This window comes from Heterocephalus glaber, unplaced genomic scaffold, assembly GCF_053883595.1.
Source record: "Heterocephalus glaber isolate CG9 unplaced genomic scaffold, H.glaber_assembly_v1.0 deba00001058, whole genome shotgun sequence".
In the NCBI taxonomy this organism is placed as follows: domain Eukaryota; kingdom Metazoa; phylum Chordata; class Mammalia; order Rodentia; family Bathyergidae; genus Heterocephalus; species Heterocephalus glaber.
The window spans coordinates 431,043-719,400 of NW_028258184.1; the positions used below are offsets into that span (position 1 = coordinate 431,043).

General features: G+C 36.0%; 2 protein-coding genes and 1 pseudogene across 2 annotated transcripts; 1 reads left to right on the forward strand and 2 right to left on the reverse strand.

Moving 5' to 3' along the window:
• Window positions 1-44,105: 44,105 nt before the first annotated feature.
• Window positions 44,106-45,098, reverse strand: LOC101714882 (KRR1 small subunit processome component homolog pseudogene; annotated as a pseudogene).
• A 25,186-nt stretch (window positions 45,099-70,284) lies between these two features.
• On the forward strand, window positions 70,285-209,624 carry Col5a2 (collagen type V alpha 2 chain). Its single transcript, XM_004872303.4, has 54 exons — window positions 70,285-70,390; window positions 134,284-134,508; window positions 138,318-138,331; window positions 141,846-141,878; window positions 142,869-142,901; window positions 144,426-144,479; window positions 149,119-149,229; window positions 151,044-151,121; window positions 152,743-152,787; window positions 153,638-153,691; window positions 154,082-154,135; window positions 155,199-155,252; window positions 158,211-158,264; window positions 160,167-160,220; window positions 160,871-160,915; window positions 161,317-161,370; window positions 162,715-162,759; window positions 168,792-168,845; window positions 171,647-171,745; window positions 172,074-172,118; window positions 172,230-172,328; window positions 173,528-173,581; window positions 173,806-173,913; window positions 174,901-174,954; window positions 175,491-175,589; window positions 176,105-176,158; window positions 176,769-176,867; window positions 176,978-177,031; window positions 177,119-177,172; window positions 178,262-178,315; window positions 179,051-179,104; window positions 181,552-181,596; window positions 181,904-182,002; window positions 182,364-182,471; window positions 182,740-182,793; window positions 184,882-184,935; window positions 185,131-185,184; window positions 185,777-185,830; window positions 186,331-186,438; window positions 186,541-186,594; window positions 187,158-187,211; window positions 187,867-188,028; window positions 189,042-189,149; window positions 190,258-190,365; window positions 191,397-191,450; window positions 193,446-193,553; window positions 194,087-194,140; window positions 201,367-201,474; window positions 201,875-201,928; window positions 202,941-203,048; window positions 204,151-204,442; window positions 205,741-205,928; window positions 207,378-207,617; window positions 208,248-209,624. Exons 1-54 carry the CDS (start codon window positions 70,294-70,296, stop codon window positions 208,392-208,394), a joined length of 4,500 nt encoding a protein of 1,499 aa, XP_004872360.1. The 5' UTR covers window positions 70,285-70,293; the 3' UTR covers window positions 208,395-209,624.
• A 15,970-nt stretch (window positions 209,625-225,594) lies between these two features.
• On the reverse strand, window positions 225,595-264,723 carry Col3a1 (collagen type III alpha 1 chain). The gene is made up of 51 exons (XM_004872304.3): window positions 264,515-264,723; window positions 253,290-253,492; window positions 252,998-253,045; window positions 252,453-252,566; window positions 251,087-251,161; window positions 249,342-249,395; window positions 248,843-248,896; window positions 248,048-248,101; window positions 247,264-247,317; window positions 247,044-247,097; window positions 246,329-246,382; window positions 246,122-246,166; window positions 245,947-246,000; window positions 245,480-245,524; window positions 245,077-245,130; window positions 244,554-244,652; window positions 243,960-244,004; window positions 243,733-243,831; window positions 243,497-243,550; window positions 243,265-243,372; window positions 243,001-243,054; window positions 242,354-242,452; window positions 241,968-242,021; window positions 241,719-241,817; window positions 241,299-241,352; window positions 241,128-241,181; window positions 240,780-240,833; window positions 240,195-240,248; window positions 239,856-239,900; window positions 239,116-239,214; window positions 238,832-238,939; window positions 238,562-238,615; window positions 236,794-236,847; window positions 236,635-236,688; window positions 235,919-235,972; window positions 235,236-235,343; window positions 234,869-234,922; window positions 234,549-234,602; window positions 234,220-234,381; window positions 233,996-234,103; window positions 232,927-233,034; window positions 232,076-232,129; window positions 231,888-231,995; window positions 231,392-231,445; window positions 230,907-231,014; window positions 230,573-230,626; window positions 230,363-230,470; window positions 229,199-229,496; window positions 228,041-228,228; window positions 227,424-227,666; window positions 225,595-226,699 (listed from the first exon to the last, which is right to left on the reverse strand). The coding sequence occupies exons 1-51, from the start codon at window positions 264,597-264,599 to the stop codon at window positions 226,553-226,555; spliced, it is 4,398 nt and encodes a 1,465-aa protein (XP_004872361.1). The 5' UTR covers window positions 264,600-264,723; the 3' UTR covers window positions 225,595-226,552.
• Window positions 264,724-288,358: the final 23,635 nt, after the last annotated feature.

Sequence of the window (288,358 nt, forward strand, 5' to 3'; positions counted from 1 at the left end):
AATAAAGGTCTTCCTTCTACTTTCACATCATTCGTTTTAGATTCCACATATCGAGGAAAATATGGAACACTTGTCTTTCTGAGTCCAGCTTAAGTCACTTAATGTGCTTCGGAAATCTGAAGCCCGAGTTGAGAGAACATATACCAATGGATTAAAAAGGCAAAATGTTACCTATAAGGTTTTATCCTTGATGGAAATATCTCAGCATATTTGCATGTTTTCGATTTTCCTGCAACAAATTTTGTTGACTGCACTTGAGAGCTACCATGCAGCTTCTTCTAGAACTTGGAAATAAAGTAATATTGTCTTCTTAGCATCATACTATAAAAAGAACACAAAACAGTTCAGAGCAGAGATCTGATATCTACAAAGCTACCTTAAAGACACTGGATGACTTGTGGGGCAACAGAACTGACATAAAAATATTAAGTCAGTCACAAGAGGAATTGATTGGCTAGTGAAAATTAAAAGTAAGAAAGAAGAGCAACCAACAATAATGTGTGTCTGTGGACATTACAGGCAAAGTCTGATCTTAAGTCATTCTGTACTTTAAACATTATTACCTGCTATGATTGAATGTTTATAGGACTCCTAAAATTAATATGTTGAAGTCGTAATCTCCAATGTTGTGTATTTGGAAGTAGAGTCTTTGGGAAATAATTAGGATTGGATTAGGTCACTAATGAGACCCTCATGAATGAACTAACACCCCAATAAAGTTCTCCCCCCCCAGATATAGTGAGAAAGTAGCTTTCTATGCCCAGCAAGAGGACCTTAACCTAGAACTAAATCTGCCAGAAACTTGATCTTGAAATTCCCAGCCACCAGAACTGTGAAAAATAAACATTTTCTATTTAAATTAATCAGATATTTGTTATAGCAGCCCAAACCAAGGCATTATCTTTTTGGCAAGTCTTCTTATAGTATCTTCTTCCGCTGTACTAAGTTCATCTCCTAAAGGCTAAACTTCAACTCACAGATACGATTAACTTGACTTGTTTATTATTTTTCTTTCTATTTGTTCTTAATATTGCATTAATTTTTTAATATTGCTCTAACGAATTTACATGAATCTAGTGTCTTAAAATAGTATAGATTTATTACCTGATACTTCTAGTGGAAGAAGTTTGAAATGGATCTTGTTCGGCTAACCTCAAGGTGTAGGGAATCTGGATTCTTTTTGGAGGCTGTAGGGAAAGATCTGTTTAGTTTTCTTTTCCAGTTTCTGTAGGCCACTGACATTCCTTGTCTTGTGCATAGCTCTTTCATCTTCACATCTAGAAATGCTGCATCTTCAGATCTCTGACTCTGACCCCATTTTTTGGGGGGGGGTTGGTTTTTTTTGGTACCAGGGATTCAACTCAGGACCTTGCGCTTGTGAGGCAGGAGGTGGAACCACTGAGCTAAATCCCTGGGCCTCTGACCCCATTTTTACCATCATATTGCCTCCCCTGCCAAGATCTCTCTGTCTTACTCTTTCCTTTATCAGAACTTTTGTGATTACATTGGATACACATGGATAATCTTAGCTAAGCTCTCATTCTCAAATCTTTAACCACATTTTCAAAGTCTCTTTTGCTAAGGTCACTTATTAATGGGTTCTGATGACTATGATGAGGGCATTTTGTGAGACCATTATTTTATTATAATTTTCAACACATAAATCTAAAGATAAACATTACAAATTTGAAGTTTGAGAGTTGCTTTGAAAATCAGAAGATCTGTCAACATGGGGTCCATGCTCTCTTAGGTCAATGATGAACTAAAATTGAGTATCTGGTAGTTCACTTAGTGGCTTGTGGCCTTTCAGTTGATCAAAGTTCATGCCGGCCTACTTTGTTAATCAATATTACCTGCCTGGATGCTGAAGCATATGAATTTTTATTCTCTGTTGTAAAAAGGATATAAAATGCTATTTTCAGCCAAGTCTGGTAAATATTTTTTAAGTAATTAGCCTTTTAAAAAAGTGGTCTCTGATTATGATTTGATATCTCTTGTATATTTTCTTATTGAGAAAAGAAAATATTTTGGTTCTGTTTAGAATCTTATTTCCCACTGCATGTGTATCCTTCTAAACTTTGAATTCATACCTTAGGTTCATGATCCATTTTCAATACACAGAAAACACAAGATCTCTGAAGGGGGCAATTGGAGGCCAATTTCCTGGTCAGTTATTAAATCTCAACATGGCGATATTCCCTGATACTTTTTTGGAGAGATCTCAGTGTTTATCTCATGTGCAGCTTGAAACATCAATAGAAAAAATCTCAAATGTAATCACATTTATGACAAAAAAGCTGAGGGGATGTGATTATAGTGGGGCAATGAAAAATTCTTAAGCAGAAGAGGAGAAATAGGAAGCTTCTGGGCCACCATACCACTGCCATCAGAGCTGAGGAGGTGAACCACATGGACACCAGCAGCACACACTGCCTCCCCTTGAAATGAGAAGACACGTAAACAAGTCTCAAAACCAGACCTCCAGATCACCTAAAGCAACCCCAAAGGGAAGTGAGAGGGAAAAATCTGATACTCAACCACTTGGACTGCCTGAACTGGCAACAAAAGAGGATCTGGAAAAAATGAAATCAGAAATAATTTCTCAGATAACAGCAGAGATTGTGCCCACAGTACAAGACATGATTAATAAATCTAGAAAGGACAGAGATAAAAAAATAGAGGAGCTGAGGAACATGATGGAATCCCAACATAGGAAACAAATGGAATCCATAAAACAAATGCAAACAGATTTCCAGGAGATTAAAAACCCCATTGAAAGTTTTTGCAGAAGAATGAACCAATGTGAGGACATAATTTCAGATAGAGAAGATAAGATTGCAATTAGTGACCAGGAAAAGAAAAATTGCTTTAAAATTGTAAGGGAACACAAGAAATATATCCAGCAGCTGCCAGACAATGAAAAGAAGAATAACATAAGACTGATCAGAGTCAATGAAGAAACAGGAGAGAGTGCAGACGACACACAAAAAACTGTTCACAAAAGTGAACTTCCCAAGCAGGGGAAAAGAGCTTGACATACAGATAAGTGAGGCATATAGGACTCCAACTAGCCTTGATCAAAAAAAAATCTACACATAGGAATATAATAGTTAAGAATCCAGAAACCCAACAGAAGAAAAAATTGTACAATTAGTTAGAGAAAAGAAACAAATCACATGCAAAGAAAAGCCTATCAGAATCACAGCAGACTGCTCAACACAAACCTTCAAGGCAAGAAGAGCTTGGAGTGACATATTTACAGCCCTAAAGGAAAACAGCCTCCAACCCAGATTGATGTACCCTGCAAAACTGTCTTTCAAAATTGATGGAGAAATAAGATACTTTGATGACAAAGAGCACCTTAGGAACTTGGTGAATACCAAACCAGCACTCCAAAAAATTTTAGACAATATCCTAGGAAAAGACAATGAGGATCACAACTCCAGGAAGCCCAGCAAAATGAATCCATCAGGAACAAGAAATTAAAGCAAAGAGCGAGACTCCAACAAAAAGAAAAAGTCATGAAAATGATGTCACTACATATCAGTTATAACCATCAATGTTAATGGTCTCAATTAACCAATAAAAAGAAATAGACTGGCAGAATGGGTCAAGAAACAAGATCCAACAATATGCTGCATACAAGAAAAACACTTAATTCAAAAAGAAACTCATAGACTGAAAGTTAAAGGGTGGAAAATAATATTCCATGCAATAGGAACCAAAAAAAAAAAAAAAAAGCTGAAGTAGCTATCCTTTTGGCAGATCAAGTAGATTTCAAACCAACACTGATTAAGAGAGACAAAGAAGGACACTACATCCTTGTAAAGGGAACAATCCAAGAGGAAGAGATGACAACCATAAATATATATGCACCAAATGCTAGTGTGCCCAACTATATAAAACAAAAACTAATGGACATGAAAAATCTAATAAGCACTAATATAGTAGTAGTGGGGAACATCAATATCCCACTGTCACAAATAGATAGATCAAGTAGACAAAAAATAAGCAGTGAAATACTAGAACTCAATCAAACTCTTGAACAAATGAACTTAACAGATGTTTACAGAGTCTTCCACCCCACAAAATCAGAGTACACATTCTTTTCAGCTGCACACAGGTCGTTCTCTAAAATAGACCACATACTCGCTCATAGAATATTTTGAAGTAAGTGTAAAGGAATTGAAGTTATCCCCTGTATATTATCAGACCATAGTGTGATGAAATTGGAGATCCACAGCAAAAGAAACCACAAGAATTTCATAAACAGTTGGAAATTGAACAACACACTTCTGAATAACCAGTGGGTCACAGAGGAAATTAAAGAAATCAGGCAGTTCCTACAATTAAATGACAATGACAATACAACATATCAATCTATGAGACACAATGAAAACAGTTTTATGAGGGAAATTCATAGCAGTGAACACTCATATTAGGAAAACAGAGTGAACCCAATTAAACAACCTGATGCTGAACCTCAAGCTTCTAGAAAAAGAAGAGCAGGACAAACCCAAAACTCATACAAGGGAAGAAATTTTAAATATCAGGGCAGAAATCAATGCAAAGGAGACTAAAAGAATGATATAAAAAATCAATGAAGCCAAGAGTTGGTTCTTTGAAAGAATAAATAAAATTGACAAACCCTTAGCCAAACTTATCAGAAAAGGGAAAGAAAAGGCCCAAATCCATGCAATTAGGAATGAAAAGGATGAAATTACAATGGACCCAGCAGAAATCCTGGGATCATCAATATCTACTTTGAGAACCTATATGCCAATAAGAGGGAAAATACAGAAGAAATGGACAGATTCCTAGATATGTATGAATTACCAAGGTTGAACAAAGAAGACCTAAAAATTCTAAACAACCCAGTATCAATCAATGAAATTGAAAACGTAATTAAAAATTTACCAACTAAGAAAAGCCCAGATCCTGATGGCTTCGCTGGCAAATTCTACAAGATATTTAGAGAGGATCTACTGTCACTACTGTTTAAACTCTTCAATGAAATTGAAAGGGAAGCAATACTCCAGAATTCATTCCTGGAAGCAAGCATCGCCTTAATCCCCAAAGCAGAGAAAGACCCAACTGAAAAAGAGAACTATAGGCCAATCTCATTGATAAACATAGATGCAAAAATCCTTAATAAGATACTGGCAAATAGAATGCAGAAAATCATTAAGAAGATCATACACCCTGACCAGGTGGGATTCATCCAGGGATGCAGGGATGGTTCAACATCCACAAATCAATCAATGTAATACATTCTATCAATAGAGCCAAGGACAAACCCATATGATCATTTCAAGAGATGCAGAAAAAGCATTTGACAAAATCCAACATGCAGTTATGATAAAAACTCTACAAAAAATTGGAATAGTCAGTCTCTTCCTCAAGCTGATAAAAGCCACCTATGAAAAACCAACAGCTGATATCATACCAAATGGTCAAAAACTGAAATCCTTCACACTAAAATCAGGAATAAGACAAGGATGTCCACTATCACCACTCTTGTTCAATATAGTTTTGGAAACATTAGTCATAGCAATTAGACAAGAGAAAGAAATAAAAGGAATAAAGATAGGAAGGAAAGAAGTTAAATTGTTATTATTTGCAGATTTCATGATACTTTATGTAGAAGACCCCAAGAATTCCACCAAAAGTCCTCTAGACTTAATAACCAAATTCAGTAGAGTAGCTGGATACAAGGTCAACACACAAAAATCAATAGCTTTCCTCTACACGAACAACAGACTCACTGAAAAAGGAACTGGAGAAACAATTCTCTTAACAATAGCATTCAAAAAACTGAAATACCTAGTAATCTACCTAATGAAAGAAATCAAAGACCTCTACTCTGAAAACTATAGCACTTTGGAAAAAAAGAACAAAGAGGATATCAGAAAATGGCAAGATATCCTCAGCTCCTGGATAGGAATAATCAAGATACTGAAAATGGCCATACTTCCAATACTTCTATATAGTTTCAATGCAATCCCAATTGAAATTCCAGCAGCATACTTCATGGACCTTGAGAAAACAATCCTAAAATTCATTTGGAACAAGAAGTGACCCAGAATAGCAAAAGCAATTCTAGGCAACAGAGCCATGGCAGGGGGTATCAGAACCCCAAACTTGAAACTATATTACAAAGCTACTGTGATAAAAACAGCATGGTACTGGCAAAGAAACAGACCTGAGGACCAGTGGAACAGATTAGAAGATGCAGAAACAATGTCAGACACACTCAGCCATATCATTTTTGATAAAGGAGCCAAACACCCTCACTGGAGGAAAGATACCCTCTTTAATTGATGGTACTGGAAAAATTTGGGTTTCAACTTGCCAAAGATTAAAACTAGACCTATTTCTCTCACCATGCACTAAATGAAAATCAAAATATTTTAAAGATCTAAATATTAAAACAGAAAAGCTGAAATGGCTGGAACAGAGGCTAGCTAGACCTTTGAAGACATTAGTGTAGGAAAAGATTTTATGAACAAAACCTCAGTTGCCCATGAACTAGCACAAACAATCAACAAGTGGGATCTCTTCTTATTAAAATCTTCTGCACAGCAAGAGAAACCACCAACAGTGTGAAGAGATAACCTACAATGTGGGAAAAAGTTTTGACCTATTGTTCCTCAGACAAAGGTGTACTATCTAGAATCTATACAGAATTTAAAAAGTCAGATTTCCCAAATTTAAAGATCCAATCAAAAAATGGGCATCTGAAATGAACAGACATTTCTCACACAAAGAAGTAGAAATAGCAAATAAACATGAAAAAATGTTTAACATCACTGGTCATTCAAGAGATGCAAATGAAAACAACACTGAGATTCCACCTCACCCCAGAAAGAATGGCTGCTGTCATGAAATCAACCAATAACAAATGCTGGCAGGGCTGTGGGGAAAGAGGAACATTGCTCCACTGCTGGTGGGAGTGTAGACTGCTGCAACCACTGTGGAAATCAGTATGGAGATACGTCAAAGAACTAGGACTGCAAGCCCCATTTGACTCAGCTATTCCCCTGCTGGGTATCTTCCCCAGAGAATTAAAAGAATCATATCGCAGTGATATATGTGCACCCATGTCTATAGCAGCACAATTTGTAATAGCTAAAACTAGGAAGTAGCCCAATTTCCCATCAACTGGATATTGGATAAAGAATATGTGGGGTTTTTTTAATATAATGGAGTACTACTCAGCCATAAAAAACCAAGAATTTAGAGACATTTACTGCTAAATGGATGAAAATTGAGGCAGCGATACGCTTAAGTGAAATAAATAGGACACATATGTGTAAATACCAAATAGTTTCTCTAGTGTGAGAAACTGAAATTGTAAATAAGGACTAAAAGGTATAATAGGTAATGTGAAATAGGAAAAAAAGGGCCAAAGGGGAAGGGAAAGTGGGAGGGCTAGGGGAAAGGAAAGAAGGGAATGGAATTAATATGAGAAAATGAAAAAATGGAAACAGTCTTTGTAAATCGGGAGGGATGGAGGGGTTGAAGGGAGAGCAGGGGAATGGGGAAACAATAAGAATCAAGAGAGATTATGTAAAGGTGCAGATTTCCAATGATGAATGTCATTATATTGTATATCTAAAATGTACCAATAAAATTAATTTTAAAAAAGAAGAGGAGGAAATATAACAGGCAATATCTTGGGAAATTAGAATGAATTTTTATATGCACATTATGTTTTGACTCTAAAGAGAATAATATGAACTCACAAACAAAGCACATGTCATTCTTGAGTTTCACAGATACTTTCAGTTATGATGAAGATAATTTGGTATGTAAAAGGCTTGAACACATGAGTTCTTTGTTTTTCATTTAGTCCAATAAAGGTTTAGATGATTCTCACATATAGCCTTGAGTAACATGATGAGTTTGAAATTTGTTGGATTCAAAGGTAAGTTCAATTTCAAGGAAATCTGAAGTCTGTCAACTGTAAAGTTATAACTACTTTTAACATTTAATTATTACTTTTTTTTACTTTCATAAATTTCTAGGAATAAATAAGTTTTCCATTTGGAAAACTTGTGCCAAATAAGAAAGTATATTTGATTTCATTATTTAAAGTGTATATTCATAGTCATTGCAAACTTGTTTAGTCCATGGAGATTAGATATATTTTCAAGATAAATAAAATCACAATTGTGCATAGTTCAGTTTTTATGACAATAATGGCCTCATCATATCATCAAACTCATCAACTTCTCCGTGTTGAATTTCTTTATAATTTTAGATCAGAATGATTCCTCACTCTTCAGTTCTTATGCAGCTTAGTATGTGTATCATATATATAAATATATACTTATATATTAGTATGTAATTACATGTAACTATGATGTATAATATACTGTATAATATAATGAAGGTATAATGTAATAAACATAAATTATATACAATTCAACAAATCTTTCTGAACAGCAATACCAACTCCTGCATTCATTTTCTTGAGCTAAGCTTTGTTTGCTATTATCATCTTGCCAGTTATTTCTGCAAGCTATTTTCATCCTTTTTGTGAACTCTATGAAATAAGAATTGAAGCTGAGAGAATGATAAAAGTATGATAAAAAATAATAACAGATAAAAGAAAAGTACGTAGGAAGAAAAATGTAGTTTATAAAGGTAGAGCATATAGGTAGCAACAGTCTGTCAAATTATTTGACTTCAAGAAATAGATAATGTGAAATAGGAAGAAAAGGTGCAGAGGGGAAGGAGAAGGAGGAGGGGGAAAGGAAAGAGGGGAATGGAATTACTATGAGAAAATGAAAAAATGGAAGCAAAATCTTTGTAAATTGGGAAAGGTGGAAGGGTTGAAGGGAGGGCAGGGGAAGAGGGAAAATAAGAATTGAGATATAATATGTAAATGTACAAATTTCCAATGATGAATGTCATTATATTGTATACCTAAAGTGTACCAATAAAATTAGTAAAAAAAAAGAAAAAGGAAAGACCACACACATGCAGAGAACAATTTCTGGTGGATTGTAGCTCTAAATGTAAATGATAAGGAGTAAAGCATTTAGAAGCCCAGGAGAAAAACCCTATGATTTAGTGAGTAGTAAATATTGCTTAATATGCACAAATTGTTAATTATAAATCCAAAAATTGATAATTTAAACCATGTTGTGGTGGTTAGGGTGGAGTGTTGACTTGATTTGCTTTGATATCTTCCTGGGGGATTGGTGGAGCACACTTCTGTGCGTGTCTGCGTGGGTCATGGAGGTGTAGCTTTGGATTCTCTTCCTGGCCCTTCACTCCTTCCTCTCTGGTATTGTTCTGCTCCGTTTCCTGGCTGTCATGAACTAAGAACCTTTTCTCCACCATGCCCTTGGTCATGATTTTACTTCCTTGGAGCAGCTGACCATGAACTGAACCTGCTTAAAACATGAGACAAATTAAACCTCTCTGTTAGGTTGTGGGTGTCAGATGTGTCTAGCAATAGAAAAACTAATATACACAAAATTAAGAACTCTGTTTATCACAGATCCATTAAGAGAATTTGTGGGAGAATACATTTGTCATTTGTCATCTGCACCTGACCTGTGTATAATGTGAGTCTTTTATTGAGAAAACATACAAAAATGCCTATAAATCAGGAAGTAAAATCAGACCACCTAGTAGAAACTTTGAAAATTGTTTAAATAGACACTTCACATTAGAGGATATTCAAATAGCCCATTGACCTATGTAAAGAATCTCAACTTTATCATCAGAGAAATTGTAAATTAAAATCAAAATAAGATGTCACTCTATACCCACAAGATTGGCTAAAATGACAATGCCAACTGTTGGAGAGGGTATGGAGAAACTAGCACTTTCATCAGTTATGGATAGGAGTTATAAATTGGTATAACCACTTTGGAAAATTATTTGCCAGTATTTATTAGAGCTGAACATAGAATAGTTTATAACTCAACAACTTCATTACTCAGTGTATGTACCATATGTTTTCCAACAGGTGTGTACAAGAATATTCATAGCAGCCCCGTGCTAGGGTTTGCCAAGACCACCCCCAGGTTTGATGATTCATAGGAGGTCTCAGAACTCGGCATGACTACAGTCATGTTCATGGGTATGATTTGTTATCAAGGAAATGTACCAAGCAAACTTAGAGGAAGGAAAAGTCTCATGGGGCAATGTCCAGGGGAAGCTGATGCAAGTTCCCAGAGTCCTCTCTGTGGAATCACACAGGCATGTATAATTCTCCCAGCATCCTGTTATGACAACCCATGAATGTGAAGTGCTGTCTACCAGTAAAACTTGGGAGAGATTCTGTTCTCAGAGTTTTTATTGGGTGATGGTCAAGTACACAGCCTGGCACCGCTATACTAAAATTCCAGACTCCAAGAAGGAAAGCAGTTACTCAGCATAAATCATTTCATTTTTACAAATGATTTGGGCCCAGTGACCCTCTTGTAATAGTTACTCACTATGAAGTCCAAGTCCCCACATGCCAGCTGAGGGCCAGCAGTGTATGCAGGCCTGCTGTGGCTAGCAGTCTGGCCTGCTACATTAGTAAGGATTTTCTGCACAAACTCCTAACTGGAATTGCAATCATGTGCCACATAATGGCATTTTAGTCAATAAAGAACACTTTATAGTGGAATGATGGTGGTTTCTTATGATGATTATGGAGCTAGTGCCCAGTGACGTTGTAGGTGTCTCAGTGTCACTGAGCAATGTATTACTCATGTTTTGGGTTATACTGCTGTTAGCAAACCTACTGCCCTGCCAGCCATGTAAATGTAAGCACATAACCTTATGTGCAGTACATAAAGCTTGATAATGATGAGCAACAGTGTCACTGGTTTATGTATTTGCTATATTATATTTTATCATCATTTTAGAATGTATACCTTCTACTTATAAAAAGAAAGGTTACTGTAAAATATAATGCTACCAAGAACCCCGTGGCAGGTTTCAATCTCCTGCTCAGTGCTACAGCACAAGGTGAGAAGAAAAACTCAAAGACAGAATAAAATAGAGAAATGGGGAACCAGGATAGTCAGTGCTGAACAAACAGCAAAAGACCCAGGCCAGCCAAAGGCACTGATATTTATTGATGACATCATAGTTAAGTTGAAGTAAGGGGCTATGTGAAGTTGCTATGGATACATTACTGATGCAGGCAAAGCTTGTAAAGGAAGAGCAAAGCATTCTTGAATTAGGAACAGAACAGACAAAATATAAGTTTTGGTTAACAATTAATCTTGTCTTTTTAGTAAAGAAGGTTTTAATTTTGAGAATGGAATTTGGGTAAGAGTCACTTTGACCTTGGCTGTGTGTTATCTCATGTGCTTTGGTCAGACTCACTTCTTAAAATAAGCCAGTTGTGGGGTTAACTCTTTACAGCCTGCACTGCTTACAGCCTGCTTTGGGCATGATCAATGGGGCAGTCCTCCACAGAATGCCATATTACAACACCAAGGTTCAGGTTTACTGAATCTTTGATTGCACCAAGAGGCTGCTTTGTGTGATGGACCTCTATCATCTAGATTTATGTCAGTGCATTCTATGATGTTTACACAATGACATAGTGACCTAATGTATTTCTCAAAAAGTATCTCCATTGTTAAGCAATGTGTGACTGTTATTCAAGTCTATCCTCAGTAGTATGGAAGAATGGGTAAATAATGTGCGATTTATTGATACAAGAGGTTACTCTACAAAAGTAACATACAATTCAAAACTCATATGCAACAATATTAATGAAAATTAATGCTGACCTAAAGAAGCAAGGTATAAGAAAACACATTGTATATTCTTGTATAAAGTTTAAAAATAGGTAAAGTTAAATATCATAATGTTTAAAGTTGCCTGGAGAAGTTATTGGATTTGAACACTAGTCATATGTTCACTTTATAAATATCCTTTGGATCAGACACTTATGATTTGTGCTTTTTAATTTTATGCTCTGTTGAGTGAAAAATTTGCTTACAGATTTTTCTAAGCTAAAAAAATACAATACTCTTGTTTATAGTTAGGTGGAAGAACAGATTATTTAGTAAGAAAATAAAAGATGTTTTTTTCTGAAAATTCTGTATTATTAATAAACAAAATATGGACAGTTAGTGAATGTTTATGTCAGAAACTCTACTGAGTGCTATTAGGTAGCTGTGCAGTATCCTGTCTAGTAGCCACTGCACAAATGTGGCTATTGAATATTTGAAATCTTGCAACTCCAACTATACTAATTTTATTTCTTCACTTTAAAAAATATGACTGCTAGCAAATAGGGAGGGGTGGAGGGGTTGAAAGCAGGGCAGGGGAATGGGGGAAAAAAGCAAAAGAACCAACATATATCATGTAAAGTTACAAATTCCCAATGATGGATGTCATCATATTGTATAGCTAAAATGTACCAATAAAATTAATGAATAATAAAAAAATACAGCTTAAATCATGAGACTGTCACTTACAAAAAATGTGATGGCTAAAAACATTAAGGCTTTATGTATGTGTTTTACATTTATTTCCATTACCACTAGTACATGTGTGGATCCCGTGCTTAGTTCCTTACATTGAACTAGAGAGGTATTAATTCCATTTTACAGATGAGGACATTGAGATTTAGAAAACCAAGAAAAGGCTTGTATTACATAATTTGCAAAGGTCTTCTAGCAAGTAATTAGCACAGCTAAAATTAAAAATATGTATTATTTTAGATCCTGTGCTCTTCACCTGCTGCTCATTCTCAGGAGACCACAGAATTTCATCTACTGGATTTTCAAGAGGAGGATGCATTTGATCCAGGAATTTTATCTAACCAAACTCTCAACCTTATTCAAATTCAACAGAAAAACTTATGCATCCAAGGTCAGGAAAAATATTACTTGTATATCTATCCTACCCACATTTCCATTTAAATATGCAATTATGCTACTTTGTGGAAAAACAAAGTATCCATGAGTGGGGACTCCACAGTGTGAAAGAGCTGGCAATGAGATTCAAGTCCACACAACATAGAATTGACTCATAGCTAGAATTATAAAAAGAGAAATACAGTATTATTCCTTAAAACCCTGGAATGAAAATAACACAACAAACAACAGCAATGCTTTCAAAATTTTAGAGCATGCAGACAAAAAGTAGAGTGTTTGAAGAGGGTGGGATGAGGTTGAGGAAGTATTTAGTTTGTGAATTTTTTCAAAGCAAGTTCATAAGCATTTCATTTTGAACTTGATAAGTTGACAATTATATGCTTAATGCCATTCAAAGACATAGATGTAAACACTAGTGGAACTGAAAACACAACATACAATTTTCAATGTGCACAGAGTGCATATCTTTCAAATAAAGAGAGATAACAAAGAAAATAGCTGGGAAGCAGAAATAGAAAACAGAAGCTTTAAAATACAAAGACTGAAAGGAAGTCAGATAAAATTCATTTAACAATAAAAGAAAATACAATAAAATCAAAAGAAAATATTGAGTTGAAAGAAAAATATTAAGAGCAGAAATATGAATAGACACATTTTCCATTTAACTGTTCTCCAAATACCTAAATAAAGCTGTACTAGCAAAGCTTGGATGAGCCCAACATATATAATTCTATACACTCTTCTCACGATGCCTTTTTAGAGTTCTGGTGACTATTTAAAATGTTTCTATCCATTGAGAAATAGCTATATGAAATAAAAATGTTAAGGCTTTGTTTGTAATTATCTCTGTTTATCTTAACTTGTGGCTGCATGTAGCTTTGCTTTGGAAAACAATAATAACTTTATTCTTTAATGGAAGTATTTAAAGCAGTGTTTACATTTCTGGATCTTAGCCTCCAATTATCTAGAAACAAAATGTAGGCAGACATGAGAAAGGTACGGATGCCAACAAGAAAACAATGATTTGGACCCACACTATATTAATGTGTGGATTCCTGGTGCTGAGCCTATTATTACTATACACTTGCTTGGGACTGAAATTTTCTTGCTGTTATTTTGAGACTACTTTGAAAAAAACACACAAACAACTGAGTGAACTAATAATCTGTTTATTCTCTTAAATTTTATTAATTTATCAGTGTTCCCAGGTCTCAGTTTAGTCACAAAGAGAAAGCACTTTTCTCTGGTGCAGTCCTGCCCCCTCTGCAAGATGCTGGTCCTCCTGCACTGTACACCCTTCTCTCAGCAGGCCTGGGTCCACTATCAACTGCCAGGCACTGGCTACTCTTTTCTCTCCTGCTTTATCTCGCTGTGGTGCTTGTGTTTCCCATCTTCCCGAGAGAAGTTTGCCGCTCATTTTCACTCAAGATACAGCCACATAGGGCAGTTCACAGGTTTCTGGAACTGAGCGCGACACCATGGACTATGCTGCTTGTTTTGTTGCCGTCTGTGTCAGCTGCTGCTGATGTCTGATGCTGAGGACGCTGATACCCTTGCGATATCACCCAGGTCTTCTCTAACAACTGCTAAAGCAGGCGGCTTCTGTCTCTCTCCTATCACATTTAAATTGCTGCCACCAATGCTGTCAATGCCTTGTGTTTCCAATGCCCTGGGTGATTCACAGAACACAGAGTTTGTGTAGTGTTCACTCGCCTTTTGTTGCAACTCTCTCTCCTTAAAATGCAGGTTAAGATAACACTGTGTCCCAACTGGCAGTAGGATACTCACAACCAGCTCTTCCTCCAGTTCACAGCCATAGCCTCAAACCAAGCTTTGTCCCCTTAAACTACTCTTCCGCCATAATCAGCTGTTTCTTAACAGCCTCTCCTGATGGGCGATCCAGGGAAGTTAAACTGTTTCAGTCCATTCAGGACTAAACATACCATAGACTGAGTAGCTTATAAACAATAGAAATTTATTTCTCATTTCGAGGCTGGCATTTAGTGTTTGGTGAAGGCTTGTGTCCTTGTTTATGTTTAAGTCTTTAATTAAATTTAATTGGTTTTGTGCATGGTGTAAGATTAGGCCACATTTCATTCTTTGTTGCACAGGCCCCAGTTTTTCCTGCACTGTGTTGAAGGTAATATGCTTCTTCTTGGGGCTATTCACTCATAGTTTTATTTTTTTCAGGTGGTGTTGTCTGATTCTGGCATCAGATTATGCTGGCCTCAAAAAGAGTTTGAAAGTGTTCCCTTCTCTTTAGTTTTTGGAGGAGAAGGACTGGCAATGATTCTTTAAATATTTTGTCGATTTCATCATTTTAGCTAGTTGGTCCCAGGCTTTTTTGGGGGGAAGTTTTTTATTAGCGTTTTAATCATCATAATTGTTATAGGACTGTTCAGATTTTCTGTTTCTTCATAATTCTGTCTTGGAGTGGTGTGTTTCTAGGAGTTTATTCATTTCTTCTAGGTTATCCAATTTGTTGGCTTATAATTATTTGTAATCGTGTCTTATTCTCTTTGTGGTATCAGTTGTAATATCTTCTCTTTTTTTTTGTAATATCTTCTCTTCTAGTTTTATTTTTGAATCTCTATTCTAAAAGATTTGTTAATTTCATTAATTTTTTTAAAAATTGCTTTGATTTTTCTATTGTTTCACTCTGTATTTCACTTACTTCTGTTCAAATCTTTATTATTTATTTCATTCCTTCTGCTAATTTTGAGGTTATCTTTTTTCCTTTCCTAATTTTTGAAATATATAATTAAGTTGCTGTTTTATTTTTTTCCCTAAATTTTTTTATTGGTTGATTTTAGGTATACAATACATTTACATTTATAATTGTGTACTTGTACCTGTACATGATGTATCTTGGTTCTTATTTTTTCCCCATTCCCTGTGCACCTTTCACCCCCTCCACCCTTCCCTATTTACAAAGACTTTGTTTCCATTTTTTCTTTTTCTTATAATTTTTCCTTTCCCTTCTTTCCTTTCCCCTTCCCCTCCCACTTTCCCTACCTGTTTGGACCTTTTCTTCCTATTTCAAATTATCAATTATTGGTTTTAATCATTTTAATTCTCATTTACACTTTCAGTTTCTCACACCAGAGAAACTATTCGGTATTTACACATATGTGTCCTATTTATTTCACTTAAGAGTATTGCCTCAATATGCATCCATTTAGCTATAAACGTCTCTAGTTTCTTGTTCTTTATAGCTAAGTACTACTCCATTTTATAAGAAAACCGCATGTTCTTTGTCCAGTTTCCAGTTGATGGGCACTTGGGCTGTTTCCAAACTTTAGCTATTACAAACTGTGCCGCTATGAACATAGGTGCACATATACTGCTGTGGTATGATTCTTTTAATTCTTCTGGGAAGATACCCAGCAGGGGACTAGCTGGGGCAAATGGGACCTCTAGTCCTAGTTCTTTGAGGTATCTCCATACTGATTTCCACAGTGGTTACACCAATCTGCACTCCCACCAACAATGGAGAAGGGTTCCTTTCTCCCCACACCCAGCCAACATTTGTTATTGGTTGATTTCTTGATAGCAGCCATTCTTTCTGGAGTGAGGTGGAATCTCAGTGTTGTTTTCATTTGCATCTCTCAAATGACCAGTGATGCTGAATATTTTTTCATATGTTTATTTGGTGGTTTTACTTCTTTGTCTGAGAAATGTCTGTTCATTTCAGATGCCCATTATTCAATTGGGTCTTTATATTTGGGGGGGTGTCTGATTTTTTTAAGTTCTTTCTATAGTCTAGATAGTAGACCTTTGTCTGAGGAACAGCTGGTAAAATTTTTTTCCCACATTGCAGGTTGTCTCTTAGCTCTGTTGGTGGTTTCTCTTGCAGTGCAGAAGCTTTTTAATAAGATGAGATCCCAGTTGTTGGTTCTTTATGCTAGTTCCCATGCTACTACTGAGGTTTTGTTCATAAAGTCTTTTCCTATGCCAATGTCTTCAAGAGTTCTGCCTAACTTATCTTCCAGCAAGTTTAGTGTTTCTGTTTTAATATTTACATCTTTAATCCACTTAAATGTTAGTTTAGTACATGGTGATAGATATGAGTCTACTTTTAATTTTTGGCAGGTTGAAATCCAGTTTTTCCAACACCATTTATTAAAGAGGCTATCTTTCCTCCAATGAGGGTGGTTTGCTCCTTTGTCAAAGAAGAGGTGGCTGAGTATGTCTGGAGTTGTTTCTGCATCTTCTAATCTATTCCACTGATCCTCAGGTCTGTTTCTTTGCCAATACCATGCTGTTTTTATCACAGTGGCTTTGTAGTATAGTTTCAAGTTGGGGATTGTGACACCCCCTGTCCTGTCTCTGTTGCCTAGAATTGTTTTTGCTATTCTAGGTCTCTTCTGGTTCCAAATGAATTTTTGTATTGTTTTCCCTAGTCCTGCAAAATATATTGTTGGAATTTCAATCAGCATTGGATTATATCTATATAGCAGTTTTGGAAGTATGGCCATTTTCACTATATTGGTTCTTTCTACCCAGGAACAAGGGATGTCTTTCCACTTTCTTATATTCTGTTTGATCTCATTTTTCAGAGTGCTATAGTTTTCAGTGTAGACATCTTTTGCTTCCTTTGTTAGATTCATTCCTAGATATTTCATTTGGGGGGATGCTATTGTAAAAGGAATTGTTTCCCTAATTTCTCTCTCAGTGAGTCTGTTATTTGTATACAAGAAGGCTATTATTTTTTTCTTGTGTCGACCTTGTATCCAGCTACTCTATTGAATCTGTCAGTTAGGTCTAGAAGTCTTTTGGCCAAATTTTTTTGGTCTTCTATGTGAAGTATTATATCATCAGCAAATAATGACAGTTTAACTTCTTTCTTTCCTATCTTTATTCTTTTTATTTCTTTCTCTTTGTAATGACTGTGGCTAATGTTTCCAAAACTATATTGAAGAGGAATGGTAATAGTGGGAATCCTTGTCTTGTTCCTGATTTTAGTGTGAAAGTTTTCACTTTTTGACCATTTAGTATGATGTTGGCTGTTGGTTTTTCATAGATAGCCTTAATCAGGTTGAGATAAAGACATTCTATTCCAATTTTCTGTAGGTTTATTTTTTTATCATGAATGGGTGTTGGATTTTGTCAAATGCTTTTTCTGCATCTATTGAGATGATCTTATGGTTTTTGTCCTTGACTCTGTTAATATAGTGTATTGCATTTACTGAGTTGCATATGTTGAACCATCCCTGCATCCCTGGGATGAATCCCACTTGGTCAGGGTGTTTGATCTTCTTGTTGGGCCTCTGTATTCTGCTTGCCAATGTCTTGTTGAGGATCTTTGCATCTATGTTCATTAGGGAGATTGGCCTGTAGTTCTCTTTTTTGATTGGGTCTTTTCCTGGCTTTGGAATCAAAGTAACACTTGCTTCCAGGAATGGATTTGGAAGTATTGCTTCCCTTTCAATTTCATTGATGAGCTTAAAGAGTAATGGTAATAGTTCTTCTCTAAATGTCTTGTATAATTCAGCAGTGAAGCCATCAGGATCTGGGCTTTTCTTTGTTGGTAAATTTTTAATTATGTTTTCAATTTCACTCATTGTAATTGAGGTGTTTAGAATTTTTATATATTCTTCATTGAACTTTGGCAATTCCTATGTATCTAGGAATCTGTCCGTTTCTTCTGTGTTTTCCATTTTATTAGAGTACAGGTTCTCAAAGTAGGTATTGATGATCTTCTGGATTTCTGCTGAATCTGTTGTAACTTCACCTTTTTCATTCTTAATTGCATGGAGTTGAGCCTTTTCTTTCCTTTTTTTTTTGATAAGGTTGGCTAAAGGTTTATTGATTTTATTTGTTCTTTTGAAAAACCAACTCTTTGATTCACTGATTTTTTTATATTGCTCTTAGTCTCCATTGCATTGATTTCTGCTCTGATGTTTATAATTTCCTGTCTTGTATGAGCTTTTGGTTTGTCATGCTCTTCTTTTTCTAGAGCTTGAGGTTCAGCATTAGATTGTTTATTTGAGCTCTCTCTGGTTTCCTAATATGGGCATTCACTGCTGTGAATTTCCCTCATAAAATTGCTTTCATTGTGTCCCATAGATTGCTGTATGTTGCACTGGCAATATCATTTACTTATAGATACTTTCTAATTTCTTCTTTAATTTCCTCTGTGACCCATTGGTTGTTGAGGAGGGTGTTATTCAATTTCCATGGATTAATTTCTCATGGTTCTTTACTATTTTTAAGAAATCTCTGTTTTCATGGTCATTAACCACAATCCTGTCTTCTACATCTGATTATTCTCTCTTCACATTCCGTTAATCTGCTGTGAATACTTTCAGTGGAGTTTTTAATCTCCTGGATATCTGCTTGAATCTGTTTCATGGATTCCATTTCTTTCTTATGCTGGGCATTCATGGCTTCCAGCATGTTTCTGAGCTCATCTATTTTTTTTACCTATTTCTGTTCTAGAGCCCCTAATCATGTCTTTCACTCTGCTTACCATCTCTGTATTTATCTGGGAAATTATTTCTGTTTTTAATTTTTCTAAAGCCTCATTCATCTGTTCTGTTACATCCTGTCCTATCAGTTCAGGGTGTCCAGGTGGTTGATTATCAGACTTTTCCACCTCATTTCCCCCAGAATTTGCCTTTTGTGGGGTGGAAGTCTGAGTTTGTCCCTTGCTTAAATGTCTTCACATTTTTGTTTTTGGTACTGTCCTTTGTTTAATTCCTGGGTTGATACTTTGAAATTGCTTACTGTAAGTATCTTTGTTGCTTGTATTTAGAACCCTTATGAAATGATTGCTTCTCAGAGGTGTCTTCCAGATATAGCTAGTCTTTAGGTTTTGAGTCTCTAATGACTCTGGGGCTATCTCATTTTCATTATACCAGGAAGGACAACTGATTAGCTCAATCACAACACCTTAGCCCAAGTGATACAATCAGCAACACCACAGCATCAAGCACAGCTTAGAGAATGACAATTTGTGGTAGTTATTAATCTATCACCTTTAACTGTGTGAATTAAATCAAAATTGATGACCAGCCCAACATATGTTTATAGTGAATAGACTCTCCAATGTAGCAACTTTATCTTTCAGGGTGGGGAGTTAGAAGGAGTTGGGCAGGGAGGGATTGATAGGTAGAAGGATAGGGAAAGGTTAGCAGTGAGGCCAGAGGCACAGGAAGATCACACAAACTCTAAGAAACTGTTAAAGACAAGAGGAAGAGACAGAATGAAAGAACAAAGATGAGAACAGAACAACCTAACAGCAATAGGGAGTCTAGAAACTGTATTTACTTTCCTTTGAAGCTAATGACAATTGAGAGAAAGAAGAAGAGAAGAAAAGAAAAATAAAAAGAAATCCAAATTAATGCCAGAACAGGAACAAAAAAGGAGATGAAGAACAGTGTGGGCCAGTGAGACAATGGGGGAGAGAGAGAGAGAGAGAGAGAGAGAGAGAGAGAGAGAGAGAGAGAGAGAGAGAATAGAAGAAAAAAGAAAAATTTCAAAACAGTAGAATAAAAATGGCAAGTAAAAATTAAAAATAAGAGCAAAAAACAATTTTGAAAATAACAAATAAAAAATAAAAATGAAGGGCCTCCTACAGGGTATGTCTCTGCTGTCACAACAGACAACGTGGGCAGCAATGTGCAGATATAAGTCAATGAGTCTCAGCAAGCTTGTAGCAGACCCATGAGATTCAGGCAGATTTCTGGCTGCAAATCCCAAGTTGAGCTCCCTGTCCTCCTGTAGGGTTGAACTGTGCAAGGTTCTACTGCAGCTTCCAGCTGCCCTTCCCCTGAAGATAGTCCAGGTTCCGATGGGAGGTGATGATCCCTTCAACTTACCAAGCACAGTGGTCTGGTGTGCCTGTTTTGCAGAGATTCTCCTCACTTTTCCAGTGGGCTTCAATTTTTATCAAGAAGCCTGAGAGAGGCCCTTTTTCTGTTGTTCACTTCTGCTCTGTCTTCTGGAGCTCAGGACAATGGCCTTTATGATCCCCTGTGCCTCTGTAGTATGGAACTAGGTAGCGACACAGCCAGGAAGCCAGAGGCGGGGGTGGGGGGTTGGGGGGTTGGGAGAGTGGTGGGGTGGTGGGGTGGTGTGCTGCAGGTGCGGCTAAGCTGGTTGCTGGGGGACAGGGCTTGGGCAGGAGGGAGTCCCACTCCATGCCACCCGAGGTCCTCACTGTCCACTCGCGGGTCGCTGGTGCTAAGCTGCTTATTTTACAGGCTTCTTTTTAATGCAGGTATTTACTGCTTGAAATTTACCTCTAAGAACTACATTTTTTCTTCTTTTTTTAGAACTACTTTTTCTATGTCACATAACTCTTGATATGTTTCCTTTCATTTTAATTTGTTTAAAAACATTTTCTGTTTTCATTTTTGATTTACTATTTGACTCACTGTTGTTCAAGAGTGTTTTTTCCATTGCCTCTCTGTTCCCTCCCTCCCTGCTCTTTCCAACTCTTGGTTGCCTTCCTGTTTGCAAAAACTCTATTTTCATCACTTTCCCCCTTCAATTCATCTTTTTTTGGTATCGGGGATTGAACTTGCTCCTTGAGCTTCCGCAGCAGGTGGTGAAACCACTGAGCTAAATCCCCAGCCCGTCAATTCATTTTTTAAAATCCCCTTTTCTCTTCCTTCGTCCCCCACTCCATCTTTTGCCTCAACATCCATTTGAAAAAGAGCTCCCTACTTCCTATTTATCTATCTACTATTTTTCTCTTTATATTCATATCATCTATATCCTAGCTCCTTCTCTATCTCTATCTATCTATTGAGTTTCTCATATGAGAGAAACCACGCAATATTAAAGCTTGTGTGTTTGACTAATTTCACTTAATATTATGGCCTCCACTTGCATCAATTTACCAACAAATGCCTCAAGTTTACCTTTCTTAATGGCAGATGTAGTATGTATATGTACCACTCTCCAAGATAAATGTAATCATTATGTACTGCAGACATGAACTAATAAAAGAAATAAAAAAGAGTGCATTGTTTAGTTAATTTTCCAGGTGTTTTTTTTTTTTGCTATTGATTTTTAGTTTCATTCATTCATGACCAGAAAAGCACTTTGTGTGATTTCCGTATTATTATATTTGTTAAGACTTGTTTCTGACCTAATATGTGAGCTTCTCTGAAGAATATTCTGTGTGTTTGAGACGACTATGTGTACTGGTAGTGTATTCTGCTGTATTGGTCTCTGTCTGCTAATTCCTGTAGAGCATGTAGGCCAGCTCTTTTGTTTTCAGTAGTTCCTAGGAATTCATGTCTTACACTTGTATTTTAGATTCATTTGGTTTATGGTGTTGTTCAAGTCCTCTCTTTCCTCATTGAGCTTTTGTCTTGATGTTCCACTCAGTTATGAAAGTGAGTTATTAACATCTACTTTCTTATGTTCCTGTTTTGCCCTTCAGATTTGTCAATGTTTGGTTTATATATTTAGGTGCTCTGATGTTATGTGGACATATATTTATATTTGGTTTTTTCCAGTGATTTGAAACTTTCAATATTATAAAATGTTACTTTTGTCTCGTTACAGATTTTGACTTAAATTTATATTGCCTGGTATAAGTATGGTCATCCTTCTTCTTTTGTGGTTACCATTTATATGGATTATCTTTTTTCTATCCTTTCATTTCAATTTATGTGTCTTTCCATCTAAAGTGAGTCTTTTATAGACCATGTAAAATTGGATCCTTTTTATATTTTAACCCATTAAACCGTTTGTGTCTTTTGATTGGGGAATTTCATCCATTTATATTTAAAGTAATTAGTGATAGAAAAGGACTTACTTTTGCCATTTTGTTACTTTCTTCTTCTTTTTGTTTTGGTACTGGGGATTCAACTCAGGACCTTGCACTTGCGAGGCAAGCCATGGAACCACTGAGCTAAATCCCCGGCCCATTTTGTTACTTTCTTAGGCATCAATTTCCTGAGCTCATTGAACACCTTCATAAAGGTTATTGTGAATTATTTGTCAGGCGATTCATATGCCTCCATTTCTTTATCACTGGTTTCTAGAGATTTATGTTGTTGTTTTGATTGGACCATTTCCCCGCTTCCTCATGTCACTCATAACTTTATGTTGGCATCTACACATTTGATAAATGACCACCTCTCCCAGTCTTTATGATCTAGCTCTGCAAGAAAAGACTGTCACCAGTCAGTCCAGGCAGAGGTTCTGGGAGCTTCTCAAAGTTTTTCTGTGGCTGTGTTTTCTTTGGGCTTATGCACATAGTTTTTGAATTAGAGGGATTTGCTCTTTTCCTTTTTCTTTTTAAGAGTTTCTAGCGTTGACTTCGTTGATATCTATTTGTATAAAGCAAGTCTTCAAAACCCTGCCATTCGAATCTTTTCTATTTCCACTGGCCTCTAGGCACCTAGAATATGTTAGATTTGATCTACATTAAGAAAAATTTAATACATAAACCAGTCCCACGGGCATCCCTCCAAAAAGCTGGACTATGGGATATATGTTCCATTTTTCCTTTTCCTTAACTAGGGAGAGGCCAGTAGTGTGTGTTGGTCTCTGTCTGCTATATAGTCCAGCTCTTCTGTGTTCTCAGTAGACGCCAGTAATTCACATTAGTTTAGATTCTATCACTGTCCAAGACAGATAAGACAAAAGCCTTTCTGAAAAGTCACAGCAGTGGCTGTACGGTCCAGTCTCATCTTTCTCTTCCCATGGAAAAGCCAGAAACTGGCAGTTTCCTCCCAATTACACAGTGCCAAGCCCATAAGGGACTATGGTGAGAGCATGCTACAATTTTTCTTTTTGGTACCAGGGATCAAACTCAGGTCCTTGCACTTGCGCAGCATAACATTTGTATACAATGGACATGATAACTTTTCTCAATCTGAAGAGACCTGTATAAGTAGAGCCTAAGAAACAGGATCTCATTAGCAAGCCAGAAAACTCCCCGTGTGCTTACTTCCAATTGGAATCATCTCTTCCACTCCCTCTTGTTAATCATTATTCTGATAATACAAAAGATTAATTTTCTAGAAATTATTATTTCTGTAAATTATTATATAAATACCAAAAATTTCCCACTTTATAAACTAGAAACATAGCATGGAACAATAATATAATAATGGTTTCTTTAGTTTAACATTATATTCGAAAGATTTTTGTATAGTTGAGTGTAGTTATTGATCACTTTTGTCATTGCTGTGTGATCACAACTGCACATTTATTTATTATGTTGTTGATAGACATTTGATTTGTTGCTAGTTTTTGGCTATTAGGAATAGTTCTACTCTGAATATTTTTATGCATGTCATCTCAAGAACATACAAACACACACACACAAATTCCTTGCAATATGCCAAGATATTTTTTAGACCTTTTGGCTCATTTTTGAGCATCCAATTGCCTAATTTATTCTGGAATTCACAACTCAAAATGAATGAAGATAATGATGCATTTGGAAAAATAGTAAGACTTTATGAATTAGGCGAATGTAGGTCAGATTGTTTATTTGCATAAAATACTGCTCAATATATAGTTTTCTTGAACTAAGTCTTGTAAGACAATTTGGAAGGGGAAACAACTTGATATTTGCATGAGAAAGATGTCTTTTCCAATATAGCTTCACTCAATAATTAATTCTGTTAGAGGTTGCTTGTATGCTAAATCATTTCAAGAAATTTACTGTGCAATGAATGAATACAAGATAAGATAATTTTGTATAAAATTAATATATATAGGAGTGTATTTTTACCTGGGTAGACTTAGACAAAACCTAGATATTTGGCTTTTAAATTGAAATTTAGAATTTATTTATACTCCTTGGATGTTACCCATGAATTATTCTGACATATATCCTGGGAATACATTCAGTGGTCAATGCCAATTTCTCAGCCTATGAGACTAGACTAACCTCAGGTGAAGTAGCCCACAAGACCATGGCTGACTTACTTTGGTTCTGGGAGGTACTGTTCATCCCTAGGTGATGATCTGCATTTGGTCTGCAGCAAAATTGTGCTGCTGGGATTCTGGGAGCTTTTCAACTGGGCATAAGTGATTTCGTTTCCTAAACTTTCTGAGGTGGAAAGCAGGCAGGTTTGCCTTGGCTGAGGTCCAATGGGCCAGAGTCAAGCCCTTAAGTGCTTTTTCAAGCACCCAGACTAGTCTCTTTGAGGATCAGTCCTTGGTAGCCTGAGAAGGAAATTACCCAGTCATTTCTGTTCTGGCATGTACTAGTACACAGCTGTTGCTTTTGGTTCTGTGTGAGAATAAACTTTAATCGGCACCTTTCCTGTATAGGAGGATACAACTAGTAGGAGATAGAAAATATTTTTTTCAATGACTTATGAGTGTTGGAAATTACATTATAAAAAATCACACTATATAATATCTTATTCATTAAATGTTTCTCATCTGTACTACACAATAGTGTTTTTATAATAGTGTTTCTAACATGAAGAAGTGGTTGAAATCCCAGATACGTGCTCTAGTATTTCTTAATATGTGACTCAAAATCCCAGGAAGGTGACCTAAAAATTTTCACTGCTAGCAGTTATCTCAGATGATTCTGATGTACACTAACATTAATGGACAGCTGGCTTATGTTCTAAAGTATACTTTATTGAGTTAGCATGCATTTGAGAATAAAAGGAAATTCAGCAAGAAAATGAAAATGACTTACCTGGATCAACAGACATAAAGTTAAGCATTATTTTACGTACTTAATTCTAGCAGTGTCCTATTTTTTATTTTTTATTTTTTTTTTGTACAGGGGATTGAACTCGGGTCCTTCAGCTTGTAGGACAGGTGGTAGAACCACTGAGCTAAATCCCCGGCCCTAGAAATTTTTTTAAAAGCCTGAAGGCCTTTGAATCACAGAATGGACTTAGGAGGTGGTGGAGCTGTCTCATGAACACATTCATATTTCAGAAGATAAATGTTCTTAACTTGAGTCTTTAATAGATCTATGTTACAGGAAACCACTCTGCAGAAATATATGTACAGTGGGGTTCCAGCACTATTACTTTGTCAAAGTTTAGTCCAATCTTTTAAACATTTCCATGAACTCTGGTTGGCAGCAAGGGGCAGATCAAGGGAGAAGAGTATGAAAAAAGGAAATAAATTTTTCTTAGGTACACAACTGATTACAGTGGGATATCTCTGTTACCAGAGTTAGTATCTGCTCCTAAGTTCCATGTGCCTTCTTTTTTTCTTTAACTAAATGTAAACATATCTAGATTACATTTCTTGAATAAATACATTTTGGGAAAGAAGTTGTAATGTTTGGAACGCATGACTATGAGAAGATATAATCATCATCACAAATAGAAGCTGAACTACAGACTTATTTTTGCTGTAATTATTTTTCATAATTTGGAGTGCTTAAAAGTATTAGTATTGCCTTCTTAACTCTTTTTTGATGTCTGTTGAGGCAGTTTAACAGCTCTTGGATTTTGAGAATCAGGCAAAAGTGAAATATATTTTCAATCACAATTCTAGGATGGATTTTGCAAATTTCTTTGAGTTTACTCATTCATTCATTGAGTATCCAATGTTTGAGTACTAATTAAGGCACAGCCTCTCTTCACTGCACTGGAGGTATTATAGCGGTGAACAAAAGCAACAAGTACCCGTGATGTCAGAGACTTTATTTTGTAAAAGGGAGGAGACAGAATGAAAACATAAATGACAAGAATAAGTTGGAAAGAAGTGCTATGGAAAAAATGACCAAGGCAAGTTGGGGAGGGTGGGCTGGTGGTTCTTGTGTGTTAAACCTTGCTTACAAACCACAGAGCCTCTGAAAGGACTCTAAGATGCTAAATACTGTTTTCTTTGGGTCTTTCTCTCTATGTGTTGCAGCTGCCAGTGGTTTATTTCCTAATTTAGGACTCAGATTAGTGATATGGTTCTGGATTCCTAAATTCAAAGTCTTCCTCAAATGTGTGTGATAGTCAATCTTGATTCTCAAGTGGATTGCTTGAGAGCTGCCCAGGGGATTAGCAAAGCACCCTGGGTGTGCTGAGTGGCTTGTGGGGATTATATGTGGTCCCTGGCCCCTTCCTGTTTGGCGCCCTTCCTCTGCTCTCTGCTTCCTAAATGCCATGAGTTGAACAGCTTTCTTTCAACGTGGTGTTTCTGCTGTGGAGCCTGCTCCCTGTGGACTAAGACCTCTGGAACCGTGAGCTAAAATAAACCACTTTCTCCTTTAAATTGTGTATGTCAGGCATTATGTCTCAGCAATAGGAAAGCTGACTAATGCAATGTTCTTATCTGACATAGTCTATTTGGGATGTCTATCTAAGTGATATTTGCTTGGAAAAATCAAAGACTAAAAGTTTTCTCTTTATACTAGGTAATGTGTGAATGGTTAAGTGATTAGCATATTAAAACCTAAGTAGAAAATGAGTGCTTGCTTTATGAAAAATGCATTCAATTTGCTAGAGCTGTAAATTTAACATATAATTAAAATAGTTATATTATAGTTACTACAATTAATTTGCTTTGCTTTCTCTACTGACTAAAAATAGGGAGCAAGAAGTATTTGGCACACCTTTAAAACTACTATTTTAAATTTTATGATTTCTATTTTATGGGAGGAATGAGATCCTCTCAAAGACCAATAACATATTTAATTTATTGTAACCCAAGTAGGCTATCAGAGTAATTGTGTCCCACAAAAACTGAGGAAAGATGTAAGGAAGAGGAAGACTATAGGCCTATAAGTGTTGTTGCTATGCCAGCTGCTTTGAAGTAGCTTTTTGACTTCAGGAAATCTCCTGAATTGGAGAGAGTAGTAATTCCCTGGGGAATCTGTGTAGCTCTGTATCTATTTTATTCCTTTGGTAGCTTGAAATACTCAATTGAGATTAACTCAGAAGTCCTGGGTACAGATTCCAGATTTACTGTTTACTAGCTTTGTGGCAATAAGAAATTCCCTTAGATTTTCTGAGTCTAATCTTATATCACAATGATAAAGTACAGATAATGGTATTTAATATGATAGGAAGTCTGAGGATTCTAATACAATTGCAGAAGAAAACATACCCAGATCTAGTCCTTGCAAAGCCTCATAATAATAGATGTTAGTTGAACACAGATTTCAAGCATAAAATATATCAAAGGAAGCTCTTTATCTTATTGTTTTTTTATTAAATTCTTTTATTGATACATTGTAGGTATACAACACATTTACATTTCTCATTGGGAATTGTACCTTTACATGATGCATCTTGGTTCTTATTTTTTTCCCATTCCTAGCCCTCTCTTCACCCCCTCCACCCTTCCCTATTTACAAAGACTTTGCTTCCATTTTTTCCATTTCTCATCACTTTTCCTTACCCTTCTTTACTTTCCCCTGCCCCTCCCACTTCCCCTACCCCTTTGGACCTTTTCTTCCTATTTTGCATTATCGATTATTCATTCTAATCATTGGTACATTTTAGGTATACAATATAATGGCATTCATCATTGGAAATTTGCACCTTTACATAATCCATCTTGGTTCTTATTTTTCCCCCTTTCCCTCCCCTACCTTCAACTCCTCCATCCCTCCCTATTTACAAAGATTTTGTTCCTATTTTTCCATTTTCTCATATTAATTACATTCTTTTCTTTCCTTTCCCCTACCCCTCCCACTTCCATCTTCCCCTTTGCCCCTTTTCTTCCTATTTCACATTACCTATTATATGTTTTAGTCCTTATTTACACTTTCAGTTTCTCACACCAGAGAAACTATTACGTATTTATACATGTGTGTCCTATTTATTTCACATAAGAATATCGCCTCAATGTGCATCCATTTAGCTATAAATGTCTCTAATTTCTCATTTTTTATGGCTGAGTAGTACTCCATTTTATAAAAAAACCACATTTTCTTTATCCAGTCTCCAGTTGATGGGCATTTGGGCTGTTTCCAAGTTTTAGCTATCTCAAACTGTGCTGCTATGAACATGGGTGCACATATATCACTGTGGTATGATTCTTTTAATTCTTTGGGGAAGATCCTCAGCAGTGGAATAGCGGGGTCAAATGGGACTTCCAGTTCTAGTTCTTTGAGGTATCTCCATACTGATTTCCACAGTGGTTGTACCAGTCTACACTCCCACCAGCAGTGAAGCAGGGTTCCTCTTTCCCCATAGCCCCGCCAGCATTTGTTATTGGTTGATTTCATGATAGCAGCCATTCTTTCTGGAGTGAAGTGGAATTTCAGCATTGTTTTCATTTGCATCTCTCAAATGTTGAATATTTTTTCATGTATTTATTTGCTATTTCTACTTCTTTGTGTGAGAAATGTCTATTCATTTCAGATGCCCATTTTTGGATTGGGTCTTTAAATTTGGAAGGTCTGATTTTTTAGGTTCTTTATAGATTCGAGATAGAAGACCTTTGTCTGAGGAAAAGCAGGTGAAAATTTTTTCCCACATTGTGGGTTTTCTCTTCACAATGCTGGTGGTTTCTCTTGCTGTGCAGAAGCTTTTTAATAAGAAGAGATCCCACTTGTTGATTGTTTGTGCTAGTTCACAGGCAACTGAGGTTTTGTTCATAAAATCTTTTCCTATACCAGTGTATTCAAGAGTTGTAGCTAACCTCTGTTCCAACTGGTTCAGAGTTTCTATTTTAATATTTAGATCTTTAATCCATTTTGATTTTCATTTAGTGCATGGTGAGAGATACAGGTCTAGTTTTAATCTTGGGCAAGTTGAAACCCAGTTTTTCCAGCACCATTTGTTAAAGAGGCTATCTTTCCTCTAGTGAGGGTGCTTGTCTCATTTGTTGAAGATGAGGTGGCTGAGTGTGTCTGGCATTGTTTCTGCATCTTCTAATCTGTTCCACTGGTCCTCAAGTCTGTTTCTTTGCCAGTACCATGCTGTTTTTATCACAGTAGCTTTGTAGTAGAGTTGCAAGTTGGGGATTGTGATATCCCCTGCCATGTCTCTGTTACCTCGAATTGCTTTTGCTATTCTGGGTCTCTTCCTGTTCCAAATGAATTTCTGGGTTGTTTTCTCAAGGTCTGTGAAGTATGCTGCTGGGATCTCAATTGGAATTGCATTGAATATATATATAGCAGTTTTGGAAGTATGGCCATTTTCACTATGTTAATCCTTCCTACCCAGGAGCAAGGGATGTCTGTCTATTTTCTAATATCTTCAATCTCTCTTTTCAGAGTGCCATAGTTTTCAGAGAAGAGGTCTTTGATTTCTTTCGTTAGGTTGATTCCTAGGTATTTCAGTTTTTTGGATGCTATTGTGAAAGGAATTATTTGCCCTATTTCTCTCTCAGTGAGTCTGTCATTGGTGCAGAGGAAAGCTATTGATTTTTGTGTGTTGACCTTGTAACCAGCTACTTGACTGAATTTGGTTATTAAGTCTAGAAGACTTTTGGTGGAGTTCTTGGGGTCTTCTCTGTAGAGTATCATGTCATCTGCAAATAATGACAATTTCACTCCTTCATTTCCTATCTTTATTCCTTTTATTTCTGTCCCTTTTCTAATTGCCATGGCTAATGTTTCCAGAACTGTATTGAACAAGAGTGGTGATAGTGGACATCCTTGTCTTGTTCCTGATTTTAGTGTGAAGGATTTCAGTTTTTGACCATTTAGTATGATATTGGCTGTTGGTTTTTCATAGATGGCTTTTATCAATTGGAGGTAGAGACCATCTATTCCAATTTTGTGTAGGGTTTTTATCATAAATGCATGTTGGATTTTGTCAAATGCTTTTTCTGCATCTATGGAGATAATCATATGGTTTTTGTCCTTGGCTCTATTGATACAGTGTATTACATTGATTGATTTTCATATATTGAACCATCCCTGCATCCCTGGGATGAATCCCACTTGATCAAGGTGTATGATCTTCTTGATGATCTTCTGCATTCTATTTGCCAGTATATTATTAAGGAGTTTTGCATCTATGTTCATTAGTGAGGTTGGCCTACAGTTCTCCTTTTCGGTTGGGTCTTTCTCTGCTTTGGGGATCAAGGTGATGCTTGCTTCCAGGAATGAATTTGGGAGTATTGCTTCCCTTTCAATTTCATTGAAGAGTTTAAACAGTAGTGGCAGTAGTTCCTCTCTAAAGGTCTTGTAGAATTCAGCAGTGAAGCCATCAGGGCCCAGGCTTTTCTTAGTTGATAAGTTTTTAATTGGTTGATATAGGGTGGTTTAGAATTTTTAGGTCTTCTTCATTCATCTTTGGTAATTCATATGTATCTAGGAATCTGTCCATTTCTTCTGTATTTTCCATCTTATTGGCATATAGGTTCTGGAAGTAGGTATTGATGATCCTCTGGATTTCTGCTGGATCTGCTGTAATTTCACCCTTTTTATTCCTAATTGCATGGATTTGGGCCTTTTCTTTCCTTTTTCTGATCAGGTTGGCTAAGGGTTTGTCAATTTTGTTGATTCTTTTAAAGAACCAACTCTTGGCTTCATTGATTTTTTTGTATCATTCTCTTAGTCTCCATTGTATTGATTTCTCCTCTGATCTTTATAATTTCCTCCCTTGTATGAGCTTTGGGTTTGCCCTGCTCTTCTTTTTCTAGAAGCCTGAGGTTCAGCATCAGGTTGTTTAATTGGGCTCATTCTGTTTTCCTAATATGCATATTCACTGCTATGAATTTCCCTTGTAAGACCACTTTCATTGTGTCCCATGGTTTTCGGTATGTTGTATTGTCATTGTCATTTAATTGAAGGAACTGTCTGATTTCTTCATTAATTTCCTCTGTGACCCATTGGTTATTCAGAAGTGTGCTCTTCAATTTCCATGTGTTTATGAAATTTTTCGAGTGTCTTTTGCTATGGATCTCCAATTTCATGCACTATGGTCTGATAATATGCAGGGGGTAACTTCAGTTCCTTTGCACTTACTTAAACATGTTCTATGTGTGAGTATGTGGCTTATTTTGGAGAATTACCCATGTGCAGCTGAGAAGAATGTGTATTCTGATTTTGTGGGGTGGAAGACTCTGTAAACATCTGTTAAGTTCATTTGTTCAAGAGTTTGATTGAGTTCTAGTATTTCATTACTTTTTTTTTTGTCTAGTTTATCTATCTATTTGTGACAGTGGGGTGTTGAGTTCCCCCACTACAATTGTATTAGTGCATATATGACTTTTCATGTCCGTTCGTATTTGTTTTATATAGTTGGGTGCACTAGTGTTTGGTGCATAGATATTTATGATTGTCATCTCTTCCTCTTGGATTCTTCCCTTTACAAGGTTGTAGTGTCCTTCTTTGTCTCTCTTAATCAGTGTTGGTTTGAAATCTACTTGATCTGCAAAGAGGATAGCTACTCCTGCTTTTTTTCAGGTTCCCATTGCATGGAGTATTGTTTTCCACCCTTTCACTTTCAGTCTATGAGTTTCCTTTTGAATGAAGTGTGTTTCTTGTATGCAGCATATTGTTGGATTTTGCTTCTTGACTCATTCTGCCAGTCTATTTCTTTTGATTGGTGAATTGAGACCATTAACATTGATGGTTATAAATGAAACGTATTGACTTGTCATTGCCATGACTTTTTTTTTTTGCTGGGTTCTCCCCTTTCACATTTAATTTCTTGTCATGCCAGATGGGTTCATTCTGCTTTGCTTCCTGGGGTTGTGATCCTCAATGTCTGTTCCTAGGCTATTGTGTAAAATTCTTTGGAATTGCTGGTTTGGTATTCACAAAGCTCCTAAGGTGCTCTATGTCATGAAAGTATCTTATTTCTCCATGAATTTTGAAAGACAGTTTTGCAGGGTACATCAATCTGGGTTGGAGGCTGTTTTCTTTTAGGGCTTGGAATATGTCACTCCAAGTTCTTGCCTTGATGGTTTGTGTTGAGAAGTCTGCTGTGATTCTAATGGGCTTTCCTTTGTATGTGATTTGTTTCTTTTCTCTAACTGCTTATAGAACTTTATTCTTCTGTTGAGTTTCTGGAATCTTAACAATTATATGCCTATGTGTAGATTTTTTTTTTGATCAAGGCTATTTGGAGTCCTATATGCCTCACTTATCTGTATGTCAAGTACTTTTCCCCTGCCTGGGAAGTTTTCTGCCATTACTTCTGTGAAGAGATTTTTTACGTCATCTCCACTCTCTCCTGTTTCTCCATTGACTCCAATCAGTCTTGTGTTATTCTTCTTTGCATCGTCTAGCAGCTGCTGGATTGATTTCTCCTGTTCCCTTACAATTTTGAAGCAATTTTTCTTTTCCTGGTCATTAATTGGAATCTTATCTTCTATATCTGAAATTCTTTCCTCACATTGGCTCATTCTGCTGTGTAGACTTTCAATGGAGTTTTTCATCTCCTGGAAATCTATTTGCATCTGTTTTATGCATTCCATTTGTTTCCTATGTTGGGATTCCATCATGTTCTGGAGCTCCTCTCTAGATTTAATAATCATGTCTTGTACTAGGAGCACAATCTCTCCTGTTATCTGAGAAATTATTTCTGATTTCATTTTTTCCAGATCCCCTTTTGTTGCCAGTTCAGTGGGTCCAGGTGGTTGAGTATCAGAGTGTTCCATCTCATTTCCCTCTGGGGTTGCTGTAGGTGATCTGGAAATCTGTTTTTGAGACTTATTTACATGTCTTCTCATTTCGACTGGGGGGTGGGAGGGTGCTGTTGGCACCCATGTGGCTCACCTCCTCTGAGGTAGGAGAGGTGGGACAGGGGCCGGGAGTGGTGGGAGGGATGGTGGCCTGGAAGCCCCTTCCTCTGGGCCAGGAGCAGCGGGATGGACAGTGACCGGGAAGCCCCTTTCTCTGGGCTGGGAGTGATGGGCTGGATCACAGCTATTTATCTTATGCATGGACTATAAAAAGTACTTTCACAAAATCCAACTATGGTAGGAATCTGCATGTACACTTTTGAGATTAGTGACATTAGACAAACAGGCTTTGGGATTGCCGTAGGTTTACCTGGCAATCCCTGGTCTGCCTTACCTCACCACTTCCCTCTATTGATCAAAAAGGGAATAATAGTGTTCAAATGGCTTTTGCTAATTACACAGGAAATCATGTTTATTTTATAAATATTAGAAAATGGAGATGGACACATTTGAATACATCACTCCATAATGCCTCCCCTCAAAAATAATTTTATGAAGATTTTTCATCATCTCTTTCTTCATAGAATTCCCTCCCCAGCTCCATACATGGACATACATTGTATTTTTTGTTTTGTTTTGTTTTGTTTTTTTGGTACCAGGGATTGAACTCAGGTCCTTGTGCTTGTGAGGCAGGTGGTGGAACCACTGAGCTAAATCCCTGGCCCCCATATGTTGTATTTTGTTTTATATACTGTGTTTTAACACAGCATGAGTATTTTTAATTCCATCAATCAGGTGTCTCAATTAATATGGAATATGAATTTATTATACACGTTTAATTTATTAAATGAAGTCACTACTGTGGAACATTTAAGTATTTTTACTTTTTCGAACAGAAAATATAAATTTGTAAAGATACATTTTTGAAAATAAGTATCCTTTTTAAAGGATCAATTCCTTGAAGTGCAATTGATGATTTAATGAATATATATTTATGTATATTTTTAAGTCTTTTAATTTGTTTAATGTCCTGTTTTACGTATTTTTTGAGTTTGTTGCTCAAGTTATTATAAAACTGTAGCATAAGTAAGCCTCTTTTTTATATCTCTATTTAGCCCAGGTACTATTATCAGAAACATTTTATTGCAAAATATAACCCTGATTGAGAAAAGCACACACATCCAAATATATTTGTACATATATATGAATACATGAGGCATTACAAAGCCAATAAATTTATTATTACCACACAGGCTATGGAATGAAGCATGGTCATCTACTCAGGAAATTCTCTGTGTGCTCCATCTCAGTGCTAGCCCTCTGTCTACATCCCTCTGAAAGGATGGAAAGATGCTTCTGACTTTATAGCCATTGCTTTCTTGCATCTCTCTCTAGTTTCATCATCGACTATGTGTCACCAGGAACTAATGTTTAGCCTCATTTATTATTTTAACATGGTATGCCTTTTTAAGGCTTTTAATCTATACATTGCCTCTCCTGGCCTCTTCCTTTCCTGATTTGAGGAACCTGGTTGTGGCCTGCATGGTTTCCCATCATCTGGACTTCACTGTTTGCATAGTCATAATATCATCTGTCTTTCCTCTGAATTTCCTGCATGTTGACAGGGTCTAGAGCCTTGGTCAGGCTTAAATACAATATTTTGGTGAAATAATAGGTGATAAGGTAATGAGATATTATATTTTTTACAGGCACATATATGCCTGTCTGTCCTTTTGTAATATTAGAAGTACGGAGGCTCAATGTCTAGACATGTTGGCTTCTACTGGATTGCCAAATTATGATAGTATTTATTTTCAATTTCATTTATTAACAAAAATAATTTTTAAAATGTTTTCTCTTATCTTCTATTCAGTTATCAGAACATATAGTTCATTTAGCAAAGATAGGGTGAAAACATAATTCTTTTATTTGTCTAGTTAAGATGACCAATTTAATCTAATATCATTATAAAACAATACCTTTAATAGTGTGTTAATGATAACCTTTAATTAGTGTGTTTGGAATTTTTATTTCTACTGAGATTTAAATTGTCCTGTCTTTGGGCTGCAGAAGATTTTATGTTACTTTATTGGTTTTTGGAAGTTTATCTGTTCATGGTATGTTCACATGTTCCAATCTCATCTTTTACATTTTCTCCTCGAGGCCTGAAACCAACCAGCTCTCCCAAGAATCTCTAGTTACATTTAGTGGGAAATGATAGTTCAATTCTGCAATGTGGATTTTGGGAATGCTCATAGTTACTGAGTTTATTGTTTTTCGTGTCTTATATCATGTGAATATAACTCAGTGTTTTAGAAACAGTATATCACATTCTTGATTCATTTTTTTTGAACAAATTATGATATATTTTATGTAGCTCATATCTGTATTTTGTTCTACATCTTGATTCATTTTTGAGTTTGTCTTTTAGGCACAGTTTCTGTGTCTATAGGATATTTGTTCTCTGTATTCTCCATTTCTTACAATTACTTTGCATAATTTAATCTTGCTACTTTTTTCTTGGTCTTTTTAAAGTGAATTTAGGTTTCCTGAAATTTTAGGAAGAGATTATATTTAGTTAACTTTCTAACTGTATAGAACTCCTTTTAACCCCTGCACGAAAAATTTTCATGTGATGCACAACAGCTTACTTTTGAGAGTTCTTGGATGTCCCCTCCCACCCCCACCCCCAATCCGGATCTTCTCTTTCTTTTGTCTCTATTTTTACATTTCTATTTCACTACCATCAGTGTCACCAGGTCTCTTGAATGTGGGGCCCTGGATTTTAAGAATTTGTAGGAGATGAACTGCCTTATCCCATTTCATGGGCCTTTTGTGGTCACTTGCTGTTATATTTGACAAAATCCCTCCAAGCTCCAATCATCCTCCTGTTACAGCATATCCAAGGAAAACTACAGATGGAGAGAAGGCAGGGGGAAGTAAAAAGAATGAAGATGTGTGGTGTACATATATGAAATCACTATGTACAACAAACATGTACTAATACACATTTTGTAAAAATGTGATAGAGGTGAAGGTGGAAACAGTTTGCCCAGGTATAGGAAGGAAAAGGTACATTTTCCCTAGAGAATATAAAAAAAAAGAGTGAATTCCTGAAAGTTGTTCTACTGTAGAAAGTAAGTCTACTTTATAGTATCGGCCCACACTGGCAACTGTGAACATCAGTGACAAAATCCTCCTCCTCCTTGGTGGTGACTCCAAGTGTCACCTCTGCCTCTCCATCTTTGTCTCAAATCAGGCTCCCAGATATTCCAGTGCATACTGGCTGGCAGCTATTTTGGGCTCATCTCATCATTTTTCAGGTTCCCCAAGCCCTTCACTTCCCTGCTTGCTCCTGCCCAGCTTCACTAGTCACGGTGTTGGTTTGTCCCCATGTAGTTTCACTGCTGCCTTCTTTTGTTTTAAATGCTGTCCTTGCATATTTGGCTTTATTGTCTTGCTGGTCTGTCCATTTTCATGGAGGTTTTCTGAGAGATCCAACGACTATGCCATCACTGTTTCTGCCATCTTCCAGGACTGAAACAAAGACAGAAATTCTATCTCACCATTTTTAAATTTTCAAGGCTTGGTTCTTTGGAACGCTGATACTTTTTAAAATTTATTTATTTATTTTTGGCTATTTGTATTTTTCTTTTATACATGACCTATTCTTAGTTTTGTAGATTTTTCTATTGGAGTCTTAACACAAGAACTATTATATATAGATATGTAAACTTTAACTCTTTGTTTACCCATGTTGTAATAGTAATAATGATAATTTTTTAAAATAAGGTGCCATTTGTCATTCAAAATAATTTTACTATAACATAGTTTTAAACTTTAACTGAATGAATTTATCATTTTTTTCAACCCACTTACTAGTTGTTGAGGAGTTTCATAAATTTTACTGATAAACAATATTTAATTAATGTTGTTACAGGATAAAGAACAATGTAGTCTTGGAAAGCAACATGTTTTCTTATTTTGAAATGAGACCAAGCAGTGTAACTGGCATCTGTGGATGGTTGAACTCTGTATCCCCAGCCTGTTAAGCAAATAATAGCAGAGGTTTACGCCAGCCTCACCATTTACAGACTTCTTTCACTTACATCATTTGCGCCAGACAGTAATTCACATACTTAGGAAAATAACTGCCCAAGTCTGCAGCCATGGATTCCTTTTCCAAGGGAAATCTGCCGCATTGTAAATTTCTTGTTGCTAAGGGATCTAAAGGTCAGCATTAGCAGCCAGTTAGGAAAAAAAAAAATGGACAAATCAGTTCACAGACATTTGCCAGGAAGTGGATTGTTTGCAGATTACTTGGCAGAGACTCTAATAGAGAAGCAAACCTCTGTACCCACCCCTTCACTCTGCTTTGCCTGCCTGCTGGGCTCCAAAGAAAGAAATGTTTGGATACATTTGAACCATCAAAACCAGCAGTTTATACTAATCTGAACAAAAGAATTATAAAGATCAAATTACCTTAAAATGTTACCTATTTTTCTCACAGATGACAAGATGTGTCACTTTCTACTTTGAAAAATATTAGGCAAGATCACCATTTTTAAGAGTTATCTCTGGTTTGAAATTTTTCAGAAAACCCTAAAGTCCAATGCGGTTTGGTGAATTATTTCTTGAAGTTTTTTAAAAAACTTTAAATCAAAGTTATTAGTGTTTATGATGCCACAATTCTGGTGAGTCAGAAATTCACCATATTTGGGTTTTCAGTTCTCCACTTTAAATGGCTTCCTCTGTCTTTTTTTCAAGCTCAACAAATGTAAAATATTTTAATCAAGTGAAAGCAGATGAAGATGTGACTCATTTTTCTCGGCTAGGGATTGGTTAGCTGATGTCATCGCATCTCTACAGCCAAGCAGTCCTAAGGAGTATAATCTGTCTGCAGATCCTGTGCTTCGGTTAGGAATGAGGGCATTTTATTCTAAACTCTCTTTATCTTTGTTTTCTTCCTCTTTTTGGTTCCTTCCAAAGGGGGTAGGGTGGAGTCAAGAATCTCTTGAATAGTTTCATACTTTTCTTGCGCATCATACAACATACATTTCCTTTCATCCCTAATGTTTCCATGCCACTGCTGAATATATATTTCTTCTGAAGGCTGTTTGCTATTCTTCATGGAGAAAAAAGAACCACAAAAATTTGTATTTAACAGCTTGAAAACTCGGCTCTCTCCAGCTTCCCTCTAAGGACATACATTACCCTCTGCTTTCAGGGTTTTATCCAGCATCTTATTCTGAGGGCTCTGAAATCTTTAACTTCAGTGTCAATCTGTCAATCTTTGAATATCTAAAATATTCAAAGCCTAGTTAGTTATTCCTACCAGACACTCAACACTGATCTCTAATTAAAAGCTTCATCATTCATCAGTCACCAAAATTTAAGTTTTTAAGGTTTTTTAATTTGTTTTCTTTTTAATTTCTTTGTGAGCCCTTCTATTGAATCAGTGGCCAAACTTCTTTGAGAAGAAGAATTTTAACAGGGAAGCAGCTGACAAAAGAAGCCAATGTGGAGTCTTTTTCAGGATCAACTCCAGAATTCATTCCCTTTTTAGTTGTTTAAAAGAAGGACTTTGCTGCCTGCTGCGCAAGCGCAAGGACCCGAGTTTGATCCCTGGTACCAAAAAAAACAAAGAAGGACTTTGAAATGGGGGTTTAAATCCTGTTTCTACCACCACTACCTCTGTGACCCAGGGCCTGCTATTTGAATCCTCTCTGGGACTCAGTTTCTTTGCCTATAAAATATAAGTAAACATAGTACCTATTTCACAGAGATTATGGATTTAGAATAGTGCCTTTATGTTAATGTGCAGCGTAAATGTTTGCCAGGATTGGTTTTTTCATTCTAATCTCTGCATAGCCACTGACTTTATCTTGCCCAAATTATTGAAATAGCCCATTAACTGCTAGTCCTAGTTCTTATCCCATTTCGAACCCATAACAAAGTGCTTATTGACCAGTCAGGGTCCATCCAGAGCAAAGAAGCTATGTTAGGCATTCAGTATAGATAACTGACAGTGCAGGGGTAGTCAGCTGTTACAGGACCGAGAAAACAGAAAGAGGAAGCTGAGGAATCACTGCAGCGGTTAAGAACAGAGGCAGGATCCTTGGGGTTTTTAGAAACTAGATGGTTCAAATGAAGGCCCCATGAAGCAGGACTCAAGCTTGGAGGAAGGAGATCCTGGTACTTCCAAGGCAGTTAGATCAGGTGGTTTGGGTGGGCCAAAGAAGCTCAAATGCCATGATAGAATGATGGTGCCCCAAACATGGAACAAACAGAAAGGGAGGACTCCTCTTTCTTTTCTACCATTCTTCCAGTTTCCTTCTATAGCCTTGTATTTTCAGACTCTAACAGGAAGTATCAGGCAAGGGAAGGCAATGTGTAGATCCCAAATAATGTAGGAAGACAGATTGGAAATGAGACGTCCTGTACAGCATGCTTTCTAAAACATACTTCCTGTCTGTCCTCTACTGAGAAGCAGCAGATGGCTCCTCATGTCTTAGGGATGACGTTCAGGTTCCTTAAACTTGGTCAAAATCTGCTTTTCCCTAATTTCTCTTTGCTTCCTTGTCACGGACACCGCCTCACCTCTTAACCTCTAGACCCTGCTGCACTGTTCCCTTGGCTTTGCAGGTCTTGCTTCACTCTCCTGAAACATTTAATACCTCTAGTGTTTTGCTTCTGTTGAGTCTTTCACTTCCCTTTTTTATTTTGAAAAAATCTTGCTCATTCTTTAAGAGTTAGCTCTTCCATTAAACTGAGAGTTCTAGACAAAATTCATGATCTATTCCTTTCTACTCCCATAGGTCAATTTGTTCATTTATTCAAATCCAGTGATACTGATCCCTTATCATGCAAGAGACACTGTGTAAAAAGCACTGTACATAGAATGGTGAATAAAACAGCCTTGGTCTCTGCTAGGTGGAGTTCCCTGAGGAAGAAACCCTGAAACTGGGATTGGAGGTGACTAGTGATAACTAGGTAGAGGTAGGTGAGTTGGAAAACAGTAATGAATTTTAGACAAGCTGATTTTGATATTCCTTTGAGATATGTAAGAGAATTGAGAAGACTGTTGTGCAAATGACTTTATAGATCAAAAGTAATAGCTAAGTGGAGAACTCAATTTGGAATCTCAAGAGTACACATTCTAATCAAGGTCCTGGGGAGAGAGTAAAGAAAAAAAAGGACTATGGCTAAATTTTTAATAATGTCCAAAATTAATAGGTGAGTCAACGAATATGACCCCAAATGAAGAGATAATTCAGACAGAAACTGAAACAGTGAGAAAAAAAGTCAAAGAATGGAATAGTAACAGTGTTGAACGCTGCTGAGTTTTAGTAAGATAAGCACACAGATTTTTGCAGGTCACAGGATACAGTGGCTTCACTGATGAAGATAGGAGTGTGTGCAGTGGAGCAATGGCCCTGTCACATGGAGTACAGTGAAGAACAAGAGAGTGGAAATGGGGACAGCTAATGTAGGGAACTTATTTGAGAAGTTTGGATGACCCAGGACACTTCACTGCTTTCTCTTTATTTACCAGTTTTCTAAACAGCTAGCATGAGCACTTCCTGTAGGCAGCTTATTGATCTTTACAACTTTAGAACTTAGACCAGAAACAGGCTCTTTCTGGATGCTTCATAAAGGAGGTGTGTGACTGAGGAATTCTTTTTTTTTTTTTGGTACCGGGGATCAAACTCAGGACCTTGTGCTTGAGAGGCAGACAGTGGCACCACTGAACTAAATCCCGGGCTCTCCTGCCATTTTAAAAAAATGTGGTTTAAGTCACCCCCACTCGCCCATTCCGAGCTTTGACATATTTCTAACCATTGTCATTCCTGCAGAGTCCACCGATGACCTAAAGTCACTTCACCTGGCAAATGTTTTCTCTATTTGGTAGTTTCCTATTTGCCATTCAACAACTCCATCCCTAGGCTGTGGTGTGACACACATGCTCAGTGGTCACTGATCAGTTTATTCTAGACTGAAGAGATGCTAGGAGCAGTTTGTTGAGTGGGGCAGGGGCTAATTGTCCTTCTACTTTAAACAATTCAAATTAAGAAATAAGAATTTTGCTGAAGTAGTAGGAAATTAGTCTTAAAATTACTTAAAATATGTACCTTTTTTTCTGGTAAAGGTGATATACTGATTCTACAATGTTACACAGACTTCCAGTTCACAAGAACTGTTCATTGCTTTAGTTTCTCTAGTAAATTATGATTTTTTTCTGAAATCTAAAGATCTGAATGCTTATAGGGACTCATAAGAAATTAAAAATATAAATACAGATGACCAACACTTATGGAAATCCACTACTGGCCAGGTGTCCTATATGCAATTACTTTAGGAGTCTTTTCACCATTTAAGGAACACGATCTCCATTTTACATCCCAGGGAAAAGTGGTTCATAGAGAAACAGTTAGCTAACAAATAGGAATGAACATAGGAAGCAAGCCCAAGGCCCAGTGCAGGCTACACTGTTTCTGAACATTAATGTTCAATGTAATTATTCTCCTGTGAACCATTGTTACACTTATGGTAGTGACTTCACATTGTAATTAAGAACATGGGATTTGGGATTAGATTTCTTGGGTTCATAGCCCTTTCCTGCTGTTGTAATTCTCAGGCCCTGGGGCCCTAAACATGTTATGTAACATCCTCAAGACTCAGTGTCAATGCAAGCTGGAATAAGTGTAAACACTGGTATGTAGTAGATACAAAATAATAATTCTTTCATTAATTTGGAAATTTTGCCTTTTTAAAATAGGTAGCTTCCTTCTCTTTTGGAGAACAAACTAAGAAGCAGAATAAGCTGTTTTTAAGTTTGGGATCTACACATTCCTGTGAGGAGAATTTGGCTCCTTGCTTCTTGATAGATGCTTCAGTATGAAGGTGGGAGGTAGAGGTGACTATCAGTGAAATTCTTAGGTGAAGTGAGAATGGGATGTCGCTGCTGTGAGAAAAGCAGCGTTAGGATTCTCTTTCTGTATTTCAAGGGGTGAAAAACTACAGTGAACAGAGAATGCTGCAGAGATGTGTAATAATTTTAATTGGTTTGCAGTTCTTGGGGGTCAGATATGACCATCTACCAGTAGATCTGGAAAGCAGGGGTGACAAGTAAAGGAAGGTATTCTACCACTTTTATTCCACTGCCGTGCCCATAGCAGCCGCCGTCAGCCTAACTCAAGGCAGAGACTTGTCCTCCAGCTCTTGAAGTACAGTACTTAAGGTGGTCACTAGGAATCTATCAGAGGTCAGCCCAGAGGAATAAATCCATTTGGAGTTTGTGATTTGGGGTTTATTTTTAGTATTTTTGGGACAGAAATCTAAAGGAAAAATGAATTAGATATCTTAGTGTGCTGAAATTAAAGATGAACTGGAGTTAAAAGTTTGAAAGTAAGTGTAAGTCAACTCAGCAATTTCTGAACAGCAAGTAGTTCTAAAACTCTGAATGAATAGGGAAGTTAGAGACATGTGAACTCATAATTAGTAATGACTAATTAGCCAAAAAGAAGCCCTAAGAATTTCTAAGAGCAAGGAAAGTAAGGCATGAAGAGAGTATTCTGTCATTTTTCACCTAACAAGATCTTTGGGCAAAGCCCACCTTAGTGAATGAAATGGTGTTTTTAAGAATTCTTTTTTTTCTCTTTTTCTTTTCTTTTTTTTTTTTTTTTTTGGTACTGGGGATCGAACTTGGGTCCTTGCGCTTGCAAGACAGGCAGCAGAACCACTGAGCTAAATCCCTGGCCCCCAAGAACTCCTTTTTTTTTTTTTGGTACCAGGGATCGAACTCGGGTCCTTGCGCTTGCACAACAGGCAGCGAAACCACTGAGCTAAATCCCTGGCCTGCAATGGTGTTTTTATTGCATTTTCATTTTTGAAATGGTAAAGAGATTTAAATTTCTTCATTACATAGCATATTTAACTAAATTTAGAATTAAAGAGGTTTTTGTGGATATTTCTTATTTTTACATAAAGCCATGGACTAAGTTCTCTAATTTTATTCATCCTTTACTAGCATTATGTGTTTTAAATGAAATGTGAGACATTTCATTTTTATTGAAATTCTCACACAGAGATTACTAATTAGACAGTCTACAGGGTCACCAGCTTCTCTGAAGTTTGTGATGTACTTGTGGAAAAGAGTAAGCCATCCAAAGGAAGAAAAGAACTACAGTCATGAAAGGTAGATGTGGCCTTGTGATGAAGCTGAACTCTTTCTTTACAATTGACAAAGTGGCAAAAATGCTTACTGCAGGTCACTTACTCTATAAATTTTTTTTTTGTTTCTTATGAGCTGTTTAATCTTGTAATGAAAGACAAAATGGTAAGAAGGGATAAGCCAAAATATGCACTTCTCATTAGAGAAAGAGAGAAAGCACTGAAAATTTTGCATTAATTTTTCTTAAAACCAAATGCTGGGGTAGCATAAAGACTAACCAACAACTCAGACATTCTTTGGATTTAATGCATAATTACAATAGTCACATGCACATTCTAAAATTAAAAAGTAAAAAGTTATTCCTAAAATCCTGTGTCAGTAAAACTTGCCTGGAACTGGTTATACAATATACAGGACATGTATACTACTTTGTAGCACAAAATTTCTCAGAACACACATGAAAAATAGAATAATTTATATTTTTAAAAAGTACTATTTTATGAACAAAACACCTGAAACTCAGAAAAAAGTGATCAGAATATTGTAGGACAACTAATGCCCTGTTTCTCAAAATCCTTTACGAAAGGAGGTAAAGTCATAATTTAACAATTCAAGGTCTGGTATTTTAATGTTACTTTTTTTTTCTTCTTTTGCTTTTCGTCTGCTTCCAGTTTAAGCTTAACTTCTTCAGCTGTAAGGGCTCCAAGTTTCTTATTCTTTGCTTTCTTAACCTTTTCCTTGATGGTAGCCACATCAATTTTAGTTTCAGTAGAAGCTTCCTTAGGTTTTGCAACTGGCTTTTCTTTAGGTGGAATAAACACTTTATTTCTTTCCTCTTGTCTCTTACTGAGAGCTTCTGCTTGTTTAGCCTTTATTGCTTCCATTTTCTGTTGCTTCTTCTGATTTGCCTTCAAAAAGTATTCACCACTAGCCAATTCTTTGTCAATCTGACTTTCTGGCTGTAGTAGTGGGAATAGTGTATACTCTTTCTTAACAGTTTTCTTCTTTGGTTCTTTGCGTTTATTCACATTTTTGTGTTTGAACTGTGGCAAAAATCTTTCCCAACTTTGTGATCGTAATTCAGAATCAACTCTCGTTTAATCATTAAGGTTTTGATATTATAAATTGGATGAATATTCTTCATGGTATCTAGAACTACTTTTCAAACCTCTTTTAAGCCACTAAAAGGTCCAATGGCTGAAACTGTGTTTCCCTGAACCATAATCTAACAGTTTGTTAAGAGTTCCAATGCCTTCAGAGTAGATCCTTTGGGACCAGTAAGTTGTCTTCTTTTTACAAATCTTTCTTTATTTCTTACTAGAGAACCTATTTTAATGATATCACATGCAACATCATCCTGAAGAATTCATACTGCCTGTTCAAATGAAACACTTCTTGCTAACAGTTTTATTAGCTCTCTGGCCCTGATGATGATGTATGGGTCAAAAGTCTTCTTTGTAGTACAAACAGTCATGCTGCCCTCAATCAGGTCCAGGGTTGCATTAATGTGCTTGGTTCTCTGGCTTTGGTTTCTGGCTGCGAAATTCATTTTCCTCAGGTGCTGCAGACGTCCCCTTCTTCGAGGAGGACGCCATTTTCAAACTGCTTACTACTCTATAAATTTTTAAAATATCAAAATAGCACTCTCTTCTAAACTTACTATTTTAGTTATTCCTTTATATCTAATTCAGCAGTTTTAGAAACACGAAAATATTTTGCATCCAGCTGTGTTCCTACTTGCACAGACTCCACGCATGCCAAAGCAAATACTGGTCTGCTCCCTGTAATTCTACCACTCCACCAGAATTTCTCCTGTATTTATGGGATGGGTGTGTTGATTATAAGTTAGAGTTCTGGTGTTTGGTTCTTGACTACATTATACTTAAGTTCATTCTATGTTTTATTTGGTTAGAACTTGAAAGCAGTGCCACTTTTAGACTGGGGAGGGTGCAAAGAAATAAGGTGGAACAATTATATTCCAGTCATGATATATCCTCATTATATGTCCTTGACCTGTATGTATATTTGAAGTACTCATCCTTCCCCTTGTTTCCAAAGCACACCCTAAACAGCTCAATTCCATATTTATATTTTATCTTCATTAGTGGGAAGTTATTGAGCTTGAATTTTATTCTTAAGATTTTAATGCATTTCTAGAGAAAACATTTTCTAGCAGAAGAGAGCTTTGAAATGTATCAATGATAATAATTCTCTGGAAAATTAAGCTGCTGAGAAATACTCCTTTAAAGAATAAAGATTTTCACTTTTATGGTTAACAAGCACTGAAATATAAATGAGTGACACTGTCACTTGGAAAAGGTTAGCAAGTGAGCCTGGTGACTGATCCTGTTCTCCTGTCCCCACGTCCTTATCCCTATGGTCTAGTCTAATCTCCCAGCAAAGAGAATTATTTTGATGATTCTCAAATTCAGAATGCATACAGTAGGTGCATCCTCTTCCTCAGAGTGAGGTATAGGGTGTGACCCTCTGACCAATCTCTGCCAACTCACCCCGACAAGCTTATGCACTTCCTGCATCATCTCTTACCTTACTCAGTAGGTCTCGAGTTCCTCCCGTAGGAGTTCTCAACCTGAAGAAAGTAATTTCTCCTGCTGCTGCAGGTGAATCTTTTGCCTCTTCTGTCAGTTCTTTTGTTGCCTCTTGAGTGAGTCAAGGTTATCCCATCTTCTACACTTGTTCTTTTCATGTCTGTTCATTACCAAATTTTCTTTTTCTTAAAACATTGTTAGATAATCTCAGCTTTTAACAGCATAATTCATTTTATTTACATTTGCTATCAATTACTGATCCACATTGTATTTTAGTCTTTTTCTATTTTTCTGATTTCTTTCTTGCTTTTTTCAGGGCAGAATTTTGGGCATTTTTTTCTTTTATATATACCTCATTGCCACATTATGTTTTATTCATTTATTTATACCATTTTAATTACTAAAGATGTTGGTGTATCTTTTTTTTTGTACCAGGGATTGAACTCGGGACCTTGAGATTGTGAGGCAGGCAGTGGAACCACTGGGCTAAATTCTTGGCCTAGATGTTGGTATATTTTAAATTGTCTAAAATTAGTATATATATATAAAACCTCTTATCAAATAAAATGGGAGTTTAAAATGTTTGACTCTCCATACCCTGTGCATTATAAAGGTATTATACATTTATTATGTATATTTATATCCATAAATATTTTTCATTTTTTTAAATTTTTAAATATTTTCATATTTTTCATTTTATTGCTTCTCTATATTTTATTCTATTTTCCTAAGTTCTACCTTCCAATTCACTAATCCTCTCTTCAGCCTTGTATATTTATGTATTATACATTACACATATGATATATACCATACCATACATTAATATATAAAATAACATCTATTAATATATAACATATTAGATTTCAAAAATATATATTTTATCTCATTTTATTTTTATTGACACATTAGGGTTTTTCTCCTTTACTTTTTTTGCAGTGTAGGGCCTTCTCACTGAGCTACATCCCCAGATCATTTTATTTTATATTTTGAGACAGGGTATTGCTAAGTAACTAAGTTATCCAGGTTGGGGTTGAACTTGAGACTTTTCTGCTTTCAGAGTGCTAGAGTTACAGATGTGCACCACCATGCCTGACTGCAAAATCTATTATTAGCACATTTCTTTGTATTCATTTTTCCTAGTTTTTCTTTTTTACATTTTTTAAAGTTTGAGGATCAGCATAATTTTCAACTTTGAAAAATTATTAGCCATTATCATTTTATATATTGGTTCTTTCTAATCCTCTTAATTTCCCTCTTTTTGAGACTCTAATTAGATGTATGTTATACGTTTGAACATCTTTAATCTCTACATACTATATCTGAGTGTATCTTTCATATTTTTCATTTTATTGCTTCTCTATGTTTTATTCTATTTTCCTAAGTTCTACCTTCCAATTCACTAATCCTCTCTTCAGCCTTGTCTAGGCTATCTGCTTTTAGATTACCTGAGCATTTTTTATGATTCCATTTTGTCTCTATCATTAACACTTTATTGATGTTTGCTTTAGGGATTATAATATGCAATATTAATTAAGATCAGCCATCACACGTACTGTTAAAACTCATAAAAGTATGCTTCTATTTTCTCTTTCATGGGTTTTATGTTACCTGTATCACATAATTTGCTCTTTCATATGCTATAATTGCTACTATTGTTTCTTAGACTTTTGGTATTTTTAGGTTAAAAATTTTAAAAATACTTTAAATTTTAAAATCATATTGTTTACCTTCATTTTAGCTATTTCCATAGGTCTTCATCTCATTTATAGGTCTAGGTTTCTGTCCTACCTTTTTTCCTGAGAACTTTCTTTAACATTTCTTGCTGTGGAGGCTTCTAGTAAAGAATTATCTCCTTTTTTGTTTGCTTGAAAAAAGCTTTTATTTCTTCGTCATTTGAAAAATAGTTTTTCTGGCTAAAGACTTCTTCATTGATACTTTTTTTTTTCTTTCAGTACTGCAAATATTGCATTTATCTTCTGTCTTGCAAAATTTTTGTTGAGAATCAAGCACAATTCATTGTCCTTTGTTACATATTATGTCTTTTTTTCTGGCTGACTGGTAAATTTCCTTTTTTATTTTAGGTTCTCAGGAATTTAGATATGATGGGTGTTTTTCCTTTGGTGTTTATTCAGATTGGATTTCTTTGAGCTACTTTAATAAGTGCTTTTGTGGATTTTATTGTCTGGGAGACATCCTTAGCCATTATCTCTTCAAATATTTCTTTTGTCCAATTCTCTCTCTCTTCTACTTCCATTTGTGCTGCAACTCCATCTTCTCATATTGTTAGAATCTAGCTATGTGGCTGCCTTCTAACCTCAGCATTCTACTGGGTTAAAAGATATATGATTTTGAAGTTTATCTGGCTTTTTACTTATTATTAGGCTGGAAACAATGCTCTTGCCATATTTTTTACTACTTTGAAGTTAAAAGCTCTCTAATTCCACATTTATTTTTAATATCTAATGACTTTGAGTAATGGAAGATATGAAACTTAGTACACTTCATCTCTTTATCTCTTCTCCAACTCTTTAATTTGAATTATTTAGTTAGCTTTTTATTCATACCATCAAATTTATTATCTATGTCACTGAAGTAAAATTAACAATGAATTGTGAAGTACCCAAGGCCTGCCTTTATCATACTTAGGCTTGGAGGAACAAAGCAGAACAGTTATTGGAACCTGGCAGGGATGTAGGTTTAAGATAAAAGCCCTTTTCCTGGAATGCAACTCACAGCCTAGCAGGAGGGATAAGGAGAATAAATACCCTAACCTAATTTGCTTCCTGCCTTCTAACCCCCCATTGTGCTTTCTGTTTAGCAACTCCAACACGAAGCAAGAGGACAAGGCTGTCTTTTGATTCAACCTGTAAAGGTCAGCCTTTTGGGGCCTAGAGATATGCAGGGAAAGATGCAGAATGGATATGGTGAGGCAGAGGAGCAGCTTATTGTTCTCTGTTGTTTCTTTTGGAAATAAATTATATCAGGACAAATATTCTAACTGTAGAAAATTCTGTTTACCTGTATTGTATAAAACTCAATCTTTGAATTGTACATACTTTATCAATTGGAGTTTTAGGGTTCTAGCTATTTTATTTTATTTTTTGATCCGCTAAAGTACAGCTTGGGTAAACTTGAAATAAACATAACTTTGTGGGCTGTCCCACATTTTAGAAGGGGAGAAAACTCTTGGGTAAATACTACCTTAAAGCTTATGCTATAGTCATGGTGTTCATCTCATCATCCATCTCCCCTCGTTTACTGAAGAGAAAATGAATAGTCATGTGAGAGAATAAGTAATAACACACATCTACATATAACAGATGGGGAACTAACAATTCAAGTTAATAAGAGTTAAAGGATTTTAAGGAAGAAAAAATATTCTCATAATTGAATGAGTGAGTACATGAAGTCATACAAAACACTATAAATTAGAAAAAATATAGATTATAAGAGTAACATTGCTCTGAAAGTAAAAATCAATAATTTTCTCTTGCTTCTTAACTTAGAATTCAAACTAACTATTCCTGAAAAATTTTAGTTGATCTCTTAAATTGAGAAAAAGTGGCCTGATGTTTCTAATAATTATTATTTATTATTTTTCTGTACCTCTCACAAAGGCAACTTTATATATTCTATAAGGGTGGGTAAAAGTGTGATTTTCACACTTTCAATCTGCTTTCACTTTGCTATTACTGAAGTCATTTTTGTATAACTAAATGGACTTCTGAGACATATTGCTAATGAAAGTGTTTGGTAAGTGGCTGTGGTCATTATACATCTTCATTTGTCAACAAATCAAGAAACAAAACTTTTTTCTTGTCCCTCCTATCTTTCTATCAAAATGTCTACCCTGCTTTTCCTTTATTACTAGATTTCTCAAAAAGAAAAAAAAAAGGAACCTTCTGCCATGTTTCTTCTTTTGCTATCCATATTCTACCCACTTAAAGTTTAACCACAGTTATAAAATAAATAAATAAATAAATAAATAAATAAATAAATTAATTAAACATTCTTTTACAGCAAATTCAACAGCTTTAACACATCTTTCCCTAACCACAGCAAAGCCTATGAAGGCCTCCAGTGCTTCATCTACCACCCACACAATATATTTAGGAACACCTTCTACCTTCTGTTATTTATAATACCCTAAATTAGAAAACAGTTTAAGAGTTTAACAGTAAGGCAAGGCTAAATAAGTTATACCACAGCAATATATGTGCACCCATGTTTATAGCAGCACATTTTGTAATAGCTAAAGCTTGGAAACAGCCCAAGTGCCCACCAACTGGAAACTGGATAAAGAAGATGTGGTTTTTTATAAAATGGAGTACTACTCAGCCATAAAGAATGAGAAACTAGAGACATTTATAGCTAAATGGATGCATATTGAGGCCATACTCTTAAGTGAAATAAATAGAACACACGTGTAAATATCAAATACTTTCTCTAGTGCAAGAAACTGAAAGTGTAAATAAGGATTAAAATGATTAAAATGAATAATTGACAATTTGAAATAGGAAGAAAAGGTCCAAAGGGGTAGGGGTGGTGGGAGGGGAAGGGGAAAGGAAAGAAGGGAAAGGAAAAATTATGAGAAAAGAAAAAGAAATGGAAATGAAGTCTATGTAAATAGGGAAGAGTGGAGGGGGTGAAGGGCGCACAGGTAATGGGGAAAAATAAGAACCAAGACGCATCATGTACAGGTACAAGCACCCATTGATAAATGTAAATGTATTGTATACCTCAAATGTTCCAATAAAAGAATTTAAGGAAAAAAATAAGTTATAGATTAGACATATGATAGAATATCATGCAGTTATTTAAAGACCTGTCCATAAATTTTGTGGCAATATGTGTTAAATACTGATCTCATAGTGCTAGTTGGACAAAGAGCACTAGATCAAGCAGATGTTTCATGTAAAACACATTCTGAAGTGAAGATGTCTTCAAGGAGAAGTAAATGTTGTAAATGTTAAGCAATGATTATATGGGGGTTTTCTAGAGACATCATTTTCCTTTTATTTTTTTCATTTTCCCTTTTATAGTGGTGGAGGGAAGAGCATGTGGTACTTTTGTAACTTAAATATGAAATACTATGTTAAAAATGTAGATGTAAAATGAACACACTTGGACCATGGAGTAGAACAATGTTTGTCAGACTTCTGGTTTGGTCTCAGTAGCTCTTTGTATTCTTATAATTTTTGAGGATGTCAAATAAAATTTTTGTGGATTATATCTATTGATGTTTATCATTTTGAAAAATTAATAGTGAGAGCTCTTTAAAAGTTAATTCATTTAAAATAGCAATAATATAACCATTACATGTTAACACAAGAAAATGCATTTTCATGAAAATGACTATATTTGCCAAAGCAAAATTTGATGAGACTGGTGGCATTACTTTCCATTTTTGAAAATCCTTTTAATGTCTTGCTTAATAGAATACAGCAGAATTCTCATATTTACACCTGCTTTCAATTTGTTACCATACGTTGTTCTGGTAAAATATATGAAACATTCTGCCTTGTACAGATAAGTATTTGGAGAATGAGGAACCTTACAGACTTAACCTGTCTTCCAAGCGGAAAATCTTGGGAACGTCTAGGAGTACTTAGACACTTCTGGCAACTGGAGAGAAAACTGAAAGTTAGATCTGGGTTTGAATCCTGTGTGGTTTGATTATTTATTTGTATATAATTTTTCCATGTCATTTAATCTCTGTGAACCAAATGTTAATCATCTGTAAAATGAAATTTCTATCTCACTGTATTTGAGAAAAAATCAATGGATGTTTTGTGGAACTTCCATGCTATATCAAAACAAAGGCATGGGATACATTTTTACATTTTCATTATTTAATCAAAACTATTTTCTATAGTGGTTGTATTTGAAGCTCTTATGGTCATAAATGGTAAAGTAATTTTTTTAAAAATTTGCACATCACTTTTTTTTTTTTTTGGTACCATGGATTGAACTCCGGACCTTGTGCTTGCGAGGCAGGCAGCAGAACCACTAAGCTAAATACCCAGCCCTGTGCATTACTTTTGAGCAAGGGAGGGAGTGTGTGTGTGTGTCTGTGTGTGTGTTTTCTAAACAGGATATCTGACTGTCTCCCTCACTATTCCTTCCCTCCAAATTCTTGCTCTCCTTTCAGTTCATCCTATCAGATCAACGCTCAGTTTGGAAGTGCTTTCTGAGTTGGGAAGTTTGAAAGGAATGCTGCCAAACCATGAAACAATTCATTGCTCACTGCTCTTGTCCTTTCACTCAGTGAAATGCACTTTAAATGGCCAAAAATAAATTCAGAAAGCCATGCAGTCCATTCTTTAGTGTAGAATTGAACAAGGTCCTCCTCAAAGTCTATTTGCATTACCTACTGGTAAAAAGATAAGAATGATCATTTGTATTTAATTAAATTTTCACATTTAAAAACCTCCTTCAAGAATAGTTCCTGTGGCAATACTGGGGAATACAAAAGGGGCTTTCACCAATCCACTTTACACACAAGGAATTGGGCTCTGAGAACCTCTGGGCCCTTCTTTGTGTAAAGGAGTTAGTGAGATGTGGATCCAGTGCCACATGTCACGTTGTCCATGATCCCCCTATCAGACAGAATATTCTACAGAACAGTTCTTTTTGAAATATCACACTTGATTTCATTTTTATTTTTTTCCACCTGAAATATCTTTGATTATCCTAGGTATTCATCTCCCTTTCTTCAAGATTTGGAATTTAGAACTGTATTTTTAGTTTCCTAACTGTTCTAAAGCTCTAGTAACAATCACAGACTTAGATAAAAGAGGATCCCACATACATGTGTTTTCTACTTCTCTTTGCTATGTTCATTCAGGCTGCTGAGAAAGATGACCACTTTGGAGTGAGCCAGGAAGAAGGGATGAGGTTGCTATGGGAAAAGCAGAATTAAAGCTATGTATGGTTGCTGATTCAACCACATTTTCTCTTGAGTTTTGTGTTTTTTAGAAACCAAGATATGGGTGTGGTTCTACAAGAACAAAACCACACAAAGTAGTAGAAGTGCATTTTTGGGGGATTACTTTAGTAACAATACATGATATTACTGATGTCTTTCCGTGCCTCTGGTGACAGACCACGGTGGAGAATTCAGTTCAGTAGCTTATCAGCTTAGTGAAATAATTAAAAAAAAATGCCCTGAAATATAATAGTTAATATAGAAATTATCATCAAACATTATCAAGACCTTTAAAGATGAAAAATAGTTAAGGTTGGTGTTTATTAAAGTTGGCTCTTAAGATTTTTCATGGTAATTTTTCCTATTTCTCATATGCTTAGAATGCAAAAAACACTCATTTTTATTCCATCATTTTTTTGTGTTAAGAGGCCTAGCATTTAACCCTTCTAGGCTACTAACAATTTCTTTTAGCAACCTGAATGGTTTTTTTTTTTTTTTTTTTTTTTTTTGTGGCTTCCCTCGCTTCCCTTCAACCAATCTTTGTTGGAGTACATACAACCCATTTTCGAAAGTTCTGCTTAAATTCTCTCATAGTCACTACCACTTTCCATGTTTCTCATGACTACAGGTGTTTTTACCTACTCCCTTCCTCCCCTGTTTGTATGCTTCCATAAGAGAACTCATCTTTCTATTATATGTATTACAGATATCAGTGACTATGTTTATATCGTCAAAGTCAGTGAGCCATTAGCAGACTGAACCTGTGTCCTGCACATATTTTTATCCTCAAACCAATCGTTTAACAAATGGGCCTTACACTGAATTGCATTTGACTTTTTAAACCGGAGTCCCTCCCCGCTTCCTTAAGGAGGAGGAGCAGAAAGGGAGGAGCAAAGCCTATCTGAGAGGAGGGTGTGGTACCAGGGCTCATGCCTTAGGAGTCCAGTAACTTCTTCATTTTCTCTGCTACTGATGATTCCCATGTTCCAAACAACTGAAGTATTTTGAAAGTCTCTACAGATTCACAAAAATTTTAGCAGAATCCAAAATATAAGAAATTAAGTCTTTTCTGGCTTCGAGAATCAGCTGATAGACCTTAAAGAATGATTATAAAATAATGACTTAGTTCTCTTAGAATAAATGGATATAAATTTAACTTCAGTATGTTAACAAAGTGAGAAATTGCCAGAGTTTTAAGAATTCCTCGATTGTCTTAACTATGTATAATATCTGCGGAAAAGAGATTTCGGATGCTCCAGGAACAATTTTCAAGATTCCTTTCATTCCAAAATCATGGAGGTGGAGATAATGCCTAGAAGGATGACAAGGCACAAGTATAAAATCTCACTCATTCAATAATATTTTATAATTGCAATTATTCCAGAGAAAATAAAAGTAAGTCTCTGTAAAGTCACAAAATGAGATCCATGTGTTCCTCAGAATCTCATGAGATGATATCACTCACATTAAAAGTAAATTAAAACAGCACATTCTCCAACTGGTGAGTGAAATTCATGTTAGAATTTACTATGCATTAGGAATAATCCATATCTTTTTGCAGTAAGTGATCATAGGAGACTGATTATTTTATTTTTGAGTATCAAAAAGGACTCAGATTTTATGAGGTTGCAAAAATTTAAAAAATGTACTTAAAACCAAGTTTATGAATTGCTCTTTTACCAATTTTTATATATGTAAAAATGTATACATGTTTTAATTAAATAGTAATTAGAGAAAAATATATAGATTTTTCCTGATTTCTTTAAAAAAATTTTAAAACAACTTTATTTAACTAAATATGCATACCACACAATTTACAAACTTAAAATGCAAGATTCAATAGATTTTAGGCAATCACTGGGCCACTTTCTATCTTCATAGATTTACCTATTTTGGGAATTTTTTTCTTTCAAAATAGACCATGTTCATAATAACAGTAAAGACTTTAACATCTCCAAAGAAATGTAAATCCTGCCAAGTGAGTTTTCACACCATATTAGAGTGAAACCAGAAACCAGCAACAGAAATATACGTAGAATATAATAACCTTCTTTTTTTCTCTTTTCTCTCTCTTCTCTTTCCTATTAAATTTTTCATATAAGGGAATTCATATGATGTTCAAGGTTGTGTGCTTGATTTACTTCACTTAACATTATGGTCTCAAAGTGCATCCATTTTCCCACAAATACCTCAAGTTTCTCTTTCTTAATGGCAGAATAGTACTTCATTGTGTATAGGTACCACATGTTTTTTACCCATTCATCTGTTGATGGGCATATAGGATGATTCCAAGATTTAGCTATTATGAATCGTGATGCTGTAAACGTAGATACCCATACATCAGTATGGTATGATGTTTTTAACTCTTTAGGGAAGATACCAAAAAAGAATAGCTGGGTCAGTGGAATTTCTATTTTTAGCTTTTTGAGGAATCTTCATACTGATTTCCATAATGGTTGTATCAGTTTATACTCCTACTAGCAATCAAGAAGGGTTTCTTTCTACCAATAGCCTCACTAGAATTTGTTATTTGTTGGTTTTTTGATGATAGCCATTCTTTCTGGGGTGAGATGGAATCTTAATTTTGTTTTAATTTGCATTTCTCAAATGGCCAGCAATACTGAATATTTTTTCATGAATTTATTAAGCAGTGTAATCAATGAGCCATTGTCCTTATGGGCTTTAGAATACTAAAAATTTTGGCTATATAGTGACTATATTTTAATATATGATTCAGAATTCAATTATTGTGGTGCAAGCTTATTTTGATGTACATTTGTATATGTATACCAAACTGAATTCATTGATTACTTGAAGATATTTAAATAGAAATTATAACTCAAATGCATCTTATATTTTAAATCAATAATGTCGTTTTAGCTTCTTAATGATTATTGAACTACTTCCACACTATACAGGATTGGGTTGGTAGGAATTCTGAGCTGAAGTTTCTGCTTTTTGGCATTAATTAAGTCTTGACCTCATATCCCATTTGATCCATCTATATTAGGGAGAAGATGGCAGAGATGGATTTTTTTATGACTCACAGATTTTCTAAAAATTATTTTGAAAAAAGTTTAGTATTGAATGTTTCTGACATATGATAGCTGGCATGATTTGTTTTTACTCAAGAATTAGACACAAATGTGACAATGTAAAACAAAAATACCAAAAAATGACATTTAAAAAGGCAGATTTGTATCAAGTTCTATCCTTTCTCAAGGGCCAATTTACAAAATTGTCTTACATCTCCTCTCAAAAATGCAATTTAATAGCTTTGTAAAATAGAACTGAAGTTACTAAAAGTGTAGGGAAGGGTAGTTTTCCCAGAAAACACTCAGGAAATAATAAAATGTTCAACACGATACCAACAGACTTATGACAAAATATATTACATGGCATCCCTGCATTCCATTGCCCTCTCCATACCAGAAAAAGACACTTGTCCCAGACCTTTAGCCGCCACATAATTGCTAATTGAACAAAGCCAGAGCCACAGCCTGATGAGTTGAATGACTCCTTACTTGGTTGAGAAAAACTTGAGACCTTCAGGATTTTAATTTCTTGTAAGTAGACATGGAACGTAGCACAGTCAGTTGGTATAAATGGCCTCTGGGGCCAGTGAGCTTTGGTACAATTTCCCCTTTGTACTCTGAACCTCCTTCTGCCATTAAGAAAGTTTCCTTCAAGGGAAGCCTGAGTCATGGGCCCTCATTTTAGCTACAGAGAATTGTCTATTCCAGCACAAACACTCCTCCATACTTTAAGATTTACTAGGCTCAGAAATAAATAATGGATTAATGGCTAAGAATAAATTTCAAAACTATAAACATAAAAGTTAAAAAATAAACTACCAAGTCATAGGATAATATGGGTGAGCCTCAGAATCAGAAATAGAAGACTGCATATAGTAGGATTCCATTAATCTACCTTTCTGGAAAGGAAAAGTATGGGAATGGAAATCAGATCAATGGTGTCATTGGGATGAGAGGAAAAGATAGACTCCAAAGAGAAGAACTTTGAGGTAAAGACGATGTCCTATAGGTGGCAAAGGCAGTCACATGATTGTGTGCCTTTGTGGGAACTAGAGAACCACACACCTCCATACGTGGATTCTGCGCTTTGTAAACCACACCTCAATAAACATAATATTAAGGAACAAAATGGAATGAGACAGTGAGGGGGATATATGTGATAGATGACTAAGCTTCCTGCTTTTATTGGATCTTTAAGTAAATTTTAATAGTTAAATTTTAAATGACAAATTATGCATTTTTAAAAGGAGCACTAATACACTTATGTTTATTTAATCAACACTAATATGATATTTCATCTATAAACTAGGGAAAGAATAGCAATTATCCCATATCTCTGATTGATGGATTAAATTTAATGTATATGAAATTTTTCTAAGAACTTTACAAGTGTTAACTCATTTAATCCTTATAACAACCCAATGAAGTGGCAATAGTATTATCCCCATTTCACAGATGAGAACACTGAGGCAAAGAGAAGACATGTAGTTTCCCAGTTACCCAGCTGACAGGTGGTGGAACAAGCATTTGAACTGTGTCAGTCTGGCTTCAGCATTTGTGTTTATAACCACTACATTTGTGGACTTTTGGAAGCTACCATCGTAGTTAGTAAAATTTGGTTTCTATTTTAATTGTAAAGCATGAAGTGCTAGTATCTGGAACATATTTGAGACCATTCTTTTCATTGTGCGGCTCCTGATAAGCCACTTATTTCCAATATAAAATGAGAATACTCAATACCTATATTATTTCATTGGCCTATTGAGAGTCTCAGAGTATGTGTGAACTTGAACCAGTATGTAAAGAGTAGGATGCTACAATTGTCAATGTTATTTATGAAATTATGTACGATCTTCACTCATGGAACTTTTATAACTCTCCATAACTTTCATATATGACTCTACTGTCTTAGGAGATACCACAATGTTTTAAAGTGAAATGGCTCCGAGCCCAGGGGAGACCTCCAGATTAGCGTGCCATGGCTTCCAGGCAGCAGGAGGCTTCCGGGTAGGTGTGCTGCAGCTCCCAGCATAGAGGAAGCTTCTGGGTAGGCATGCCATGGCTCCGAGCCCAGAGGAGGTGAGCCGCGTGGGCGCCAGGAACACACATCCACCCTAAACCCAACTCTCCCCCACGCATCAAAATGAGAAGACAGGTAAACAAGCCACAGAACCAGACTTCCAGATCACCTACAGCAACCCCAAAGGGAAACAAGATGGAACACTCTGATACTCAACCACCTGGACTCCCTGAACTAGCAATGAAAGAGGACCTGGAAAAAATGAAATCAGGAATAATTTCTAACATAACAGCAAAGATTGTGCCCATAGTGCAAGACATGATTAATAAATCTAGAGAGGATACAGATAAAAAAATTGAGAAGCTGAGGAACATGATGGAATGCCAACATAGGAAACAAATTGAATCCATAAAACAGATACAAACAGATTTCCAGGACATTAAAAACTCCATTGAAAGTCTATGCAGCAGAATGAACCAATGTGAAGACAGAATTTCAGATATAGAAGATAAGATTGCAATTAGTGACCAGGAAAAGAAAAAATTCTTTAAAATTTTAAGGGACCATGAGAAATCAATCCAGCAGCTTCTAGACAACACAAAGAAAAATAACATAAGACCGATTGGAGTCAATGAAGAAACAGGAGAGAGTACAGATGACATAAAAAAAAGCTGTTCACAGAAGTGATGGCAGAAAACTTCCCAAGGGGAAAAGAACTTGACATACAGATAAGTGAGGCATATAGGACTCCATCTAGCCTTGATAAAAAAAATCTACACATAGGTATATAATTGTTTAGATTCCAGAAACCCAACAGAAGAACAAAATTCTACAAGCAGTGAGAGAAAAGAAACAAATCGCATACAAAGGAAAGCCCATCAGAATCACAGCAGACTTCTCAGTGTAAACCCTCAAGGCAAAAAGAGCTTGGAGTGATGTGTTTCAAGCCCTAAAGGAAAACAGCCTCCAACCCAGATTGATGTACCTTGCAAAACTATCTTTCAAAATTGATGGTGAAATAAGACACTTTCATGACAAAGAGCATCTTAGGAACTTCATGAATACCAAACCAGCACTCCAAAAAATTTTAGACAAAACCTAGGAAAAGACAATGAAGATCACAACCCCAGGAAGCCCAGTAGAATGAATCCTCCGGGCACGACAAGAAATTCAAAGCAAATGAGGAGGTCAAACAAAAAGAAAATGTCATGACAATGATAACTAAATACATATCAGTTATAACCATCATTATTAATGGTCTCAACTCACCAATCAAACTGGCAGAATGGGTCAAGAAGCAAGATCCAACAATATATTGCATATAAGAAACACACTTAATTCAAAAAGAAACTCATAGACTGAAAGTTAAAGGGCAGAAAACAATACTCCATGTGATGGGAAGCCAAAAAAAAAGAAGGAGTAGCTATCCTCTTTGCAGACTAAGTGGATTTCAAACCCACACTGATTAAGAGAGACAAAGAAGGACAGTATACACTTGTAAAGGGAACAATCCAAGAGGAAGAGACAACAATCATAAATATCTATGCACCAAACACTAGTGCACCCAACTATATAAAAAAATACTAATGGACATGAAAAACCATATATGCACTAATATAATAGTAGTGGGGGACCTTAATACTCCACTGTGACAAATAGATAGATCAACTAGACAAAAAACAAGCAATGAAAAACTAGAACTCAATCAAACTATTGAAGATACGAACCTAACAGATGTTTACAGAGTCTTTCACCCCACAAAATCAGAACACACATTCTTTTCGGCTGCACACGGGTCATTCTCCAAAATAGACCACATACTCGCTCATAGAACATATTTAGGTAAGTGCAAAGGAATTGAAGTTATCCCCTGTATATTATCAGACCATAGTGTGATGAAATTGGAGACCAACAGCAAAAGAAACTGCAAGAATTTCATAAATGTATGGAAATTGAACAACATACTTCTGAATAACCAATGGGTCACAGCAGAAATTAAAGAAGAAATCAGACAGTTCCTACAATTAAATGACAATGACAATACAACATATCAGAATCTGTGGGACACAATGAAAGCAGTCTTACGAGGGAAATTCATAGCAGTGAATAATCATATTAGGAAAACAGAGTTTGCGCAATTAAACAACCTGATGCTGAACATCAAGCTTCTAGAAAAAGAAGAGCAGGACAACCCCAAAGCTCATTCAAGGGAGGAAATTATAAAGATCAGGGCAGAAACCAATGCAATGGAGACTAAGAAAACAATACAAAAAATCAATGAAGCCAAGAGTTGGTTCTTTGAAAGAAGAAACAAAATTGACAAACCCTTAGCCAACCTTATCAGAAAAAGGAAAGAAAAGGCCCAAATCCATGCAATTAGGAAGGAAATGGGTGAAATTACAACAGACCCAGCAGAAATCCAGAGAATCATCAATACCTATTTCCAGAACCTATACACCAATAAGATGGACAACACAGAAGAAATGGACAGATTCCTAGATACATATGAATTATCAAAGATGAATGAAGAAGACCTAAAAATTCTAAACAACCCAATATCAACGAATGAAATGGAAAATGTAATTAAAAATTTACCAACCAAGAAAAGCCCGGGTCCTAACAGCTTCACTGCTGAATTCTACAAGACATTTAGAGAGGAACTGCTGCCACTACTGTTTAAACTCTTCAACGAAATTGAAAAGGAAGCAATACTCCCAAAATCATTCCTGGAAGCAAATATCACCTTGATCCCCAAAGCAGAGAAAGACCCAACTGAAAAAGAGAACTATAGGCCAATCTCACTAATGAATATAGATGCAAAACTCCTTAATAAGATAATGGCAAACAGAATGCAGAAGATCATCAAGAAGATCATACACCCTGACCAAGTGGGATTCATCCCAGGGATGCAGGGATGGTCCAACATATGCAAATCTATCAATGTAATACACTATATCAATAGATCCAGGGACAAAAAGCATATGATCATCTCAATAGATGCAGAAAAAGCATTTGAGAAAATCCAAAACACATTTATCATAAAAACCCTACAAAAAATCAGAATAGACAGTCTACCTCAAACTGATAAAAGCCATCTATGAAAAACCAACAGCCAATATCATACTAAATGGTCAAAAACTGAAATCCTTCACACTAAAATCAGGAACAAGACAAGGATGTCCACTATCACCACTCCTGTTCAATATAGTTGTGGAAGCATTAGCCACAGCAATTAGACAAGAGAAAGAAATAAAAAGAATAACGATAGGAAATGAAGAAGTGAAATTGTCATTATTTGCAGATGACATGATACTCTATATAGAAGACCCCAAGAACTCCACCAAAAGTCTTCTAGACTTAATAACCAAATTCAGTCAAGTAGCTGGTTACAAGGTCAACACACAAAAATCAATAGCTTTCCTCTACACGAACAACAGACTCACTGAGAAATAAGGCAAACAATTCCTTTCACAATAACATCCCAAAACCTGAAATACCTAGGAATCAACCTAACAAAAGAAATCAAAGACCTCTTCTCTGAAAATTATAGCATTTTGAAAAAAGTTATTGAGGGAGATATCAGAAAATGGAAAAACATCCCTTGCTCCTGGGTAGAAAGACTCAACATAGTGAAAATGGTTATACTTCCAAAACTGCTATATAGATTCAATGCAATCCCAATTGAAATCCCAGCAGCATACTTTGTATACCTTGAGAAAATAATCCATAAATTCATCTGGAACAAGAAGAGACGCAGAATAGCAAAAGCAATTCTAGATAACAGAGACATGGCAGGCAGTATTACAGTCCCCAACTTGAAACTATACTACAAAGCTACTGTGATAAAACAGCATGGTATTGGCAAAGAAACAGACTTGAGGACCAGTGGAACAGATTAGAAGATGCAGAAACAACTCCAGACACACTCAGCCACCTCACCTTTTGTCAAAGGATCCAAACACCCTCACTGGAGGAAAGATAATCTGTTTAATAAATGGTGCTGGAGAAATTGGGTTTCAACTTGCCAAAGACTACAACTAGACCTATATCTCTCACCATGCACTAATCTAAAATTAAAATGGATTAAAGATCTAAATATAAAAACAGAAACACTTTACCAGCTAAAACAGAGGTTAGGTAGAACTCTTCAAGACATTGGGGTAGGAAAAGATTTTATGAACAAAACCTCAGTTGCCCAAACAATCAACAAGTGGGATCTCTTCTTACTAAAAAGCTTCTGCACAGCAAGAGAAACCACCAGCAGTGTGAAGAGACAACCCACAATGTGGGAAAAAATTTTCACCAGCGGTCCCTCAGATAAAGGTCTACTATCTCGAATCTATAAAGAACTTAAAAAAATCAGAACTCACAAATTTAAAGACCCAGTCCAAAAATGGGCATCTGAAATGAACAGACATTTCTCACACAAAGAATTAGACATGGCAAATAAACATATGAAAAAATGTTCAACATCACTGGTCATTCGAGAGATGCAAATGAAAAAATGCTGAGATTCTACCTCACTCCAGAAGGAGTGGCTACTATCATGAAATCAACTAACAACAAATGCTGGTGGGGCTATGGGGAAAGAGGAACCCTGCTCTACTGCTGGTGGAAGTGTAGACTGCTGCAACCACTGTGGAAATCAGTATGGAGATACCTCAAAGAACTAGGACTGGAAGTTCCATTTGACCCAGCTGTTCCCTTGCTGGGTATCTTCCCCAAAGAATTAAAAGAATCATACCACAGTGATATATGTGCACCCATGTTCATAGCAGCACAGTTTGTAATAGCTAAAACTTGGAAACAGCCCAAATGCCCATCAACTGGAGACGGATAAAGAAAATGTGGGGTTTTTTAATATAATGGAGTACTACTCAGCCATCAAAAATGAGAACTTAGAGACATTTATTGCTAAATGGATGCACATTGAGGCAATACTCTTAAGTGAAATAAACAGGACACACATGTGTAAATACCGAATAGTTTCTCTGGTGTGAGAAACTGAAAGTGTAAATGAGGACTAGAAGGTATAATAGATAATGTGAAATAGGAAAAAAAGGGCCAAAGGGGAAGGGGAAGTGGGAGGAGTGGGGGAAAGGAAAGAAGGGAATGGAATTAATATGAGAAAATGAAAAAAAGGAAACAAAGTCTTTGTAAATAGGGAGGGATGGAGGGCTTGAAGGGAAGACAGGGGAAGGGGGAAAAAATAAGAACCAAGAGAGTATGTAAAGCTGCATATCTCCAATGATGAATGTCATATTGTACACCTAAAATGTACCAATAAAAGGATATACAAAAAAATAAAGTGAAAAATTGCAAATTTAAAAAAAAATATGGGTGAGCTGAAATATAATTATCCAGAATAAATGGAAACTTCATATTGCAAGAATGTTAGCATGAAGGTTCATATTGTGAGAATGTTAGAACAAAGTTAAATTTTCTAATAGAAAAAGAAAATATCTCTTAAGTATGTTTAAATATTATAAAAACATATTTCCACTAGACACATTCATATAGATGTAACATAAAGTTTGGATATAGACATCACTCACAATTAAATCAATTGGCACACGTATTTATTTACTTGAAAAGATACTATGCCAAAGACATTTTGATTTTTCTACTACTGTTCCTTGTTGAAAAAAATCAGTGGTACAATTTAAGCTAATGAAGTAAACATTACATACCGTAATATATTTAAGCCTCAGTTCTTCATTAAGAGAAGAGAGTTCACGGTGAGGGTCACAAACCTGGATATAGTCATTCCTTGATGTGTATTTGATACATAGTTAATACATTTGAGCTGTATTATTGTTATGTAATTATTTCACAGTGGTTTTTAGGCAGAAAGAAGATATATTCCCAATAGGCATTCTTTTTTCTGTTTAAAACTGTGGATTGCTACTTCATAGCATATTGTATAGCATAGATGCACCTAATTGTGTTATCTATATTGCCAGTTTATCTTCTTTGCCTAGCTATTTCATTCACTATCATGATCATTTTCCTAATTCTTTAGCACTGGCCTCTTGGGATATTCTTTATTTATGTTCACTATTCCTTCTCTCGTGGTCATACAGTCACCTTGTACTCACTGTTTACTGAACAATATGCATTCAGAAAATAAGTACAGGGAATAATTAGCCAACCAATGCCCTCAATATTAGGAAGCTTTCAATATGGTAGAGAAAACAGACACAAAAAATATAATATGATGTTAGAGAGGTCTACACAGACATGTTGCTTAGTATTCTGATGGAGCAGAATGGTTCTCAGGGAGGCAAAGCTTGAGCCCTGCTGCTTCTATCGTTCACTATCTGGCAGCGGAATTGCCCTCAATCTCTCCTTTTCTTCTAGTTCTTCCTGATCCCTCAGAAATTTTATTTCCAAATTGCATCCCTCCCACTTCCATCTATTTCTACTGTTACTTCTCCAGTCTAAGTCACGACCGCCTCTTATTGAACTGAAAGCACTATCTAACTAGTATCTTCTCTTTCATCTTTGCCTTGTTATAATACCTTTCTCACATGCCATTCAGGTTTTTATAAAATCAGTAAATTAGACTGTGAAAGTTTTCTGTTAAAAAATCCTTTATTGGTTTTTCATTGTATTTGGAAAAAAATTTGTGCTCCTCCCCAAGATGTACAACTTGTATCACACCAGCTATAATGGCTTTCCTAGTACTCTTGCACAGATAAAGCTTACTTTTGTCTTTGGTAGGAGGAATAATGGCCCCAAAGATGTCCATGTCCTAATCTCTGAAACCTTACACATCAAAAATCTTGGATTATCCAGGTGGACATGGGTCCTTAAAACAGAACATTTTCAGGCTGTGGTCAGAGATAAAAATGTGACAGCCAAAGTTTTTCCAGGAGACATGATGTTGGTTTTGAAGTGGAGAAGTCCAGGAGACAAGGAATTCAAATGACCTTAGAAGTGCTAAAAACAAAGAAATAGATTCTCCTTTGAGTTTCTAAAAGAGAATGAAGCTCTGCTGACATTTTGGTTTAGTCTGATGATATTTACGTCAGATTTCCAACATACAGAAGTAGTAAGATAATATATTTGTGTTGATTTAAGCCACAAAGTCAGAAGTAATTTTTATGGCAGCAATGGAAAACATAACATTCTGGCCATTCACACATGCTGTTTCTTTTGCTTGGAATTCCATTTCCCCCAATTCTCCAGTGATAAATCTTTTTCAAATTTTAGGTCTCTGATTCACCATTACCTTCCTTTTTTTGTACAGGACCTTGCTCTTGCCAGGGAGGCAGCACCAGAGCAAAATCCCCAGCCCTCACTGCTACCTTCCTAAATGAATTCCTCATGGCTTTATCTGCAACATTCCTCCTGCCATGAAACTCTGAGAAACTCTAAGAGGGCAGACTGTTTATCTCCTTCATGACATGTAGTTGTCTGCAATTACCTTGTTTGCATATTTGGTTACTTATTTATTGTGTTTTTCTACTCTAAATTGTAAACTTCCTTACACCAGGCATATCCTCAGTGCCTTGACTAGACCCTGGCAGATGACAGGCACTCAATACATATTTGTTAAGGGAAAGAATGAATTAGATTAGAGAGGTGGTTGTTTCAGACAATGGACAGAGCCTGAGGAAAATTCTGAGGCAGAAAATTGCTCTATGTGCCTGGGAAAATCTGTTCCTTATAGATGAGACAACAAGAGGAAAGCAGGAAATTGGAATGAAGAAGTAGGAATTCATTATTATTATTTTAAAATATGTTAGATCTTGTAAGTACTTGGTTTTCAGTTCTGCTTTTTGTTTGTTTGTCTTGGGAAGGGGAATAATTGAGTGAAAAATGGAAAACAAAACCAACAAGACTTGGTGCCGAACTGGATGTGGGTTGGAGAAAAGAAGGAACTTCCTCTTGGATTTCTGATCTTAGAGACTAGGAGAATAATGGCAACATTAAATGACATAAAGAGCAACGGCAGATAATGGTTCCATTTCGGATTCTGAGTCTGGGGATCTCTTCAGATGGTAAAAGTAGACCTTTTGAAATACAGATTTACCTGCTCAAAAGGGAAGTCCTGAATGGGAGGCATTAGAGTGTAAATAGAAATAAAGTCAAGGGATCTAATAGTTGATATAGCCCAGCACAATGGACAAGCAGGAAAACAAGCTGATGGTGAGACACTGGAGACAGCAAAACCAACTTTCTCAGAGGATGAGCAAAAGAAATGCAACTTGAAGCAGAGGGCAGAGAGGAGTGTGTGGGACCAGGGAAACTGTGGGAGGAAAGGGTTTCTGTAAGCGGAAGGGAGTGGTCGGAATATCAGACACTACAGGGGGAAAAGAGGAAAGAGCTTTGGGTTTGTTAGCAGAGGCTGCTGGTGTCTCTGGCAGTGGAGTAGAAGCGCTGGTGATAGGATCCTGAGGACGCCTAGGAGGGGCAGGAGAAGAAGGGAAAATGAGACTAAGAAGATGTGAGGTTAAGGGAAACCTTCCCCTCCTTTTCGAAAAGTACAGGGTGAGGTAAGGACCAGGTCCATGGACTGCGGAAAGTGGACCAGCACAGAAGGAGACGTACCAAGAGGAGGGGGAGGACACTGGAAGAGTCATTGTGAGACCAAAGCAACTCCATTTTGCTAAAATGCACCACTCCCCTAGTCTCTCACAAAGTAATGGTTAAAATGTGCGTGCTCTGGGACAAAAGACACAATCTGTACCGAAGCAAAGTTCCTAAGTTAATTACTCGACCATCTGTTTGCCTAGGAAAAGAACGTTCTGGGCCCCCTATCCATAGAACAATCTGTAGATGTGCTGACTGTCAGTACGTAATGGTCGTGACTAATAGTCAGTGTGTCTGCTGACCATCAGTACGTGACGGTCGACCACCAACCTTTGTCCCTCATTTCCCTCCTAAAACCTACATGTAACCGCCCCCCCCATGAACCTAGCCAATCAGAAATGTACACTTCATGCTTGCTAAATGTTAACCAATCATGTAACTGCTAAGTGAAAAACCTCCAAACCTTGCTGTAATCTCTATAAAAACCCCTGGTGTTTTAGAGTCGGGGCTCTCAATTCTGATCCGCTGCGTCGGTGACGGTTGGGAGCCCCTGCTTGAGCTTGAATAAACGATCCTCGTGTGTTTGCATCGGAATTGGCTCCTTGGTGGTCTTTGGGGACATCGCGATCTGGGCACAACATCATGTCCTGAGGGAGATTAACAGGAAGGGACAGAGAGAAGAGAGGAAGGGATGGGCCCTGAGAAGCTGGTGAGGGACAGGGCCCAGTTCTGCAGCCTGGCACAGGAGAGCATTCACTTTGGAGTCAGCCACCACTGAAGCTGAATCCTAAACTTGCCACTTACTAACTAAGCAGCCTTCAGCTAACAAGCTTCTTTGAATCATAATTCTTTATATATAACTTCAGAAAAAAAAAACCTTCCTGGGTTGTTGTGGGAATTGGTAAAAAATCCACTCATTTAAATATGTGTTATTGGACTGTATGAATGGCTAGGATGGGCCCATGGGAATGGGGTAAGGTTGTTGAGCTCTCTGCACCAGCACTGAGTTCTAGAGTCAGTTCTTCAAGGACTAAGAGATAGTGTCATCCTCTCCCAGAAATTCAACTACACCTGCATTACCTGGTCAGCACAAGTGTACATTTTAGTCTTTTCCTAATTGTAATGTAGGACCCTAAAATCAAACATGGAAGAAAAGCTCAAGTTGAAAGTTTTCCACACCTTAGGACTTGACTGTAATAGCTGATAAAAGTTCACAAGTAAGGACAACACAGAATGAACATCTTCACTCTGCCCTTGTGTGATGACCTTAATGAAATGATGGAAAGAGGTAGCAGAAACTACTGGAACCGTGAGAAGCTGCACTGTGTTTTTAATCTTTCCCATACCTGCTGTGCTTACACTGAAATTTCAAAGAACTGCATTAATAAGCTGGTAATAGCTATTTTAATACAGATAGTAAGATGTTTATCTGAATAGGCACTGAGCAGTGTGTTCACTGAGTCTACTACAAATTCTACAATCTTATTTTGTCATCATCTTTGTATCCCCGGCATGAAGAAGAATTTCTGAGAGCTGGGTGCAGTAGCACATGCCAGCTACTTGGAAGGCTGAGGCGGGAGGATCTGAAGTTCTAAATCAACCTGGGAAACTTAGGGTGATCCTGCCTTAAAAAAAAAACCTAATGATGGGGATGTGGCAAGTAGCCAGAAATAGACACTTGTCTAACATGTGCAAGGCCTTCAGTTCTCTCCCCAGAACCAAAAAGAAAAAAGACCCCGAGAGCTGCATATTCTCCATAAATGTCTGTATTGCTGCACCTCAGTAAAGATTCCACACAAGTTGCCTGAAAATGCACCACCCACTTGGTATCTGGGTGTTGTTGATCTCTACAAATGGCCTTATTGTAGACCAGAACTGGGAAGCTCAGAGAATAGCTTCCTGCACTTATTTACTTTCCTGGCTCTCCCATCGAATATGAACAAGATGTTTGCAAGTCCTGGCTTCTCTTAGATATGAAAAGAATTGGCAGAAGAGAGAATTTTCGTCCTTGTTCAGCCCTTCTGTGACACGGAGCATGCCACTCCTGACACAGTGTGGTGGTGATGGAAGTCACTGCAGTGAAGCATGTCTGGGTGACAAGTTATCCTGAGGAGTACAGGACTAGAGAGTAAAAATGACTTGGAAAGGTGACATCTTCTGAATACTTCTCCAGAGATTGTAGCTTCAGAGCTAAAACTCCAAGGCTTTTGGATTTCTTCTGTTAAGAAAGTGATAGCAAAGTGATAGCAAAACTGGCCTACTCTCAGTTCAGAAACTTTTCTCTGAATTTCTTTTGGACTTAAGCATCAGCACATACTTATGAGCTCTGACTTATTTTTCTTTGTTTCATGTCAATTTATTTTCTTAGCACTTACATATGTTCTTTAAAAGTAATGGGCATGCCTTTTATTTCTCCTGTGTCATCCTCTCTCTCTAGTGCTTAGGCCAGTGCAAATACCTGCACATCACTGAATAACTATGAATTCCACACCTGTGAGGTGTGGAACCTCCATTCTGATTCTAGGGGTCTCTATGAGAAGACACAGAACACCTGAAGTCATGAAGACCTTGGTTAGATGAGTATGACTATTGCTTCGAAAAGGCACGTGCAGGCAGCTGGGAGTGCCCTGTCCCCTCAGCAGCTGGCTTAGGGTCAGTACACCACCATCTACTTACTCTATATAGCTCTTTCAATTTGGAACTTAGCTAATGACATATTACTCATTTTAGTGTCACTAAACCCTGCACGGATCAGAGCAAAGCCCATTTTTCTAAGGAGAAAATTGGAGTGCACAGAGATAAACGAGTATGTGTCCATTTACAAAATTGGTGAGTGTCAGATCTGGTGTTTGAATCCAGCTTTCTGGCATACAAATGTAGGGTGCTTCCCATTCCCCTATACTAGCTTAGTAGACTATTTTTCTGCACAATAAAGCTGGCTGGGAAAGGAGAATCTGTAGACAAGACCCCTCATCAGGAGCTGTAGAAAGAACTTAATTCAAGGTGTGATGTGTCTAAAATAGTTTCCTCCCTTGGATTTTACCTGGGTTACATTCTAATAGCCCCTCTGCGGAATCTGAGAAGGGGATAAGAATCTTTTTTTATTTCATCAAAAGAAAGGGTTAAAATGCAGCCGTTTAAAAGTTTAGGGTGAAGAGAGCCCCGAATTATCTAAATGTCAAAAACCAGGAGAAAAGCCTCTATTCCCTCCCTAATGTCTTTTTCAGGGCATGGTGAAAATGTTAAGGCATGTGTGGGGGAAGGGTAGGGAGTGAAGGATAGGACTCTTCCCTCTAACAGGCTTTCTTAACAAAATAAAAGAAAAGAGAAATAAAAGTTTGTTTCTCTTATTAAGCGCCATCTGTGCTCAAAACATACACGAAGGAGGGCAAGTCCAAGGCAGGGAGAGAGACGCGTGTTCTGATTCGGTTGTTTACCATCAATCAGACCTTTGCTTGGCAGACACTGGATAGTTATGAGCCTGAACAAGCTGAAAGGGGCAGGAAAAGAAGTGGAGGCAGCATTCATCCTATTTAAAGCTGCATCGCTTGAAAAAAGTTTTCACAGACTGTGCTGGAGCTGGTGCTGAAAAAGGGGGTTTGCTGAGGCTGCCCCGGGGCTGGTGCTGAAACCAGAGCCCACAGCCGACTTCATGGTGCTACAGTAACCTTAGAATCTACTTTTCACTCCCAGGAGGACCTACATGTCTAATATTTAGATATGATGGCAAACTGGGTAGAAGCAAGACCTCTCCTCATTCTTACTGTTTTATTAGGGCAATCTGTCTCAATAAAAGCCCAGGACGAAGGCGAGGATGGTGAGTTCGCTGCCTGCTTTGCTTGTGGTGTTTATTGCACGGTTTGGGAAATAGGTGGAATGTTAAGCCCCAGGAAGAGCTTGAAGAGGAGGCTGTGGTTTGAAGTGTGAGAGGGGGCTGACGGATCTGCACCTGGGAGAGGGCTCTTTCCGCAATCGGGCTGTTTGCAAATCCCTAGCTTCTCTATCTGCCCTTGGAAAGACGATGCTACTCTTCCTGGGAAAGCCTCGGGTCATATCAGCCCTTTCGCCCGAATGTGAGAGTGGAAAGTTTAAAGAAGAGTGCTTAAAACAGAGCACTAAAGACACTTTTAGTCAGAAGAGCTCTGTTCCCTGGGCTGGAGCTTTCACAGCAAGGAATGAACAGTCTCTGCAGAAGCTGGGTAGGGTGGAGTCTTTCTCGTATGGAACTTCAGCTGCTTCATAAAATTCTTTGTTCAGAAAAACCTAGGTGGCAACTTTCATAGCTCTGATTTTTCTTTGTGTTCGGCTCCTCAATCTTTTCTCTTTACAGACTCACCCTTCTTTACCATTTTCATTTGCGATCTTAAAGTCACTTTTGCGTTCTGAGAGGGACTCTCTTTTATTTCTCCCTGGCAGAGAGGCTGATAGAAGCCAGATTTCTTAAACAGTGGTATTTTCCCACCCTACTGACTGGATAATCAGGACAGTGGTGGTTCCCAGTTGGATGGGGGAGGCAGGAAATCAGTATGCCTTATGTATAACTTATTTGCCACGGAGTGTTTGTATGAGTATTTCCTTTAGACACAAGCTTTTTAAAGAAGATAAATTTCGCCTACTTACTGAACTTTTTTCTATGTGATTTTCCTATGTTAGGGTTTAGTTATATGGGTAAGCAAAACTGCATAGCTGATAAAGACTATAAGACAATACAGAAACCAGTTCTGTTGATTATTAAACCTTTACTTTTGTGGGTTGAAATTTCAAGCACAGGCAAGTACTCTTTCATAATAGGCCATTATAGATTTTCATACTATTCACATCAGACTCAACTTTTGAAGCAGCACATCCATAAACCCATTTGGTACTTTTGCCACTGCCTCTGTGTAGTTTTGCTTTGCTTTAAAGATGTTTAGAAAATCTACCTCGAGAACCTAAGTCTAAAAGCTTTTGAAGAGTGAAAATAAAAATCTGGAGATAAATACTCAACAGTCTGTCAGGAGTCCCATAGAGGGAGCACTTCCTAAATCCTGGAAATTTATGTTACTTTTTGTGTTTCACAAAAGGAGACAATTTATAAAAGGTAAAAACTCTGAGTTTCTACATAGTGGCATGAAGAGAATGTGTTGTTTGGAAGGGCAAAAAAGATAACTGAATAGAAAATAGAAGTTAGAAAAGATCAAATGTAGAAAGATTACAATAGAAATAGAAAATTTTATTTTATCTTCTCTTCCCCACCAAAATGACCCACTTTAATTTAAAACTTTCAGTGCAGCTTTCTTCATTAATTTATACTAAAATCAATAACTTACTTTTATAAAATATAGAGATCATTGAATATGTGAGTAAATGAAGGGAATATTTCAAAAGGCATATATGATAGGCCTTGTGTTAAGACTTTCCTAAAGAGCTGTAGTTACTCTGTAGATATTTCTGAAAAATAAGCACAGTTTCTTTCTTCTTAATTTACATAAATGTTAGGAATATGATGCTTGGTACCAGAAAATTCTCCACTCCTCCCTCCTCTGTACAGTAACTGGAATTCTGAACACCACATTTTATAGAGAAAGGGTCTCTTCTTGGGTATATATTGTAAAGATTATATACTTCTATTTTATTAATCAACTTAAAAGAATATATATGAAAAAATGAAATACCTAAATAAAGTAGATATGGCCCTCATTAAAGATAATGCAGAAAAGAATTTTCAGTATATTAGAGCTACTTAGCTTATATTTACTTACCATGAATATTTTAGTTTAATCTGATTTCGTATGGGTATATGCAATACTGTTTTTCCCATGTTCAGTCATGTCACAAGCTTAATAAAAGTGTCAGAATACAGAAACTACAAGTGATTTTGAGTTTGAGGAAGAGTAAACTAGTTAAATTAAAGAAATATATAAGGCACACGTCAAGCAAGTATGAGATTTTATCTACAATGAAATCATATATTATAGTACCTACTTTGTGTACAAATATGTTCCCTTGGAAATGTAGAGAACTATTATTTTATGTAAGTATATATTTATAAGCTTGTGGGGATTTTGGACAATTTTCCTATATTTTACCATGGTTATGGACTAGAAATGTAAATCATTAGCACACTGACTGCCTGATGTAAATACAAATATAATATTATGTATGATAAAAGATAGAAATATGTATGATAAGATAAAAGATATAAAGATATATACGATAAGATAAAAGTAAATATTTTAGGCATTTTAGTATAAAATAGTATTACTTTTCCTAAATTTTGAGAGCTGTTTTGATTTTTAAAAATCCATAACAAACTGAAAGGAGAAAGTTTGGAAGTTGGGCTAATTAAAACTACTAAATAGCAACAATCAGGGAGTCAATATGACAAAATTAGCTTTTCAAATTTTTTTATTGTGTTTGTATGTGGTGAATGAGTGTTGGGGGGGGTCAGAAGGTTCTACATTTATTTTTTATATGAGAAAATACTAGATCGTTTATAGCAAATTATATATTCCTAAGTAAAAGTCTAAGTCTAGAGAGCTATATACATTCTTGTTACTAGCAGCAGGCATATTTGATCTTAGAAAGTAATCCTGGTGTGAATCATTGTAATCAACACCAGAGGAGCAATAGAGAGAAAGAAAGTATAAAAATATATTGTTCTATTTCCAGGTATAGTAAACTTCCCCGCTTTCAGAGGCTGGGCAGGTAACATAAACAAGTGAAGCAAGCATTTGTACACCAACAGGGGATGAGGGCTCGTGGAAAACAAGATGCATGTTCACTTTAAGCATTCAAAACTGACATTTTGAGAGCACTGAATAGGCCAAATAAAACACTACTTAGTGTCAACTTTGGCTCATGGGCTGTACCCATGCCTTATTTGGAATGCCATGTTGCAGCCCTACACTGAGCTCCTGGTGCCAAGACAACTTCTGATTACCAAGAGAAGAGGAGCTCAAAGTCCTTTCTAGTCTGTGGTCTCCATTTCTGTGATGTTATGTCTACCACTTCCTGTTGTGAAAATACAAACTTCCTGTTGTGAAAATAGAAACATGAAGAAATAGGCTCTTAATACTCAGTAATACTTGTCTGGCATCATTTTAAAAGAAGAATAGAGTAGGAATACATAGCTTAATATACTTGTTCATTAATCAATTGTTTTTAACTAATCACTATTGAAATACGTACTTTGAATCATGTAGGACAAGCAGAGTTTTCTTTTATAGTGAGTGTTTTAATTGAGATACAGCTGCATGTAGCACAATCCAGTAGATTATACCAAAAATATGTAAAACTTTTTTTTCTGACGTAAAGTAAAGCTTTTAACTAGGTACAAAGCCATCAAGGATCAAGTTTTTGTAGGTCTCTACTCTCCTAGGGTATGATCTTTGATTTTTTGGTCTTGGATGGCTGCTGGAGCTCTGGCAATTACATGTACTTTCCAGGTATCTGAATAAAGGAAGAGAAAAAGAAGCCATGAATTTCCCTTGTTTTATGGAGACTTTTGAGTCTTTATAACTATTAAATTTATGTGTAGTTGGCCATAATTTAGTCATAGAGTCATACAAAGCTGCAAGGGAGTCTAGGCAATATAGCCCTTTTGAGTGTTCCTGGCAACATTACTCTGCTACATAGAGTCCTGCTGTGAGGGATACAAGGAAGAATGGCTGTTAGGAGGCAACTTTAGTCTTGACCATAAGCATATGTGTCGGTTTTTTTAGCAGAATAGATCTTAATGGTTTTAATGGTCAGAGTACAGTGGTTCAACCAGATCCATTCTGGTTATTATTCATTTCTGAGCAGACTACAAAGCCAACAACACTGGAGGACACTGAAATATTTGGATGCATTTTTTTTACTTTCTGCTTCTCTTCAGATCAATGTAGATGTAGTTATAGCTTTTATCCCAACTAAAGCAAAGGATTATTTTGAAGGGTCTCTGTCTACATAAGTAGATTGGTAGATTGAGTGAATTCTTTATACTAACCAGTGCAGTGTATACATTGACCAGAACTTAGGTTAGTTGATAAGTAATTCACAGATCAGTGTGGAGCTGCCTGCATAAAGAACCCCCTGGAGATCCTTGATGCAGGTTCTGGGTTTCCTCCTCTCTGAATAACCTGATTGTGTAGGTTCAGATGTGTTGTGGGGATCTCTCTGCTTCCACAACTTGGCAGGTGTCTCTGACTCATGCTTGCGATCACTGTACTGCATTTTGGATTCACACTCTTTTGCTTTTTATGTCCAAGGCTGCACACCATGACTCTGGCAATGTCTTACTATTCTAGTTACTCATTGCACTTAAAAGGCTGACTAAAGCTTGTAGATAAACCATTGTGAACTCACCATTATTTGTGGAAAAATAACTCAAAGCCCAAATTCCCCTCCTGATGGGTTAGATGAAGCACTCTGCTACTCTAATGCATTTCCAGCTGAGTATATATTTTTCATCTGCAAACTTTCCTCTTCCTTCCTGCCCTTCACAGTTCCAGCACTATCACCTGAAATTCACAGTGTTAACCATTGGAAACATGGATGCAATGCAGGATGGGAGGCAAAAACAGAAAGAGGAAGCTTTGTTTTCAAAGTCTAGGGCTTAGAAGATTAGAATCATGATAATCTGTGGTCACAGTGTGAATCTTTTTTAAGGAAGCAGGCAGAACCACTGAGCTAAATCCCTGGCCCTAGAGTGAATCTTTTTTAATGACTATGTACAGTTTACTCCAGATTGAAGGATAATTCATTCCCCAATACTCAGCCCCACATGTCCTTCGTAAAATATTTGAACATGAATTTTTTTCTGATTTGTTCTGGGATTACAACATTGAAAATTGTAGAATTATATTTTTTATATATATATGATCAAAAATACTGTGAATGTTCATGTAAAATTTACTACAGTAAAAGGTACATTGCCATTCATTCCCTTCAAAATACTTCCCCTCACTTGAACACACTTATCTCATTGTTCTTGTAACTTTTGGAAGCAGTTCTGAAAGTCTTCTTTCCTGAGTGCCTTGCAAGGTGTGATAAAAAATACGGTGAACGATGCTGCCAGGTGCCATCCAATGGAAAGATAGACTCATAAGAACATTATGGTGTGTCCTCACCCATCTTATTCCCTGGATCCAGCACTGTGCTACTACTGGCTCCTCCCTAAAGTCAACATGACCTTGAAAGGGAAACATTTTGAGTCAATTCAGGGCATCAAGGCAGCTGTGATAGTACAACTAAGGACAATCACCAGAGAGAACATTCAGAATGGCCAGAAAGTAGTAAGAATGATGGAATAACCATATTCTAAGTGTATGTGTGTGTGATTAGGGGCCTTCTGTGGGAGATTACTGATGATGTCTTTTGCTTTAATACATTTTTGAAATTTAAATCTTCATTGTATTTTTCATAGTAATGGTGTGGGAAAGATTAGAATTTTTAAATATTCATTAATTTATGTATAAGCTTGGGCGATTGCATAGGTTATATAATACATGTAGATCTTAGAGCCAGATAATATGTTCTTTCATTTAATATTTTCTATAATTTATAGTCATGGGACGGGGAGGTTCACTACAGATATCCCCTGAGACATTAGTAATTTCCTGATAAATATGAGGCCTTTGAACTTTTAAAATTTTTTTTATTTTTTGGAACCGGGGATCGAACTCAGGACCTTGCGCTTGTGAAGCAGGCACCACTGAGCTAAATCCCCGACCGTGAACTTTTTAAATAACTATGAAACTCACAGTTTGAATCAGAATGGAATTATGAGAAATACATTGACAATTCTGTTTTTCTTTAAATTTATTTCCATCTAAAGTTTCATGCATATTTCACTTAAATTTCATGCAATACTGATGTGCTATGGTTCCATCTTGAAAAGTGGTTCCATCTTGAAAAGAATATATTTTCTAAGGAACGGTATCAGGGGAATTCCAATAAAACAATATTTTCCTTTTCTATATCTTGTCTGCTACAGAGAAAAAAGCTTTGTTTACAGCCTTAAAAAATTAGTGGAACTTTGTTCCTATAATTTTTTGGTACAATGTTCAAATTCAAAAATGCATCCTTTTCTTCTTTAAAATCTAGATCTGGGAAAGACTGTCTTATAGTTTTCTTTTCTTCTCTTTCTGTCCACCCCATGTCTGAGTGCCACCTCATGTTCCTCTACCAACTCCGCCTATTTTGCAGTGCATTTTCTGAAACTATGATAGTCATAAAAGTCTCTTTTAAAAATTAGAAGCTTACTTTCCACTCTGGCTTGCTCTGGGTTGCATTTGGAATAAGTAGAATTGCTTCACTGCACAGAGATTTACAAGGCAGCTCCCAGGACTCCTTGGATGCAGTGGTAGGTGTGACCATCTTTTCCCCGACTCTGCAGCAAGTCTTTTCTTTTACCAAAGGTTGTTCATTTATTTCATTCCCTCCACTCCAGGGATATTCTTGTGAAACTGACTCCAGAAAGCAGAAACTGAGGTAGGGTATGGCACAGTATTCATACTTACATTTTCCTTACTTTGGAGCACTTTTCTTTTTCCTCAGTTTTTCAAATTCAGAAAAAAAAAATGATGAGTTTAGCTTAGGAAGAGAGATACAGGTGGAATTTCACTTGATAATTTCTAACTATGAAAAATTTAAACTGTCTTTGTTACTCAATATGGTTCATCTGTGGCCATCAGCTTTAGGTTTTCTCATTATAGAATTCTGAAAATATGGATAGTTCCCATAGCAAACAGTTTGTTTATAGAAATTTAATATTTTCATTTATTAACTTAACAGCTATTGTATGCTTACCAGACTCACTTAATGCTGGTCTGAACATATTTTTAGGCTTTTCTTTTTCATTCTTTCCAGAGCTTTATATTGAAAAAAAATGACAAGTTACAGTTTAACTCAAAGCATCATGCTTCTCATGCCAGATTTTTAGCCGGAATTTCTGGTGCAATGGATTGGGGGATAATGAGGATAACTGGTTACCATGCAAAAAGATAAACTTCAAAGAAGGGCTTAGTTTTCTGGTCTTTGGCTGTAAACCCCAAACCTCTGACATTTAGCAAAGAAGGTCTGCACTTTCCTTGAGAGGGGAGAAGGGCCTTGGCCATTCCAAGGCATGGGGGAGTTTTTTTTAAATTTTAAAATGTACAACTTTATTATCAAAAATACACATATACAAAAATTAAAATTATTCAAAGAAAAATAATACAAGGGAAAAAAACTATAATAATATTCAAATATAATAGAACTCAACCAAAACAAAACTGAAAAGTACTTAAACATTTTTCCATATAATTTATAAAAACATCTCAAGAATTAACAAGACATCAGAGGATGTGATTTGTTTTAAAAAGATTTTCAAAACTAATATTGAACAAATAGTGGTCTGGAAAAAAATTGTAGTTAGCTAGTAGACTCCACATAGGCCAATTGTTTTTTAAATTTAAATTTCAATGAAGTCATATGACACGTGATGGAAATATAATCTGAGAAATATATTATTAGGCAATTTTATCCGTGTGTATCACAAAATACCCCCAGAGTGCCACCTTCTAAGTGCAAACTGAAAAAGTATATGCCAATCATCTGTGATGGCCCCTTGATATTATCCAATTACGCAGTTAAACACAAAATACATGAGGCTACCACTGGCATAGCAGCACACTGTTTTACAGTAAACTCTTTTTATATAAGCAGAATTATGCTCTAAAGGATGAAAAGCACAACATGTTATGATAAGTACCTAAAACAGTAACAGTCACTTATCACACTATTGAACATTGTGTACTGTGTACATAGTTGTATGTGCTTCTTCTGGAAACATACCCTTCTCTCGTTTGATCTCAGTGACTCTTCCTTCCCAACCCACTGATGAGCTCCAGCCTAGTCTCTATCTACATCTCTTTCTGTAATTTTAGACACAATCTACATATGGATTATTTCCAGATTCCAGCCTATAACTCTGATCTCTCCCCTTCCCCTCCTGCCACCCCTACCCCTTTGAACCTTTTCTTTGTATTTCAGATTATCGGTTATTCATTTTAGTCATTTTAATCCTTAATTACACTTTCAGTTTCTCACACTAGAGAAACTTCAGTATTTACACGTGTGTCCTATTTATTTCCCTTAAGAGTATGGCCTCAATATGCATCCATTTAGCTATAAATGTCTCTAGTTTCTGGTTCTTTATGGCTGAATAGTACTCCACTTTATAAAAAACCCACATCTTCTTTATCCAGTCTCCAGTTGATGGGCACTTGGGCTGTTTCCAAGCTTTAGCTATTACAAACTGTGCCACTATAAACATGGGTGCACATATATCGCTGTGGTATGATTCTTTTAATTCTTTTGGGAAGATTCCCAGCAGGGGGATAGCTGGTTGGAATGGGACTTCTAGTCCTAGTTCTTTGAGGTATCTCCATACTGATTTCCACAGTGGCTGCACCAGTCTGCACTCCCACCAACAATGGAGAAGGGTTCCTTTCTCCCTACACCCCCACCAGCAATTGTTATTGGCTGATTTCTTTATAACAGCCATTCTTTCTGGGGTGAGGTGGAATCTCAGGGTTGTTTTCATCTACATCTCTCAAATAACCAGTGATGTCGAACATTTTTTCACATGTTTATTTGCTGCTTTTACTTCTTTGTCTGAGAAATGTGTTCATTTCAGATGCCCATTTTTGAATTGGGTCTTTGAATTTAGGGGGTCAGATTTTTTTTTAGTTCTTTATATATTCTAGATAGCAGTCCTTTGTCTGAGGTACAGTTGCTGAAAATTTTTTCCCACATTGTAGGTTGTCTCTTAGCTCTGTTGGTTGTTTCTCTTGCAGTGCAGAAGCTTTTTAATAGAATGAGATTCCAGTTGTTGATTCTTGTGCAAATTCCCATGCCACTGAGGTTTTGTTCATAAAGTCTTTTCCTATGCCAATGTCTTCAAGAGTTCTATCTAACTTATCTTCCAGCAAATTTAATGTTTCTGTCTGTCTGAATATTTAGATCTTCAATCCACTTTGATCTTAGTTTAGTGCATGGTGATAGGTATGGGTCTAGTTTTAATCTTTGGTAGGTTGAAATCCAGTTTTTCCAACACCATTCATTAAATAAGCTATCTTTCCTCCAATGAGGATAGTTGGCTCCTTTGTCAAAGATGAAGTGGCTGAGCATATCTGTAGCTGTTCCTGCATCTTCTAATGTATTCCACTGATCCTCGGGTCTGTTTCTTTGTCAGTACCATGCTGTTTTTATCACAGTAGCTTGTAGTATAGTTTCAAGTTGGGGATTGTAATACCCTCAGCCATATCTCTGTTGCCTAAATTTCTTTTGCTATTCTAGGTCTCTTCTGGTTCCAAATGAATTTTTGGATTGTTTTCTCTAGTTCTATGAAATATATTGTTGGAATTTCAATCAGCATTGCATTAAACCTATATAATAGTTTTGGAAGTATGGGCATTTTCACCTTATTGGTTCTTTCCATCCAGGAACAAGGGACGTCTTTCCATTTTCTTATATCTTCCTCAATCTCCTTTTTCAGAATGCTGTAGTTTTCAGTGTAGAGGTCTTTTGTTTCCTTTGTTAGATTCATTCCTAGATATTTCATTTTTTATAAAAGGAATTATTTCCCTAATCTCTCTCTCAGTGAGTCTGTTATTTGTGTATAAGAAGGCTATTGTTTTTTGAATGTTGACCTTACATCCAGCTACTTTACTGAATCTGTCAATTAAGTCTAGAAGTCTTTTGGCCGAGTATTTTGGGTCTGCTATGTAAAGTATCATATCATCAGCAAATAATGACAATTTAACTTCTTCCTTTCCTATCTTTATTCCTTTTATTTCTTTCCCTTTTCTAATTGCTCTGGCTAATGTTTTGAGAACAATATTAAGCAGGAGTGGTGATAATGGGCATCCTTGTCTTGTTCCTGATTTTAGCGTGAAAGTTTTCAGTTTTTGACCGTTTGGGAGAGATTCTGATATGAGAATTTTCCTTTACATGTGTTTGTACCAAGGAAAGACAAGACTTGATGCCAGTGATGGAGGAACAATTTAAAATTGTATCAGGGAGTTTATGTTCAGTCCTTCAGGTGCTATAGTGATGTCTTTCCAGATGTTTGTAAAAAATTTTCTACTTCTTCCTCCAATCTTCCCCTACTTCCCTTATAATTGAGATCTCTTTTGGGTAGATTAGGCATGTTTGGTTTTTGTGGCTTTTATTTTTCTCCCTTAAGCATAATTATAACTGAACTGAATTTTGTTTAGGAAGAACTCAGAGATACCAGAACTTGAAATCTGTTTGCTTTATTGAAAACACACATGAGCATAGCAGTGATTAATTACAATTATGTCAATTTGTTCATGTATAGGGTGAGACCAAATTGAACAGAATTAGTTCTAGAAAGTTAAATCAATGAGTATACTCCTACTTCCACTCTGAGTGTGTGTTTGGGTGTATGGAGCAAAAAAGCAAAGTGTTCTGATTTATGGTATATTAGTATATTCAATATATAAATATGTTTGATAAATTTGCTAAATGTGCTGCTTTGTGTCCACACCATTCTTCTTGGGTGGAACTTTGCTGAAGTCCTGAGCAGAAGAACAGGCCCCTTTCCAAGAAGACAACTTTGAAATAGATGAGATTTAAAATTTTTTAGAGAAATATGATTTCAAAATTCTCTCGGAAGGACAGACATTCAGGGTTCTGAGTTCATCTTTGCCTTTCTAAGGTCTTACTTTGCAGCTCCATCTGGAGGTCACTTTTTCAAATTTGTATCACATGATAGACTCTTCTTTGCAGCCTGAACTTCCATCAGAATTTTACTATTTCTATCTACTTCTCCCTATGATGTAGGTAATTAATATGCTTCATATGCCCTCTGTAGTTGTTTCCATGATTTAATACTATTGCTATCTTGTAATGTGAACTCATCATTATATGATAACTTGTCTTTTAAGATCTTTTTTCTCAATATTCTCTGGCTATGAGAATCAACAGACATAGTGACTCTGAATGGAGACCCCAGTATCCTAGAGGGACTCTAGGACAAACCTATAGGGAGATGAAATTCAGGTGTCATAAATGCTCTGTATTTATCCACAGAGGGACAGCAAAAACATTACAATCACTTCCATTCTATGCTAATAGAAACAGAAAGCTGCCTAGCATATTTGAAAGTGGAATTTGCTTCACACATTCCCACTGTTTTTGGAAATTACTTTTGAGCTTTTTCATGATAGAATCCTAAAATTTATATCAAATATGCTCAAAAGTGACCTGTCATGGCCAATCAAATTCTAGGGAGATGCTGCCCAAGATGACAAATTCTCTGTAACTATTTCTGCAACTCCCTTCTCTCCCTGCCTGCAGTGTGTTCCCTTTCCTGCATTATGTGATTTAGGACAATAAATCTGTCTTTTCAAAGCCTCAACAGCAAGTTTCAAGTCACAGCTGAGTAAAACCTTATACCTGTGAGGCAATCAGCAGGATGTGGAAGACAGCAAAGAGGGTATGAGAAGTACCAACTGTGTGGGAAGAAGGGTTCTTGGAGAGTATACAAACAATTCCACTTGCCGGGCAGCTCAGATCGCCTTACTGAGATACACTAAGACGCGAGTCTCCATGTTTATTTATTATGGCCGAACTCGTGTGGTATCTTGTGAGATGCATTAGAGAATCTCAAGGAATTTGGCATCTCTCAGTTTTTGTTCTTTGACTCTTCTACTTTGTTATTCTGCATTCCTAAAAGATAGTTATTTTAGAATAAAATAAATAAGTGGTTCCACAATATTCCATATCTATTCTTTTGTGCTAACAGCAGCTATACTACCAGTTAGGCCTAGTTCGTGGTAGGACACAGACTCAGCAATGAAATATTTTTCAATTCTGGGAAGTCCCCTGAGTTCTCAACTGCTGTCATTTTCCTCTGTTTAGAGCTTTATACTTGCTAGAAATTTCTACATTTAGAACCCTTCTTTTCTATCTTTTTTCAATAAACAGCAAAGCTAGGATCTTTGGAGTCTCCCTTTTGAGTCCTTATTTTTCCCCTTTGTTAACCTTGTGATCTTGAGCAAGTTATGGATCTTCTTTGAGACTTGCTTCCTTCACCTGCATATTAAACTGTGAGTAGTATGCTCAATACCTTATGGACACTGAAGAAATGTGGATATTATCAGTACTTTCAGGATACTTTCCCTGATTGGGCCATTGCAGATTATTTCTTCCATTACAGAAATAACCTTTATAGAGCATTCCCAGTTACAAGGTTTGAGAGGAGAAAGGACAGGGAACAGTGAATCCTAGGCAAGTGGGGCAAAACCAGAAAGAAAGTGGAGGAGTCAAAAAGTAGAGTTGCAAGCTTTGAAGTGGCAATAACATGAGTTTATTTCTCTCATGTTGTCCCCTTGGGCCAGGTTGGTGTTCAACTCTTGATTATTCGTGAAGCAAGTCAGGAAAAGCACAGCAGCAAAAATTCCCAAAGTCATACTTTGATATTGGTGATCTATACAATCTTTTAATTTAATTATGTTTTCTACTATAAAGGTTTTGGCAATTGTTTGCACATTTGGCTCCATCAGTGTCATTTGAGAAAAGTGGAACTATTCCCAATAAAGAAAACTTCTGTTTATTTTCCTGAGATTTTTATGGATGTCAGGATGGACAGAGGTGAGCTCTGAGGAGGAATTTCACTCAAGGATGGGGTGCAGCCCTCGAAGCAGGAAATGAGGAGCAGGCTTGAGCTCATTTGGGCTCCACTAACAACCTGGCAACAGAGTCTCGCACACTGACCCAAACCAGAGCACTGGAATGAAATCCTTACACTTTGCTTGGGCACTTCTTATAAATATAATATACAAAATAGAACAATTCTTAATATTTTTGATCTTCTAAGCTCAAAATACAGTGTTTATAATATCTGAGGAAATTAATTGTCAGCTCTGAAGCCCTCTATAAAGATAGTGTTATCTTTTAGCAGGACTTTACTGTGCTGGTCAGCTAGCTAGAGGCAAAACAAATTTGTTCTTTGAAGTAAACAGTGATGGGAACAATCTAAAGAAATGTAAGATGATTTGTACAAATGAATGACTTTTTTTTTTCTTCAAAATTTGAAGCTTTGGATTGAGGAAAGTACAACGGCCTACTTACGTAATGACCTTAGCACCTCCCAAAGCCCCAGAATAGGAACCAAATAAGAAAAACTAAGAATAGAGGCATTGACTTGAGCGTACTCAGAGCAGATGTGATTTTTCTAATGTAACTGGACTGCAGTCTCTGTGATCAAAAATGTAGCTGGCTGGCAGAAGGCTGAATCCACCATTCCTGTGACTTCCTTACTCCTCTCTTACCAGGAAGCCTGTCTTGGAATCAGAGTTAAGCTCTAAGGGCCTGTTTGTGGCATGGTATCTCTTTCTCCTGGGTCAGAAGGTGACTCAGAGCAAGATGTTTAAACTGGTGACAAATGTCCTCAGCAATGCAAGCCAAGTGTTTAGACAAAGGTCCCATCATCTCTTGGGCCTGTCTACTTTCTGGTCTATTTTAAGACTCTCTACTTGTGCAGAGAGAAACATGCAGTTAGAGAGATGAGAGCCTCAGCTAAATAGACTGCTGCTTTCTTTCATGAATGAATTGTTGAAATACTTTAAATGAAAAGCTTCGAAATTAAAACTGGACCAGGGCACAGGAAATCTACTTTCTAATTGCAGCTCTGTCAAGGACTAACTTGGTGATTTTGTGGAAGTGACTTAAAATCTCTGAGCCTCAGTTTCTTCCTTTATAAAAACGGTGATATATTACCTAGGGTTGCTTTAAGTTTTTAAAGTCTATGACTATAGAATATTTACATGAATTTACTTCACATAGGTTAGGTTTGTGTTATAATACAGTAGAGGGTCTCATGCATACATTTTGATACTTGAGGATATCATGCATAATCTCTATGGGTAATGTATTTGTGTAAATTTAAAGTAGGACTTAAAAACTTTGATCTGGGTTTATTATTTTTCTAACAGTAGCTCACTTAAGGAACACGACTCCAATTTACAACTTAGTAAGATGATCTGCTTTTCAGATAATGGCTCTAAAACAAAGTTTCTAGGTAAAAAATGAAATGATTGTGAATTTTAAAATTCAGAATAATATGATAGCAAATTTATAATCTTTAGATTAACTCTGAATTTTCCAATTAGAAAAATATAAGTAAATATATTATGTGTGTACTATTGTAACTATAAGACTAATTTTTTTCTCAGTGATTTCTCTCGTGGGAGTGACAGGGTTTGAAGTTTAACAGCATGCATTCTTGTCCCTATAGCTGATGGACTTGTCTTTGTAAGGAGACGCTATTTACTTCACTAACAAACTACTGAATACACTAAATTGTTATTTCGTCTGTAATAATAGCAATAATAATTTAAGAAGAGGAGGAGGAGGAAGAGGAGGGAGAGAGGAAAAATTGGTATTGTTAAATGGTTATGGGCTTTTTTTTTTAACCTGTGAAGAAGATCATGGAATTGTTATATTTACTCTTGATTCTTTATTTTATATTTGGTCTTAATTTCTTATTTTCATTTACAGTGACATCTATTTGAATATATGGAAGTGTTTAGTCTGAATGTTTAGAAGGTTTGATTTATTCTGCTGGTATTTCTAGAGCACAGAACTTTTTGGAGGTTTCTTTGCCCTCCTTTTTCTTAGGGGAAAATGAGTTTCCATTTCTAGGCTTCTTTTTACATTTCTTTCTTTCACTAATACTTACTGAGTCCTGTAAACATTTGTGTTCTTGAATCCTGCTAAAATTTCATCCAAAGTCTAAAAACGTATTTACAGAAATTGTGGATATACAATTCAAGTGTGTGAGATGCTCAGATTAAAAGTATGATGAGATTAAAACAGAAAAGCCACTCTCAAATGCTTATATCCATATTCAGTCTGAGATTCTGGTGGGACAAACTGCCAGGTGGGGGCTTAATGTACTCTTCAACAAGTGAGATACACTTGGTTGTCTTAAAAGACTCACCAATAACTTACTTCTTTGGGGAATATACATCTCATTCTATCTTCCAGATCCATTATAGAAGTGTCAGAGACATTAGGATTTGCTTTAGGTGATTCTTTAAAATTTGACTTTTTATGAAAAGAAGCAATGCTCTGATCTGAGCTGACTGGTGATTTTAACTTGTTTTTCACTACAGAGGAGCATATCCCTGCCATGCAACCTGTGGGGGACTTACTTTCATTTATTCATTTATTCAAGTTCATATGCATGTATTCAGTGCTTATTGTTTATCTACAACCACTCTACATGATACAGAGATAAATTTCTGTATTTAACAAGGAGCTCATCATCGAGTGGAGGTGAGACACATAAAATAAAAGTGATCCTTTGTGACCCATATTGTGGTGGATGGGGACAGATGACACCAGGCAGCACTGGAAGGCATCCTTATCATGTTCTGCTTTGTGAGTGAAGGGCTGGGATGGGAGCTCAGAAATCTCAGCAGCAGGCACTTCTGACTGCAGCCTTTCTGATGCATTAAGTCTTGTTTCTCATGTCTTTATTCCAGTTTCCCATTCATGTTCTTGATCAAGACAGATGTGCATTCTCTCTGATAGCTTTTGGAATATCCCAGATAACTTTGCTCTTTTTTCTCCATACTATAGCACTTCATTTTGTATAGTGCATTTAGTACTTAATAGATCCTTTCTTTGATTGTCATTGTAGTTTCACTTATTGTACTGTAAATGTCATTGTCATTGACTCTTAGCAGTACTTTATGATTCTTGAGAGTAAAGGCTGTCTCTCAAACCCAGAAAGTCAGATATAGATCCAATATTGACCATAAAATAATAGGTACACTATAAATGTTTGTGACTGCCATTTCAAGTAAAATTTATTTCTCTTATCTTGAGGGTTCAAAACCACTGCCTTCTGTTAATGATCAGATTGTTGCCTCATTATATTACTCAACCTTGCCTAAGTTTTTATACATGTAGCAGCAAACTGAACAGTGGGGAATCAGCTTTTATGTAGCTCAGCTGTACTTAGTGCCTTTTTGTCTAAAGCACCATAAAGGATCATACTTCATTATTAAACAATAGGAAGAGAAGAAGTGTAGAGAGGAGGGGCACATAAGGGAGGGGAAGAAGGATAGATATGGTGAAAATATGTTATATGCATGTATGAAATATTTTGTAAAGCTAATAGGCACTAACAAAAACATATTGAAAAAGTTATACTTCAAAGTATCCTAATTGGCTACTAAGTATGGAGAAAAGTTAATTTTATAGCTTTCTTATTTTATTCTTAAATTAAATTTATTTAAAGTGATATTTTAAACCCTGTATTAGGGCTGGGGATTCAGCTCAGTGGTTCCTACCCCTGCCTTGGAAGCTCAAGGACCTGAGTTCGATCCCTGGTACCAAAACAAACCAACCAACAAACCAACCCTATATTACATTTTAATGGGGTAGCCTACCTACAATATTTTAATACATGCTTAATTAGGTTAAAGACATCTATCTCTTTGAGTGTTTATCCCTTCTTTATGATAAAACATTCGAAATAATTTCTCCTGGGTTTCTGAGACATAGAATATATGATCACTATCTACAGCCACCCCACTGTGAAAATCACACTAGTTATTTCTATCTAACTACAACTTAGTACCTATTGTTTAACCTTTCTCTATCCTTCTCCATTTTATTTATATGGATGCCAGTCAGGCTTTAGGGATCCAATGATGATTCTCATCCTATCTCATATTTAAGGAATTTATATTGAGAAGAATAGGCATATGGATGATAACTATGCCATAGCATAACAAATATAAGGAAAATCAAAGGCATAGGAAGAGCATCCAACTCACCTGAGCATGGGTTAGTTTCCCGCAGGAATTGGGCCCAGTACATTTAAATGATGGATGTCCAGCAACCTGTAGAAATGAGACAGAAGGAGGAGTAAGAGAGTCTCATGGAGTGGACTTTGTCAATAATACAGGGAGAAAAGAAGGTAAAGATTGATCAGGGTATTGCAAGGCAAAATGTTGGGGGTAAAGGTAGAAAGGTGAGCCTCAAGGAGGCTGTCTTTTATTTCAGGTAAGGAGTCTGGGTGGGAGGTTGTGAAAACTCACATATCAACTATTTTTATTCCATCAATTATTTTAATGCATCAACTACTGTATAATATGTATACTGGGATTCTTTTCAGAGCTAGATATCTTACCCTATTGCTCTATTTGTTTTAATAACATGTAAAAATTACCAGTAATTTCTTTTCTTTTTTTTTTTTGGTACCGGGGATTGAACTTGGGACCTTGCTCTTGCAAGGCAGGCGGCAGAACCACTGAGCTAAATCCCTGGCTAATAATTTCTTTTAATGAGAATGTTGTTTAAATAGACAGTTATTCAAAGTGCTCCCGCATCAGGACACTTAATGCTTCCTTCTCAACTGGTCAATGTGCTGTTCCTTTGGATAAGTCAGCTTTGCCCTTCCAGCATTCTTTAACTTACTTTGCAAAAGGTCAGGTATTACCAAGTCACAACAAAAAAAGTTTCACTTTCTCCCTGGCAAAGAGGGTTTTCTGTGATGGACAGTGGTCTGTACTCTGTTGACATTTATATTCAGAGTTTTCTGCCTCAATGGATGATAACATTAGACTACATGTAAGTAAGATTATACAACTCACAAAGTGTATCCACTCAATATACATATTCTTTTTCAATTTTTATTTTATTGGTACATGTTTGCAGTATATACTGATTACATTCATTGTGGGAAGCCAGTATTTGTGCACAACACATCTTAATTCTTTTTTTGTAACCTCTTCCCCTTCCTCCACCCTTCCTCCTGCAATGTCCATATGCTGAGCACCTTAGTTTACAGATCAGGAAAGGCTAAATGGCTCAGAGGATGTTAGATTGTGATCTAGCTCCTGTCCAGGGCTTTTTAATTCTATCTCATAGAGAGAAGGAAAGGAAAGGAGATAGGGAATTTTAACTGCTAAGAACGGTCCACACTACCTGAAAATCATTTGTGTTCGATATATTCTTAAAGAATTCAGCAAGACCAAGCCTATGGCAGGCAATAATCATGGAAAATATAATTCATGTCTGTAGGGAACAGGGAATGGGGACGTTACTAGAACCTCTGCAATAAGTCCTAGTCTCCTGAGAGCCACGGCAGCACAAGGCAAATTACAGGAAAAGCAGAAAAATGAGACTGAGAAGAAGCTGAGCTTTGGGTCTGATCAGTGCTGCTCTGGGCAGCAAAGACAAAGCTCCCATCTTACCCCAACTTTTATTCAGTACTCAGTACATCGGGAGAAACAGATGTAACCAATGACTTGCAGAGAGTTCAGTACATCCAGATAAACAAGGTGTCACAATCCAAGAACAATGAGGAACTGAGTAGATGTCTATTCCTCCCAGGATGTCTTCAGCTGGTGTAATCTTGTCCTGGAGAATCACAGCATCACCAGATCATTGAGGTCTCAGTTGTGACTGGAGGCCAAAATGGAATTATGTCTCGAAATACCATAGCTGGGCTGCAGGCAGAAGAACTAGGCTAACTAAATGGTTTTACCCTAAAATTACGTAGCATTGCTTCCGACACATGTTGTGGAAGTTTAAGTTTTACAAAAATACTTTGTTAGCCCTGGAAGTTGTAGATAAGCATGAAGAGCTGTAGTGAGGAGGAAATAGCCACACAATTTTAAATTTACCCATCTAAAATTTTTACTTGCAATGAAATCAGTGACCTTGTAAGCTAAAATCAACATAATAATGAAAACAAATGCAATCATAGGCTGTGTGACAGGGAAAGAGCCAAAAACGCCTTTTGGAAGGAACAAAAAATATGCTTGTTTCAGCGTTCAGCAAAATATCCTTCATTATTAGATTTCCTACCTTAGTTTTATACAGTCCACTTATTATACATTTAAATGTTACAACTATTGGCTGAATACTTATTGAGTGCTTCCTGATCCCTGGAATCTAAATGCTATATTAGACAATGGAAACAGAAAAATTAGAAGTGGTTTTAATATGAAAGATATAATGAGCTATAGATTTCAGTAAAGAGAATTGATGGGTATATAACTAAGAACATGCATGCAAAACAGCTTTAAAAAAGGCCGATATCTGAACCAAATATTTTCAGTAGGTGGATCTCTAATAAAACTGTGTGTTTGCTAAGAAAATACATTTCTTCCTGCCACAATGACATTTTTGATCAACACATCTGTTCATATTTTCATGAAGGTAGTTACAAATGAGTGGACAATTTAACCCCCTGTAGAAATGTTTTACCAATTTGTGTGAATGTTGCCTATTAGCACCAAGCAGTCTATTGATAACAAATATTTTTCTGATTTTTTTTGTTTACCAAGTGAAGTATTTTGGTACACTCAATCTGTATATTACTAATAAATTCAGAAGTAGAATACAGTACTCTAAAATTCCTGATCTTGGAAAGTGGCTACAAAGTAGCTATATAAGTGCTGTTATGATTTAGATAAAGACCATGAAGAGTCAAGGTCAGTTGGGACGTCCTTAGCCCATTGAAAGCACTGCACTTGGAGAGGATTAGGATAGTTCTTGCAAGAGTGAGTTGTTATAAGAGCTAGCTGGGCACCAGATGCTCTCTCTGTGTTCGTGTTTTAGGATGTAATTTCTCATTCACACTTGTGATCCTGCCATTGCTATCTGCTATGGGACTACACCATGCTAATTGGACTTTCAACTTTCAAAACTGTGCAGTAAACTTCTCTTCTTCATAGAACTCGCCTGCCTCAGGTATTTTGTGATAGTAATGCAAAATGGACTAATACAAGCATTGAACCAAAAGATGTTAAACTTTTTAGATATATCTTCAATCCATTCAGGAAAGAGGAAAGCCAGCTGGAGATGTTAGGAAGGGAGTAAATGTTTCAGAGAGTATGCAGACAGGAAAATACAGTGTGATGGAAGCCATCAGAAGGGTTCTTAGATGAGATCAATTATTCCTGCATCCCAAAGATACAATGAAATGATGATGGAGGGAAGGTACTGGATTCAGCCATGTGGAGTTTCTTGATGTCCTTTGGGAAAATGGTTACCAGTAAAACTAAAGTAACATTTCCAGAAATTAGATCTCATATACAATCTAATGCACTGGGTTTTTAAAACTAATTTTGTCTAATGGTTATTTAGGTAATACATTTGTCTAAAATTCTACTTAGCCAATTTCTTTAAGTTGTATATTGTTTCTCATCATAAGGACATTTAGATATTAATTACATGATGAGTGTGATCTCTTGGTATTTGCACTGTGATAGTATAGTTTAGTGCTAATATCTAAAGGCATTGTGCAGAGGTAAAGGAATGTGACTAGTGGATTTAATAAACATTGCATAAAATTCTTAGCTTGATATTTAATCTGCATGTGATAATGACACTTGTTATCATAAAAATGCACAAATTTCCTTAGGTTACTCAATAAAATTATTACTATGCAGTCAGTCAGTACACTTATTTCATGTATTACTCTTAGTGAGTCTCAGTAACTCATCTACCAATTAATAGTTTACTGAAAATCTTTGACTTTATAATTAAAATTCTGCAAATATTTATTGGAAATGTATAACGTTCCAGGTATTGTGCTAGGCTGTAGAGGGATACCAGGGTGTGGAGACAGAGTTCCTACCTTCATTAAACTTGTAAGATAGGGAGAGAGAGAGGGAGAGATTTAAAAATTTAGTTGACACAAAAATATTATTTTTCTATTAGGTCCAGAACAAATGATATATGTATGACTAATATCAGATTTAAAGTAGTTTATTATTCCAGTGATTTCATTGATGGTAAAACTATTAAGTTGTTTCTTCAAACCAGGACATACCAGAGGAAATAGAGCATTCTGACCAAACCCTTGGCAAAGTTCTATTTCAAACAAGAATACCACAAAACATTTAGTTCTACTGAAAAGTTAACCCACACTTTATTTCTTTCATCCAAAGCACATTACATTCCAGTGTCCCTTTTACTGGTATGTGAAAAACACTGGAGTAGGCAATAATGCAGACTGAGATTCCACGTAGTCTCTGTAGTCTCCTCTGTCCAGGCAAGTTTGCAAATCAGTGCAAATTACCACCTCCTCCAGGGGACAGGAGAATTATATGTTTGTGATTATTGTTGAAGACATCTTTATTTAGATGTTTGTAGCATGTCCTGTCAATGACTGTTTTAGATTCTTCTGAATCAATGTTTTGTTTTTGCTTTTGTTTTGAGTTAAATTTTCAGATGTGTTATTACTTGTACAAGCTTAAATACACTTGAAGAAACATTAAAAACCATGACTTTATACAATTTTCATTTTTAGTATGATTTAATAGTTTTAGCACTGGTCATGTTTTGAACTTAGTATATCTGACAAAGTTTATGTAGAACATTTTATATAAATCATCTATCTCACAGTTGAAAGCAGTTTTATTAAACTGTACAGAATGTTTAAATAGTTGCTTCAGTAGCCTGAGTGCTGTCCATTGTGTAAATGGGTAAAAATGCAGACAGGCTGTTAGAACTATTACATATTCATATTACCATTTGCCAAAGTTATATCTGGTTTTGTTGCCAGATATTATTTTTAGCTACCATAGCAATTAATCTTCAACCATATTTCCACTATTTCATTGCAAATTATTACAGTAACTATATAGACTATGTGCTTATTATATTCCTCAGTGTGAATTAATGACAGATCTTTGTTACATATTTTAGAATTTTCAGAAGATAATGTAATTTTATGTTATGAGTTAATGGAATTTTTCTTAAGTAAATATTCAGCATAAAACTGTAGTTGAGAGATACAAATACTTCTCAGATATGCAAAATAACCCTTTTTATATTGAAACATCATTTGTGATTATATTTTATTTATATAAGTCTGTTATTGTTGCAATATCTCCAACAGAGCAGGATAAAATTACTCTTTTAAATTAATTTATGAGGACAAGATTATCACTATATATCATAAAGCTGAGCACTTGAAACTTTCAAGTTTTGAAAAGGCTTTATGAAAGCAAAATGTATGTAAAAGAAGAATTTAATGGGTTGGATTGTTCTCAACTGAAATATGAGTTATAATTTTATATGCTTTTATTTTTAAACCTTGTAAGCCTAGGTATACATAGTCATTGTTTCCCTAACAAACAATATTAAAATTCATTTATCCAACAAATAGTTATTTATTGAGTGCATTGTGACAGACACAACTCATGGCTTGGGGAGTTCTAATAAGGAGCACCCACTAGCATATAGAATTTGAATTCTACTCCAGGCTATGAATGGCAAACTCATGCTCATGTTTTAATCTTTGTAACCTGTGATGTGCATAGAAGAGAATGAAGTTTGCAGATAACATTATGGTTGTTTGTCAACTGACTTTAGATAAAGAGATTAACATGGATTGCCTGATGACCCAGTGCAACAATAAGTGTCATTGTAAGATAAAGGAGGCTGAAGAGGTGCAATCAGGAAAGAAGTGAGAATGAAAGCAGTCATCAGAGTCAGAAAGAGAGATGACAATAGTGCACTGGGCTTTGGAAATTGAAGGGCTCATGACCCAACAATGCAAGTGGCTTCTAGAAGCTGGAAAAGACAAAGACATGAATTATCCTCTAGGGTCTCCAGAGGGGCTGCAGCCCTGTGAACACCTTAGTTTTAGCCGGTGAAATCCATTTCGTATGTCTGATCTCCAGAGGTACAAGTAATAACTTTACATTGTTCAGAAGCCAGTGAGTTAGTAGTAATTTGCTACAAAAGCAATAGGAAATCAATCCAACAGTATCAAAGTGGGGGAGGAAATTGGAAGATAGAACCACAGAGAAGGTTGTGTGAGATGGACAGGCTGGGTGTTCCAGGCTTTAAAGCTGAAATAGAACCATGGGCCAAAGAATATATATACAGTCTCTAGAAGCTGGGAAAGGTAAGGAAATGAATTCTCCACTAATCTTTCTAGACGGAAGGCTAATTCCTTATGTTGAGCCATATGAGACTCATTTTGGACTTTGGACCTCTGGAACTATAAGTATTTTTAAGCTACTAAGTTTGTAGTAATTTGTTATTGCAACAATCAGGACCTAATACAGAAATTAGACAATAAATAACAAAATATACAAGTGTATTTTTTTTAAAAAGACACTCTCAGATAATAAGGGCCACAAACTGGGTAAGAGTTTGGAACTGTGCTGTCTAATACTATATCCACTAAACACATGCTGCTATTTAAATTTACATTAATTAAAATCTAAGTGCTATTGGTATAGGTGGTGACTGCAGATTGGACCATCGTCCCAAAAAGTTGTCCTGGAAGTGCTGTTTTGGAGAGTGGCATGGTTTCACACCTGAGAGATTGAGTTTGTGTGACTGTCTGAGTGTGAAGAAGGGTCAGGCATGTGAAAGACCAAAGGAAAGGTATTCCAGGTTGTAGAAGCAAAACACATAGCAGGTATGTGTTATAAAGAAGGTAAGACAGACAGATGATCCATAAGCATTTGAACGTTACCTACAGTGTTTCAAGCTCATGATTTTTTAAAATTTTAAGATACTCATAACTAGCCATTCATTCATTCATTCATTCATCAAGCATTTACTGGCAGCCTAATTTTGTGTTAAGTTTTAGGCCAAGTGAAATATACACAAAAGTGAATATACATGAAAGCTGAGCTCCTGGAACTCATGGTCTGTTAGAATTCTCCTTGGAAAAGTGATGACTCATTTTGCTGTTTTCAGAGGCCATTGGCTCTGTAGGTGGAGAGGTGCTCTGCAATCCACATCATGGTAGAGAAGAATGAGAGAGAGAGAAACTGACCAGATTCTGCTACACAGGGGTTATCCATTTGTCCAGTACCAATGGCCTTTGCCTGGTCATGGTGTGTGCAGATGCAACATCAATGACATCAATACAGATGGAAGAAGCACAAGCAAGAGTCATTTTGCTTAGTCAATTATGGCTTAGTCAATTATGGCCTCCCTAACAAATGAGCAGCATCTTACTAACTTTAAGTTCTGCCAATAAGTCTTGAACTAGGAAATTTTCTTCATAGTGTATTTCTGTTTTTGTTGTTGTTGCTGCTATACCTTTGTTTTGTTGTGTTTTTCAGTGTATATGAATGATATTGACTTCCACCTTTCTTGTTTCAAAATATAAAAAATAGAGTTTCTGTTATTGTTATCACCTGCAAGGAATCTGGAAGTATATGCATGCACGTGTGTGTGCGTGCGTGTGTGCATGCAATTTTTTGTTTGTTCGGTCATTTGCCTTCATTTTTCATTTAGAATATATTACTTCAGTATACTACAACATTGACTCATAAAACATGTTATTATTAATGTGAGGAAAAGTACAATAGTTTAAAGTTAGTTGCAGTTTTCCATAGCTAGGGAATATTGGAAAGCTGTTACTCAAAGGTAATGCGGAATCTCAGGGGGTCTATATGGGAACTACCTCTTAAGGCAAATGTGTCTTACTGGTGAAAGTGATGAAGGATGATTTGCAGATGTTCCAATGCTTGTTTTGGCAACTGCTACAGAAAACTGAAACATGTGTTGCCAGAACAACGGAAAGGATGTGAAGAACTGAACTAAGTGGGATTAGGCACATAAGCAAAGCAAGCAGAATCCAGAGTGCATTGATGCCAGGGAGATAGTTGAGCCTGGATAACAAAATCAGAGCCCAGATACACATATGAAATCAGCTCTACCTCTGTAGTAGGATGCGCACCAAGCTTCTCACGGCTAAGCTCCACATTTACTCTTTCCTGTATTTCTTTCATTATCTTTCCTGTAATTATTGATGCCAATATGCTAATCAGAACAACTGTATCTGGTTAATATGTTTGTTAGATCTTACTAGGTTAGTGAAATATACATAATTAGAGTCAAGCAAATTTCCCTTCAAATTTTGAATTTGTTATTTAAGACCAAAGCAATCTTGACTGAGTTGCTTAACCTCTGAATAGTTTCTTCACCTACAGAATGGAGGTTATAATATCATTGTTGAAAGGTTTTTATGAGAATCAAATGGAATAAAGTATGTGAAATACATGCATGGATGAGTTTCTTCTTTCATCTGACCCTCTCCAATCAACCTCTCAAATTAATGTTATGTTTTTGTCCATAAGGCAAAAATACATTTTCAAAAGATACCTCACAATTGACTGTAATGTTGACAGTCAGCAATTATAGGAATTTTTAGCCAGATTGACTTTCTGTGAGATTTTAGAATAGAATCATATAGGCAATGAAGTCTACAAATCAGGTACTGTAATGGAATGGTTTTTTAAAAGGTGAAAAAATTTCCACCCTTGATTGACGATAATCTTTCACACATTGAATAGCTACAGTGCTTCTTTCTCCCCATACTTCAAACTTACGTATTGAATTGCAGGCTATTGATTGTTGTCTCGAAGTGGTTAACCAGTCACAAGCAATATGCTTCATCTGCTTGTATCCACATTTTGGTGAGATCTCTGATCTTCATTTCTAAATCATTTTGATTTTTTCTCCTCCCTCCACAGTGCTGTCCACCTCAGTTCTTTTCTGAAAGTTTTTTCCCCCAACCATTGTGATAAGCCTGGTCCTATGCCAGAAAAAGATGGGCTTTTCCTCAAGGCCAGCATCTGCAGAAGCTGGAACCTAAAAACTTAATTCATAGTCAAAGTATTATCCTGAGGGGTGGAGCAACAGGAGCCAGGATAACAGGAAGACATCCCCGTGGGACCTGGCTCAGTCCACTGGACACCTGGCTGTGGTCCAGTGTGAATTTGCTAGGGAAGCTTTTGAAATCTATATTCTGAGTTGAGCAACATGGTGTGTTGGCTTTTCTGCCACTTCACCTTACCACATTAGCTGTTGATACTAGTTTTAACATTGTAAATTCTTTGAAAAAACATCACAGGTACAATTCAGAAGTTTTGCAATCTTAACCTGTGGCCTAGAAGCCATAGGGTTTTGACCTCTTACCAGTGATTGTACTTGGAGTTAGAAACTTTTAGCTAAAATCCTAGCTCCTTCATTCATTAGTTTAATGATCTTGTATTTTAAATCATACCCATAAACCTCAGGTTCTACATCTATAAAATGTAATGGGTAAGATGGGGGTAAGGGAGAGGGAAGGAAGGAGAAAGGGATTAAAAGAAAAAAAGAATTGAAGGAAAAAATGGAAATAGAGCTTTTGTAAATGGGGAGAGGAACAAGGGTTGTCAGGAGGGAGAGGGAGAGGACAAAAATAGGAATTAAGCTGTGTTATGCACATGTACAAAGCCTCTGTGATGAATGTGATCATTAAGTACTACAAACATGTATGAGTAAAGAAAACAGAATTCCTCCTCAGTTCTATTCCGGGAGTTTGAAACATTTTGGATTATATTGTAATTCTTTTTTAACTCTTTCCCTTTACTGATTCAGGATAGAGGTTATTTAATCTTTGCTCTTAAGTAAGCAAATCACAATTCTCTTTTTAATATAAGTACTAGGGTCTTAGACGCAACAATGTAACCACAGGCAAACTTCATAGTTACGTGCCTTTTTCAAAAAGCAGAGTAGTGTTTACAATCAAAATGACTTTGATATTAGATCTCACTAGGACATGGCTTTGACAGAGTATTTAGAACTTTGTCAAAATCAGTTACAACAGGGCTTTAAATAATATTAGAGAACAAAATTAACAAAGGAACTCTAATGGTTTTTGTAGTAAAGAGGTAAGAAAAAGAGTTAAAGAAGAACATGTGTTTTGATGCTATGCCTAGATTTTGATTTCACACACTTTGGTAACTCACTGCGGAAGGTTAGAACTGAAATGGAATCTTACAGGAGAAAAAGCCATATTTCAAATATTTACTTAATGTTCAGATTATCTAGACTCCATGTCTCTTTAAGCATTCATCATGCATTCATATTTTCAGTCATGGATAATAGAAAATATGAGATTCAAAAGTCAGTATGTTCACTGTTTTCTTGAAAAAAATTTGTTAACTAGATGGTGAAGATCTTTAATATTACTTCATTTGTTATCATGTGGTCATCAAATAAAAAATATAAAACCATTCTGTGACCTACTATAATGATATTTGCCATAGAGATTATTTTACTTTAAGAAAGTACACTTTGGAAGAGTTTTATTGTAACAGAAAGTGAAAGAATTGAGTTCATATTATGAGAAAAGAAGAATAAAGTGGAAGGGTCTTAAGATGTATGAAAGGATTATCTTTGTGGAAGTGGAGATGAATAAATGGAAATAGATGAAATTTCTTTATTATAATTCTGACAGGCCACGATAACACTATATGGTAGAAAGTATTAGGTTGATTGTGGCTGTAAGGTAACCCATGATGGGTTTACTGAATTAGATTAGAACCCTCTGCTGCTCTAATCTGTGTTTATACACACTTTGTAACATGCCATGAGGATTCCCAAGGAAGACTTTTTTAGCAATTTGACCTAGCTAAAGACACAATGAACTTGCTTTGAAGTAATAAATTCTTCATCTCTGAAAATAACCAAGAAGAGGCTTCAGTCTCTTATGGATACTATAGAACGAATTCCTAAGAAATTGGGCTAAAATAGCCTCTTGTTCTCTTCTGACGTTCTGCGTAAATGAATTTAGTGTTTGAGGAATCAAAGATAAGTTGCCTAAGTTCATTCCAGGATAAATGCCTGAGAAAAATAGAAGTTCCAATGAATATAGGGAATGTTAATTATATACAGAAAACTTTTTATCTTACCAGTGTTTTTCTTAAATGGGAGTGGACGAATCGGAGCCTAGTTTAGATTGATTTTCTTAGGAGATAAAAAGTAATGATAGCCCGTAGAGACACTGGTGTTTCATACTAGTATTTTATTCCTTCAGAACTGGTAAAGGACTCACATTTGCATCTTAAACAACATTTGTGCCCAGAAGAATACTAGTAGACTAAATTTATATAGAAGTGATTTCGACACATTGTTTTCCAAAGGCTTTTATATTGAGGTGATAGAAGAAGAACAACAATTAGCTTGAAGTCTCTTTACTTTGTGGGCTTGGTTGCTTGCCATCTTATGAGAATTCTGGAGATGATTTACTGCCTGCGAAGCCATCTCCAAAGTAAAATTGTAACATTGGAGTCAATCACAACTGTTTAGTGGCTGAACAATTGACTGCATTCATTTGACCTTGTGGACTGTGTGTTTGTTAGTCTGATTCCCGCAGGCACACACACATCTTACCAGTAAGGAGCGAGGGCTAGTTTTCCACATTGATCTCACACATAATTACATAAATTAAAGCAAACCATAACAACTGAGAGTACACATAAAAATTTAAACCCCTTGCACTGCACTAAGCTTGAAATTACATAGCCATATAGTACATATATCATTTTTTGAAAAGTGTATATTTAAGATTCTACTAAGACTTTACAAAGAACATTAAATGAAAGGTTCTATTTTAATAAACGTTACTGTCAAGTTATTCCTCTAGAAGAAGTTGGCTAAAAAGGAATGCCAATATGGAAGGCCAGAGTTTTTCTTTCTGGAGATTGATGACTTGATAGAAATTTGTAATGGTAGACTTCCAAATTGTCCTGAAACTACTAAATAATTCAAAAAAGAAAATAAAAATATAAAATTTAGAACTCAACTCACTGAAAAGATCAGCCATTTTTCATTGTGCTTATAGTTTCTTCATTCTTCAAGTCCAATTTTGTTTTATAATAACCTTTTAACTATGTGATTTGAGAGGGGTTAATAATATGGTAAATTATTGTTTTTTCTTAATGTAATCTCAAGACTTCTGCAAATGCAGTTGCATTCTGTTTATTAGAATAAGAATATACTTTCAAAACAATGAAATTTATCAATATTTGTCAATTTTTTTAGATTGTGGAAGAATCAAAATTTTTAGTTATCACTCAAATATTAATGTTTCAAGTTTATTAATTACCAAATATTACTGTATTTATTTTACTTTCTAAAACAATCTTGTGTTAAGTTTGTAGAAATATAGTTCTTGCTGTATTTTCAAGTAGTTCCTGAAGCAACACATAAAATGTAATTGTTGGAAAACTTTCACCTAAACTTCAGGAGAAGTTTTGTGTGTGTGTGAGAGATAAGAATTTAATAGCCTTGGCTGGAGAAATAACACTTTCGGTTTTCCAAAACTTTTACGGCCTACAATCAGTATTTCTTACCAAGGACCATGTCAGAATTAAAATGACCACTCACAGTGTTTAGAAATTTCTGTTTGTGTAAGGCCATAGTCTGTATAAATTGGTAATTTGTGCATGTGATCAAGTTTGTTTGACAAAGCTTCTTTGGAGAAAGTGAAAATTTGGCTGTTTATGATTCTAGAATATGTGGGGTAAGTGGCTTTTAAAGACACTGTCCAATATCTTTATACCTTTATAGTGTTGTCTGGTTTAGCTAAATCTTTTTGATTGTTGCATAATTTCATAATTGTTGACACTATATTAGAGGGTAATACAGATTTTATACTTGTTACCAACTTTGCAATATTCTTTTTTTTTTTTTTTTTTTGGTACAGGAGATCGAACTCGGGACCTTGCACTTGCGAGGCAGGCGGTGGAACCACTGAGCTAATTCCCCAGCCCTTTGTAATATTCTTTTACGATGCCGTTTTCTTCCCAATCCTATTTTACATTTTTCAAGTCTCACTTCATACCCTTCATGGTTTTGTAGACCTCGTGAACCTGCTATGTTTGACTTATCTTTCCTCCCTAGAAACACTACATCTTCTGCATGGATGCATCCAAAGTACTTCCTTTTGTTGAGTCTATGCTTGTCTTTTGCTGGACTCTTTCTACCCCCACGTATCATTTCTTAAATGAGGAACCTATGCCAAATGACATATTCCATGCCTGAACATCATGGCTTTGTAAAAGTCCAGATACCACATATGATTTTCCTCTCTCAAAAAATGTTAACTTTTAAAACTAGCATCTTCCTAGACTATCTTAAAGGGAGTATTATGGAAAAAAATCAGATTATTTCTCTGAGTCTTCTCCATCACAATGTAGTTTGCCATCCAAGTGATATTTGGATTTCTCTTCCCCTAGTGAATAGAAATGTATTTTTCTGTGAATGCAAATATATTTTCCACAAAGCAGTTAATTAGTCCTTATTACTAAGAGCTTCACAGGGCTTTTTAATGATAATCACTCACAATAGGTTTTCATTTTTGATGTAAGATCTTGCTATATAGTTTAGCTGGCCTTGAACACATTATCCTCCTGCCTCAGCCTCCTTAGTGCTGTGAATAATTACGTGTTTTAACCTTTAAAATGGTTTAGCATTGTGCAGAAGTAGTTCTAAGAATTTATGATAAAATAGTGAAGAAATTTCTGACAAACTCATTTGCTAGAGGCCCAGAGGGTATCAGAGAAAAGAGAAAGCTTCTCTTTCTCCTCCTCTTCCCTAAATATCCTTATTCATGGGATTTTCCTGAGGCTGTAGGCTGTTGGCAAACACGTAGACAGATTCCAAGGTAAAAAAAAATTCTCTCTGATATGATCTGAAGGCCTAGAGAATTCTTGAGGCACTATTTTTTCTAGAGCAATTACAGCACTTCCCATTGTTGGAAAGACCAGTGTTTGAACTTCTCTAGCAAAAGAAACTCTTTGGGGGGCCTACCCATTTCCTGACTCTAAGCCAGAAACTTATGCATGCCAAAACATCTTCTTAAATCCCATGGTGACTCAATATTGAAGGTAGTTTGGGTATGAACTTTATCAAACACCTTTTGAAGATATAAATTACAGCTGTCAGTTCTCTCCTGTCCAAATGCCCACAGTTTGAGAACTCTAATAGGTTAAGCATCATTCACCATCTGGAACCGTGGTTCTTCCGAGCTCTGATGTATCTAGAACATAATTATCCTCCTCTTTGTAAGAGATTCCACCAGGTCGCCTGGATGGAAGTAAGTCTCACGTTTCTATGGTCTTCACTGGATTCTGTGTTTAAGAATGGGGATGGTGTTGACAATTTGTCTTTTCTGGCTTGGTCAATTTGTTCCTGATAGGTTATAGTTATTGGTCCATTGTTCAATATTTCACCCTTAAATTCTTTTATAATTTTTGTGTACATGTTATAGTGCCTCCAGTATTTTTGTCAACTTTTCAAATGAGTAAAACAATGTAATGTGGTAAACTCTCTAGTGCTTCTGTCTTGCCTACTTCAGTGTACAGTATACATATTAAAATTGTCAGCCAAATACACCAAAACAGGAAAGAACTGACCATTCTTTGAGTATTTGGCAAATATACTGTTTTATATTAGGTTTCTTTTGGATGCTTTTCTCTTTGACATTTTAAAAGATCTGCTCATTACTGGCTTTGAAGTTCTTTGTAGGATAGATTCACAAATTATTTTTCTTGCCTGCCTATTTTCTGGTTTTATCTGATCTGTCACATTTTGAAGGCTGGTCTTTTCCCCCTCGATTTGGCAAGTTTTCCACTTTATGCTAATGTCTTTCCATGAGGGCAGTTTTTACTGTAACAGTTTGCTGTGAAAGCATTTTTTTTCTTTTTGCATCTGGCTTGTTTTTATGATTAAGGACAAAAGACTCATCTTGGGCTTCTAATGATGTGTTTTAAAATAGACTCCAGACCTTCTGTGTTTTATATTAAACTATTCCTTTTTACTCCTTTAAAAGTAATGGCCACATTTTCTTAAACTCTCTTTCCTAAAATTAAATTATTTTATATGGCATGCCTTCTTTGGCCAAGCATGGGGCCTAATCCTGGGAATAGTGAGTAAACAGGAGTGGAATGGGGACCCATGACACAGCATGCAGCAATCCCTTCTCACACCCGCCTAGAACTGAAAACCCAGTGTTAGCAAACTGATGACTGCAATTTCCTTTATTTTTGCATTTGCGTGTGCATTCTACCTGCCTAGAGAGGGCAATAATAAAAGTCCACATTATTCTTTTTTCAAATGTTTTCCCCTTTCTTAATTATTGTATAGTATTCAAATTTTTTGGCTTTAAAGGTTTCATTTTCTTTAGCATAACCATGGAGCCCTTTCATCATTAGATTTTTAATTAACTTACCTTCATTTACTTCCCACCTGAACAGTTTCTTCTCTTTGGCAGTAGAATTCCTCATAAATGATACCATTTCACGAATCTGTGTCTATTCCTAGATTTTCAGGAATACTCTTTCTTTCATCCATTCACATCTCATCAAGATGTTTTCACTGTGGTGAAAGTGCTATGTGTAGGCCCCTCGTCATAGGAAGTGCATGTGAGTTCCCCCAAACCCATGACCTTCGGCTTCCATGTAATTCTACTGTCCTGACCCATGTGAGTCTAGATGTGAGAGCTGCTGCCTCATCCATGTGCACAAAATGTCCATGCCTACTGAGTTTTTGAGTATTTAAGAAATTAACTGAAGTTTTAGAGTTCTAAGGAAGGGTTACTCCTAAGCAGGAAGTCATTTTTAAGGACTAAGGTCTCCATTTCTTTCTTTCTCTATTTTTCCTCTTCCCCCAACTCTTCTCTTCATTTCTTATCTCTCTTCCTTCTCAGAGGAAAAAAGTAATTTTTCCTTATTTTAAATATTTCTGTAGTGTGATCTCATCTTTCATATAAGTTTTCTTTTGTATGATAAAAGGCTTGTCAAAGCATATACTTCACTGTAAAGTATTGTACAAAGATAGCAGAAATTTTGTGGGATAAAATCTTCTTCAAGTCATTCCTAACAACAATTTTTAAAGTGCCCATAGTGATGTAGGCAATGTAGTAGATATTGATTATACAGTGGAGAAAGTGCAGATAAGATTTTACTAATAAAATTTTTAATTTAGTATGTGATGCAGTTAGCAATACTTATTTGTAAATTATTTGCTTTGAATGCTTGGTTTAATTTGAATGCCTTCCTATGTGCTACCATAGCTTCCAGTACAGACTTCCATTCTACACATAACCGTGCATTACAATTTTGTATTAAATGTAACTGAATAATGTCTATTATTATGTTTACTATTATTAAATATCAAAATTTATTATTTTTTGTCTTTCTGTATTAGTCTGTAAGCTCTCAAAGGAGGGGCAATGTCTCATTTCCCTTTGTATTCTTGGTGTGAAGTATAGCACCAGCACATAGTATGCTCGACCATAGTAGGTATTCAACAGATATCTGTGTGTGTGTATGAATGAGTGGTTTACACTTTCAGCTTAGTTTCATTAATTTAGTGAACTATGGTACATTTATTTACACTAATGTATTTTATTATTTAAATAGAAAATTTAATTAATACTGCCTGGAACCCAGTGAAAACATAAACCAGGAGAAGATGCTCAAGGAATAAGTTATTCTTAAATCCTGATGTTATTGTTCACATTTTACTCATTTGTTATGATTTCTATTGGATTTCTATTTGTCATGTCAGAGTCCTAATCCTTTCTGAATATAAGAATCCTTACGTCCTTTCACATCCCACTTATGCAGAGCCTGAGGTAAGGATGTTTTTATGAAAACACCAAAAGCTCATGGGTTCCTCTACCACGTAGGGATTTAGAAAGCACCATACAATTCTCTGAAGGCAATTTTGGTTGTGAAGTAGGTCAACTCATCTTTACATGAGGTTCTAAACTTAAAGAAAGGCTATTCAGAAAGGACCATTATAAGAAGAAAATTGCATGCTAATGTATTCCAGGAGATGATGAAATCTCTTATCTTATTATTTTGGCAGTGGTGAGTTCCTCTTCTGTAGAATGTAATTTCCTTTCTAAGAGATATGAGGCATCTGTTCCTACTCAGAACCAAATGGAGAATGTCTCCTCTGCATTAGCAAGTCAGGCCTGCTCCGTATTCAAACTCTACTTACTGTTCGGGATATTCTGCTCACACAGACTGCTTAGTGTATCTGGTATTCTGTATTATTTGTTAGAATTATAAGCACTGACCATCTTCCTAAATTTTTTAGGTGTAAGAAATTCTGGTAAAGCTTATATATTCATATACACACAGAGATTGAGGGGATTAATGGCAATGTGTCTTTTATTAAGATAAATTAAAAATAATTTAAAGATTACCATAGTTTTCATTCATACTTTGAATGCATATTAATATAACACAGTTCAGCTTTATTCCATTCTCTGAGGATTGTGTGGTAACAAAAAGTATTTTGCAGCTTACTATGTCCTTATGAAGAGAAAATATATCATTATAAAATCGCAGTCCAGTTTTCCAATTCAAAATTTATAATAAACATTCACTGATTGCTTTCTTACCCTTTCCTTTGAGGAAATTCTTACTCAAAAGTGAAACTTTTGCTCTCCTAGCTAGCTAAAACTAGACAAACTCCCAACAATGTACTTGCTTACTGAAACCGAGATTCTTATTTTTTGTATATGTCAAGCTGTATCTTTTTTCTTTCTTTTACTTCTCCATCTTTTGATTTCTTGAGTTGTTAGGAAGACTCTCAAGTACTTTGGCACTCACTGTTTTCGGAGCCTAGAGAGTCTTGCATCAGAGCAGCGTGGTTTCTTGTAGGGGAGAATGTCTTTGCGTGTCCACACTCCTTTGGATAGCCATCTGGTCTGCAGATGATAAATGCAGGCATGAGGTTGTTCTCCCCTCCTAAAGATCTGAGAAACAGATTGGAACTCAAATTCTGCCCTAGTGATCCCTAATATATTAATCTTCATTACTGTGTCAAGTTCTTTAAGAATTTGGTTCTGCACTGATTTATTTTTTAAAGAAGGAACACACAATACCTGGAATATACCATATGTAGAACATTTTCCACAATGTCTTCATTCTTTTCTGAAGTCCAGCTATATCTTACTCACTTTTCAAAGTCCAGTTAAAGACCCGCTTCTTATCTAGTGATTTTTTCAAGTTAGTCCAAATCTCCACGTTCCTCTTTCATTACCTGGAACACTTGCCTTCACACTACGTAAAGGTGTATATTTGTTTAAATGTATGTGCTTGGCTCTCCAATCAGAAGTGTAAGCTATTTGATAGCAGGATCATTTCTGTTTTGTTTTGTAGTTCCACTAAAAGGGATACAGTCGACGTTCAGGGCCAAGTGTCACTTAGGAAGACAGTTTTAGTAGCTACCCTTAAAACAGATTGCAGGGTAGTAGAGTAGAAAGAAATCTGTGGTCTTAAAAGCAGAAAGAAAGGGAAAATAATTCAGGTGAAATATTCAGAAAAATTTCTGGTTTGGGGAAAGGTGCTTTGGAAGTTAGAGATGTAACAATGTTATAAAATGATAATTCATGAATGTGTTATGATAATATTATTGTATACTAATATAATAATAGCCATTAATATGAGACTACCATTTATTGAATGCCTAATAAATATACTTATTTATTAAGTTTATGTATAGTACTTTCGTATAAATAAAGTGCATAATGATAAAGTGGAATTAACAATATCTTCTCAGGATAGATTTAAACTGTTATTTTTATAGGATGTCTTGTTTTCCCCTATTTACAATCTGCCTTTGATTTTCATGGCATTAGCTAACTTTGAAACTTACCAGAAAAAAACCCACCTGGGCCTGGTAGCACCCACCTGTAATCCCAGCATGGGGGAGGCTGAGGCAGGAGGATCATAGAGAGTTCAAGGCCAGCTTGGACTATCTAGAGAGATTCTGTCTCAAATACACAAACAAACAAACAACAAGCCACACACACACACACACACACACACACACACACAACTTTACCTACATTCTGAAATTCTGTGACTCATGAGATTACATGAGAATATTGCTCCAAGTATATGAAATTAGTTACTGGTAGTAGATAAAATAATTTCAAGTAGCATACATCATTTTATATTCAGTAATTATGTATTTATAATAAGGAATGCTATGTAGCTTATAAATATGAGGTTGTTAAGAATTAAGGTTTAGAAATGGAAAATTCAACTTAATATATGAAAAACACAAAAAATGGTGAGATGTACATAGATGTGAAAAATTTATAATTATGGTGAGCAAATTGCAGTGTGGAAAATATTAATTTACAGTGTATATGTCATAAATGCTAAGTATTTTTCATAAAAATAAGAAGCAAGGATTTGAGGAGCTATGAATGTTGGAATATCTATGGTTTGAAGAGTAAACTAGAAAGGATTTTATAAAGATTTTTGTCAATAATTAATTTCAACCATAACATCAAAATATATAGTTTTAACTTTTATAATAGTCTATATCCTTTTCAATTATAGCCTACAAAGTCTATGCAGTTTTTCCTATATTTACATGAAATAGGGGAAATCTAGCTCTTAATTACATAGAATTTATATTATCACTTAGCATTGATGTAATAGATTACAGAAAAGAATTTAAGAATATCAATAAAATGATTTGTTATAAAACATCTCAATATTTTTTCCATAGTCTGATGAAGCTCAAATTTTGATCTCTGATTCTTTTGATAAACTTAATTATGAAATTAAGCAGGTGAACTATATTGGACAATTTATCCAAGTATAAAAGAGAGGGCTTCAGGATTAGACTCTATAATGTCCTTGGATCTAATCAACTGAACAGGTAAGTTTATCTGTAGGTCCAATTTCGAGGAAATTTAGCAATGCCTTGCTCTCTGGTGCTGTGGCTCTGGTAGAATCGAGGGGAAGCTGGGAGGGGAGAGTGCGCCAACCCTGGAGCTCGCTTTCACCATGTGTCCCCTGTGACTACATATTTTATTGAGCGAGAGATCTTTAACCAGGGACACAAATAAATCACCCAGTCAGATGTGTAGTCCACTTGTATCAGTTACACGGTGTTTGGTTAGAGATCGGAAGAACACATTCTTCTGTGGTCACATAAAAAATCTCTGAAAATGGACTCTTCACTAACTGGGAAATCATTTGCCTCTTCAAACCCCAATCTCTTTACTTGGGAAATGACAAAAATAGCAAGATCATTCTTGCTTGGAATAGCCATGCACATTTACCGGATAGCATCTGGAAACTGCCTGTATAAACACTTCACAAATGGACCTTATTGCTCTTACCGGTGACCCACAATATCTTATTCACCAGTGTCCCCACTGATCTGTTGTGTGTATATTTCCAGCCCATCTCCAGCTGGGCCTCCATGTGAGGCTTCATGTTACTCACTTCCCATCTCTGCCTGTCCAAATCCTGCTGTACTTGCCGGAAAACCTTGCTGACCTGAAAACCTTGCATATGTCTTTTAAAGGGAATATGTATGGCTATTTACAGTTCTTTCTAATGAAAAAATGATGATTTAGCAGTAAAATATTTTCAAATCCCAATGTGCAAGGTATAACTTTCAGTACACTTTAAAACAGAACATTCAAATTCAAATCAACTAACAAGGGATACTTGTGTAGTGCTTAATAGTTTAAAATACTACACGCGATGTATCTCATTCAATTTGAAATACGAGTTATTAAATTTATTTTTTAGAAGTGGAAGGACTAAGCCTTAAAAAAGAAATGACTTACTTAAGTTCTTCCAGATGGTAGACTGGAGCTGGATCTTTGGTGACAGAAACTATTTGTTCTCATATACATTGGACCTCTACCATGAAAAATACTACTTTATAAGAAAGAAAGGGAGGGAGTAAAGACAAACACCTAAACGGGAAGCATTGGAAATCACAAGCTCTGGCTATAACAGTATGCATTTTGAACAATGATAAACTTCCCCATTCTCTCTTCTTTTCTGTATATATGAGTTTATATACACATCTACATACACATATTTTCTGTATTCTTACCATTAGTTTTGTTAAAGTACAGTGTTGTCTCTATGTTTAGTTCCTGTTCTATATACATATCTTTGTTCTACCATAACTGGAGACTGGATAAAGAAGATGTGGGTTTTTTATAAAGTGGAGTACTACTCAGCCATAAAGAACCAGAAATTAGAGACATTTATAGCTAAATGGATGCACATTGAGGCCATACTCTTAAGTGAAATAAATAGGTCACACATGTGTAAATACTGAATAGTTTCTCTATTTCTCTGAGAATCTTGAAGTGTAAATAAGGATCAAAATGTATAATAGATAATATGAAATAGGAAAAAGAAATCCAAAGGGGAAGGGGAAGTGGGAGGAGTAGGGGAAAGGAAAGAAGGGAAAGGAATAAATATGAGGGGGAGGGCAGGGAAATGGGGAAAAAATAAGAACCAAGATATATTATGTAAAGGTACAAACTCCCAATAATGAACGTCAACATATATACTATGTACCTAAAATGTACCAAAAAACTTAATGAAAAAAAAATCCAACATTTTTCTCAAAAAAAAAAAAAAAAAAGCATATTATAGTTCAGAGCTGTTTTTTAACCTGTTTAAAGTAGGGCAAAGGAAAGAAAAGGTAACATAGCTCCCAGAAAATGGCTCTGTGGCCAGAATCAAGGGCTCTGCTCAGCTCTGAGGCTTCGGCCACGTTCTCTGTGCTTAAACATACTGGGAATATTTTTTTGTCTTCTATATGTTATTTTATGGCATATGTAGATGAGTTAAAGTGAGATGATGTTTGATATAAATGAATTCTTAAGCTTTGATGCCTATTTTTATCCTGGCTTTTTTTTTTTTGGTACCGGGCATATCCTGGCTTTTTGTAAAGGAACGATTATTGAATCCTAAATGTGCTTTGAACATGCTTTAACATCTGATCATCTTTAAAAAATATATGTCTTTCCTTACACCAACACTGCCTTGATTACTGTAGCTTTAGAAGTCTTAAAATTAGGTACTAAACATCTTATACTGTTGTTGTTTTTGTTTTTGTTTTTAACTTTTCTAGGTCCTTTGTACTCCTACATAACTTTAAAATTTCAATATCCAGTTCTTCATTTATAGCAAGTATACACAGACCTGAATTTTTATATATACCTTGTGTTTTCTAATCCTGCTAAATTCAAGTACAAGTTCTAGGGCCTCCTAGAGATTTCTTAGTATTTTCTCTGTAGATGATCATTTCATCTACATATAAAGATTTTGCTTCTGCCGTGCCAATCCTATCCTAGTTGTGTCATTTTATTGCCAGACTATTTTGGTTGGGCCTAGGTTTCAAAGTTTAATGGACAGATAAAGAGTAAGCATATCTGCCCTTGTTCCCCACCTTAAGGAGAAAGCATTGTATCTTCTCCATTCATATAAGGCATTCTCGCTGGAAGTATGGAGTACATGTCTTTAATCTGTTGAGAAGTTTCTGTTCTACTTCTAGGCTCCTGATAGCTTTTACCATGAACAGCTGTAGAATTTAGTCCAGTGCTTTTTCTCCAACTAGTGACAGGATCATATGGCTTTTTCCTTTCCTCTGTTAAAAACATGACTTTTGGGGGTGGATCTTCCAATGCTGAACCAACACTGCCATCCCTACAACAAAACCGCTTTCTACGTCCTGCCAGATCTGACTTCTAATAGTTTGTTTTGTTAAACAAATTTCTACATATGTTCATACTTTTTTCTTCTATTATCTTTATCCAGTTTTAGGATTAGCATAATGTTGAGTTCCTAAAATGAGGGGAGAAGTGTTCCTTCTTTTTTCTGCTTTAATTATTTGATATAATTTATCAGTTAAAATGTTTATGAGCCTGCTGTTGTCATATAGGTAAGTTTTGCAAGCTAGGAATATACTTTCTTTGATAGGTGCTATTCAAATTTTATATTTCCTCCAGAGTTAGTTTCATGAATTTGTCTTCCAAGGTACTTCTTAGAAGTTGTCAAATTTATTTCAAAACAGATTTTTGTAATATGCTTTCTATATCCTTTTAAATTCTGTAAAATCTGTGGTAATGTCTCCTAGATCTTAATATTGTAATTTAAAAAATGTGTAACTGATATTGTGTAACAGGAAGAAAAGGTCTAAAAGAGCAGGGGAATTGGGAGGGGTAGGGGAAGGAAAAAAGGGAAAGGAAAAAATATGAGAAAAGGAAAAAAAATGGAAACAAGGTCTTTGCAAATAGGGAAGGGTGGAGGGGGTGAAGGGAGGGCAAGGGAAGGGAAAAACAATAAGAACCAAGATACTCATGTAAAGGTACAAGATCCCAATGATGAATGTAACTGTATTTTATACCAAAAATGTACCAATAAATTTAATGGGAAAAAAATATACTTTTCAAATTCAGAAGTTTCAGATTTATTGCGAAATTATAAAGTTAGTGCAAAGTGTTCCCAAATACTCCAGATCCAACTTTCTCTCTTTAATATCTTAGATTCACAACTAATAAACCTAAGTTGATTTCTTCATTGTTAAATTAATGCCCATTCTTTGTTCTAATTTCCTTAGTTTTTACCTAATAATCTTTTCCTGTTCCAGGATTCCCTACAGGCTACCCTATTCCATTTAGGTGACAAGTCTCTTAGGCTCCTCTTGGCTGTGTTAATTTCTCAGACTTTCCTTGTTTTACAGGACTTTGACACTTTTGATGAATATTGGTGAGGTACTTTGTAGTATGTTCCTCAACAAAGATGTGTATAATTTCTTTCTCTGGATTAGGCTGAGGTTGTAGGAGTTTGGGAAGAAGCTGTCAGAGGTAAAGTGCCATTTTCAACCATCAGCATGATTGATCACCACTGATGTTAAAGTTGAACCCCAGCCCAAGACTGCTCATCAGTTGTCTTTGCTGTCATTTACTCTTTGACACTCTGTTCAGACTTAGGTGGTCACTGTGTGCAGCACACACTTTCAGAGTGAGGAGTTGCTCTCTATTTCCTTGAGGCTGGACACCCCCTGAATTATTTGCAATTCTGCACAGATGTGTCTGTTTATTTCTTATCAGTATAGACTCTCAGATATTTATTTGATACTTTTGATTATAATCCAATGGCAGTTGTTTTGTTGGTCCAGTTGTCATAGTTATGACCAATAGAAGCTCTTTAAACTGGCTCCTGTGTCCTGTTGGTATAACCTATCATGTAATGTTTGCTTTGTTTTGCAATTTCGTACTTTCTTATTGTAAATAAGATGCTCCTAATTTTTAAAAATATATTCCTTAGCCTAGCTCTAGAATAAGCCATTTCTCCAAAGAGCCCTTATTCTTTTTACTTAAGAGTTATATCAGAAACCATTCTCTGTGACCTAGGTGTGTTTGTGACTACTTGGCAAGTCATTGTTTCTGTGCTTTCTCAGTTGGCAAATAAAAAAAATTGGGTATACATGGTAATGGGTGTATATACACAAATATCTGTATGCAGTTCGGTCGCTTGTATGCTTGTTAGTATTTTAGAAGCAAGCACAGTAGGATAGTCTTGACTTTTATAGCATTTTTTCCAAAGCTTTCCATATTTGAAGCCACTTATAAAACAGAAAAATCAAGAAATATTAATGGTTAGAGTAGGGCAGAGTTAGGCAGAGGTTGGAAATAACATCTTAAGAGTATACCCTAAACTGCAGGCTCCTGTCTGGAGTCCTCAGACTAAATTAGGCCTACATATATATTGTTACTGGCTCATAGAGTGCTTTTAAAAACAATTTGAACTACAACACTAACATGAAAAACTTGAGAGATGTCAAATGCAAATATTGACTTCTAGATTCTCTTTACATTCGGTCAGGTCAGAGAAAGCCTGGAGCCATGTTATTTATGCACTGATGTCTTGCACTGAATGGTGGTGCAACCATTGTCTGGGTTTGCACATGCACTGGTTCACTAGGCAGAATCCCCGTCCCTGTCCCCACCGCACTGTCTCTTGGACACTGCAGAACCAGCTCAGGATCCATCCCACCTGCACTGTTGTAAATGTTTTTCCTCTCGTGGAGAAGAAAGGAAAATATTTCTAGAACCCATGGCTAGCAAATTTGGAAAATGAGGAAAAGCACTGTGTTTTGTGAACACAATGAAAAATCTCCATTTGTTTAATATATGGAGTGTGACTGCATTAAAATAAAACTACTTAAAATTCCAGTACAAAATAAAGCCAGCCCACTAATCTTGTACTTCTACATTGGTTCTCCAATGTAATCAGGATAAAAGTCTGCTTTCTTGCCACTTTTATGAAATGACTTCACTAAGAAATATGAAACAATATAAAATTCAGATTTTGATGTGGTCTTGATGAACATGTTGTTACTATAAGGCTTCTATTTTAAATTTTTAGACGACAACTCTCATTTAAGAATAGAATTTTATTGTCTCTGATAATTTTTAGACATCTTGAACAACATTTTTTCATGTAGAAAGCCATTATGAAAGAATAAAATGTTTAGACCATCAGCAATTAAAATGAAGTAAAATCCAGATTGTACATAGCTGGGAGTGCAGCAAGCTTGAAACTTCCTGTGTTTTACTGAATATACTTGGCAAGACAATGATGGACTTATGGCAACAAGATAGGAAAAGAAAAGAATTGTAACTACTCGAGTAAGGGCAAAATTAGTTGACATTTCTAGTATGAAACGATAGTATAAGGTAAAATAAATAGATATTGTGTAAAATAATACTAAACATATAAAATTTCGATTTGAAAGTTTCACTACTTCCCTGCCCTCTCATCAGTGCATAATTGCTAGGCTCATGGGATTTCAGTCTTTATGTCTGTCTGTCTGAGTTTGTAGATATGTAAAAGCAAGATGTCATTATGTTTAATATGCATATTTTGATGTACATATATGTTGTCTATAAAAAAGAGAAAAGAACCTATAGCTGCTCTATATGAATGTGTGTATAATCACGTATCTAAAAGAAAATATCTGCACCCACAATATATACATGTGGAATTATGCATTTTATATGTTTATAAGTACACATATAAATATACACATTTATAAAGGAAGGGTTTTTTCAACCAGATATTTTTACAAGATGCTGATTAATTTGTCTAGAAGTCTCTGGACTACAGAGAAGATATTTTGGCTATCCATATATGAATTAATTTCCTCTGAGCATGTGCAGAGTAAGTCAGCATTTAAAGGCTAGGTTTGGTGGGTAGAGCCTGAGTGAGCTGTTACTGAGCTTTCAGTGCTGAAAAACCAGACGTTGGGGCAGGAACCTCCCTCAGCAGGTTCCACATCGCCAGTCATTTGATGTTAATACCCACCTGACCACAGCCAGCCCCAGGATGGAGTGTGACTGATGAACCTCCTTACCAATATTCATTATTACCAACATTTAGCACACTCTACCAATATTTACCAATATTACCAATATTTAGCATACAGCAAGCTTCTAATTGCTACTTGTACTACTTCCACCACTGTCACTACCACAAATTTAAATAGTATTTTTAAATTGAATTAACTGTTATTTTAGTATTTCTCATTCCAACATCTGAATGCTGAGTCATCAGTTCTTTTTCATTAATTTGGGGATTTGCTGTTAGCCTATATAGTATTAATAATAAACTGCCAAGTGGAGCACTATTTTTTTTTTGTATTTCACTGTCACCTGCATTGTGACACGAGGGGCAGGACCTGTCAGAAGTCACTCAGCACCTCTTTTGTGAGCTTTGGTAGCATTTCTCTTACTAGGCAGGTGCCATGCAGCTCAAAGCCTGTGTTCCTACTAAAGACACTCACATGCCTGGGTGGTGATATTTTGTCATAAACGATTTCTGTATAAGTTACATATTGCTTAAACACCAGGTGAGGGAAGAAAAAGTTGCTAAAAGTATTGAGGTAATAGGCCCACCATTATCCATGACCATCTGTGATAGGTTCTGGTTTTTTGGGGGGATTTTTTGTTGTTTTTGGTACCAGGGATCCAACTCAGGACCTTGTGCTTGCAAGGGAGGCAGGGTGTTACTGAGCTAAATCCCTGGCCCTGTGATAGGTTCTGTTTTTATTTTGGTTAGTTTGAATTAGAATTTACGTGTTTTGTAAATTAAGGTAGTTCTTTATTATTTGGCTGGAGCCACAATTGTAAGTGGAAATGGAAAACAGAAATAGGCAACAAAAAGAAAAACTGTGACAAGGTGAAAAAAATACATATTTCCAATTAACCCAAGATTGTAGAGCCAGAGATATGCATGGCGTCTCTTAGGGGAAAATGATTTTGCAGCTAATGCTTCTTATAACTTCTCAGTCTGTACTAATTTCATGTGGTTCATAAGTCAGGAGGTGAACTAGTGTTATTACTAACAAGGGATAGTTGGAGCTGAGAAGATTTTATTCTGTAAATCTTAAAACTTGTTATCCACCTCCTCTCCCTTGTTTTAGTTAACCTGAAGAGATGTACTTAGGACTTTTTGTCATTGCCATTTATAATACAATTTGCCTCATTTTCCTGGAATTTGCCCTTGGTATTTGTTAACTCTTACATTCTAGAATGATGTTTGTATATAGAATTTTTTCCACTTTATTCATGCAACAGCTTTATGCAAAACTTTTGAAAATTATGTACTCTGGTATTTTCTAAACAATTTCCAAAAGGTTATGTTTATACCATCAACTGCTCTAGAGGAATTTTAAGGTTAAACTATCATTCCATCATTACCATTCCCTTTGTAAGGGCTGCTGGTCGGTGTGAGACTGGGAGCACTCAGCAGATACACTGGTAATTTTCAGAATGCCATGAAGAAAACGCTAGGCCTAGCAACCTGTCTGGACTCCAGAGAACACTGGACTGTGTAGAATTTAGTGTAAACTTGTAAATGAAGAGCTTTGGGAAGAGTAAAGTGACTCTCTGGCTGTGCCTTCCGTGGAATATCAGATGTCAGGGGCATGGGAAGTTAATGGTATTTCTCCAGTTCCTGGCTCAGAAAGAAACACTTGAAGGAAAATGGAGAGCAACAGTCCTTCCAGTTTTCAAGGCACAAAAAGGTCCTCCAAAAGCCTTGTTCTTATATGAAACGTAATTTCTGAAATTCTCTGATTCTGTTACCAACACTTGGCTGGTGATAGGGCTCTTTTTCTTCATCTTTTCTTCTTTCTCTTTCTTCCTCTCTGGAAGCAACACAGGACCTCCCTTAATTCATACCAGGCCACCAACTGGTTTGCTACATGGATTACTTCCCATCTCTGTGACTCAATTTATTTTTGAATCTTAGGATCCAATTTTCTTTGTTTTCATTTTGTAGCTCAACAAGGGAAAAACCTTCAATGGCGTCCCATCGCCATCAACATAGTTAAATGCAATACACTTAGTTGGGGTTAAGGATTTCTGTGATTGGAGGCAGCAACACTTTCTGGCATTTCTTCCATTTTTTTTCTGTAAACAGAGTGCTCAATGTATGGCCAGTTATGCTCTGCTGTCCAAACACAGCCCATCTTCAGCTTATCTCTGAGTAACTAGTTGCCTAAGCATCTGCCCAACTGTTACTTCTGAAACACCCAGCCAGGGATTCCTGGCAATGAACCTAATGTGGTTGTATAAATTTTGACAATATATTTGGTGGGCAGTAAAAAATTATATGAAAGGCATTTTAATTTTATTTGCATTTGGTTATTTTAATTTCACTCATTGGTTTTTGTTCAAAAAATGAATAATGGTTAAAATAAAAATACAGTCAAATTATTAGAAAGTTAAGATAGTTTTTTTACTTCATATTTGAAGCCATGGCTAATAAGATTATTACTCATTAAATGTTTTAAGTGCACAAAATTCATTTTCTCTGATAAAAAGAAAACTTTTAAATATGTAATTAGGTTTGTAATCTTTCCAAAAGAAGTTCCTTTTTCTTTTTCTTTTGGTACCGGGGATCTAACTCAGGTCCTTGCGAGAAGTTCCTTTTTCACTCTGGTCTTATGATATTGTCTGTACGAAAATGATACTGTTATTCTGGAATGTTGATGTGGTAGGAAACATCTACTTATGTCTCTAAAAACTAGACCATGATTACATATCATAAAAATAGATGCAAAACTTGGCTCTTCTGGCCTCTTGAGGTTAGATGACTTTACCATGAGCAACTTTAATCACATTTCCATACATCTCCATAATTTATTTTTTCAAATAGCAGACAATTTTATTATATTGTAATCAAAATCTGAACCTTAGTAGATGAATTAATAGATACCTTAAATCAAACTTTAAAGCTGAATTAACCCAAAGCTCAATATTCATATTTATTTTTTCAATTTATATTACTTAGATTTGTCTTGTTTCAACTATTCAGGTATTGTGGGAAATATGCAATTGTTGATTTACACAGAGAGTCTCTCCATTTCTCCTGTAATCTGCTTTATCAAATTAAAGGTGAATGTTACATATATACAAATGAGGAAATTGTCTTGGAGGGATTATAAAACAGACTGAATCACATCATGTATTCTTCCCAACAATTCGATTCTTTTTTTTTTTTTGGTACCAGGGATTGAGCTCAGGACCTTGCATGTGTGAGGCAGAGGTGGTGGGCCTGAGCTAAATCCCCAGCCAGACTGAATGTCTTGTTATGAGCTCTGGGCCTGGCAGCTGGTTTTGCTCAGCGGAAACCCTTGGTCTCCAACAGCAGCTCAGAGCCAGTCTTCGACCCTGACTCTTCTATCCAAGAAAGCATCTTATGATTCTGTATTTTGGTGTTTTAAGGCAAGCAAATTAATTAAAAAAATGTTTTTCACCTGAGAACATTTTAAACAAAAGTTCAATTGCCCAATTTTCATAATTTTTATTTGGCTTGAATGGTTTAAAGGCAAATCTTTTTGATACTTTTATGTGTATATATGCTAGATAATCACATAGGCAAAGCAGCTCATTGTGTCATTATATGAATGTTACAATTCATTTACCTGTTAAACTTATTTCCTATGACGTTAAAAGAACTTGAATCACTTTTCACAGTGACAGTCCTTAAAGCTGACAACATTAATAATAATAATTAATTGTTTATTTGATAAATAACAAAATTAAAATCCAACCTCTTCCCAATGTAGCATAAATGAAGTTTAAATGAATGTGTAATATAATTTGCTCTTTGATTCCTAATTTGAAAATAATTTCCAAGACTATGTACTATTTATAAGTTGTTCATTTTCAAATAGACTATTATATACTCTACTTGCAAGTAAACATCATTTATCACCTAGTAGTTTTGTGTGTAAAATAAAGAAGTTTTTTTAAAATGAAAAAAAATTGAACAAAAGTATTATTTTATGTATCCCATTTTCTCATTCTCTCTTCCTGTATAGAAGAGTGTGTCGGAGTCATCTCTCAAATGAAATTAAAAGCCACTCTTTAATGGTCTTATATGTCTCATATTCAAAACCCAAACTCTCAGATTTCTTTAGCAAATCAGGTATGAGCTGGGCTGTCTTTGGTAAAATGTAAAGGTCTTTTCCTGCCGGTTTATAAAAGCATAAAAAAGCAGGCCAAACCCAGCTGACAAACAGCCTTTCAGCTTTAGTAACTTCAGCCATCTGTTTTCTATAAGGTAGTTGTTTTTCCTTATTAAATTCCCTGTGTGAAATGTTTTTCTTGAGATTTCTTATTTTGGTCTGTGACTTCTACTCAGTGATAAAACTCACCAGGGGACCACAAGGGCACAAATGGATCCTGGAAGAGCTTAGCAACTTCTTATATTCGCACTGGAATCTCACTGGACTGACAAAAACGGGTCCATTTCTCAGGAGATTCATTCTAAAAATACCAAAAAGTTCCTGTTGATTAAAGTGATTTTAGTTTAAAGTTGTTTATACCACAAAAATAGATGATTGAGAGAGATTTTTTTCCTACATAGGAGAATATAATTTATCTTTTTATCTCTATTATTACAAAAAACAGGCAGAAAATATATTCTTCTCTAACAACTGGACATAAGGAATGAAAGGAAATGATCATACTAAGGAAGGAAAATTTTCTCGTTCCATTTAAAGAAAGTGCGGGGCCAGGGATTTAGTTCAGTGGTTCTGCCGCCTGACTCTCAAGCGCAAAGTCCTGAGTTCGATCCTCGGTACCAAAAATAAAAAATAAAAAAAAAAGAAAAAGAAAGTGGGCCTCATTGGAAGTGCTTGTTGTGAGAGTAGTAACTATTGCCAAACCTGGCAACAAAATACTAGAGAAGCTTCGAAGAAATATGATTTCTGATTTCAAAGCCAAAATCAGAATCAGTAGAGGAGTCTAGAAATGAGTATTAAAAAAATCCTCTGAGTGATTCTGATGGAAGCCTAGGTTTGAGAAGCACCAACTTAAAATAAAATCAAGACCGAGATTTAAAACAAAATTTAAAACCATCAATTTGAGGGATACACAGTATTTAAAATCGCAAAACATATATAATTTTTATGGGACTGATTTTGGATGAAATCTTTGAATTAAAGAAGAACTGCAAGATCTTAAATATATGGTCTTAAAAATAACCTGGCACTTTAAATGGCTCTGAAAGATAATACTGGCATTGGCCTCCCAATCCTGTAAGCACAGTGTCACCTACTTTTTAAAACTAAAACTGGTAAAAAAAAGTGTTATGTTGGCAGAAGTCACAAAATATTCTTCCTTGGCTTAAAAGCCTCTTGTCAAGATGCCATGTAATTAGCTTCAAAACTTACCATCTGTGATCATATTAAACACAGGTGCACTGCTTCAGGGAGCAGCTCAGGTAGTGTAGCATTAGCAAGCCCAATTAATTGCTACAGTGGCTTTAGTATCCTATGTTAATTAAGAAAGACTCTTCTACTCTTATCACTAAAGTTCTTAATATCTGAGAGTGTTTCTATTTCGTGATGTTATATGTATGGACAGGCTAGACATCAGAGTGTTTGGGGAAGAGGATCCCAGCTGTATAGAAATGGTTGCTGATGACATAACACAATGTATGATTATTTTTTCCCCATGCACCCTACTCCAAATTCAGATAGCTATAAAGGGAGAGAGGGGAGAATCTACACTTGACATACCTCCATGTATAGCAAGAAAAGTCAGGGAGCCTCTGTCCCAAGTAAGAATGGTTTGTTTGGTATGACTGATATTTCAAAGCACTTGATTTGATTTTCGGGACAATTCAGGGAGATGGATATTATTCCTATTTTTAAGATGAGAAAAAAGTTTATGTTGTAAGTAACTTTCAGTGCCATTGTGAAAATGCATAGTCACAAAAAAAGCTTAGATTTCTTCAACTCAGCTTCCATTTCTCCTGCATCACTTTGCCTCTTAGGGTTTCTCAATGACTGGTTTAAAAGTCAAAATATATCTGAAAAGCTTACAGTTAGAGTTGCACACTTTCCCTCTCACTTTCTTGCCCTCCATTCCCTTGATTTGGCTTGGCAGTCTTACCCTAAAAATGAAGCCAAAGAAGGCTGAAGGGCAATTACACATCTGTGTTCTGGACAACTCGCCCTGCCATTTCTTCCACTCTGTCCTTTTTCTTTCCTCTCAATTTCTCTTTCCTCTTATTTTTCCTTGTCTTTTTTTCCTAACCATAGTAAATTGCATATGGTTTCTGGATGAATTCTTTCTCAATTCTCAGTTGACATATCACTTCCACCTCGAAGTCTAACCTAATCCTTTGACAAAATGCCTTCAACAGTGCTGGTATATGCTCCCTTACTATCCTGTATTTAATTGTATCAAGACAGTTGTCATCATGTACTTAAATTATTTAGTTATCTGACTGTTGGATAATTAAGCTATTCGGCTACAGCTCCTGGGAATTAGAATGCTCTTTCATTCACCGCTAGTATCTAATGGAGAAATCACATACGGGTAGACGGTCTTGGGTAAAAGCCATCTATTCTTTCTCTCATGATCTTAGCATACTTAGGATATTTTTGTGGAAAACTATATCTGTTTCATCACTCTGCGAAGACCTTTTTAACCCCCTACATAGCACATTAGGTTGGCTATATTTCATTTATTAAATGTTACCATTTTCATTATTTCTGTTATTATTGGAAATTATTTTATTTTAATGCTACCTGTGTAAGGGATACTTGATGTGAATTCCAGTATTTCACTTACATGCTTTAATAAGAAACAACTTAATCCATTTGAGTCTTAGGAGCCAAAGAGCTGATTTTCCTTTCCCTCTTGAGACATTCTGCAGGATATTACACTTGATGTGTTCTAAGTGCTACACCATTTTCTTGAAATCCACTCCTGTTCAGCAACTTAGAAAGAAATAAAATTTTATAACTTTTTAATTTTAAGAAAGATGGACAATTTTAATAAAACAAAATATTAACTATTTTAAGTAGGAATATTAATTTAGTGTTAATCCTGTTTGAAATTCCATACTATTTTCCCATTACACAAAATACTACTTTCGTAAAGAACCCACATATCCTGACTTTTAGATAACAAACATTTTGCAACTTTATCACATTTTTTACTAGTACTGTGTTTCTAATTATTTTACCTCTTAAGGTACCTAAGCTAAATAATTGTTAAGCTAAATTAATCTCCCAATAAATTTAAGCATAGCCCCATTCCTATAAAATTAAATGGTAAGTTTCTTACACTTTAGAAAGCTGTAAGTAGTGGAGTTTGTAATTCATCATTCATAGGCTTGCATGAAGTCATGGCCAGAAGAGGGCTATCACTGCGCATTTCATCGTCATTTAAATTCTGGATAAACTTTTCACTCAGTCAATGTACAGTTTAAGAAATCCAAAGCTCAGGGCCTATTAGGGCTGAACAACTTTCTCTTAATTTTCTGAGATGAAGTAGAATAACGATATATATACACACAATTTGGCGTGGATATGGAGAATGATTTCATCTCTTTCTTAGAATTCCTAACTTCTAGAGAAGTCACTGATCAGTGTAGATGGGTGTGATATTACCTTGAAACTTACTATTTTATTTGAGAATCCAGGTGGAGCAATCTGCTGTGGTTGAACCCTACAGCATCAGAGAGCTGCATTGTTAGAGACCTATCTGAAGTTCTCATTTTGTCATTTCGTTTGTTGCTATAGCCCACTCGTGAAAAATTTGGTTAAGCTCAAGATAAATTCCATAAGCTTTTATACTTGCCTACATACTTAATATTTAGCAAGTAAAAAAGTCAAAGAAAATGGAAAATTGAATATGCTGAAATTAAAAACAGGCAGTTAATTATTTGCTTTAAATTATCTTTCTGGTGTTGATTTTATTGAGATTTTCCCCAAGGCTTTATCAACATCACCTGCTAAGTTTATATAAAATAGTGTAACACATATTGTTCGCTGTGAAAGGTGTCAAGTTTATGAAAAGTAAGCTGAATATTCTGGGGGTGAGTTTCATTTCCTGTACCCTATAAACTAAGGACAAAATAATAGTTGGGATGCAATCATTTACTCTCCATACTCACTGAAATGCCTGAGGTTTTTCATGTCGTGGAGATATGATATTTCTTCCAGCAATATCCTACAAGGCCTCGGAAAAGCTCAGGGTAATTTCATCGGATATTGGGATGTGGTGTTGGGTAGCTACACAGGCAAAGTACCCGGAAATGAAACATTGACTGCAGAGAGCTGGGAGCTGAATGGGAAGAATGGCGTCCACAATCTTATCATGTTTCCTTTGCCCCCCTTTCATAAGAAGTTTGTTTAGAAAAAACTCATTTATTCTCTTCTTTTTAATCTCTCAATAAACCATGATTTACTCATTCGTTTTAAATTTTTCTTTCAAATGAATCCAGACTCTTTTTGTTTGACATGGGCTCTATTAGTTTGGTATTTATTTAAAAAAATACACATCTAGAGGGTGACTTTAAAATTTTATCTAGCCAAATTGACTTCTCTTTATTTTCTCTCTAATGTAGAAGTCAAGTTGTCTAACAGAGTGTACATGTTAGCAGGGCATGGTAGTTCAAATATGGGCTCTGCTACTTGCTAGCTCGATCATTCTAGCTGACTTGAAGCCTGGATCAGGCTGGTTTTTATGATTAAGTAGAAAGCTTTTATAAGCACTAAGCGTGTAGCAGCTATTGTTATGTCTGCTGACCTCCTCTTCTTTAATATGTACTTTGGTATTCCTTATACAGGGCTTAATATTTTTCTAATCAAACATATATATTTATAACATTTCATTCAATGTTTAGACCATATTCTCGTCCTGTAGATATCTATAGTAGTTTCCCAAGACTATTTGATAACAGAGTACCACAAAACAGGAGTTTAAAACAGCAGAAATATATATTTGGGTCTCATGTCTCTTCTGCCCTGTTCTCATGTAGATAATATTTATATTGGAGTGAAGGCCCACCATACCCCACCCTAACTACTGTGTCTTCATTTTAAATTTTTCTAAAACCCTGTCTTACCCATAGTTAACCAAAATGCATATTTTGTATTTATTTTCCAATTATATCTCATTATAACTAGAACCACTGTGTTATACCTAGTTATTTCTCTCAACTCCAGCATAACATTTTTACTAGTGGCTTTTGGTTTCATCTGTTTCTAATCTTTTTAATTTTGATTGTTAGAGTAATATTTTTGAAAGCTTATATATTCTCCTATGTATATATATATATATATATATATATAGCTTATATATTCTATGAATATATTTATAATATTTATATATTCTCCTATTTATAAAAGCTTACATATTCTCCTATGTATTTGAAAGCTTACGTATTCTCTTATTTGTTAACTTTATTAATTTACCCAGTGAGCATTTATTGGATGTCCTCTACATATCAGGCACTGCTCTACCTTCATGATATAGAGAGAAAAGTAAGAAAGTAAAGTTTACATATAAATAAATGTGTCTCCGGCACTTTACTGGGTGTACGGACAAGGTGAGATGAGAACACAGAGAAACATTCCAAGTGGCCAAGTGACAGAAACTTCCCTATGGCAAGAAGTATCCTTTCTGCTGAGAATTCCCACTGCTGTCCCCCTGATCCTAACTTTGTGACTTGTTTTCCCTTCTCTCCATGCCTCCATGCTCCCAGGTAAACCTCCACCACCTCTAACTCCTTACGTTTTCAAGGGCTGCTTACAGACCCATTTTATTCACCACCTCTTGTGTAATTTCAGGTTATAGTGATCCCATCTGTTCAGGTTTCTTACATGTAATTCCTAAAATCCAGTATATTATTGAAACTATTTACTGGCTTGCCTAATTGCAGTCATTGTAGAAATAACTAGATAGAAGATTTTTTTTCCATTTAGAAGGTTATTTATTTAAATGTATGATTTTATAAACTTCCTTTTAATTTTTTTTAACTAAGAGCTCTTATTAAATACCTTGTGCATCTTTTACTTTGTATCTCTCTGGCATGGGATAGAGTCAAGTAAGCAGACTCTTGGTAAGTGCTTGAGAAATTATAAAAGCAGGTATAAATTGATTTTCTAAATATAAAGTAAAAGTGGACTTCTAGTACAGGTATTTGATATCAGACTCTGCAGTGTTTATTAATTTGTAAACTAGCATCTGCCCATGGGTGAAACTCAGCTTCTTTCAAACTAGGCATTGATGGCTGTGGAATTTGTCTTGGAAAATCACATTTATAGTTCATCCCAGTTGTCAGTTAGTCATCGGCAATGGGTGATCCATCCCATGCTGCTCTGCATCGCTGGCTAGCTTTGGGCTAGCTGGCTCCACCAACTCCGGAGCAACAAAAACCCTTCTTTCTAAGGCACCAATGGTGGGGCATCCCTTGGTTTAGAAACAAGAGTGCTGCGATTGTACCCTCAAGCAAAGGAAGTGATGGTAAACAAATTAAAGTAGGAGTAATGGGTTTGAGAAAGAAGTGCTGTGTTTCCTCAGAGCCATCCTGGCAATTGGCAGAAAGAAAGAATCTGTTGCCAATTACCAACACCAAGCCTGGAGTAACAAGATTATGCAGCTTGTAAATACATTTTTTGGAAGAAATAGTTTTGAATTTTAATTTTCATACTTAAAAAATTAGCCTCCCAAACAATAACAGAAAGAAAGGACGTAAGGGAATTACAGAATTACTTGACTTGCAGAACTTGTGTTGTCTTCTCCAACCTCCAGCCTATTGGCAGCCTCTCCTGAGGTCCTGTAAGGGTTCCCTTCAGGGTTCCTATAAAGGTTTCCTGTTTAAAGAATGAGTTACAATATTCCATCACTACACTGGGTCCCTCACTGATCTAGAAACTCCTTAAAGGTAGAAGGGAATTCATTACTCTGTATTCCCAGTGCTTTGAAAAATAAGAGATAATAAATATGTATTAATAAACTACATTATCAAAGTGCACGTCTTCTGTTATTTTGGTATTTGACTCATGGGTAAGTACATTTAATGACTCAAAACCATTCTTATTGCCAAAGGTATTGGAAGATTAAGCATCTGTGCAAGGCTGAATCCAATAGGTGACCTTGGAACCGTGAGTTCTTTGCATGGTGTATGGGTTGGAGTTTCCGTCTCCCCACTGTGTCCTGCTGCCCTAGGGCTTGAAATCTCTTCTGCTGTCAAATAGGACACCGAAAGACAGCTAACTAAGTTGTTCATGTGCTCTGAAGATAATGTAATCCCACTTGGAATTTTGTATTCTTTTAATTGTTCCCTTATTTTACAAATGCATATTTTCCCAAAATGATTGAAAGTTGTCTTTGTTTTTGATTCTGGAAAATCCTCAGATTGATAGTCTCAAGACTTTGTCATAAAGTCTCCCGATAGATAAGGAATTCTCAAAGCACAGAGGAAGATTTTCAGGATAAGGACTAGTAATAGAAGAGGCTCATAAAGACATACAGGTTAACGAGGAAATGGAATTGAGTTTATGAATATCAGTGTGTATGTAAATTTTCCAGAATGTGCTACTGAGATATACCTATGTGCAAAATTATTCTTCTGCAAGAAAGTTTCATGACCTTTTCCAGCTTTTGTATTTGGAAAGGAAACTTTGCTGTACATCTCATTCTCTGATCTGAAGTTTGCTCTTACACTAGACAAGTACTCAGTAAAATGTTTTAGATAAGTAAATATTGACTACATAAATTAATTAATGCTTTTACTTCTTTTGCTAGTTGACTAATTTATTGAAATTCACTTGCAATGGCATTTTGATGTAAGCGTATTTGTGATATCTTTGAATATAACTTTTCCAAGAAGGTGAAAGTTCATAGTTTATCTTTCCCCATACATTAAAAAGTAGGAAAAAAGAGGCATATTTTTACTTTATTAATTTGGTAATATGCACTTACCTAGTAAATACCTAGTTAATCTTTTTCTCCAAGCTAAATTTTATATTTCTCAGTTTGGCAAATGTTCTATTATCTTCTCTGATCTAAGCACCTGCTAACCACTGTAGTGGCATAAAGAGTTTTGTAGCTATTTTGGATACAAAAATTATTAAAAGATTTCAAAAATTCTAAATCTTTCCATGAATATTTTAGGAACATAATTAGAATATTCTGTTCCTTTATAGATATTTTCTTTATAGTCACCATAGTTTAAAGAAATTAAAATATGAATTAAATAAGAATGATTACATTCACGTTTATAAAAGCATTGAAAGGAATAACTAGTTATTAATAATTTATAGCTTGTTAAATGGCAATATAGCTCACTCATATTTATGTTTCTTGCACATAAGTTGGTATTTATTTACTTATAAAGAAAATAGCAACGTCTCAAAAGCACATGAATTTATAGGTCAAAGTTTTGGCTTCTATTAGTTTTAATTTTCCTGTCTAGCTGTAGGTTAAGGAAATGCCTCTAATTTAATTCTGTTGCTGCTAAAGAAATGGTAAATCCTCCCTGATATACTAAGGCTATAAGGGAAGAAAATGATCATTTTATTTTGGTCTTCTTAGCTTCCTTCCTTTGTCCTACTCCCTCCTCCTGCTCTTCCTCCTCCCTTTGCTTTTCTTGTCTTTTGTCCAGGAGCACAGAGGTTTCCCAATGAATAGCTTTGCTGTGGGTGAAGAGTTATTCATATAACTTTCTAGTAAAAGCAACCACTTCTCTTTCTCTTATCAAATCCTGCTGTGGCATTTGGCTGGCTTTGGGATTCAGTGTATATTGAATCTTGATTTTAAGCCTGTTGTTTTAAATATGTTAAATTTTATACAATCATGAGTGCACATTATAAAGAATAAAGTGAATATGAAGGTTACGAGATGGATTTAAGTTCTGGAATGATGATGCAAGTCTTACTTAGAGTCCATTACCAGCTCTAGATGTGACTTAGAAGGGAATGCCAGGAAGAAGGGTAAAATTTGTTTTCATTTATGTTTTCAGTGAAGTCACCTATTCTTTAATAGTTGTGAAACACATGTAAATTAAATCTATATAGATCAGAACAAAATACTAGTAGTTCAGGTTGGTAGATGTATTCAAGTAGGTAGAATTAGAAATTTTCCCTTCAGGATGAAAGCACAAATGCTCCAGATCCCACCACCAGAAGCCAGAACTGAGTTCCAAGAGGAATAATGCAGAAAGAGGCATCTTTTTCAATCCCCTCGGAAATGCCCATCCTTCAAAATATCGTAGTAAAATGAATGGGATCCAACTCTTTAGAAGTGATGCTACCTTTGACACTTTTTGATGTGTAGAAATGTTTCATATCAATGGGTGCACATATTTACTGAAGGGGTGTATATACACTTTTGAACCACAGGAAGCAATTGAACAATTAATTATCACTGTTATTCTTGCTCTGTCATTGTTCTACGTGCTTAATTTTTGTCTTACACTCCTGGCTACTCAGCTCCTTTCCTACATACTTTGTCTTTCTGTCCTCCAAAGTATTTACTCCAGAGGGAGACAGAGCAGTGGCTCCATTAATGCCAGTCTCACTGGCAAGGATATTTGGCATTTCCAGTGGGTTTTACAGAGACAAGCACATTTGTGGTTCTGTGATATCTTAGTAGTAGTATTTTAGTTTCACTGGTCCCTTCCTTCATTAATGAGCCAAAATTGCACACTCAAAACCCAGCTCCCAGCAGTATCAACTGTGTGGTCAATACAACCTTGAAGAACTCACACCAGCTGCTAAGATGCCAGGAAAGGACATGTGAGGAAATACAGAATAGATTCTTTATTGATTTGCTGAAGATAGTATCTGAATTGCATCTGTTTTGTAATCATGATTATTGATGAGCACTTTCTATATCATTGCTATTGCATAAGATACCCTGTATTTTCTGAATAATATTCATTCTTGCCTTTCCTGACATGTGAGGGATCAATATTGCCTGAACCCAGCTGATGTGATGATTTGTTAGTGGCTGCTGTATTTTAATTTAAAGGTTGTTGGAGAGCATGTGTTCTCAAGGAAAACAAATCATTTTCATTTCATTTCATTTGATAATATGATGTCTAATACAGTACTCTATAATGCTGTGTTCCTTACTTACATAATTTATCTTTTTACATAGAAGTCACGATACTACCAATTTGAAAAAGAAACAGTTCAGCAAATTTTTGTTCTCCTTTTTTATCTATCTCAAACAATATCACACTGTTGAGAGGTTAAGTAGACAAACTTCATTGGGAATAATTTAAAATCATTCATGTACTTATGTAGAGATCTGTGGCATAGCACACACCTCATTTCCTCACTGAGGGTTACTACTTAGGCATACGACTAGAGTTTGCTGTAGAAGTTACTCCCAAGATTTCTAACAGTGCCATAGAATATAAAGTGGACCCTATTCTCTTTGAGGTGTTTCTGCAACTGGTCAGGAGTTTGAACCATCTGTATGGGTGAAATAATTCAAGTTGCATCAAAGGCAACTGGAAAGAAAATTCTTTCCAGAGAGAACAGCAGATGAGCATTGAAAGTGTGGGATGTTTAGTTTTAATTTCACATTTTGGCTATGATCATTTAGATTTCCCAATGATACATGGAAAGAAATCTAAGTAGGACATACCATAAAAGATTTTCCTTTTTCTTTTTGCCATTTTAAGTTTTCCATATTTTCCATTTTTACTTTAAAAACAGAACTTTTACTAATTAACTGAAAAATCCATTTTCTATGAGATTAAAAATATTTAATGGCTGCATTGACCATCACCTTTATAGACAGTTTATCAAATCTTGTTTTTTTTGGCTTTTGCACTGAAGTATTGTGTGCACGTTGTCTTTTTACCTTCTCAGATAATCAAGAAAATATTTAAAAATTATTGGACTGAGAAATAAAATATAATTGTTTATTCTTAGTGGAATAGAAATTTTACTCTGTTCAAATGATTATTGAATGCTTACTCTTGCTCAGTTGGTACAATGAAGCAGAGAAGGAAGACACAAAGAGGTAGTAATTTGCACAAGTACCCTAAAAAGGGAGCTTATTAAGATGAAAACCTGTAAAGCACCCTGGTGAACAGAAATTGTAAAATCCCACAAGCCTGCTCCATACACAGCTGCCCACCATCACACAGACTTTGAATTGAGGTGGGAAAATTCTCATAGTGTATAGCAGATCCCCCTGAGGGGTCCTAGGGGCATGGTATGTTTCTAATTTTTAAAACTTCAGGTACTGGATGGTGAGAAATGATGGGTATGGAATTGCTGGCCTTCACTCAGCAGGGCCTAAGGGAAGAGGTGAATGCTTTCTTGCTTTGTCTTTCCTTTATGGTGCTAACAGTGCTCAAGGCCCCAACCCCTATGCATTGCAAAAGGCAGTGTCTGTGGCTAGCGAGACACATACATGGGACTGACTTTGTCCCACAGACCGACAGTGCCATGAGTACGGCCCTTCTGAGACTTTTATAGTCAGAGAAACTTTAAATAACGTCAGTCCGGACCCTCACAAACCCCAGAGGGATCTAGACCAGCTGGGTCATGAAGGCCCATTGTTCTAAAATACAAGCTGCTGTGCTTCTAGGACTGATGCAGTCTTCCTCCTTTTGTGGACACACAGATGTCTGGGCGGCAGGGACACATTCAGCAGAATGTGACCCATTTCCTTTTCACTCAAAATAGGGGCCCTGAAAGAATATCCTCTGCAGGAGTTTAGGAAAGGAGGAAAGGAAGGTATAATGCTAATATCCCTTTAATAAGTGTATCAATGAATTTGTTATTTTTTCCTTCATTCATTTATGCATTTGCTCATGCTGAAGATTTATCAAAGCCTGATTATATGATATTGGGGGAAACAGTTACTAAGATGAACACTTTTGTGATTGCCAAGGAATTCATAGTCCAGTAAGGGGAAGTAGTTTGAACAAACACTCTCTGAATAAGGGATTTAAAATTCTAGTAACACATGAGTGTTCTACATTATTCCCATAAGGAAGAACTTCAGTTAATGTCTAGAGAATACCAAGCATAGTTTTAGGAACTTTTATTTTATTTATTTTTCTGAATATTTAAGTAGATCTCAGTAATTTAATATGCAAATACAGTCACATATATCCTAACCAGTCAAAAGATTTTAATATGGCCATTTTTATGCAGGCTTTTTTGGGTTACACATGTAAATTCTGTATATGAGGAAATGGAGATGCAGGGCTTGGTCCATAGGTGGTAAGGAGCAGTTATGAAATCCTATTTTCTAATTGTCTATTGTAATAAAATATTGCATTTGCTCTGCCATCTAGTGATTAAGAATTGAATTTAATGACATATTTAAAAGTACTTAAGATTTGCAAGAAGATAAATCTATGAGGATGTATGAGAAAGATGGACAACTGAGTTGATCTCAAATAGAATGTGGTCAGATGAAATGTATCTCTCGTTTCTAATGTATCAGTGCCAGGATTTTTGTAGGAATGACTTAACGATGGATTCAATTTGTTGGAACATTTGGTCAGAGAAAAGAATCTTATAGCTTGGAAGATAAAAATTTGGGGAAGTTACAATGTCATGGGAATTACAAAATAGTGACAATATTATTAGATTTCTAGAAGTCCTAAGTTTAGGAAAGAATTAAAAATTCAAGTAGCATAATTAATTTTGGAGCTCCTTTTCAGAGTGTGTTAAAAATTTTTACTTCCCAAGTAATAACATATGTGTTGTGTATATGTTAAGTCCTGAGCCTTGAATCTAGGCTTTAGATGTCAGTTTGGGTTAAAATTTTATGGTTTGGTAGAGGAATCAGGACGATATTGAATTTCTCAGCATGTCATTTGAGAATTCTTAGTTACTTTTTAATTTCACTGTCATTCATAAAATAATTATGTATGACAACTACACTGCAAATGTTTTAAACAAATTGGCTGCAATTTTGTTCTCTATTTTACTTTTCTTTTCATTTAAGCCAGCGTCTGTGTAAAAAACAGAAGGGGCAACCTAATCAGATGGTGTACAGCTAACTACCATGCAGAAATATGAAGCCTGCCAGACACCCTATACTTTCTGACCATGGTTTCTTTGTAGGTGTCTTGCATTCAGCCGTGAGCAGTGGGAGTTCGCTGTGATGTGTGTAGATTCTTGCGTGGGTTAAGAGAAGGCTGGATTTAGCAGTGAATGCAGTTTTTCATCTCACTGCCATTTAAAAACATTCCAACTAAATTTCCATATCATTTTAGATTTACTTAGGAATTCTCAGGGGAAAGAGATCAGTGAAGAATCAGAGAGTAACACTAGCTTTTAACATCATCGTTTAGGGAAAGACCGCGAGCGACCCAGTTCTGTGCCTCTTGGGAGACGTCACTTTGTCGGCCTCCAAGAAGAAACTGCCTTTGTCCGTGTTCATCCAGAATCAATGTCTTTTTATTCCAGCCCCAAAGGAGCCAGAGAGGAGAAGTCACCTTGGAAGACTTTCTCACACTTTTTTGGTACCGGGGATCCAACTCGGGACCTTGTGCTTTCGAGGCAGGCCAGAACCACTGAGCTAGATTCGCGGCCCATTCTCATACATTTTTAATGATGTTTAATGGACAACCTTATTGTGTGCCACCTTGTTTTTATTGGCTTTTCATATTCGCTACCTACTTCTTAATGTGTATTTCATCAGTGATATAACATTTGTGTACATACAAGTTTATTACAATAATACATGAATTTTGTTATACACTTTGTTATGTCATAATAAAATTATGTTGATTTAAACTTTTGTATTATAGAATAATTTATATAAAATTGATTATTTATTATATAAATACATCGATGACTCCACAATTTTGTGTATAACATATATTGTTATAAAATATAAAAAGTTATATATATTTCTCCACAGAAAGATAGGTAGATAGTCCACAGTGCTAAGAGGTGTTTTGAGAACAGAAGATATATGCTTGGAACATTTTGCAAATTCAGTACTTGACAAATTCTCTGTAAATACATTTAAATATTCCCCCGCCTTCAACCACTGTTGCCCTGGGCATGGGAACGATAAATAAGCTATTTGAACTTAGGGCATAGCTCATTTCCAGCAATAGTATTTAACACTTGTGAGTGAATATTTCATACTCAGTTGTAGAAGTTAATGAACAAAGTTATTTCTATTTTGTCACTTAAAATGACTGTTCAGTGGACCATGGATGTAAATCCATTTTTGTACAGGTCATATTTTGGGAAATGTTCATCATGGAACTGCATTGTTTCAAATGGATTTTTTTGATCTGAACATCACACTGCTTATCTGATGTTCACATTCTTTTTCATTTATTTATTTATTTTTAAATTTTTTCCTCATTCCTGATGTTCACATTCTTATTGCTTTTTCAAAATGGCCTTGCAGAAAAACACACTATAACATGAGTTCTACTTTCTCCTTGGTTTTAAGTGCTTATAACAGCTCTGTGTACATAGAGCAAAAATTTTGTTGATTAGCTGTGTATTATGTAGTAAAAGTCTTTGATGAAGACAAAAACTTAGTGCTCTTTTTATAAAATTAGAAACTTAGATTAGAAACTTAGTGCTCTTTTTATAAAATAGCATGTAAACTATGAGGATGTAGTGTTGTGCTCTGAAAGTGACGGTACATTTGCCAAATATCTGATGATGAAACTGATTGTATATTTGCCAAATATCTGATGATGAAACTGATTGTATATTTGCCAAATATCTGAAGATGAAAATGATTGCAGATTTGCCAAACACTCTCCCTGACTTCCAACACACTTATCCCATCATTCTTGCCACTTTCTGAAGCAGTTCTGAAACTCCTCTTTTGTAAATATCTCTATGAGTTGTGATCCAAAATATGGTGAATGCTACTGTTGAGTGAGGAAAGGCAGGCTTATAAAAATATTATGGTGTGTTCTCATCCACCTTATTCACCACCTGCCACCGTGCAACTTCTGGCTCTTCCTCAAAGTCAAAATGACCATGAGTGGTAAGTGTTTTGAATCAATTCAGGACATTAAGGCAGTCAGTCACAATAGCACAACACACAGCACTCATGAAAGAGGACATCCAGAACTACTTCAGAATGTGGTGAGAAGGATGGGATAAGTGCATTTGAAGTGAGGGAATATTTTGAGGAGAGATGATGGCAATGTGTTTTTTTACTGTAATCAATTGTAAAAAAATATAAGCACTCACCGTATTTTTCGAACATGCCTGATATTCCACAATGCAATGAGAAAAATGCTGTTTTTCTAGACATATTGAGCTATGTTTTATAAATGTATATTGTGCATTTTGGGGTTAATATTATCTTAAACTGAAATAATTTTTATCTGTAGTTCTGCAGTTTCATTGGAACATTTTATATGCCAAACAATAATCTTTCAAAAATTGACTGCAAATATATTTTTAAATTTTGTTTTGTACAAACTTCACAGTTAATGTTGTATAATTAATTTAGTGAATCATAATTTGGGTTTCTTTCTTTCTGACGCATAGTTATTGAATGGCTGCTCTGTGAAAGGAATGGTGCCGAGCATTTGAAACACAATGACCAATAAAGTAAACTTAGAGAGTTTATTGTTTAATGGAAAAGATGAAAATAAATAAGCATGTTAACAATTGTAAATGATTTCATGAAGGTGGTCATTTTTGTCTATCTGTTCACATTTTAGCAAACTTTTATTACCTTGAATATAATACACACTAAAGAATTAATGAGTGTCTACATAGAGTTCCTTAAAAAGTGTTCTTGAATATATTTCAGATCAGTAAAGAGAGCCTAGTTGTGATGTGATGATCAGAAAAGAATTTTGGGAGAGGTGACTATTAAGCTATGAGAGCCTGGGACAGAGGAAATTTATATCAAGCAATGGGATGAATTTGTGCAAAAAATGGAAAGGAAGGTGTTTAGCCTTCATAAAGGAGTCATGAATTTTAAGTAATTGGGAAGCTCCCAAAGAACTTAAGAAAGGGTTATATAATCCACCTTATCTGTTAAAATACTATAGTTCTGATTCCTACAAAAATTGCAAAGTCAAAGATAAATGTGTATTCTTGATATTCAAGTATGATTAGAACTGCTGTTACTATATATGTACATGTGTGTATGTATTTTTACAATCTGTCTTAAATTTTTATCCAATACAGAAAAGTATATGGCAGATATTACATAACATGTTATATCATTTTGGTTACAACTTTTCTTAATTAATTTTTGTACAAAGATAAATTATCTGTATGAGTTTTACCATATTATTACAGCTTAGCGTCTACCTGTAGTTTAAGATGGTGAATGAAGATCTAGTTCATTAATAGAAAGTGGCTATTCTGTTTTCACTTTAGGTTTAAAATAATTTTAATAAACCTATACATTTTTCTTTTGAAGTATTTCCTCTTGGTACATTGGCACACTTCGTCTCCTTATACACAGTTTACTAAAGTTTCTAGTGAGTTGAAAGTCATGTAAAGTTTCTCAAACACTGTATTTACAGACCATATTCCCTTCTGAAATATTATTTTTCTTTACCTTTCAACTGGTTTATTTTTAACTGTCTTTACTAATCTTCTTAAATTTGACTATTGCATATTAGTTTGAATGCAAATACTAAATGGAATAAGTTCATCTTGTTTTGTCTCATTGGTAGGTCACTTAGCCTAGAATTATATAGAATCCACAAGCTGACTCACTATCTTAAAGTCTTCCCAAATTCTTTCCAAACTCCAAAACTTCAGATTACTAACCTCTGTATTTTCTTCTTATTTTAGATGAGTATACTGAAGAAATAGCCTGCACTCAGAATGGCCAGATGTACTTAAACAGGGACATTTGGAAACCTAGTGCATGCCAGATCTGTGTCTGTGATAATGGAGCCATTCTTTGTGACAAGATACAGTGTCAGGAAGTGCTGAACTGTGCTGACCCCGTGACCCCTCCCGGAGAGTGCTGCCCTGTCTGTCCGCAAACACCTGGAAGTGGAAATACCAATTTTGGTAAGAAATGTTTAGGCCCAGCAAAGGATTGAACCAATGAAACATCGGTATAGTTCCAGTGTTTTTTGTTTGTTTGTTTGTTTTGCTTGCAGCAATCCAGAGAAAAATAAAAGAAATTTATTCAGTGGTCTCTCAGATTAATGGTTTTGCACACTTCCAAATTACATATCATAGAAGCAGACAGTAATTTCCTGTCTTAAATATTGGAGGAATATTTTTTGCTGAGTTTTGAGTAGTTGTATCTAATTTGAAAATTCCTTGTGCCCATTAAAATGACCCTTTGTTACTATTTTCATGATGGGTATTCCAATATATATTTTAGTTTTATATAAAGTTCTTTAATACCCAAGATAAGATAGAGAAAACAAATTTATCCTTCCTGTACCAACTTTATACTAGGGAATAGTACAATCATTTCTAGTATAATTTATTGCCATAGCATCTTCTGCTATATTGGGTCGTAAATACAGTATGCTTTTTATGTTGACTATGTAAAATAAGAGGACGGAATAGATTTCCAAGAGGAAAGAAGGCTATAAATTACTGGTTTTAAAAACATTTTTGAATAAAAATGTCTGTTTAAAAGATATTATATATTTGAGTATGAGCACATGTGTTAAAGAGACTTGGATATAAGGAAAAGGAGATAAGGAGTTAAGGAAAGGATATAAGAGACTTGGATATAAGGAAAACAAGCTCATATTTATGTCTTTAAGTGAACTAGGAAACATTGATGTTAAGCTTTTAGGTTGTTTGTTTAAGCAGTCCTGAATGAAGTGTTACATGTATCATTGTCAAGGCCAAGTCAAGATTTTATTTTTTTCCCAAAATTTCTCTGCAAATAACAACACATAATCCAGAAACATTAGCCCAGGACTTACTTTTTGTGTTCCTGAATATCATTCAACAGTAACTATGTGTTTTGAGTAAACACAACTTCAATTTTCAACAATGTGGTCATAGGAAGAATTAAAAATAAGTCATGTAAAGGCTACCCAAAGCAGGAACAATCTTGAGAGAAGCCCAAAAATAAAGTAAAATTAAATCTATAGGGATCAGCTCACCATAAGTTGGAACGATAGTGGCTAGCATCAGAAAACACAACAAAATATCCAACTTCTTACCAATAGCTTGTCTAGAAAAGTGCAACTCCTTCCATGGTAAATAATAAAAAAGGATATGGCAATAACTCTATACAAATAAACTTTAAGAAACAAAAGGTAATTGACTTCAGTTAAATTTGTGAGATAAAGATCACACTCATAAATATGTTACCAAAGACCAGATTAAAATCGTGACCAATTATTTTGCTATTAACTAAATAAAACTTAATAAAAAGTAACTGCCTCAAGGAAAAAAGGCCATTAAGCAGAAAGAAATGAGGAATGGTCTGCAAAGGAATAGGAAGAAAACAAAAGGGAATTTTTCATTTCAAAGGGAAATGATGATGAAATAAGAAGGAACTCAAGTTGATCCGAAACTGAACCAAATACAGTAACAGAAAAGATGATGGAAATGAGAAAAAATTTAAAAGTAATTTTGAAGAATTAGAAAGAATACAATATATATAAAGGACAAGATTAGGATAGCTCTGAACAAGAGTACCCTAAGAAATTAATGCAATGGTGCACAAAAAAACAATGGTAGAATAGAGGAAAATCATATAACAGTTCTGATTGTGCCTGGAAAATTAGCAAAAGAAATGAAATTTAGAAATTATAAAAGAAGAGACAAACTACCATTTGTAGAAAATATACTCGTGTGTTTAAAAGTCCTAATAAATTGAGTTTTAAATACTAGAAAATGAGAATTTATTAAAACAGTACAGTAAAAATAATTAACAACCAGAAATGAATAGATTTATTATGTATAAACAATCATACTGTAAATAATGAGAATAAAAAAACACCTGACTTTTAATGGCACCAGATGCCTAAGGATAAAATGAAAACAAATATATGATATATCTGAAGAAAACTTCAAAATACCACTGGTTCAAGCAAAGACAAAAAATTATGCTCTTAGTGAGGAATGTTAAACATCAGAAGCACATCAATTTTCCATAAGTTAATTACTAATTTAACCTAATACCAATAAATAATTTCTTTTAAAATTTGACATATAAACAAAAATTTGCACAAGATAAACAAGAAAAAACTGTCAGGCAAGCTCTTAGAAAGAACAGAAATTAATCAATGACTAGTCCTACAAGATACAAAAGTGTAGGTGGGGGATATAGCTCAGTGGTAGAGCACTAGCCTTGTATGTATCAGGCTCTGGGTTCAAGTCTCAGCATGTCAGAAAAAAACAAGCAAACAAACCAAACTAAAAAGATTCACATGCTTAAAAAACTGTGGTCTAGATACATGAGTAGATTTCAGTGGAATACAATAGTCTTGAAGAAGATCCAAATATACCTGATTAGCTTAAATATGAAAAGCATGCAATTTTAGCAGTGAAGAAAAGAAATATTCCATAAGACTTATTGGAAGGGCTGGGGTGTGACATGGGAACAACTGAGTATTCATACATCCTATAGCAGGGGAAATTCCAAACAAATCAGAGACTTAAGTGAATAAAAAATTATAATGATTTAAAAGATAATAGAGCAGTTTTTTTAATAGTCCTAAAATACTGAATGTTTTCTTGGGCTGGAATGTAGTTCAGTGGTAGAGCTTTTGCCTAGTAAAGAAGGCTTAATTCTGATTCAAATTCAGAGCCATAAAATAATGAAGTACTCCTTCATAACTTGCCCATGAAAATTCTAAATTCTACCAACTTTCCCGGCTTATTAAACAATAGGGTTTTTTTTGCTGGGGATTTAGCTCAGTGGTTCCGGCTCCTGCCTCGAAAGTGCAAGGTCCCGAGTTCAATCCCTGGTATCAAAACAAAACAAAAAAAGCTAGTCTAAAAAGGTCCGAGGATTTAGCTCAGTGGTTTCACCGCCTGCTATGCAAGAGGAAGGACCTGAGTTCGATCTCCGGTGCCAAAAAATAAAAAATATAAATAAATAAATAAATAATTTTAAAAAACCAATATGAAATGAAACAATAGGTTTTTTTCATCATTCAAATTGTCCTGCTTGGATAATAAACTATATCCTAATAATAGCAAAAGCTTAGAAATAACCCAAATGTTCATCACAGGGTAAAGGGCATGTTAGTGAAAAAGACTGTAGTTTCACACAATAGAATCATGAAAAATATTTTATAAAAAACCAACAAAGAAACTACTTTCATGCAAAGATCTCTAAAATTTGAATATCTGTAAGGCATATGAAAGACAGATGGAAAAAGTAGAAAAAGGCCTATATTACTATTTGTTTATATAGGCAAATACTTTGAGAACAACACAAGAAATCAATAAGAGTGGCTTCTAGTATGTACATAGGAGGGTGGAGACAGAAACAGGGAAAAGTTTTTTCACTGTATAATTGTATAATTTTAATACACTTTTACATTTGAACCATATGAATGACTAGCCTCACTCATTAAAAATACTAAAAACAGCTATAGAAACCATATAGTTTTTAACTATAACTCATTATAACTTTCATAGCTAATTTAATTTAATTTTAAATGCTATATAAATGTTTTGAAGAATATTAACATCATGTGAGAGTGTTTGAAAGTTATACATTGCTTTTCCTTTTATGGAAATATTGATCCAAAACAACTCTGGAGTTTTTCCTAATCTTTTTATGTTAAATTCTGACTACGTAAGAAACCTATTATTAAAAGTAAATGTTTAGCCTGTTTTAGTAATAGTTTCTCCATAGAATAACATTTTTGTACTTTTCTTTTTTATAGGTAGAGGAAGAAAGGTAAGTTTTACTTTGCATAGTTTCTGTTTCATAAGCAGAATTCTTCCTAATATTCTTCACACAAAACCGTGCTCTGAAATGTCTGAAAGCCTTTTATAAAGTTCAAAGTACCACACAAATTAAGTTGTAAAAAATAAATGAGTGCACTTCAGCTACTGTACTTAACAAGAGCAGATGCCTTTATTCTGTCCACTTTGTGGTCAACTTTTGTTTCTGCCACAAAGTTGTCAACTCTCTGGGGTCTAAGACTATTTCTTACTAGTCTTTATATTTCTGGTACTTATCATTGTACTTAATATATGCTTTACGCACATTAGAAACTCAGTATTCATTATATGGAAGAAGAAAGAAAGGACAGAAGGAAAACTCAGAAGGAAGGAAGAATGTTCTACTTTGGTTTGCAGTCCTCTCCCATTGGTTAAGAAGTAAAGACTCAAAAAAATTGAAAATTTTACAAAACACATCGCTTATCCTCCTCTCCTGTTCCACACCTTCAGGGAGCTTAAAATTGAATTCTGGAGATGAGCTGTGAATTTATGAGGACAGTGGTGGCATATGCTGTGACAATCAATGGTGACTCTAGCTGGACACAGCTAAACCCACTAAGTGGAGAGAATTTGTTTTCCCTTTCATTGCTCTCAGTTTTCAGAGTATCTTAAAAATTATGGCATTTGCTTTGATCTTACTCAAATAGGATGAACCCAGGCATTCACAGAGTAGAAAATGGGCAATAAGTCCAATTTTTATGGCAGATATTAGACATCTAGATAGCTAATTTAAATTTTCTTTACTTTTGCACAAGATGGAACTTCAAAAGCGATTTTATCAGATAATCAGACAAAGTAATGCTATTCCTTCATGTTAAATGAGAGTGATAATATCAAAGGTAGTTCTTGACCAGTTTAACACATTTTGATTCTCAGAGCAATAACCATATATATGTCTTTTTTGGCATAAAGGTAAGTAAAGCTATTGAGATTTGAATATCTATCAAAGAAGATGGACTGCAAATACTAATTCACATTTAATGGGTACATGAAAACTAGAGTAGATTGAGATAGATTAAGTTTTAAGCAAATTAGATAAATGAAACATAGATGGATGAGTAGATAGATACAACTATGAAACAAGATAAAAAAATCTAACAGTGAGAACTTCTCTTAAATAATCAGTTTTGTTCACTTAGTAATCACCTAACTTTCTAAGAGGCAACTGCTGGGCTATATCATTTACTGCCTTTCTCTAAAGGCCATGTGGAACAGATCAGTGAAGGACATGCTCAAAGTAGCTGCCAGTGTACCATACTCTAGTTGTGTGCAACTATCTACCTCATTTGTTGTTGATTTCAGCTCCTTTCAAATAGAAATTTCACCAGTATTCTTAGCAGGTTATTCCGTTTTCTTAATTTTGGCTAAAATAATTTTACTTCTTTTTTATGTGTTTTTCTGCTTATTCCAGAAGAAGTAATTTTCTCAGCATCATCTTTAAATCTCCTTTATTAACTGGGCACAAATTTATACACCATTTCTAAAGCAATTCAAATTCTGTCAGTATTTCAAAGAAGCATCTTCCATTATAGCTTTTACATGGCTAATTTGTATTATTTTAATATTTTAAAATGTGGAAGTAGTCTATAAGTGAGTGTATGTGGAAATAAGCCTTTTGCTTTTTACTTGGAAGTCTACATGTTTTGATCCCTCTTTCCCCTAGCCTCTGTGCAGGTTGTCTCTAGTGTGATGCATCCACTCTTACAGAAGTATCCCTGCTTCTGCAGGGACAATTTCTCTCTTCTGAATTCGTTTACCCCTCATTTCCAGGTAGTATTCACCTCAGCATTAGAATCAGCAAGAAGATGAAATTATTGTTAATTCTTCCATTGACTCCATCATTAAGATTATCAAGATTTTAAAATAATTTTTAAAATGTACTTTAAAAAATTTGTCATGTATGAGATACTATTGGGAAGATACCAGATTGTATTTTTTAGGGATACAACTTGTTCTACATCAAAAACCTTAAAAGCGTGTGATTTTTAATTCACAAATTTGACTTTAAGAAACATGTTCCTAATATCTCTGATATTAATCAGAGATGCCACACAAATATTTAGAAATAAGGATGTTCGTTGTAATGTTTTTGTTTTTGGTACCGGGGATCAAACTCGTGTCCTTGCGGTTGCACAGTAGGCGGTGAAACCACTGAGCTGAATCCCCAGCCCCAGTGTTTTTTTAATGTAAAAATGAGCCCCAAACTTCAAAGTAAAATAATGAAGCGTTGATCACATAAAGCAACTTGCACTGGTGTGTGGGAAACTAAGGACATCAGGATGCTCCTGGTGCTGACTCCTGCAAACTCAGTGGGGTATTCAGTTTTTTCTGTATATTTTCTCTTCTCTCAAAATTCCCTATGATGAACACATATCATTTTATAATCACGTGAAAGAATATTGTATGTGAAAAGAAATTCAATAAACTAGAACTCATTCTCCTTTCTCTAGATTTTGGATATAATTGAATACATATTCACTTTCCTCAATTGTCAAAGAGAAGGAATTATTTCATAATATACTCATGGAGATTCATAAACTCCAGAAGAATGTATTGGAAAATTCTGTGTAGTGTACTGAGAATATAAAGTGGTCTAAGATACAATGAAGGGCCTGGAGAACGAGATGTGTCAGAAGATAAATCCTGCAACAAAGAATACAAATGAATATGTAACAAAATAGAGGAACATAAATGTATAATGTATAATTATAACTCATTCAGTATTATTTAACTTCACATCATAAAATGAGTACACAGATTTAGAAAATCTAAAGTTCTATGAATCAAAACAAATTCTCTCTACCACTACTATATTAACTCCATGTTCTGACAACAAATAAACTGGCTTGACTGTGTGTATTTTAAGCTGTAATAGTCTCTTTTGCCTTTTAGTTTTCTATTAAGTGGACATTTTCAGCATTTTTCTCATATAGCAAAAATTATTGAACCGAAACTATTAGAGGTTTTCTTTTCTTTTTTATAAAATGAGTGAAGTCCCTAAGAGGGAAGCAAGTGTCTCAGGAATAACTCCTCATAACTGAGAACTATTGTCAGCTGCTGAAAACTACTGAAACTAAGTAAAATTCTTATCACTGTTGTATGAGTGTGAAATTCAAATCTATAAACGATTTTAACTTTCCTTTTGTTTTTTCAACATTTGGACAGTGTTTTTCAATAGCACTTTGTCTTTACCCCTTTCATCACAACTAATTTTTGCTCTAGCCAACACTTTGATTTGATCCATTTAAAATCTGAAGTAAAATAACTACACATTTCACAGGTTAGATCGATTATGTCCTTCAGTTGAACAGTGTGTTTTCCATGAATAATGTCTGACTAAATGTCTTAAAAAGTAACTTTCTTTTGTCATTTTTTACACTCCTTAGAATATCCCAGTGTGACATGTTCATACCTAAGGAGCTATTATATTTTACTAGTTGAACATTTTTTCTTTTTTTATTTCACAGGGACAAAAAGGAGAACCAGGATTAGTACCTGTCGTAAGTATATACACATACATCGTTTTCAAGTATAACTGTAGTATAGTTGTATATTAATGTTTCCTGTCAAAAAGGAAATTATTTTTATAACAAGCTTTTAGTCTAACAGAGGCAAGCTACAATAAATTAATGTTTTAAAACAATATTTAATGTTCTGTATTCTTAACATTTATAGCCTATAACTAAAGATAAAAACATCATAACTTTATAAAATTGACTGTATTGCATGTAGACATACACTGACAGTTTGTATAATAGTTTAGTGTTTCACACATTTGGAAATATATCATGCCTTAGTTGTCCTTGTAATTGTTATACATGAATTCTTCAGGTTTCTTTAGACTTGCAGATGATCAAATAGTGTGGTACTAAATAGGATGAAAGTTCTTCAACCACCATTCTCCTAGGTTCTAAAGAAGTTATTAGTCTGTCAAGACCAATTAATTTAATTTATTTAATGTTCATTTACTGGGCTGTGTTTAAATTTTTGCTTTTGTTTTAAATCTGCTTGTTTTTCCACAAAGATTACCAAAAATATAAGCCATTCATTATTTATTTCATTTAAAATCTTATGTTGCTTACTATGCTTAGATGCCCAACATTTTACAAACATTTATTTGACCACACAGTTATGAAAGAAAGTCATTTCATAATTATCATCACCATTTTACATTTCAGTTTCCATTTAGCCAAACTTAAGCACAGGGAGGATACATAATCAGTCTACAGTCACACAACTGCTAAGGAGAAGTGCCAGGATTTGAACTTAGCATTCTTAGGTCTTATTCACTATGGTAATATTGCCTCCCTGTGAGACAGTTCAAACTAGAAATCTTACCTCATAAGGCTAGGAGGAAATAGCATCAATTGAGAGTGCCCACTTGTTAAAAAATTCACTGGTGCTTTTGTTGCTATTATTTGTTTGACTATTAACTTTCCCAAAGCTCTATAGAAACGTTTCCTTTATAAATTTTCTTCTTTATTATTTAGGTAACAGGCATTCGCGGTCGTCCAGGGCCAGCCGTAAGTAATTTTCTCTGCCAGTCATCATACTCCTGTGTTCTTTGGGGTTTTAAAAGTCTGTAGAGATATGATATCCATGAGAACACGACATGATGTATGTTAAGTGCTTGGCTTCTACAAAGTGTTTTTCTTGAACCATCTTCAGGTGTAGGCATTCCTTTGTAGAAATGAATTACATATAGGGGATCATTTCATTCTGAAAAATATTTATTTCTTCCCACATTAGTGTTGGTTATAGGAAGGGCAAAACATTCCATTGTTACAGCATTAATTTTAGATTGACCTTGCTCATTGAAGTAGGTGCATTTTGGTCCATTTGGCTATGACTAAGAGTGGACTGTTTTATCTGCTTAAGTCTTATATGGTGGTAGAATTAGAGAAATTATACATCAGAATAGCATATTTCTCATTTTGCTTAAAAGACACTTTTAGGGTTGGATTATCAGCAGTATTTATATGTAACTAGATGGACACACTTGGACGTGTGTCATGTAAATTTAAAAACATATCAAGTAGGGGCCAGGGATTTAGCTCAGTGGTTTCACCGCCTGCTGTGCAAGCACAAGGACCTGAGTTCAATCCCCGGTACCAAAAGAAAAAAAAAATCCAGTAAGCTTAAGGAAAACACTAAAACAACAGACTTACTTTAGTCCTGCAGAGACTTTGCTTTTTGACAATGCTGTGTATAGTTCAGCTACCTGGGAGACTGGGGCAGGAAAATTGCTCGATCCCAGGAGTTCTGGGGCCTGCCTGTGTAACATATGAAGTTCCTATCTCTTAAAAATAAATCTGTTTGTTGAATTGGGTAAATGTGTAATCTATCTTCATAACTCAGTTGAAGGCCATAGTAGCATAGTAGCACTACTTTTGAAATACAGGAGTCATTTCTTATTTGAAGAGAGAAGTTATGGAAGGGGTGATATGGAAAATTTTAAGTGTGTTCCAAAAATAGAATGGAACTAATACCATATTTTAACTCAAGGAAAAAGTGATAGTAGAATGTACATAAAGCAGTAGTAAGCTAAAAGTATTTTCTATTTGTTTTATCAGCTGTTTGAACTGTGATAACTGTTTTGGGTATCATGGACCAACTTGGATTAATGAATTTCCTAAAATAATTGATAATTTAGGGTTTGCACATTTCTGTGAAACCAAACTGTATTTTTTGTGCCCAGAATTTAAGGGCAATAGCTTTACCTGGGAGAAGACAAATACCCACACAAATATAGTATCATTCTTAAAAGTTCGCAATCACCAGTCATTATAGTTAGCTCATTGAGCTTCATGATGCTGTAATGTGGTGCCTAATTCTTTATAGTTCTTCACAGTCTGCTCCTAAAATAAACAGTCCTGCATATACAGAACTTTCATATGCACATGCCTTTGTTTTCCCTAGTCTTCAATGTACTGAACTAACAAGTGTGATATTTGTGTTGTCCAACTGTATTTTATCAAACTAATTTTTAAAACAAACACAACCAAAAAATAAATGTTTCCAGGTGCTATCATTATGGTCTCTTTCAGGGTCCTCCAGGGTCACAGGGACCAAGAGGAGATCGCGGCCCCAAAGGAAGACCGGTAAGTGGACAGGGTCCTCACTGCACACAGATAGGAACCAAGCCAGCCAGTCTGCACCACGTGCCCGGGTCAGCAGAGAGCTAGTGACACCGCTACTCTGTCGCCTACCTAACCGTCACAGTGAATTCAGGTCACAATTGATTCTGTAGCCCTCCTAGTACCGAGGAAATTGTCAGGTTTTCTTAATGCCTATTATCTTAATAGATAACACAGGTAATAGTTCTTTGTTCTTTATAGGGTTGAATTACAATAAAGCAGAATTTGAGGAAATGTAATCAACACATCTTATTTCTGAAGTTGTCGCTCATGAGTAAGCAGTGCTGAAGAATGTACCATTAAAAAAAAACCACCTAAATTCTGTGATCTGTGGTTGCTATAGGAATAATCAAACTGGATAATAAAAAATAAATTATTAGAGGATAAAAATTACTTTCAAGTGGTTGCACAGCAAATTTATTTTTATGGCAGAACTCTGCCTTTTTCACTGAACAGCTGCTACAGAGGTATCAAATGAGCAATTAAAAAAAATTGACAGCCCTATTACAAGGTAAAGAGGACACCTTTGAATTGAAATAATCACCTCCATACCCTTGGAATAAAACATGACAATACATAATATGTGCCAACATTTTCTCTCATTATCCTCATAGGATGTATTATTCTCAACACTTGGTAGTACAATTCTTTTTCTTACATCTTTCTCATCCATAAAATACAATGTCTTTCACATATTGAATAACTATGTATTGTTATAATTATCTTGTATTATAACTAGAAAATTTTGTTTGATTTGCTTAATTTTCTACAGAAACTTAACTTGCAGTGGATTTTTAGTCTGCCTAATATGTATTTATCCATATCTAAGTGGATAAAAGAGCAAGAAAGCAATAGACAACTTTGATGTACAAATGAGGGCAAAACATACTTTAGATCACATTTCTAAGAACTCTTGCTCCTAGTTTCATGTTTGTCATTATTAGACACATCTTCCATTTCACCAAACAGTGTGATGTCGCCGCTTCTCTGCAGTGGAGCTAGTGTCCAGGTGGTATTCACAGGTGTGCCAAAGAAGGACAATGGCCCAGAAGTCAGGTGGAGACCACAGTGCGGGGCGACAGGCTTTGCTCTCACTGCTTTGTGCTCCATTCTTCCTTGCTGTTCTAAGAGCATCCTGGGCAGTGTTGGCAGTTTAAGCCCTGCTTGGTCTCCCGATGTCTGTCCAGGGTCTAGAATGACAGAGATGGATAGAAGATGGATTCAGATACATGGAGGGTGGATGGTCATGCAGAAAATATTTTGTGTCAGTGTGTTTGTACAGTGTAAGGGACTGGTAACACTAAGTCCACGTCCAGGTGGAAGTGGCTATGGAAGAGTGGCCAGACTTCCAGAATTCCTGCTTAGGATCCAATTAGCTTACTCTCCCACCCTCTTGTTTCTCTTCTCTTACCTTCTTGACTTAGTGTAGGATGTAGTTCATTTCATCTTGGTTAGGCCTGAGACACACCATGTGAATTGAGTTCGATTATTGTGTGTGTGTATAAAAAGAAGAGAAACGTAGTTATTTATGAGGAAGCAAGATAATCCTGACAGATACCCATGTAGAAAATCGGTTCCTCTGTTTATCCTAGTAAGCAAGCAGTGGTGGGATGGCAGATGTTCAACAAGACTCTCTTTAGAAAAACTAAAAATGTGTAACTTTTGGTGATTTCCCTTGTGTAAATACCCCTGTGGTGTCTGATTCCAGCTAAAGCAAAGCCTCACAGAGTACTCATAGGTAGAGTGTTTGGTTTCAGATCCAATTCTTCCAGGAAATGCTTAGCTGGACTAAAATTGCTGCTATATCACAGTTCAGGGTGGTATCAGAATCATAAATACCACCTTTCTTGCCCTGCTTCCATCATCATCAAACCACACAAAGGCTCACAATGTGCAGCATGGTTTCTCCACCTCAACACGGCTGATAATTTGGGCCAGATAACTCCTTACGCATTGCAGGATATTTTGCTACTTTGTATGAGATGCCAGTAACAGCCCCAACCCCATCTAACTGTGACAACGAGAAATATCTCTTGATGTTGCCAAGTCTGAGTAAAATTGCTCTGGATCGAGAACTACTGACAGATACTCTCTTGAAGCCTTCAGTACTAGCCAGAGATTTTCATAGCTTCTGTATCACACGTCTTCAGTTTTATATGTGTTGTCCGAGTCACTTCAGAATGACAAAGCAGTAGCCTATCAGTAGGATAGGCCACCAGTAGCCTGCTGAGTTGTGATAGCACGGGATACTTTACCTTTAAGAGTATCAGCTTCTCATCTATAAACAGAAAATGTAATCGTTCCCGCAGCTCTAACATTCTACAGTGGATGTGCGTGAGTGCACATATGCGCATGCATGTGTTTGTGAGTGATATTGTTAACCAGCAGTAGGTAAGGTTCAAATAAAGTTCTTCACCAGTTATATCTTTTCTACTTGTGAACGTTTTAAGGTCGCCACCTAGTGGCCATCTGTAAATACTTTTTGGCGGGATAAGTGCTATTTATGTAAATGGCTGCCAGAGACTGTACTAGAGTATTCGGGCCAAGGCAGGGAATGATAATAAATAGAAAATTTACCTTAATATAAAAAAACTATGTGATTCACTTCACTTGGAAATATAAAAATATGTTTTTAATGAATTCCCCAATTATAATTTATTTTTAATGTTTAACTGTAAAACATTCTGGATTATATTTTTCTCACGTGCCCTTCCAATTTTATTTGTCTTCACTTTATTTTGGATAATTTTCATTTTTTAATTAATTTTAAGCTAAAGTTGTAAAAAATTCACACTTGAAGGTTATTTAAAATGAATTCTAGGAAGAGTCAGAGTGAATCAAAAAGTCAGTGAAAATGTGGGTTTTCTTCAGATGTAAGTATGAAATCTAATCAATAGTAATCACGGAAGATTAGAGAAATACACAAGCTATTTGAAGAACGAATATTACCCAAACATCACTACTCACATGGACACTAAACATAGTTTAATATTTTGTCTTTGGAAATGTTGAGAGCAGAGATTATGTTTTAACTCACTTTTTGTACAAAATAACCAATTATCATTTAGCCATTAAACATTGCAAAAAAGTTTTCCACACGAGGCTGTTTGAATACGTCAGGCCGTTGCTTTTTCTACACCACTACTGATAACACATTTCCAAGTGTGTTCACGTTCATGTGATTTGGAAACCTAGACAGCACTTACACTCAGCCTCTGTTGTGTGTAATGAAAAGAGTAAAGTGAAGTTTTAGTGGTTTAGTTTGCTTAAAATAAGAGACTAATCTTCTACGAAATCTTTTTTTTTTAAATGTGAGTTTTCAGCTTATTTATCCACTTCAATTTGAATCAATTTGCTTATTCATCCTTCTACTCCAAGAAATGAACATGCCTACGTGTGTCTGTATGACATGCCTATTTCTTAGAGTACTAGCATACGTGCCACATACACGTTTTTGTTTGTGGAAATATATTTAAAATATTAATATCAAATATAATTAAGTATATAAAGTATTTTCACACACATTAGTACAAATTTTCAATTGCTATTATACCACACTCCCCAAACCATCATATGCAAACTGCCCTCTCTACCTCTTTGCCCTACGCTTTCCCCTTGCACTATTGGCTCAATTTTTAATTGCTTCCTAGCCAGTAGCTACTCTCTCGGATAAGTATGAGAAGTTTCTTTACTATGAAGTTCTAACATCATGTACTATATTTTCTCCGTTCCTGCTTTTAATGATAGAAAGTATATCATCGTATGACTTCTATGTTCCTTGCTTTCCTTTTAAAGTGTGTTAAGACTCTTTTAAGACTAACAAGCCAGAAAATACTTAGCAAGACCGAGGGGAATGATGAGGTTAGGTGATGGAGCTTTTCCAGGACTGAGGACGTGGCTGTTTCCCAGGCTGCCTTGGGAATGTAGGTTAGGAGAAGGGTGGAGTTTGGCAGCTGGAGTCATTACTCACTTCTCTGAGGACCAGACGTGGCCAGATCACAGTGCCTGTGTCTCTAATTTCTCATCGGTCTATTCTACCTCTTGGGTGGGAAAGGACAATAACATATGCCAGACTTGAAAAACTAAAGGGGACCAGAATGTGAAAATGTAATACACATGCATTGAGTGTCTGCTATGGACCAGAAACTATGCAAAGCATTAAACAATTACAAAGATGAAAACCCCACAAACTCCAAACAAGGGACCCTCACATTTTTGAGGGTTGGAGGGAAATGAAGCTAAGGAGGCATATTCATAGTTAACTATAATCTAATACAGATGAGTGAATTTTAAAATTGTTGATTGAATACTGTTGAGCAACAAAACTCAACCAAATAGGGAAGCTCATTCTAGAATGCTGTTGACCGAAAATGAAGACTATGTGAATTTAACATATCAAGTAAAAGTCTTAAACTAGACCATATCTCAGTGGTAGAAGCTCTGATCAGTGTTGAAGTCGACAGTGTCCACATAGCTGAAGTGTCTAGATTGCCATTCATGTTTAAAATAATCAACACAGCTGCCATCAAGAAGTCTGTGCTTTCAGCTTCCTGCTAAGTATACTTTTGGCAGTGGGTTCTAATTTACACTGACTTTTTTCCAGGGTCCTCGTGGTCCTCAGGGAATTGATGGAGAACCAGGTATTCCTGGCCAGCCTGGTTCTCCGGGACCTCCTGGACATCCTTCTCACCCAGGACCCGATGGCATGAGCAGGGTGAGTTGGCCACTGTTCAGTGTCACATCTGATAATGCGCTAAATTATTGCTTTACTGTTATGAGTTCAGATTGTGTCCGTTCAGGTACTGGAACTGGACTGTAAGGGCTGTTATGGGAATGCACACTCCTTTGAAGAAACAAAATTAACACATCCACCATGGCCTCTTGGAAAATCCAAAGTAGCATCTTGGAAAGTGCTGCCTTAGATGATTTGTCTTTATCAACGTCAGTTCTGGATGCCATGAACTTTGTTCTTTCTTCTGCCCCTAAAGGAGCACTGGCATTGCCCCTCTATGAACCGGAGAGATTTCTCTCTCTCCTGTTGATCTTGGGGCCCAGAACACTGACAAAATCAATACCAAATCCTTCCACCAGGAGAGCTTGACTGGAGGGGAGATCTGGGATGGGAAAGGGAAGTAAAAATGATGAAGATGCCGTATGTATATGTACCAATTCCCCGAGATGGATGCCCTCTGGGGTTTCCAAACCCTGGGCCATAGACCAGCCCGGGTCCCTGGCCTTTTAGGAACCTGACCACAAGAGGGGTGAGTGGCAGACAGGTGAGGGAAGCTTCCTCTGTCTTCACAGCAGCTCCCATCGCCAGCTCCTGGCCTCTGCCTCCTGTCAGGTCGGGTGGGAGGGTGAGACGTGCGAGTCTCAGAGGAGCTGGAACCCTACTGGGACCTGCACACCAGGGTTCTAGGTTGTGGGCTCCTTAGCATCCCCCCGAAGCCCACCCCCACCACACCCTGGTCCATGGAAAAATTGTCTTCCAGGAAACCAGTCCCTGGAGACTGGGATATAATCTCTACATATTGCAAACATATACTGACAAGTAAAAAAATAAAGAGAGAGAGATGTGAATCATAAAACAAGAATAAGCAGATCAGGTTATTTTTGTATAATTAAGACTTTTAGTTTTAAAAAAGAGACATCTGTGATAATGTGTATGAGAAAGTCACTAAAAATCCTGCCTAATTATTGCCTAAATTTTAGTTTCCTGTGTGAAGTAAAAAAAATGTCTGTCTGACTCTGAATTCTTAGAGATCTGGCGAGAAGAGAGAAGAGGGAAATGTGTAACTCTGAATAGCATTTCTGGTTTATAGCAGTTCACATGTGTTTCTCAACTGATTCTCAAGGATCACCAACTTAATTTTTTAAACAATAGACACACTTTTTTCCTCACTAAACTGTGGAAATTAATGGAATTACTAGAATGGAGATGGACAGTCTTGGTCACTTCGATTACCAGAGTTTTTTAAATGTGCAAGAGAATGGATAAAACTGCTTCTTATCCTTGGAACATTCAGAGATTCATTTAAAAGATTATAAATTTCTTTAGCAATTTATGTAAATGCAATGTAAAATTTAAGTACCATGGTCAAAGAAAGAAGGTTTATCATCTACCTACAATAGTCTGAAATGGAAGGAAGTGTCTTCAGCACATATATTAATGGTGCCCTTGAGGCTTTGTTTGAAAATGTGTCATGCTTTCCCTCATCGAGCTTGGAAGTCAGAAAAAGAGATTTAACCCTGAGATCCATTGGACTGAGGACTTATAAGAATGACCCATGCATCAGTTCTCAGACATTTTTCCCATTGTAAAACTCTCTGGGGACAATAGCCCATCACAAGCCCACACAATAAAAATCAACTCCAATCTTCCTTCCATGCTTTAAAGTCATAGGTTTAAAACGATACTTAGAAGAGGCATTCTGTAAGAACCGCAGAGAGTGCATAGTGCTCTATTTAAAAAATATGTCATTGCACATTTTAAACTGTGGAAATCATGTCAATGTGTTGCTTTTACAGCCATTTTCAGCTCAGATGGCCGGGTTGGATGAGAAATCTGGACTTGGGAGTCAAGTAGGATTCATGCCTGGCTCTGTGGTAGGTACAAATTTCACTGATAACCAAGGGGTTTGTAGAAAAATAATTATAAAAAGAGAAGCTTGAATTAGCTAGTCAAAAAATAGTGTGTATTTTCTTAAACATATCCATCCGTCTATCCATCTGTCCATCCATTTGTCCATCCATCCATCCATCCACCCACCCACTCATTTATTTATCAAGCTCTACTATGTATGATTTGATAGCTGCGTGGATTTGTAACCACACAAAGTATTTGTGGACACTAATAAAGGAAAAAAATAATAATGCATTTTAAGATTTATAACTACCAGGACCACAAAACTGTCCCTTTTAATTTAAAAAAAGTTATAAGCAGCTGTTAGAAATACTGATTTTGCAAAAGTTTGAAATAAGAAGTATTTTGCTACTTGCATTTCATCACTTCCTACTCAATATTCGCTGGCTACCTTATTCTAGCAATTCCAAGGCTTCTGGGCAGGGCTTTCTCACAAGCTCTATCTTCTTTTGAATTTTTTCGACTAGCCAGAAAGACTCCTATTTTTCACCGTGCACTTAGTTTATGCTGGGTATTTGGAGCAATGCAAGCTCATAGAATGAATTAACTCTTTTCAAGCCAACTCTCTTGTGCTTTTGTTCATTTTAATATAATTCAAAATCATTCCAGATTAATAGACTTTCAGGCAATAAGTTTAAAGTTAGACTTCATTGATGATCACCTCTCTACCCATCCTGAGGCCATAATTATGAATACATTAAGCATTACTTGTATGTATTTTAAAAATTACTAGTAAGGTACTGTCATTCAGGGATGATCTTGGGGTATTTTTCTGAGATACATGAGTTTTTATCCATTTGAAGTTTAAATTAAATATGTGTTGCTTTTAAGGGAACTTTTCTTACTAACTAAAATATCTAATCCATTCAAAGCAAAATTGAAGATTCTTTGTCATAAGAATAAACTTGATTTTAGTTGAGTCAGTTGTACCTTCTAAAGTTTGACATTGTAAAAACTTACAGTCGTGTACAGTATTAAGTTCCCTTACATTGCATTTTCCTTTGCTTCCCTTTGCTACGCCTCAGGTAATAATTTCACATGAAATGAGGGAAGCTGATGTCGGTATTTCCTATATATGTTGTGGCAGAAAGAAAGAACTCAGGGAGCTCAGTGCCCCAGACAGGTTTCAGCCAACATTGAAAATAATCTAGCCATTATTATTGGTTTCATAAGCTTTTACTTTAACCTGTTCATTTAAGTTTTGAAAGTTATCTGCTGTAAAGCTGAATAATTGAACACTTTGATAACTACTTTGTGCCTGCCAAGATTTTACTTTCTTCAGATGTTCTGGTTTAACAGAAACATCCTTTAACAGGCAAGTGCTGTAGTTCCAAAGCTCCTGGGTATGTGCCGGCGTGCTGTTTATTTCTCTTTGTGACACTGAGGGCTGTGTAACATCACCCCAAAGGTTGTCCAAGCTTTAATCTCCCTGATGTTATCTGCCTTCCAGATGAGTGCAGATGGAGGCTGTCAGGCACTCCCTCTGCCACTGCTTAACATGCTCAGATTCCAAAGCTGATTCCACATTTGCAAAGTATTAATTGTCATGCACACTGTGCAACTTTTCTTCTTCTTTGTTTTAAGGGTCCTGTAGGCCCAAGGGGACCTCAAGGTTTACAAGGGCAGCAAGTAAGTCTGTTTATAATTAAATTATACACTGCAGCAAAAATAATGTATACCAAGGTCTGTGGGACATGATTGCTTCCGGCTGGCTTTTAAATTACATAATTGTAATGTTCACTTTGAATGGCCTGTAAAGTAATTTTCACCCACTTAGAAATGGATGCAGTCTATTTTCTCAGTTTCTTCATGGGGCTACATCTTTATCATCTGATTTCTTTATGTGACTGATTTCCAATCCTAGGACTTCTGCGCCTTTGCCTCTGATATAACAGATGGTTATCTTGTGTTGTGAGGAAAATTTTCATAATGGAGTATGAGGCTCTGACAGGGGATCAGCAGAGGACGTTACTGTATGGTATTATGATAGATGAAAGTCAAGACGATCCTGCTGTGGCACCTTTAAAAAGAAGATAATAGTATATGCTTTCTATGCCTCATTGTGATGGACAGCTGTTTTATTTGTTGGGGAAGTGATTTAACAGGCATAACGAAGCAATTTTTCAAAAAAGAATGAAAGTAATTTTTCAAAAGAATGAAAAGAATCGTTAGGTCAGCCAAGGTTACTATAGTGTTATAACCATGTGTGATGAATGGAAAAGTAGCTGTCGATGGCGGTGATACAGTTCATGATGATGATGATGATGATGATGGTGATGATGATGGTTACCACTGACTGAGCATGCACTTTTCAGATTAGGAAACTGCATTATAGACAGATGGAGTAATTTGCCCAAAGTCATATGGCTGGAAGATGGCAGGGCCAGTAATCCAAACAACCACACTATGTCTTGCAGAGAGCATAGGATTTGGTATTCTGTTTTCCTTTGGGTTGTTTATTTCATTTGTTTGATTGTAGGGTGGCGTAGGACCAGCAGGACCTCCTGGTGAACCTGGTGAACCCGGACAAATGGTAAATGTCAAGTGAGCATGCAGAGCCGGTTCCACTTGGTTCGTACTCACAGTGATGTTCCCGGGTCCTCTGCAACAGAGCGAGAAATAGCAGTGCAGTTTGGTAGCCCTGTCCCATGGACTCCACTCAGGCTCTGTTTTCCTTATGTTAGAGTATTGAAATTCAAAGGCTTTGAATAGAGGCACTGGACAGTGCTGAAGTCTGTGCATTTGTACAATTGAACATCTTTTCCCTATTGAGCATGTGATTTGAGAGATACAACTGAACATTCAAAACATTCATAAAACCATTGTCTTTGGTATTTTTTCATTATCTCAACAGTAGTTTGGACTACACTGTTGGCAGTAAGAGGTAAACATTAATTTCCCTGCCATTTTGTTTTATTATTAGGGTCCAATTGGTGCTCGTGGACCCGAGGGCCCCCCTGGGAAGCCAGGTGAAGATGTAAGTTTCCTTTTTTCACTTTTCTTTGAAGTCTTGCAGAGACTAAGAAGTGTTAACAAGAATGTATTAATTCCAATTTCATTTCCCTTACCCTACTACCTTTCATGAAATTTAATTCAAAATTCATAACATTTTACAAATCTCTAAAAAAGATCTTAATTTTGATAGTATTATATTAAGAACTGTTTCTCTTATGCATTCTCTAGGATTAAGATTTCTCCAAGAGCTATTTGAATTGTTGTCACAGTCTGAACAATCACCCTTACAGAGAGTTTAGGATTTCATATTCTAAAACCCTTGCTTGTAGAACCACTGAAATGACCTGAAAGAAAAATAATAAATAGCTCCTCTTGTAGAGCAATACATCATTATGAGATCTTAATTAAGTGAAGTTTAAAAATTGTGTTATATTGTTGTATAAGCTACTAAAGTATATGTCACACATATACGATATGCCAATATGTATCCCTAAAGTTAAAATATAATTACAGAACTTAATAATAAGTAAGTAAAGAAGAGTGTGAACAGTGTATTTGATTTTCTAGATTCTTAGTTGTCACAAAGTTGAGTCAAAATTATAGTAGGGCATTTGTTTCCATACGACACTAAATGAAGTAAATATTTCTACTTGTGAGTTATGATATTTATTTAAGCAGATGACACTGAATTTTGAGGTACACAAAGTAATTCTGGAGGGTTTTGTTTTTTCACAAAAAGAGAAATGGTAAGTAGTATTTGAAGGAGCTATGTTTGTAATATATGTACATATATATATGTAAATTTTAATGTTCCTAAAATGGTGAGCTAAATCAGACCAGGACAATTTATAGCCAGTTATTCTCCCGAATAAACTAATGAAAGTTTCACATACTGAATTGCAGAAGGAATTTCTGCCAGAGCATAGAGTCTTGGTTGTTTGTTTGTTTTCTTTTCTTTCATGGTTTAGAGCATCACACATGAACTTTCTAAAGACTTTTTATCTGCAATTTATTTGTGATCTAGTGTAACAGAAAAATGTTTCAATCCTTCTATACCTTCTCCTTGCTTTTTTTCCCACTTGAAGGGTGAAGCTGGTAGGAATGGAAACTCCGGTGAAGTGGGATTTTCAGGATCACCTGTAAGTCTATACTTCTCAAAGTAATGACATAAAGACAAACTTCAAGAAATAAGGAACATTAAAATAACTTGCAATCCATTGTATAAAAATGTGCTAGACACCAACTAAATGCAGACCACCAAGCAATGTTTCCTTTGGGAAGACATAAAATAGCACAAGGCATTTACCTAGAATTCCAGCTAATTGCAACTCCTGCTTTGTATTGGCACCGTATAAATAATCCTAACCCTAGAGCTAAAGAGTTATATCATAACCTAATATGGATTAAAGTGTTATGGACACTCTCCAAAATGACTATCAAATTTTCAGAAAATAAAAAAAGTTTCAGAAGTCATCAGCCTGGCCTTTTGACGATTCCAACGCTTCAATCTTATTTATCGTTTTATTTTATATTATCCCACATGTCTAAAACAGTAGCCTGAAAGAGGTTGTTAGCTTGTTTATCATCTAGGGACAGTGAATTATGGACAAGATGCCTCTTTGGCTGTTCCCTGGACCTTAATGTTGGCTGAGATTCTTGATTAATATACTTGGCCCTAACATCTTATGACAAGACATAATGATTGCTAGGCCTCCTAATGCAGCTGTTCCCCGCCCCCCTTGACTCACTGAAGGGACAGGACCATGGCCACTTTCTCCACCAGAATTCAGGACCCGGGCCACTTGAACAACCCCTGGACCCACCTGTTTGTCACTCCTCACATTGCTGTGCTAGGTCCTCCTGAAGGAGTTACACAAAAATGGGGATGCTTAGAGCATGATAAGCAAGCCAGAGCTCTCCTCTGACATTCCACTCTTATGGGTTCTCCTGCCCAACGGCCCCTAAACTGATCCGGTCTGCTACTTACAACATCCATTATCACTTCCTAATGTTTCTACCACTCAGTGCAATGCACAGTACCGCATTACTCTCTCCATTCTGAAATGTACGTTGATGAGGTTCAATGCTGGGAATTATTTTTTTAAACAAATGAATGCTGACCTTTAACAGGAATTTGCAAGGCCCAAAGGATTATTTAATTTCAGTTGCGAAACCAGCCTTCCTTCCCCTTGCTCCCTCTCCTCTGGTCTCCCATCCATCTATCTGGGAAGGCAATGCGGACTAAGGCTGAGGGTTAGTCATCAGCACAACTCCCTGCTGGGCTCTTGCACACTCACAGTGGGCCCCCGGGGGCAGGGACGGTTTCCTGCCAGCTTGTCACAGATGTGCTCTGCGAGCTCCATGCAAACACGTGTGATTGTGCAGTGATCATAGTCCTGGGCCAGCAGAATGAGAATTCTTTATGAGCATTAGGACATCTGGCTCATTTTCGTGTTATACTGGGGATATGTAATCACAGGAGAATTTCCTTCCCAGGCCACAAAAAACTGAATTAACTAATTATTAGTTGTGCATTGAATCGCCTGCCCAGGATGGAAGGGAGACAGATCTCGGGAAAAGGGAAGACTCCAGCTGCAAAACTTAGACTTCTAGCCAGGAGAGAATTCCTAAGCAGGGGTTATGTAAACAGAAGAATTAGTGGGGACTCGTTTGTTTAGAGAGCAGATTCAGTGCACCTCTACTGTGAGACCCTCAAAACACTAAAGAAATATTTTCTCTGCAAGGAGTTGCAGAGAAATTATTGCCTTGATTTTAGCACATGAATATCATTTATTAAGTGGCTTATTCATTCACTTAATAAAAAGTGAATGAGGGTGATGTTCAGAGAGCAGGGGCTTTAGGGTCTATGTAAGACTGTACGGCACAAGAAGAGAATCCTTAGGGAAGACTAAACGCACTATGCGATTTTTGAAATATGAGACCATGTTTTCACTCAGTTGTTTATCTGGTGATCATTCATTGAATGCCTACTAGCCAGGCAAAAAGCTAAGTGGCAAGGATATGAAGACTAATGATAATAATTAAAAATTGATAATAATTGATAGCATCAATCTAAGCTCTCAAGGAGCAAAATCTACTGGTGGAAATGTAATGGAAATTCAATGCAAAACCAAATTGATGTAGACAATGGGAATAAGGAGATAATTAGGTCTCACACCATTATTGATTTTAAGAGAATATACAGAAAAAGTTTCAAGCATTGTTTCAAAATAGCTGTACCACTTAATGTGATTTTTGTTGTATTACAGTTGTTCTTTTAAATTTAATGTGCTTCAGTAGAAGATACATAGAATTGGCAGAAATTTAGAAATTAGTCAAGAAACCAAGCCATTCTCATATTTTCTGAACTTTCTGTTGGATATTTCACCTCATTTATTTTTTTATTAAGTTTATTGGTACAATTTAGATGTAAACTACAGTTACATTCATCATTGGGATCTTGTACCTTTACATGATGTATCTTGGTTCTTATTTTTTCCCCATTCCCCTGCCCTCCCTTTATTTATTTTTAAGGAATTAGAAATCCAGAAAGATTGTCCTGAATACTTCATAAAAATTTTAGAGCACTGTATAATATTATCCTTCCCATTATATCCTGCTGCCAATGTTTAGAAATTCAGAGAAAATAACAAACATTGGCTTGTTATAAATGAATTTACTCTTATACCAGAAATAAAATGCAATATAAAATGAGAAAAGTGATTTTCCCCTTACATTCCTCTCCTTAATTTTCCCCCTGTATAATGACCTAGTCAATTAGGACACTGAGCATGCTGATTCACACCAATTTTTTCTTGCTACTAATAATGACAGGTGAGAGCATTTGAAAATCTGAAAACATAATCAAATCAATATCTGGATCAGTATACATCTTCGTGCAAGTCATGTTTCCATTTCTGACTGTGTTTGCTTTGTTACTCTTTGATCACTAGATATGTGTTGATAGATGAAGGTATACTGCTATGTCGGTGAAAACCATGTATCAAGTATCTTTGGTATCTTTGTGATAAAAGGATATTAAGCAATTTTCTACTCATATTAATGACCCTAAAGTGCCTTATCTATGTTTTCCCTAGGGAGCTCGAGGTTTCCCTGGGGCTCCTGGTCTTCCAGGCCTGAAGGGTCACAGGGTAAGTTCAGTCCCTTGCAGGCCTCCCTGATACCACGGTTTACTGAGTAGGGTCTGGTGAGCATTACTTTGGGCATCTTTACAATTCTCTTTGACAATTGTTCTTAACTGGCTGTGGCTGCAATATTCATTGTTAATTGCTGAAATCACAATGTTCTTTTACATTTCCTGTGAATTTCATTTTATTTTACAAAGAAATATAATTTGGGCCAGGGATTTAGCTCAGTGGTTCCATTGCCTGCCCTGCAAGTGCAAGGACTAGAGTTCAATCCCCAATACCAAAAAAAAAAGAAAAAAGAAAAAAAGAAATATAATTTGAGCTCTGATTATGTATCAGATGCTAGGCTATGAAAGAGAACATAATGATGAATGAAAACAGTCTCTGGCCAGCAGCTTCAGAAAATAAAGGACACAGTTAAGAAAATAGGCAATATGGAATAAATGACATAATTCAAGTACAGAGTTCACCAGATCACAGGAGGGACTTAGCCCAGTCTTAGAGGGTAATAGAATGCTTCTTTTATAACTCCAAATAATATGTGGCTCTTCCATATTGTAATATATAGATCATTCTATCTTTTGTCTGTCTATCCTTTTTTTTCTTTTTTGGTACCGGGGATCAAACTCGGGTCCTTGCAGTTGCAAGGCAGGCGGCTGAACCACTGAGCTAAATCCCCGGCCCTTTTTTTCCTTCCTTTCTTTTCTTTCTTTCTTTCTTTCTTTCTTTCTTTCTTTCTTTCTTTCTTTCTTTCTTTCTTTCTTTCTTTCTTTCTTTCTTCTTCCTTCCTTCCTTCCTTCTTTCTTGCTTTCTTGCTTTCCTTCTCTCTTTCTTCTTCCTCTCTCTCTTTTTTCCCTTCATTCTTTCTCTAACTGAAAGTGAACCTGGTATTCATTTAGTGTGTCTCTTACTAGTCTCTGTTTCAAGTAGTTGAGCTGATCAGAATGTTTGCTGCCCAAATTATTAAATGTAGTTATTCTTCCGTGTCTGCTAAGGATTGGTTCAGGACCTTCCCAAGGATACCAAAAATCCATAAACAGGAAATTCCCTTGCATAAAGTGGCATAGTATTTGCATATAACATAGGCACATCTTACCATATATTCCAAATTACCTCTAGACTACTTATAATACAATATAATATAATAGACTACTTATAGGCAATATAATAGAATAGACTATAATACCATATAATATAATAGACTACTTATAATACCTAAAGCAATATAAATATTATGAAAATAGTCATTATACTGTGCTTTTCTTTTTTTGATAGTGGGGACTGAACTCAGGACCTTGCGCTTGCCAGGCAGGTGCAGTGCCATTGAGCTAAATCCCTGGCCAATAGTCATTATACTGCATTGCTCAGAGAATCATTAGGAGAGAGAAATGTGCACATTTTCAGTGTAGATGCAACCATCACAGGCTAACTACAGAGTACAAGTCATCAGCAATGCAACTTGCTTTTTCCACAAATATTCTCAATACTTTATTGGTTGAATCCATAGATGCAACACCTGTGGATATAGGGAACCATTTATATTTTGAATATCATTCTTGGATATAACTCATATTTTATAACTATAGAACTCTATAACAGTGTGCTTCCTCTAAAACTGGTATGATTTCACTTGCTGCTGTAGATTAAATTTTCATGAAGTTATGATTGTTTGATGATTGCCAACACTGCAGGTTGAAAATACTTTGTAAATGAGAAAACTAATTTTCTTTGAATAGACTTTCAAAAACTATTAAGAATTTGGGACAGTTTTGACCAACAACTTTGAGGTTATATCATGTTTTTATAATGCACTTTCTGTGAGCTTAGTTTTGATTCTTCCTTTATGATGTTTGAAAGTTGAAACAAAACCAGGATACATACTCAAATTTACATTTTTCTTCTCAGGGACACAAAGGGCTTGATGGACCAAAAGGTGAAATTGGAGCACCTGGCGCCAAGGTAATTGTACAATACCTAAATTTAACCTCATAATAGCATTTCAGTGCTGCTTCAAGTGCCTACAAATTTTTTAAGTAATTCTAGAGACAGAGGTGCATAAGTAAATTAATAGGTGAACAAGATTTGTCATGTTATTCAATATTCTTTTAATTCTAGTGACATCTAGACATTATTTCTCCCCCCAAATTATTTATTTCTATAACAGGAGGAGAAAAATCAAGGAAGTTTAGAAGAGTTTTAAGGGGGGAGCATCATAAAATGCATATGTGGAAAAGCATTTGGTTTTAAAATGTTATTTCTAAGTTTTCTAAGTAGACCTTCAGAGAATATGCAATTTTAACTTTGTAAAATTTTACTTTACACATATCCGACATAGACATAGAATTATTCTTTAGCCGGGAAAGACAGTATTCATCGACCTTGTTTATAGACCTAATTTTCTTTTAGACTGATTTTCATAGGAATTGAATTTGTATTTAATTTTAAGAACAGGCAATAAAATAAAATTCTGAAATCCTTCATTGAAAAGTACATTTTTTCAAATAGCTTCTTTGAAAACATGCCTTTAAAATTATGCCCACATGGAACCATGAGATGTTAATATGAATTTAGGTTTCTCATCTTGCAATGCAATCTCCCCTTTGCTTTAGGGTGAAGCTGGCCCTACTGGTCCAATGGGTGCTATGGGTCCACTGGTATGTATTTTCTTATTTCTCTGTTTTAGATTACATTAAAAGAATGATTAAATGACAAAATACTAGCTAGCGAATAATCTTGATTAGCAACTTCTAGACAAGCAAATCAGGAGCATAAGGCCTTTGAAATGGTAAAGAATCCTTTTTGTTTTTCACTATTCTAAACTGTCAAATGCTCTCATGCCCTCATTGATCGAATGTTAATATACATTCAACCCATTAAATCACATGAGAGGGTAGGTGTCTTCAGAGGTAGAGTCTCTTACATCTAAAACTGTTCCTGGCAGTATTGCTGTTTCATGAATGGTTATATTGAGTCTTAATCAGACAGGTTAGTGTAGTCAAACTGGCACAGAATTCTAGTGAGGTGCTTCCGGAGCTATTTCTTCTCGTACCTACAGGGTCCAAGAGGAATGCCAGGAGAAAGAGGGAGACTTGGGCCACAGGGTGCTCCTGTAAGTACATCTGCTTTCATTTTTACCACTGAGATGTGTATTTCAAGTCTTTTTAAGGTTTCTTTTACTGAAAATGCTTTCTAAATGAGAGGAACAATAGGTCATCTACTTTGTTTTATTTTTTCTTTTTGCATAATTTTCTTATTTTACTTTAAACTTCAGATTTGAAATGTTAGCCAGGACAGCCTAATGTTCCAAGAGCTGTTAAGAGAATTTATTGGGTATCCCTCCTTAGCTAGGCCCGATCACTAGCACATCTCAATGTCTTTTGACAATGGATACACCCAAGACCCATGAAGTGCCATGAAATTTATAGATGTTTCTCCTAAACCTTTTCAAATGCCTGAGACATTGCATGCCTAGCCCTTTCCCTTACACTTCTGCCCTGTCTCAGAGACAGTCTTTACCATTCTACCAACACAGCTTGCCAGGGGTGATTCCTACATCATCTGCTACCAACAGACCTGTGAGGATCCCGGCTTAAAAGTTCCTATGCCGAGTCTGCTCTTTTGTGCTAATCACAGCACCAGTGGTCTTAAGGCCTCAGGTCAAATTTCTTTTCCTAGAAAAAGGACTTGAATACAGAAAATTTACTGGGCAGTGTGCTTAGACAGTATGCTTTTGTGAAAGAATGAACAAAAGAAACATTTGTGAGAGGGAGAAAATGAATTGTATTGCAATTGCAACAGACTTCATTAACACCCAGGGAAAATTATGGAGCTCTTCAGACTTGTGTTGAAAGGAAGTCAATCATTTGTACTCCCATATTGGCCAAAGAAAGGGAAGAACTTTGGGGGAGCTTGGTCCCTTCACAGACACAGTTCTTGAGTACAGACTCAACTGTGAGCCCTCAGCAGGTGACACTTCCAGTTGACAGTAAATACCTCAGTCCTGGAGGGGATCTAGTGAAAGCCACAGAATTCACTTGAGAATGATTTCTCTGTGCATGGTTTTATTTATTTATCTTTGCTTGTGTACTTTTGCAAGGACAGTCCTCCTCTGAGTCAGTCTGGCTGTAAAGAAGGCTAAGAGGTTCACAATGTCATAGTCTCTGAACTCACATGATGGAAGATGATATATTGAAGCAAAAAGAGCAAATTTAATCAGTTTCATTTCCCAATCTTAGTTTCTATTTTTTATTGTTGTAAGGATGGATAAGTTTATTACTACGTTTTTGTGTACATATGTATTTTTATTTCTGTTAACCTAGTGACAGTTTTAGTCATTTAACCTTAATATTTATTCTTCATTTTTAACATGGAAATTGTTTATAAAAAGCAAATCAATTATGAAAAGATACTGTAGAAAATTTAATCTTTCCATGACTCTTTTCCTCCTAATTAGGGACAGCGAGGTGCACATGGTATGCCTGGAAAGCCTGGACCAATGGTGAGTTGTGTTACTTTTATATTCATTCATTCATTTGTGTATTCTTTCATTTATGCCTTTACAAGCATTTACAGAGTACCTATTTTGCTCTAGATACTTAAGATAAAAAGATAAAAATATATAGTTCTCATCCTTGAAAACTAGATGTATTACTTAGGATCATTTTATAAAACTATTGTTAAGTGCTGTGATATAGAATGCAATTGGAAATATAGGAGCACAGAAGAGAAGGTACCTAAACCTAAAGGGAAGAAAGATGTAAAGGAAAACCTAAAAAGGAGTAATTTTCAAGCCACATCTTGCAAAATGAATACATAACATGGCCCAGAATGGAGTTCAGGCCGTAGAATGGATCACTGAAAAACACGATGAGCTCAGAGAAATACTGAGAGGGTACACTTGGATTGGCAGGCAGGAGGTGGATCAGAAAGGGATGTTCACTATATTCACTGTGTTAAGGGGCTTTTGAGCTGTTTTCCATAGGGTACAGAGAGACAATTCAGGGATTTTTAAACATAGGTGTGTCATGACCAAGGAGATCATACTGGTACTATAGAAGAGAAGATGAAGATAGTTAAGACTAAATAGGAATAACATATGCATAATCCCAGAGAGAAACTATATAGAGGTTAGCTGAAGTTATTACAGCGATGCTGGAGGCATACTGCATATCACTGAACTGAGAAATCTCCATTGTCATAGCTGAATAGTTTTCTTCTTCTTCTTTTTTGTTTAAGGAGTTTGGTGAATGATGTAATTTATGTGAAACTTAAAATAGAAAAAGAGGATCAGTTTGTAAATTTGGGTACAGAATGGAAAGAAAAGAGTCTTGTAGTTGGTTATGCAAAAGTGTTGAAATTTGAATTGCAAGTGTAGATTTGGAGTATTTTAAAGTACAGGGAATAAATAAAGCCATGAGAGTAAAAGTGTAGTGTGAATGAGAGATGATATGGTCTCCGAGTACTGACATTTCCTGTACTATGCTTTCCATATCTAGCATGGACAACTTTATTGTATTTTGCTGCAGACAGCTAGGACTATTTCATAGGCACTCCCTGAAATTATGAATCTTTAGCTCACACTTGAAGATGAAAATCTGAACATTCATTTAGTTAATAGTAGTAAATTATGAACAAAGGCAAAAGTGTGCAATTTGACAATGTCGTAGTACATTGCTCACTTCTTCACTCTCTCCTTGCAGTCGCTGTCCCCTATGCATAGGCACAATCACTACCGGAATACCCAGAGGTCTCTAAAGGGTCAAGTAGATTTAGTAGTAACTAATGGGTCAAAGACACTGCTTTTGTTCTGTGAAGGGCATTTAAATTATAACTCTATTAGCAAAGCAAAACTAAATGAATGGGGTTTTTTTCCCATTAAGTTTATTGGTACATTTTTGGTATAAAATACAGTTATATTCATCATTGGGATCTTGTACCTTTACATGAGTATCTTGGTTCTTATTTTTTTCCCCTTCCCCTTCCCTCCTTTCACCCCCTCCACCCTTTCCTATTTGCAAACACCTTGTTTCCATTTTTTTTCCTTTTCTCATATTTTTTCCTTTCCCTTTTTTTCCCTTCCCCTACCCCTCCCAATTCCCCTGCTCTTTTAGACCTTTTCTTCCTGTTACACAATATCAGTTACACATTTTTTAAATTACAATATTAAGATCTAGGAGACATTACCACAGATTTTACAGAATTTAAAAGGATATAGAAAGCATATTACAAAAATGTTTTTTGAAATAAATTTGACAACTTCTAAGAAGTACCTTGGAAGACAAATTCATAAAACTAACTCTGGAGGAAATATAAAATTTGAAAAGCACTTATTAAAGAAAGTATATTCCTAGATTAAAAACCTACCTATATGACAACAATAGGCTCATAAACATTTTAACTGATAAATTATATCAAACAATTAAAGCAGAAAAAAGAAGGAACACTTCTCCCCTCATTTTAGGAACTCAACATTATGCTAATCCTAAAACTGGATAAAGATAATAGAAGAAAAAAGTATGAACATATGTAGAAATTTGTTTAACAAAACAAACTATTAGAAGTCAGATCTGGCAGGATGTAGAAAGTGGTTTTGTTATAGGGATGGCACTGTTGGTTCAGCATTGGACGATTCCCCCCCACAAAAGTCATCATTTTAACAGAGGAAAGGAAAAAGCCATATGATCCTGTCACTAGTTGGAGAAAAAGTATTGGACTAAATTCTACAGCTATTCATGGTAAAAGCTATCAGGAGCCTAGAAGTAGAACAGAAACTTCTCAACAGATTAAAGACATGTACTCCATACTTCCAGTGAGAATGCCTTATATGAATGGAGAAGATACAATGCTTTCTCCTTAAGGTGGGGAACAAGGGCAGATATGTTTACTCTTTATCTGTCCATTAAACTTTGAAATCTAGGCCCAACCAAAATAGTCTGGCAATAAGATGACACAACTAGAATAGGATTGGCATGGCAGAAGCAAAATCTTTATATGTAGATGAAATGATCATCTACAGAGAAAATACTAAGAAATCTCTAGGAGGCCCTAGAACTTGTACTTGAATTTAGCAAGATTAGAAAATACAAGGTATATATAAAAATTCCGGTCTGTGTATACTTGCTATAAATGAAGAACTGGATATTGAAATGTAAAAGTTATGTAGGAGTACAAAGGACCTAGAAAAGTTAAAAACAAAAACAAAAACAAAAACAGTGTTGGAAGATGTTTAGTACCTAATTTTAAGACTTCTTCTAAAGCTACAGTAATCAAGGCAGTGTTGGTGTAAGGAAAGACATATAGAACATTGGAATAAAACAGAGAATCTAGAAATAGAACCACACATATATGGTCCACTGAGTTTTGAAAGATTATTTAACATTAGCATTTTATAGAATATAAACTCAATTCAAGAGTCGAGGAAGAGATAGTGTTTTCAGCAAATGGCACTGGAACACCTGATATCCGTACATAAAAAATTAACCTCAACCCTTTATTTCCACACATGAAAACAACTTGAAGGGATCTATGAACCTAAATAAGAAAGCCTAAAAGTATAAAACTTTAAGAAGAAATTATAAGGGAAAATGTTTATGAATTCAGGGTAGGAGAGAACTACCTAGGATACAAAAGACACGATGTATAAAAGAAAAGAATTGATAAATGAGATTCCATCAAAATTTAGAACTTTAAATCCCATCATTAAAATGAAAAGTAGTCCTTAAACAGACCATATTTACAATACATATAACCTATGAGCAGAATATATAAAGAATTCTTAGAGCTCATTAATAGACAATCCAATTAAAATGTAGATGTAAGATGATAAATAGCCAATATAGCACAAGGAAAGGTGTGCAACTCTAGAATCAGAAAAATACGAATCAGTACAATAACAATATTGAATTATATACTCATTAGGGAGATGAAGTTAAAAGTTTTTAAAGCCTTGTCATGACTTTTTTTTGTTGGATTCTCCCCCTTTGCATTTAATTTGTCACGCCCAATGGATTCATTCTGCTGGGCTTGCTGGGGTTGTGATCCTCATTGTCTTTTCCTAGGATATTGTCTAAAACATTTTGGAGTGCCGGTTTGGTATTCATGAAGTTCCTAAGGTGCTCTTTATCATGAAAGTATCTTATTTCTCCATCCATTTTGAAAGATAGTTTTGCAGGGTACATCAATCTGGGTTGGAGGCTGTTTTCCTTTAGGGCTTGAAATACATCACTCCAAGCTCTTCTTGCCTTGAGGGTTTGCATTGAGAAGTCTGCTGTGATTCTGATGGGCTTTCCTTTGTATGTGATTTGTTTCTTTTCTCTCACTGCTTGTAGAATTTTGTTCTTTTGTTGGATTTCTGGAATCCTAACTATTATATGCTTATGTGTAGATTTTTTTTGATTAAGGCTAGCTGGAGTCCTATATGCTTCACTTACCTGTATGTCAAGTTCTTTTCCCCTCCTTGGGAAGTTTTCTGCCATCACTTCTGTGAAGAGTTTTTTTATGTCATCTGCACTCTCTCCTCTTTCTTCATTGACTCCAATCAGTCTTATGTTATTCTTCTTTGCATTGTCTAGCAGCTGTTGGATTGATTTCTCGTGTTTCCATACAATTTTAAAGCAATTTTTCTTTTCCTCCTCACTAATTGAAATCTTATCTTCTATACGTGAAATTCTACCTTCACATTGGTTCATTCTGCTGTGCAGACTTTTGATGGAGTTTTTAATCTCTTGGAAATCTGTTTGTATCTCTTTTATGGATTCCATTTGTTTCCTATTTTGGGATTCCATCATGTTCCTCAGATCCTTTATTTTTTTAATCTGTGTCCTCTCTAGATTTATTAATCATGTTGTGCACCATGAGCACAATCTGTGCTGTTATCTGAGTAATTATTTCTGATTTCATTTTTCCCAGATCCTCTTTTGTTGCCAGTTCAGAGATTCCAGGTGGTTGAGTATCAGATTGTTCCATCTTGTTTCCCTTTGGGGTTGCTGTAGGTGATCCAGAAGTCTGTGTTTTGAGACTTGTTTATGTGTCTTCTCATTTCCACAGGAGGGGGTGCTTCTGGCACCCACGTTGCTCACCTTCTCTGCCCTAGGAGCTTGGGATGGCAGGGGGAGCTTCCTTCCGGTTTCTGGGAACAGCTCAGCTTCTCTGCCCTAGGAGCCTGGGATGGAGGCGGGGAGCTTCCTTCTGGGTGCTGGGACCAGCTGAACTTGAAAATGAATGTTTTTAAATAGCATCAAATATAAAGTTCTTTTCTTGACTATAAAGAAATTGATCTATACATGTGTTTTCTACATCAAATTACATGACTAACTGTGGTTTCCTGGTTTTCAAAAGGAAGATATAATGTTGTCCAGAAGATTAAGACTGGTTACTAACAAACTGTACATACTAATGGAGTAGGCATCCTAAGGAAAATATGCCATGGGTTAGTTTTATCTTGTTGAAATGGCAAAAGTTGAGCCAACCTCCACAAGTGCAGTTATAAATTGCACTAATAAACACTATAGAAAGTAAGTGTTGAGAGACAAAGGGAGAGAGAGAGAGGGAGAGAGAATGAATATTCCTGATCAACATGGAACAATATTGAAAGAAAAGAAAAAGTATTAAAGTTTTTAGTTTGTTCCATATGACAAATAAAATAGAATTATATAAATTGAAATTATTGCCCTGGGACTTTTTTCTCCCTTATTATTCATAAAAAAGAAACAAAATTTAGGACAAAAACTGAGGTAGGTAATAGGGATGGAGATTATCAAAATATGTTGTACACAATGACAAAGTGGGGGTGTCATTGTACACAAAGTAGGGGAGAGGGTGGGGCTGGGATGATGATAATTATTAAATTATTTTATATGAATATAAGAATTTGCCAAAAAGTTAATCTGTATAACTGCTTTGCAACAATGAAAAAGCAGAAAAAGTCTTAATTAGAAAAAACATACAATGAAAGGGCCTTTATTAATTCTGAATGGATGGAGTTAAAATATAGTCCTCAAAGAAGAACCAATACACCTTTGAAAGCTTAGAATACAATTCTTTTTAAATTGATTTCCTTTGAATCTAACTTTTAAATCAATAGTGTAAACTCTATATATGATTTTCCAAATGTGGTTAAAAATATTCACTTACTATTCCCTGAAAAAACATTCTAAAATATTCAGATGATGCTTAAGCATCATTTTTATAGAAAGAAATATTAATTTTTGGCACAAAATATAAATTTCTAAAAGCTGTATTTGTTACTTTGTTAATGTAGATAAGGTATATCTCTCAAGAAACAATTTTGAAAAATTAAAGGATCCACTTACCATGTTTAATACCATGGGTTATGTTTTTCAGCACTATTTTAGTTCAGTGTTGCAAGGTACTTGCAATGAAATTACATTATTATCTTTGTGATTTTAAAGGACAAAGCAAATTTTTCCGGTACTATGGATACAGATTGATTTTTATTAGAAAATGAAAAACTAACCTAATTAGGTGTTAATTAAATGCATGACTGACTGGTGTTCTGGTTTCTTTTTATAGGGTCCTCTTGGGATTTCTGGCTCTCCTGGTTTTCCAGGAAATCCTGGAATGAAAGTAAGTAATGAATATATCTAAGTCTGCTTGATTACATGAATCCCAAAGTGAAGAGTGACCTTTCAGAAGTTGAAGAGTATGGAAGTTCTTCTTAATTAAAGCAAGAGCCTAGAGTACTGTGTTCATTGTCCATTATGATAAGGAAATAAACACAGAAAATGAATTTAACTATATAATATGTAAGTAAAGGAGAGTGACTTATAACCATTGAATTATACTATCACAGAATCTATTGCATAGCACTCTAGTGCCAGGCAATCAAAAATGAACTGGGTCTCTCTTCTTGAGTAGAGTGCCAGGTGGTCATAAATAGCAGAACATTCTAAACAATAGTGGGTTAAAATAAATCAAAATTTATCAAAAAAAGGCCTGTGCTGACTCACACAATGCCGGGCAGCCCTCGACCACCCCACCTGCAGCCATTATAGAGTGGGCAGGGAGGATATTTGGCTCTCAATATGGGAATGGATTAGGTAAGGTATTCTGCTGGAGTGACTCATAGTTGTAGTGAGTCACTATTTTTTCTCTCAGTACTTCAGGAGAAATTCAAAGGTTGCAGTAGAAAGATACTAAGATTATATTAGCTACATCAGAAAATGAATTCGGAGCCCTGTGTTCAAATTGTAAGCAATATAACATTTGATTCACCTTCACTCTCAGTTTCCCTTGGCAGTAACTTTCTTCATCCGGAGAAGGGATTTGTTAACAAGAGTCAGCCTTAAAGAAATGATTGTGGCCCAGGGCCGTTACCTGGTCCCTCTAAGCCTTGTTTTCTCATGGAATTTTATCTAGGATTAAATGAGATCATCCACGTAAATCTTGATACAGACGACATTCTCAGTGTAGCTTCATGCTTCTTCTCAGTAGTGCTGCTCAAGTTGGATTTGAATTCAGGAAAAAAATCCCTGGCATTTCAGACACCCTTTGAAACATGAGAAACATGTCAAATCCTTCTCTATACCCTCTCTAACAGTGTGTTTAAACTCTGTGCCACAGAGGCGGGCTGCTTAAAGGTGATATCTTCAGTCATTTGCTAACCAGTCCCTGCTTTCTCAGAGAATCCCTTTGTTCCCCTCTGATCTGAAGTCCGTGTGTGTGTGTGTGTGTTTGTGTGTGTATGTATGTGTGTGTACATTTTTGTATGCATGTGTGTGTGCACACATGTGTGTTGCTGGAAGTTGACCCCAGGAACTTCTGCACACTAAGCATGAACTCTATCACAGAGCTGCTTCTCCAGCCCTGAAGTCCAAATCTCAACACCTCTGATTACACCCTAACCTCCCTATATACCCTACAGAAACATGCACAATCCATTACTCTTCTTCTAAGACCCCCACCTCCAAATTGAGTTCTTGGTATGGTAATAGAGAAAGAAAACTCACAAATCCTAATTGTGTGAAGAGCAGAAAGGGATTTTTCCTCATACTGTAGCAGAAACTAGCTTGACTTCACCAGCAATCACAGCTTATATGAGCAGTCAGTGACAATACATCCCCCTCTTCCTACGTATTTATAAGACTGATTGTTGGTTCCTTAATAAAACTCAAACAACTAGTAAAGCTGTTTCTCTCAGAAGTCATTTCCCTGTCTTTGCCTTTCTATCCCTGGATTTTGTTTTGTTTTGGTTTTTTACTGAAATTCTGCTATTTCTGTAAAAGTTGGCCATGATCCCTGACTTTCTCGATGGATAAACTTCCACATCCAATTCTTTGCATGACCATAAAGGGTGTAGGATTTAGTATATTTTATTGATACTGATGATCCTCTCAAGGATTACAATTTTAGTTTTCCAGGCCTCTCTGGGATTAGAAATATAGGTACATGGTACATGGGCTAAAATAGAGGTACTAAGTATGAGTATCACATGATCAAAGGATACATTTTCAGTTGGATATGTCCCAAATATCGCATGGGAAAAACTTAGACTAAAAGTTATTTGTCTATCTGAATTGAAGCTTAATTAAGATTCCTGAATTTTATTTGCTATCTGGACCATTATCTTGGATTGAAATAAAGGCAGTAATCAGGTTTTCTTGGCTACTTTACTCTGCTCTTGGGCTGCTTTTCACATCTTGTTTTCTTAAATATCCTTTAATTCCTCTCAAAGAATCATTTTGTTTTGTTTTTTAAATAAGTGAGGTTTTGCTTTTACTTCGAGGCAAGTTGCACAATCATCAAATCAAGTTTAATAGTATGGCCCTGAAATGCCCAGGTTTTCTTTGAACAGAAATAAGTCATGCTAGCACAGGGGAATTGGTCACTTTCCCTCCATTTGATTGTTTTGTTTAAAGTCTGAATGTGTTGCTGATATTTACACAAAGGTGGTCTTGAATTAGGATATCAAGACCTGGGATATCAAGATATGTCTTGATAAAGATATCAAGATCTGGTATATAGATATGTCCAGCTTTGATTATGGCTACGACTTTGTTAAATGTCAACTGTGAAATAAGTTAAAATGATCTGATAAATGTGGTCAAAGAATTCAGATTCCATAGAGGTCCAGAGAAGGGACTTACCCTGCCCTTGATGGACGGTTAGAATGAGTGTAACTGGAAGTTGGGACTTGGAGACTATTCCTGGTGAAGAGGCTGCAGCATGGTCTCGTAAGAAGGCGGTGAGAAATGAGTCCGTGCCGTAAGGTAGCTGAGGCACACACCCCTCTTTGAGAAGCCTCTTTGTGCTCTTGGCCCCTTTAAATGTTTAGGCTTAACATGAAACTCTCCAAATATGCCATCAATGTCATACCACAGCTTTCTCGTATTTTTCTTAAATTAACTTTTCCTTTTGCACCCCTTTAGGGAGAAGCAGGTCCTACGGGGGCTCGAGGTCCGGAAGGTCCTCAGGGCCAGCGAGGTGAAACTGGGCCGCCAGGTCCAGCTGGCTCTCAAGGGCTTCCTGTAAGTTTCCAGCATGCCTAAGACCCAGCCCAGAAAGAGGGGCACTTATTGTAACAGCAGAGCAAGGCAACCTAAGATACTGTTTCAATTCTGGATGAGCGCTTGCTTAAAACCCATGAGAAAAATCTCATGCCAGTTCTGCACATTTTACCAATTCTACCGACAAGATAACTAGAAGAAAGTATTTTGTCATGCAATGGTGGGTTGGGGGAGCAGTTTCTCAGTTTCTCTGCCTCCTCTTGGAAGTTGACTGGGCATCTGAGTACCATTCCTGGGGCACCCAGATATGGCATAATCTTTCAAAAACTTTCTGTGTTTTATCTTTTAGGGTGCTATGGGAACTGATGGTACACCTGGTGCCAAAGGTCCCACAGTAAGTAACTGTGTTTATCCACACAAAGCTCAAATGAAACAACCCTTTGGATACTGGCCCTAGGCTACTTCCTAGGTGTCTGCTCATCATGTCACTCTTGCTATCCGACAGGGCTCGGCGGGTACTTCTGGTCCTCCTGGCTTGTTAGGGCCCCCGGGATCTCCCGGCCCTCAGGGTAGCACTGGACCTCAGGGAATTCGAGGACAACCGGTAATATCATCATTGGAAGCAGCTGTCATACCTTACTCTAATACAACCAAGAGTCCCTAGAGAAATAACAAGTAATAAGGTGCAATGAACCATAGGCCATGTGATATCCAAATGAGGGAACTGAAGACTGGAATGGTTGTAAAGAGAAAGCCAGATGTCAGTGTATGATTTGGATGTTTAAATTCTAAGTTGAACATTATAACAGCATGTAAATTCTGGTGTATTAAAAAGTCTTAACATCATGAAATCATAACTACACGGTACACCTTATAGAATTTTATAAATAGCTGAATAATCAAGGTAATGGAAATATTTTACAAGCCAATGAGAGGAAACGTGGAGGTTTAAATTGGGTTCAACAAGTATTTCTTGAGAGCTATTCCTGATGAGTTATTCCAACATATTGTTTACATTGAATGAGTCTCCATATTTTATAGAAATTATTAGGAGAGACATTGTGATGAGTCTATAGAAATAAATACAGTGAAAACACGTTCTTATGGAACTTTTATCTTGGTATATAAAAAAAACCTTTCTCTCCTATTATTAATTTAAATAAATATTTTAAATTCTGTTCCAAATGATGTGGTCATGCTGATAAAGGTTTTCTAAATGCTGATGAGAGATTTCTTAATATATGAATGTTGCTAATGTGTCATAATTGATTTTTACCATGTTCTGAATTTGGCAATTTGGTTCCTGCAACATGACCTGCAATTAATATTCCAAGACAGACATTTGCAAAACAGTAGGACACTCCAAAAGTACTCTTTGAAGTTTCCAAAATCTCAAGAAATAGAACAAAAACATAAAATTATTTTCATTTGAGTAAACAAAATGAACATAATAAAATAAACTTGTAGTAATGTTATCTACAGAAATTGTCATTGTTCTAACTTTAATGATCACATTTGAATAACTGAATAATTCTAATTATAATAACATGTGATAAAGACCATATTTTAAAAAATGAATTTCTTGAAGGCCAATGTAAAATAAACTACTAAGTTATACTAATTTTGTGAATATTCACATACAGTCTACAATGTTTGTGGAATTTTAAAAATGATTATATTATATTACTAATACATTACAGACTTTGCAGCTGAAAAACTTTAATGTCTAGTCACTATAATTGCTTAGAGCAAGTTGGACTGGTGAAATGCCTGGTTCTTACAACTGTCAATATTTTATTTTAGGGTGATCCAGGAGTTCCAGGTTTCAAAGGAGAAGCTGGCCCCAAGGGGGAACCAGTAAGTCTTCCTTGTTTTCAGGGAGAAGAAGAGAATAAACATTGTCCAGAAGTGTACAGCTCAAAAGCTTGAGTCCTTAAAATAACTGGGAATTGTAATACTTTGGGTGGGGTGAGAACACTTTAATTGTTTAACATTAAAATATGTGACTTAACTTCGTTGAATGAGTCTTCCAGCTGTCATTCAAATGACTCTTCCTGGGAACTGTCCTTCTGTTTTGACAGGGGCCACATGGTGTGCAGGGTCCAATTGGCCCCCCTGGTGAAGAAGGCAAAAGAGGTCCTCGAGGTGACCCAGGGACAGTTGGTCCTCCGGGCCCACTGGGAGAAAGGGTAAATTTGAGTAATAAAATGCTTTCATGCAGCTGTAGAGGAATTGCATGACTACATTTTGGAATAATTAGGAAAACCAAAGCAGTTACGATGTATAATTAAATAGAAAATGGCCAACTGTCTATAAAAGCGCCAACTGTCTAATCATTCCTCATTCATTTATGCAACAAATATTAATTGAGTCGCTGCTCCATGCCCTCTGGAGCTTTCTGTGCTTGGATTATATCATTAAGCAAAAAGCTGTGGGACCAGTGTTCATGTGTGGGCTGGTAGACAACAGTTCACCTCGATGGAGAGGTAAATGATTAGCCAGTCAACAGGTAAATGCAAACATATTCACACATTGTAGTGAATAAGTGCCATGCACACTTACAAAACAACAGAAAGACATGGTGGGTACATGAAATGCTGCAGTGCTGGATTCAGTGACTAGGAGGTAAGGTCCTCTTAGAAGATAATGTTTAAGTGACACCCATTGAGGGAAAAAAAACATGTTTAGCAGATGAGAAAGTAACTGCTAAGCCAGGAGGATCAGAAAGGACTTGGTAAGTTTAAAGATGAGAAGAGATTTCCGTGGTTGGAGTACAATGAAGCAGATCAGAATGGACAATAATATCAGATTTATATAGAGATTTGGAGGATGCCCGGGGTTCTGATATAAGACAGCACTAATGCATGTTATTGTTGATATTTTGATTTCTATAGATGATGATTTTTCTCTCATGTGCACATGTTGGTTCTTCTCTGTTCCATTTTATAATGAATTATTAGAGCATTTTTTGAGTTGAGGAATTCTCTGGCACAGTGCCTACATCAAATTTAAATATCTTTTAAATTTAAAATTAATTGACTAGTCAGATTCTTTTGTTGTACTTACCTATTGCTATGTTGGCTTGATCACAGCTCCTAAACTTTACAATACTAACAACAAAAATGCTCACTATGTTGCAAAACTTTCAACAACAAATTACCTTTGGTCCTTTGCAGGGTGCTCCTGGCAATCGTGGTTTTCCAGGTTCTGACGGTTTACCTGGACCAAAGGTGAGATCACACCACCAATGCGATACCCCTGTAGGAGGTGCTCTGAAAGACCCCATTTTCCAGTGTGGAGATGTAGCTGGTCCCCAAGAGTCCAGATGCAGGAAGATGGTGGCAGCAGATGTCAGGCCTCACCCTAAATGTATCTTGTGTAAATTTTTTTTGCATAAAAGGTCTAAGAGAGAAAGATAAGGGTTTGAAGAAAATGGGAGCTCATTTTCAGACTGTTCAGGGACATTCTGAGAAGGAAAGATTATAGACACTCACTCTAGCTAATGTACCATATATCCTTTAGCTGGAAATTTAGACACTTTCAAAATGCTAATTAAAAAAACAAATCTAAATTACTGGAGTGAGGCTGGAAGTCTCACTAGTTAATGATGGGAAAACCCTCACTTATTTACAAGGAATACAAATGAGAACAAAATGTGCCGTAACTTCCTGGATGGAATACTGTACATTAGGAAATAAGAGTTTGGCCTCTGCTTGCTTTTGCTGCTCTCTTTTTATCTCAACTTCTCTGCTGTGTTTCGGAACAGGGTGCCCAAGGAGAGCGTGGCCCTGTTGGTTCTTCAGGACCTAAGGGAGGCCAGGGAGACCCAGGACGTCCAGGTGAACCTGGCCTTCCTGGTGCTCGGGTAAGAACACTGAGCTATCTGCTACCTTGAGCAAAAGAAATCCGCTTGAGCATTTGCTGGCGGTTTTTCAATCTTGTTAAATTTTTACTTTTTAAAATTTAGCGCATTCACAGCTGGGAACATTTCTTTGTTCTGTTTTGTTTTTATGGTTTTGACCCAATTCGTTATTTTTAAAACACCAGTTTGTTATTTTTGTCATGCATATAAAGCACGATATCTTCTAGTCTGCCTTTCTCAAAGTAGTGTCCTTTAATAGCTTTACCAATTGACATGAGTAGAAACTCCTGTTTGTTCACTTTTATAGTTTTTTGTTTCTTGCTAAAAAACAACGTGTTTGTCCTTTAGTACAGACAATTCTTGAGCTTAATTTTGATGAAAAGTCATTTGAACATTTACGTGAACTATGGAATTGCTGTTACATTCAGCTGCCAGCAATGCAAGACAGCTTTTCCTCTTTAGAATCTGCACGTCACTTGCTATTTAGCAACAAAGTTACAGTTGCTTTTTATTTTCAGGGTCTGACAGGAAATCCAGGTGTTCAAGGCCCTGAAGGAAAACTGGGACCTTTGGTAAGTGATTTAAACACAAATCTATCATCCTTAATATTTTTAATTGGCATTTAATTTAATTGATATTTATTTGAGGTTAATGTTTTTGATTAGGTGGATACTGAAATGTTCACATATTTATAATACGTCTTGGTAGCAAATTCTTAGGGTCTGTGTATTTTCAAATTAACCATACTATAGATCAAATTTTATTAACATCACATTTGAGATTGAAATTGCTTTGGTGAAAAAGATAAATGATGAATTTCAATATTGGTGGAATGCATCTATTAACAATATTCTTATTTCTGGAGATTCAATTTTGCATGTATGAATTTTGACAGCCTATATATTCTAAGCCCATTTCCAATAGTATAGTATGAACTAGAATATATAAAAGAGTTCCAGGAAATGTAAATGCGAAGTTTATGAATAGAGTAAGAATAAAATCACTGTGCTAGATACTTAAAATACTTATTCAGTTGTTCTAATTCACTAACATTAAAACACAGGAAAATTTAAAAGTTATATAATTTTCATTATAAGCAAAGGCAAGTGCCGACTTGTGCACTGTGGTGTTCAGAGAGAGCTTCTGTGCTGGGTGACTTTCAGGGCTCTGTTCATCTCTTAGGGTGCTCCAGGGGAAGATGGCCGCCCGGGTCCTCCGGGCTCCGTAGGCATCAGAGGGCAGCCTGGGAGCATGGGTCTTCCAGGCCCCAAAGGGAGCAGTGTGAGTACAGTGAAGGATGTCCACTGCCTCCTCAGAATCTGCACTTGGAGACGAAGGTATGTTTTTAGCCAATCGATTGAATTTTGGAATAGCTTCAATTTATTCTGTAGGGTGATCCTGGAAAACCCGGAGAAGCAGGAAATGCTGGTGTTCCTGGGCAGAGGGTAACTATTCATTTTCTACTAAGGAAAAATAAAGAAGTTATCCGAATTCTCACAGCTTCACCTCACAAATGATCTCTGTGACACTAGGGAGCTCCTGGAAAAGATGGAGAAGTTGGTCCCTCTGGTCCTGTCGGGCCCCCGGTATGTGATCTTTCAGTGATTATCTTTATACACTGCACTGCCCAGATGGGTTTGGTTAGGTTTCATGGATAGGTTTCAGGGGAGTGAATAAGAATTATAGGCTTGAAGAATTGTAGTTATATCTTTTCATTTGATTCCTTGTCATCTTGTGCTGTCTACCTTTTTAAACAAAATGATTCGTCTTTTCATTTTCAACTCTCAAACCATCTTATCTCCTGGCAAAGACTACCTCATCATCTTTCCATGTCGCAAGTGAGGAATATCTCAACAGAGGAAGATAGACTTTGATGAATGAATATTTTGTAATGTATTTTATTTTAGGAAACGGGGAGATAGACTTTGTGGTGACAGGAAGAGGGTCTGAGGTTGCAGGGAGAAGGGAAGGAGAGAAAGTAAAGGAAGGAAGTAAAATAAAATTGTGCCGATTTTGTTGCACTGCATACGTATAACAGAAAAACAAAATATTTAAATACTGAATTAAACCTACCTTTTTTCAATTATTTATCTCATAAAATATTTTTAAGCTGGTTTTTCCTGAAGGAGTGAAAATGAATAATATTTGTCCTTTGAGATTATGTTTTCATCCTAGGCTTTTAAAATTGTTTATTAGAAATATTTTGGCATATTTATTTGCTTTAGGGTGGAGTAGTTTAAATATCTTTCTAAAATGTTAACTTTGCTTTCTTTAGTCATTTGGGACTTGAAATCTTAATTATTGCTTGTAACACTTAGAAATAAACAACAATGGAAACTAATGCTGTTTTAAATTAGATACATTAGTTTTTTTCCATACTCAATTTATTCAATTTCCCTCTAATTTTACTGTTAGATCCAGATACTATATGTTTGAACCAAACAATAAATGCATGTCAAAAGACTCTTCACTGTATTTAGAAGATATTTTTTCACCAGTATGGACTTCAAATAATATCATTTGATGATTTTTAACAGTTTATTACGTGGTTGCAGTGAAGAACATGTGGTTGGAAAGCAATACACAGAGATATCAATACTTCTGGTGGTTCACATAAACAGGAAGCAGACATAAAATGTTGCTGTATTCATGGTTTTCTTTCCTTCGTGACTTAGGGTCTCGCTGGGGAAAGAGGAGAACAGGGACCTCCGGGGCCCACTGGCTTTCAGGTCAGTGCTAATTCATGTTCCATCTCTTCTTCCAGTAAATGCCTCTATAAATTATAGGAACATAAGTTTGAATGACTTGAAATTCTCAAATTTTCAAAACAATGATCCATCTTTGAGTAGTAAGATAGATATTTGGATAAATATCAACTATTTTGGTTCAAAGATTAAGAATGGACTTCCCCTGAAAAACTGATCAAACACAAAATTATTCACAAATTAAAAATAACAAAATTTTCCCAGTGTGTGAATAAGGCTCATTAAACTGTTATAAGATTTATCTTATTTTATTGGGACAGCCATTAGGATTTATTATTGAGCAAATTTTCATGGTTTATCTACACATATTTACATTACAGGGTTTAATAGCATAAATAATCATAATTTGTGATATAACTTCAGAACTTATTTCCAGTAATATCTAGCAATCTCAAGTATTGTTCTTAGACCATGAAAATTCCTGTTACATTCCTCTCTCTCTCTCTCTTTCTGCTAAATGGCTTGCAAGTTAAGGAAGTCTAACTGTAAATTGATGAGATCCTATGCTTTCTTAGAAGCAGTTTTCTTAATGTGTCTAAATATATTTTTCTTGAAGATTTGCTTAACATGCCTACACAATATTTTTTGCTGATTAATAGTCACAGAGACTCCGTGTATTGTAAAAGGCAAACTCTTCGCATTGGTAGCCTATTAAACTTTCACAGATTCACAATTTATTTTTCCTTTCTTCTGTTTTAGGGGCTCCCTGGGCCTCCAGGACCTCCTGGGGAAGGTGGAAAGCCAGGAGATCAAGTAAGTTTTTAAATAATAATAGCTCAAGGTATCACTTTTTATGAGCAGTTTTCTTTGCATATGTTATCTTTTGGAGTACAGAAAAACCCTATGTACTATGTACTATTCTCACCACTTAACAATGAGGACATCGAGGCACAAAGATGTTAGATAACATTCCCATCTGTTAGATAACATAGATGAGATGATTTGAACCCAGTTTCTGTTTCCCAAGATTGTACTTGGTCACTAAATACAGATATTCCTCATTTAACGAACTACCCGCGTAATGACTGTTCAGGCTTATGACAAAGGTGCACTGTTCAGACTTAATGACCCATCCTTTTTTTTTTAATTGTACATTTCTGTACATCTTATTGATAGAGCCTCATATCTTTTTTTTAATATAGTACAGTTTGTTTATACAGTACTTTTTTGCTGATTGTACTATATAGTACTGTACTATAGTTTTATGTTCTGTTATATATTACAGTACTGTATGTAAGAGTTATGGCAATAAAAGCAAAGTCATCCAGTTGGATTTCTTTTAACCATTTATTTGTAATGTACATACTGTATACAAAGCCTCATTTAGAGACTCATTCATTTAGCATCTGAGTCGCAGGAGCGGAACTCCATCGTTAAATAAGGAATGCCTGTAGCCTACTGTATGTTAGGCACATTCACTAAGCGTGTTGTGCAAATAAACACAGCATTCATGAAAAGACAAATGTCTTCAAAATATGTATTACTTCTATAATGTCTGATACTGGTGAAAAACAGGCTGCCTGACATTTTTTGGATAATAAGGAAAAACAATATATATGAGGTTTTGTATTTACAGATGCTGCCAAAAAATGTATGCACACTTCAGAAAAAGAAAAACTTGTATAAATATTTTAATACCAAATTTATTGAGCCATCATGAGATTAATACTAGTTACCTTTAGCTTCTACATTTACAAAAGGTGCTCAAAGTGGTGGCCTTGAGCTTCCAGACATTTATTAGTATGGCAAATGCTGCTTGGGTAACCTTGGTCATTGAGAATGCTGCATATGCATTTTCAATTTCTTCTCTAAGGGTCAGCAGTGTAGCAGGTTTTCCGCGATATATGACATCCTTTTGGGTCCCCCATAGGAGGGTAACACCATCTGTAAGACAAAAATGTCACACTATTTTTCTTTTCCTAAAGTGTATATATACTTTTTGTTGGACTCTGTATATCACAACCTCATATATGAGGATGCTTGTTTTACCTCAATATCCAAAAAAAATATGGTTTGCATTTTAATGCAGAAGGAAGTGATTTGGATCACTGTCTTATGACACCTGTTGATCACATGTGATACAGGGAGAACAGCTGTTCCTAGGGCCAGAAAAATGTGTCACTGCACTCTTTATTGGGCTCACTTCTAAGGGCTATTTGCTTCCAACAGTTCCTCAAGTGATAATAAAACTGATTCATTTGAAGTTAAATATATTCTCAGATATAAACAAACTCTTTAGAAGTGATGTTACCTTTGACACTTTTTGATGTGTAGAAATGTTTCATATCAATGGATGCACATATTTACTGAAGGGATGTATATACACTTCTGAACCACAGGAAGCAATTGAACAATTAATTATCACTGTTATTCTTGCTCTGTCATTGTTCTATGTGCTTAATGTTTGTCTTACACTCCTGGCTACTCAGCTCCTTTCCTACATACTTTGTCTTTCTGTCCTCCAAAGTATTTACTCCAGAGGGAGACAGAGCAGTGGCTCTATTAATGCCAGTCTCACTGGCAAGGATATTTGGCATTTCCAGTGGGTTTTACAGAGACAAGCACATTCGTGGTTCTGTGATATCTTAGTAGTAGTATTTTAGTTTCACTGGTCCCTTGTAATAACCTGCAGAAGCTCCTTCATTAACGAGCCAAAATTGCACACTCAAAACATAGCTCCCAGCAGTATCAACTGTGTGATCAGTGTAACCTTGAAGAACACACGAATCCCAACAGAGTTCTTTGTCTATATTAATACCCAGGAAATATTTACTCAATTAAATAGAATTGAATGGGTTTCATTTCAAAGATCAGTTCTCCACTGCTATTTACATTACTCCTCTCTATGTAAAACTTTTTCATGGTTCATTAGGAAATAAGAGACACTTTGAATATATCCTACTGTCTCTAAAAAAAGTAATGTGCTATCTTTGTGTAAAAATATTTTGTACTTTGTCATTACCAAAAAAATCAAACACTCAGGTACAATATATTTTTTTCTGTAAAACTGTTTCTATCCAATAGGTGTGTTATCCTCTCACTTATAAAAGTTTACATAGTTTTCATTCTTCACTGCTGTGAGCTTATTCAGCATTGTAATGGCACACTAAAGGAATAGATGTATGACTTGGAGAGATTTCTAATAAATGCCTGAGAGCCAGCTCAATGTTTTCTCCCATCTTTCAAAAATGTATTTATAGGGTGTTCCTGGAGACCCTGGAGCTGTTGGCCCCTTAGGACCTCGAGTAAGTGCTGTTTCATGGTTAATTTTGTTTACCACTGGCTTCAGTTTGCAAATGCATCTTTTATTAAAACAGGTTTTATATTTAATCATTAGATTCTTCTACTAGATGAAAATCAATTTTATGAGAAATAGTCTTGTGAAACTAGCATCTCCTTTCTTCATGTTCATTTCTTGAGATAAATTAGAAAAATTGAGCCATAATAGCTTATTTCTAAATTTTTCTCTACTAGTAATCATTTTACAGGAACTTTTTAAAGCTATTTTTAGATCAAGTGCTGTGATTGTTTGACATTCTAATATTATATTAGGGAGAAAGAGGAAATCCTGGAGAGAGAGGAGAACCGGGAATAACGGGGCTCCCGGGTGAGAAGGGCATGGCTGGAGGACATGGGCCCGATGGCCCAAAGGTAGGTGGAGTACCGAGCTCAGTGTTCTGAAACGCTCTCAAGCTACTGCCCATCCAGCACACCATGGTATTAGATGCATTTCTCTTGTTTTTGCAAGACAAGTTGCTTATGTAATTTTTTATTCAACAAATATTTAATACGTGCTTTACTAGATTTTTTTGTTATTGTTGTTGTTCTTGTAACTGAAAAATGAGCTAAAAATAAGTCTTCTGGGATGGGGCTTGTGGTCTAGAACATATTATCATCCATTCCCAGACAAAAACACATTTTTAATTCAATTATACTTGACCCACTAAAGCAACAATTTCACGTAGTCCAGTCCTACTCTATTGGGATGGTCACTATGGTTTGTTCATTTTAGGGCAGTCCTGGTCCAACTGGGACAGTGGGAGACACAGGGCCCCCAGGTCTCCAAGGCATGCCAGGAGAGAGAGGAATTGCCGGAACTCCGGGTCCCAAGGGTGACAGAGTGAGTCTGTTTATTCATTCATTCATTTTTCAGTTTCTTTCTGTAGACTTCCTACTGATAATGGTTTCTTGAACAAGCCTTTCCTTCTACCATCCTGGGTCATGAGTCACTCATTAATTCATTCATTCTTGTAAAAAAAATTTACTGAGAAAATGCACAGTGCCAGGCTCAAGGGGATAGAGGTAAGATGACAAACCCTGGTCTGTGTGATGCTTCCTTGTGTGAGAGACAGTTAAATAAATAAATGGTATTTCTCATGTTTTCCTAGGGCGGCATAGGAGAGAAAGGTGCTGAGGGTACAGCTGGAAATGATGGAGCAAGAGTAAGTGAAAGCATTAATTCTTTCTCAAAAAAAAAGTTAATCATGTTTCCTTGGTGGTCAGGTCTTGGTGAATGATGTATTTAAGATTTGATGTGGCTCAAACGTGCGTACTTATTTTGCTATCCTGAATTACAGAAAGGCAAAAAGTAAAGTCTTTACTGAAGGAATGAAATAAAACACAAATTTAATAAGTCCATGGAATGGTGCTTTAAGAAGCAGGTTCTCTTGTCTTTCTTTATCATCTTCCTATGTTCAATCTTCATTTTTCTTGAAGTACTGATCTAATGCACAGGCAAGTAGAAGTTTGTAGTCAGTGAAGTTGTAATAAGTCTTCTCAATGTTCTGGATGTTAGGGATAAGAAAATCAGTTCTCAGTGAATTGTCATTAATGTTTTCACCAATAAAGAGGCTGAATACATAGAATGTCAGGAAGGATGTTTGACACCAAAACATTGGTCCATGTCATGACAGAAATTGATATTTAACAACTAAGGTTTTCAGAATTAGAACACACACTTGCAATTCCATGGACACTCAGACCAGAAAGACGATGTATTTTCAGAGATGAATTATTTACTCATGCAGTGGCTCAAACATCAAACATTTTCTGGACTAGTTCTGGCTGTTTTGTGAATTATTTGTTATTATTTCTGTTTTGTTGTTGTCCTGTTGTGCACTGACAACAGCGCTTATACCATTACAAAAAGAATTCACACTGAGCTAGTGCTTTGTTCTACATATTGAGCCCTTGTACTATTTATTAAGAAAAATACAAAAAAAAATAGACAAGTTTTACCTTAGTGATAATTATCTTTTTTCTTCTTATGAAAAGCTAATTAAGGGGAAAAGCATTTTAGCAAATTATAAATCAGCTATTTCTTGCCTTTTAGTTCAGTCTAATACTGTATTTGATTTAATATTTCAAAAACAATCTAAGTAGAATTTTTGTGTGTGTTGTACATCATGAGTATTTTAGAAAGCAAGTAAATCATATTGTTTGGAGGTGTGATGCACTGAAAGTTTGTTTTAAGGAGAAACTCAAAGATAGGTCTACTGGGCCTATTCGCTGCCTTTGAAAATGCAGTGTGGCATTGTCAAGACCTAAGCAATGGCTGCTTTGTGCTGAGTGCAGAACATTGTTTTAAGAGGCAGTGTAGAGAATTTACTGTGATCTCATAGCAATGAAAGAAAGGAGCATACTTTCTTTGTACAAAAGAAGTGTTTGGCAACAGTAATGAAATGATCTTTATATTTAATCAAATCCTTTAAGGAAGTACAGTAGGTAAATTGTTGGGAGCACACTGTTTCTTTGTAGATCCATTGAATAGAAGAACACAGTTTTCTAATGTTTGTTTCAAAAAATATGAAATTGAAAAGTCATTTTTATTTCTGAAGTTTCTTCAGTAACAGTGAAAGAATATTTGCACTGCATATGAAGAAATGGTGCAAATATCAAATAGCTTTTTGTAGAAAAAATTCCTCAACAGTTCAGTGGATGGAAAAGTGTGATTGTGTCAAGGAGAGCCAGACTCCCCAGGCGGCAGCTCTCCTACTTGATAAGTGTGATGCTCTCCCACCGGTTCAGTGTGGCTAGGCAGTGCCACCCCTTTCCACTCCAAAAGAATGTAAGAAAGAAAATGTTTCAGCGCAATTTCACTCTTCAAAATAAAAAGAATGCTATTCTTCTGTTATATCACAATATGAGAAATATTGTAAAATAACAAAAGCCTCGTTTTAGTATTACTTACATTTCATAGTAGATTCTAGCAAAACTAAATAGATTAAGAAAAGACATGGTTGAAGAATAGCATTAATTTAGAACTAATATTTGTAGAAAGTTTTCCAAATGCATGAATTGAGTTGGATGAAAGTGGTTAAAATATTTGTAGAGAAAATCTGGTGAAAATGATATAACATTAGACAGAAAAGCCTTTAAAATGGACAAATTATGCCATTTATTGGAAATCATGATTTGCCAAAGCAGGCAAGCTCTAACAAAATAGTCTCTCTGATTTTGCTTGTTTGCTCTAACTTGGAGATGCCTATGCATTATCTTCCTCAGTATGACCATCTTCTGTTTATTGACAGGGTCTTCCAGGTCCCTTGGGTCCTCCTGGTCCTGCAGGTCCTACTGGAGAAAAGGTAACTCACAAGTTGTTTTTTTGTGAAATCAAAATCATAAGGCCTGACTATTGGCTCTTTCACTAAGTTTTCTGTTTCTTAATATATGGTACCTGAAATAAATCATGTTAGGGTTCTCACTGACTATTATCCATATGTTGTCTTCACTGTCCCACTTACGTTTTGGGTCAGTAACCATCAGAATTTGCTTTGTAGGGTGAACCTGGTCCTCGAGGTTTAGTTGGCCCCCCTGGCTCCCGTGGCAATCCTGTAAGTGACACTATTTTGATGTTCTTTAGTGTGAGATTGAGTAATAAAATAATTTATCATTTTGTTTATCTATCTATCTATCTATCTATCTATCTATCTATCTATCATCTATCTATCTTCTATCTATCTTCTAATTTCCATGCCTATTGGTTTAGGCCAGTGGTGGTGAACTTATGGTATGCTTGCCACAGCAGGCTGTTTGTATCATTGAAAACTCTAAAAGGTTCGCCATAATTGGTTTAAGGTATTAATAACTTCCTGGTTTTCAACTTTTGCCTAAGTAAACTTAAAAAAGTTATCAGCTAGGTAGTTTATTAAGTGTAGGTAAGCAGCTTGTTTACTAAGTAATTAAGATTCTTTGAGATCTCTGACTCTGAAATTTTATGACCTACGTCTTTGTATCAACCTTTAGGCATCTTCCACAAGCAATACATCGTGTATATATATATATATATTCATATATATACATATATATATATATACACACATATATTTATATTCAACAATATCAAATTTACCCAATCCTATTTTAATATATAGTTTTTGTTTAGAATAATGTGTTAAATTTTCATTACTCTTTGTCTTCTCCTAGGGTTCTCGTGGTGAAAATGGCCCAACTGGGGCTGTTGGTTTTGCTGGACCCCAGGTATAATTTTCAAATATCCCTAATTTAAAAAACATACATGCTAATCAGCAGAAAACTTTAAAATAACATAAACAAAACAAAACTGTCAGTATTAAATCATCAGGTCTTTAAAAAAAAAACATGCTTCTTGTGATAGCAATGAGTTTAAGTATCATCGCGATGTGTTTTGAAAGTATACAAAAATCCTGGAAATTTTACAGTTTTCTAGGCATTATACTCATTTTCAATACAAATTTTTATAGATTGGCACACAAATTGATGAGTTTGAAACAGTTGAGCTTATGTAATTATTTGTTATAATAAAAATATATTGGAATTGCTTACATTTTTTCACACTGTCTTCAAAGACCTCATCAGGTTTTGTTTTCTTCTAGTATACATTAATGCTGATTACAAAGCATCATTTTACATTATATGACTAAATGATTTAAAATAATTACTATGAAATAATTAGTCTGTAGGACTCACAATTAATGGCTCCTTTGTACAATTGCATACAGGGTCCGGATGGGCAGCCTGGAGTAAAGGGTGAGCCTGGAGAGCCAGGTCAGAAGGGGGATGCTGGGTCTCCTGGACCACAAGGGCTAGCAGGATCCCCTGGTCCCCATGTAAGTTAAAGAAAGGGATAGCTTGTGCAGTGCCCTTTTGGAGAGTATGTTCAGCTTGCTTTGCTTTACTATAGTGTTTCTTGTCCATTTCTTTCTATTTAGGGTCCTATGGGTGTTCCTGGATTAAAAGGTGGTCGAGGAACCCAGGGTCCACCTGTAAGTTAGTTTGACACTCTGCATATTATGGATGGCTAGTTTCAGGCAGCCAGGACTTCCTGGCCATGTAAAAGTTAATCTTTGTCTGAAACTGTAATAATGAGTTGTATATATATATGCCTTATATTATAGAGCAAAATGTCCTAATTTAAATGGAGATCTGGGTTAAATTCAGTTTTGTAGTCTTGAAGAGCCAGATGCTTTCTATATAACAAATAATAAGATACCTCTGTAAAATGATACATGAATATGAAAGCATTTTACATAACTCGTTATATAAACTATGTGATATTAACCCTACTTGTTTATGTTCAAGATAAATGAAAAGTGGAAAAATAGAGCCCTTTCCACTAACCCATCTGGATTCTTTCTCAAAAACACAAGATGCATGAAAGGAAAACTATATGGCCACAGTGTGGGAGGGAATCTAAAATCTTAAGTCTTCCTGTGGGGGAAAAAAATCAATAGATCTCAGAAAAATACATATAACCTATTATTTAAATACATACAACCTATTATTTAAAAATTATTTAAAAATTGCCTATATGATATTATATTCCTAGGGTGCTACTGGATTTCCTGGTTCTGCTGGTAGAGTTGGACCCCCAGGCCCTGCTGTAAGTAAGCTTAGTGATTCAAATCGTCAATAATGTAGTAAATCACACACACACACACACACACACACACACACACAGATATCGTTTATTATTTTCATTTAACTTCATATAGTTTGTTTTCTAGTCCAATAGCTTTTATTACAATAATACATACCAGTATTTTATCAAAGAAAATTTGATCATCAGTATATTTTTGAGGAAATTCTTTGCAAGTCATGTTAACCTTTAATGTTTGCTCCATTTGGTATTAAATACTAACACTAATAGCTTTGGTACTAATGCTAATGATCATTGTCTTCAGTTGGGAAGCATCTCTGAAACATTCTTTGATTAACTGTTATTCTTTTATTATGAGATCATGTCAGACAGAATAAAATATTATGCTTTAATAGTTGGAACAGAGTTTTAAATAAATTTGAAAATTCAAGTTAATTTCACCACTCTTTGAGTAATGATCCAGAGCGTTGTCTGAAGATGATATTTAGATTTTCTCCTGGGGAATGAATCTGCAGCTGTGTTTTATTTTGTTTAAATTTACTCAATGGCTGATATCTATGAGGAAAAATGAACCCACAAGACTTGGCTACCTGCATCCAGGGCAGAGGGCTTTGCTTCCACTTTGCCCTTCTGGGTATTTCTTTCTGTGTCAAACTAGGGAGCTCCAGGACCTGCTGGGCCCATTGGGGAGCCCGGGAAGGAGGGACCTCCAGGTCTTCGTGGGGACCCTGGCTCTCATGGGCGAGTGGGAGATCGAGGACCGGCTGGCCCCCCTGGTGGCCCAGGAGACAAAGGAGACCCAGGAGAAGATGGGCAGCCTGTAAGTTTGGCGTCTTAGTTGCAGAGCATCTCCAGCTGAGATATGTGCAAATTGTAGCACGTAATAGTCACCGCCTCAAAGAAACGATTTAAGAAGTATTCTGGGCACATCTGAATCCTTGATGTACATTATGCCCTATAGGCTATTTTTCCCCTTAAATTCTTTTATTGGTACATTTTAGGTAAACAATACATTTACATTTATCATTGGGTGCTTGTACCTGTACATGATGTATCTTGGTTCTTACTTTTTTCCCCATTAACTGTGCGCCCCTCACCTCTCCATCCTTCCCTATTTACAAAGACTTTGTTTCCATTGTTTTCTTTTCTCATAATTTTTCCTTTTCCTCCTTTCCTTTCCCCTTCCCCTCCCACCACCCCTACCCCTTTGGACCTTTTCTTCCTATTTCAAATTATCAATCCTATAGACTTTTTATTTAAAAACTTCTGCTCTAGAACAAAGTATATGTAGAAATGTTTTAAAAAACAGGAATGGACATAGTTTCCAAAAACTCTACCAAGTAAATTCTTTGTTAAATGTCTATGCACAAAGAAAATTAAATATTTTTATGTTTGAATATTAGTCTAGTGCTTCTAAATATTATTGTATTTAGATAGATGCTATTTATTTTCTTTATTTGAAATTCTATCTTTTTTGAGGGTGTGTCAGTTTGAGACAGTCTCACTATGTAGCCTAGGCTGGCTTCAAACTTGGAATCCACCTGGCTCACCCTCCCAAGTACTGGAAGTGTAGCCAGGGGTCTTTGTTCAGTCAGTATTCACATTATTTTTCAAGTTCCTTTCAGACTCATGAGCTGTTTCACCCTTACATAATTTTAGAAGCTAAATATGTAGATTGCAACTTATGACTCCTCAGACATAAGAGGGTTTTGTAAAGCAGATAACTTTTTTCACGCCAAAAAACCTGTCAAGCTGGAATTGTTCTAAAGTAATTCTCCTTAGATACAATTTCACTCTGCAGAATTTTTAATCATAGTTTATTATCAACATTAGGGGCCAGATGGTCCCCCCGGTCCAGCTGGAACTACTGGGCAGAGAGGGGTCGTCGGCATGCCTGGACAGCGAGGTGAGCGAGGCATGCCTGGCCTACCGGGCCAAGCGGTAAGTGGCTACACTGCTCAATACTTGACCTCATTTATGCACCAAGATCTGCATGGAGATAACTGATTTTTTGCATGATAAATAAAGCTAAGTGGTTTTGAGTTTACATAGAGTCTGAGTACCTTAAAAACCTTTTGATCTTAAATATCAAATCCTGAACTACCCTGCAAAGTCTTTGAAAAAATGCATTTGTTTAACCCTGGGGCTCAAGAAGTAGGGAAATAAATTTTGGGTGATTCTTAAATCTTTGTACAAAGACTCAGAAGATCCATGGAGCTAGAGAGGGGGACTAATCTCCTGTTGAGGAGTCAGTGTCTTTTTAAATAAACACGTTTAATGAAAGGATCCATATTTCATAGTAAACCATCAAAGGCAAGAAACAGTTGAGCAAAGTAATATGAGAGGAGACTGTGGGGTGAACTATAAAGGACTTCGCAGGTAATCACCGGTTTCTTGGGAACGTCCTTAAGAATCTCGTCTTCTGTGGAGTGTAGATGAAAATTTGATTCCATATTAGCTTTGAACAGACTAAATTTTTACCATTAATCACGTAACAGTGCTCAGGAAAAAAAGAGGTGATGTTTTTATATGAAATGTTGACAGAGAGATGTACTCTTGAAATGTCAGGACTAAGAAACTTCTGGATAAAAATCAGAAGCTGGCTCATTAGGAATTATAAAGATATCTTGCTATTGTGAGAATTCAACTAAATATCAAAAATTAAAATTCCTCAGGAGTGAGACTAAAGTACTAGAATGTAGAAATGAATGAGCAGACAAAGCAAGAGTAAGAAAGAATTAGTGAACCTTAATAGAGATACAGATTCTAAAAGGGCAGCTAGAATTGACTGTATGTGATTCCTACCAACCCAAAATGCACCTCTGCTGCAAAAGATGCTTTCGGGTCCTGTGATGTGTTAAGAGGAGCATGACCAGAAGTGGGCATATATCTAAACCGGCACTACAGTGACTTGGCTATTATAAGATAATGAACAATTATTGCTATAGAAGGAAGACTTAGGTATCATTTGATTAAATGTAGCCTTTATGGGAAAAGGCATTCTTAAATTTCTGTGGAAGTGGCTGACGTATTTCTTCTTCAATTTCAGGGCACACCAGGAAAAGTAGGACCAACTGGTGCAACAGGAGACAAAGGTCCCCCTGGACCTGTGGGCCCCCCAGGCTCCAATGGTCCTGTAGGGGAACCTGGACCAGAAGTGAGTGCTACAATGACAATAACTCTTCCTTGTTATCTGGCTATTGTGGGAATAATTCTTTCATTTAGAAATTGATTTAGAAATTTATAAATTGATCGCATGTATGACCTTAGGAAGTTTTTTTAGTGCTGTTCTTTGATGTACTCTACTTCCCTAGAGAGTTGGCTAGATAATAGAATAGAGGAAGGGAACAAAATCAGTGTCTTTGCACGGACCTATGTCTTGTTTGGAGCTGAGTCTTTCAGTTGATTTTGCTTTGGCCAAATTGTTTTGAAGGTAAAAGGATACTACCACTCATCATTTCCCTTGTTATTATTTCATTCTCTAATGGGGTATTTATCAAAATTGCCAAGTTTCATGGTGATATGATTGATGAAACTATTATATCTTATAAAAAGGGCAAAGCAAGTAGAGATCATTTTCCCTAAATTTCATTATAAAGTAACATTATGAATGTCATGTTCCTTGAGGGTCTCTGAGAGGAAATTGGATTTTGACAGGCAATTTGAGAAGTTAAAGGTCAGACTGTCCTCTTGGCAGCTCTAATGTGTGGATCACCCAGCCGTCACATTTTCTTGAAAGAAATAAGCAATGATGTTCAGAGCTATTTCTTAGCAAACAATAAAAACATAGTTCTGAAGCAGTCAAAATATGGAGAGAAGACTACACATTTAAAAAAGTAATTTAGTGTCCTATAAACACAGTTATTTGATTTCAAATCCTTGAGAACATTACTTGGAGAAACTCAAGAAGTAAAAGTGAAAAAACCACATTCATTTGTAGTGCAAAAAAAAAAATTACCAAGTGTGTAACTGTTGTTTATTTCAAGGTATTTGAGGATACTTTCTGTTTCAAATTAAGAACCAAAAGCAAACAATTCAGAATACTTTAATTTTACAAGCAATTCAATATAATAGAATGTTGGCCTTTTTTCAAGTGTGATTTACCTAAGTTCTAATTTATGCTGATAGTTGGAATGGGATTTTTTTCATTACTAAGTAAAGTCACTTTTCAAACCTTATTCTTTCTAGGGTCCCGCTGGGAATGATGGTACTCCAGGCCGGGATGGTGCTGTTGGAGAACGAGTAAGAACAGTATCGCTAATTTAAACACCCCGACGCATGTAAATCTGAAGTACTTGTAATTTTAGTATTGCACTAAAAAACCACATTTCCTTCTCGTATCTCCAATGCAGCTCTGATTTTTCTGATAGTAATGAACCTTTCTGAAAGGTCATAATTTTGGAAAATCTTGTATATGAAATGACATCTGAATGTATAACAAAGTAACATTGTATTTTTAAAATTAAGATGGGGGGCAAATTGCTCTCATCTTTGGTGTAATGTAAAGGCTTTGGGTAGGGATACCTACAGAGAGCCCTAAACTCACTTTTTAAGAATTATAAAAGCTGAAATAGAGCTGTGTGACACCTAAATTTCTCTTACTTACCCTTTAAAATGAATGATTTATGAGGATATGAGCCATGTAGTTTTTCAACATTATCTATTCCATGAAGTATTTTGAAATTAGACCTATGCTGAACCGAAAATCTCCCCAACCCTGCCTGAGATGCAGCCCCTTTGGCAGTTGTACAGTTGTGTGGGGCAACAGCAGGCTGATGAAGGGAAAATCCATTCCTTGCCCCACAGTGTACCACGATGCAGTGGCTTCTCTACTCTAAGGTCTCCTCATGAGCAGAATGGACGGGGGAGCCAGATGGACCTGGGTTGGCACTTTGATTCCTTTAGTAACTACTACTTATGTGATCTTCAGCACATTTTCTGAATCTGTTTTTCAAATAGTTGAAATATGATTAATACCAATGCCATTAGGGATTTTTATGTTAAATAACATGCTTAAAAATCTAAACATGGGTAGACACTCAAGAAAACCCTTAAGGTGAAAAAAAAGGAAAGAAAGAATTTGGGGCACCTTGTTGTACTGTAACTTCAGGGTCTGCAGAGCCTCTTGGCATTAGGACTTTCCCCTTTCATGTAGATACTGTATAGTGCAGTAGCCCTCAAAGATTCTGCTGATGTACCTGCTAAAATACTTTTGAAAATCTATGAATCCTATGGACACTTTATATTACTGTCCCATTTTTTGAAAATTGTAAGTGCAAATACATAGTTGCAGTGGAAGTGATTCTTAGTAAACGCATATAAGCTTTAAATGTATTTGTTTAAAAAATCTCGGCGTTCCCAACTTAGCTTTTTTATGTGTCTATTTTTTATGTGTCTATTCTTTAAGCTAATTGCCGAAGTACATCCTGATTATCAAGTGAATCAGTCAAATAAGACTTAATTTTTGTCAGAAAATAAAATCTGGCTCTATTTTTCAAGTCAAATAATTATGTCCATACATGTTTGTGTATATCACAATTTTGTCAACTCCGACTTCTTAAGAAGGTAATATTTGGAGGCCTATCACAACTAGTTCATCAGGTTAAAAACAGGAATGGTCTCTTCCTTTCTAGATTCCTCTTAGGGTTATTCCAAGTGTATTCAGAAAATGTTCCTTATTTTGGTATCTAAAAATATTCACTCTTTGGTGCTTAGAAGCATTTGCCTTAATAAGACTGCATGGTATGACACATGTTTTTCTTTCATAAAATGAGAGAAGAATGACTATTAAAGGGCAACTGGGGAAAGACTGCTCCAAAAGTAGTTTTCTGGAAGAAAACATACAGATCCAAAAACCTGGAAGTTGCCTTCCTTAAGAATCTCCTTGTTTCCACACTCTTTGGAAAGACTGTGCTCTCCAAGCATATAGACCCTCCAGCATGATGACTGCTGGTTGGAGAAAGATGTCAGTTCTGGAGGTGACCTTTCCTGCACCCCAATAACATTGGGTGTGGGACCAACAAGGTGGAGGAGAGGGGAGGGATGAGATCTGAAACTTGGGAGAAATAGCCTTATTTTCTTCAATCTGATTCATTAGTAAATGTAGGTAAATTTTGTAAAGTAATACGTGAAATATTTTAAAAGTTGTATTTTTCATCTTGTGACTAGTGTGAACTTAGAGGATGTTGTCCCTGAAGAATAAATGTTGAAAGAATAATATGTGGCTGTTCTCCTCAGGGTGATCGTGGAGATCCTGGGCCTGCAGGTCTGCCGGGCTCTTCGGGTGCCCCCGGGACCCCTGGCCCTGTGGGTGCACCAGGAGATGCAGGACAAAGAGGAGATCCGGTAAGAAGGGCATTGGTTTCAGACTGGAAGTTATGGGCATTGACACTGTACTATAAGCTACATGCATACGTGCACACAATTATGGATATGCACTTGGTTAGAGACTCTCAACAAAGAATGATAAACAGTCAAATATGAACTAATATATATTTTTAATCTTAAAAACAATTTGGTTTTGAATGTAGTTTAAATGTCCTAATGTATTGATTTCCATTATTTAAAAATGTGGTATTTAGAGGAAATGTAATAAATATGCATCAAAAAAGCAATTAGTGTCTTTTTATCATCAACAAAGGTCATCTTCATTAGTGAACTCAATAAGTAAGACTGACTTTAAAATTATTATTGGTGTTAGCACATTCTTGCCTACATTACCAGATTTCAATCAGTTAGTCATGAGAATATGCACAACACACATATACACACTGACACACATAAGCATCCGACTTTAGGCACACGTTTTCTGACATTTTGTATCTATGTATCTGCATATCCTTTTTTATGTGCCAATTGATATTAAACCTTTTTTCTAGGGTTCTCGAGGTCCTATAGGGCCACCTGGTCGAGCTGGAAAACGTGGTTTACCTGTAAGTCTTTTTATCTTAACAAATATATGTTTTATTACATGAAATATACTTGCAAAGAAGAAATATGACTTAAGATTCAAAAATAGAATGATCATGGATAGCAGATCAAAGTTCTGGTGCTTTGTAGATAACAGTGATATGCTATACATTTCAAAAAACTAGAAAAATGGCTTTTGAAAGTTTTCATTGTAATAAAATAATAAATAATTGAGACGATAGTTATATTTAATATAATTTAATCATTATAAAATGTATACATGCATTGAAACATCATGCATTACCTTATTAATGAAGACTTTTAGAGTCACATTTCTCTTCCAAAATAATGAAGATAATAGTGCATTTCTCTCAGAGCTGTCCTACAAATTACAAAAGCATGGTTCACACCTTATGTTTTATTTTATTTATTTATTTATTTATTTATTTATTGTATTAAATTCTTTTATTGGTACATTGTAGGTATACAACACAATTACATTTCTCACTGGGAATTGTACCTTTACATAATGCATCTTGGTTCTTATTTTTTTCACATTCCTAGCCCTCCCTTCACGCCCTCCACTCTTCCCTATTTACAAAGACTTTATTTCCATTTTTTTCATTTCTCATCATTTTTCCTTTCCCTTCTTTCCTTTCCCCTTCCCCTCCCACTACCCCTACCCCTTTGGACCTTTTCTTTTCTTCCTATTTTACATTATCGATTAGGCATTCTAATCATTGGTACATTTTAGTTGTACAATATAATGACATTCATCATTGGAAATTTGCACCTTTACATAGTCTCTCTTGGTTCTTATTTTTCACCCTTGCCCAGCCCTCCCTTCAACCCCTCCATTCCTCCCTATTTACAAAGATTTTGTTCCTATTTTTCCATTTTCTCATATTAATCCCATTCCCTTCTATCCTTTCCTCTAGCCCTCCCACTTCCTTCCCCTTTGCCCCTTTTCTTCCTATTTCACATTACCTATTATACATTTAGTCCTTATTTACACTTTCAGTTTCTCACACCGGAGAAACTATTCGGTATTTACACATATGTGTCCTATTTATTTCACTTAAGAGTATTGCCTCAATGTGCATCCACTTAGCTATAAATGTCTCTAATTTCTCATTTTTTATGGCTGAGTAGTACTCCATTTTATATTAAAAAAAACCACATTTTCTTTATCCAGTCTCCAGTTGCTGGGCATTTGGGCTGTTTCCAAGTTTTAGCTATTACAAACTGTGCTGCTATGAACATGGGTGCACATATATCACTGTGGTATGATTCTTTTAATTCTTTGGGGAAGATCCCCAGCAGTGAAATAGCGGGGTCAAATGGGACTTCCAGTCCTAGTTCTTTGAGGTATCTCCATACTGATTTCCACAGTGCTTGCACCAGTCTACACTCCCACTAGCAGTGGAGCAGGGTTCCTCTTTCCCCACAGCCCCACCAGCATTTGTTATTGGTTGATTTCATGATAGCAGCCATTTTTTCTGGAGTGAAGTGGAATCTCAGTGTTGTTTCCATTTGCATCTCTCGAATGACCAGTGCTGTTGAACATTTTTTCATGCATTTATTTGCTATTTCTACTTCTTTGTCTGAGAAATGTCTCTTCATTTCAGATGCTCATTTTTTGATTGGGTCTTTAAATTTGGGAGGTCTGATCTTTTTAAGTTCTTTATAGATTTGAGATAGTAGACCTTTGTCTGAGGAAAAGCAGGTGAAGATTTTTTCCCACATTGTGGGTTGTCTCTTCACACCGCTGGTGGTTTCTCTTGCTGTGCAGAAGCTTTTGAATAAGAAGAGATCCCACTTGTTGATTGTTTGTGCTAGTTCACTGGCAACTGAGGTTTTGTTCATAAAATCTTTTCCTACACCGATGTCTTCAAGGGTTCTACCTAACCTCTGTTCCAACTGGTTCAGAGTTTTTATTTTAATATTTAGATCTTTAATCCATTTTGATTTGAGTTTAGTGCATGGTGAGAGATACAGGTCTAGTTTTAATCTTTGGCAAGTTGAAGCCCAATTTTTCCAGCACCATTTATTAAAGAGACTATCTTTCCTCCAGTGAGGGTGTTTGGCTCCTTTGTCGAAGATGAGATGGCTGAGTGTGTCTGGCGTTGTTTCTACATCTAATCTGTTCCACTGGTCCTCAAGTTTGTTTCTTTGCCAGTACCATGCTGTTTTTATCACAGTAGCTTTGTAGTATAGTTGCAGGTTGGGGATTGTGATATCCCCTGCCATGTCTCTGTTACCTAGAATTGCTTTTGTTATTCTGGGTCTCTTTTTGTTCCAAATGAATTTTTGGATTGTTTTCTCGAGGTCTATGAAGTATGCTGCTGGGATCTCAATTGGAATTGCATTAAATCTATATAGCAGTTTTGGAAGTATGGCCATTTTCACTATATTAATCCTTCCTACCCAGGAGCAAGGGATGTCTGTCCATTTTCTGATATCATCTTCAATCTCTCTTTTCAGAGTGCCATAGTTTTCAGAGAAGAAGTCTTTGATTTCTTTCATTAGACTGATTCCTAGGTATTTCAGTTTTTTGAATGAAATTGTGAAAGGAATTATTTGCCCTATTTCTCTCTCAGTGAGTCTGTCATTGGTGTAGAGGAAAGCTATTGATTTTTGTGTGTTGACCTTGTAACCAGCTACTTGACTGAGTTTGGTTAAGTCTAGAAGACTTTTCATGGAGTTCTTGGGGTCTTCTATATAGAGTATCATATCATCTGCAAATAATGACAATTTGACTTCTTCATTTCCTATCTTTATTCCTTTTATTTCTTTCTCTTGTCTAATTGCCGTGGCTAATGTTTCCAAAACTATATTGAACAAGAGTGGTGATAGTGGACATCCTTGTCCTGTTCCTGATTTTAGTGTGAAGGATTTCAGTTGTTGACCATTTAGTATGATATTGGCTGTTGGTTTTTCATAGATGGCTTCTAGCAGTTTGAGGTAGAGACCATCTATTCCAATTTTTAGTAGGGTTTTTATCATAAATGCATGTTGGATTTTGTCAAATGCTTTTTCTGTGTATATGGAGATAATCATACGGTTTTTGTCCTTGGCTCTATTGATAGAGTGTATTACATTGATTGATTTGTGTATGCTGAACCATCCCTGCATCCCTGGGATGAATCCCACTTGATCAGGGTGTATGATCTTCTTGATTATCTTCTGCATTCTGCTTGCCATTATCTTATTAAGGATTTTTGCATCTATGTTCATTAGTGAGATTGGCCTACAGTTCTCTTTTTCAGTTGGGTCTTTCTCTGCTTTGGGGATCAAGGTGATGTTTGCTTTCAGGAATGAATTTGGGAGTATTGCTTCCCTTTCAATTTCATTGAAGAGTTTAAACAGTAGTGGCAGCAGTTCCTCTCTAAATGTCTTGTAGAATTCAGCAGTGAAGCCATCAGGGCCCGGGCTTTTCTTAGTTGATAAGTTTTTAATTACATTTTCAATTTCATTGGTTGATATTGGGTTGTTCAGAAGTTTTAGGTCTTCTTCGTTCAACTTTGATAATTCATATGTATCTAGGAATCTGTCCATTTCTTCTGTGTTGTCCATCTTATTGGAGTATAGGTTCTGGACGTAAGTATTGATGATCCTCTGGGTTTCTGCTAGGTCTGTTATAATTTCACCCTTTTCATTCCTAATTGCATGGATTTGGGCCTTTTCTTTCCTTTTTCTGACAAGGTTGGCTAAAGGTTTGTCAATTTTGTTGATTCTTTCAAAGAACCAACTCTTGGCTTCATTGATTTTTGTATCATTCTCTTAGTCTCCATTGCATTGATTTCTCCTCTGATCTTTATAATTTCCTCCCTTGTATGAGCTTTGGGGTTGTCCTGCTCTTCTTTTTCTAGAAGCTTGAGGTTCAGCATCAGGTTGTTTAATTGGGCTTGTTCTGTTTTCCTAGTATGCGTATTCACTGCTATGAATTCCCCTCATAAGTCTGCTTTCATTGTGTCCCATAGATTCTGATGTGTTGTATTGTCATTGTCATTTAATTGAGGGAACTGTCTGATTTCTTCTTTAATTTCCTCTGTGACCCATTGGTTATTCAGAAGTGTGTTGTTCAATTTCCACATGTTTATGAAATTTTCTGAGTTTCTTTTGCTGTGGATTTCCAATTTTATCGCACTATGGTCTGATAATATACAGGGGATAACTTCAATTCCTTTGCACTTACTTAAACATGTTCTATGTGTGAGTATGTGGTCTATTTTGGAGAATGACCCATGTGCAGCTGAGAAGAATGTGTATTCTGATTTTGTGGGGTGGAAGACTCTGTAAACATGTGTTAAGTTCATTTGTTCAAGAGTTCGATTGAGTTCTAGTATTTCATTACTTATTTTTAGTCTAGTTGATCTATCTATTTGTGACAGTGGGGTGTTGAGGTCCCCCACTACAATTGTATTAGTGCATATATGACTTCTCATGTCCATTAGTATTTGTTTTATATAGTTGGGCGCACTAGTGTTTGGTGCATAGATATTTATGATTGTCATCTCTTCCTGTTGGATTATTCCCTTTACAAGGATATAGTGTTAATCAGTGTTGGTTAGTCTTAATCAGTTAGTCTTGGTTAGTCTTAATCAGTGTTGGTTTGAAATCTACTTGATCTGCCAAGAGGATAGTTACTCCTCCTTTTTTTTGGGTTCCCATTGCATGGAGTATTGTTTTCCACCCTTTAACTTTCAGTCTATGAGTTTCCTTTTGAATTAAGTGTGTTTCTTGTATGCAGCATATTGTTAGATTTTGCTTCTTGAGCCATTCTGCCAGTCCATTTCTTTTGATTGGTGATTGAGACCATTATCATTGATAGTTATAATTGAAATGTATTGACTTGTCATTGCCATGACTTTTTCTTTTTGTTGGGTTCTCCCCCTTTACATTTAATTTCTTGTCATGCCAGATGGGTTCATTCTGCTTTGCTTCCTGGGGTTGTGATCCTCAATGTCTGTTCCTAGGCTATTGTGTAAAATTCTTTGGAGTGCTGGTTTGGTATTCACGAAGTTCCTAAGGTGCTCTTTGTCATGAAAGTATCTTATTTCTCCATGAATTTTGAAAAATAGTTTTGCAGGGTACATCAATCTGGGTTGGAGGCTGTTTTCTTTTAGGGCTTGGAATATGTCATTCCAAGCTCTTCTTGCCTTGATGGTTTGTGTTGAGAAGTCTGCTGTGATTCTGATGGGCTTTCCTTTGTATGTGATTTGTTTCTTTTCTCTGACTGCTTGGAGAACTTTTTTCTTCTGTTGTTTTTCTGGAATCTTAACAATTATATGCCTATGTGCAGATTTTTTTTGGTCAAGGCTATTTGGAGTCCTATATGCCTCACTTATCTGTATGTCAAGCTCTTTTCCCCTGCTTGGGAAGTTTTCTGCCATTATTTCTGTGAAGAGATTTTTTATTTCATCTGCACTCTCTCCTGTTTCTTCATTGAGCCCAATCAGTCTTATGTTATTCTTCTTTGCATCATCTAGCAGCTGCTGGATTGATTTCTCATGTTCTCTTATAATTTTGAAGCAATTTTTCTTTTCCTGGTCACTAATTGCAATCTTATCTTCTATATCTGAAATTCTGTCCTCACATTGGCTCCTTCTGCTGTGTAGACTTTTAATGGAGTTTTTCACATCCTGGAAATCTATTTGCATCTGTTTTATGGATTCCATTTGTTTCTTATGTTGGGATTCCATCATGTTCCTGAGCTCCTGTCTAGATTTATTAATCATGTCTTACACTAGGGGCACAATTTCTCCTGTTATCTGAGAAATTATTTCTGATTTCATTTTTTCCAGATCCCCTTTTGTTGCCAGTTCAGTGGGTCCAGGTGGTTGAGTATCAGAGTTTTCCATCTCATTTCCTTTTGGGGTTGCTGTAGGTGATCTGAAAGTCTGGTTTTGAGACTTATTTACATGTTTTCTCATTTCAACTGGGGTGGGGGGCTGTTAGCACCTGCACGGATTACCTCCTCTGAGCTGGGTGAGGTGGGACAGGGGCCGGGAGCAGCGGTAGGGATGGTGACCCGAAATCCCTTTCCTGTGGGCTGGGAGCAGTGGGAGGGATAGTGGCCGGGAAGCCCCTTCCTCTGGACCAGGAGCAGTGGGATGGTGGCTCAGAAGCCCCTCCCTCTGGGCCGGGAGCGGTGGGAGGGATGGTGGCCTGGAAGCCCCTTCCTCTGGGCCAGGAGCAGCGGGACAGAAGGTGGCCCAAAAGCCCTTTCCTCTGGGCTGGGAGCAGCGGGAGAGATGGTGACTGGGAAGTCCTTTCCTCTGGACCAGGAGCAGTGGGATGACGGCTCAGAAGCCCGTACCTCTGGGCCGGGAACAGCGGGACTCAGTACCTTGGTCTGGTGGTCTGGTGGTCTGGTGTCCTCTGCATCTTTGTAGTGTGGAACCAGGTGGCTGCCTGTCTGCAGCGGGGTGATTCGGTGTCTTCCAAGTGACTCAGGACCTCGGTAGGGCGTGCACAGACCTTCCTGTGTGCAGTGGGCTGATTCGGCATATTCCACAGGACTGGGGACCTCGGTAGGGCGTGGGCAGACCTTCCTTTCTGCAGCGGGCTGATTCGGCATGTTCTGTGCGACTCAGGACCTCGGTAGGGCATGGGCAGACCTGCCTGTCTGCAGCGGTCTCCCTTATGTTTTATTTTCAACTAGATTTTCTTTGCCTATCTTCTGTTCTTTTTGCTTTTTGCAGTCACTTCCAGGTTAATTGTTACTACATATATGTTTTAGTATTTTATGTTTATCTCTTATGGGAAATCCAACAGATCACATTTCTCACACCCACAAATCAGTGTCTGTGTTCTTGAAGAACAATCATATCCTTAAAACCATGGCTATAATAATAAATCATTTTTCTCCACTTCAGTTTGAGCTTGACTGGCAAAGATTTCATAGTTGCATAGTATAGTAAGTGAAAGATTTTCTAACCAGTTATAGACCAATGTAGTTTTGTTTATTAATAAGTGAATTCTAGTTAATAATTTTAATAGATGTTTTCTGGTTTAGTTTTTTTTTTAAGTGTGAAATCCTCAAAATTAATGAACATTTAAAATATTATGAAAATAGACAAAAATTGCTAGATATTTATTGATCTAAAGGTATTTACAAGTAAATGTGTTAATCCATATAAAATCCAGCATTCAGAATTATAGTTAGTATGGTTGTCAAAAGTTAAATTGCATGATATTGTCACATCAAGAAGTAAGAATATCTGTGCCTTGACTCTATGTACAGGGCCCTCAAGGACCTCGTGGGGACAAAGGTGACAATGGAGACAGGGGTGACCGAGGTCAGAAGGGCCACCGAGGCTTCACCGGTCTCCAGGGGCTTCCTGGGCCTCCTGTAAGTTGTTTCTCAAGGTGCTGTTCTTTGCATGCGAATATGTACACATATCTTGACAAGAACATTTTTCTCTTCATAAAATAGGTGGAGGTTTTTGTATTTCATTTTAATTTAAACATTATATTGATGAGTACTAATTCCCCAGCTACCAAACTCAGTGACCAAATATAATTGCCCTTGTATAGACTGTAGTTTTGTGGGGAAGAAATAAAGCAAAAAACTGCATGCGTCTTTGTTCCTACAGTGACTTTAGCACTGGTCAACTCATGAGACATTGCAGAAATTGAGGACTTGGTAGTTTACAATGCTAAAGTCAATGCCAGCATATTTTAAATACCTGAGGATGGCACAGTACAAGAACTGAGTATTTTAGCAATATTTTAAATTTATTCCCACTTAGGGTCCAAATGGTGAACAAGGCAGTCCTGGAATCCCTGGTCCATTTGGTCCAAGAGTAAGTAACAAAACTTATAAATAATAATGCCTTTGGTGACATAATGCTAATGTTTGAGCATGGTATTGAAGCTGGGGTTGGCTCATGTTCTCTGAATTAGGCAGAAAATTGTGAAACAAACCATTCAGCAATTAATTTTAAGTAGACATTTCCCGAAATATGATATAATGTATGTCATAATATAGTCCCGTATTAAAGATAACTCTTATCTAAGGTTTGTATATATTTATCTGTTCATTTTCTCACTTTGGGTTAAATGTAATTTCCATTAAATTTTCACTCATTTATGAGATAATTTGACGTACCCATGAAAGGGAAGACAGAGTTTGAAGCTGGATATATTTTGTCCTTTTAAGTAATTGTGATAGTTTCTAAGAATAGTTTCTATAAGGCTAATTTGGAGGCAAGTCTTAAGATGAAACCAATTTTTGAAGCTTTTAGAAATTCTGTATTTATATCAATGTTGCCCTAATAGTCATTAATGTCATAAGAAGTTGACACACATAACTATTTAAGAAAATAGCAAAGAGGATAAAAAAAAATAGAAAAAACAATTAGAAAAAAATTCTGCTATATATAAATACAGAATAAAGAAATCACACATTAAATTGAGAATGAAGTAATAAAGAGGCCTATGAAATGATGGAACTCTATAGTATAAGAATCCACAATTTACTTATAATTTTCTGTCATTTCCTTATTCTAAATTAATTGAATTTCCAACTAAGTTTATTTGAGATTTAATGGCAGAATTATTACCAATAAAAGTAAGTGATTACTCTATTAACGTCATTAACTTGTACTGATCTTCTGCCATGCATGGATCATGGACAGTTCATGTATGATGAAACTGCAATCTACAAAGTGGCAGAACGTCATTTATTAATCAGTAAGAAAATGAATCTAAGAAATCATTGTAATAGCTCCATCTGTACAATAGTTCTTTGATTAGAGAGAAGCATTCCAACCTCTTCTTCACAGAATCTCAAATACAGTCTTTGTTTTCTTTCAGGGTCCTCCAGGCCCAGTTGGCCCATCAGGGAAAGAAGGAAACCCTGGTCCGCATGGGCCAGTTGGACCTCCTGGTGTCCGGGGCAGTGTAGGAGAGGCAGGACCAGAGGTAAAGTCACAGGGTCTGTGTGCAGGAAATGCTGTTGGTGTCAGTAGCTTGGGTTCCAGCCAACAATATCTCTGAGGCCAGGTGAACAAGACACTTAAGGGATCCTGAAAACAGAACTAGAATTCACACAAGAGTGTGTCCGCCAAAGTTGCTTCTTTGGACAATATTCTAAATATCTGTCAAATGTAGTTATTACTTCATAAAAACTTTATGAAAACATTGGCAAATGAAATGTATGATATTGAAGTTTTCCTTTACTGAAAATGACACTCGGGGTTTTCAGTTTTTGCTCAGAGTTTTTATTAAAAATTCTAATAATCTTGACTTGAGGATAGAAATTTGGAAAGCATCAAGTATCTTCCATGTGCATGCATACCAATATGCATGTCTTTATTAGGGAAATTATGCTTCCATCTCTGGTATTTCTTTGTTCTTATTTACCTTCTCCTCCTTATTTTATCTTTGACAATACCATTAAACAAAATATTCTTTACTTTTTATGTGACTCAAATAAGCTTACATGTGCTACATGGTCGGAAAGAATGCTTCCTACTTATTTTTCTGTGAGGAGAGAACAGGTTCTGAATTAGAATACCTTAGATTTATGTAGCTTTGGATTAACTTTATTTTTGTGGTTTAGTATTCTTTAATATATGCAAAAATCTTCCCTCCTGAGGTTGGAATGCATAGAATCATGATGATCTTGGAGAAAAACAATCTGTATCTGTATATCCATATATCTGCATGTCCATATATCCATAAAGCTGCATAGCCATATATCCATAGAGCCATACAGCGATACATCTATATATCTGTTTATCGATAGATCTCTGTATAAACAAGTATTACGTGATTTACCCTTTATTTACTCAGATTCTGACATGCAGAGATGTAGACTGAGAACCAGGCCCCACTCCTTATCGCTGCTGTGAGATAGCTTTGCAGGCCAGCTTCATCTGTTTACAGGAGGGCATAAGTCACTGATCTCCTGGTACCATCGAATTGGAGTGTCACAGTTATCTCCCTACATACCGCATTCTACCAGTTTGGGAAAACAAAACTAAAAACAGTGCGTTAAATATCTTTCCCATTTCTTAATTAGGGTCCTCCTGGAGAGCCTGGTCCACCTGGCCCTCCAGGTCCCCCTGGCCACCTCACAGCTGCCCTTGGTGATATCATGGGCCACTACGATGAGAGCATGGCAGACCCACTTCCAGAGTTTACTGAAGATCAGGCTGCTCCTGATGACAAAAACAAGACTGACCCAGGGGTCCACGTTACCCTGAAGTCACTCAGCAGTCAGATCGAAACCATGCGCAGCCCTGATGGCTCCAAGAAGCACCCGGCCCGGACTTGCGATGACTTGAAGCTTTGCCATTCCGCAAAGCAGAGCGGTGAGTAGACAGTGGCCCTCTGGAGCAAAGCGCATTTCTGATTGCGTTATTCTCAACTCACGCCAAAATGTTTTATTGACTCTCTAATTGGTAATTGACGTAAGAGGTAGAATGGTAAGCAGGCCACATAACTTCTAGTTTAGTGGTGGAGACAGTAAGTTATGTAAAAATCACAGAGTAGGATGGCACGTGCTATATAATAGAGGATATACCTATTAATCACCTAATTTCACATTAGTATTTCCATTTCCAATTAGAAGTCCTAAATATAAATTAGTGCCAAGTTTTTGTGGAGTGGAAGCGACATTTTTTTTAACCTCAATGACTTCTCAGAGTTTTAATATGGTAATATAAATTGTTGGATCACTGAGAGAAAAAAAGTACATATTATTTCCCAAATTTGTTTGAATATGGGATTCCTTTCATATAACTTAATGTTCTATGAATCACACTTTCAGAACCTGTGCTGGCAGAATCTGTTACAGTGAGGTTCAGAGACATTTTGGCATGGAACAGTGCTTCTGTCCTTCTTGCTTAAAGCTTGTCTGTTCTCATTCTGACTGTCCTGGTCACACCTGCAGAATATGGGTCCTTGACCCTAGGCATGAGCTGTGAAATGCCTAGGAGTTTGGATTAACTTTGGGATGACCATTGACAAGGAGAGCTGAAATGTTTTCTTTGTAGAATGGGCAATTTTATTCTCAACTCTACCTTTCCATCCTATCACTCTTCTTTCATTTTATTTGCAGTTCATGTTTCCATAAGTATAAATGTATAAACCTATATCTGCTTATGTATTTATTTTACCATATCTAGCACCACATACTGTTGTGGTGCATCCTGTTTCAAAACTCTGCCACATATGTGAAGATTAATTTTAAAAAGGGCTGATGAGATTATTCATAATATCCTGAATGTAATTTGACACATATGATTACTTTACAAATAGTTTTGATAATATATTACTACATTCCAATTATAACTTTTTAAAACATTGGTTTTATAAATTAATGAGAACACATCTATCTAGGCAAAACTATTTACTGTGATTTTTTGGTTTTGGTACTTTTTTCCAATAAAATGGGGGATAATAATATTTCTTTCACATAGCTGTTTTGAACCTTAAATGCATTGTTTGACACTGTGCTTCAGAGCCACGACTAGCATGTCGAAAGATCCCACCCATGGGCCCTTAATCAGCAAGTTTATATTTTCAATGCTTGTGTTAATTAATTTGGAGTCTCATGAACATCTTTAAGTTTCTCTTCACTTAGGATATATTTCTATTTTGTAAATAGGTGAATACTGGATTGATCCTAATCAAGGATCAGCCGAAGATGCAATCAAAGTTTACTGCAATATGGAAACGGGAGAAACATGTATTTCAGCAAATCCATCCACTATTCCACTTAAAACTTGGTGGGCCAGCAAATCTCCTGACAATAAGCCTGTCTGGTATGGCCTTGACATGAATAGAGGATCTCAGGTAACTTAATATGCTTCCTCAGTTATAGTCTTTGCTTTCATTGTTTCTTGTCTCCTTGTATTTGTTTCGAACTATGGCCTGCTATTTTTTGCCATGTTTATTTTTAAGTGACACATTCTCATGAGTAACAATTGCAGTATCGATTCATAAAAAGCTTTACTATGAGATGAATTGAAATGAAATTTGAATTATAATTTTTTCATTTAATGGAATGTAGAGAAGTAATTATTTTTAATGCTAATTCATCTAACATATTTGACACTGTGAAGTGGTCTTTCCTCAGTTGAAAGATACTCATTATTTTTAGCTTCAGGAGGCCTTGGTAACACTTAGCTTGAGCCCTTACTGATATTGGGCTTTATGAGGTGGCTGAACCTTTTGGAGCCTTGGTGTTGCCAATTTGCAGTGAGAGTGGTAGTATGGACCCATAGTCCCAGTGTGAATTTAAATTCTTAGTGTAGTATCTAGTATACAGCAAGTGATAGATATCGTATCATTTTCATACTGAAATCGTTTTGTGAACTTTTCAGTCTTAAACTTAAGGCATGTTGTAATTATATAAATTTTATTTATATTTGTCTTGAGTTCCAGTGTAGTCTGCATTTCTTTTCTTTTTTTGGTACTGGGGATTGAACTCGGGACCTTGTGCTTGCAAGGCAGGTGGCATAGTCTGTATTTCTATCTTGGTCCAGTATTCAGAGTCTTCTTAGGCTTTGCTACTTCCTATTGTAATGTGAGTATGTCATCCCACGTCTCACTATGCCAGCCTAACTCTGAAATTTTCTTCTGATCTCTGCTCTTACCCTTTCCCCGGAACTCATTCTCAGAATACACATGATGTAAGGACACTATGGGCAGGTGCAAGACATCCAAGAATCTACCATTGTTTAATGAACAGAAAATTTTAAAATGTCAATTTAAACAATTGAAGTGTTATTTAATATATTATGTAAGAGCTCAAATAGGAGCATGGAAAACAAAGCTTAACTTATGAAATGAATAGAAAGAGTCTATGGGAAATTATTTTTGATAATTTTGTGTTACCCAATGGAAAAATCTTAATTCACATTTCCTGCAAGTATAGAACAGTTGGGTAAAAAAAATTATGCTAACAGTCAATGCCCGATTCTTATTATAATTAGTTATAAAACTAATGAGTTATTTTTGTGTATGATTAAGACAGATTTTAAGATTTCTAACCTTTCTCTGGAAACTTATAACAATTACTGGCTTCATCACCTTTTGTTTGAAATAATAAGGACAGATGTGAATATGTATAGAAATATTAAAGATATTTTATATGTATAGACAGACTAGCTTATTATAATGACAAGAATCAAAAAACCACATCTCAAAAATGATTTGTCTAAAGTTAATTTATCTAACTAAAGCATTATGAAACTCTTAAGCATGGCATATAACAAAGTCTGCGTTTTGTTTTTCTTTTAGTTCACTTATGGAGACTATCAGTCACCTAACACTGCCATCACACAGATGACCTTCTTGCGCCTTTTGTCAAAAGAAGCATCTCAGAACATTACTTACATCTGTAAAAACAGCGTGGGATACATGGATGATGAGATCAAGGACCTCAAGAAAGCTGTGGTTCTTAAAGGCGCAAATGACTTGGATATCAAGGGAGATGGAAACATTAGATTCAGATATACAGTTCTTCAAGACACTTGCTCTGTAAGTATTTTTTGAACTATTGTTGATCTGCTTGAAGAAAAATATCTTTGTTAAAAATACTGTCATGGCACTAGAAGTTGGGACAAATTTATCTTGTGTATAATCACAGGAACATTCTGTGTGCAGTTGTTCTTCAGGTAAACTTGAATGTATATTAGCACATGAAGCAAGTTAGAAGTATTAAAATAGGAAAGAGGGCACTAGATCCCTAGGGTCCGATCCTGCTCTTCTGAAGATCTCTTTGGTTCTACTGGAAGGTATTTAATGAGTCATTAGAATTCCTTGATTCTAAAATGTATAGTCAGTCATTGATTTGTATGTCTTTTAAATGACATATCCAGATAAAAACAAGGAAAATTTGGGATGATGGATTAGTTTCATTTGTATAGAATAAAAAGTTCTCTCCTAATTTATGTTGTGAGGATTTGAGTAGCTGCAAAAGAAAGAGGAATTTACTCCTAAAGAAGCACCTGCTATCCATGCTAGCACTTCGCTTCCTGTTACCAGTGCTCTGACTTCTAGGTAGTGCTCATTGTGTTTCCATTATAAAAGTTAGCTGGATAGGTTGTTGTCTAACATCTTTGGGAAAATTTGAATCTGTTGTTAATCCATTGCATCATTTAATTCCAGAAGCGAAATGGAAACGTGGGCAAGACCGTCTTCGAATACAGAACCCAGAACGTGGCACGCTTGCCCATCATAGATATCGCCCCTGTGGATATTGGCAGCACAGACCAGGAATTCGGCGTTGAAGTTGGGCCAGTTTGCTTTATGTGACACAAGCCTAGAAACATCGGCAGCGTACAGCCCCCTCAATGATGACCATCACCATTCATGAGAACTTTGACTGTTTGAAGTTGATCCTGAGACTCTTGAAGTAATGGCTGATTCCACTTCAGCATTGTATATATGATCTTAAGTGCCTGGCCTCCTTATCCTTCAGAATATTTATTTTACTTACAATCTTCAAATTTTAATTGACCTAAAATATTTTTCAATAGGAAAGTTTAGGATTAAGACAACCATTGACAATGATCACCTTTTTAACTGATGAAATAAAGAAATATCTGTTTTCTTCAATTTATTTCTATGCAGTGAAAACATTGCTTAGTATTTATGAGGAAATTCTTCTTCCTGGCAGGTAGCTTAAAGAGGGGAGCATATAAAACCACAACATGTGTTTATTTTGCTTGGCTGCAGTTTTAAAAATAAAAAGTAGAGCCCTTTTGTGACCTCCCATTCCCAGATTATCAATGAAAAATAAAAATATTCAACCTTGCAATTGAAACCCACATCCACATCTTGATATTGTGTAACTATTATAGAAAATCTTTAATTTTAAAAAAATCAGTTTTTCACTGCCTTAAATGGAATTTTTAAACAGTATGCATTCAGTGGAACTTCAGGAGAAAAAAGTGAAATTGCTTCAACTTCTCAAATTTTTGTAAAGGCTGGTATGTTTAGACTCATTTCTTATTCAATTTTCACAATACCGTTTCCCTTTTGATGCAGTCGGTCAGTACAGAAAACTGTTGTATAGGTACAGCATTTAATACATTTGTTTTTCTTACCCAAAAAGAAACTAAACAAAATAATGTACATATATATCTTTATGAACACATGTCGAGGTCCCAAAGTTGAGACTCTTCCACATGTACAATTGCATCATCCTGAAGCCTGTAATGAAGAAAAAGATGTAGAAACCCAGCATTGTGGAGTTGCCTCTAATCAAATGTGATGACTGGGATTAGAACATTTGGCCTTTGAACTTTCATAGACAAAATGACCCAACATTTCTTAGCATAAGCTACCTCATCTCTAGAAGCTGGGATGGACTTACTATTCTTGTTTATATTTTAGATACTGAAAGGTGCTATGCTTCTGTTGTTATTCCAAGACTGGAGATAGGCAGGGCTACAAATTATTATTATAATGATGATATCCTTTGATAATGGTGCTAAAATTCTTCCTCTACAATTCTTTAAAAATAAAGACTATTTCATCAATGACAGTTGTGAAGATGTAACTGTTAGACTTCCCATCTCTGAAAGGTACAGTGGTGTCCAGTGCCTCTCCACGCTCTGCTGTCATACTGTACCCATTGTGCTTCATAATATTTTCATGTTTCTTAGACCAGAACATGCAGGTCCTCTTGTGTCACAAGAGATTTTTTTTTCCTTAATTGCATTTGTTGGCTCCATTTTTATTTCTTATTTAAAAATAAACGGAGGCATCCCAAGGACAAGCCATGCACACAACTTTGGTCATGTATCTCTGCAAAGCATCAAATTAAATGCATGCTTTTGTCATGTAAGTGTTTTTGGTTTTTTGGAGTTCATTTGAACATATTAGCTCAGTTTCATTTACAGCAGTGACAAGTAAGTTATTGTGGTAGTCCTTTTTTGCCATTTGTTTAAAAGATACAAGTGCCTTTCATGGTGTGTGCCTTACAAATGAAAGTCTATCTGGGCCATTACCCATAAAGGCAGTGTGACAGTTATTGTCATGGTCTATATGATTCGATTTTAATATTCATACAGTTAAAGATACTTGGGAGTTTTGTTGACATTCTTTCAAGTCCAGCCTATACAGGCTGTGTAACGTCAGATGCGTGGGCCAGAAATGTGTGGTGGTTCTATTAAGTAAAAAGACTTGCAAATTTAAGGCCAGATTGGACTACACAGAGAGACTCTGTCTCAAAAATAAAAAACCAACAAAATAAAACAAAACATCCCAAAAGTCCAGGAAACACTAATAACTTCCATCTATAGAAATACCAGTCCTTATTTGGAGCTCAGGAATGCTACAAATGAAAGCCTGTCTAAACCAACCCAAAGCCCTCAAATTTCTTGCCTATGGTGTAGAACTAACTGTTCCATCAGGCAAGTGGTCTTATTTACCCAAGTCCTACAGGCACCTCAGAATCTACCTAATCAAATATAATGGCATTAATTTATTAAAAATACAAGTGAAGATCCCTCAAAGTAACAGAAATTAAGAAAAAGAAGAAAAACATCACAGCATAAACTATGCTAAAATGTCCCCAAATGTGATAAATTTTAGTCAAGGTCAGAGTAATTGCGTTCCAAATTGAGAAGAAATTAAAGGAAATTATGAAAACAGCATTTCTCAGGAGAATGGATTGCATGTGAGAAAACAAGTGCAGAAAAAGTCTGGAAAAAGCAATGATTGTAACCATTGCCCTCAGAATCCCCATCCTGACACGAATAAGAGCATCTCAAGAAAACTTTTCTTTGAAATTCTCCATATTTTAGGAGAGACAATGAATAACTCCTTAAAATAAGTTTGGAGACTGAGATCTAACACAGACAAACAAAGCAATGATCCCACAGCAACAAACCCACACCTTAAAAGCACAGGGCAGTTTCAACACGACCAGCTCACTCGAAAGCAACTCTCCCTTGCAGTCTTCTTTGCTGATGAATTATTTTCTCCAATTATTTAAGTGCTGATGCTGCACAGGGTTAGTCTTACTGTTTTTTTCTTTATACTCAATAATCTCTTATCACCTGCCCTTAACTATGGCCACGGCTGTAATGGTTATTAGTAAGTCAACAGTGGCAAATGCACATACTCCCCTGGAGCTTGAGAAATGCACACCTAAATGTTTTACTCAAAATTTTCTTTTGACTTTCAGAGATGTGTGTAGCTCTGTATGTTCAAAAACAAATCATGATATCTCTGTCTCAAAGAAGGCTTATGTTCCATGTGGTCTCTTGGACAGTAGCCACCCTTTTAGGGAGACTAGAAATCAAGAGTTATTCTTGTCACCTGTCTCACTCTTGTTATGCCAGAGTTATGGTACTGTAAGTATTTTCAATTTTGTTCCTAAATGTTTTTTCAGGCCATACTCTTCTCTCCATTTTCACTGCCACTGGTCCTAGTCCACATAACCTGGGCTCTTTTAGTGACCTTCCAACAGATTTTTCAGGCATTCCCTCTTCCTCTCTTCTTCTCTTCTTCCTGTGATAATCAGTCAATAAATTTGATCAATCAGGTGATCAAGTGATCAATTTGAAATACTATCCTGAATATGTTACATGTCACTTGCCCCACCCCACTAACACAAGACACACACACACAAATATGCACACACAAACACATATATTTATCTTTGAAATATTTAGAAAATCATGTATCTGAATGAGAATTCAGTACATAATTAAATTGGTTTCCATTTGTTTATATGAAGACAAGAGTCCTCAAATTATAAGGCTCTGGCATGACCTGAATCCTTCTCAGTCTTCATTAGGGCACTGTATGCGTTAGTCTTTGCTTCACTCAGAAGGGTTTTTGTCTACTTCCTAAAAGTTACTTGGTTCTCCATCCCACTGAAGTCCATTCGTGCACATGCTCTTTCTACCCAGTCTGCCTATTCTAATCTTTCAGAGCTCTGGTCAATGCCACATCTTCCCAAGTCCTTACCAAGCTCCTCACCCTTCACCACAACACAGGTTAGACACAGTTTCCTCCTCTGTATTTCCTTGGCACCCTGTATTTTTCCTTCATAGCACAGCTTAACTATATTTTATATAGTTGCATGATCATGTCAATTTTTTGATTAATTGTATTTGTTATAAAGGCAGAGGCTATTCACACAATATAAAAAAAACCTTCTTAGTATTTTTGCCAATTGAACATAAATTTACTGAATGAATGATGAGAAATGATATATTGTGTGCCTTTAATTGCATACTGAATGTACAAGAAAAGTACATTCAGAGAGCACCCATACCTGATTTCTATACTAATGTGGAATGTATATTGGTATATTATTGTTTTTATTTCTACCTGTATTATCTGAGAGAAAACACATGAGAAGAAATGGTTTTTTATCCAATGCAATAGCAACATACAAATGAACATGACAAGAAATTTGCAGAAGTAGATTCAGTAAATTAAATAGGATGCCACTGAAAATCTTGATAGGATCTTAAAAATATGAAACATGACAAAATCATTCTAAAGCTCATTGGAGTGAAAAATATGGAAGAAGGTTAATAAAAAATCTCCTCCAAACAGAAATGGTGAATAAAGATGAGGCAATGACTCTACTAGATATTTAAAAATAATAAAAAGCTACTGCTCATGGGAAAAATGGATATGTATTTAGAAATAAATCTATGTATTTATATTAGAACTTTCTATTTAATTAAATTGGTTTTCATTTATTCAGTAAATGCTCCTAGAGTAACTTGATAGACATTCATCATTTGAAAGCATATTTCCTTCCTTGATCTCATACCAAGACAGTTTCCAAATGGACTATGGACTGAATATTTCAAAGTTGAAAAGCTCCAAATAAATCAGCATGAAATTATTGTCTTGCCACTTTTTTTTTTTTTTTTTGGTACCAGGGATTGAACTCGGGACCCTGCGCTTTTGAGGCAGACAGCAGAACCACTGAACTAAATCCCTGGCCCAGAATAAAATTATTGTTATGGTTTCTGCTTAGATGTTCCCAAAGAGCCTCATGCATGCACAGGCAGGGCTTCTGGAAGGGCACTGGATTATGTGGATTTATAGCTGACTCACAGTTAGGACCTGGGGTCATAGGGGGATGACTGGAAGGGTGTATTTCCTTCCCCAGCTCCTCCTCTCTCTCTGCTTCCCAACCTCCAAAATGTGAGCAGCTTCCCTCTGGCCAGGCCCTACCACGCTGCTTCTACCTTGGAACCAGCTGACTATAAACTGAAACCTCCATGAACTGTGAGCCAAAATAAACTTCTCCTTTAAGCAGCAGATGTCAGGTATTTGGTCTCAATGATGAGAAAAAGACTAAGACAATTATCAAGGAGTTTATTAATCTTTAAAAGGGGATTGAAAACAAATCTTTAATAAAGTGGTACAAAGAGGAAAGATAAGATTCCAAAATCTATTTTAAATCTGTATTATAAATCAATAGACATGCTTAAAGTATATTGGAACTGAGAGTACATGTGCAATAATGATGACAGAAAAAGTTTAATATAGGTTCCTTATAAATGAAATAGAAATGAAAATCACCCAAATATGCAAAGTCCTAGAGGAGTGATTCACAAAAGCCATAGCATAAAGGCCATTAAGCCTGTGGAAGATATTTAATATCATAAAAAATAAAGCAGCAGAAACAAGATATTAAATTCTATCATCAGATTTTGACAAATATTAAAATATCTGATAGAGTTAGATGTAAAAGATGCAACACAATACTCACACTTTTATTCTGTTTTTTCCACTGGATGGGGGAACATATAAAATCATCTCAACTTGGCTTTCTTAGAATTCCTACAAGTGCTGGAGATCATGGAATCAGACTGAGCCAGGGGTAGGAGAGAGAATAGTACACTCCAGCTCCAGGGCCATTAATTTTAACTAATTTCAAGTAGTTTAAGTCATCATTTATAAAATAAATGAATACAGATATAAAATATAGTGAAACAAAATCCATATGACAAAAACAATTTCTTAATGGAGGCAGACTGATTTAGATGACAGTTGTGAGTATACATTTTCCATGTCAGCTATTGATATTTTTGCCCTGAAATGTGAAATAATTACTCAGTGACTGCTACAAAGAGCATATTCTACACTTGTTGTTTTGACTATTTAGTGAGTAAAATCACCTGCATATGAATAGATCTGAATAAACAAGTGGTGTTAATGGATATTGATGAGGAATCTACAGGGGAAACAAAGAACCTAGCCATCAAAAGTAGGCTGGATTTGGAGAGGAGAAGCGGCAAGGAAGACTACTTGAAAAGACTTTTCTTAATGAATCTTGAAGGAAAAATACAGTGTCTTGAGTAATGAAGCAAATATGCCAGACCTAACAACAGCATAGATCAAGGGATGGAGTTCTTAAAAGTCGTTGCTTGCTCGGGAAACCCCAGCAGGCTGGCATGGCAATAGGTGCCATGCATGGGCTTGGTGGAAGACATGGTCAGAGAACTAGGAACAAGCATCCCAAAGGGGCTTGTGTGTAGTGCTACAGAGACTGGAAATTACTCTTAAGTGTCATTAAGAGACTGTCTGCTAAAAATGTAACCATACCCTCTAGAGGGCATACGGAAACGAGTGAAGAGTGTTTGTGATCACTGGTGAATATTTTTGTCATTTCATCCGCAGGCCAAGGATGTTAAAAATATTGCATGCTGGCCAGTCCTTTAAAAGAAAATCTCAACCACCAAAAATATCAATAGAAATTTCATTACAGAATATTGAATTGTTTTAAGCAAATGAGACACATGTGAATTGCATGTTAGGTCACTTTTGTAGTGATACTTAAGAATTTTCATGTGAGTGAGACTGAAAACAGGGTAGAAAAAGGGAATGAAAAGTAAATGTCACTGAAGATGGAGAAAGAGATGCATTTGGAGGATCTATAAGAAACAAATCTGAAAGAATCTAGTGAAAGAGCAAGAAGGGGAGGAGGCAAGAATTTCAGGACTGTTCTCAAGTTTCTGGTTTGGGTGGCTACGAGGAAGATGATGGCACTGATGAGATAGAGGGTGAAGAAGAGGGTAGAGGTAGATGTGTGTACTATGTCTGTCGGAGAGAGGTCAGGGGTAAGTTTAAAGACGGGGAGCAATCACAGGGGGTGGTTGGGACTTTGGATATGAGTGGAATCACTCAAGAAGCATGTGAATGAGCATGGAACCAAGAACAGAACAGATTTCTGGGGAAAGCTGATGCGAACTGAGGGAGGACTATCTATCTAAATATATATATATATATTATATTATATTTATAGAAAGAGAGATTAGTGTGTATATATGTATTTATATACTACAATACATATATACCTTAGTATATACATAGCTCAGTGTATATAAATTGTTTATATATACTATGCATCATACATACTGAAAATGTCTTTTATTTATAGAATCATGAATCTTGGTTGTTATGTGTAACTGTGAATTTCAAAAAAGAAGGCTTAAAAACTAGCTCTGGTATCTGCTGTAGTGTATCTTTTATTCCCACTTTTATAGTTCCATGGTTAAACTCAAGAAAAAACAACAGAAGGAAACACAGTGGAAGATGAAAATTCTTTTAATAATTAAACTAGATAAAAATATCAGTGAGCCTGTTTAGATAGGGAACCCTAGAAATAAAATTGTACTGATTTAACAAATTCCTACAAAAGTTATGCTTATAATTCACTACTAGGTTTTATTTTGATATGATAATTAAAAACTTCAAGTGATATTTAATTCTCATTGATGTCTTATGATGTGGTTATCTAATATGTTTAAAAGCCCTGAAGGTGATATTTATATTTTATCAAAGAATATGATTCACCACAATTTTATGGGCACTTAAACAAACACAAGGATGTAAACAATTGTACTTAAATGCTATAAATATGGCAAGAAATTGGCCTGCAGATAGGTGAAGTGAAAAATGAAGAGTCAAATGGTAATTAACAGAAGAAAGCAGAACTGAAATGGTGCTGCGAACAATTTTCCCAGCAGCTGAAACTGTTAGGAGGTGCATCCTATAATGAAAAACAGCTGGAGACAAAGAATAATCACCATTGTTAGTCAACTTAATGAGAAAAATGCAGCATCAATTCAAAACATCTGCAGTGACAATTTGAGCTGGAGAGATTCAAGAGGATTCTGAATTCCAAGCCCTTCCCTGAAACATCTGACATGTTTCCTTGCATAATGCAGTACTTGGTGTGTAGTTAGAGTCAATGATTGTTGTCATTCTTTCTAATTGTGCTTTTGCTGACTCCAAAGAAGACAGCTTCTAGGTGGTTTAAGTTCAGGACAGAATTTGAAAATCAGGCCCAAATTATTTTTATCAATAGCAATTAATGATGCCATCCTGCTATTAAGTTTCCTCTCTGTCCTCGTAGCTCTTGTTAACCCTCAAAACTAAGTTCTCTTTTTCTTAAACCATCACAAACTCCAAAATCTCATATGAAACCCTCAGTGATTTGAAAATTTTCTCCACATTCTTCTTCCCAGCATGTATGCACTGTGTAGTCCTTCTCCCCCTCCTTTGAAGTTTTGCTCCCTGATGATTTCATTGGGAGCCAGATGACTTCATTGGCCATCTGTAAAAGGATCATTTCCAAATTTACTTCACCGCCCCAACCTAGAATTATTCTCCAATCAGTCACATATTTTATCATGTCCAATCATCTTTCCAAATGAATCACTGACATGATTAGCTGCCACGTAGGAAGCTGTGAGAGAGACAGAAGTTGTGTAACCTCCTACTTAGTCTTTATTAAAGGGAGGTGTCTCCTGCATGACTTTTGAAGTCTCACTTCACCTAGTTTCCCAGCAAGTTTCTTCACTTGACTCCAGTCTAGTTCTCGATGAAAATACATGTTACTCCTTATTAAAATTCTTTAATCTCTTGTTTCTTTCCTCTAACACGTAGATTTATGCTTTCTTTCATAATAAACATCTGCTCTATTTCTAATGTGATTTTCCCCTTTGAAACTCATGTTGAATCCCCATTAGGAGACAGATTTTAAGATGCAGGACCAGATGGGACCTTTAAGAGAAGATTGGTCTCCATTCATGAGTGGATTAACCCACTCATATGATTAGAACATTAATGGGTTGAGAGGTGTTGAGAATGGATCTGCTATAAAAGATAAGTTTGGGTAGGTTTGTCATTTGCTCCTCTCTCATACCATGTGACACCCTGTACCACCTCAGGATTCTGCAGCATGAAGACTACCACCAGATGCATCCCCTTGACTTTGAGTCAGAACTGTGAGCCAAAATACACCACTTTTCTTTATAACCTACTCACTCTGTGATATTGTTTTAAGAGCAACAAAAAGCATATTAAAACAGTATCTCTTTGCTGCCTGTAAATCTGTTTATGGAATCCCACATTTTCCTTGACTTTGTGCTCTTCTCAAGCAACAGATTTGTAATACTTAAAGGCTTTATTAGGGTCTGGGTAGGTAGCTCAATGATAGAGCACTTGCCTAGCAAGTGAAAGGCCTTATGTTCAAGCCCCAGCCTGCAAAATGTAACAAAACTAAAAAAAATGATAAAACTTTACATTGAGAGATAAAGTAAAAACTTGTCCGCTTACTAGTCCAGGGTCTCGGGTCTAGACTATATGTCCATCCTTATTTCTTATATTGCCACATAAAATCTATCTTCTGTTTTAAACTGAGCTAATTTAAATTGCTAAATATGCTTCTTAACTCTGCATCTCTTTCCTCACAGTATTTTCTGTTTCTTCCTTTTCTCTCCAGCTGAAAGCATTTCATTACTAAAGACTAGTGACTGTTGGGACAGGTTGCAGTATTTGTGTCATCATGTTTTGATAGCTTTCGTGGTTTCAAATTCCCCTTGAATCTTCTTGTGCACTTTGTTCTGAGACTTGCATTTAGTAATTGCTCAATAATGGTACTGAACTGAAATGAATAAATTCAGGTAGCCTGGATTTTTCTCTCCTATCGGCAGAATATATGAGAATCATTCTTGCTTCTATTTCTCCTCTTTTTTTGTTTCTTAGTCTGAAATGACTTTCCTTTTCTCTACTGCCTAAGTCATACCCCTGTTTTATTGTGCAACAAGTTTTATCCTTTTGAAGGGCCATCCTGAGAATATGATCATCACACAGGGCAATTACTTGTATTATATCTCTAATGGTTAGCCAAGCAAAATATAACACTCAATTGCTCGACTTGAATGTCTGTGTCATTTTATATTTCAACCTATGCTAAAGAAAGAAAAGGTTTTTAGAGGGACAATCACATGTTCTCTTTTCCTATAGTCCTTGGTAGAGTACTGAGCACAGAGTAGGACTTTATAGAAGTAATGTGGTGCTCTAGCTATATTCTCTCTTCAAAGCTAAAGCATTGGTTGCTCTATTAAACTCACTATGTAGCTCAGGCTGACCTCGATCTACCACTACTGGGAATCTTTGTTACACAGGGCTCATGGCAGGCAGTGCCTCTTTCTGGGAATTGCCCTCATTTACCAAGACTTCCTTACTGAGGGTAACTTCTACCTCTCAGGCTCTGGTCCAGAGCTGACAATTGTCTGATTCAGAGACACAAAGACCCTTCCCTCTCACTGTGGATTATAAAAGCTTTGAAGGGCTATCTCAGTTCCAAAGCTTCTTTAAGATCCTTTACAAATCTCACTGTCAATTGTGCGTGAATCAGCTTTTCTCTCCATCCAACTGTACATATCTCATTTCCTTATAGACATGTATATCTTCTGAGATGACTCTCAGAGAACTTTTACAAACAACTAGTCATCTTGATCTCTGTTTTGAGAAACTGAACCTCAGACCGAGCTTCCACATAATTTTAATCCTACCTATTTAATTATGGGGCATCTCATTTTCAAGATTGTAAGAAGCATATCATTGCTTTCACATCACCACTAAACTAATGTGAAGTAAAGTAATTCCCATTTCTAAATTTTATGAGACACAAAGGGTAGCCTGACTTTTGTTAATGAGCATCATGTCAGATGTAGCCAAGATTCCAAATAATTCAATTTTAGTGAAAACACGCAGGAGTTTTAAAAAATATGTTTTTGGAGAAAGTTTAAAGATACGAGAAAAAAGGAGGGGCAGAAATATCATCAGAGAAGAATTTGTTTTAAAAATATTGGCCATGAATGACCCTCTTTTTAAAATTTATTTATAAAATTGACTCGACAGTTGATTCTTTGTATGATTTCTGAAAATCTTTGGTGTAGCAGACTGGAGCACGCAGATTAGGGAGTGCTTTCCTGTATGGTCTGTCATATAGAATTTTTTAACCAGTATTATATCAAGCTGTCTTAGTGAGTTATGACTCAATGGGGAGTCATATCTGAAAGGAAAATATTTTGCATATTTCTCACTCACTTATAAAAATAGGAACATTCCTTTAAGTTAAAACCCAGGCAAGTATGGCATTAATATAAACTAGAGAAAGTAGGTCACTTTGATACAATTTTAAACTGCTGAATCATTATTTTTTAAATGGTTCCCCTATATTTCTCTTATTTTTTTAAACCAAAGTTAAACAAATATTTTCTTTATGGATAAAATGGTATCATGTTAGATGAAATAAGTAGCATGAAATAAGTAGCATGAGAAATTGCATATACTGTATTGTTACAATTACACAGATGAGTGTAGGAAATGCCAACTGATATGGATATAGGCAATCTATTATTATTCTCATTTTTATGAAATAGATGTAAAAATAATATATATGCTATGATGACCATAAAAATAAATAAATTTTTTTCCAACAAGAAACTGAAGCAATTTTTATTAAAATTCCACTTTGAGGAGTAAGAGAGTGGTATTTAATCCTTCACCATAAAAGAATAGAGACAGTATATGTGACTATGAATTGAAGAATTATGTAACTACTATCTATATAGGAAAATTATTATAACCTCACTTGATTTCACTTTTAAAAATATGTATACAGTGGTACTGGAATCGACTCTAAACTTCCGTATACTCTTAATATGCCATAATTCTAAAATTTAAGCAAGATATACCCAAGGGTTCAGTCTTCTATATTTTCTCCCTTCTTACTACTTCCCGTCATTTAAAGATCTCATACTTCCATAGTTGTAAAAATAATACATATGTGGGCTGGGGATGTAGCTCAGTGGCACCATGCCTGCCTGACAAGTGCAAAGCTGAGTTCAATTCCCAGTACCAAAAGAATAATAATAATACATATGTTGAAATTCCTAAATGTATTCCTCTGTCCTGGGCTTCTCCTCTGGCTTTCAGAAAATCATCTTGGATGACTGAGAGGCATCCAACCATAATACATCCAGCCTGAAATGTTGAGTCACTCAAATTGTTAATCTTCTGGCAACTCTATTCTTCCAGTTACTCATGACAAAAGTGTTGGATTTATGCTTGACATTTTTTCTTTCTCTTAGATTGCACATCCAATTTATTAGCCATTCCTGTTGGCTCTGTATTAAAAATCTATCCAGAACACCGTTACTTTTCATCACATCCATTAACCACCCTGGTAGAGGCCACCATCATCTTTGGCCCAGATTAAGGCAATAGACTCCAGATTCATGTATTTTGCTCAAAGAGAAGCCATAGAAATACTCTGAAATTGTACACCAAACTAGAACATCCATTTCCATGATGTTTTCTCCTCTCACTGTGAGCAATGGCCAAACTCCTAATGATGGCCAAAAGAATTAGAATGATTGCATAATATCATCAAATGTGCATATGTATTAGAGTTAGAAAATGCTAAATCTTATGCTACAGTGGAAAATAGGCATAAACTGGTATTTTTCAAGGTAAACCTGGATCTATTATTACCCTTCCTTAAGACTCCACATAATCTGTTCCTTTTGCTCTTTCTGGGATCTTCTCTTATTCTCTTTTTCCATGTGCTAACTTTGCTCCAACCATATTGCCTTTGATCTTGCTTGATCACACCAGAAATATCCCTTTTCTTGAACAACTGATGTTCGGAGTGCCTGGAATAATCTTCCCTAGCAGTTCTATAGTGTTTACCTCTTTGATGTTTGAAAATTTTGATGTGAATCTTAAACTACAGACAGTATTGCTCCTTATTTCTATGAAAACTAATATAAGTTTGTGAGTTATTATCAGTTTAATTGATGACTGGAGTTTAGAAAATATGTCAAGGAAACTAGTCAAGGAAACTGGTCAAACTAGTCAAATTAGTCAATGAAACTAATTAGAGTGACTTTAATAATAGGAAGAAGAAGATGGGGAAGATGGAGAAGGAATGTCCTAGTGATGGGAGGAAATTCACTTCGGGTAAAATATTATGTCAGTGCATCATTTTCACTAGATGTTCAATAAACATTTTATGACTAAGTGAATCACTAAATAAATGGATCCTAAAACAAGTTTGGTACCTGAAATAGCTGTTGTCATTCTGGTGGTGAGTAAAATCTTAATTCTGAATAATCTGGAAATCTCTAAAAAATCTCTAAAATCTGAAATCTTAATTCAAGTTCAGAGTAACATTCTGAATCACATGAATTGGTAAAAATCTACACTCTACAGCAATTCCCCAGAGACATGTGTTTTTCCTTTCCCCATGCACCATTGACATAGTAGCTTAAGTTTGTTTTGAAGAAACTGTTCAATAAGTCCTTAGACAGTTTAGTGTAATGGCCTAGAGTATCAGCTCTACAACTAAATTGTTTGAGACAGCATCTAAGCCCTCCTTTTTATTATCTGGGTAACCTTGGGTATTTTACCTAATCTTTTGTATCTACTTTCTTTTCTTCACTTTTTCTTTTTCCTCCTTCTATTTTTTCTTCCTTCTTTCCTTTCCTCCTCTTTAAAAAATAAATGGATCCTCATAGAATTAAAGGGAGTAACATATTTACTAAGTTTAAAGAGACTAGAGGAATTCTTGGCCCATATTAATTGCTCATTAGTTGTGGCACTATCACGGGGGACTTTGTCCAAACCATAGAAAAAGGCCCCTTCATGGAATGTCCATGCTCTTCATCCAAGTACACTGGATCTATGAACTATATCATTCATAGTTTAGGAATTGGGTGAGTCTTAGGACCTGTGTGGCTGCTCAATTAAGATCTCTCTCTCTTGAACTGGATCTTTTCGGTCATGATTGTTTATGAGAAAGCTATGGATGACTCCTCCAGACCCCATTTAAAAGCACCTATGCAGTAGGATGACTCCACTTGGCCACACCCAGAGATAATTATGAGTTAGGCCATTTGGTTTTTACCTTGAAGTACTTCAGTTATCATTTTCAGCTGGTTCTTGGTAGTTTAGTGCTGCCCTCTGTCCTCTACTTTCTGGGATCCTGTCATCTCCATTGAAATCAAGAAGCTTATTTCAGTTGGAGTTTTCTACTTCCAAGACTGTAGATACATTTGCAGTGAGGCACTGGCTCACATCTCATGGAGGATTTCTCAGGACCTTAGTGGTCTGCCAAAAATATAGTTAGAAGCTGAGTGGTTATGTCATATATGATAAATCCACTCCAACAAATCTAGCTCTTAAGTTTTGCATTGTTATTTGTATATCATTCTTATGCCAGGAAGTTTGTGATGTCTAAATTTATTTATTTTGGTCTACTTCTGAGTCCTGGGTTCAGTGGGTCAACCATGTGAATAATTATTCCCAGAACTTGTTACATTCATCTATTGATAATTTTTACAAATTACACAATTTTCTTTTGTTTAGTATTTCAGAAGTCCCACACATATGCCCAAACTTTAGACACTATGCATTAATTAAGTCTTTCCATTCTTTTTATGTATAAGTCGTCTCTTGAGATTGACTTTTGAATTTTTACACCGGGAGGCATTCTGGAATCTGATTCTCATTAATCTTTGGTGACAATAAGCAGTGGTAGAAGTGAGGTATAAGGAGACTAGGCCTTTTCTTGTATGAATTTTGCATTTTAATAACAGTAAAAATATTACCAGGCAGCGATTGGGAGTTCATTTTAACAAGGGCCTTAGAGCTACAGAAACTTAATGTGAAAGAGGAATGTTTAAAGATAATTCTTCATAATCCTTATTAAAAATCTCAGAGTCCTGCTATATCTCAGTCACAGAGGAATCAAATAGAAAATTAGAAAACTTATTTAGATTTCTGTTGAAGTTTGAGGCTCTGTAGAATGAAGATTTATATTAGGTTTTTTGTTATCTCAAACCTTTAGCAAAGAAATGGATTTTTTCAGACAAAAATATATTCTAGCTCAGCCAGAGAAAGGGCCCATATTTCCTTCTGTTCTTTGAGACAAAAAGTTAGGGATTTCAATGCATCATTCTCTTTCTGCACATCACCAATAAAAGCAGCCATATTCTTACACAGTCCTGCAATTTCTCATGAAGCTCAAACATAATGTTATGTAGTGGAGGCCACTCATCTTCTTAACTCTGACCTCAAAGTGCAGGGTACTCCCTTTGATCATAGATAATTAATCCTATTTTCATGCACTTCAAAATTCTCATCCCTCCATACAAGATGGATATTCCTTTTTAAGCCCTAAATAGTAAAAACGTTTGTTCCATTGTTTATATTTCTGCTGCTGTCCATCTCTGAACTTAACAATCACTGAACTCACCAAGATTCTTAGCTTTCAGCCCAGTCCAACTTTTGCTGATTTATGTAGAAATGCAATGAATACACTTTATCTGAAGGTCAGCCTACAGCTTCCAAGATTAGCGAATAATCAGAAAAGAATTGAATGCTTGTGTTCAGGGCCCCCTTCGAAGTCACACCTTGAAACATCCTGCTGAAGCCACCATAAACACTAGATACTGATGCCATTTGTGGCACAATGGCCATACTTCTTTTGAAACTGGCTGTCATTGCCCCAAATATAGCTGTGGCTACCACCAACATGGCTTTTTAAATTTTCCTTACTTTTTTTTTGCATCACTATCACAATAGATAAAAAAATGCCTCCCTAAATATATCCACATTCTAACTCCTGAAACCTGTGAATATACTTATTGCCTGAAGCAAGGAGGAATTAAGGTTGCAGATTGGATTGAGGCTGCCTATCTGATGACCTTGAAATGGGGAGATTATTATGAATATTCACTTGCTCCCCCATTATCATAAAGGTCCTTATCAGTTAAAGGCAGGAAAGTCAGTGTGAGAGTGAAGCATCATGAAAAAGTTTTCACTAAATATTGCAGGCTTTGAAGCGGGAAGTGGCTCATGAGCCTAGGGATCCAGATGGCCTCTCCAGTCTGGGAAAAGGAAACAGCACAATTCCTTCCTAGAGCCTCTCAAACTTTTGTATATAATAAGCTTCTTTTTGTGTAAAATAAAATTTCAGGAAATATAATTTGGGAATTTATGCTATTTGCTTGCTCTCTCATACATATACCTGTGTGTGTGCATGTAATTCAGATGCATTAAGAATTTTATGCGAATATAATATTATAATGTAAAATAAAGATATACTATTTTCAAGTAAGTGAAATATTACTGAAAAGGTGCACCAGAGACTGTTAACACTGATGCTTTAGGTTGGACCGTAAGTGGATCAAGACTTGAGGTTTGCATGATGGAACTTTTAATTTTGAAAGCATTATTTTCTTAGTCATATAGAGTGAATAAATTTCAAATTTTAAAACCAAGTGTACAAGCCTGCTATTTTTGTTTGTGGTAACTAAACTAAATAAGAAATTTTCCGTAAAGAAGAGACTGACCCAAGAGATCAGTATGGCAGTGTGAACATAAAGATGGTAGAAAATGCCTTATTGTAATTATTTTAAATATTTTTAGTTTTTATTCTTAATTAGCAAAAACTGCATATACTTAGCGTGTAAGAGGTGATATTTTGAAACAGGTGTACATTGTGAATGGCTAGCTTGAGTTAAAATTAATATATGCCTTACTTCACATACTCATTTTGTGTGGGGAGAACAAACACAAATCTACTCTTTTAGCAATTTTCAAGAGTATATAATACACTGTTATTATCTATAGTCTCCACTTTGTAAAATAGATATCTTGAATTTATTTCTGTCATCTAACTGAAATTCTTTGACGAAAACCTCCTCACTTCATTCCACCCACAGAGCCTAGTAAGCAATATGTTTATCTTTTTCTCTGAGTTAAACTCTTTTAGATACCGCAGATAGGTAAAATCATGTGGTATTGATTGTTCTTAATATCAGTGTGTTTCACTGGCTCCATCTTATGCTTGTTAATTTATCAGCATTTTCTTCTCTAACTACTCCCCCTTGGAAGACATCCCTCTTCACTACTTTACCATGCCCAAGGACTGACCATTTCAACTAGAAGGATCTCAGTTTCCCAAATGCTCGAGGGATTCCTCTAAAACGCTGCAAGATTTCCTGCAGAGCATTCTCTCTATTCTGAACCTATATTACTTCATATTCTTAAATCATTGCATTATTGAGCTAGAGAGTTAGAATTTAATCTAATTTTTAATAAAAATCATGAGTTTCTGTGTAGAGACATATTTGTCAAATCCACGAACAGTGATGAAAACCAGGAATGTTTCTTTATGATGTTTTATTATGGGTGTCTGTAAGAAAAAGAAGGATCAACAACCACATACAAGTTTACAAAAGGAAGTTTCAAAACATTCTCTGTGTTGTTGTGACAAATGCAAGCCCGTAATTGGTTTTATGTCATTCATTTTTTTACAGGATGAAGGGCATGCCCCTGCAGCACGTCAATTAATCTTTCTAAAAGCAGACAGAGATACTTTGCATCTATGGTTTGAAAGCAGGTCAACAATTCTGATCTAGAATTTTAAAAGAGAAAGGACATTAGCACCATAACATATGTCATTAAAGCCTTCCCAAATATTTGTAATCTTCATCAGCAATGACTAGAAAAGAGAGAAGCACCTTTAAAAGTAGTTGGTATCAATGATTAGAATAATTGTGGCTTTGAAAATATTACTCTCAATCATTTTACTACACTATATTTTTACCAATATCCTAGGAAATTAATAAATGGTGTTCACAAGTTTTGCCCACTTATACATTTGTTTGGTCTTCTGGAACTCATAGAATTTATCTGTTTCTGACCATTTGAGGTAGTTGAAATAGGGAGGTCTTTTCTAATTTTATGTTTTACTGTTTCAGAAGGAAAGATTATGTTTTACTGATGAGCATAGTCATTGCTCCACAGAAGGGGTAGGATTCAAAGAATATAACACAGTGTTATTGTAAGAGTGTTGAAGTTTATTTATTATAGCACCATTGAGACATTTTGAAATTGGAATTGGTAAAAAAATAAAACAAAAAGCATTTGAACTGTATTTGGTGGAACAGAAAAAAAAACACACATACTTTCTTATGTTTGTCAAATTATTCTTTTTCCAAAAATTTTGGAAATAAATAACTGGAATTTAGTTGGTCATCTGTATTGGTTGACATGATCAGAACAAGAGGAACACATATGGAATGTGGAATTTTTGCAGGGAGTTTCAGACAGAGTTTGGCTTATAAAAAGCAAACAGGGCCAACGTCCACACCGAATTCTTGATCAGGACCACCAATATCATAGGGTGAAATATCTATAATCGGCAGTCTCATGGCCTTGCGTGTTCGGTATTCAAAGACTGTTTTGCTCCATTCCCCAGTGTGTTTCTGTATAAAAGAGGAAAAATGTTTAAGTTATAATGATATTAAAATTACTTACACAATTCCTCTGACTGATCAAGCTAGAAAATTTTTCTGCTGTAAGGGAGTTCTCGGTATACCACATTATCTTCTATACATATGAGACCTGCTCTATTTCAAGTTATAATCCTTCCTACTGTGAAATAATATTATCAATCAAAAGCCTTGTCAGAATTAAAGGTAAACCTAGGAGGGAGAGGCCTGATTCTGGTCTCTGCTACCAGAGAGATAGTTGGTTTACTGAGATGGCTAGGTCACTCACTGGAATTTGCTAACATTGGCAGTAGGTGCCCCCTTTGTTCATAAAAGTAAATAACAAAGGACAGATTCAAAGTCAACCTTTAAAATTTTACACAAAGGGTAGATATTAGATTAAGTTCATATAATAAATATTATGCAGACTATATGTGATAAAAATTAATCTTATAGGTGTATCCAGTTAATTGATAAAGAGTATGTTATGGGTTTAAATTTTGATTTCTTTCAACTGATTTCCTTCTAGAAGTTAAGATGTATTCAATTTTTGTAGTATTTCACATTCCCTGAAATGAATCTATAGATGCTACATAATTCATAACAAATGTCATTTTTGTTCACATGCTTGTTTTTATTTCTTTTCTCCAAATAGACTGATAAGACAAGATTTACTTAGTGTTTCATGACCTGTGCTTATAAATGTGTGGTTACTTACAGTGCAGCCATCTTCTAGAACTGTGTATGTGAATTTGCTGTTTCCTTCAGCCTTGAATTCACCTTCATTTGACCCCATAAACTTCAGGGCTTTCTTTACATTCCCACTGGCCTGATCCATGTATGCGATGCTATTCTTGCAGTGGTATGTGATGTTCTGGGAGGCCCGGCTGGAGAGAAGTCGGAGGTGTGCCAACTGGACCTCGAGCACATCTTCAGGAAGTTCAGGATTGCCATAGCTAAACTGTGAGAGGAAAACAAATAAGACTGGTCAAACATTTTAGTTGCAGCTTCATACAAGGGGTTCATGGAGTGTTAGTATGGGCGTTGAAATTGTATTATTATTGTATTATTGTATGTATTCTACAGTAGTAAGCTTTTATTGCATGGCAGAGCAAAAGTCGTCAGAAGTATAAGAAAGGTATTTGCATGCAAAGTAATTCAAACTAGTTTAGCTCTTATTGAGAGGAAAGTTATAAAAGCAGTCACCTGAATATATAAAATCATTTGGGCTCTTCTATTTTTTAATTAACTTAGCTTTGTGATCAACAGATAGGAGGAACAAAACATGTCAGTTAAGTATGGGTGACTCATTTTCAGAGGTATATCCTTTCTTACCTGAAAACCACCATCCATGGACTCTCCAAACCAAACATGTTTCTTCTCAGCACCAGAATCTCTCCACCAGTTTTTCAGTGGAATGGAAGAAGGACTGGCACTTAGGCATGTTTCCCCAGTTTCCATATTACAGAATACTTTGATAGCGTCCATCTTACAGCCTTGGTTAGGATCAACCCAATATTCTCCTGAAGAGTCACAATAAAGGGACAGAGGGAACTGGTTAGAAAATCCAGTAATGAAAGGGGCCAGAGTGAGTGTTTTTGTTTATTTGATAAGGCATTCATCATGTTGACCACTCAGGTCTTTTATGTATGGCATATAGAGAAACATTTAAGTTAAATCTGCAGGTTATCTACAACTATAGAAAACACTGGAATAAAATGTAACATTTGGGTTTTACATAACAATGATATACTAAGTCAGGAACTCCTGGTTGGTGTATAGTATTTGGTGAAATTTCTTCATTTTGAAAGAGATGATCAAACAATTAATGCAACTTTCCTGTATAATATAAGCTAGTTGTCTAATCCAGATTTGTGTCAATACACCTAAATCTGATTGATGGCTATTTTAATTAATTTGTAGAAATGACTCTGAGCAAATACAATGCTCCATGTCAAGATATTTGAAAGCTTAAGATAATTTTGCTTTTCAGCAATAATTAACCCATTGTATAAGCAAAATCTTAAACTATTAAAATATTCTACTCAGTTCTATGTAGCACTCTGAAATTTTGTTTCTAAATTTGAAAATTGTAATAATTAGATTTATTATAATAAATTCAAGTGTAATAATATATAATATAGTAATCAAATTATAATAAAATTATGTATTCTTAATCCTAAGAACACAATGATGAAAATTGTTTTGTTACATCAGTTTGTGATGTTCTGGAATAGCAAACTACTACTGTATTAACAGTCTTACAAGTGTCCTTAAATTTTCCTGTATTTGAAATATTTTGCAGTTATTTACATTACACTTTACATCTGCAAAGATATTTTTCTTTGAAATATTAAATTCAATTAACATTATCTAAATGCTATCTTGACTTCAAATTATTTTTGATTCAAAGTGAAAGTTTTCTCCCTCGATCCCTAATATAAGCTGCATTCCTATAACCCATGACCACCTGTTGGAGATTCCCATACATACCACTCTTGAGTTCAGGGTGGCACATTTTCAGGTCTCTGCAGTTCCTAGCAGGGTTTTTGTGGGAACCATCAGGACTAATGAGGCTTTCTATTTGTCCATTAACAGATTTGAGTGAAGACATTATCTCTTCAGTGTTGATTTTAAAATCCATTGGTTCATCTCCATAATATGGTACAAAACCAAGAGCAGATTTTTCACCACCTCCAATCCCAGAGATGGCAGCACCACCACCACAGCAAGGACCAGGGGCACCAGGGGGTCCAGGAGGACCAGGTTGCCCTGGATGGCCTGGGGAACCCTAAGGTGGAAAAGATATGCATTACTGAAACATGGCCTTGTTTGGTCTCCCATGAAAGACTATGCTACTAGTCCAGGAAAATGCATTAAGAATAATTCATACATCATGTGACTATTTACTAATTAAAGTTCACTTGGCTGCTTTTATAGTCATGTGATAACCCATGTATAATTACTATAGTTCATTACCAGAAAAATACTGGTCCATTTTGTAACAATCAGTAATGTTTGACAAATTTTATTATAGCATTCTTTATAATTCTTTATTCTGTATAAATGTTGTAAGCAAACAACCCATGATATACAACTCTAACACTGACATGACAGAGGAAATAAAATCAGGGAACTAGATTCTGGCCCCAAATTTGCAATTATCTTTGGGCTGATGAATTATTTGTGTTTCAACAGTCACATATGTAACTTGTAGAGATGATAGTTTTTATTCCACTTACCCCAGAAGTATGGGACAGGGAGGAATTGGGAATGATGGTATCAGGTAACAAAGCAGGAATCATGGAAGTTATTTTCAAAGTAAAGTGCACTACATAGATGCAAATTGTTATGATTATCAAAGCCCTGAGAACTTGTGTCTGAGATCAACACTGCTATGGTTGATTTGGATCATTAAGCGGATGTCAGCTTGATATGACAGCTATCAAACTATAGAAAAATTTTCTCCCTGTTTTAGTGTGGTGAGAAATATCTTAATTGTAGACAAGAATTTTTTTTTAAGTCGTTATTCATTTTCTAAATAAAATTATTACGTTTATCAAACTCGTTATCTCAGTTGAAGAATACTGTACAGTATTTCTGAAAATTTGATGATTATAGCAAATGAAATCTGCCTATGTACAAGTGATGTCTCACCTCAGACCCCCGTTCGCCTTTGTTGCCTCGAGGCCCGGGTGGCCCAATGGGACCAGGATGTCCACTTGTTCCATCTTTGCCAGGAGGTCCGCTGGGTCCAACAGGTCCCTAAGAAATGATTATGATATCATAATTCTAGAAATTCTATTTTCCTGCAGCGAAAACATTATAAAAAATGTGAATCTTCCAATGCATATTTGTGATACTTACTCGGGGACCAGCAGGTCCTGGACTACCAACAGCACCCTGGTGACCAGCAGCACCCTGGAGAGAAAGGAAGGACCAATATAGGTGAAGACCTTAAAATGCCTTAGGAAACTATGCTCATTATCAGGAAATGTGGTGATCATGATGTGATATGGTTTTCTCTTGCTTCAATTCCCTCATTGTTTCATGCTGCTATTTCACATAAGCTCTTGGATTCGTTTCTCCTATCTTCCAGCATATACTTTCAGAGATGGAAAATTTTCTACTATTAGTCTCTAAAATTCATCTTGCCCAGCGGGTGAAATGAAGGAGAATGTCTAAGAATGGGTGAACTTACTGGAGAGCCTGGGGGGCCTGGATTGCCAGGGAACCCTCGATGTCCTTTGATGCCATTAGACCCACGTTCACCAGTTTCACCTTTGTCACCACGTGGGCCTTGAGGACCCTTCAAAAACACAATTTAAATTAATGCCATGCACTCCTCCACACTGGAAAGATAAAACAGAATTTATAATGATTCAATCTATTTTATGGCATTCTATTACCTAGAAGTCTCCATTAATAGACACTTTATACATGGAACAGTAAAGATCATTTCTGTGATTGTTTTAGTTTTGGAATGTTAATCCCACAGAATCCCAATAATTGATGCTTGTGTTTTTGGCTCCAAGGAATTTTTAGAACCAGAATTACTCTCAGGACCAAAGAAGAGTTTATGGTTGTTCCATAGTTACAAATTTTGTCATTGTCTTTTCCTGAACATGCCAGAAAATAGAATGTTTCCTGCACTGTACAATGAGTTCAAATTAAAAAACAACTTACAGGAGCACCTCGGACACCAGCAGGACCAGGAGAACCAGCAGGACCAGCAGGGCCCTAAGATGAAGCAAATCAGTGAGCAAATACACAGGGAACTGTCTATGTCTATTGAGTAAGTTTTGTTTTTAAATGTTACTAATTTCATTGAGATGGATTAACAGCACACATGGTATTACTGGAAGTTATTCTTGCTCTGCCCTTATGTCTTGAAAAGCAGGTGTAGACAGGAAAGCTGAACAAAGTTTCTGTTAATTCAGCCTTGCATTTACCCAGGAAATACGTAGTTGACCTGATTAATACTGTTTCTGGTTTTAGTAATGAATTCTTCATTGACAACTGCCAGGAACACCTGCTGCACCTTCATTAACACACTTGTCTACAGGATGCCATAAGAAGGCTGATAATTTGGTGGGCAGACCTGCCAACCTATCCTCTCCCTACAAATCTCTTCATTGAGGGAAATAGACAAGTGAAGGGAGACAGTGCTATTAGGACTCACCGTTTCTCCTCTGTCACCACTCTTTCCAGCTGGACCCACAGGACCAGGGGGGCCTGGATGACCAGGTGCACCCGGGGCCCCAGGAGAGCCATTTTCACCTCGATCACCCTGGAAACAAATTCACAGATCCAAAAATAAATACAGCAATCAGTTGCTTCACAGAACTCTTGTGCATGTATTTGTTATACCTTGCCACCAGGAGATCCATCTCGGCCTGGCTGACCATCTGATCCAGGGTTTCCCTGATTTAAAAGAAAAAGGAGGAAGTGAGTCAAGTCTCTTGAAGTCCTTTGAATACTATATAAGACATTCATTCTTAGGGCTGGGGATTTAGCTCAGTGGCGCAGTGAATGCCTCACAAGCGCAAGGTTGTGAGTTTGATCCCTGGTACAAAAATTAAAAAAAATAAAAATAAAAAAAGACATTCATTCTTAACAAGGCAATATAGTTCTCAAGGGGGGCGAAAATAGGTTTTGAGGGCAAGAAATCTTAGACAATTCAGGGGGATTTGGCTCCTCAAAGAGTCACAAGACTCAAACAGATATGTGGTACATCTGTAATACTAAATTTCACAAGGTGGGGTGATCAGAAAAAAAGTCTAAAAAAGGTACTTAGAGGGGTCCAATTACTAAGTTTTGGGTAACAGGCATCTGGGAACTAATAATGGAAACCTACATCTAATTAGCCCTGTAAATCCATAGTATTATGCTGTGTAAATATAAAATATTAGTTTTAAAATGAAAAAGAAATAGACTAATTACAAAATGTTTTCATCCAGGAAAAATTGTAAACAAGGGCTTTCTCCACTAATTTGTTTCCTAATTTAGAAACCGTATTTTTTCACCAATATTAGTTGTTGGATAAATATTAATGGCTATAGGCCTTTTAGGTTATTTATTGTATGATGCAAGAGAAAGAATATCTCTTACAGAGGTCAATATTTATCCTCTTAGACATTAAGGCTCCATTCGACCTTTCCTTAAATAAACTACTAAATTTTCCCTAACTGGTTAAATACTGCCTAAGAATTGCTACTTACGTCTCTTCCAGGTTCACCAGCAGTACCAGCCAGACCAGGGAGACCCTGTGGTCCAGGAGGTCCACGTTCGCCATTGTGGCCACTGGTTCCTGGCTTCCCACTTTCACCCTATGCACAAAAGAATAAAAGACATTTTAATTTAATTAAAATCAGTTTATATTCTGTTATCAGATCTCTAAATTTCTTAGGGAAAAAATCTTGTTTTACTCAATTTCTTTTAAAGTTTTTTTCTTTTCCTTTCTTTTTTTTTTTCTTAAAACTATGTGCACCATAGGAAAAAAGTTGAGAGATAGCAAGCATCTTACATTTTCCAACTTGACTGGTGAGTCAGGATGTCAGGGCATGAATAATTACCCTGATTATCTTAGTCAGCATCCATTTTAACAAGAGATGTATAGCTAGAGATACTGCAAGAAAGAATAATGCTGACCCACCATGAAACTATAGTGCCCATTAGAATTTGATTTTGCTAAAAACTTGTCTCTTTATGAAGGGTATTCACTTGATATATTTATTGTATACACTGAATACACTTAATGTTAAATGTCAATTTCAGCACAATATCTTTTACTTGACTTTTTTTGAAAGAAGTGTTTAATGTGTCATGGTGTGAGCCCTAATAAACATGAACTGCTGTTACCCTAATTACTGCATGAATATTTTAGAGGCTATGCACTTGAATACCATGTAATGCTAGAGGGAGAAAATCTCCAGTGCAAAAATGACTGGAGTAAAAGGATTGTCTGAACCAATTAATGGCTTTCATAGGTTTGTACTCTAACATGATTTTCCCTTTCAAGATCTACAGTAAAATACTGAAGAATGTTCCATTGTTCCTAATAGAGGTGCTGGACATGGCAAGATTATTTTTCTATAATATTACTTTGTATTTGCACTCAAGATTTTTATGCTCTGGAGCCATTTAATAAAATGTTTGTTTTTGCCAAACTACAAATATAAAAGAAAATCACCCCTTTGATAATTTCTACCTATGATGGGAAACCTTTTCAAGTGACTGCTGAATGCTATCAAAGGAAGCCAGAGGCCAGGGAGGACGGACGGTACTCACCTTGATGCCCTGAGGCCCGGGGCTTCCCCGAGGACCTGGCATGCCTGGTGGTCCAGCAAGACCCCGTGCTCCAGTGATCCCTGCAAGTCCGAGTGGGCCCGGGGCTCCCTGTTGTGACAGACAACGAAGACTCAGCTCATCCTTACACCACTATGCCTCCCTCTACTGAATCTGGTGGAAAGCAAAATAGTACTGCCACTCCATAGAGCGACGAAGCCACTCACTGGAGGGCCTTGAGCGCCGGGAGGCCCCTTCTCTCCTGGTTGACCAGCATCGCCTTTTGGTCCAGACACCCCGGGACTTCCAGGAGAACCGCTGTTCCCTGCGGGACCTGGGGGCCCATCCTTGCCTGGAGCACCACTCGCACCAGGGGGTCCTGGGTTCCCCTACATAGAATTGTTGGAAATGTAAATATTTATTTTGAAAAAATAAATGTTTTATTCCTTCTTTTACCTAAGTTTCTCAGTGTACAGATAAATGTATCTTCTTTCTGAACTACATAATGAAAAATACTTCCGGTACCAAAAAACAAACAAACAAACAAAAAACTTACGTTACTGCCAGGAGGACCAGGAAGACCACGTGCACCAGGAAAGCCAGCAGCACCCTGTGAATTAATAGTGAATTTTGAGTTCCACAACTAGAATGACAGCTCTGCACCATGAACAAATATAAAGTATAAGAAATGTGACATCATCTGCATTCTACCTTGAAGTCATTTCTGGTTTGCTTTGTTACGTTAGACACATATAACTCATAAGTGACCGAGTGACCATTATTTTATACTTTGTGGCTCTAATATCTTTAAAGCAGTTTTGTACAGATTGATATCAATGAATATTTTTCAGTACAGTAAAGAAGCTCAATACTCACAGGACCACCAGGACTGCCACGTTCACCTTTGACACCTTGGGGACCAGGAGGACCCTGAATGAAATAAAAGGAAAATTAAGTATAAAATTATTAAGATTATAAGTATAAAACCAAAATTAAGTATAAAAACCAAATATAAGTATAAAACCAAAATAAAGCTTTGACAGAATCATTAAGCCTTTGAAAACCAGTAACTTCATGAAGAGTTTGAGTACTGTCATGTTTAGACTTCTGGGACCAAGATTCAAACTTAGAGCTATTCTCCTATGAAGATTATATACTTTTACCATGACAGGCTGCCTCTGCGTGAAATATTAAAGTACTGATAAACCCAAGTGCTTTCCACAGGCTTAGGGAGAGTACTCACCGCAGGGCCAGAACCACCAGGGGGTCCAGCAATTCCGGGAGCTCCACCTTCTCCTTTCTCACCAGGGGCACCTCTTTCTCCCTTAGCCCCAGGCTCGCCGTTCTGTCCCTGCAGGTAGAAACAGCGACAACCTGTAGGCTGACATCCTTACAATACACCAGGCTTATGGTTCTCTTTAGACAATAGATTCCTTCAGATGGAAAGATATTGAAATAAGGAATATAAACCCCTCTGAGGTCATGCCAATACAAAGTTAATCAAAGTATTTGCATGAGAGAAGAAAAAATATGGAGAAACCATAAGTTATGTTATTTGCCATTAGAAATATTTTTTTAAACATTGTGTATTTGAAAAGGAACATAGCTAAAGTCTTGAGAAGTGGATTGAGAGCAAATTTTAATATCATCAGATAACAAAGAACTTTAAAAATGTTCAGCGCTTTTAAATATACAGTGATGCTGTAGCCTTGTTATCCAGTTACAAAGTTAGAACAGGTATTTTTTATTTCCATTTTTAAAAGAGCAAGGATAGGAATAAGCAAAAAAAAATAGAGTGAAATAACTTCACTGGGAATAAGTGGCTTAAGGAAGAGTAAAACAGGAACTTGACTTATATTTCTGCTAGAGTTCAGCAAGAAGGTACTGTAGGCTGTGGGACATGCATGTTTAAATGTTCTCACTTACAGGAGCGCCAGGGAAACCAGCAGGTCCTGGGGGCCCATGTTCACCTCTTTCACCCTGAGGAGAAGAACACACTGGTTATCCCAGGAAGACACCTCCCAAGGGTGTGCACACTGTCCGCTACCATCCTATCTTTCCTGTAAGCAGAAAATGTGTCAAGATGACTACTACGGTTTCATTTCTGAAGTCTTTCCCACCAGAAAGATAGGTTCCTTCTGTCTCTGGCTATCTTATTCTCAAGAAAACATAGTTTGAAAATGCTGAACTATTCAATAAATTTAGTCATATAACTTCTAAAGCTGTAAATATCTTAAAAATAGTAAAATGGTTAATGGAAAAGTCCATTTTTAAATTTAAAACCAACACTTGCTAGATTTCTTTCTTGAGTCTTAAATTCTGCAGGCAGAGAATTTGGATCTAGAAGGAACCTCTGGAAATGCTCTTGCAGTTTGAGAAATACTCATTTACAAGTGGATATTATTGTGCAGCTTTTATATTTTTTCAATAGTTACACAGGAAAGAAGGCATGGTTTAAAATGGTGTTTTGTGAATTTTAGGTTTAAGGAATTTAACATCCCCTTGCATGTCATATGTTCCTAAAGACAGAACTGCAACATTGAGACTCAGGTTTCTGGGGTGGAATTGCTGTAAAGGGTAGCACAAGTAGCTACTGCCCGTGTGGGGTTAAAAGTGATGTCGAAAAGGTCTTTAACACTTACAGGGCCACCACGAGGTCCAGCTATACCTGGAAGTCCAGGAGCACCACCTTCACCCTGACCATAAGGAAAACAAACAAAAAACAATATTGCAACTCTCTTGCATCCGAAAAGTTAAAGACATATTTTTTTTTTTTGCTGTCAAACTGTGCTATTTGTTACCTTATCTCCAGGCTGACCAGCTGGCCCAGGAGGACCAATAGGACCTGTAGGACCCTAAAGAAAATAGAAACGTACTTTTGGAAATTTGAAGATAAATACCATCATTTCTCACATTAATCAAACAGAGGGTATATAGACCTATCATCCATCTAGTAAAGTAGATAATACGATTTGTTTCATTGCTGAATGTTATATTAATCCCTTGGCATGTAGGTAAGTACTAGAGAGCTTAGTAAACACAAGATTTTACAGGGATGACCCAGAAGGTAATAAATGGTATTCAATGATGGTTTATTGATTCATTCATTTGGATCTACATAATAGAAGATAAATGGGATAAAATATAAGAGCTTATTGTAATACCTTTAAAATTAAAGTATATTCCTTCACTCAAACAGTTGATAATGTACAATGCTTACTCAAAATGCTATTATGTATGTTAACCTTCTGAAATAGAAAATTTCAAGTATTAGTTTACCTAAATTACATAAATAAAGTATCTGAATATTTTTGAGTCAGGTTCTATGTTGGGTCCAAACTCCTGGGTTTAAATAATCCTTCTGCCTTAGCCTTTGGAATGAGGCTGACTTATGTAGTTTGTCAGATAGGTAACAACTACTTACCTATCTAGTCTGTCAAAACTGAAGTACCTCTGAAATTCCTTAAGACAACTATAATAAATATAATACTCATATTAAGACAACTATAATAATATAATACCTATGAGATGACTTAACTTAAATAACCATGTTACTTAGGTTTTTTTAATGCTCCAAAAGTGGTACAGTCTAACTAATCATGAGTGGTTTTTGGAAAAAAATAAAAGTTGAAGTAAGGGACTTTCATATCACATATAAATCAGGCCTGTAATTTGCTGCAGTCATATCTAGTGGATGCTAATGTCAAAAGAATATATTATAATGATTTTTGTGTTGTTTGTTTGAACATTTTGTTTTGACAAAGATTCACAGGAAGTTGCAAAGAAATGTACAGGAAAATTCTGTGCATCTTTCTCTCAAACCCTCCCAATGCTAACATCTTACAAAACTATAGTTTAATATCAAAACTAAGAAACTGACATTTGAACAATCCATACAGATTTAAACCATTATATATGCACTTGTGTATATGTGTGTGTTTACAGAATTTTATCACATGTGTAGCCTCAAATACAATCATCTTAACAGTCTCTCTTGTTATGTCCTCATGGCCCTAGCCACCTCCCATTCTCCCATCCCCAACTATTAACCATGAATATGTTTTCCATCTCTTTTTAAATTATGTTATGCAATGATTATTACAGGGATGGAATCATGCAGTATTATGCTTTGGAGATTGACTACTTGCCTTGGTGTTTCTGAGATCTGTGTAAGTTGTATGCATCACAAGTTAATTTTTTTTATTGCTAAGTACTCTTCCATGATGTAAATAAATATACCACAGATTTACCTTGTTATTTTTAAATGTAAAAACGGTTCTCCATAGCAATGTTGACTGCCTTGGATTTTACTGACTCCATGGCGCCAACTTTTGATCTTTATTGTACGTTTGAGGTTTTTCCATTCTTAGGTAGCTGTAAAACTGTCAGGTACTGATAGATATAAACCAGTAATTTATGTAATCAAATCATTAGGGTCTTTTTAAGGCCCACAAATTGGTAAAGTATGGTGTAATTTATCGTGAGTAGTTTTTGAAGAAGTGTTGCCATGCGGGACTCTCACACATCAAATACACATGGAGCCTGCTTCTCCCAAGCCTGAACACTCACCCGTGGGCCGTCTTTCCCGGGGGCGCCGTCCACACCAGCGCCGCCTGGTTCACCCTGTTAAACGAAAGCCGAGGTCAAGGTAATCTGCCAAGAGCAGCAGCCCTCTGCACTTTCTCACAGGAGCTTCGGGTACTCTGCTTGGTAGGTGCTCTAGGAATCCCTCTCAAATTTCACTTACTATGAAATAACATTAATTTTGCAAGTAGATGGATGTATATTCATCTATAAAGTCTGGATTTCTTCCATTATTAAGAGAAAACAAGCCAGTACCTTTTCACCTTTTGGACCAGGACCTCCAGGGCCTCCTCTTTCTCCAGGCATGCCTTGCAGACCAGGACTACCAGAAGCGCCGGGTGGCCCAGGGGGACCAGCGGGGCCCTGAAATCAAAGTAGAGATAGTAAATAACAAGAAGGAAATAGGGTGCATTTTTCAGAATCTAGGGCAGGGGTGGCGAACCTATGGCACGTGTGCCGCAGCTGACGCTTTGTTATCACTGAAGGCTCAAAAAGGTTCGCCATCCCTGGTCTAGGGGAATGGAATTCTGAGGAGTTACCTTTCCTCCTTCGGGGCCAGGGGGACCCGCTCCTCCCCTAAGACCTGGGGTCCCTGCCAATCCAGGGGGTCCACGTTCACCAGGGGCACCAGCATCACCCTGCCAGAGGGAAGTATAATTTCCGTGTTAGACAATCCAGTGCTAAAGATGAAACAAAACCCACCGAAAATCATATAATTTTGATGTAGACCACTAGGTTCTTAACTTGTGTTTTTGAGCATTTTGGAAAATTTTATACTAATAATAACCATTTGATCAGTTGTGTAGGGACTGCATACATAAGAGTCTAAAGGAAATTCAGGCACTTGGTCTAAGTATTAGCTGCCTTTGAAATTTATTTTATTATTATTATCACTTGGAAGTCAAATTTTTAAAGTTCTTCTACAAAACAGTTTTCCTAGATATATTATTATACGCACAAGGGCAATTTTTAAAAATTCTTCTGCCAAAAGTATTTTCCTATAGAGAATCAATACATTGGCAATATTTTCCTTTTGAAATTTCAAGTCCATGACTGGTTCTAATGTGCTTATTAATTTTAGAGAATTATGTATTCCAGATGGAACAAGCTTATTGTATGGAAAATGTCTTGAGTTTCCCTAAATGGATTTGTCAAACATTTGCAATATTGCTCTTTTCAAGAAACATGACTCTATCTTGTTATACTAAAAATATGTCACTAATCAGTTGCTCTATAACATGTTAAAAAAAAAAAAGTAGAGAAAAACTTGAAATATCACCTTGCCTCCGGGAGTTCCAGGCGAACCAACATCACCCTTGGGACCCTAGGAGGTGGGCATTGCATGATTAGGCCAATAGCAGAATGAACAACATAAGCTTCAACAGCAGACACTGCTAACTTGTTTCCATAGATCACAACTGCTCCAATCTTGAAGCTGTGTGCTGTCTCTTTAGGTCCTTTCTAAGAAAATTCAAAGTCTCTAGGGAACAGCTACTTCTGAAAACTACATGTCAAAACTCAGATACAGTGGCATGCAAATATTCAGAAGTTAATAATTGATAGAAGATTGCTATTTATTCCTGGGCTTCTGAATTTTGAAAGATGAAATGCAACTTACTGCTTCACCGGGTTTTCCATTTTCTCCTGGAGGGCCAGCAGTACCAGGCAAGCCCTATGGAAAATCATATTTATATGATGTTGTCACTTTCAAATATTGCTTATGGGAAACCTTCTCAAGTGTAAATGCATTTCTGTAAGATTAAAAATGGCTTTCATAGTCTTTTTAGAAATAGAATATGTGTGCCACTTAAAGCCTATGACAGACTTATGCTGGTCATATCCTATAAACCATGTTCATTACTTTTTTCTTTTGTTTTAGAAAAAGTGTTGATAAAATGGCAAGATGAATTTATATTATTATGAAAAATAAGCACAAGTATATAGAACTATATGAGTTAAATTTTAAAAATAATTTAATGTATATATTCTGGACTAAGCCTTGAAGATATGACTATTGATTAACATCGATTGACATTTCAATGTTAGTTAGACAAACCCACAAATTAAATTAAAGGTAAATTGTAATCTAGTAGAGTTCCAAAAATTAACTGTCAATTTGCTCAACACCATAAAAGGGGAGGTCCACAATCATCTAATCATCTACTAAAAGCAAATACCTAGTGACACTTAAAGAAGCTCTTACCTGTAATCCTTGGGGACCAGGTGGTCCTGAATCTCCTTTGTCACCAGATGGCCCCTATGTAGAAAAATATAATGATATGTTCCGTGACAAAATGCATAGACTTCTCAGAAGGCCCATATCTGAGTTTAGAAAGTAAGGATGTGAAGAAAGAAGACAGCCTGTGTTATGGAAGTGACTCAAATCATGCAGGTGCAATACTCATGTCAGCAGCTGCCTAGGTAACTACATAAGCAACCACCTCCTTGCTGTGGTAGCTCTAATGATATAGCGCTGGCGATTATATGATTTCTGTACCCTCCCCCTGCCCAATCCCCTCCTCACTTCTGCCTCCAATTTGAGGGTACTTACAGTAGGGCCCGGGGGACCCTGAGGTCCAGTTTCACCATTCTTTCCAGAAGGACCCTAAAAACAACAATTATTAGGGAATCAGAGTCAATACCAATAACAGAGAGAAGTCTTGAGTCCTGGTATTAATGCAGCTATTAGAAGGCTAGAAATGAGTAGATGCAGGCTACATACTGGAAGTCCAGGCCCTCCAGGGCCACCTCGTTCTCCATTCTTCCCAGGAGCACCCTAAAGAAAAAAGGACCAGAATTCACCAATTCTAACAAAAAAATTAGTATCATATGGATATTATTCCCTACTACTTTTGATCTGTCTCCTTCATGTCCACACACACACACACACACACACACAAACATACATGCACTCATAACCAATTACACATTTTGCTTCCTTCCTACATGCTATTTTATTTGCATATCCTTTTCCATGTTTCAAAAGAAGAATGAGTTTTGGCCATCTCTGAACCTTCTTACAGAAATTAAAAGGGCTTGTGTCATATATTTCTTTTTCATCTTTGATGGGTTTTTTTTTTGGTATACATTTGTGATACGTATTTGTTGTATATTTCTTGAAGAACTTAATGAAAGAACTCACATCATTTCCTTTAGGACCAGGGAAACCCATGACACCAGGCTGACCTCGAGGACCAGATGGCCCAGGAGGCCCAGGGCGACCACTTTCTCCTTGACTTCCCTAATGAGCAAAACAATTCCATTAATCAAGGCTTCATAAAAAGCTGACCAAAATCTACAACACATATAGACAGATATTCAGTGCTATACCAAGATATCCATTTTATTCTTTTGTTGTGTTTGTAAAATGACATTTTAAAAATGTACATACGGGAGGCCCTGGTTTGCCATCATTGCCTGGTCCTCCGGGGCTTCCAGGAGCACCCTAAATGAAAGAAATCAGTTGTCAGGTGATTTAAAATTTAAAAATTTTAAAAATACAACACTGTACTTGTAAAATTCTGTGATTTCTGCTTATATATGTAGCTCCATGTTTGCACACTTTTCTTTTGTCTATAAAGCGCTTACATCAATTGTTCCATATTATGTTCTTCCCCGATCTATCCTGACTTAAGTTTTCTTAAAAGAAGTTTGTTTTGCTTTGACTTGAGCCCTCTGAAAGGCACAGTCTGACTTAAAATATTTTGGATCCATCTTGATTTGTCTTCCCTTCTTCTTACCAAATTGAAGTATCATTCAGACCAGGTTTTTCCATACCCTCATTCCCGGAGTTCCAGGGGCACCATCTCGGCCAGGTTCTCCAGCCCCTCCTCTGGGTCCTGCAGGGCCTGGGCCACCACGCTCCCCAGCGGGACCCTACAGGGCCATATAAATAAGCAAATCTTCAAAAGAGTCTTCCTTCACTAGCTATCAATATTTGGGTTGTAGTTATAGAATTTATTTGGCCTCTTACAGCTGACATTTTCTATATAAAATAGTAGTTATCTTGAACTGGATTGTCATTTTTTAAACAAGATTTTGAAAAACTATGATAAACATCATTCTGAAAACAATATTTGTTGGGCTTAATATATTTCTATGCATTTAAAGTCAACTATCTTTGATGGTATGAAATCATATTGCATATCACTGTAGTTTCAAAGAACTTTTGGGCATTTTAGTTTATCTTATTCTTGAAATGATGCTAAAGGATTCCAATCTACAGATCTGTTAAAGGATCTCATAGAGATTACATGACTTGCTTCAGTTAAAAAGCAAGGAAAATAATAATTTTAAACAGGGATTAAAATCATTGTTTTACACTAATTATTATTTTTAATGCAAATACATTTCCTTAGATATTTATACAGAAGACACACTTTTTAATATTAGTTGTTAGGATAGTAGTAACTAAAGTTATCTACCTTTTCTCCTGCAAGGCCTGGGGGTCCAGCAGGTCCTCGGAATCCAGGAGCTCCCTGGAAATAATGAAAATCAAATATTTCAGTATAAAGAACTGAAATTTTTCATAGCTCCTGGATGGTGATGTATCCATTGTCACATCATACAACGATTTAAACAGTGTTTGGGATCAGACACTTAAGGAGTCCATGTTTGGCTCACCCCGAAGGTCAGATTTCATCTGGACAGTGGTCATGCTTTCTGAGGGATGTCTCAGGGGAACGTACCCTTTCTCCTGCAGCACCTGGCACTCCGTTTGCTCCGGGTTCTCCAGGGGATCCATCTTTGCCATCTTCACCCTTAGTTCCTGGAATACCTGGGGAGCCAGCTTCACCCTGAAAAGTGACGGTCATATAAAAGAATTATGACTAAACTTCGTGGCTGAATTTTTAACTGTTAGCTTTCTAATTATGCTGCAGTTTTCTAAGAAACAACCAAATATGTTGTGGTAGAACTTACACGTTCACCGCGTGCTCCTGGCTCTCCTTTTGCACCATTCTTACCAGGTTCACCCTGAAGTTAAACGAAATCGTAGTTTGCGAACAGGGAGGATTGGACTAACAAAGTCATTACTGGCAAGACATAATTCACATAAATTCAACTGAAGAGGAGCAAAACATGTTTGAAATGAATAGTTTTGTTGTGGGAGTTAAATCTGCACCTTTCAGGAGACGGAAGAGAAACAGGCAACTTACCGGACTACCTCGCTGCCCAGGGGCACCATTAGTACCAGGTGGCCCTGCAGGGCCCCGGGCTCCCATCAGTCCAGGAGCACCAGGAATACCAGCGGGACCCTGAGAACAACCAAGGAATGCTTAATTAGCCAAGCTGGAATTTTCCTTCCTGAATATCTCAGTTACACGTCCCCAATCCAATGAGTGTGGATGCTTTGAGGGTGGAGTATGTCTGGGGGAGAGCTTACCATTTCTCCTTTACCACCGGGACTGCCATTATTCCCAGGGGGGCCCTATGGCACACACAAAAGAGACCATATTAATAACAATGCAAATGGTGGTTGTATAGATGCTATTTTCCGTGTGCTTATAAAATATATTGGCAGGTATTGAGTTTTATAGAGAATAAGTGCTCACTCTAAAGGTACCACATTAGAAAATGTAGGCCAAAGAAATATTATGGCTTAAATAAATTAGAGATCATATGCACTTGGCAAATTACTAATTTAGAAATAGGAGAGGTTTTTGGTTTTGCAACTCGGCTGAATAGTTTTTGACTGATGATTAGTTAAGGGCACATACTTCAAAGTATCAGAACAATACTATCCATCCTCTGTTCTGCTTTATAGAAACATAAAATTCATAAGTTCTAGGATAGCACAATCCCCAAAAGCTACCATTTCACTACTAATAAAATCAGTATTTTCCACAGTAGAATCATTGTAGAGAATTAAGCTACACTCTTAGAGAAGATGCTTTAACTGGCAGCACACTGAAGCACACGCTTCATCGAAGAAGTATTGGCCACGCTTTTCCTCCCAGTGGCCCTATCTGCTACTTACAGGAGGACCCTGAGCACCAGCATGTCCCTGAGGTCCAGGTTCTCCTCTTGCTCCAGGGGCTCCACTTGAACCAGGGGACCCTGCAGGTCCAACTTCACCCTAAGGGATAAATTCCAAGTACTGTAGTAGGTTTTCCTGGACACTTCTCATCACCTAGCCTGCCCATCATCTGTTTAAACACATCTCCTGAAAGCTGTAGTACTATGATGATACACTGTAGCTAAATTAAAAGAATCGTTAATCATAAAGACAGAGAATATGGTCAGTATGTGTATGACATCGTTATATATGTTTTCCACAAAGAGTCTGCCAAAGAAAGAAAGCATCAGAAGAGATACTAGGAGATAATGCTGGGCGGGGTGGGGGGGGGGACTTCCTCTAGAATCAAGAATGTGGGTTTAAAAGTCTGTATAGGTAAAGGCTATCCATTGGACTGGTTAAGAAATCCTTTGCAAGACGTGATCCTGTTCCTTTTTTTGTTGCCAAGATATTTTTATATTCCTCTATACAAGTACATGCTTACCTTAGCACCAGGAGATCCAGGGAATCCTGCAGTTCCAGGGGGACCAGGGGGGCCCTGAAAAAAGTCAATACAATTTCAAAGGCTCTTAAGTAAATGAAATCTAACAGTACTAGCAAAAAATAAATGAGCACACGTAGATAAAATACAAGAGAGTCCTATGTGTATAAAAGTAGTATTCATCATGAACATTACAGTAATTATGCAGAGAAACAACGTAGGAAAATAAGCAGAGGTTTATATACAGTTTCGAGTATTGAGTCTGTAACAAAACGCTCTATTTTTTAATTATAAAAATGGTCATCTAGAGCTACTATATGCATTAGGCAGAGATATTATAAAACAATCTACAATCTAGAATCTCACATTATCCCTGAACAAATCAGGGAGAGATAAAGTTGCTTACCGGTTGGCCATCGCTGCCCCGAGCACCATCATTGCCTCGAGTCCCCTAAAAAGAGAGTTGGTATCAAGTATCTTCTTACTTCTAAAAGGCTAGTCACAAATAGCATGGTGACTAAAATCCAAATTCAAGTGAATTGAGTTTTCATTGAGTAATTTAAAATCTGCTTACTAATGATATATGTTTGCTGCCAAATTGGAAAAATTCTGAGGTATGCAGAAAGATAGAATGTAGGACCAGAGTCTGTGTTTTTTAGGATTGAATGCAGATTACATGCAAACACACAAACACAATCCTCTGAATAATTACTAAATTCTTATTCATTTCTGCATACATGTAGCTAAAATTGGTGACTTTCAGTACAGTTTTGTAGGAAGGGGAGTTTCCTGAAGATTTTCACCGCTTGAATACCTAAGAGACTTATCTGTCACTCTAGAGTGTAACTGTACACTGTGGGTGACAATACTCACTGCAGCCCCAGGGAGTCCTGGTCGTCCTCTCTCACCAGGAGCTCCTCTTGGACCCTAGAGAATGAAATAGAAAGTATGATCATACTGTAAACCAGTTGGGAGAAAGCAAAGCCATTTGGGGTCCCATAGAGGTCAGGGGCAAGACTGAAAATTATAGGATAAGAAGCATAATTACCATGGGTCCAGGAGCTCCATTTTCACCTGGAAGACCATTTTCACCCTATGAAGACATAACGTACATTACTCTTTTATATATCACAAAGAGAGTTTTATATCTTTTAAAATGACATTATATTATAGAAAATACTGTGGAACCTAAGGAGAAAAGATGCATTTTAGTAGTATCAAACAGTTGTAACCATTTTATTTTATTTTATTTTACCTTTAATCCAGGAGCACCTGTTTCACCCTTTTCTCCATTTCGTCCATCAAAGCCCTATAAAACACATAAAATAGTAAAATATGAAACTCTCTTGACAATCCGGAATGGTTGGTAAGTTTTACACTAAATTTTTATTATTGGATTTTACTATGTAGCACTATTTGCAACTAATTTAAATAATATAAAATATTTCAAACAGATTGAAGATATTTGATGTTGATTTTATATCAAAATATCTAAAATTGGTTAAAAAGTACAATTTAGTCCAATTAGAGGTTTGTCTTAAGTATAGAGTAGCAAATACCAATTTCATAGATTTTTATTTTTATGGAGCTAATAGATTTGGGATGTAATTGAGTCTACCTAAAATTTTATGTAGAGCAAAAGTGTTCAATTCAATCTATAATTTATACTAAGTCAAGTAATAATGCATAATTAATAAAGTATTTTCCCTTTTTTCTGATAGTCATGGTAAAATAAAACATAAATGTATTCTTTCCAAGCCTTCTCATACACTCAAAGTCAGCTCAATTATTTTTGTATAAAATAGCTAGTTTGGTCAATAAATAAAGTTAATAGGCTTTTTAGCAAAATCAAATCAACCAGTTGTCAAATCAACTCTTTTTGCTATATATTCAATTGTCCAATAAGTTAGTTAGTTGAGCAAACATGTCCAGGTGGAAGAGCTTGTAGGCACTTGGGAATCTCTGCTCACCCTGTGTCCTTTCACACCAGGGAATCCAGGCATGCCAGCTGGGCCTTTGATACCCTAAAAGAAATTAATGGAGAAGATATCAAGAGAGCTCCGAATGGTATGAGAATTCAGTAGTAAAATGCCTTCTACTTTTAAGTTTAATGCAATTTAAGGATTTGGTGATTTTCAAGCTAAGATAATTGAGATCACTTCGCTAATCTATGAGATGCTGAAGACTTACCGGAGGGCCAGGCAAGCCACGTTCTCCAGTTCGTCCCGGCCGACCCGATTCTCCCTAAATGGAGAAATACAGAATTCTTAGGGGCTTGTGTGTGAGAAAGTAGATTGTAACCAAGGGCTGATCTGATTCATTTGCGCTTTTTCATGAAGGAATATTAAGATGGTTGCAGTAAATACCTAGTTGTGAGATCACTTTTCTTAGCAGACAGATTAGGAGGGCCTCTCCCATCTTAACATAAACTCATAGAGAGAGAGAGCAGGTATCTTTCACCATTGAAACATTATGATCTTTTCTCAATGCAGTGAGAATTTGCCATCAGATTAAATGAAAGGAATGGATGGCATTATATTGAAGGTATTGATAGATCATTAAACACATGAAGTATTGATAGCAAATTTTTCATTGCAAGAGGCAGACAGAAAAACCCTATTCCTCTTCCAGCTAAATGGTACATTCACTGGATGAGTCCTTGTTTGTTAATGTTGTGGTGGGGATTGGACCTAGGGCCTCATACATTCTAGGCAAATGCTCTGTGCCACTGAGCCACCTGCAGTCAAAAAGTATGTCTGAGTAGTCTAGATTCTATCAGTTTAGAATTCAATAACTGGAGTACACAGTTATGCAAATACCATGCCGATTTGCAACATTACAATGAGCTAAAATGGTAAGACATAAACAATTTTCAAAGAACATTTTCCCCTCTGAGATTCTGGTAAAACAGACATGATATAACAGAAAATATCAGGTACTTTGGTGTATCCCCATTCAATGCCTAAAAACTTACATCTTTTCCAGCAGGACCGACTGGACCTATAGCACCAGCAGGTCCCGGAGGGCCCTAAATAAGAAAATAAAAAATAAATACATTTGGAAATTTTTCTATTACACTTATTATTATATATTATGTATAGTTTGGAAGAAAACTCCTTTTTGAAAATACTTTCAGTGTTTCTCATCATGAAAACAGTATTTACTGAGTTACTATCATACCTTTATTGTATCCAAATTTTACTGTTTATTAAATTGAATGAAAATTAAAAACATCATATATCCATCTATACTTTATACTGTGTGTTTATAAATTCAAATGTGCTTTTATACTGTTGAGATATCTATAAATATAGTGCTATTTCTAATTAATGTAAAATATATTTACATGACTCCACTTTCTTATCTACACTTTCTTATCTACCTGGAGTACTCTCTAGATTATGCTTATTTCTACTACATTAAAAATATGTATCTAAAAAGTAGAGTAGATAAAGCAGAGCGAACTGAATAAATATAAAGACGGAGTGAATAGCCACAAAAAATGAAATATATATTTAATAGATAAGGCTTGTACTAACTCTCAGAAATAGACTACTGTGATAGTTAATTAGGGAATCCCTAAGATCTCTGAAACCAGTTCAACATCATAAAATACTACTTACTGTATAAAAACTTCAGTGTAAATGTAATGTACACTACATAGAGACCTATGACAGTTTTTAAAAACCGAGGATACTTTCTATATAGAAATCGAATTGCCTACTTTGAATTGTCAATTTACTGAATGTGGATTTAATTTACTACTTACTGCGGGACCAGCTTGTCCAGGTTCACCAGGGGGACCTTGGTATCCTGGAGAACCCTAGTAAACAGAATAATATGTAAATATTTCCAAAGTAACAATGTGTATGAGCCACTGACATCTTGAAAATAGTAAGAAATCAGGATTTGTGAATGTAGTTAGCCAATTTTATTTCACTTTACAAAGATTGAAACCAAATTTCTTTGGATCTAAATAAAGTTAATGTATTGCATTCTGTTCATTACATTCCACTGAAACTAAATTGTTTTAAACTCCATAGCACATTATGTGTAAATGTAACATGTGATTTAATTTTACCAAGGTTTTAATTACTGACCATTGCTATGGAACTTCATTGTATTTTTTGAAAAATCAGTTTTTTGGCTGGGGCTGCTCCCACTTAATTGGAATTACATAGGCTAAAATGTTGAAATTATAGAAGAATCTCTATTAACTTAATTTGTCCATTCATGAAGAAGAAAGCACCACTAATTTCTCTACTTACAGGGGCACCAGGATGACCAGAAGTACCAGGGGGACCAGGAGGACCCGGAGGACCCTGAAATATAATTTTGAATGATAAATACAAAGTAAATGAATGTAAAATATACTTTTCCTATGCATCAGAGAGATAACTATATAGATGTGATACAAACATCTTTAAAAATGCAACTATGTCTCATCTGATAACCAGTCATAGATATGATTATGATTAATTTTATAAAATCTGCAATGAAGATCTCACTAAGAAAGCACGTCAATGAGATTATCCCTGAATGACTAAAATTGTTAATAAATATTATAAAATGTTTACATTAATCTTTAAAGAAGACAATCCAAAAGTTAGAAAAATCTGTGCAAAATGTTATGAGAATCCCTGTGATAGTTGGATGACCCTGAACTGGGGAAGAAGCAATTTTTTGTCTGATAGCCAAACTCAACTTGGAAAAGTATTTATTTGGATACTATAAATCCTATGGTCCATGTTTTAAATAATGTAAATCAACCCAGAAGCTTATAACTGTATTGATATGGATATCACAGTTACACTGACATAGAGATTTAGATGTGCACATGAGAATCATCATGCACAGGACTATGGTAATTTACAATGAATTGATTTATCTCTCAGAAATACACACCAAGCTAAGAAAACAGTTTCGTAGCATGGTGATCATCAATTTATGAAACAATAGTTTGTAATTACAGTGTTTTCTTATAGTCAGTTTTCTGGAATGTCAATAAGCAATAGTTTTGTTAGTTTTGTATGCTTGAGTAAAAAACAAGATTCATAATATAGCTAAGACTTAATAGTCACGTAAATCCATATAATTCTTCTTGTGTCTTTGAAAGGTATGAGAAACTCGCAGCCCCCAGAACTTCATAGATTAATCACAACCTCTTTCTGCAGTTTGTATTATACCATTGCCAAGGGTCTTTCTTTAACAGATCATTTAGATCTACCAGAAAAAATATTTGTGTTCTCTAGGTTTGGAAGTCACAGGGATGAGGGCCAATGATGAGAACCGCTGTCTTCTATGAGCTCATAGAATTCAATGCCATGCTTCAGTTTTGCTCCTGTGTCTTTCACTTGTGATGAAATTATGAACTTTTTTAGTGCTACTTCTCTAGAGGGGCTTTTCCAAAACAGAGGTCATTTACATGGACCGCCATGTTATCATGAATGCCTGTCTGGGTTTCAATTGTTATTTACTCTTATCAAACTTCTGGGTCATTTACACTGAATAAAGTCCTTCAGCACAAGGGGAAGAGCTATCCTTTGGGATAAACTTAAAGGTCAATGAATTCTGACACTATTTATAATAAATTTGAGACTTGGAGGTGAGACAGATTGTGACATTGAACATCTGTTACTTGAGCTGCCATCTAGAAAGTAGCATTTAATGGGTGAAAAGGTGTAAAATAAGATTCTGAACAACTTGGTTGAGAAAGATGAAGCAAAAAATAACAAAATATGATGAAAATCAGAGAGTATATGAGTCAGCCCTGATCCAGGGCGCCGGGTCAGGGTGTGTCAGTTCAGGCTTGACATGGGAACAGTGGAGAAGATATGAATGAGAACAGAAGAAACATGATAACGTTACCCCTTTCCTTTGTGACCATAATAGTGAAAAAGTTATTTTGTATAAATCGATAAACATACTGTATTTCTAGAAGAGCATCATTTAAGATTTAACAAACTAGAAGTCTATATAATACTCTACAATGCTGAGAAAAATTTGTACATACAGCTGGCCCAGGATAGCCACTGACTCCTCCTACTCCAGACTTGACATCGTATGAGTCAAACTGTGGAGAATAGTTCTGTAGTAAAGAAACCAGATAAGTACAATAATTTTAATATACAGATCATAGTTATTTGTAAAAGTATTTAGAAAGAGTATAAGCAACATGTACTATTCACTGATGAAGGTTTCTGATCACCAGCAGTGTGTTATACATCAATTTCTTGGTTAACTTGTCTATATGACTTTAAACATTAGAAACACAGAACCCTTCCTTGCATAAGGCACAAACATTTCCAATAATCGTACTCAACATTATTCCCCCCAAATTTGATCCCATATACATTCCTCTTGCTGTAATCATTAATTCTAAGAATTATTAATAGCCTTACAACCATAGGATCATAGACTATTTGAGGTTGAAAGAGTCTTGAAGATCATAAAATCCAGCCTTCTCATTTTGAACTAAAATTTGGAGAAGTCAGATTACTTTTTCAGACAGTTAATGAAATGAGTAAAATTTAAACCCTTTGGTTTATGGTTAATATGCCCACAAGTTGCACATGAAAGTAAGCATCCTTACAGAAGACAAGCAAAAGAATAGAAGAAAAACTCATAAGATTATTGAATTTCTTTGGAGCGTATTTTATTTTGAGTTCTAAGTCTACAGACAGGTCCTATTTGGTTATCAGGGTAAGGATACATTAGATGATGTGCTTTGATTCTTGCTAAAATGCTTTTGAAGAGCATTTTTAAACTCAGAAAGTTTTGTGTATATATGCTTTCTAATTTTGCCTAAATCTATTCAGCAGGGATTTTGTGCCATTTATTTGTTTCACTGTGTGTTGTACATGCAGAATTGAGCGATTGTCATGCTTTGGAAGAGGAAGAGAGACTCTGCATGCTTACAAAAGCACTGATCTGGGTACAAATCATCCTGATGCTTTGAGACCAACGAACAGTGCTCATAGCTCTTTAACTGTTTTTTGTCCAGCCTTTCAGGACTTTGCCATTGGGGTTAAAAGAGGAATAAAAGACAGCTGTTAAGACTTCCTAAATTATCTAGGTTGCTTATTGGGGACTTGATATTTCATTTCTCTAAGATAGTGAGTATGTTATCTACCTGCTGAGAAGCTGGGAAAATTTGCAAAGATGTAGTAACAATAGGATTAGCATGATGAGGAAAGTGAATAACTTTAAAGCTCTTAGAGCAGAACCCAGAAAATATAAGCACTAAATAAAACTTTGTTAAATGCATAAAACTAGAAAACAGATATAGAACTACAATTGTGAGATGTGATAAAGGCTAAGGAAAGAAGGTGGAGGCTGCTCTTTTCCAGGGAAGACCTTTTAGTCCCATAATCTCCTACCTGTGTGCCAGTAGGACATGACTGACAGATGCCAGGGGTACCAGGAGGACCGGGGGAACCTGGTTGTCCTGGGGTCCCAGGGTCACCATTTCTCCCAGGAATACCAGGAGGGCCCTTAAAAAAATCAGAAGTAAGAATAAATAAATAAAACAGTGAAACATCCTAGAAATTCAGAATCATTATTAGACTTATGCTTCTCTGCTTAACAATGTTAGGAATCAATACAATTAATATATTTTCTTTGGAATAAGTACATTTTTATCAAAATCTTGTGAATAACTTAAGTGTAATGTATTCCTCTGTGTATTGACCTATGTTTGATTTTTTAAACTCATAATGAAATGATGACATCATGCCAAGTTTTGGAATTTTGGATCTTTACATATAGAATTATGGATTTTCAGTTTGACATTTGACACCATTGTTCAAAAATGTGGTGCTAAAGATTAGGCATGCATGGTGAAAGTTCAAACTTGGAAAAGGATATGAAAAGGGAAAAGCTCTAACAATTCCCAGAACTATCATTAGCATGAATTTTGACTTACAGGATCTCCTTTGGGGCCTTGAGGTCCTCTACCACTGGGGACAGGAGCCTAGAAAATGAAAAGACATGTGTTAACCAAGCCATAGCAAAACTCTTCCCTGAAACATGTCACGATTTGTTGCTCAGACTTCATCCGACCTCCTTGCTGTAAATGGGAATGCTCACCATTTACCTGTTACATCGACACGACTGACAGACATGACTTTCATTTCCTTTTAGGCTCCTATGACAGAGGAGCTAGTCATGTGCATAAGCATGGATCTCGAGGATGTACAAACTCTCTTTAAACTCACAGGTGTTGAAGGTTGTGGACAAGCTGCACAACATTCTCCAAAGGGGATTTCTGGGTTGGGGCAGTCTAAGTTTTCTTCATCACATATTATGTCATCACAGAGAACTGATCCTGAGTCACAGACGCATATTTGGCATGGTTCTGGCTTCCAGACATCTCTAGCGGCATAGGATTGACCAAGATAGGTGCATCCTCCTTCATCAACTGGAAAGGAAGTTCAAGGAGGCAATGTTAACCTTAAGTTGCTATGGAATGTGCTTTTTTTAGGAGTCATGATTATTGATAGTACATAAACTAGACAGAGTTTGAGACAATTTCTCCTTCTTATTAGAAAATTATTTCCTACATAACTCATCAAATAAGAACTTGCTTAAAATGCCAAATCTACTAAATAATACAAAAGTGGCACACCATAGTTAATTTTCCTTAAAATTCCACTCATTTAAAATATCAAGTATTTAAGTATTTAAATTTCATTTATATATGAAATTTTTATATAGAAATATTTAACACCAATGGACACCACACACATTTAAACATTTATTTATTAATTGTGCAATTAAAAATAAGCCTTTCTACCCAATTGCTATTCTTTGTCTTAACAGCAGATGGGAGCATGAAGCTGAAAAGATGCTTTGGTTACTAACTTGGAAGACCTTCTGGATTTTATTGACCTAGTTGAGAAATTCAGGGGAAAAGTGAGCTAGTCTTGGTAGCATAAAACTCTTCCAGCTTTTCCTGGGAAAACTTTGACAAAGTTCATTGTATATATTGAATGTCACTCCTAGCTCTGCTGGGTATCAGTAGGTCAACTTGAAGACATACTTTTGGGGCATACCCCATATGGATATAAAGAGTTTTTCAACGTGCACACACACACACACACAAACACACACACACACATGGAAAAAAGGGGCAAGAGGTTTTTAAACCTAACAATGGGAAGGAATTCGTAAAAATAAAAAACTAAGAAAAAATATGAATCATGACCATGTGTATTTGTAGTTCAAGATGGCAAAAATTCACTCCAACCAAAATTTGAGACTTTATTCCTAATTATATATGCAAGGGGCTGAAATTTCAGCAGCTATTAGCAATGAATCAGCTTAGAGGTCGCCAAAATAAAATCTGGTTTCAATTCTTAGAGCACTAGTTGTGGATTGTGGTTAAATACAACTTTAGTTCTTGAAGATTAGTATGAGAACATACCAGCAATTGAGTAAATAAGTAAGAAGTTCCTAAACATCTGCAGAAGTTTTGAAAACAAAGAACTGTTGAGTACTTTTGTATTTTTTGTGAGTCAGTGAAATTTTTATTTTGTCAAAGGCTTTAAAATGTCTGCTGAAGAAGGCCTGCTTTGGAGGCAGCAAGGAACTGAAACCTACACATTTTGCTGGCTAGTTGCCAAAAGGACTTTCAGTGGCCCTGAGATTTTGCTATCTGGACATTACATAGAAATCACCTTTCAAAATCCTTAATTCTATGTCATCTCCCTTTCTGGAATAGCAATAATTTAGATTTACATTTAAAAACTTAGAGTTTAGAGACTTGGCTAAAAGTTTACCAAAAAGGAAAATTTCGGAGTCTATAGATCATTTCCTCTTCTCATCTCTCTATACACGCAGTGATCTTGTGAAACAACTCAAAACCCCTTAATCAATTCAAGAAATTTAAAAGTCCATTCTTTTGGTATTGTAATTTCCCAATGTGCCCTGCAGTTAATAAAAAAGTCTGATAGTTTCATTGAATAAAGGTCTTGTGTATTTATAGTACTTATTGTAGCTCCTTTTCCATGTTTAAAACTGATATACGATGAGAAAGATACATATTTTGAGGAATTAAAGAAGCATTTCTTTAATCTTAGTAAACAAAAGCTGTATGCCAAACTTAGCTCAGAGCAAATGAAGTGGCTTATTTGGAATGTATGTGGAAACTAAGAGAAGACCAAGCAAGCTCTTTAATTATAAACAGTGCTGATAAAGGGAGATGAGGCATTGGAGTCATTTGTTCTCTAAACAGAACTGACACTTTATATTTAAGAACTAGGTTCATGGATTCTCAGGAAAAAATCTGAAAGTTTAGAGATGGAAGCCCTTTAATAAAATCACCTGAAACACACCTTCCATCTTTTCACTGGTTCTTCTTTCTTAAAGTGAATCATTTGAAAACTTCTCTAAATCAATTTTGCATAAAATGTTCCTTCAGATTAGTTTTAGCTCAAGACTCTCAAAACATGAATTTCTCAGATGCCCATTTTTGCATTGGGTCTATAAATTTGGAGGGTTTGATTTTTTTTTTTTTTAGTTCTTTATATATTCTAGATATCAGTCTTTTGTCTGAGGAACAGCTGCCAAAATTTTTTTTCCCACTCTATTGGTTGTCTTTTTACTCTGTCATTTCTTTTGCTGTGCAAAAGCTTTTTAATGAGATGAGATCCCAGCTATTGATTCTTTGGAATATGTCCTGTGCAATTGGGAATAACTTCTCAAAAGAATTAAAAGCATCATACCACAGTGATATATGCACACTCATGTTCATAGTAGCACAATTTGTAATAGCAAATGTTGGAAGCAAACCAAATGCTCATCGACCAATGAATGGATAAAGAAGATGTGGTGTTTTTTTTTATACAATGGAGTTCTACTCAGCCATAAAGAAAGATAAACTTAAAGACATTTATAGCTAAATGGATGCACCTAAAGGCCATACTCTTGAGTGAAATAAATTGGACATCCATGTGTAAATATTACATTTTCTCTCATGTGAGAAACTGAAAATGTAAATAAGGACCAAAATGTATAGTAATAGATATTGTGAAATAGAAAGAAAGTGTTCAAATGGGAAGGGGCACAAAGGAGGGGCAGGGAAAAGGAAGGAAGGGAAAAAGAAAAAAAAATTTTTAAAAGATAAAATGTCAAAAAACCTAGTAAATATGAAAGGGAAGTTCGATAGAAGGGAGAGGAGGGAAATGGGAGAATAATAAGCATCAAGATATATCATGTACAGTACAAATTCCATATGATTAATGTGATCATTATGTACACCTAAAATGTACCAATAAACTTAATGATGAAAACTGTGGATTTCCTTCTGTCCCCATCCCACTTCCATTTGATTGTGCTAATGTTTTTTCAGCTCTTTGTCTCTGGATCAGAAATATTTTTTTACATTTAATATAATATTTAGGTAATAAAAAGCAGATATTGACTATCAGTGGCTTATTAAAGACAAATGAGGATAACAGTTAAAGATAGGTTCTAGAATCTCATACTTTGGCTTCTCTTCCTATTTTCTTAATTTGCCTTGAAATTAACATAAATCTTATTTTACCCTTTCAATTTATTTTATGTTTATATTTTATTGAAAATGTTCTCAGAGCACTAGAAATAAAATATAAAATATAAAATAAAATACATAATATAAAATATAAAAATTTTGAAATGTACAAGCACCGTATTGAATTACTAAAGTTGTAATTGGATTGATGAATTTCTAACTTAGGTTAAACACATTTATCTGCTCAAACATTTATCATTTCTTATGGAAACACATGGTGAACACTTCAAAATCTTTTCTTGTTGTTTTCTTGATATGTAGTATATTCTATCTGTAATCATCCTACTATGAAATAGCACACCAGAATTTCTTGTGCCTATCTAACTATGACTTAATACTCATTAACCAACCTTTTCCCATTCTTCTCCCCAATATCCTCCCCAGCCTCTGGAAATGACCATTCTGCTCTAAACGTCTATGCAATCAACATTTGGGATGATTTTTTTCTTCTGTTCTGTTCATGACAATTATGATATATTTATGTTTTCTTTTGCTTTAAAAAGTCATGTTGTTCTAAGAGAGAGAATGGAAGTTGGGCGTCTTAGAAAACATAAAACAGAATGGAAAGGAAAAATTATGAGAAAAGAAAAAAAATGGAAATGAAGTCTATGTAAATAGGGAAGGGCGCACAGGTAATGGGGAAAAAATAAGAACTAAGATACATCATGTGCAGGTACAAGCACCCAATGATAAATGTAAATGTATTGTATACCTAAAATGTACCAATAAAAGAATTTAAGCAAAAAAAAAAAAGAAAAGAAAAGAAAACATAAAACAATCAATGCACTCTTTTCTGCCATACTTATTTTATATCCATTTGAAAGAGAGATGAACGTCACTTTCCTGAAAAATCATGAGTAGAAACCTCTGGCTGAAAATCAGCCCTTTCTCTTTTTCTCTACCTATGTCACCTTCACTGACAGAATGGAGTTTTGTACAGTTCTCTCTAATTTATTATTTTGTGGATGACCATATATGGTTAGCAAAGTGTCTATACAACTGTTTCATGACTCAATGTAAGTATTTAGTTACACATGGGAAAGTCACAGTGTAGCCTAGGAAAAGAATATTTTATTTTCATGAGGAATAACATGCTTTAATTTGCCATTTGGGGCATTTAGAAATAGAATAAAAAAGAGGATTCAGAAGTAAGGCATCTTGTATTATTTCCGTCTTTTTTCACATAACTACATTTAAATCAACTTTGATTTTAAAAAGTTGCATATTTTTACAAATCTATTAAAACCTTATTTTTACATTTAAACTAAGTAATAGATGTTTCAATTACTTCTTTTGTTGTTATTTAACAGTCTTCCTGTTCCAATTTGTAATTAATTTTCGACTCCAACTCCTATGTCAGTTGTTTCTGTTTCTTATTACTAAATCTCTGAATTAGCTTGTGGTCACTCAAACAACATGTGGGATCAGATCTTCTCTTTGTTGAGAACTAAACTGTAAACAAAATGAAGCTAGCATATGACATAATTCACTCTTACTTTCTTTCCTAGTGATAATTTGGAACTTTAGAGAAAAATGAAACCAAGTAATAAAATTTTGTAGTTTTAGATGTACTGAAAGCTTCCTACTTTGTCTTGGTTTTATTTGAATTATTTTAATGTTAGCTTATGCTGACATGAAAGAATCTTATTGCTGTGCCAAAAATATAATATGAATTATGTTTGTATTTATCATTTTTGGAGTGGAGATATTACCTAAAGTACCTAAATAAATTGTTAATTTAGCTTGAGTGACAAGTACTTTTTAAATTTTTTATCTCTTCCTACAGCTTCCTCATCTGGAAAGAAGTGTTCTGAAATCTTGAAACTAAAATTTACAGATGTGGTATGCAAATTATTGTACTATCATTCTTCCTGTTACTTTAGAAAGTTGTAAGTGTGGCTATTTGGAATTCATATAGTTTCCAACTGAAAGATATCTGACTTGACTTTGAAATGTTACTACTAATGTTTGGAAAACACACTTTTTTTCTTAAGCATGTTTCTGCTGCTTGTGCATTTATTGCACTATCTTCAAATATGTTAGATAAGTTAACAAAAGGATTTTGAAGGAAATATCTGTAGCTATTATAAATAGATATTTGAAATTTAAAAATTATATTTTGTATGGGCAATGTAGGTTTTCTTATTCTTCCCCCACCAAAAGTTCATGAAACATCATTTCTAGATGTTTTCTTCACAGATATATGACTTTTATATCTTTAATTAGAAATTTCCTATAAGCTGATTAACATTTTATCGTGCCAAAAGTAAAAATAGAGAATTAGAAAATGAAAAGTATATCCATCAGCAGTTACAACTATTATTTAATATCAATTTATGAAAACATTAAAGAAAACATTTTTATTCTCTGACAATTGGTAGACATCTTTACATTTTACCTTCCACCTTTCCTTCTCACTGAGACACCAAGTCCTCCAGGTGCTTCCTTAGGGTGCTTTATTTGCTGCTGTTAGTACAAACAGAGCTCAGCAGAGCCTGCAGGGAACCTCCTCTGGGGCAGGCACTGCTCTGAGTGGACTGCATCTTTTTTGCTCAGTCCTCCAGAGGCCCTAAGAGCTGAGTGCTGTCATAATTCTCACTGCACAGATGAAGAATCTGAAACAAATGCTGGGTAGTTTTCCCAAAGTTTCATGGTCAGCGATAACACTGAGATTGGCGTCTAGGAAGACTATCTGTAAATTTGATTCTTGACCACAACATTCTATTCCCTCTCTGCTTTCAAGGACTAGAAAGGATCCAAGAGACCAACCCAAAACTCTGTCCTATATGACCTGTAAACACTGCCATGTATTTTTTTAAAAAGTCTAGAAAGGCAGATTTTTATGGATAGCAGTTCTCTGCAAATTATTTTTCTCTCTGGTCTCAAAGCAGGAAGATCCATCTGGAGTTGAAATCTATTGTTTATTTTCTCTGGACCTTAGGAAAAAGGGTTATATATCTCCTAGGCCACCCTGATGACATCCAGACCACCAACAGCATCAATGTGTGACTCAGAAGCCCAACATACATTTTACTACAAACACAGAAGTAGGAGTCTAACAACAACAACAAGAAACAGATCAGACTTCCTCATCCTTTGCAAAAATGTGCTCAGAATATCTCACTAAGACACTAACTGTCAGAAAATAAAGGTACTAAGTGACACACTTTAATGAAGTCCTGACTTCATTAGTATTCTCCTTTGACTGCGACTTGGGCACTGTCACCAGACTATGCAACTCCAAAGATTATTTTTATGACTTAATTTACTCCAGCATGTCGTCTCTGCCATCCTCCACAACTACCATAGAAAAGCCAGTTTCAGAAAAAGTTGAGCCATTTAATTGAAGCAGTAGTTTCTCAATGCTAGTTTTCAAGCAATTTTAATTTTTGTTAATTTCTGGATCCTTTGTTTTTTATATCTTTTGGGCATTTTGACTTCTGTCCTCTTCGAGCTTTTCCTTTTCTTCTTTAAGACTGTATTTTAAACAGCAGTGCTTGACTTCAGCCATGGAAAGAACAAGGGTTTTATTTGGTAATCGGAAAGGAATCCACTTCTGCTGTGTTTTCATTAGACACAGACAGAAACTCTCGTGGTTAATGTAACTCTCCAAATTGCAGTTAGCAAATGGTTTGTGTAAGGAGAGCTATCTCAGTTTTTCCGTTGTCATCTCGACACAAAACAGGCAAACTTTCCCTGTTTGAAAAGTCTGGATTTAAAAAAAATATTACATGAACTTTTTCTGAGTGTGGAAAACAATGGGACTAAGCTTCTTTGTAGGGAAACTTTCACAAGATACAGTTCAGAGACGTTTCCAGAGGGTTACTGGAGACCTGGATACTTTACAAATGTTCTTCATGTCCAGCAAAAGCAGTAACATCTGTCGTCTCGCAAGCTCTGACTCCTAAACCATCCATCTGATCACTGCAAGGTAGTGAAGTCACTTGATGTTGCAAAATCAGAGAACTGGCCTCTGCATCCAACAAACGTCATCTACGTGGAAACCACGAAGCTTCGGTAGGTGGCGCTCTCCTCTCTGAGTGACAAGACACTGGGTATGGGACAGGGCCTCTCTTGTTTTTTAGTCTGAACCATAATCCTGACAAAAGCGCAAATAATGGTTTTTGATTTTTAAAAATAAGACATCCTTTAAGGGGTCTTGGTTCAAAGCCATTTACTCTCAGTCTTTCCCTGAATTGTTTCGGAGGCTTTCCTTTGTTATCTCTATAATGCTGAGATGTTGAATTCTAGAATTTAAGCAAGATATTTCTAGGCCTTTAGGTAATCTGATTTTGAATATTCTGGAGGTGGTAAGGAAACACAAAGTATCACAAAACAAAAAACACAAAATTTTGTATCAACAATACTTTATTTCCCATATAAATTTTCACAGAACCAATGATAATTTCTGGTTCGTTCATTAGATTCTGAATCTCTTGCTCCTAAAATAGATTTTCCAGTTCACAGTTGAGTATCAAACAAGAAAAATACCTACCCTTTTTCACATTTATGAATGTAATAACTTTCTAGGGCAGGGTGCAATGATTTGGTATCTCCTTTCAATAACAAATGGTTGCAAAAATAGAAGATTTAGATGCTCTGAATTTCTGTTTTGTGTTCTCTATCTGGGATTTAACAGAATTTTGGTTCTAGACTTAACTCATCCTTTGCTAGTCTCACAATTTCAACTAAAACATTGCATCTTTGTTAGATGATAGATACTGAGCTATGTGGACAGCTACCTCCTTTTAAAAGTGAAATTGTTTTCTAGTGACTTTATGCTATATATTTTTTATTAGTTCACTATGTTTAGTTAGAGGGACAACACAAACCAGAAAACTTGAGTGGTAACTGATTAATTACTAATTTTTCTTTAAGTATAATGGGAAATAGATTCTCACACCAACAAGTAAGGAATTGATTTTCTGAGTCAATGTATGGTTTTGAATCCACTTAAAGGCACACAGTTCATTTTAATATAATTATCAGTGTAGCAAATATAGAAGCTTAAACATTAGAACACATTTAATTACAACAGTTTTATCCAGGTGTGGTGGTGCATACCTGTATTCCCAACATTGGAGGCTGAGGCAGGAGCATCCTAAATTCTGGCCCAGCCTAGATAACTTAGTGACTTAAGGAGACCCTGTCTCAAAATAAAAAATAAAAGGGCTGGGAGTGGAGCTCTGTGCAAATGCCCTGGGTTCAATCCCCAGTATCTCAAAGATGAAAACAAAACCAACAAGAAAGATAAAAAAGAAATTATAACAGTTTCTCCCTCTGACTTAATGAAACATCATTACTTAGCAATATGTGAATATATACTTAAATAATTATCAGTGAGTAAAATATTTATATCAAGTAAGGACTACATCAGAGTCTTTGAGTATGAAACATTTTTTAAACTCATGGAATTTTGGAAATGAATAAAACTTTTAAGTTTATTTCCAACAATTCTCTGAATATTGTTACCATTGTTTGTGTTTGAGAATTTGGCAAAAGCTTATATGTAACACTTTCACTTACTTAGGGAAACAATGTTTAATAGTTAAAATTCTCCCATATAATATGTTAAAACCCGATTAAACAATACTATAAACATCAATGTTGGCATCGCTTACATAAGGGTATCTTTGTCAGCCACTAGATGGCGCCTATTTGCACTCAGAATTTGGCATGTTTATACACCACAGGAAATATAAAACAGGCCTCGTTTTCCATTGCTGGAATAAAACACATGAATAAAATAAAACTTTCACAAATTTGTAAAAAGACCCAAATTCTTTGTGAACACATGCTTTATGCTCCAGAGAGCTCCTGCGAGTAGACTACATGTTAGTTCATTAGCGCTGAGCTGGTTCCGGTTTCTGGGGCTTACGCAAGACACCCCAAGCCAGCAGAGCTCTAGGACTGCTCTCGGCGCAGCATACCCACCAGCAGAACTTCCCGAAACTAGCTACGGGACGCACAAGCTGCACTGCCTCAGAACATCTAAACATGTGTCATGACAAGCAGAATCAATAAACTGAAAAAGATCTCTTTCATCATCTTTGGAGTTTAAGAACTCACAAGTGTAAGAGGAAAAAAAATATAACTTCGAAGATGTCAGGACAATGTAAGTATTAAATACCCTTTTTCTCCTTATGGATACATTCAGAGGGAAAATAGCCATGTGAGTGTATCTCATTTTTCCTGTAACTACTAGGCAACTCCCAGTATTTTGTCAACCATTTGAAGTACAAAAAAAAGTTTTCAAAGACAAAAAGTCTTTTCAATAAATGAGAATTCTGATATTTTCCTTAGGAATTAGGAGAAATGAAAAACTTTAAAAAGATAGAAACACTTTTGTGGAGGCCAGGGGGTGTTAATCATTTGGTATCTTAGGGGAGGGCTGGGAATTGTAGCATCTTCTAGGAGGGACACGGAGGGAGCAAAAGGGAAGAAGGAAAAGAGGAAAGGAAAATGGACTGTTTCAGAAAGGGAAGAGTAAGGAGGCAAGGGGAGAGAAGGAAGAGAGAGGCTGAGGTGGGAGGAGGGTGGGGGAGGGGGCGGGAGAGGAAGCCCAAGGGGCAAGGCCGGGAGGAGGGTGGGGGGGGGAGGTCTTGGAGCCAAAAGGGGCGGAGATACAAGAAGGAGGCGCAGGAGAGGAGGAAGGGATGGGTGGGGGAAGAAAACTGAAGAACAAGGAATATGGTGCTTCTCTTTTGTGTCCATGGGCCGAATTTAGCTAAAGAGATGTCATCGGGTTTACACACACACACACTCACACACTCACACACTCACAATTATTTGTGAGGACACAAAGATACCTGATATCACAAATAAAAGGAAAAAACACGTTCTCATACAGTGTTTACAAAAACTATAGGTTTACGTGTGAACATGTTTGTGTGCATATTAAAACTTATCTAATGATTTCTTTTAGCTATATTTATGTTTAGCATTTAAATATTTATTTATGAAATGTATACACCTGTGTGCCCAGTATTTTCATGACTACGAGGCACATACGAATTTACAAAAATGTTTTCATATAGATAGTGACACAGTTTTTTAAAGTTAGAACATGAAAACTAATACATGCACTTATTAGGAAGTACAGCAAATCAGCTTTTGAAGTCAAACAGAACTAGTATCTTTACCTTGTTTGCAGAAAAGTCAAAACAATCCTGTTGAAAAGATTTTAGAAATTCTCTTCATTAGTGGAAATTCAGCTAAGATGCAGAACATGTGGGAAATATTAGACCCTTAACCGTAAACTGTTAGAATATGTGGATTAATCAACTATACAAGGGATTGAAACAGAAACAGAATAAAAATTGGATGATGAAACAATTTTAGCAGTCTGAACCCATTTAAGAAACATTGATAATTGCTATTCCCACTTTATAGAAATATATATAATGAGTCTAATGATGCACAGTAGGCTGTTCGTTAGGCATGCTTTTTTAAAAATTTGTGAACTTGTTTGGAAAACAGTGCTCAACACTTTGTCCTTACAAGGAACGCGGCATACAAAGGAGAACATGCAATTATTACATGAGACCAATAACTTCCAGACCTAGGGAAGCATTCCAAGATGTTAAGGAGGTTCAGGAGGGAGCCTTTTAAAACCATTAGAAAAAGTAAATTTCCAGTGCCTTTAACATGAAAGCAAGTTAGTATGAGAAAACCTCTATCTTAAATAAGTAGAAAACTTTTAAACACACACATGACAGTATTCTTTAAAAACAAAACTTAGGCAAAATTATGGTGAGTTTAATGTCTCAGAGTTGGGAGCTCGCAGAGGAAATTATCCTTTTGGAGGCTGATTTTCCCCCTTATGCTTCTTTGTAAGGAGAAGTAAAGACAAAAACCCCATAAAGTTTCTTGAAATCAGTACCTACTCACCTTCTGGGGTCTGTTGCGCCAAAATAACAGTGGGGTGAAGCAGAGCAAGAAGTAACCAGGTCCCCTTTTGCACAAAGCTCATCATGTCTAAATATCAGACATGAGACTCTTTGTGCAAAAAGGAGAAGAGAAAAGCAGCTCAAAGTAGCACCATCAGTTGTTCCCTGCCCTTCAGCACCGGGCCCGTCATAAAACTCAGCCACTGAGATTCCTTTGCTTTGGCCTTAAATAGGAAAAAGTTTGGCTTCCCTCACTTTCCAGCCCCTTTCTGAAATATGAGAGCATCACCCATCCCCTTAGCAGTAAAAGAAATGATTAATATTGCTTTTTCCCTTGTAGAGGACACAATCCAGTCAGAAAAATAGCACATCTGGAACTTGTATGCATCTGCTTCTGTATAAGTTTGTTGCATACTTTTCTCTTACACATGTGTATATCTAAATGCTCTGCTTTATCTTGTTATGTAAGAATGAAAGGTATGTATTTTTTAATTTCTCCTTGTAACATTAGCAACTACATAATTTTGAGAAATTGCTTGATGCCCATTCTCAGCATGGCTTACTTTGTAAACTTTATCTTCCTAGAAGATTGTTACATTGAGATTTTTGACAGAACCCAGCTCACCCCAATTTAAATGGGGAGCCATGAGAGATTAACTGAGAGAAAAGCCTGTTTGCTCCTTCTACTCATCCACCCACCCTGGGTCCTGAACATTTAATCTCAGGCAATTGTCAAAAGAGTAAGGATCTCGGCTATGCTGGGATGGAATTTTAAGAAACTTATCTATAGCTCTTTCCGGTTTTCACCAATTTCCTTAATGACCCTGAGTGGTTTCTTGTGAGATTTCTTCTTTACAAAGACAGAACAGATTTTTCTGGAGAAAAATTCAGACTTTTCATGTTTTGACTGTTACAAACTGGAATGAAAAAGAGTTTATCACATTTTATCTACATTGATATAAAGATTAGTATAAATATTTTTAGATTGAGACTTTTATATGTACATTTTCCAAGCCCTCAGCAAAACAGCTTTCCAATATATTTCTGGATTTATCTGAAGACTAATTTCTGGATCTTATCTGAAAGAAAGGCAAACATCACTTACTCCTCTTTGATAAATGCCTGCAAGATAAACATGCTTGTTCATAGTATTAACATATTCTTAGCAATCAAGATATGTTTGACACCCTAATCACTGGCCCATTGTCACTTCACACATCTCTACAATCTCCACTGGGCATTTTGATTCTACCAAGTTCACCTGCATTTATTTTTACAAGTTAATTTAACCATGCCTATCTCCATGCATGTGCAAATAAAACTCTCCCTATCTTACAGTAAGTCATAGAAGCCACTTCTCCATGGCCCAGTTCTAAACTTGCCTCCTTAAGGAAACCATCTCTTTTCAATCTACTTTTATCTTTCTTTTTCTCCTAATTTAAGTTACTCGATTTTTACTTAATTGATGCTACATTTACATGAGTTTTCCAAGCATGAACCATTGTACACTTGCCTTCTTAGAACCCAAGTCACGGGGATCACAAACCAAGATGTTCCGATGTAGGTGACATCATCACACAACAGGGAGAGTGAACCAACCTCCTGGACATCTTCTGGGTTTAGATTGGAGAGCTGCAGCTTGAGGGGGAAAATAACTTTTGAGAACCACAATAAGTTTTCCTATTGGATCATAGTTGAGAGGTTAAGGGAAAAGTCTGTCATATGTATGTTACTGTCTTCCAGTCATTCTCTTGTGCCCAAAGAAATTCAGAAACATGATTAGTTTTTCTTCTGATGTCTTCTACCCCTACATAAAAATTCATATGTATATTAAATAGACTTCTCTTGTTACTCTAGATGGTTATTAAAAGTTGAATTTTGTTGAATTTCTTCATTAGAATTATTTTCTAGTGTGAAAAATTCGAATTATTATTTTGTAAGAAATACTTTTTATGGTTTATTTCATCCATGACATGTAAAATTTCTATTGCATTTTTAGTTTGTCCTAACATTCTTAATTTTTTTAGCCATTCAAATAAAAGCCTATATCCAATGACAAATATTGATGCACTTATTAAAGTTCACTGATATTTTGCATATGGAAGCATTTCAAGGTCTTCAGAGAAGACCAGGAGAACTCTCCATATTTTCTGAACTGTTGTTCTTAACTATTTTGAGCATATTTGGAGATCCTACATCAGAATGTTTGTGTTCTGGGTCCTAGTCCTCCTTCTGTGTGAAAGTGTTTCTTACCATGGTGTAGAGATGGGCTTGGATTTGAGGTGGCCTTACAAATGAGTAAGGCACACCCACTGGTAAGTCCTATCATGCAACCCAGGAGCTCTGGAATCTGCCTGTCTGACCTAACTGATAACCAGGATGCATAAACATGTCACTTTGGTCTCTGGACTGTATCTGGATTTTAACACAAGTCGAAATACCTGCACCAACTAAAGCACTGCTTCATCTGGCCCTCCTTTAACAGACAGAGTGCTGGAAACATGGGGCAGAGCAAGGGTGTGGCAGATTATCAACCAAAAATTCAAGTCTTTTCCAGCTCAGTGGAAAGTGAAGCTTGGGAGAGAGGCATAAAGCACAGCTGTGATGAACTCAGCAGGCCAGCAAATGTCAGAGTGCTCTCTACAATAGCAGTGAGAAAGTCAGTTGTCTCCATCACAAAGAGCACATGGAACAGAGCTAACTCCTTGCTTGTAGTGCTTTAAGTGTGATTTTCTGTTTTAGGCAAGGAGTTCCTTTCATGGACATTTTCTGTATTTCAAGCTGTAAGCCCTTTCAGATGTACCTATATCAATATTCCTGTAACAATGTACTGCATTCATGGCAGAAGCACAGCCTAGAGTAGGATAACTACCCATGCAGCCTGAAACTGCTCACCAGTCTTCTGTGTTGTTCCCAGAGAGTTGCCCAAGTTTCCTCAGTGTGCACGGGTGGACACATTTGGAGGGCTGTGCTCCTCTCTGAGGAATTTGGACAAATAAGAATATATGCCTAATGAAGTCAAATATAAATGAAAACTGTCATGTTGTATTTGAGCTACCTGAGAATACCTAGGCAAAAGTATTTCCAAGATCAAGATAATGACTTTCAGAAATGACATTCAAGCAGTTGTGGGGCATAACAACCAACAATTTGAGTGCTTTCTGACCAATTCTTCAAGGACCCTTTAATTTCCTCTTAGTCTTCAGGGAAAAGTTCATTGTTGCTTATTTTTGTTCTTATATAAATAATTACTTCTTTTTACTCTAGAAATTTTACTTTTATATAAGACTCAGGTTTTCTTGACTTTTTGTAAAATTGTGTGTCACAATATAGTCAGTTTGGAAGCGCTATTCTCTTTTCTTACCTATTCTTCCTATAATTTTTGTTGTTAAACCTGAGATTCTGAATTTCCATCCTTATACTTTTCAGCTGAAAATTACTCCAACATTGAATAGAAATTCAGAGAGATTATGTGACTCTCACAATTACTCATTGGAATTGGAATTAAATGACACATTTTCAAAAAATTATACAATGTTTTCCACTTGGATTAATCACTGATTATGGTAACACAATTTATATGTGATTTAGGAATTGAGTGAATATAAATTTGGCATATCATTTTGTATATTTTTCTAATGGAGCATTATGAAAGAAGGGAGAGAAAGCATAAAGTTGTAGTGTCAATGATCTTTTTTCAAAATTATTTTGATCTTTGTCTTAAAATTAATCTTTTGTAATTTTCAGTGCTATAGTTATGTAAATTTCGAATAAATTCAAGTAAGTTGTCATTAATGTATACATACTTTTAGATTAGGGTATTTGGGGATGTGGAAGAACTTGCATATGTATTTGTATGTGTGTGTTTATATACTGTAAATAAATGTACTATACTATCTTGTAAAGGTAAATAAATATGTATATGGTTGACAAAATACAGAGCAAATAAAATTTTTGGAGACTGCTATCATATGCATGAGATATAACTTGTATTCGTTATGTCAGTTTTCTTCTCAGAAGTGCATAAACATCTGAGTTTCCTCTCATGAATATAAACTTGTTATTTACTTAGTAGACTTAATTATTGAAATAAAACTGCTTGGCAACCCTTGTTTGAATTGTGAGACTTTCTGAAGTATTATAAGCATGCTCTCCTGAGTGAAATCTGTTTAAATTTCCCCTTCAGTATAGCTTTATCTGCCACATTGTTATTGTGATTGTATTGGAAAATTCATAGAAAATTGGAATTCACCTCTCTACTAAACATAGTGGCTTATCGCTGAGCAGTCCAATCACTTTATACATTTTGCAAAAGAGACACAGAGACTGCCAACATCTTGTAGGAGCTCAGGAGTTTCCTTGTTGGGTCTTCAGTTAACTTAATCATTCCCAGAACTGAAGCTCCACTCTGCAAATCCCACCAGACTCTCTATCAAATGTAATTTGTCATCTGAGTCATGCTTAGGAATTTTCAGCAGGATCCAACACAGCTGCAATAGCTCTTCAGATACAGCCTGTTCTGTCTAAAGATAAAAAGAAGGTCCACATCATGATCTTCTGATGGAAGTGTGAGATGCAGAACACAAACTCACTGAATTCACAAGCATCAAATGGAAACCAATTTTGGTTTCTATCAATATTCCTTAAATTCCCATACTCATGGCGGGTCCCTGATTTAGGGTCTCTTAATCCAAATAATACAGAAACTGAAAGCCTTCTTAGCTTCCCTTTCCAAAATAAATTGAAGTAAATGAGACCTTTTCATTTTTAACTTGATTATTACCTCCTAGTTAACCCCTCTTCATTAATATTAATGCCCATTTAAAATATTCTGCTTAATTGTTTATAGATTTCATTTTTTTCTACATGCCAAAGCAAGTCTAGAGAAGCTCTGTATTTAGTTATGTCACTGGCCTACGCAATGAAGCCAGCATTGTATTCACAGAGAGAGGAGGCTGGGTCACAGGGATCCTCCTATTCCTTTGCCCTCCGAAATCTTACCTTTGACATGGCAATGCCCTTTTTAGCAGCTTCACTTTATGTTTATGTTTGTTTATGTCCTTACTTTGTTCTTGCTTATAGAACTTTCCTATTTTCAGCCCAACCCCTTTTTATGGTCACTCACGCCAATAGGCACAGTCCCGTGAACATACAGACACTGACAAGTGGGAGAGACAGAGTGAGTTGGGAAATAGTATTTCAAACAACTTGATATTTAATAACATATTAAAAATTTATACAAGTTCGATTCCCAGTACCAAAAATAATTTATAAGGCCAAGGTCATGAACCCATCTCTAACCTCACCTTTTTATTTTACAGATAGTAGATCCATTTCATGAAATGATTTAAGTTAAAATATCTGACTGATCAAAATAAACCAATACAAGTTGAAAGTCTCCATGTAAACTTCTATCATTTTGATCAAAGAGCTACTCTTTGGCAGATTAAATTGAATAGGTTAATATTGCTTTAATCTTCCATGCCCAGCTACTCTCTGCATTTCCAACCCCAGGCCCCCAAAGATGCCAAACATACTTTTAGCTAATTCCTGATATGTAGCTCAGCCCAACCTCAGCACTCAGCACTGCCTCGGGAAATCCAAGGTTTCTTCCCAGTACTTAATCTATATTTATTGGTTTCCTTGTCTTCCCTTCTGCTTTCCATCTGAAATGATCTTTCCTTGTTTAAATCCTACTCTGTTTTCAAAACTCTGCCCTCAGAAAATTTAATCTACAACATTTATTTGAGTCTCCCTGTTAAAATAATTCACCTACGCCTCTAATCTCCCTACCTTTATAGTAACATGCCCTATGGCTGTTAGTTTTTTTTTTTTTCTTAAAGCTTTTTATTTCTTTTGCTCTACTGAAGGCTACTCCAGACCAAGATGGAGTTTATCCTTTGTTTGTTTTGTTTTTTGAGATGGTCTCTCTATGTAGCTCAGGTTGACCTTGAACTAACTATGTAGACCTGGCTGGCCTGGAACTCACAGCAATCATCCTGCCTCAGCCTTCCCTTAGTGCTGAGACAACAGGTAGGCGCCACCACACCCGATTGTGCCCTTCATTTATAACTGCTACATGGTCTTGCATATATAGGTAATTAATAAAAATCAAATGACATGTGATTGAAAATATGAAACAGTCCAGCAAAACACATGTGAAGTCACCTATTTTCTTTGTATCTTTTAGAACTCTTACAATTTTCAATAAGCAAATTATTTCCATCACTCTGAAAAAGGAAGGTCACTCTTTCCAGCATAAAAAGTCTTTGGACTTATAATGATTTTTTAAAACTTCCAGATGTTATAAATTTATTTCTAAACTAGAAAAAATAAACAATAGGACTAGTTAGCAAGCAAAAAGAAAGCAATCAAACTCTGTATTCACCACAAGTATCACAAGTAAGAGATCATTAAAAAGGACAAAATTTGTAAAATGCAAAGGAACCCAGGTAGTTCACCAAGAATTATAAAAAATGTCAAAAAAGTCAGAAGTTAATTTCAAAATGAATTGAATATGGAACTAGAAACACACCATAAATTTAATCTATTTTGTGGGTAAAGAAATTTAAATGGCATATAAGAGAGTATCATGAGAAAAAAATGCTTCAAGAGGAATTCTCATACCTTTCATACAAATTGTTTTTAGTCCCTTTGAATTTCCTTATAGTTGAAATTTTTAAATGGAAAAAAATAATGCAAAATGTCAAAATACATATCAAAACGCATGCTGAAATTTTCTTTCCCTCTCACAAATACAAACACCCCACACATAATGTGAGACAAATGTTTAGTTTCATTTTCTTTCTTAGCTTAATAGATTCAGTTCCCTGGATAACTGCAAAACCCTCAGTCTATTTAGCCCAGTATGCCAAGGCCGCATGCAGATCAGATGGTAGTACTCGGGAGAGGCTCCCTGTGTGTAAAAGATGCAGTGCATTTTTTGGTTCCAAAAACAGAACAGAAAGGTGAGCCTCAGAGTGAGCACATTGATCTCCATTCAGCACTGGGGTTGTGTCCATCCCCTGTGACTGCCTGGTCACCAGCTGAAGCAGTTTCTCCTAGAATTTCAATTTGGGTGTGGCTGGCAATGGGTTGTCAACAGCTGAAGGCTAGCAGTTGGATGTAATGTGTAGTCAAACTGGATAGGGTTATGTGCAAATTCCTGACTCTTCCCAGTCCCCAACTTATGGTGGAACAAGCAATACACTTTTATTCCCATTCAAAATGTAACTGAGAACTGATAGATCTTACCAAATCATATAGATTAACAGTGGGGAAAAAGAGGAGGGGAAACAGCCGGGCACATTTCACTACAAATAACACTAAGCTGAAAAAGGTAATTTTATATCTGCCCATTTTGCTACACCAAACACTAGAGCAAAATATGGCCAGACAGTCAACTGGGACAGTATGACACATCACTGGAAAAAATGACTGTTGGGTACAAAATTACAAGAAAAGTAGAATCATTGTCGAAGCCACGTTAGCATTCTCTGCTCAAATTATGTCTGATTCTCTAGACACTTCTTTTGGAAGATTCCCCAAAACAAAAGCAGAAAATTACATAAATGATTTTCCAGGCCAACCTTTCTGATTTAGTATGCTGTAAGTTGCTCGCAATGTTTCTCCAAGTAGGGAATCCAGGAAAATTCCTAGGGGTTGTGGATTTTGGAATATTACCAGATCATTAATGACTGCAGCTACACTAGTTAGCAAAATTCTTCCTAGCTGTTATTAAGAAGATAGAGTGACAAGTGAACCAGAAGAGACAACAGCAAAACTGATAGCCAGTCAACACCTCAACTTGCCTGTGTGCAGACATGGTGGTCTTAGCTTGCTGTTATTCTTCCCAGCACTATGATGATGTAGTTTACATTTCTTCTCCTGGGCTCAAAAAAAGATAAAGATAACATTTCTCATATTCTTTTTTTAATAGCTCAGAATTTAGAGAAAATGTGCAAAAATATAATGTAAAGGAATTATAAGGTTTTAAAATTCTGAAGAATGCCAACATATGGACAGTATCAGATAGCCACATCCCAGTTTCCTTAGTCACGTTCTGTTATTTATGCGTTGTGATAATTTACTTGATTACTTACAATTATTGCTTCATATTTCTTACAAGACCAAGGGGGTGTGTCTGTTTTGATGCCCTTATCTCTCTAGGACCCAGCACACAGTGGAAAGAAGCATCTCCCAGGCAGAACCTGTGGGTTGATGAAACACCAACATTCCAGTTGAATATTGGTGATTTAAAGCTTTCTAACAATTCCATCATTTTACCCTTCTAACTTAAATAATTAAAATATAAAGACTCCCCAATTCTCAATCTTAAATAGCAGTTTTATAAGAAATCATTACTTTATAATAAAAGTATCCATCTGTAAAGTCTTATGACAGTTTTCTTCATTCTTCTTTTTTAAAATTCCAAAATAAAATTCTTGCCAAGTGAAAGAAATACAAGGAAAGTCAAACAATTTGCCAGAGGCAAGTTTATTAACATTTTTCTCCAAAGCATATCTTATTTGAACTGTTTATTTTGGATTGCTATCCAAAATAATTTTTTTTTCTCAAAAGCTTATAAGAAAACTCTTGACCTATAAATGTTAGTTTGGATAAAGACAAAATAGGATTAATAGAGAAGGAGGAAGAGAATCTCCCACAATGAAAAAAGTCCCAGGAATTGTTTTGGACCATGCAATTTAAGTGGTTAGCTATTGACATGACAGCCACTGACATGGAAAAATGATTACAGATGCTCTCCTAGTCTAGGTTTTATTTTTATTAGTACCTGTTTACTATACACAATGAGTGCATGCATTGTGGGGAGTTGGTACCCAGACATAACACGTCCTAATTCTTTCCCTTCCCTGCCCTTCCTTCACCCTCCTTTCATCTCTTGCCTTTCTTAAGACAATAAAGCTTTTCTCAGCAATGGTAATAATAGAAGCTCTTAGGTAATGCTATGTGAAAAGACTACTCTAAGTTATCTATGTGCCTTATAACCAATGTATATATGCTACATGTAAGTTCAGAATAAGACTGCCACACAGCATATGCCACACGCACGCACACACATAGTACTTGCACCACAATCTTACGAGCATGGGCCTCTTTTATATCTACTTCACAAATGAATAAACTAATTTGCTTTCATTCACATAGCCAATGGCAGAACCAATATGCTCACCCAGAAAGTCTGGTTCCAGAATCCATTCTATTGAATTTAGTAGCCCTAAATGCTTTTAAATATATTAAAAATATAGATTTAAATGAATGTTTTCCTCATCACTGGAATAATTTTGAGCATATATGATGTTTAGCTCATATATGAATATTATATTCAGTTATTTTCTCAAAATGTTTGAATATTTTTATTGATGGGTCCACTGAGGGCAGGACTAATTTTTTTTTTTTAAAAAACTGAAACCAATTTGCTGCCATTTCCAGTGAATAAATGGCATTAAACAAATTGTGTGACACTGCATCAGCAAACAAAATATGGACATGAAGATCCCGATTTTCTTCCATATTTCATAAAATGGTGTTGAAAGCAATTTCACAGAATAGATCCAAAAGTGTTTTTGAAAAAACAATGTAGGGACCTAGTCAAAGATGCATGCTTTTTATTGCACTTTTAAAAATAAAAGTAAATAATAGAAAAAAAGAACAAGTCAGTTCTAGATATAATTTAAAGGACAATGGAAGAATTCTTTAAATCTATAGTCTTAAAAAGACATATAAATAGGCATATGTCTAAACAAATAGACATTCAAATACAAATATCATGATATGAATAGAATCTCATTCTTTCACTAATTTATGCTTTTTAATCCTCTTTTTTGCAGAAGATATTAGAATAATCCAAGTTTTACTGTAGTCAGTCTTAAACTTGGACCATCAAGAAAAAGCAAAAGATGAAAAATTAAATTCTCCCTCCCCTCAGGGCCTGTCCACCTTGTAAAGCACACAACATAATCCCATACTGACAATGCAGAGACCAACAGTTTTCAGCAAAACTCACACATGTGGCAGGGAGCTGTCCCAGAATGACATACTTAGGCAAATATTTCCAAAGGGATCATAGGGTTTTTTTCTTTACAGCACTGTTTCCTCAACTTTCCAATATTTCTCAGCTTGGTCTTCTCTTTATCTGTTACTCCCTTTATCACTTTTTCAAAAGTAAGCTTGATCAAATTCCAATTCCTTTAAATATTTTTTTGGTTCAAATTACATTTTGATGTACATCTTTATGCCATGTATAAAAGCAGTTGAAAAATATTATAAAAGTAAAGATTGAGGACACTGTGGATTATTAATAGTTAAATATATACGTGGCCGACTGACAAAATTCTAATTTTTATATATTCACTTTTTTACATTATTCATTTGGAAGATATTCCATTTGCTGCTTTCATATTAGAGATCTGGGTTTTGAAGGACTTAATTCACTTTCCCTTATTGGTACTAAATTACTAACAGCCTATATAAATGCCTCTAGGTGGGTAATTGTGTATAATTTATGGCTCAACATAGTTTAATGGTTAATTATGCTGGTTATAGAAATACAGGGTGCAAGGTACCACACTGAGTTTGTCATGTCAAAAAACAAATGCAAAATCCCCAGACTAAAAGAGATTTTAATCTCTTTATGTTGAATAATTTATTGGTTAGTTGGTACACATTTGCTCACTAATGAAGGGGTAATCTTAAATATAATTTGATTATGATTTATTCTAGTTCAATTTCTATTTTCTAAAAACTTGTGTGTAAGGTTTTTATGAAATAAAAACAAGTTTCGATTATTTTCTCAAATTTTGTTTTTTGTAATATTTTATGTCTGTAGACAAATTTCTGTTTTCCAAACAACATCCGTAGAAATCAATACATCTGTAGTTTGGGTTTAAAATAGTGTTGTCCTTTATCCTACAGCATGTTATTTTAAAACACAAGTGAAGAGAATCCAACTGGATTCTTTAAAAAATTGAACATGAAGTGTTTTCTTAGTTGTTAAGCCATGTAAATGAGAAAATTACCAGGCCACTTTATTTTTTCTGTCTAGACTGATATGTGAATGTTTTTCACTTAAAAGTCATGCTCCACATTTTTATACTTTAAGTAAAGCATGAACAATTCTAGCGATGTGCTGTACACGTTATGCTTACAGTTAGCAGGGGTGCTCTGCACACTTGGAAATTTGAGACAATAAGATATATGTGTTCCTTTTAGCCACAATAAGAAAATAAGATTATTATACATTTTCTGACTTAATTTTTTATTGTTGTTATTTATGTTAGTATGTTGAGGTTACTTTTTACTTCCTGCAGGAGTAACTTTTATTTGCTAAGCTTTAACCTTGAATAGGATGATTCAGGATGAAGTAATAAGCTTACAGAGTCTCATGGATGGTAGGTGATATCCATTTTTCTCCTAGTTTGAATGGTTTCATAAAATAAGCCTAAAAAAGAAGTAAGCCCTTTCTTATTTTAACCATGTTTCATTTACCATGAGATAAACAAATCCTTATTGTTGAATTTTTAAATAAAAATCATAAATATTAATAAGTATTAACCAATAAATTAAAATTAGAATTAATGTTTATGTCTTAGAGGTGGAGTCACTATGAACCCTTTTTGATGGCTTTGTTGAATGATAACAGCCACATATTCCTCTAGTTGTCCCATTGTTTTACATTTCAGGTACAGATTGAATCTTACTTGTATTCTCTGTAGAAGGCTGTCTTAACCTATTTTCCGTCGCTATAACAGAATATAGTACTAGAGATCAGGAAATTTATAAAGCAAAGAGGATTGCTTGGACTCAGGCTTTGGGAAGTTCAGAAGCAAGGCACCAGTGTCTGTTCAGCTTCTGATGAGGGCCACGTGCTCTTCCACACATGGTAGGGAAGTGGACCAGCAAGTGGGCACATAGAGGAGTTGGAAGCAAAGGAAGGCAGGATTCCTACAACAGCTAAACACATTCTAAGACAAAAAGATTAATGCAGGAAGATGGATCCCCCATGACCCAGACACCTCCCGAAGGCCCCAGCGCGTTTTAGTCCCTCACATGGCATCAAACCCCAACATGAGTTTTGGTGGGGACAAACTGCATTCAAACTGCAGCCCAAATTCAAGGTCTGGTCTGCATATTCTTCTGGCATTTTTGACCAAGAGCTTCACTGATTTGCAAAAGTGCTGATGATAATGTAGTTCTATCTGTGTAGAGAGGAGTGAATGCACTTAAATGCATAGGACATATATATAAAAATTACTACTTTGCTGTTGGACAGTTGGACATGTTTGTTGCTAAGAAGAGATGGTTGGCTTAATTCCTGGTTCTGCAGATTTCGTGTTAATGAATTCAGGCAAAGTCTTTTGCTCAGTTAGTGAGGGCCTCATGGTGGGAGGGTGTTGAAACAGGATGTCTGCAATTAGTTCTACTACTATTCCTATAACATAAAAAGCAATAGTCATAACAGCAATTTTTATCAAATTTGCAGGAGCTACATGGTAAATGCTACATGATAGCATTTGAAATAAAAGTCTTAGAATATTGTGATGGTGGAACAATGCCAAGATAATAAAGTTGGGTAAGAGATAAATGTAAAAGCATTTGTAAAATAATGATTGTACCAGAATATAGTGAAGAGAAATGCAGGTACATAACAGGTGATATGAAGGAAAAAAGTAAGATGGGAGGGTTTTCATTTGTCCTAGCAGGGAGACACAGCTGCTGAGTTAGCTCATGCCTTAATTCACATTTTAAACCTATATTTATTGAGTGCCTAGAAACAACATGCTGAGGCATAGCTAATGTTCTTAATAAGTTCATAGTCTGACCTGGAGGGCTGAGAACTTAATAAATACTTTCAAATCAGAGCTATGCTAAAAGTGGCATGGAAAAATGTGCAGGGTGCATGATCCAGTCTATAAAGGCCAAGGTTCGTCTCCAGGGGAAGTCATGGCTAAGACCATATTGCATATTCTCTGCCCATCTTACAGAATTTCACTGAGTTACGCCTAACACCTGAAGTCCTAACTCCAGCCTGCTCTGTAACAATCTTGTTATTCTTCTTTGCCCTTTACACTATTTTTAAGGCCAGTTAATGACTTGATTTTTAAAACTTTTTTATTACACGTTTTTTGTTACATGTTTACTGTACCTAGTGTACCTAGCATTCCATGTGGGGAGTTGATACATGTATCTAACACATCCCAATTAATTTTTTCATTCTCTTCCCTCCCTTCACTCCTTCCCCTGCTACTCTTCCCATTTGAGAAAAATCTAACTCCCTACTTTCTATTATCTGTATTTTATTTTTCTCTATTTATAATTTGGGTTTCTCATATAAGAGAAATGTGATATTGAAGCTTGTGTGGCTGGTTTGTTTCACTCAACATTATGGTCTCATGGTGCATCCGTTTTTCTACAAATGACTCAAGTTTATCCTTCTTTATGGCAGAATGCCTTATTTTCTTTATCCACTCATCTGTTGATGCACATATAGGGCACTTCCAAGATTTATTTATTATGAATTATGCTGGCTTAAACACGGGTATGGTTATATCACTGTAGTATGATTCTGGGACGTTACCTAGAATAGCTGGATAGAATGGAATTTTTAGTTTTAGTTTTCTGAGGAATCTTCATACTGATTTCCATAGTGGTTATGGTAGTTCACACTATTTTTAAAAAATTCAGCACAGTACCATTACTAGCTTCCTCACCTTTCCATAATGGTCATACAAATGTGAAATTGTTCATGGATACATTCCAAGAATCAAAGATCTTCCATGATTCCCCTTTCTTTTTCTTGATAAGAAACACAGCATTGCATTTTGGTTGGGCAGCCAATGATTTTCTGGGAGATAAAGTGGAAAGCAGATAGACCAAAGTGTGCTACGAGGCATACTGGTTTAGCTTTCTTATTTTCAGTTCATAATCCTACTATTATTAAAACATTGAGAGTCAGAGTAAACATGCCAATAAAAGGCATTGCCTCTGAGTATGTCCTATGGCATTGTTCGTCAATTATTTTTACCAGTAAAAGAGAGATGTCATATTATAGACTACATTAAAAGAAGTAAGTAATTTTGTAATGCATTTGAAAAGGAGTTCTATCTAAATCACTATTTTGACAGCTATAGAATAGTTGCACCTTACCAATGGGGGTACACTGAAATCCTCCGCATGGCTGAAATTTTGAATAGTATCACACTATATTTTTTTCTCTATATATGTACCATGACAAAGTTCAATTTAAAACTTAGGCACAGGGGAAATCAATAATAGCCAGTAATGAAATAGAGTAATTATAACAGTAAAAATTGTGTGACTAGTAAAAGTTATGTGAATGTGATCCCTCCAAATATAATTTTTGGTGGTTTTTTAAGAGCGTGTTCTTTGCTCTGTACCCTCTGCCTGACTTGATCATATGCCCTATAATATCATCGCATAGTACCAGAATCAATCTGCCCTTCCAAGTTTTATGTCCTGATGCCTCCCTTTTACTCTTATGGATGTAGGTTCTATTGAGCATCTTCTTCCAGAAGACTCCAGTTTCAAAGACTTGCAGCTTTTCTTTTAATCAATGTCTTCAACTCTGCTAACACGCGGTAACTGATTTTTCATTACCAAATAAAATCTCCCAACATTTTCGTGTTTTTAATCATAAACCTACTCCTGAATCTGTTGTTGCAGCAAATGGCTTTGTACCATTTATTTCAAGGAATTCCGGGGTGAAGTCTTTGTGTAGGGTCAATGCTTTCTGTGCGTGTTGTCATCAATCAAAACACAGTTTTTGTTCATGTGTTCCACCTACACATTTAACGCATTTTCCATATTTTTTGTGATTTTTGAGATTGAATCCAGGGAGTGATGAACTGCACTGCATCCCCATCCCTTTTTATTTTATGTTTTTTATGTTTTTGTTTTGAGACTGGGTGGGTCCAAATTGCCCAGGACAATCCTCCTGCCTCAGGCTCCCAAGTAACTGGGAATGCACACCTGTGCCGCTATGCCCAGCTGCATTTCAATTTTAACTAAGCACCTTCTAGTTCTATAGTTTACTTTTGTAGTTTGAAGTGCAATAGCAAACAAAATACGAATTTCTTTTTCCTTAATTTCATAGATAGAAGATTGGTTCTTATTATAGATCTTAGCAACCTAGGAACACAGTTGTTTTCTTTCCTTGTAATTATTATGTTCTCTCCAAAATGAGCACTTTAAGCTTCTTTTTGGCATATTTGAATAGGCAGCATCATTACCATTGTGTTCTGGAGCCACTGTTAAGTGAAATAAGGGCTATTCGAACACAAGCATTGTGATTTGGCCATGTCAGTCTGGTAAGTGAGAAGGAGGGCTTCTAAGTGCTGAGGGGTGGGTAGCACGTACACCACAATAGGCCCAAATGGGCCGGAGAAAGGAGTGCCCTCCTAGGACAGAACAGTGTGCTACAGGATTTCATCATGATATCCAGACGGAGTGGAATTTATGACTTACAATTTATTTATTTCTGAAATTTCTCATTTAATAATTTCAGAAGTCAAAAATGCAGATAAGGCAGACTACTGTATAGATACCCTTTACCTGCAGTAGGGATCCCTCTCCTCCCTTTCTCTCTCTCTTTCTCTTTTCCTTATCCTCCACCCCCTCTTCTCCTCCTTCCTCTTTTTCCTCTCCTCCTTCCTTCCTCTTCCTTTTCTCATTTTCCTTCTTCTTCTATTCTCTTTCTCCTGTTCCTTCTCCTGCTTCTTTCTCTCCCTTTCTCTCTTCCCCTTCCTCTTTGCTCTCCCTCCCCTCCTTATTCATCATCATCATTTTGTGTCTCCTATGATTTTACTTACCAAGATATACTGATGTACAGGCTGGGCGGTATTCCGTCCCAAGGCTTTGGTACATCTTGGTCCCTTCATCAGAATCACTACTTCCTGATATCTGCACAGTTTTCTCCTTCAACTTCTTTAATCTTTGCTCAATTAACTCCTTAACGATTACTCCTTAGAATGTTTGATTTAAAATTTCACATCTTTACTGACCTGCCTTTCTTTCCTACTTTATTTTTCTTCTTATAAGTTATAATTCTCTAAAATACCATATGTCTTTCTGTTTGTTTCTGTTTCCCCAACTGAGTGATAAATTCCATGAAGATGAAGGCTTTCATCTGTTTCTCTCTTGTGCAGTACCAGCACCTAGTACTCAATGCCATATACTGGACATGATAAATCATCGATAATATTTTTAAATGAATGAATAAGCAAATAGTCTTAAGTAACCATTTCACCTCTGATTTCTTTCCTGAATGCCAGACCATGTATCCAACTGCCTACTAAATACATCCTCTTTAATATCTCATAAGCAACTTAAGTTCTGTGTTACCAAAATTGTATTTGTTATTTCAAATCTACCCATACCTGTATCTCAGAGATTATTACTGTAGCCAATTTCTTGCCTGGATTTGTGTAACATCCTCTGAGCTTCTAGCCCTGATTTCAATCTTTCCTCTTTCTATAGTTATTCTCTATACCATATCTGGAAAAGTTGTTCTAAAATCCAAATCTGATGCTGCCATTTGTTGATTAACAAATTATCAGTATCATTTCACTGTGCTTAGGATAAAAATCTACACTTCAAGAAGGATTTCTCATGCTTCTTCATCTTCACTTCTGGTCTCAACATTCAATACTCCTGTCTTCACTCTGACCATGCTCAATTACTTTTAGTTCATCTAACTCCCCAATTTCTTTCCAATCTCCAGATTATCACATGCTTCCTGCCTGACACACTCCTCTCACGACTCACTTTATCAGATTCTTATTGATCCTTCACTGTAAGATGACCTGAGAAGCTTTCTCTGAGGCACAGAAAGATAGTCGTTCCTAAGAAGTACCTACTTAGTACTTGCAATTTCTCAAGCTGACATTGTGTGTTTGTAAGTTGATCATTCCTCCATATATTCTAGTGAAATTTCAACGCCATACAAATATCATTTTGTATTTTTTTTGTCACTCTTGGGTTCCTAAATCTTAGTATCCATCACTGGGACAAATTCCTGACATATACAATATAATAGGAGGAAGAATTTATTTTGGTTAATGGCTTCAGAGGTTTCAGTCCATGGTAAGTCCATGATAAGGAAGAAACATTATGATGGAGACCATGAGGAAGGAAAGCTGCTCACTTCATAGCATTCAGAAGGAGATATCAGGGGAAGGAGAAAGAAGAGAGAGAGAAAGAGAGAGAGAGAGAGAGAGAGAGAGAGAGAGAGAGAGATATCTGGGGATATGGATATCCCTTCCCAGGTTATGTACCAGTGACCCATTTCCTCTATTCAGTAACCCCTGTCTTGACTGCACATTCAGCTATGAGCTCATGAATAAATTAATCCATCGATGAAGTTAGTTACTCCATGATATAATCACCTTCCAAAAGCCCCACCTTTGACTTTTGGGGGAACAGAAATATATATACAAACTTTCAGAGGTTATTGTTAGATGTTTGAATTTTTAAAATAGTTATTCTAAACTAGCTACTTTTATTTTATTATCTTATTATCAAAATCATTATTAAATACTGTATAGTTTGGTTTTTGAGAGATTGTTTGATCATGGGGATGTGATACTTATCACTGGATTAGTGCCCTTATATAAAAGTTTATAGCTAAATGTGGTGTTGGGAGGTGAAGCCTGGTTGGAGGAGGTGGGTCACTGGGGGCGTGGCCTGGAAGGGTCTCCCTCCCTCCCATCTGGCTTCTTCCCTAGCCCTCCCTCTGCTTCCTGCTGGCTGCCATACCAAGAGCTGTTTCTCCTCACCTGTGCCCCTCTGCCATGCTGCTCTGCCTTGCAGCCGGTGGCCTATGGACTGAAATTGCTATGAACTGAGAGCCAAAATAATCTTCTCCTTTAATTTACAGGAATTGGGTGTTGTTATATCAGTGATGAGAAAGTAACTAAGAAAAATACCTTACATCATCAGGCAGCAGCATCTTTCAAGCAGTCAGTTCCACAAGTTGTTAAATGAATGTTGTGTTTTCTAAAACCATCTATTCAAAGCTTTCTGGAATACCCAATGCCGCCGATATTTCCGGACTTCCCAAACAACTCGAAACCAAATTCTCACCCTCCCCCCTTATTTCTCCTAACTTCAAATACATTTCTCATTTCCTCTTATCTTTCAAGGACATAGAGGCAGATATATCCATTTATCAATCTGTGTGGACTTGCCTGGGTTGCTTTAGACAGGGGAAGGTGCAACTTTTTTAGATTTATAGTCTGGTAGGAGAATTTTTGTTTCTCTACTCTTCTCCAAAATGCAACAACCTTTTGAAGCAATGTTGGAATTGTAGAGAAGAAAAAGGGTGGGACCAGTTTGAGCTTGAGAATATGCTGCCAAGACTTTGTGTGTCATCTTTCTTTGTCGAAATATTATTGCCATCTTTCAGAACTCTTATGAAGATTTGGAATCCATCTCCTCGCTGAGTCTGCCACGTGTAACAATGCTCCTCAGACCATGAGCTAATGTAGCAGGGTAGTAGAGCATCTGGAATCATTAGAGAACTGAATTTAAGCTTCAAGGGTAAGACAAATATGCTCATAAAGAGCTTCCATGTATTAGTAACTAGAACTTTCTCTCTCATGCTACATTGGCTAAATTAAATACACACTCAGAAACAAAAACAAAGCAAAATAACAACAGCAATAACAAAAACCAATTTTAAATATGGAAAAATTTACACAGGAATGTATTATTCTATACTTGTATTAGTGTCCTTTGAGATTTTTTGTGTGAATCAAAATATCTCAAATCACTTTTTAATATATTTTACTTCTAGTTCTGCTGAGCTAGGATACTTTTATGACAACTACTTTACTTCCTAACTGAATAGAGAAGTAATACGAGAAAGATGAGCTTTAAATTCCAAACTATTACTGTAAGAAAATGATAGTCAAATTTTATTATGTAAAGTCAAATATCTAAATTTGTTATTATTTTGTTGCTGTATATGCAATTACTAAAATGATTTGATAAGTATATTGGATATTAATTTACCACAAAATTTTCAATTTAATGCAGTAAGTTTTCTAGAATTGTGAAGTGATTAATAAACTTTGATATATAAAATAGATATGAGAAGAGAAAAAATGTGGAATTAACATACAACATAACCTAGAAGAGAAACTGAGTTAGAGTGAGATTTGGAGATGGGAAATATAAATGAGCAAGCTTGTGAAGTAGGAGGAAAAGATGGAAGAAATCAACAGTTGGGCAAATCCTGTGTTATTTTGTATTCATAATGTGTTATCACAAAGTCTCATAGAGTGAATTTGGAATAGTTACTTCCCTGTCTTAGTTTAAGGAGCACTAGCATTAGTTCTTCTTTAAAATCTGACAAAATCCATCAGTGAATCCACCTGGGCCTGGGCTTTCTAGGTGTTTTATTACTGCTTAAATCTCATTCTATGTTAGGAATCTATTAGTTTTTTAATATCATCTTGCTTCAATTTTGGTAAGTCATATATGTCTATAAATTTATCCATTTGTTTAGATTTTCATATTCTCCAGTGATACTTTGGTTTTAATTGGTATCTATTGTAATATCCCTTTTTTCTTTTCTAAGTTTATTTATTTGAGTTTTCTCTCCTTCAATTACTTTGGCCAAGGGCTTTCCAATTTTGTTTCTCTTCAGCCAATTATTTTAGTCTCTATTTCATTTATTTCTACTCAGATTAATATTACTTCTTTCCTTGTATGGAGTTGGGGTTTAGCTTTTTCCCTTTATGTTTTATTTATTAGTCCATGTTTGCAGTACATAATGTTTATGTCCTTGTGTGGAGCTGGCACATGTACATAACACAGCCTGATTCCTCTTGTCAACCCCATCCCTCCCTTCCCTTCTGCTCCCTCCCTCTCTCCATTCCCTTCTCCTTTGAGAAAGATCTATCTCCCTACTTCCTATTATCTAGCTTTTAATTTGCTTTTTATTTACACTTTGGGGGTTGTTTTTATTTTGGTAAGACCTTGTTATGGTTTGTGTCTATATGTCCCCTCAAAGCCTCATGAAGTCTTAGATGAGGCTTTTTTATAGGTGTGTGAATGATTCATGGTGCAAATGCAAGGCTCAAGAGCACTAGAATTAAGGGTGTGAGTTTTACCTACCCTAAGTAGTCTGGATAAGATAAAAGAGACAGAAAGATGCTGTTAAATTCCCTTGTTGCTTTTGCTGTCTTCTGCTGCCATGAACTGTTGCCCCTCTGCCATGTGCCACTCTTCCTTGGAACCAGCCCATTATGGACTGAAACTTCTACAAACTGTGAGTTAAGTAAACTTTTCTTCCTTTAACTTTGGGAGTCCAGTATTTTGTCTCAGCAATGAGAGAAAAGTAACTAAGACAAGCCTTGAGATGTATCATGAGGTTATTTATTAGAGATCTTAATAGCTATAAACTTCCTTCTTGCTGAAGTCATCTCAAAACCTGATTTCAAAGTGTATTTTCAAACCGTTGTGTGATGGTTAAATCTTGATTATCAGCTTGGTGGGCTTGGGAGACACGCAAGAGATTAGTAAAGTGCGCTCTAGGAGTCCAGGTGTACGACCTTGGGGATTATCTGGTCCCTGGCTCCTTCTTCTGTACTCTTCCCGATCTCTGCTTCCTGGATGCCGTGAGTTAAGCAGCTTTTCTCTGCTGTGGCCTTCTATGATGATGTTTCTTCCTTCGAGCCAGAAGACCACAGACTGAAGCTTCTGAAACTGTGAGCTAAAGTAACATCTCCTTCCTGTAAGTTGTGGGTGTCAGAAATTTTGTCCTTTAATGGAAAGCTGGCCAGTATACATCAGAATAAAAACCAGTATGGTCTTTGCATAAAACAGATATTTAGACTAATGAAATAAAATAGAGAATCCTGAAATAAAATCATGCAGCTACAGGCATCTGATTCTCCACAATGGTGGCAAAATCCTATGTTGGAGGAAACCAGCCTCTTTAACAAATGTGCTGGGAAAACTGGATATCCACATATAGAAGATTAAAATTCAATCCCTATTCTTCTCTGGTACAAAAATCTTCTCAAAAATGGCTAGAAAACCCTAAATATAAGACCCAAAATTTTGAATCTACTAGTGGAACACAGAGGAAACTTGGGACAGTACCTTAATAACAGGTAATAAAAACAAAAATCAACAAATAGGATTGTGTCAAATAAATAGCTTCTGAAGAGCAAAGGAAACAATAGAGTGAAGATTAAGCCTATAGGGTGGGAGAAAATATTTAGCAGGTATTCTTCTGACAGAGGATTAATATACGGAATGCATAGAGAACTAAAAAATATGGCATCGAAAGAACAATTAATTAAATCAATAAGTGAACTATGGAACTGATCATACACTTCCCAATGAAATAATTATAAGTGGTCAATAATTATATTTAAAATGTTCCACATATTTAGCCATTAGGGAAATGTATGTCAAGACTATGTACATTAACATTCTATGTCACTCCAGTCAAAATGACTACCACCAAAAAGAAAAAAAAAATACTGATGAGGATAGGAGGGAAAAGGAACACTTTTCACACTGTAGGTGGTAATATAAATTAGTACAGCCACTAGGCAAATCAGCTTGAAGGTCCCTCGGAAAACTAGAAATAATTTTACCATATGACTCAGCTATCCTACTCTTAGGATATACTCTCTGTAGTGAGCATTCTCTAGAGCATTCTATAGTATACCCTTGTTTATCTCCACACTATAAAATCAGTCATGTGATCATCAGCGGATACATATAATTATTATTTAGTCATAGGGAAGGCTGAAATTATGTCATTTTCAGGAAAGTTGGTGGAGCTGGGTACCATCATGTTAAGGAAAATAAGTCAGACTCAGAAAGACAAGCACCATATATTTTCTCTTATATGTGGGATCTAGGGGGGAAAGGATGACATGGAAGTAGAAAGGAGCCAGAGAAGAGGAAGGAGGTAGGGGGCAGGAGAGGAGATAGCAAGGGAGTGTAATGGGGAATATGATCAAAGTATGTTTTATGCATGTATGAAAATGGCACAATCAACCCCATTATTCTGTATAATTAACATGCACGAATAAAAATCCCAGAAACAATCTATATATATAACAATCTATATATATATAAACAATCTATATATATAACAATGATAGGCCAATAACAGCTAACAAATATGGAATTTAATTCATAATAAAATACTACTCAGCAATAAATCAGTAAAGTATTGAATTACGAACCATTTTTGATCTGTATCAGAAAAGTTATGCTGGAGGAAAAAGCTTGACTAGAAAAAGTACATACTGTATGATTCCACTTACACAAATTTCTATGAAATATAATCTCATCTCTAGTATGACAAAGGAAGTAATTGTCTTTTGGAGCTGAAGGATGTCAGAAAAGGCAGAGAAAGGAACCACAAAGGGACCCAATGAAATTTTGTAGGTGACAAACTTTCTGCCTTGGTTTTGCAGTGATGGTTTCATGGGTGTATGGATGTCTCAAATCTTACTAATTTCCTTTAAGCATATGTAGTTTATTGCATGCTCATTATACTTAAAGTTGTTTAAAAAGAAGAGAAAAAAGACTACACACAATGAGTAAAAGAAAGGGAGCATGATCAGTACATAAGAGACTTCTTACCCGTAGAAATGTGGATAAATATGATTTACAGATCACAGAAAACAAATAAGGAAGTGCTCTGGAGGACACGCCCCCACTTTGACTGTATTAGGATAACTTGCCATGGGCACTCTGCTTCTGAGGGCTAATATGCCCGAAACCACAAAAGCAAACATATTAAGTGCAATGGAATTTAACTTCACAGAGTGCGAGAAGAATTCCTACAGCACTGTCTTCACTTTTGGCACAAGTTGTAAGCTTGGAGATCCCCAACACCATCCTGACTTCAGGCCAACTGGTTACAAATTGGAACATCCTCACATTCACTCTCAGGTTCATAACTTTGATAGAACAGCTCACAGAACTCAGGAAAGCACTATTCTTTCTGTTATAGTTTTACTGCAGTGAAAATATACAAATTCAAGCCACACAAGGAACTACAAGGGCTCTGAGCATGATGCTGATGTTCTCAGGCACATATTACCCTCCTGGTACTGAAGTATGACAGTGCTCAAAAAGGATTACCTGTCAGAGAAGCTCACCCTTGGCTTCAGTGTCCCACTTTTACACTTGGGGCCAATTTTTACTGCTCACACAGTTGGATGTTCATCTCTGTTATGCAGAGGTTCACCTAATATCTTTATCTCCAGCTCCCCTGAGGTCAGAACTGATATGGAGTGCTTCAAAACCCCCATCATAGATTATTCTGTGCATTGCCTGATGGTAAATGCTCCAGGAGACAAAGACACTCTTACCAGTCAGTCCTAGGGACCTAGAGATCACCTTCCAGTCGTTGAGGACAAAGACCAGATCCCTCTTTGGGTAAGGCTAGTTCTTCACTGTAGGTTAAAGAACATAGGAGTTACTCTGACATTCAACATCCAGTACTTAGCACCTCAGTGGCACAACATATTATTTTAAGTAGCTGTAGTCCAGACTAACAACATTCAGAGCACAGGGAAACTCATCTGTTTCTCTAGGCCTATGATCTGGAAGAAAATGTCAATATTCTCTCTCTCTATTATTATTATTATTATTATTACTATTATTTTCCTTTTTCAGTTCTGGGGATAAAGTCCAGGGCCTCATGCATTCTAGGCAAGTGTTTTACCATTCAGCTACACCTTTAACCCTCACTCCATTCTCAATGCCATGAAAATTTCCATTTGTGTGATTCCACAACTGGGGACTTAAACTTTTCCAGTATTGAGAA

What these genes read in the sequence shown, in the direction of transcription:
- Col3a1 (XM_004872304.3), bottom strand. Translation starts at nt 264,599, where the DNA reads ATGATGAGCTTTGTGCAAAAGGGGACCTGGTTACTTCTTGCTCTGCTT. An exon ending in CTGGATCTCCTGGTGCTAAG is followed by an intron (nt 244,653 to 245,076) that starts GTAAGCATGTAC and finishes TTTATCCCTTAG; the next exon opens with GGTGAAGTTGGACCTGCAGG. An exon ending in CCGGGCCTCAGGGCATCAAG is followed by an intron (nt 233,035 to 233,995) that starts GTGAGTACCGTC and finishes TTTTGTGCATAG; the next exon opens with GGTGAAAGTGGGAAGCCAGG.
- Col5a2 (XM_004872303.4), top strand. Translation starts at nt 70,294, where the DNA reads ATGATGGCAAACTGGGTAGAAGCAAGACCTCTCCTCATTCTTACTGTT. An exon ending in CAGGAAATCCTGGAATGAAA is followed by an intron (nt 168,846 to 171,646) that starts GTAAGTAATGAA and finishes GCACCCCTTTAG; the next exon opens with GGAGAAGCAGGTCCTACGGG. An exon ending in AGGGAATTCGAGGACAACCG is followed by an intron (nt 172,329 to 173,527) that starts GTAATATCATCA and finishes ATTTTATTTTAG; the next exon opens with GGTGATCCAGGAGTTCCAGG.